The 243,793-nt window shown below is 41.3% G+C and overlaps 3 protein-coding genes and 1 non-coding gene across 10 annotated transcripts in view; 2 read left to right on the top strand and 2 right to left on the bottom strand.

Annotated features, from left to right (window-relative positions):
• The first annotated feature begins 2,428 nt into the window (after positions 1 to 2,428).
• Positions 2,429 to 2,502, top strand: trnat-agu (transfer RNA threonine (anticodon AGU)). Its single transcript has one exon. It is a non-coding gene; the product is annotated as a tRNA-Thr (tRNA).
• Positions 2,503 to 3,794: 1,292 nt separating this feature from the next.
• On the top strand, positions 3,795 to 151,904 carry brsk2a (BR serine/threonine kinase 2a). 4 transcript variants are annotated; one of them, XM_068312920.1, is made up of 20 exons: positions 3,795 to 4,083; positions 92,129 to 92,223; positions 109,004 to 109,089; positions 111,852 to 111,992; positions 120,864 to 120,980; positions 126,636 to 126,669; positions 126,774 to 126,842; positions 128,299 to 128,445; positions 132,153 to 132,184; positions 134,130 to 134,294; positions 135,566 to 135,663; positions 136,395 to 136,545; positions 136,752 to 136,817; positions 141,821 to 141,881; positions 143,694 to 143,901; positions 144,023 to 144,071; positions 144,872 to 144,995; positions 145,924 to 146,104; positions 148,927 to 149,016; positions 151,509 to 151,904. In XM_068312920.1, the coding sequence occupies exons 1-20, from the start codon at positions 3,990 to 3,992 to the stop codon at positions 151,679 to 151,681; spliced, it is 2,181 nt and encodes a 726-aa protein (XP_068169021.1). In that variant the 5' UTR covers positions 3,795 to 3,989; the 3' UTR covers positions 151,682 to 151,904. The 4 variants fall into 4 exon arrangements, with proteins under 4 accessions (XP_068169021.1, XP_068169018.1, XP_068169022.1 ...); XM_068312917.1 differs by having other exon boundaries at positions 143,124 to 143,901; XM_068312921.1 differs by lacking the exon at positions 136,752 to 136,817.
• A 2,680-nt stretch (positions 151,905 to 154,584) lies between these two features.
• On the bottom strand, positions 154,585 to 194,141 carry abtb2b (ankyrin repeat and BTB (POZ) domain containing 2b). Of its 4 annotated transcripts, none has more exons than XR_011035163.1 (18): positions 192,758 to 194,141; positions 168,609 to 168,758; positions 165,957 to 166,167; positions 160,510 to 160,662; positions 160,119 to 160,284; positions 159,891 to 159,980; positions 159,621 to 159,722; positions 159,257 to 159,353; positions 158,543 to 158,678; positions 157,826 to 158,103; positions 157,559 to 157,737; positions 157,356 to 157,461; positions 156,929 to 157,031; positions 156,720 to 156,807; positions 156,374 to 156,442; positions 155,917 to 156,030; positions 155,309 to 155,767; positions 154,585 to 155,206 (listed from the first exon to the last, which is right to left on the bottom strand). XR_011035163.1 is itself a non-coding variant. In XM_068312850.1 (18 exons), exons 2-18 carry the CDS (start codon positions 193,647 to 193,649, stop codon positions 155,534 to 155,536), a joined length of 3,168 nt encoding a protein of 1,055 aa, XP_068168951.1. In that variant the 5' UTR covers positions 193,650 to 193,832; positions 193,940 to 194,141; the 3' UTR covers positions 154,585 to 155,533. The 4 variants fall into 4 exon arrangements, 3 of the variants coding, with proteins under 3 accessions (XP_068168951.1, XP_068168952.1, XP_068168950.1); XM_068312850.1 differs by having other exon boundaries at positions 154,585 to 155,767; positions 192,758 to 193,832; positions 193,940 to 194,141; XM_068312851.1 differs by having other exon boundaries at positions 154,585 to 155,767; positions 192,758 to 193,832; positions 193,949 to 194,141.
• Positions 194,142 to 196,823: 2,682 nt separating this feature from the next.
• The window catches only part of b4galnt4a (beta-1,4-N-acetyl-galactosaminyl transferase 4a), a 115,524-nt gene continuing 68,554 nt past the window's right edge, over positions 196,824 to 243,793 (bottom strand). The window contains exons 5-20 of the mRNA XM_068314167.1: positions 242,601 to 242,691; positions 241,067 to 241,167; positions 232,034 to 232,101; positions 219,507 to 219,585; positions 208,000 to 208,066; positions 206,020 to 206,184; positions 205,654 to 205,763; positions 204,999 to 205,099; positions 204,648 to 204,721; positions 202,813 to 204,334; positions 201,956 to 202,335; positions 201,204 to 201,357; positions 201,046 to 201,118; positions 200,096 to 200,249; positions 199,638 to 199,764; positions 196,824 to 198,744 (exon numbers count right to left, since the gene is read on the bottom strand). Coding sequence (XP_068170268.1) covers positions 198,630 to 198,744; positions 199,638 to 199,764; positions 200,096 to 200,249; positions 201,046 to 201,118; positions 201,204 to 201,357; positions 201,956 to 202,335; positions 202,813 to 204,334; positions 204,648 to 204,721; positions 204,999 to 205,099; positions 205,654 to 205,763; positions 206,020 to 206,184; positions 208,000 to 208,066; positions 219,507 to 219,585; positions 232,034 to 232,101; positions 241,067 to 241,167; positions 242,601 to 242,691 — 3,381 coding nt within the window. The 3' untranslated portion in view covers positions 196,824 to 198,629. The remainder of the gene's footprint in view (positions 198,745 to 199,637; positions 199,765 to 200,095; positions 200,250 to 201,045; positions 201,119 to 201,203; positions 201,358 to 201,955; positions 202,336 to 202,812; positions 204,335 to 204,647; positions 204,722 to 204,998; positions 205,100 to 205,653; positions 205,764 to 206,019; positions 206,185 to 207,999; positions 208,067 to 219,506; positions 219,586 to 232,033; positions 232,102 to 241,066; positions 241,168 to 242,600; positions 242,692 to 243,793) is intronic.

Genomic DNA, 243,793 nt, shown 5'->3' with positions numbered 1-243,793 from the left:
ACTAAAGCTGAAATTCCAACAAATTTTTAGTCTTGTTTTATCAACCCTGAAAATCACCTTTGTTGTCTTTTCCTTTGTTTCTGTTCTCTCCAGTGTTTTGAATGTTTTGCAGATGAACATTAATGATCTCTTCTGTACGAGGATGACATGTTAATGAATCAAACACACCATGTTATCCAGCCCAGTAACGGCTTCAGCTTCCAGCACGCAGCCTGCTGGCAGTAACCCTCTACCATCAACCTGGAGGGGTTGAGGTTACATATACTGTATGTCTTCCTGGCCACTGTATCACAACCAGTTTGTGAATTTGCATTTGTGCGTCAGGCCGTTAATGTGTTTCCAGATTTAGCGTAAGGTAATGTGTTTACAAGCCCCAGCTGAATTGGTCAGACTATATTATGAAGCTATTCATTATGGCAATGAGGTGGAGCTGTAATGCAGTCTGGGCTCTGTTCTCACGTCCAGAGGTTATTGGACTCTTGCCATATATCAAATACAGTTTTAGTGAATCTCTCCATCTCTATCTCTCCCTCTGTGTTTTCTCTCAGGTATTACTCATTGTTCATCCCATCTTTCCACAGCAGCTAGATATTTGTTAGAAAATAACTTCTACTTAGGAGTTCTTGTAGTACACAAAATATTACCTGTTTCCTTTCGTTATGGAATTGCTTAGTTAGATCGCTTATTTGCAAAGGAGCTATTAATATTCACGTCCTGTGAAGTGCTGGAACCTACCGTTGCAATTGATTGCTGTTCGGCTGAACGACTCTTTGATAATTCTTACCCCGTCGACTATCCTGAAGACAAGGAGCTGTTTTGAATTTTGTTTATCTTGTTGATTAAAATAAACAAGCTCGAACTCTAACTAAGAACGCTTGTCATTAATTTCTTTGCAGGAAAGAGGGATGAGAGGGATGCATGTCTGGAAGGAGTGGAGAAGTGATGACGGAAAGCAGGAAAATACAGGCGAGGTGATTAACAGCTCAAGCTACAGATGTTTCTGGAACGCTTCAAAGTGGCGTGTCTGACAGCGCCGGTGAGGAGCGTGATGCATTATTGAGACGGTGCCCACCTGGCACCTGACATCACATGCCAAGTCCACCTGCACCATGTAGTCATGTGGGCGACAGTGTGGGTCACACCTCTGCATGCAAACCCAGGTCCAAGCGTTTTGAAGGGCAACAGGGATAACTACACACATGCTCAACCAAAGGCTCAAAGACACTAAAGTGGGTTGTGTGCTTTTTTTCGTTAACTTGAAAAATAAAAGTAGAGGAAGAAGGGAATCTTATTTTGTGGCAATACAAAAGATGCCCTCTCTTAAGATGCTTATGTTATGAGTCTGAATATTTCTCTTCTACCTGCAGGATTTAAAGCTTTTATTTATTTTACATTCAATATTTTTCCCTAATTTGAGGCATGTCTCTTGACGATAAAGACTCAGCATGTTAATCTTTGAGCAACATTAAATTTTAAGGATGGAGTTAGGATGAAAGGATATTAAATGATCCTCCTGAACAATGTAATTTCTCATGTAATAAATTGGTTAAAGGCAATGATAATCATAAGATTAATAATATTAAAACATTATGGAATGTGCATGGATTGGAAGTTGCCTACTGCTGGGAAGTCTGCTGTGTTGAAGATGGAGTGCTTCCTGCTCATTATTTCTGCAGCCCTCTCAACTTTGTATTAGTTTAAGAATAATTAGAGGTCACAGTGTGCTCGTGTGTGCACAAAAAATATCTGTGTGTGTCTCCCCAGACACCTGTACTCTCACAGAGTGTGAGCATCAGACAACAGGCCAAGGCACAGTCACAGGTCTCAGACCAGTGAGGTGTGAAATGGATCGGAGGGCCAATACTTTCTCCACCTGCTGTACCCCCCCCTCCCACACACACACACACACACACACACACACACACACACACACACACACACACACACACACACACACACACACACACACACACACACACACACACACACACACACACACACACACACACACACACACACACACAGCAGTAGAGAGTTATGTTTAGGTGTACAATGCATGAGGGAAGAGGAGAGAAGATTTGGGAAAAGCTCAAAGAAAAAAATCTTGATGAGACAGGCAGGAAGCACTCTTTAAAATACACTTTAAAATGAAATATAATTTAAAAAAAAGCCTTGCATTAAAAATAATCTGTCAATGCTGTTGGGCTTTAATGGTAGAGCAGCTTCTAAAGTTCTCTTCAATCGTGCATAAGTTTTCACAACCCTGTACCAAAGAGTGATTTGTTGACTTTATTGATTCATTTCTTGATGTGCTAAGATGACACATTTTTAGAAATAAACAATGTTGTCTCGCAGTCTTCTCATGCATGCTGTCCTAGTTTGTAGCTGTCAATTTTTGCAGCTTTAACTTCATGTACTTAATGTCCCAGGCGCTGTGGCTTAGTTGGTTAAAGCACCTGTCTAGTAAACAGGAGATCCTGGGTTCGACTCCCAGCAGTGCCTTCTCCTTTAGGGGTGGCAGTGACCCAGTTGGTAGAGCGGGTCATCCAATGGCAGTTTGTCTTTTTAAACAGGACTCTATGTCTACAACTCATTCGCTCATGCTGTTGTTATTTGCAGTCTTTCACATTTCTTCTGCCATCCAATTTTTTTTTAACAATACCCCCATATTCATCATCAGTTTCATCAGTGTCAGCGGAGTTCAGACACCACCAGTGTCTGAACTCCACAGAGGTATTTGTTGTTGCTGCAGGAAAATTACTTAAATTACTTGTTTATGGAGCTATGCTCTACTTAGGGCAATACATTCTGGACACAGTTACTCAGAATGAGGGAATTTAACTTCCACCCCAACTTCCTTCTTGATTTGGGTTTTTTAAATTTATCTTTACCTAGTTTCCTACTTGTCTGAATTTATGTTCTGAAGAAGAGAAGTTTAATATATCCCGCAAAGCGATGATGTATTGTAATTGTCAGTGTTTGTGTGTTCGTCCGTCCGTCCACCAAATATCTTCACAACCATTGCAGATTGAAAGATGAAACAAAAAGTACATTACTCGGGAAGCAAAGGGAATGAAAATGAGAGGAAGACCTTGACCTTGAGAAAACTAGTTCGAGGTCAAATTTCAACTTTTGTACACTCAGGAACAGGATAAGCTAGAAAGACGAGGGAGAACGCCAGTGTAAGACCATAGATCAAAGCACTAGCTTTGATCTATATTATTTATAACGAGCCGGGTAGTAATACCACATCCTTTCTCCAAGGACTCAATGATTCAATTAACAGCTTAGACCACACAAAATCCATCCTCGTACGTGGAGATTTCAATCTGGCTCCAAAACACAAGGGACTCAATGCTGTCATGGCAAGACATGGCCTGAAGCTGGTAGTGACTGGACCTACAAATGACTATGGATCAACTTTGGATAATGTATACACCAGTGTCACATCCCTTCATACAAATACATTTGTCAGGATAAAAATAAACAGTAAACAAAAGTCATTTTGTATTGATAAAAAAATATCATGTTAATATTTTTCCAGGACGTTCTACTTTATGATCTAACTGATTGTTATTAGAGTTTCTTCTAAACGGGTTTAATGAACTACAACTTGCACAAAAATAAATAAAAATTCAGAGACGCTCAATCATTTAAAAAGCATCATAGCATCCGGTTCTCTGATTGGCTGACGCGGCTGTCAATCATCCCGCGCGGCTCGCCGACACCTCCCTCAGACGCACAACGACAGCTTCAAGCCACAATGATAGTCAGAGCGTTTGCGCCTCGTCTGCAGCAGCAATAGGAGAAAAGAGGAGAGAAAGCGAGAACCTGACCTCCTCAAACAGCGAGTGAGGACGGGAACAGGAGCCCGGAGAAGAAGAGAGGAGGCTGGGGAGTAAAAAGAGGACACGACAGCGGCTCGGACCTCCAGCTAGGACAGTTTTAATTGTCTGCGCTTTTATTGTAAAGTGTCACACAGATTCGACATGTCATCGTCCGGTAAAGACAACAGCGGTGCCCAACATGCCAATTACGTGGGACCTTACCGTTTGGAGAAGACTCTGGGCAAAGGACAGACAGGTTGGTTGGGACAGCTCGCTGCATCCCTTTTTCATTGCACGATTTATTTTCGGAGCGCTCCGCGGCGAGTTGTCTGGTTGTCCGCAGGTGATGAACTTCTTGGTTACAGACACCTGACAAGCCCCGTGGGACATTTATTTATTTATTTATTTATTTATTTTTGGTGGGTTGTTTTATCCTCATGGTGAGCTGACATAATTAGTGGCGGGACGAGGAGCGAAGGGATTTAGGTGATGTTGATTTACAATGGTTTACTGGTTGTGCGTTGGCGTTTTGCTGGCTGTGTGTGTGTTTGTGTGTGTGTGTGTGTGTGTGGGGGGGGGGGGGACCAGAACAACGTGGAAAAATCAGAGACCCCAATGTGATGGTAATCAGAAAATGAACTTTTTGCATAATTCCATCCGGTTGCTGTTTGTCCTGTCATTGGAGCACAACCCCGTTAATCCCGACTTGCCTGATACATTGATCTATTCTTAGTCCGCAGGCAGGCGTTCCGACTGGAGGCTCTGCCTGCAATACGCGGGTTTTCCTCCAGTATAAGCAGAGGATCGCACCTTGACAGATCTCACACCGTGTGCTGCTCCGGTGCTTGGAAACAAGAGCTATGCATTGATCATCATTTATTAATCCATCTGTGCAGCTGAATAGCACCATCTCAACAAACCCAGCAATGACTCTGCGTTCTGTTAAAGTTGCTTGTTCCACATGTACAATTTGTGGTAAAAGAAGGGAGACAACATTCTCCAATATGTCACGTCTAGTTAGGTGATGCCTGTGTTTTGGTGTGTGCCCCTGACTGTACTGTGGTTCAGTTTAGCCCTGTTGTCAGCATTTGTAACTGCAGAGACAATCCTCTGTGGTCAGCTTCATGCAAACCGGTGGAGGCATGTGAAAGGAGACACAGGCGCACAGTAGGCAGAGATGGCAGGGGTGATGCAGCATGCTCCCTAAGCTCTCCGCTCCACATAGAGAGTCTTAGACTTCCCCCCCTCCCTCCTATTTGCCTCTCCTCTCCTGTTTGCTGAGAGATTTTCTTCCCATCTGTTGTCTAAAACGGCTACAGTAGCTGCCGCCTCCCCTGCTCCGTCCAGCTGGTCACGCTGAGCAGCCTTGTGTACATGTAAATGTTAGTGTGTAGGCTAAGAGATATTCTCTTGGTCACTCCCAAGTCTTCGTTAATGGCAGTATGTCTATTTTTCCTTCTCATTTTTTTTTGTTTTTTGTTCTAAGTGGGCTTCCTAACTAATAAACCTTTTTTTTTAAATTCTCGGACAGCACAGCACATTCTGAACACAAATCCCTCATCAGATTTAAATTCCAAAACATGCATCCATAGTTGGTTTATTCGGGCAGTACAGGAGGCGAGGTCTGCAGTGTGATGTGTGAAATGAATGTTGTAGTTTATGTTGTAGATCTGTGATAGGAAATGTTTTCCTGCACATATTTATTCATTTGTGTTTGCGGGAGGATCATGCTCTTTTAAATCCATCTGAGGAAAGTGTAATAGCTGTTTGTGGGGCTTTAATGCCGGCTCTATGATCTGCTGGGTTTAGACGTTTAATCATATGGTGTCTCTGGGATCATCCAAAAATGAGGATGGTATCGTCAGCATGGAGGCAAATGTGGATGACTCTCTCTTCCTAACCTCAGGTGTTAGTCTGGTGGAATAATCGTCTAATAACAGATCACAGCAGACGCTGACATCTTTATCCATTTTAACGTGGAGAATTTTAGCATTGTTTCACGCAGAGTTTTCTAATTTAATGATTTGTATTAATGTTTCATGGTTTGGTCCTTTTATTCCAATTCTGTCTTCATGTTTCAAATGTGCGGGGTCTTGCACTATGTGAGTTCTGCATTAGAAAAATCATTTGGTCACTGGCGTCCGTGTAGCTAGTCCACGCCAAACCTATTTTCGATTAATGACAGTGCATAATATCCCATTCACCCATTAACCATTTGTTAATCTGTCAGATCTCTTTCCCAGGCCCCACAAAGAGGTTGGCTTGGCAACCGTGAGCGCCCAATGGGCCAGGCTTGATCATGAGTGGCAGTGGGATTGTCCAGTGAGGGTAATCCTGAGTGAGCTTTCCCAGGCTGTGATTGGTCGGTATTATTGGAGCCGAGAAAGTGGAAGGCCTCCGGTTGATCTGGCTGTCCAGCTCAGAGGAGTGGTGCTGTTCTGTGTTCATTAAGTGATTAGGCCTTGTCCTGACACACACACACACACACACACACACACACACACACACACACACACACACACACACACACACACACACACACACACACACACACACACACACACACACACACACACACACACACACACACACACACACACACACACACACACACACACACACACACAAACTCTGGTTCTGGTTTGGCTTCCTGATCTAATCCCCTATGCAGCCAAAGTCCCATCGGCTCTCGCTGACAGACTCACGTGGCTCACCGGTAGCAAAGGCTGCTGAACTTTAGCTTGGGAACTTAGCAGTCAGCTCCACTTTACTGTAGAATTTCAAGTTTGTGCAACAGACTGTTTATTTGTTGAATTCTGCTACATGTTATGTGCACATATTTTTTTTCTTGTCAAGAGTATTTTAAAAGTATGTCACCAGTTTATACCAGGCTTCTCTGTCAGCTTTTGGTATATTTGTCTCTACCTTTCAGATTTATTGCTTTCTGCTCTTAGTTGTACAATTCTGCCTTTTGTTTTCTGGGCTGACGGGGTGTATAGGTAAGGAGTGTCTGCATGACCGGTTATGGACTGGGACTGATGACGCAGAAGCATCAAGGCCATTTTCAAGGCAACGACAGAACGGATGTGCTTGACTGGTGCAGCGTGGCCAGGGCGGCGTGTGCATGGGAGGGTTCATCAAAGTCTACGGAGGGTGTTGTTGTGTCAGGGCATCAGCAGGCAATATTCTCAAAACTCATGCAGCGTTGCATGGCAAAATTTGTCAGTTAATTTCTTTTTCCATAGAATCCTGAATTAACTCAATTTGTCGTCTGTGGTATTACGTAATGTTCCTGCATTGTTTCTCGAACCTGTGTGAACTTGTAATCGATGTCACAATATTTGAATTCCCTGAAGGTTTAGAGGAACAACCTTTTTATAATGTAGGTGCTTTGTTTGACAAAATACAAGATTATTATTAGATTATATTTTTGTTATGCAATGGTTTAAGACTGGCTGAATCACCACTCTGTTCCCTAACTAGTTAGAAAACAATAAAGTGATTTGCCTTTCTGTTCCTTAAAGCTGTTGATCACTAGAATAGAGGCCCTTTGTCTGGAAAATAGCCTGTTAATCCAGCACCACCTGTTTCTAGCTCAGTTTGGTATTGACAGGCTAAGAGTTTCAGGTTGATTTGTATTTGCTTTGATTATTTGATTGATGTTTAGAGGGTGAAATCATCGGTGCTAAGGGGGCCTCGGTATTGACTGTTCATCAGACTAAAAAGCTGCGTTCTCTCTCTGTTCGGCGGTCTGTGTTTCTGTCTATTTGCTTGTGAGCTCTTGTTCCAGGTTTACAACACTTTTAAGCCAGCATCCAGCTGTTCTGTTTTGTTTCCATGTCAGCAGAGGGCTGGCAAGTTTGCAACTCTCGCTGTGAGTTTTGTTGCAGTTTTGTTTTTTTGTGGGTGAGCATAGCGGAAAAGCTCCCATTTTTCTCCTTTCTTATTTATTTTTGCATGCACATTTAACTGCACCGTATTAGGGCTGCCACCATTAGTCAACTAGTCACGATTATGTCAACTATTAAAAACGTCAACAACTAATTTAATAGTCAACGCTTATGTATGTTTTTGTGCGAGCATCTGAAAAAGAAGCTTACTCGCATACTAGCGCATATGTTTCATGTGTTTTCTGTAATGTTAATAATAATTACGTAGTTACAGGTGCCTACCTCATTGTTGCTTTTTTTTTTACTCCAAAGACAAAGTAAGGAAAGAAAAACCTAAAATATAAACCTGAAGTAATTATTTTTGTGTTGTTTAGGAAAGTGCTTTTTCCTCATTTTACTTAAATAATTGTTTGTTTCTACAAGCATATTTCATAAAGGTTTAATAAACTTAACATCTCAATTGTCTTTATTTTCAATTAGCGTGTACCTTAAACACTTCAAGCTAAAAACCAATGATGGTTATATAAGAGCAGCATCATGCTGGTGTAGTAACATGTATGGATTATGTTCAATTTAGGTATCATCCAATTAGTCAACAAATTAAAAAAAAAAATCGGTGATAGTCGACTATCAAAATGATTGTTTGTGGCAGCTCTATTGGGTAGCCTGGTTCATTGCACAATAATGTCAAACCATTAATTTGACGTTGATTGAGAGCTGGGTGTGGTTGATTCAGATCAATGGACACTCCCAAAGATTTCCTGTCGTGATGGAGGAGATCCATACTGTTTCGCAGCACGTAATATTCCTGATGATGACGAGTGGGGAGGAGATGTTTAGCCGATGTTGTCAATGAGAGGCCACATGGCAAATCTACAGAAACGGAATAAGTCTCAGTGGATACGCACGTGTGTCGCTTGGTGCATGAACTCTGCTGCAGCCTCAATGCTGTAAAGATAATGGTGATGCTTGAGTGGAGCTCAGAAACAGGTGGTTTTCTCTCCTGTGTGCCCTAGATTGTCCACAAAAAACCCCAACAACAAGCAGCTTTGATGTAAAACTGACTGGTGAGGGAATTAAATGAAAGCCTGTTCAGAGTCTGAAGTGAGAGAAAACCTGACCCACTGGCTGTCGTCCTGCTCCCAGCTGGGTTTAGCATCATGTTAGCAAGCTGGAACTGAGCTATGAAACAGGAAGCCAAGCCTACTCAGGCTGACTTGTTGACTGTCCTGCTACCTGGACCCTGACATTTATCCTAACTGGTGGGAGTGTACTGTCCCTCAGTAGATGCACATGTGGTCCATTTGTGAGCTTTTATGAATACGCAGACTTATATCCCTCCTACAGTCATACATGCACACACAAGAGCACTGTTAAATCAGGGTTATGGTAATCTCCTTACATGGCTAAGGATCATAAAAGCACAAACACAAACTGTACCTTACGTGAGCTGAACCGAACTCCAGACTGTAACTGCTGGTGACTTTGATGGAGGTTATATGATGATTATGGTCTACGTCATTTAGTGCTCCTTTTCCTGTCCTTTCACTGCACTGCATCTTTCTCCATCTCTAACTCTCTTCCCCCTGTCCAGGCGAGATTCGTACAGGGATTCAGCCATGTGGTAAATCAGACAAGACTGTGGTGGAATTGCATCGATTGGGAGGAATCTATGTAGCCGACGATTTTCAGAGATTAATGATGAGGAAAGAGGTAGAGAACTGGAGGGAGGAGACGAGGAAGGAAAAAAAAACCTTGAACTTATAGAGTGTGAACATCACCAACATTCACCACTGCAGTGGAGGTTATTAATTAAGGCGAAGTATTGATTATTCTTTTCATTACTCTCCGTTCCTCCGTAATTTTCATCTTCTCTATTGCTGACCCCGAAAGGGTCAAAGAGCTCAATCTGTAGATGGGAGGTCATTGAATAAATGAAGGATTGCTGGAACAGTCACTGCGGGCGATGGATGAAGTGTGCAATTTTGTGTGTGCATTTCTTTGGACAGACACCATTATCATTCTACTGTATGTGCATTTCATCCTGACTCTGTTCATCCGCTGTCACTGTTTCTCTACCTACCCTGTCATATAGGTTTGAGAATCAGGTTCAAGAGAACATGGTTCCTTCATCCATTTTCTATCATAACACAGACGACACACACATCCATGCTTATCCAAGCACAACATTTTCTCATCATTCCGTCCACTTCTTTCTCTTTGGCTGAGGTTCTTGTGTCATGTGTCATTTCGTCACATCATTTCAAATTTCATCTGTCTAGGTTAAAGCGGTGCAGGGACATTACAACCATTTTTTTCATTTCTGTATGTTTTCATTTACAGCAATTATATAAAATCTAATTAGTGGTTTGCCTCTAAAAATTCCTGCACCACCTCGATCATTGTGCCCTTTTATTTCTGCAAGTCTGCCTTTCAGTTGGCCTTTCTATTCATGATTTACAGTGTATCAATGATCTACAAACAGTGGTAGCCTTAATCAGTATTTTTTCTCTCTCTCCCTCCATCTCTGTGTCTCTTTCTCTCTAATTTTCTCTGTCTCTCACTCAGCTCAGATTAACCCTTGCTGAGCGACCTGTATGGCTCTGACTGTGTTAGTTACAAAGGTTGGTTGTCATGGTTTTCTGCTTCTTGCTTTTTTCCCCGGTCTAGGCCTATGGAGAATGAAAAGAAATTGTCTTTTAAGTGGCTGCAATCTGCTGCTTTCCATACATGGATATTCGTCTTTATATGACTTATTTGTGTTTATCTGCCTCTTCCCTACATGTGACTGTTGGAAATGAAAATGTGAATGAATGTGTGATTGGGTTTTTGCGTGTATCTCAGTATGTGCACGTGTACTTGTGCAGGCTTCGTGCGTGTACTCAGACATACTGTATGTCCACGGATCCAACAGACCTGCTGTGCTCCGCGCTCTGCACTGCATTCGGTGTTCCCATTTAAATCTGAGAGATTAACACATGTGGGGAGCCTCGGCTTTAGCTCCTGTCAGCTCAGCTAGCCATGGCAGACTAAAGTCAGATGGGGGGCTTTCTACCCTGCTGTACCTTATCCATTATCAAAAAGACGAGTGGGCTAGTGACCTTGGCTTTGGCATGGTTTCTAACCAGTGTAGCACACTTGAAGTATATAGTTGAGACGGCAGTATTTATCATAGAAATGTCTTATAACATGTAACACTAACAAAAAAAGCACAAACAACTATAGGGTGGATTTCCAAAAATCACAGTAGAAGGATGTATATTTGCAAACTTTTGGTTCATATCTAGAAAAAGGGACAGATCCAGGAGTGTCTATGCATTTATTTATATTTTCTTTAACTAATCATGCAAGTATTACTTAGAGGACTGAGTTGGATTGGCTCAGGCTACCTAAACTCTGTATGGTCTTCTTGCTGTGGTTGAGGCATATACAATACATATATGATTTCTTTTTGAAACCTTTTTAAATGGTTTTTTGCTTTTTACACACTTATTTTTCTTCCAATTGGTGTATTTATTACATTGTTTAACTTATATGTTTTGATTCTCCAAGCACACAAAGAGCCATACTGAAGTATTTATTAAATGCAAACTGTTTGCACTGAAATGTAAATCGAGTGTCTGGGCTTGCACTAGTAAGTAGTAAGACCAAGCCACCGTGGCTCAGTGTAAAAGAATTGAGTAAGCCACAAAAAGCCACATTCTATGTCCAAGACAGCGGCGCAGCGCGCTGACGACCACAGGGTGGGTATAGGGGGCCTGCCCCGGGAAATTTTTGAGAAAATGGGGTTGTTTTCCTGCATTCTGAGGGCAACATCTTCTGTTCAGTTTACCTACAAAAATACACTAAAGTCAACAGTTCAAGCAGTTCAAACTATTTTTATTTCTGTCCTACTTTACGCAGGTATGAATGTGAGATTCAACAATTGAAAACTTCCACTATTTGAAGATACAGACATACAAAATATTACTCAATGTTTACTTGTAAGTTTTATTTAGACTAGAGGACATTTTAACTTTGACTTAGACACTTTGATTTTAATAAATTTGATTCTTGGTATTACTCAATGTTTATTTGTAAGTTTTACTTAGACTAGAACACATTTTAACTTTGACCACCACCAACACCATTGGTTTGCCATAGTTTAGTTTAGTTTAGTTTTTTTAATTCAATAATGTGATTTTTCATTTCAATTTAAAAAGGCATGAAAAATAGCAAATGAGGTGAATACACATTTACATACATCGCTGGTTATTCCTGCCGTTCATAGGGATTAAAAGTCTAAGACTACAATATTGATATTGATAATATCTTTCATTTACCTTCTGATGGGTCTGTCACCACTCCTCCCCCCTCTCAGCATTCACCATTTGTTGTTCAATTAGAATTTTAGCACAAATCTACTATAAAACACTGGATTCTTAATTTCTTTCGATCGATCGTCCTCGCCTTGTCGTACACCAATTCGCGGGTTTAGCTTGTAAAAATAGAATCATTTTGTTTTTCATTGGATGAAAGAAGGTCATGACTCAAGAGCATATTTAATGATCGGGAACGTTCGGGTCACTTCGGCTATTTCCGTCGGCATGCGGAAATAGCGGCGTTAGCGAGCGGCGCAAGCGGAAATAGCGGCGCTAGCGAGCGAAAAGTTGTAAGTTTTAGCCTTTTTTTCGGTAAAAATAAGAACGCCACTGTGGCTACACAGTCTAAAAACCTTGTAGCCAATCTGGAATTTACTTCGCCTATGGTGAAGTGGCGAATGGCTAGTGCAAGCCCAGAATGTTCTGTTTGTGCTTTTGTGTCAAAGCATAGATAAATTTACATCTTCAGCCATGTCACTTGGGATGCCTCACCATTAAGAAAATATGACTTTGCTCACAAAGTTTTGCATAAAGAAGTATTATTGAATTTCCAGTGTGAATACAGGGAATGGCTGACTTTTAAAATTACATGAATCAATGCTTTTGCTTCAGCACACCTGCTGGAAACTCCCCTTGGACTGTTTTCCAAGAACAAGTACATGAATGAAAATGTGCACTCATTTACTGTGTGCGGTGCATCCCAGATGGCAGGGACAGAGGAATTGTGATGTGTTCAGAGTTTAGTTTTTGCTGCCACTCGCTCTGTTGTCAGCGTTTTAAGGCATGAAACACAACGGCGCCCAGACCTGAAACACCTGAGATGTGACGTAAAGCAGACAGGGCTCAGTGAGATGCACTTGGTGTTTGTTTGTCATACTTACTTGGTCAAACTTGCATATCCTGTATTACTACACCGTCAGAGGATTTCTTTAAGCTATGCGTTTGCTGCCAGTTCAAATCCTGTGGTGTGATTGATATGTAGAGAAAATCAGAGCACAGGGTGATGAGGCGATGAGTCCACCACAAGTCTCTGCCCCACCTACGACAACTCTGTTGCTTTGTAGTCCTATACTGTTTTTTTGAACATATTTCAGCATAAATCTTTTAATATAAGCACAATCTCCAATTTGGATTTTGTTCCAATTTTTATTGGCTGGCTGTGCACCAACAAGAATCCATCTTTCTTTGTTGTAGTCTCTTTGAATATGTGGCTGCATTACTGTCAGAATATCTGTAAAATGTTGAGAATGTTCTGTTGAGAATGTATTACACATTATTTTACATGTTGTTATTTGTGTGTCATTTTTAGTAAATAAAACCCATTTCCATAATATTGTAAATTCATGAGCTGTATTGAAGGTCTTTATAAAGAAGGATTAAAGAGATTTCTCCAGTAACCTTTTAGCTTTTTTTTACTGCTATAAGTCATCTTTTTCAGATGTCCAAAGCGTATTTAATCTCTTTCCTTCCTCTCTGAGCTTTTTCTTATTTGTGTCTTTTATTCTACTTTTATTTATTCTATTTTGTTGTATTTTTCCTTATGTTTCACTGCCTTTTTATTTGCTAATTCCTGAATAATTCAGAGGTTGATGGAAGGACTTATGAAAGAGTGAGTGATACAGTAGCAAGGGTTTCATCTCTTTATCCCAGATTGACGGCTGACTTTTTTTTTGGACTCATCTCCAAAAGCTGCTTATTCCTGAGTTTGCCGCTGCTGTGTTTTGGGTTTCAGTGTGTGCACTAATGCGTATGTGTGAATGCACTTGTTTGAGTGCTGTTGTTTGAGCGTGTGTGTGTGTGTGTGTGTGTGTGTGTGTGTGTGTGTGTGTGCCATGTGCTCCTGTTTTACAAGTACATTCATAACAGTGTCTGGGAGCTATAACTCATGGGACAAAGATGAACATGAGAGAAACAGAGGGGAGACAGGCCAGACTCACAAAAGGAGACACCGTCTGGTTGAGGGAGTCACAGCAGTAAAGCATTTCTCAGGGTCAGTGAATGCACCATCATTCAAATCCAGGCCTGCAGACCAAGACTGCAGAATCGCTGTGATGTCATCACTGGAGGAAATGCAGCCACAGCAGGAAAAACTATACACACACACACACACACACACACACACACACACACACACACACACACACACACACACACACACACACACACACACACACACACACACACACACACACACACACACACACACACACACACACACAACATGACCTGTCAATACAATCACTTTGCGCTGGAGTTGCAATGGAACTTTCTGTCTTGTATAAGTTTTTATACAGTGATATATGGTTAAATAGTGAGCTCTCTGCTGGAATGTGGGGATTCAGTAGCCATAGCAACAGGGAGACACGTGCACATGTGATATTTTGCATGATCAGGACATGAGTGTGGCTCCGCTTGAGTAAGTTGTCATTGTGGTTGGTTAGTTGCTGTCCTCATGGTTGTGAGGGTGGGTTATGGTTTGTGTAATGAGAGCATGAATGTGAGCCAACAGTAACCTTTTCCATCCTTCTGTTTCATTGTCTCTGCCTGCAAACGCCTGTGTGCGCTGGAGAGGACGGACATAGCTCATGTTTTGATCATTATGACAGCTACTTTGCGTTAAAAACCTGTTTTCTTCTTCTTCTTAGACATGCTCTACAGCAGCAGCTCCCTTTGGGTGGATGTGGAAAATAAGGCTGGGTTGAAACATCTTGAGTTGCAGCTGCTTGCTGCATACTATTTTGTTTTTTTTTCATTTAATTCATCTGAGTGCTTCCAAAGAAAATACGTTGTAATGTCCATAGGAAACATCACAGAACATGTCAGTGGAAAATAGAGCAGATTGTTATAATAGGACCCAGAAGACTGAGAAGAACATAGTACATGAGCTGGTATTCATCTCGTATTAGACAAACTCCTTTCCTCCTAGAGCCTGACTGACTTTCAGTCGAACAATATTGGCCTGTCACTTACGATATATTGCTGTACTGGGCTTGCCCTATAGGAGGTAGTATGACTAAGCCACTGTGGCTCAGTGTAAAAGAATTGAGTTAGCCACAAAAAGCCACATTCTGTGTCCAAGACAGCAGCGCGCTGACGTGCAATTTAAAAAAAAAAAAAAACGGGTTGTTTTTTTGCCTTCTGGTGCATTCTGAGGCTAAAATCTTCTGTTCAGTTTACTTACAATACACTAAAGTCAATAGTTCAAGCTTAACTATCTTTATTTCTATCCTACTTTATGGAGGTATGAATGTGAGATTCAACAATTGAAAACTTGCATTCACTATGTGAAGATACAGTCATACAAAATATTACTCAGTGTTTACTTGTATTCTAGTCCAAGTAAAATTTTAACTTTGTCCACCTCCACCACCAACACCATTGGTATTGCATAGTTTATTTTCTTTTCTTAATTCGATAATGATTTTTCATTTCAATCTAAAAAGGCATGAAAAATATCAAGCGAGGTGAATACACATTTACATGCATCGCTGGTTATTCCTGCCGGTCAAAGGGATCAAAAGTCCAAGACTACAAAAAAGTATTGATAATATCTTTAATTTACCTTCTGATGGGTCTGTCACCACTCCTACCCCCTCACAGCATTCACCATTTGTTGTTCAATTGGAATTTAACGCAAAATCTACTATAAAACTTTCTATTCTCATTTTCTTTCGATCGATCGTACTCGCCTTGTGGTACACCAATTCTCGGGTTTAGCTTGTAAAATAGAATCCTTTTTTTTTCATAGGATGAGAGGAGGTCATGACCTGAGTGCATATTTAATGATCGGGAGCGTTCTGGTCACTTCGGCTATTTCCGTCGGCATGCACGCTGATGAAGAAGAAGAAGAAGAAGAAGAAGAAGATGAACGCCGCCTAGCGAGAGGCAAAGTTTGTTTTTTTATTTTATCGCTCGGGGACTTTTGTGAGTCCAAAAAAGTTTTAGCCTTTTTTTCCTAAAAATAAGAATGCCAATGTGGCAACACAGGCTAAAAACCTTGTAGCCACTCTGGAACTTACTTTGCCTATGGCGAAGTGACGATCGGATAGCGCAAGCCCAGCTGCACATTGGTATTGGCTTATATGTTGTCCAATATGTGCAGATTTGACATTTTTTTTGCCTACCTACTCCCTCTTTTGTATCTCTCTGCCCTTAACTCTAATTTATACCCCTCCACCTGCTCCCTCATTTCCTCACCTTATGACTAATTGAAGTGTTCCCCTGCAGCCCTCGGGGTTTATACCACTATTTTGCTCAGGTAGGGCTTATTTCATGCAGCATGATTATATCTCACTAGCAGCAATTCAGGGCCAGATAAGCCAGTGTTGTGTGCCTGCGCCATTGCAAAAAGAATTCAATTAAGGCTTTACATACACTCCCTTGTCGTGTACTTGCCAGTCAGTAGACAAGGCCATGATATGCTCAGTATGTATGGACAGTTATTTTCACACTCTTTTCCATACATGTACATAAGCACATACGGCATGGATATACAAATTCACATTTACACACAGAAAAGTTGATATTCATATGCAGATAGGCTATTAAAGTGTTTTATTATGCAGGACTTTGTAATCGACACCCATCCCCCCAGCTCCTCCACCTCACTGCATAAAGATTTGTGGAATGAAATCTAGCAAATGGCACTCATAACCAATTTGTTTGTAATTGTGTAAATATGCAAATCTAATTAAAAGCAACCCAAAGAGGATCATTTGAGTTGGATTTATGGGCCAGATTTAGTTACTATTACTTTAGCTACAAAGACCACTCTGGGCAGAATGCCTCCTCAAATCGTGAAATGAAGGAAATAATAATTTGACAATGATGTAAAACAATTGCGTTCTCATCTGTCATGACTCTTCCTCTCGATTCTCGACAACAAAGTTTGTCCTAGAATGCTTTGATTTTTTTGCTGTTTGTGAGAATGAAGGAAAAATTTTGTTTTTCAATCACCACACTGTTTTCTCTATTAAATAGAAGAAAAGGGAAAATTTCCCATCATAATTTCTCGTGTTGTTTTTAAATAGCTTGCTTTTCTTGAACAACAGGTCAGAAGTCATTCAGTTTGCGATGATATGATTCAAAGAAGGGGGTGGGGGTTGCGGGAGATCCTCAGTTGGTTAGCCACAGCATTTAGCATGTTAGTTATGCTTGATAAACCACGGGCTTGAATGGTTGTTGAAAGCACTGGTAATGAATTTATTGAGAGAGTAAATACATTTGTACACTTTTTATCACATCCTGCTTCAAAGCGGTCATGTATTGTGATTGTCAGGGTTCGTGTGTTCGTTCGTCCGCTTGTTCGTCCGTTAGTTAGCCCACCACATGTCTTCACAACTATTGCAGATAGGAAGATGAAACAAAAAGCACATTACTCGGGCAGCAATGGGAATTAAATGAGATGATGACCTTGACCTTGACATAAGTAGGTCAAGGTCAGATTGAAACTTTTGTATACTCAAGAACCGGATAAGATAGAAAGACAAGGGAGAAGGCCAGTATGAGTAAGACCATAAATCAAAGCTAGTGCTTTGATCTAGCTATGCACTAGCTTTGATCTATGGTCAAAGCTAGTGCATAGGTACCCTGTCCTACCCTTAAAGTAGGTCAATGTTGGTCCAAATTTTGAATTCAGGGGTGTCGTGGGTTGTTGCAGTCTCTGACTGCCTTGGTTCTCGTTTCTAATTTGGAAAGATCTTTTAAAGCTGAGTGGGAGTGAGGAGATGCTCGTTTTCTGAGCCCGAAATAGGAAACGTTTGGTGTCTTCGGCTCCTGTTTCTAATGTTTCTGTAGGATTTCGGCTGCTCAGGCTTGCAAGAGACTTGAATTTATTACCTTGTCTTCAACAGTGTCATTATACTTTATATTCAGTCCTTAATGAGACTTTATGAAATATTCAAACCATTACGCGGTGGAGTGTGTGTCTGTATGTGTGCATTCCTATCGCTGTATTTGCGCATACCTCTGAATGTGTATCAGCATTTTTTGATCTCTTCCTTAGCACTGATAAATACAGCAAAACAAGAGATGGACAGACTTGGGAATATGTTTATGCACACCTGCAGACAGACACGACTTGAGTCAGCGTGTTTATTTGATATTCCAGAATTTATCATCCCTGCTGACAAGGATTCGGGATGAGTCCCACTGGGATGGACTCGTCGGCTGGGTGAATGCCTTCATGTTGGCCTCCTTGCCTTATTTCATTCCTGCTCCTTCTCTTTCAGTCTCTGTTTATCTCACGCTGATCACAATAAATCAAGCAGACCTTTTAATTAAAAGGCACATTTTTTTCTGAACAGACTTTAACGAGGAGGATCCACCCATGGACACAAACAAAAATGCTCCCGCACAAAAACACACACACGGTACCTGTGGCCTCCTTTTCTTCAACGTATAGTGCAGACTGTAAAATAAGAAAAGGAAAGCTGAACTTTGAGATAACCAACTCATTTTTGGTGTTCAAGTCTTTCACTTATCCAGGAAAGGTAGTTAATATACCCCCCTTGTCCTGACTGACAAGGACCCCCCCCCACCTGCTCTCGTCCCCTTTGAAGGACTTTTTAATGAAGTGATCTTCTTCCCTGTAATAAACTGTAGGCGCTTGTATGTCACGTATGAGGAGTCCTATATACGAGGGCACAGATGTAACTGAGAGCTCATAGAGCCTCTCTCCTGTGGTGTGAGGTGTGTTCAGACTACACATTGATTCATTAAGCGAATTACAGGAGCCACATCGGGCCCTTCAGGTTCACACAGAGGTCCTTCGGCTGATGCGACCCTTGCTTTTATAGTAGCCTCTAACACATGGTGGTCTCTGATTTCTTATGGAGAGGCTAAAATCGGTTAGTGGAGAGTGAAAGAAGGGTTCTTTATCTATCTGTCGTGTATAAGCAGCCTGTCTAAGAGTGATTACTGATCTCCCTTTGGGCGCCTTCACAGTTTAAAGGCTTGATAACAACAAAAACAACACAAAACAGTGTCTAGTTATTTCTGCTTTTATTGATGTTTGAATGCATTTTGAATGCATTTTAACTCAAGTGGCTGGAATTTTTTTGGCTGTACTGCAATTTCATATTTCCTCTCAGATGATCCAAACATACATTATACTCCATCAATGGCACAGAGCGGATTTTCTTCATATTTGCACGTGATTGCATGTGAGATTATTCTCCGAGGACCGGAGGTGATGGGTTCAGGGGGAATATGCCTGTGGAGCTAATGATGATGATTAAGGAGATGTTTTTTTAGGTGCTTAACCTTCATCAGGTTCACATCCTCAGCAGGCTTCCCTCCTCTATTCCTCTACGACCTTATCAGAGCGAAACCAGAGATCATGTCCCATTTGAAATTCCTTCAAATGACGGTTCCTCTGAAGTCGAGGAGCTCTCTATACCAAAGAACAGTGCTTATTCATTTTAAAACTTGCACAGCTAGGTGTTTAAGCTGCCAAATATGTGGCAATTTGCAAAAGCATTAGGTGATGGATCACCTCATTTAGCTGAGCAGGGCCCTGCAGGGCAAATTTATATCTACATACAAGCCTCTGTTTGCAGTTCACCATATTATTTGAAATAGCCTTGTTGGTTTTTATATGTGTTCCTCATAATACACCTTTTTTAAATTATTTTGCCAGGCCAAACAACAATGAACCTCAAAAATAGACTCCAGTGACACATGGTTATAGCCGTGTGTGAACAGGAAGGAGACATTTGTGTTTGCTCGTCAGACAAAAGCAATATTTAACTCTCAAAATATTCAGACGTTAATCATCTGGATGAGTGATTCATCAATTTATATTAACACAGATGATGGCTTGTTTTTATATTTATGCAGCCAGTAAGTAAAATACAAGTTAATTAAGCCAGGCCACATTAGCCCTGTGAGATGTTATTTTATTTGGACTTGTAATGGCTTTTCAACTGCCTGAGTCTATCTATATTTCCTGTCAAAATTGCAGAGGATACCCCCCCCCCCCCAATAAAGTCCCTGATCATCTTCCTTTAATTTGAAGTCCCAAAGTTCCTCTGGCTGATGCTGATAAATGAGCCAAACCTCAGCCCAGGCGACATCAAACTGCTGAGATTTTTAATGCTCTTTGCAAACTTTAAATGTCCTTTTTCCTGCTCCTCTTGCTTTCTTTTTCCCCACATCGGCTCCTTTGCACCTGTACCTCATTTTCATCGTTTCATCTTGTCCAAATGTTCATTCCTGTACTCCACCTCCCTCATCACGTTGTCTTTGCCTTTCGGTGTCACCCTGCAATCTCTGTCTTCTTCCACCTTTGCTTTCCCTTTCAAGGCCTGAAGGGATGGCCGCTGTACACGTCTTCCTCTCTATCTGCTCTCTACCATATCCTCATTTATCAATGCAAAGTTAATGAAATGTCGCACAATAATGACCCTTTCTTCTTTTACAGTATTACTGTTCCCTCATCCCAAACTCTTTCTAAAAGACTTCATTCTTTTGTTCCCACTATTGCCATATGTTGTTGTCATTGTTCCCATGAAGCTTTAGCAGGTAGTTTGCATGTTGCCCTTGTGCTCACATGGTTCCCTCTGGGGGGTTTGTCTACTTTCCGCAATCTAAAACCAGTGAAATAGGTGAATTGACAAGTCTAAATCACCCGTAGGTGTGAAAGTGAAATGCTGTTTGTGCCGCTCTTTGAGAATTGGCAGGCTGTCTGGGGGTTACCCTGCCTCTCGCCCCGTGTCAGCCGGGATGGACTTCAGCCCCCCTGTGGATGTACAGAAAATGGATGGATGTATTCTGCAGACTCTTCTAATGCTGAAATGAAAAGGCAAGGTTGTGTGCTCAGGAAGCACTAACTCCACCTTGCCTGCCCACTCCCCCACCCTCCTTTTAATCTTTTCTTTTTCAATATTAGGCTTTTATGGCTGACCCAGATAATAAATTTTTGCATGTTGAAATACACAGATGCGTGCTCTCTCTTTCTTATGCGTGTGTGGTGTGTGCACTAGTGCTATCCTATGTCACACATGGTGTTTTGTACTCAGACTGCATAGCTGGTCGGATGTGCACATGCAAACACACACACACATACTCTGTCTCTAATATAGTATGTATATAGTATGTATATATTATAACTGAGTGCGAGAAGAAGACGCTGCTGGGAGAATGTGAGTGCCAATTATTTATATACACAGCGTCTTTATTTCTGCACCTACTTGCTTCAGCGTCTGATTGCTCTCATTGGTGAATAGCATTACAGTCACATATGGTCACTATGGTAACTTACACACTAAATGATTCTGCATGTGCAGATGACGCTGCTGATAAATGCACTTTTTTTTTCTGATCAAATCACTTTTATTGCTGGCCTCATTCTAAATGATTTGGATCTTCCCCTCCTGCTGTTGTCATTTCATTCCAATAAAGGCAACCATGTTCATCATTTCCCCCATCAGCAAAGATCAGAGAGGCTAAAGCGGTCTAGAAGAGGGATGGTTGAGCTTGTTGCTCCTGGCTTTGCTTCTCATTCAGTGATCCACTGAACCTTTGAAACCTCAGGCAACATCTTACTGATGGGTTGCCTCAGTATGAAGGGAAAAGGGTGTCATCAGAGGACTGTGAGAGAACGGTCCAGCTTTCACATTAATGATGAGAACAGAATTGATGGTTCTAACAGATGAATTCTGTAATGATTTGTTAAATCCTTACTGTTTCTATCACTGTTTCTATTCAGTGACAATTAGCATTTTTAATACAGAAAAAGGTGTAAAATATCCGTTGCTGTTCCTCAAAGCCAACCAGGCACTTTTGTATTGATCCGATTTGATGGGAAATACAATGTGTTTCCTCAAACTGTTCAAAACAAGAATACATTTAACTATTAATAGGAGCTGAGGAAATCACAAAATTATCACATACTGTATATCAATGTGTAGATAATTATGTTTGACCATGTGCCTTAAAATTGATAGATTAATCCATTGTAAACTATTTGATGTCAATCTATTTGCACTATGAAGAGCCTTTTGTGATGTTGGTCAGGTCCAGTGTTCATAGAAAGAGATTTAAGACCATTGTTTAGATCTTAAGGAAAGAAATCTGTCACGGTTGGCGTAATTATTTCAATTTGGGAAAGTAAGTAGAAAAGAATTTACCATATGTAGGAAGAGAAAAGAAGTATAGAGAAGAATAATCGATAGGGGTGATAATCTATGATAAAAAACAGAGAAGTTTATCTATAAAGATTAAATCTCATGCTGGCCTCACCCTGTGAGATTACCAGCTCGCCCACAAGAGGGCTATGAAAGTGCAGGCAGATTAGGTACACACAAGCGTGTGCACTACCACATGCATGCACATAAACACACCAGCAATGTATTGGATTAGGCATTGCTACTAACCTAAGGGCCGGGGTGAAGCAGATGGCTACCCTTTATACTATTATGTAACTTTACTGAAAACCAATCCACATGCAAACACTGCATTTTTCTGAGACTAATACAGTCAAACTCACATGTATGCATATGATGACCTGATTATGATTTTATACACTTTCTCCAGATCAGTTTTTTTCTGGACTTGCCAAGTCAAAGTTTGAAAAGTAGAGAAAGGGGACAGATGGACCATCAAGTGTTGGGAGGGCAGTGGCTCGGTGGCAGGAGACTTGAAGGATCACATTCTTCTTTCACATCCTCCTCTTCGTCTTTTGGCTTTTCCCTTCAGGTGTCGCCACAGCGAATCAGTTGCCTCCATCTAACCCTGTCTTCTGCATCCTCTTCTCTCACACCAACTACCTTCATGTCCTCTTTCACTACATCCATAAACCTCCTCTTTGATCTTCCTCTAGGCCTCCTGCCTGGCAGTTCAAAACTCAGCATCCTTCTACCAATATATTCACTATCTCTCCTCTGGACGTGTCCAAACCATCTCAGTCTGGCCTCTCTGACTTTATCTCCAAAACCTCTAACATGTGCTGTCCCTCTGATGTACTCATTCCTGATCCTATCCTTCCTGGTCATTCCCAGAGAGAACCTCAGCATCTTCATCTCTGCTACCTCCAGCTCTGTCTCCTGTCTTTTCCTCAGTGACACTGTCTCTAGACCAAACAACATCGCTGGTCTCACCACAGTTTTGTACACCGTTCATTCTAGCTGAAACTCTTCTCTCACACATCACACCTGACACTTTCCTCCACCCGTTCCATCCTGCCTGTACACGTTTCTTCACCTCTTTTCCACACTCTCCATTGCTCTGGACTGTTGACCTTAAGTACTTAAAATCCTCCAACTTTTTGATCTTTTCTCCCTGTAATCTCATTCTTCCACTTGGGTCCCTCTCATTCACACACATGTACTCTGTCTTACTGTGGCTAACTTTCATTCCTCTCCTTTCCAGGACAAACCTCCACCTTCTTCTCTCATATCTATACACGCAAAACTGGCTCAGTGAGGTACTTGGGCGAGACACGGTGATCTGACTGGTGATGAGATTGTCACCATGCCAATGGGGCTGACTGAAGTCACCTTGCCACCCTATGTCAGTCTGGCGAAAGAGGCTGAGGAGCCAGGGGCTGGTGTGCTGGGCCCTCAGAGGACTCACTGACATGACATACTGACATTGAGTGTCTGTAGTGTACAATACGGGGCAGTTGTAGGGCAAGAAACCTATTAACTGTGGTTAGGTTTTGTACTCCTCTGAAACTGCTCTGGTCTAGAAGCGTGGATCATCAACCAAGAAGTCAGAATAAGATTATCCTCTCAAAAAACAAAACAAAAAAAGAAAAACAAAAAAAGTGTGCATATGTTTGCCAAATTATTGATTGACTGGTTGTGATGTTTACTAGATTTAGCATTTGCTTAGGATACATATGCATATCATGTTGTAATGATTAACTGTTTCCAGGATGGGGCTTAGTTGAAAAAAGTATACTTTTAAAAGTATACTTTTTACTTTTCTTGAAATAGGATATACAAGAAAGGGTTAGAAGTCAAAGCAGATTTTCTTAATGCCCCATGCGTCGGTGTTGATGACGTCTGTGAGAGATCTTTCTCTTTCAGGAAAATCATTTGTCACACTAAGCCTCAGCGGTCACTTTCAGTGAATCACCTATATCTGGTTTTCCTCCTTCTCCAGCCTGTCTCCATTTGAAAGAGTGATTCATTCAGAAAGTCTTCATTCTTTGTTGTACCGTCACAATGTGGTCTCATCTATGCCTCATTATTAGCAGTCAGATAGGTGGCGAGGGACTTCTTTCCTCCTCAGACCCCTGTCTATCCTCCCTCTAGGGTGAGTGCAGATGACACAAGAAACTAATTACCTGCAATGATTCACTGGTTTCAGTGACACTTTACAGATATGAACAGAGGGCAGAAGAGTGAGCTAACCAAATGCTTGGGTCTACATGACGCCACACTCGTTGGTACCTTCACTAAAACACTCATACCACTAAGCAGCTAGGCACTCAGAGGCATGTCCTGTTCAGCGTTATTGCTGGAATCACTTGCACACCAAATTGTCACTTGCTCCTTATTTCCTAGAGCCTGTTCAATGTTGTGGGTAGATAGATAGATATATGTATATGTATACACACACACACACACACACACACACACACACACACACACACACACACACACACACACACACACACACACACACACACACACACACACACACACACACACGGTATGTATTTGCACTATATTTGAAGAGTAATAGGAAATAATGAGGTACAATATGTCCTTTAAAGGTTGCTATAATTGAACTAGGATTTCATATCAGGAGGCAATGTTTCCAGGTATTATTATTAATAATTGCTTTCCATGTTTATCATATAGTTGCTACCAAAAACACAGGCCTTTATGTTCTTTTATGCAGTCATTTATTCACTGTGCATACACATGCTTGGACTGAGCGGCGCTAACAAGTTAGCCTAATACAAGCTGACTTCAGTCATGCTCATTAGCAACTGTAAATAAGATACAGACACACACACACAGGCTACTCATACAAGGACCAAAATGGAGCTCACTAGTTAGCCAAAGACAAGCTGACTTAACAACATCTGAGCAACTTTCCTGTCTAGCTCTGAGCCAGGACGTTGCCACACATTGCTACCTTTGCGTTGGAAATGAAGTTCACCTCAGGGACGACCACGCCCTTATCCGGCAATAAGGTAGTGTTCTCACGCAGATGGGCTCGGCTATGTCTATCACTCTTCTCAATCCCTCCCGTTGTGACGTCATGACTGGCGCTGATCCAAAACCAGTTGTTTTTTACTCTTGGACAACTTTGTGGTGGTAACGTTTTTTTTTCCAGATTCTAGGAGTTGGTATAGTTATGGAAGACCTCTCTATATATGTAGGGACATGAAAAGAAATCTGTTTTTCATAATAGGACCCCTTTAATCTATAATGTAGGCAGAAAGGCAGACAGAAATGGTGCTTGATTGTTAACTGGACTGGGCCACCAGGTGGTTCCATTGGTAGGTAAAACTCCATAGTGAAAGTGAAGTTTAGAGGGAACAATCTGAAAGCCAATATTTTGATTAATGTCTAGTCATTATTCTGTGCAACATAATCATAATTATATGCAAAAGCAAAGTTTTAATTTGTACTGTAGTTCCAACAGGTGCATCTGGAGGTTGGACGCGTTATGAACATGATACTTGGTGATATATAATGCTAAGACAGAATCTCTTTGAGAAGAAATACCAGGAACTCATCTTGACCTAGAAGTCAGAAACTGTCTATTGATTTTTTAAATCTACTGCTGTAGTGCTATGGATGGGTATTGAACCCACTCCTGGCTTCTTCTGTTTCCCTGTATATCTCATAGTAATCTGTCTCAGACCTGTAAACAAAAACAGTAGTAAAAGCAATGTAAGAAAACACAAAATACAAGTTCTTAATGAGGTGACATGGCTACCCAATGTCTAATACACTAATGTGAATCAGTATTCTTCCCCTTCAAAACAAAATGACAGCAGTTTTCCTGAACAACTGGAGGTCATGGTGAGAGAATGGTCATCCATAGTGTTTTATAGAACAAAAAAACCTGATTAATAGGACCCTTTTCTGGCTGTGAGTGTATTATATTTTGGATTAGCATGTACTCTTGTCTCGGTGCGACGATTTTTCCTGCGGGAAAACATATTACAAAGCACAGTTGCTATCTCTGTCTGTCTCTTGGTATCCCCTAGTTTGTGGTTTGTGTTGATCTTTTATTTATGTGGATATATCCGTAGAAGCATTCATATTCAAACTGGACTGATGCTGGGATGATCCATCACTCACTGTGGAAACTGAGGAGTTATTTCACGAAGTTAAGCTGGAGAGGCCAGTCTGACATTTGTGTGACACAGTCTTGAGGACACATGAATCTCTCACATGCCTTCACATGCTCTAACACATGGACACCCCTTGCAGACATAGTTTTAGTAATACTCTTTTTGTGGCAGCAGTGCTGTCCACACTTACAGTCAAATCTCTACACACACTGATTCTGTATTTCTATTTTTCTTCAACCTCTCTCGATACTGCTGGATCCCTGATTTGACAGGGTCCCCTTCTCATTTGGCCCCCCATGGCTTCCCGTCAGACTGGCAGACAATAGCGACTGGGACACATTTGCCTTTATAAAGAGGCACCCCTGCTTAATCCTCCCATTTCTACCACATTTCCTCAAACTTCATGTCCCTCCCCATCTTCTTCTTTGCATTCACTACACCGTTCTTCTGTCAGCTGTGACAAGTCATTAATATGTCACAGGCCCATATGTATCTTCCTGGATGTGTTACAGGAGGCCTGTCAGTGTAAGAGAGCCGCTGAGCCTTGTATAGGGTGGAAAACATGGGGACAGGACTGAGGTAACCTCACAAACCCATTACAGTGGGTTACAGTGTATATGATGGACAAAAGGAGAGCTAATGCATTTTTAAAAAAGATTAACAGCATGTGTGACATGCTGTAGAATCAAAACCGACTCTAACCATTTGAATATAATATAGATCTTGAAAATTCTTGATCTTGAAATTGTGCCTCCATGCATCCTATTTTGACATGACATGTGGAATCTTAATCTGGGGGGTGTTGGCGTTACGCTGTTGGCATTACGCTGGTTTTTTTTTTTTGGGGGGTGGGGGCAGAAAGGGGCACTACAGTAGTCTGACATGTCGGTGTTCAGTTGTTCGTGTCTACGAATGTTCATAAGTGTCATGTTTGTATTTCAAGGACTACCTGTTTGCAGTTTACCAGATGAAACCTCCATTTTTTCAAGATTAATTGTACGTTGTTGCCTAAAATATAGAAATAAATATAATTGAAAAACTTGAATGTTGAAAGGCACCTCTCCATTATTTGGTTGATGTGAATGCAGTTTATTGTAAATGTGCAAACATATTTCATTCGAACTATTAATATTAAGAACCTTTTTATAGGCATGACAAGAGGAGCATGATTTACTTGTCTCTTTGCTGGGACTGTGTGGTTGTGTCCATATACAGTATTAATTTTAAGAGGTATCTACAGTATATTAAAGATATTTAAAAAATTTGGGAGAATGAATTCAGAAAAAAAAAAAGGATGGAAATGATGGAAATGCAACAAGATCCTCCTCCAGCATTTATTTTTAAACATCACACTGACTAAGGAGGGTTCACCCAGAGTTAAAAGCTTTGATCAACATGCTCATTATGCCTTCTGTCTGACCTGCGTGTGTTAAGAAGGGTGGATCCTGCTCAGCACTGGGACCCGACAGTCGTGTGAACCGAGCTGCTCTTTGCTTTAGGCCGGGTCTTGAGTGTGCGTGCCCCGGGCGCTTCTTCCTGAGTGGTCCCCTGGTGCTTGTCAAACAGGCATACTGATGGCTACATTCACTCCAGCAGTTGCACGAGCACACCTAAGAATTGACGTTTGGGTGCGCATGTATTACACACTTAAGCACTTATTGGTCCATAATACTTACCCAAGTGTGCGCGTGCATGCACCCGCAAAATAAAAAAAAAGGCGTAAACAGACAGAAAGACAAGAATGCACAGAATGGCCCCGGGCACAAGAGATGACTGGGGTGAGATTGATAGCCAGTTGGATGCAGCTTCGCTTTGTAGGTCATTTCAGGTCATGGCTCCAAAAATGTAAATCCAAATGAGATCTGCATTTCAATCATATGTCTTATAACATTCTCCAGACAAATTATACATTTTAACAAATAAAATTATAATTTCTCCAAAAGGATTATTCTTTTTTATTATTGTGACTTCTGGCTACTGACTGACCATCATCCTCCTAATACACTTGAACCGATGGGGATTTTCCTCATTAGACTGCGATTTAATAGGGGCGAAGTCCTGTGCCGCAGATTTGTCTTCTTGGCCTAGATCAAGATTTCCAACTCTAGTGTTTGTGTGTGCGTGCATGCGTGCGCACTCGCATGCATGTGTGCGTGTGTGTGTTGGTGTGTGTGTTTGCATGTGTGTGTGCTGCTGAGCTGCAGAGCCTCAGTGAAGTTGAATCCTGTCAAGCCTGTATCACCACACTCAGACAGGACTGGACCAAGTGTTTAAACAAGGCTCTAGGATTTTCTTGCTACTATGAGCTGAGTGGAAGTGTCAGTCAGCAAGATGTGTTTGAGTGCATGTGTGTGTGTGTATGCATGTGTGTGTTTATGTGTGTGCGATTGGCAGAATCAAAAGGTGCTGGCAGGTCAGAGGCCAAAATGGGCGGGAAGCCAGTTTTTGGCATCAGTCAAAGCGAAAAGTTTGGATTTGATTAAAATACAGAGGTCACTCGGAGCAGGAATTAGGGATGCTGGTGAAACAGTCTAGATTGATCTGTAAATTAAAATAGGGAATGCCCACAGCTGCTATATATCATATGAAAGTATTCATTAAATCCCAGTAGCCATACAAAATCACCAGGCGACATATTGATAACAGGTAGCATCTGACTGCCACACCAGAATGCAGTCCTATTGGTTACTAGCTGTTAGAAAATAACCTCACATTTTCCTCAGTATTCATCAGATTGGTCAGTTAATGACTGGTATTTTGCCCATTTAGGCTGGAATGAGATGTTTTTAAGATATAATTATTATCATATTCATACATTCATACAAACTCAGTGAGTTTTTATAGTAATTGTTTCTATTGTCATTGTCTTCATTAACTATTCAGCAAAAAACCTTCTGCCATTAAATGCAGGTTTTTTGCTTTTCGTTTTGTATTCAGGCAACAACAGAATTTTCTGAAGTGGTCATGTTCTTCATTTTTTGTGCTGTTTTGTAATGCTGTGATATGATTTAAGCGGTTACTCAGAAATAGGAGAGCAAATATGAAAATGACTGAAAGCATATTGATAAATCACCACATGGTACGGTCCATCTTCTCTGCCATCCAGCTCTTCTATTCTTTGCCCTGATCCACACACATGCAGAAAAATAGAGTCTATGCTTGGAGAAGCCCACTCAGTCTGCACACCTAAGACCTACCAGCCGCTGTTGGCTGTTGGACTGGCGTAATTATATTAGGGCGCTCAGCCGGGGGGAGAGGGTCACTGAAAACTTGAGGCTAGGGAAACAGCGGTTACAAAAGGATGAGTATTGCACACACACTAAGCTTGTTTAGGACCTTGCTGCCTTTCATATCTATACAGGTACATACTGTAGATATAGATCTTGGTTTCAATCACCAGATGTGCTTCCTATATTGTGGGTCATCTTCCTGAGCTTCTGTTAACACTGTGTTTACTACTGAGAATCTGTGTGCCTGATAATGTGATGACAAGTAGTTTAGATGAGGACAAGTGCTGGCCATGCCTTTTGACTTCCTTGCTTGGCCAGCAGGATCTATCATTTAGGGGGTATGATGAGAGTAGTTAGTCATCCAACAAGGAGAATTACAGGGAGTTCACAGAAACTTTATCGAACTATGACTCACAACCCACAATTTCAGTCATCAGCTGTGTTTTCTGGTATGCGTCTCTTTGTATCCAAAAGGACATGATTTCTGCTCTTGAAGCCATCGATTCTAATGATTTATTCCATGGAATTTCTCATCATGGATAGTGAGCCCTGTGGCAAACAACATGATGGCCTCCTGCAGACTTTTGATAGCATCATTTCAGATAAGACATTGGGTAATGACACATTAGACTGTTCCAAAAAGTTTTATAGTGAAACTGGAAAAGTTTGTATTCATGTCTTACACAAATCTTCTCCAACGCTGATACAGTCTTTGATATTGTCCAGCAGACGGCCACGGACATTCTGTATTGGAAGAAGAGATTGACACTTTTCTAATTAAGAGGTGAAAATGGGCTTTTGAAGCTGTTTATGCCAAAGCAGCAGGTCTCCCATTCAACCCCTCCAGATGAGCCCATGATAAAGCGCCATCTCTCCCAATTCCTGGAATGCTAGAGAAATCTGTACGGCCATCCTTGATAATCTCATGTCATGGAGCAGATTCAGAGAAACTCTCTGACTTTTGGAAATTTTTGTCACAAACCATTATTTGTAATGAGCTGCCATATACAGTACAGTATGGACAGAGACGCTAACACAGCTACGCATGCTGAATCAGGTGATGCTTGTGTCTAAGCAACGGAGCTGAGAGACAGGATGCCCGTGAGCTGACAGGAGAGATGGGATGAGAGGACAAGGAGGTGTTGAGAGAGTGATTGGATGGGGGAGGGCATGTGGTGTTGCCATGGGTGATGGGCAGGGCAGGTGGTTAATGACTGGCAACACGAGCGGCGTGGCAGAGTGTTTTTGTGATGGGAAGCCAGTTTGATCTCTGTAGCTGGCCAATCTGCTGGTGTGGGGCTTGGAGAGTTTGAGAAATTGTGTGCATGTATGTGAGAGTCTTTTGTCCCTCTGTGCTCCAGAAGTCCCATTAAAGCAGAGAGGAGTGGGGGTGGGTGGGTGGACCTGTCACTTCAGAGGGGACGCTGTGATGCAGCAGTGGAGAATGGAGGGATTGACTGTGTGAGTTGGCCTTGAGGGAGCTGAGGCCTTGGGAACGTCAGTTCAGCCTAACAAAACAATGCTTGTGTGTGTGTGTGTGTGTGTGTGTGTGTGTGTGTGTGTGTGTGTGTGTGTGTGTGTGTGTGTGTGCGTGCGTGCGTGCGTGTGTGTTTGTGTGTGTGTGTGTGTGTGTGAAAAAGTTGATGATGGTGTAAGAATACAAACCTTTATTTGTTCTGTTTGTGTGTATGTGCTTGTGTCTTAGTGGGACTTTTTGAAGTTGGCCATTACTACAAGATTTAAATGATTATAGACTTATTGACCTCCAGAATTGCAGCGTTTGATGGCGTGCAGTTTTGTGAATGTGACTGGTTGGGGGTGAGGATGTGGGGGGTGGGGGTGCAACTGATGAATTCCTGTTTTTCTGTGTTTGTTTGTTCCTTTGTGCGTGCCCTCTTGTGTGCCAACATGCTTTGTCCTCTCCACCAGTTAATTTGGACTAGAAGATGAAATTTATGGCTGGTGAGAATATGTTGAATTTAGTTCACGTCATGTCTGTGTTTTTCTTGTTTGTGGGTGTAAGAAAGGACCAAAAACACAAACCCACACGTTTATGCTTTTACTGAAGTGCACAAAGTACAATATCTTACAGTTGACTGCACCAGAACCCCAATAAAGTTAGTGAAACACTTATCAAAATATACTAGGCATTGGGAAATCCTGTCTGTCACTGCAGACTCATGACTTCTTGCTGTTTTTTGTTATTTGCACATGTGTATGTATTACTGTGGAGTCTCAGTACTACAGTCCAAGGTCAATATGTTTTTCCCCCTCCATAACCTTGAATCTCTGTTTCCCCAATGTATTCATCTCTCATTGTTCCCCATCTCTCTATTTGTCTATTTCACCCATTCTTTTCTTTCAGGACTTCCATGAAGTCCACAGTGTGGGACAGTCATCTCTCCAAGGCTCCAACCTGTGCTGCATCTTTTTGCTTTTGTGCTTGATTCTTTACTTCTTATTTATCCCTCCTCTACACAGGAGGCCGTAGGCCATCCTACAGGCTTATTCTAAATCTTTCTCTCTCTTTAGGAGCCTTTGTGCCTGTGTTCTGGTGACCTTTATTGTGGGCTGCCATTCGGTATAAATGCTATGAAACTGTAACTGGTCGTCGGTATTGTTCCACTGCTGGTACAGCAACATATCCACCAATGGTGGATAGTAGAAACACTTCTGTTGTATGATTTTTATGTCATGAGCTGTCATCCTCCAAACAAAAGAGATTTTATGTGTAACACGGCATCAAGCAAAGAGTCTTCAATTACTTTCCCCAATACATGACCCTCATCATCTATTTTCAGAGTAAGGAGCTGCTGATCTGCCCAGTTTTAAATCCAAACTCATTACACTTTAAAATTTTTATCTTTTTACAAAACACCGTGCTTAAATGTTGCCTATGAATGAAGTGTGTATAAAATATGGCTCTGAAAATACAATTTTAGAGATAAATATGGTGGGTCTGACGTTTTGAGGAGGTGTTATGTGTTCAAAACAAAACTGGAAGATTTAAAAAAACTGATATTCTCAAAGACAATGGGAATCAAATGTCTTGATATCAGAGAGCCAGCTTGAAGACCAGGAGCTCCTTACCTGTGAGGAGAGAACAAGATCATTCATCATCTAACAAAGATGGTGGTAAATGCTTGTTTTTTCTCCATATCAGCTCATTGTCTACAAAGCACCGCTTAATACATACATATTACATCACTTTAGATAGCATTGAGGGTGCTCTAATATTGCACACCTCTTTTGCTCTCGGCCCTCGATATAAAGTCACACACCAGAGTGGTTCTGCATCGACATTGCTTTTTTTTTTCACAGTAAACAACAAAGAGCATCGCATAGGAGGGTTTTTGGTGTGGCACAGTTGAGTGATCCCTTTGTGAAAAAAAAAAAGACTTTTGTTTCACTCATTTTGTTTCTATTCTCCTCCATTGTCCTGGCTAATCAGGCCTGCTGTCCGTCTTTGTCCTTTTGGACAAATAACGCATTAAACCAGGTTACCCCAATCAATTGTTTGCATGCACGCACGCACGCACACACACACACACACACACACACACACACACACACACACACACACACACACACACACACACACACACACACACACACACGCACACACACACACAAAGGCTCCCATTGTGTTGCCACTTCAGGCTGGTTCAACATATGACAAGCAAACAATCGCCTGATGTCATTGTTGGATGTAATCTTAGATTTTTTTGAGTTCACACATATTTGAAACGTGTTCACTACTTTTTTGACTCTTAATGTGATTTATTTCCCTTGGAGAGCTGTGATCCCTCTGTTGCACAATGAATATAATATCTGTTGATTATAACCCTGGAAAGTCAAGCTCTCTTGATTGACTTTGCATGCATCCCATGATCTTCTTCCATTGCAATTGGTACCTAATTTTCTTGGCAGTCTCCTTGATTCTGGAGGGTTAATATCTGATGTGATGAACCGTGATAAAGGTGACATGCTGTAGATCAGAGATTCCAGGCTTCAGTATTTAATCAGTCGGAAATTCTACCATTGCTGATATTCTCATTTAGTCCCTGGGTATTTAAAAATGTGCTTAAGTTACATTATTTTCAAAAGTGTTGAATTTCCCTAGGAACTAGATATGAACGTGGATGTTATTCTGTGTATGTGAGCAAAACACACTGTGTCCTTGAACAGGCTTAATGCTGCAGCTGGAACATCACAGGTTCTGCTCAGATACCCTCACTTTCTCTTTTCAACCTTTTTCCCATTTTCCCCCATTCTTTTAGCAGCTTAGCAGAAGATGGAGGATGGTGGTGGATGAGTGCTGCTAAAGTCACATTTTAAATAAACACATTTTCAGAGGACAATGTAAATCAGAGTTGTGTGGATCCTTATTACTTTTTCCGCTCTGAACTGGAGCAGATATGAAAGGAGGAGCCAGATGCACACACATTTAAGTTTCATTAGAAAAACAAGGATAATATTTCTTTTATATCATATGGAAAATATCAGCAGATGGAATGAACAGAGCCAATAACTTCACTAAGCTTTGACATGGAGTCAATATTTCTAACAGAAATACCAAGTTCTCATTTTGAACTTGATGCTCTTACAAACTTAGGTAATGGACATGTGAACTGATTTGTTCTGTCATAGCCCCGTTTCATCATTGCATTTACTTTTCACTTGCTATTCATCCTCCTTTTTCTCCTTGTGTTTTAAATTTTTTTTTTACCCTTCTCTCCATTTTTTTCCACGCCTAGGAGAACTGGAGAAGACTGGTCTCATTCTCTCTCTCTTTCTCTCTCTTTTTCTCACTTGAACACACACACACACACACACACACACACACACACACACACACACACACACACACACACACACACACACACACACACACACACACACACTCTCTTCCTTCAGGACCCTCTGCGTATTAGCCTTAGGCCGATCCTTATGAAATGCTGTGAAATAATTTCTCAACTTCATTCCCTTTTACAATCAGTGAATAGATTTATAGTGCAGTCATGTCAGATCTAAGAACAGAAGTCTTAGTAAATTGAGTTACTCTCTATCACCAATTCCTGTAGTTGGCCCCTTGGAGCCTCTTTTTTCTCCACCTTTTTGTCTATTTCTTGCTGTTATGAGGTTTTTATTCCCCCTCTAAAGGGCGCATATAGGGTTATCCTTGTCTGTCGGTCTGTTTTTCCTTTGTCAGTCTCCATTCCGTTCACACTCTATTGCTTCTCCTCTCCTGCTCTCTGTTTCTCGCTTCCTCTCCTGGCATCCCCTTTTTTTTCTTTGGTCTTTTGCTGCTATTATCTCAGCAATGTACACTATAGCTCCTTCCCTTCAATAACTGCTCACATGGAGAGCATCCTTTTTCTAAACTAATGCATCCATGTAGGATAAAACAAAGTAGTAAAAGAAGAGGTAAAATGCTGAGGCTGTGCATCCTCTGGTGAAAGAAAGTTGGAAGCTTCATTATTATTATTATCTCTTCTTGCCAATTATCCAGCACTCATTTTGGTATTGCAAGCTGTAGCTTAGTTGGACAAACATTATGAGCAAGAAGGGGGAAGGCCTCTTTGAGCTCTAAACTTTATGTAAGAGAATGAAAGGAGTAGAGGGAGGTATCTTTACTTAGAGCCTCCTGCTTTACTGTAACAGGGTTTACAGTTTCAAACTCTTATTCTTTAAAGCTATTGTAGAGAAGCAAGTGAAACATTTTAATGTAAGACATAGCTACTTCTGCTTTACCCATGGCTAAAAATCAGTAGGAATATTTCTGAAAAGCTAAGTTGTGGCTCCAAGTAGCTTCCTAACCCTCTGTACCCCAAACTAGTCTTATGTCTTATCTGTCTCTCCCAGCTGGGCCTATGATCATCAGACGTATGGAGTGGTATGTAGCTTATATGAATATATGAATATAATGTGTATGTGTGTTTTAGAGAGTGTATGTGTCAGTGCGAAGGTTTTTATGCAGCATGTGTGTGCGTACTCTATAAATGTAGGGTCATAAACATGTCAGCGGTGCTCAGGAAGGGAAGGCTTGATGATCACACACGTTGCTGCTGCGGCAGCTGTCAAAGCCACACATACAGTTCCTTGTTTTTGGACGGTGATGGGTCACCTGTGGGCGGTGTAGCATTTGACGTGTCAGAATAAAGGATGGAGAAGGACTATTTGTCACAGACAGATACTAGATGGTTAGTGGAGCCTAGTCCAGAGGCTGCCTTTCGCTCCCTAACATCTGATTCTTTCTTTGTCTCAACCTCTAAGATGAATTGCCTTGATGCTATCTTTTATGTTGTCCCTTGAAGAATGGCTTTGAAAAAAAATAAATACCCACACTGGCTCTTGTTCTGCTTGGTGTTCATCTAAATAGGCCCTCGAGTGGAAAATGACTCTGATTTGAAAGGAGGTTCCAGAAACAGTGCAGCCAGTCCTTATGAGAATGAAGCACTTGTTTGATCATAACTTAAGAGGTAAAAAGACCCCCTCTCTGTTTTAATTTTCTATCTGTCTTACCTGGAATGGGAAGCTAGTGCGCAGCTCAGGAGGGGCGAGTGGAAAAGGCTGTCCACTTTGAATTCCTGAAATGAGGGTGGAACAGTTTGGAAATACCAGAGACTGCTAAGCAAAGAAAGCAGGAAAGGTTCATCCAGACTGTTAGCCTCAGCATTGTCTCCGAAGGATTCGCTTCTCACTTTAAATTGAAAACATTTAGTGTCTGTGTCTCACAGTGAAAGGCGCTGGGAGTTTTTCACCAGATACATAATTGTGCTGGGGAAAAACCAAAATCAACCGCAAAGTCAAAGTAGCATTTCATGATGGTACATTTAGATGCCTATACTTGCTTTAGCCTGTTTGTTAATTCTGTATGTTGTGGTTTACATATCAGTTAAGTGAGAAGGTGTCAGAATCCATTGATTCCTTGGATGAAAGGTCCTACAACAGCCATCACGCTGTCAAGACGTGCCGCGCTGCTCTTAACCCTGTAGAGAATGTCTGATCCTGACAGGGTGAGACTGATGTCATCTGTGAGCAGGCAGGACCTGACACCAGTGATAAGCATAGAGAAAGACTCTGACTAGAGCCATGGGCATTGATGATGTTCGGCCTGTCAGGTTGTGGCGGAGCGTAGAGGCTTCTAGAGCTACAGCCTCAAAGGACAGAGAAGCGGCGCTTCAGTGGCGGAGTCAGCGCAGGTCAGACGTGACGGCGGTCTGAGGGAGAGGAAGACAAGACGACTGACCTCCATCTGTCCGGCAGAGCAGAATATCTTTTATAGTTAAAACAGCAGCGTTGGGTTTGTTCATTCTGTCCATCGTGCATATAGATTGGACTTAGAATGAACTGATTTTGTGCTGGACTGGATGTGAACACACTGGTGCCACAGAGAGGTGTCTCATTCTTGTGTGTGCAGATTGACCTTATTCAGTTTTGAGCAGCGGACATGAATGATGCAATCACCATGTTCCAGTGTGGAGACCAAAACCTATTTCCACCCTAATATAGGAAATATCACAATAACATTCTGAAAGACTTTTGCAGGGAAAAAAAGGTGAATTTTAACCCTCAAGTCGAAAGAAAAAGGGTGTGGGTTACGTACAGTATGTGATAGGAATGAGAATTTACCCTCCCCCGCACATAATAATTTGTTTAATGAAATTCAGCAGTTTTCCCTCATGTACATGATCATATTTTGCACAGTCTCGTAGACTGGCATGACTTGCTAATTCCATATAAAATAGACATTTTGCACATTTGTCAGACGCATGCGCTGCGTAATTCATGAGTGGATGCTATAAATGTTGTTCTGTTACTTTACTACTCCTTATTTAATATTTTTGTTTTTTGTGTGTGTGCCTGTGTGTGGAAGGGGCTATTATATTGGCCTGAAATTAGTTCAGTTCATGAATAAATGTGTGTTTACAGAGACATAAACAGTTTGTACGCAGATTGTTTTTACTAATAGCTATGCAGCAGAATTGCTTTGCTGCAGCTCTGAGGCGATTTGTTCTCATTTAGCAATTCAACTCCAAATATTGACTGTGGCCTTTATGATGAAGTTCTTTTAACCTCGTCACTGTTCTTAGCTGACAGATGCACGTCACATAAACGTATTTTAAAGAAGCATCAGAAAAATTTTCCCAGCTACAATTGCAGAACCTGAGGATACGTAGAAATGTTCATATGCATGTGCATTTATATAGGTAATATACTCCCACTCAAACTAACATCCACACTTCCTAAAGCTGCAATCCGACAGCTGTGTGTGTGTGTGTGTGTGTGTGTGTGTGTGTGTGTGTGTGTGTGTGTGTGTGTGTGTGTGTGTGTGTGTGTGTGTGTGTGTGTGTGTGTGATAATATGAAAGCAGTTTTGATTGGGAATGGTGATTAGTCTTGATATGTTTCCCATTTCATTCACATCAGAACACTCCCTGTTCACAAACCTTGAACAATGTTCATTCACTTTAGCCCATTACAAAGCCATCTTCCTCTCCATCTTTTTCTCTCTCGCTCTCTGTCCCTCTGTTTCAAGGCTGGTAGATGTGTGCCATTACTCCACTAATTTACACTGCAGTGGGGAAAGTGGCAGTGAGGGGAGGGGGTTTGGGAGGAGGAAACAAAGCCTTGGCGCTCGCTTTCCTTGTAGTTGTGTGTTCATCCTAATAGCTAAACATTTTATGAAGCTTGTTTATGTAACATCTTCTTTAAAAGGAGGTTTTTAAGATGAAACATGGGATATTTAGTCTGCTTAATCTGCCCTCCTGAGGAAAATATTAGTAATTTAAAGCCTGGGTGTTCTCTTACGAAGAAAAGGTGACATGATGTCTTGTTTCAAGTGTGTCTATGTAGAGTTTGTGCCAGTCCTAAGTATAGAAGATAGTTTTGCTGTTAACTATCTATTTTTTTTTGAGTGTCTGTCTCATTTCTCGCCTGATACTCTGACCTTTTTAGCCGTGATAAATACAGTATATATATACTGTATATTATTACGACAACTCTCGGTTACATTTTTTGCAGTGTGAAAAATGTTGTAATCAATAAAATCCACATTGTTTTTTCACAGATATATGTGATCAACAGGAAATTATATCTTTCTGAAATATCTTGTAAAAAAACAACCACCCAAAGAAGAAATTCTGTTATTTTACTTGGACAAGAAATAGTTCTAAATGAAATGCACTGTTATGCTTGAACAGAATGTAGGCCATTGTGATGCCAGAACAAATTGTCATATTGCACTACACACACACACACACGCACGCACACACACACGCGCGCACACACACACGCGCGCACACACACACACACACACTGCTGCTGTCCCGGTCATTCTCAAGGTCATGGTCCTCCCATCTTCTTCTCTGTTTGTCCTCATTTATCCTGTGAATAATGGGAAGTGCTGACTGGTTTAGGGCATACATTTTAAACCCCCGCCCCCCGCCCCCACAGGCCTTTGTATACATGTCTGAACCATGTGTGACTACATTCACACCTCTGTGTTGAAAGATGTTTGTGTGTATTGACTGTTGTCCAGCTATAACACTCCATATCAGACAAATTTTATTTCTGCCTCCACTGAAACCAATTCATTGAACCATACGACCACACTGTAAAGAAAAGGGGGGTGGGGGGTGGGCAAACAGTCACTATTGGTGGATGTGTTCCTGCTACAGCTCCTCCTTCCTCTTCTCTTTATTAGCTGTGCGCAGCTGTATTAGGGTGTCCCCTGGGGAAGAAAGGAAGAAATTAAGAATAGGTAGGGGCTGCAAGCCTGTGTCTTGCTGGACTGAAATTGTCAATCTGTGTGTGTGTGTGTGTGTGTGTGTGTGTGTGTGTGTGTGTTTAGGGCAAATATAGGGTTAACAACTCCCAATGCCCGGGGTCTATCCTGCCATAAAAACCTGTCAGTTAGTGACGCCAGGTAATTACCTGAGAATGACAGGTTTGGAGGGCAATGTGTTTTTGTGTTTGTCTATGTGTGTTTGTGTGTGTGTGTGTGTGTGTGTGTGTGTGTGTGTGTGTGTGTGTGTGTGTGTGTGTGTGTATGTGTGTGTACGTACCTGTGTATGTGCTTGGCTGTGCAGTAAATGTGCACAGATAAGTGTAGAACTGTATGTGTACATGTGTTTATATGTGCATCTTAACGTCTTCCTGTGCATTGTGCATGTGTGTGTGTATTTGCAGGGTTGTGTGGGACGGGGGGGGGGGATAAATGGTAGAAGGATAGAGAGCGGCAGCATTTTTTTTATCTCATTCAATTCAATTAGGCGGGATATATTGACATGTGCAAAGGACCGCCTGCTTGCGTATGCGAAGCACACAGCGAGGGGCTTCACCTAAGATCAGCCTATCACTCCTCAGTCCTCTGCTTCCTGCTCAGGCTTTACAGATTCATTGAATTAAAACTGTAGTAAATACATGCTGTAGTGTTGCTGTGGTTACATACTATTTCCACCCAAATCAAACACTGAATATTTCAACCTCTTCTGTTCCATGCCAGGTTTTTTTTGTGTCCACATATGTCTTTTCATTGTGTAAACATATCTTAGATTTCCAAGCGAGCAGCTGGTGCTTCAGATGTAAAATGATGAGACTCATTGGGGTAGAAGACAGAGTGTTGTTGCCATGCCTGCACTAATGATCAGAGACATTTCCTTAACAATCCTTTTCATTTATCTCTCCCTGTAGGTTTGTTTCTCCTCCTCGCTACAAACTCATCTCACCCCCCCCGCCCCCATTCTTTACATCCACTGGCCTCTTCTGTGGTGTGTTTCTAACAGTTGTGTGTTGTGTAGTGTATCGATACGTGAACACACATTATTTAGTGTATGTTTCTCCTTCCCCAGAGATTTAAGCTATTTCAGCTCCCGCCATGGTTCCATCACCGAGGTGGGATCCAAGTGTGTGTTCCGAATGTTGTCTCCGCCACAGCGTATTACAACAACTTAATCCGTAGTGGGTTATAGAGGGGAGAGGTAGAATTCAAAGAGTGGTGACAGGAAGGACAGGAATAAAGATGCAGGAACAAAGACATGGATCAGGAAGACGAGGAGAAAGAAGTGAGAATGGAATCTGAAAGAATGACTACAAAAGTTACAGCTTAATTACATGTTCTGTATCAATGTTATCAGTTAATGTAAATGCAGATTTATAAATATTTATAAAGATTTATACATTTTGTTGCTTGGGCTAATTTGTACATACATAAAGTTAGTTCCCGTTCATGCTTACATGATATTTATTATTGAGTTTTAGACATCCATTTAAAAACAAGCCATATGACATCATACTGCATTTTATAACCTAAAAGATAAATTAATTATCTGTATTGTTTGTCAGCAGCAGATAATGCTGCTGACAAACAATACACGCACCTGGTAAGTTTCCACATGCGCTTATGTGCTCCTGTTCTGTGATCTTTCCTCTAAATATAAATTAGTTAAATGGGTAAAACTGGAACAGTCGCTGGGCTAAAAATAGTCCAGCTCTTTGAGAGGCTTTTAGTAGAATGGTAGAAGTATCATGAGACCTCTACAGTTATTTTGTATAAAAAGTTAGAGAATCTGAGACAAACAGAGGTGAGACCAGGTGTCCTGGAATGATAGTCAGGCTTTTGTAAAGTTCTTTGTCTGCCCTCAGGCCAGATCCCACTCCGTCTTTTGCTGTTGTTCTGTTACTCGTCACCCCCTGCAAAAAATAGATTGTTATGCGTTAATTTTATAAAATATTTTGGAACAGTGATGACCAACGGTATTTGTATTTAATGTTTCTGAGGTACTCATTTATGTCACTGATGTACGTCATACCCAGAATGTGTTTCTGAGTCTAATCGGATGGGCTTCCATTTCTTACTTCTTCTTCAACCCTCTGCCTTCTTCATCCTATCCTCTTTTTTTTGCCTGTTAAGGTCTTGATAAAGATATCTCTCCTAACCACACATCATGCTTTAATCTTATTCTGCTTCCTTTTATATATATAATTTTCGTAGCTGCCTCTGAGTTGGCACTCACTGGTCTGGACAATTTGTAGTACTTCTGCTCTTCCCTCCAGGCTTCAACTTTTCTGAGCTCTAATTCAGTGTTTGTGCATCACCTTTAGTCCCACGTTCACAATAAGGGAAACTAATTTAAAGCGCTTTCAAGTGTAATCTTTTAAGCTACACCTCTACTCCATAATACCTCTCCTGTGATTGCCTGTGTGGGGCTATTTAAGACGCTTGTTTCTGCGATTTAGACATTTCATAATCACACTATGATCTCATTTCATGGGCTTAGGCTTTTTTTCATTCATCGCGGCATTTGGAAGGCATAACAGCAGGTTTAATATAAATGTTTAGCATCAGGAACAAGAGATGTCATAATTATATGGTAAAGGAATTCTTCCGAATCAGTTTTTTGTAAATTTCATTGCAAATAGTATCAAGCAATACTCAATAAATATTATTGCTCATTTGCACCATACTCATCAGAAGAACAATATAATATGATTATATTCACTCGGTAGGATTCTATCAAAAGCTAATATGTGTTGGAATTTAATTATTACCGATGATATATTGCTAGAAATCTTGTTTGATTTGAAATTAGGATGGAGTTCTTTGCTCATTGTGGGTTTTTTGTTTTGGTCATCATTTTTATTTACTGTACAGATATGCTAGTGATATTTATCTTCTCATTGGAATAATACCCCGAATTTTGAAGCAATTCCATCATATAATTTTGCAAAGAGATTAAGAAAATCTTATTATGGTTGCATTTCAGGTTTAAACTTTGGGTTTATGGTGATCTTTTATTATAATTTCCTGTTTATTACTATACCTGTGCAGATAAATAGGCTTATATGATAATTGGGGACTATTTTATGCATTTAGTTATGGATAGAAGGTTAGCTTGCCGCAAAATGAGTCACATCACATCTTCAAGTAAAAGTGGGTGCCGTGGCAAAAACGAAGGGAGAAAATGAAAAGGGCTTTTATATTGGGAAGAAAATAGAGGGGATCTAATCCAGAGCTATACACCCACTTCTCACTCATTCCCGAGACAGATTATTGGGCTTTGAAGACGCCCTCTGCAGAGGCAGATTTTTAAAGGGAGCCATTGGATGGGATAAAGTCTGGGATGGGGGTGGAGAGGGATATAAGTCAGGAATGATTAGTATTGGTGCGTGTGCATGTGTGTGTGTGTGGGTTGTCAGACAAGGACTGACAGAATGAAGAGTTTGAGTTTTTGCTCTGTGTGTGTGTGTGTGTGTGTGTGTGTGTGTGTGTGTGTGTGTGTGTGTGTGTGTGTGTGTGTGTGTGTCCTTGTGCATGTGTGTGTTGTGCACTTCTCATGTGCAGGTGTTCAAAGTGATAAACATTTGAAAGGTATGACAGCGGCAGCCTCAGCCGCTCACACCCATCCACTCACTCCCCTTCGCTCCACTCCTCCCTCAGCTTCTCCCTCCATCCCTGTTCCCGCTCTATCCCCCAGTGACGTGGTATAGTTATAATCCATTCAGAATGTTCTGATGTTTTGGGTTTTTTTATTTAAAACATTTTTTTTTCTCGCTGTTGAATGTTGGCGCTCACCCACACAGTCTTTCACTCCCCCTCTCTAAATCCCTCACTCTGTCTATTTCTACACTTCCAACTGAGGAGTGAGGGAAAGAGCGAGTGTATGGTCTGCTGTTTCTGTGGCAGCCATTATGTGAATCTGCTGTTTGTTTATTTGTTTGTCTTTGTTTGCTTGTTCATCTGTGTGTCTTGTGAAGATGACATGATGATGTGTGTCTGTGTGTTTCTGCTGGTACATGCTCATCCATCTGAGCTCGTGTGTTTTGTCAGATGGAAAGTAAATATTGTATATCTGTGTAACATGCTCCTGTGTGGTTGTGTAGTGTGTAGGTGTGTATGTGTGTGTGCTGGGTGCTGCGTGGTCTGCAGTGGGACAGGCGTCTACGCTCTGACTTTATATCCTCCAGCTCTGCAGGCTGTTTAATCTCAGGATGAGCTGAGGAGACATGCAGTACACAACATCTTAAACCTGGCAGCTAAATACAAAAGAAGGGTTTCATGAATGAAAAACATTTTTTTTAAAAACTTGACTAATGCACCAACAGACACCACAGCACCACCACAGACACAATCGTTGCTGCTGCAGTGCTCTGGCGCTCTTGGATGTTGAATTGAATATAGGGCTGGATTTCCCTTGCGTTAATTGGATTCATAGGCTCAGGTCACACTCTCATTCATGTGTTTTTTTTCTGATCTGGTTTGTTCTGCATTCATCCATTATTGAACAAAGTCTAAACACCAATGTCTGCCTTGCTGAGTGATACATACCTCCCAGGCATAGAGAGAATCCTGAATTCAAAATGTGTTGCTAATCCTATTGGCTACTGACAAATCAGCAGCGTTCTGAAGCTTGTGTCACCTCCCAAACAGAGCGTTGGAACAAGGCAAGGCTAAATACTCAACTACAACTCAAGCTTGTCAGATATGAATCAGCTGGAGTGTGCAGTAGCATGTTATCTGAATATATTAGTACCATGGACTGTGTTGTATGAGGGATGAACCTCCCCTCTCCTCCCCTGTTGAATTAGTTGAATTAGCAGAGCTTAAAGAACGATTTCATGTTAATGCTGCCAAACACCGATCCTTAATCTGCTGTGATTCCTTGTTCACCATGCGTTTGCTTCTTATGAGTACTCTGATAGTTTTTTACCTTTTATCAATTTTGTTCACCACTTGGTGTTAGAAGCAGGAGGACAGAAAGGTTTTGGAGGGATAAGCCTACCCAAATGAAAGACAAGGTAGGAAGAGAATATATACTGTGCAATAAACAAGAGGATGATGACTTGTGTTGTTTTTCCTATGTAACACGCCTATGGGAAGAAGTACTATCAGATATTATTATCTGTGTGGAAAAATCACTTTGAAATTTAATGGCAAACATACCAGATATGTTTAGTGTTGAAAGGTCAGGTGAAAAACTTGAAAACTTGTCAACAATGGGGTAAAAACTGAATATGCTGAAAACTGAAATGAATATGCAGAAATGGAATTTGTAAAGCTGTAATTTAAATTATATTAAATGATTAAGGTCCCGTGTTTACAAAATGTGTGGAGGAAAACCTTAAATAAACTGTGCACAACATCATTTAGCCGCTGAGAGTTGTCAGAGGAAATATTTGAATTATTTATTAACAACCCGTTATTGTGAGGTCTACCTCTGACTGCAAATGTCACAGGAAAAGAGGCTGTGGAGTTCCCTGGTTGTGTTTCTTGATGCTCTGGTCATTTAGGCTGGACAGCCTGTTGCTCTCTACAAGGGAGGACAAAGATAAAACTGGACAGGTTGTTGTTTCACTGATGTTGTGCTTTGAAACCTCCCTTTTTCATTTAATTTTTAAAAAATTCTTGACATTCAAAATGATAAAATATGATTTTGTCAGTTTGAATCTGTATTTAAATTTGTGGCCATTGCCATTATTGAATCATGCTGAACTTTTAACTTTATACCAATTGGTTCATTGTATATAACTAGGTGCCGAGTGCCAGGAAGGGGGCTTAAATTAAAGTATGGGGCTGCTTCTAAAACCTGGAGTCTTTGTCTACATGTTTTATAATTGACAGTGACTTCTTTCGGTGATATACACAACACTACTCCATTTTTTTTATTTCTAGACCCTGACTACACCACCATGTAAACCTTCAGAATGCAGTCAGGCATTATAATTCCTGTTTAAGAACAAACACAGAAACAACACAGTGGAAAAGGCATAATTAACCTCCATTGAATGGGTTACAAGTGTACAGATGTAAGGTGTGTGTGTGTGTATGTGTGTTTGTGTGTGTATTGCTGTGAATAGGGGGTGATTCAGAGCCAAGGATTTAATTTCCGCTTTGCAATGTGAGATAAGTCAAGCTTAATGAGCTGACAGAGAGACATGGGGGAGCATGGAGGAGCTACGAGAGCAGGGCACAGAGAACAGGGGAGTGAAGAGAAGAAAAGAGGAAGGGCAGGGTGGAAGGAGGTATAGGAGGGTAAACAACTGTGGAAAGAGAGGTTTTATTTTTGTCAGAAATCCATACATGACCAGTAGACGTAGTCTCCAGGAAGGTAATGAATGGTTCAGACGTGCTTTTCTCTTACGCGTGTCTACAGAGACTCAGACAAATCTGAGTGATTCCTGCCATGCTGACCATAACAGCAAAACTTCTGTTGATGGAACCTTATTATTTTTTTGTTGGCGTCTGTCTCCGAAGAGATTGTATGGCCTCTTCAACATTTGTTAAAACTCTTTTGCAGAAGCAAAGTTATTCAACTCATATCGGTTCATTGGCAAAATATACTATTGATCAGCTTTTTGCAAAACCCAAATCATACAAGAGCAGTTTAAATAGCTCAGTGTGAAGCCCTTTTTCCACATTCAACACAAGATTACTTTTAATGATAAGCACACATTTGTAATTGAGATGTTATTAAAACACCACACCAACCTCTAGAATCTGAGTAAATTTACATAAACACTCCATGTCTCCAAGATCTACAACGCGGCTGAGCCAGGAACACAAGACGTCTCCTTCAGAAGCTCAAATCCATCTAGATGAGACACAGTTTTTGAATGTAAAGGATCAGATGGATTCCATTAAGTATTAAAAATCATAGAAGAAGATGTTTCACTGTCTGTGAGGAGGCTGAAACTTGGGTGTTGTTGGACTCGTGATCCCAAGCAAACACCAAAGTCCACCGAAGGTTTGGTTTTAGAGTAAGTCTTGGAACGATCCAGAGAAGCTTTCTGAGTTGCCTGACAGAAAATCTGTGGAATTTGAAGTGAGCCATTGCATCACAAAGGCTCCTGATTATTTCAGAATCTTAGGCCTTTGCCCTTGAGGAATGGGCTTAGAGATTTCTCATTAACGCTGCCAGAAGCTGGTGTCTGGCCATGTATCATGTTTCCAACAAGTTATGCAGCAAGAGTCCCTGGAAAGAACTTGGACTAAAGACACTCATCATTATGTTATGTTATATGGAAAAAATAGTGTTAATATTTCTTGTATCAGGATATTAAACTGTTGTTTAGTTTGCTTTTTACAAAAAAAAATTCACATTTTCTCATCATCACTATTAGTTTTGTGGTGTAGTGGTGTTACCATCAGCATTAGCATCAGGCATTAGTGTACAACAGAGAAGTGTCCCTACCTTCTGATTTCCTCCGGGATTAATATGCAATTTCCTCCGGGATTAATAAAGTATCTATCTATCTATCTATCTATCTATCTATCTATCTATCTATCTATCTATCTATCTATCTATCTATCTATCTATCTATCTATCTATCTATCTATCTATCTATCTATCTATCTATCTATCTATCTATCTATCTATCTATCTATCTATCTATCTATCTATCTATCTATCTATCTATCTATCTATCTATCTATCTATCTATCTTATTTGGGGTGATGCTTTTCTATGGGTTACTCTTCTGCTCATTCATGTGTTTCTTCCCTGGTTTGAATTAGTTTTTACCTCCTCTAGAATAACAAGGATGTGGGTTCAGAATCTGTAGCAGATATGACATTAGTGTGTGAATGTTTCCTTAAGGAGAGGTTTTGAAGCCTGTAGGAAGTGAGGCAAAAAGTCGACCCTTGAAAGCCGGTGAAAGGTCATCCACAGAGATTTGCAGGAGCTGGCGTTGTGCTGTTTGCATAAGCTTACATTAAGAGCTCTCCGTGGTGCTGAAAGAAGCAGCAGCTCCCTTCCACTCACAGTCCTTCCCTCCTGCAAGACAATTCTTGAGCTGTATTGATGTTGCTTCACATTATTGCAAGGTGCCAATAAATCCTTCCTTTATTAGACCCTGGATATTGATCCATTTTTTTTTTCTTTTTCTACCCTCACATCTCTAACTCTGTCTGCCTGTTGCTATTTGCTGTCTGTTTTTCCTTCTTCTTGATTCAGAAGGAAATGTCAAACTGTAGTCTGTGGGCTCTGGAGAGGGAGAGGGGGATGCTCTGTCTGGGTGCCATGTCCCCCTCTCTGGGGCTTATAGTGACAGATATTCAGAAATGCCAGCAGAGATTAAATGATGAGATTGATAGGACTGACAAAAAGAGATAAGATGATCATTATGGATTCATTATTGTCAGACAGATATTCAGCTAATTTTAGCGTGGATTATTTGTGCTTTAATGCTACGTGTCTCTTTAAAGGTGTTTGTGAATTAACATTTTTCTTTGTGTTCAACCTGCTGTGATGCTGCATGCACACAGGCGTCTATTTGAAAATGTTGAACAGGCGGGGGGATAAGCTTGAATGATTTGTTGTACTGCTGTGTGCAAACTTGTGTGTGCATGTGTGATAACATTCCCCTGGGACGTGACTTCAAGTGTAGGGTGGTTTGATGATGTGTATGTGTGTGTGTGGCAAAGTGTGGGTGTGATTTTCTTCAGTCCTGCAGGGAAAAGCCTGTTTAACGGTAGTTCTCTACAGGACACTCATGACACACACACACACACACACACACACACACACACACACACACACACGCGCACACACACACACACACACACACACACACACACACACACACACACACACACGCACACGCAGGAAGCATGACCTAGGGGCTTTCATTTGTTGGTGAAGGTGGGAAGAGGAAAGATGAGAAACAGGAAACAGCAAACGGGAGAAGCAACATGACATAGAAATATCTTTATTCTGTTACATGTGCAAACACATGCGCTCCTTGTCATTTACAGCAAGTACTATTTATTGTAGAGTCACTTTATTCTCTAGATGTTATACGCGAGTTAGGTTTTAAACTGATCTGTTTGTGACCATTCTAGTATTTTCCAGTACACAACACAGAATGTGAGCTGGACTGGTCTGATTCATAGAGGTTTTGTTTGCATGCTGTGCTTGACAGCCTAAATTTGGCATTTCTAGCCAGCCATAGTTTGTGTCCCTGGCCAAAATAAATGCAGATATCAGCTGGAATCATTTGACCACCATGAGTAACATCCTCAGCATTCATTTGTTTTTTACTCGCCTGTGTAACAAGAGTGATAGCAGACAGTATGACCTATGGCGTAAAGGCCAGTGAACCTTTGGTATTTGCATTATTAGATGTCGACTTGAATCTTCTTTACTGCTGTTGGGGTCATGCTGCAGAGGGTAGAAACTGGCATTCCTGACTGTCCAGTTTAGCCTTGACCGCATTTTTAAAAATCTTTTTCTGTTGCTCCATCCTCACACCCAACATATAAACAAACATTCCTTTCAATCTGCACCTGAAACAATTGAATCCGTATCTCCAGTGTAAATATTCTGCCACAGATATGCACACGATTTACTAAGGTCAGCACCCAATTCAATTTGGAAGACTTAAAATCAACAACATCACCAACGTCATTGTCGTCAGATTGACTGCCGGAACGGATTCTCGCTCTGAAGAGCGGTGCATGGTTGTGCAAGGTCACCCTGTCCTCACAATCGGCTGCTTCATTTCCCAAAGTGCTGCTTGAGTGACTGCTTCACTCATATGTGTGTGCGAATGTGTGCATTGGAAGTTCCAGTGAGTGATGTTGGGGCCCTGAGCGGACAGCCTTTTTTTCAGCTGTTGTTAATCATGCTCCATCTCTGACAGAAGAGTAGTGTTCGGGGGTTTACTGTACCGTCTGTCTCCTCCGTCCAACACTTCTCTAGCACGTCTTCAATCCTCAGCTGCTTGTTTTTGTCCCCCATGATTACAGGGATCAATGACTGCCCTGTCTTCACTCATTTGTTCATTCTCTAGCCCCTCCCTGCTTTATTTTTACCCCAGACAATTTGTCATGAATACCTCTGACCAGTACCTCAGAAAATTGGCATATGGTACCATTATTATCAGCTGTATTTATTCATAATTGAGATCAGAAATATTGAGCATCAATTCATTCTAAATCGATCTGTGCGAATCCAAGGCACCTGATTGCACATCTGGCTGAGAGAGAAGAAGAAAGAAAGAAGAAAGAAGCACCGCCGTGACTCTGGTTCCACATTACAAAACCTTGACACAGCCAACATTCATTTAAACATCTGTAACATGAAATCTGAAGGTGACTAGCACAACATGTCTGTCCTTTTGGAAACATCAGGGCAGACTCAAAGTATGTCTAATAGCTGGAGAGCATTTGGTTGTTAGAAAGCCAATTTCCTAGCAGCTGCTGCAGCTAACATTAAAACAGCCTTCAGTCAATTACTGTATATATTATATAAGAAAGACTTACAAAAATATGTAAAAACTGTAAAAATTCCAGGTTTAAGCATGGGATCCAACCTTGTGTCTGATGTATGGCGATATTTTCTTTTTAATAAGTCTATCGTGAAAATTTCCAAATATTTCTAATGCAGCTAAGTACAGTAGATCATTTCTCTCTTGTGCATCAAATTAAACCAGATCTGGTATGTCTGACAATGGAGTTGTGTTGGGACCAGCTGAAGAGGTCATGACTTTGAAAAACGACTTTTCCTCTTGACACACACATCTTCCTGTTAACTCTGCAGGCTGGCCCTTGCACTACTTAGTACTGGGAAACAGACCAGCCCAGTTATAGAGCGATAGATGTATAGAAAGAGATTCAGTAATAGTGATCTGGAGAGACAACGCAGGCTACATAATATTTTTATGGCGCAGTGTGCTTCTTACAGCAACGGGCAGCGGCACAAGTAAAGCTGATAGAAAGTGATGGCTGACCTTCTCAACAGTTAGTGCAGTTTAGATACACATTCATCCATGCTCAGTTAATCCACCCACAGTCCCCGAATAGCTACATACCAAAATGCAGTTTCTCTCATCCACTGATTTGCAACTCACATTGTCTGCTATTGATATTACAGAAAGGTCAACACAGGATCTTGTCTCAGAACATCTTTTAAATGTTTTAATTTTTGTCTTTTTAAGCAGAGTTGTGTGTGTAGTACTCCACACTTTCTATGAACTTCACCACCGTCCCTCCTCCACCCCCGGCCTCCAGCCTCCCATCAGTAACAGATGGTGCAGCTCATCACTGTTAACAGGCAGAGATGGGGAGAAGGAAAGAACAGTGAGAAGGGGATAGCTGCACAGACAGTTCATGTATTATTAATTGTGAGTAATAGAGGCTTGTATGGTTGTATACATTATTGAGGCAAGGTCCTTCGGAGTGCAGTTAAGCTGAAGTGGCAGTCAGCTTAATGGATTGGGACAGAGTTGGGCTGAGATCACATTTACCAAGTGCCTGGTGTAAAGGTATCACCTGTTTATACCATGCTGTAGTTGTGAATATTTCGCCAGCGTTGGGAAAGTTTCTGGTGCAACTAGTGGCAAAGTTTGGAAAAAGTGGCAAAAATTTGAAATATACTACTGACCACTGAGGGAGAGGTCACTAACATTGTTAGTGGAACGCTTAGATACCGGAAGAATGTCAGAGATCCAAATAGAACTGGTCAAAATTATAGTCAGAGTTTAAATGCATCTGTGTCCCGTTGGACAATATATATGGTCAAAGAATGATATTCAGTTGTAATTATGCACCTTCTTTTCAACCATTATACAAATGACACTGCGCAGTAATTTCTTTGAGACACTCATTGGTGACTCATCAAACTCAGGTTTGTTTGTCTTTTATTTTACTTATAATCTATTGACTTTAATCCTTTCAATGTGTGTTTACGTCAAATGGATTGCTTTACTGATGGTCTTCCATGAAACCATTAAATATTAACATTAAGTCAACATGTTGTGCATTTATTGTCTTATAATTAACTGTAGATGTGCCAGATTGTGCTCAGTAGACAGAATATAATCAGTTACTCTAATTCTTATTTGTACAGAACCTGATTCAATTCCAGTGTTTGAATAGGAAGTTGTACTTCTGGTCATAACCTCACAGAGATCCACCTCAGCAACAGGAAGGTGTTTTCAGTAATGGAGCTCTAGTTGTTCACTGCTAGCTTCCAGCTTTCTTTAGGTCTGGCTCTAGAAGAGGGCCTGGGTTTATCCTTTATGGGCGAGAAGCTCTTTTGTGGCAGATTCATCTTGACGTTAGGTCTGGCCCCTCCTCAGAGACCAATTTTCCTTGGAATACTGTTCATAGCTCATAGGATCACAGGGATACACAAACACCTGAGGGGGAGGGGAAGTGCACACACAAACATCTGCATGAATGTATGTCCAGGACTACATATTGTGTGCTGATATAATCTTTACATTAGACTTGGTGAATTTTGAGCTATATTATGTCATGTTTAGTGTCTGATACAATCTTTCTGCCATTGATGGTGTTTCCTAATTAGAGTTAGGGTTAGGCTGCAGCTATCGCATATTTCACAGTAAAGATATAATCTAATATTGCTGGTATTGTTTTTGTGGCCTGCATTAACATATGGCATCTGCTTTCCTTCTGCGTCATGTGTTGGTGTACAAATGCCTGACTGTTATAGACAATCTGATATGACGGATCCCGAGAATCTTGACATGTTTGCTTTTACATACATAATCTTATACTTGAAAGCATAGGCTAAATACACACACACACACACACACACACACACACACACACACACACACACACACACACACACACACACACACACACACACACACACACACACACACACACACACAGCTGTCGGATTGCAGCTTTAGGAAGTGTGGATGTTAGTTTGAGTGGGAGGAGTGTTGGGTGATCCTCTCAGCATGGTGGCAGGTCCTGTCATTGGAAAGAACACTATCACTCTGTATTTACATTGATCCTTATTAAGCCTGGAGATTAAACCCTTTGCAAGTGTGAGCTTGCAATAGCTGGAGTGCCTTTGAATTACACTGTATACACACACACACACACACACACACACACACACACACACACACACACACACACACACACACACACACACACACACACACACACACACACACACACACACACACACACACACCACCTCAGGACTCCTGCAGTCATGCTTTAGTGTTAATCTGGGACACAGCCACTTGGATACATTTCTCGGAAACTTCTTTCTTGTGGACTTTCAATTTTACACTTTTGCAACAAGACTGATTCTGCTAATAAAATTTCAGCTTGTGTGATTCCATTTTTAGTGCAATTACGGTCTTTTTAATCAGTTGCCCTCTATGTTTCTTTTTTAATGAAAGCCCTAAAATAGCATCGATTTCCATTAACTGTGTTCCATTTTTTTAGTCACAGTAACTCAAACTAAAATTTCAAACCTTTATCCATAAAGAGAGCAGGAGATATATTGGGATTACCGGACGTCTCTAAAGTAACAAGGACAGGTCATGGAGTGTTATGCTTTTTCCAATTATATTATTGGTTATTTATTTCTAACCCTGTCACCCTGGCAACAAGCCAGTGATGTAGAACTTGGGACCGCAGCCACAGCTATGTGTGTGTGTGTGCGTGTGCGTGCGTGTGTGTGTGTGTGTGCGTGTGTGTGTGCGTGTGTGCGTCATTTCATTTCCTCTGGAGATCCAAGGAAGTAGGAAATGCTTGTGATGCTTATAAATTCAATATTCTTCGACAACCAAACAGAAAGACAGCAGTAAAATAATTGGATTGTAATCTGTGACAGATCATGGTAAAGGTAAAGAAGTTCAAAAGGCACACCCATGTCCTTAGGTTTCAGTGTGTTTGTGTGTGTGTGTTTGTTGGCTGTTACTTTTAAATGTGAGTGATAGAGATGACCATCATGAAGGCAAATTGCATCAATAAGAGTGGAGAAAGTGAGCACTTATATGCACACAGAATTACTACAGTAGGTTGTTTTGACTTTAGCAATTCCTAAATCCATTAAAATGTGTTGCTCTCTGACACAAGAGGATTTAAATGTGAGATTACTTTCAGTTGAAGTTTTCATTTTCAAAGGAGCCATCCTTTGAAAAGCTGGTCTTTGAGTGCTTTTCACAGATCAGGTCATAAGTTTTTGTCAGTGATGTTCTGCTGAATATGGATGGACCTACTTGTGCTGTTTAAGCACAGGAGATGTGTGCCAATGGAAAGTAAATGTGTGTCTCTGAATATGCATGTGGCTACCATTGGTTTCTACGGTCTCCTACTCTCAGAGCACTTCCTCTGCACTTGTTCCATAGGGTTTACCTTCTTGTGCTCTCAGAGAGAAGCAACCGAAATGATAGAAAACACACTTAAACTTTGACCACTAGAACTGAGAGAGACAAAAATGGAGTGACGGTCATTAGCAGGGCATCTTGTGTTATACGTATTCTACTGAGAGATAGGAATCTGGGTGTGTTTTTGTTCAGATACAAAGACCTGCAGATGTGCAGACCAGATCACAGAAAGGGTTGGGTGGGGCCAGGGGTGGGATGGGGTGTCATGAGAGAGTGAAGTAAAAAAAGGTGGCTGCGAGGATAGAGTTTTAGATACAGATCAGGGACCTGGAAGCTGTTCCCCTGTGTCCTGTCATAGATGAGAGGTGTGGTGATAAGGAGAAAGAGGAAAGGACAGAAAGAGAGGAGGGGATAGAAATGAAGTGGTGAAGAGTGGGAAACATTTTACAATAAAATGGATCAATGGGTTTGGGGAAAATGACTTCTGCAACATTTCATGGAGACAAGAAAGTGCAGAAGAAACATTTAAACTTCAAATGTTGTTGTTTTTTCTGCAGTGTCTCGCCAGCGTTTCTGTCATTTTATTGCCATTTCAGGACCACTCAAAAGTGAATGCAACTTGCAAACACAACAGTGAATTGTAATGATCATCAGAAGTTGCAGCACTGATTGTCATGTACACAAACACCATGCATGAGTTTTTGCTGGCACATCGTTTTGCTTTAGTTCACTCAAAACTAGGTAAAAAAACACATAGAATGCACTTTTTTTTCTTGTGAAGTATCGGCACATTTAAAATTGTAGTTCTGCGTTTCCTTGTCTCCCATGATCAAATTATGATATATAGGTAATATGACACTTTCGATCGATGTGTCTGTTGTGTGTGATGTGAGGGTGAGGATGAAGTGTGTGACATCTGGCACCTCGACAGTGTGAAATCACTGCTGTCGGCTAACGCATGTCGCGTGTTCGCTTTGACTTCAGTGATGATGAAGCTGATCGAGCTGAAAGTCCGTCCGTCCGTCCATCCATCTAGTGTGGTGGCAAAAATGCCATTATTTTCATCCTCCTTCTGGGAGGTGGGTCTTGATGACATCCTGCCTCCCCTTGGAGCTCAAAGACAGGCGATCACATGCTGATATAAAAAAAAAAAAATCCTCGTACTGTACACTAAAACAATGAGTCCACCTGTTTCCACCTCTCAGCATCCAGACGTCAGGTATGCTCACTGGTTGGAGTTACATAACAGTCGGTCTCATCCCAGTGTTGACCTACTAGGAGTAAAAGTTAAATGCTGATCAAGTGGAAGCGAGAAACTCTGTGAACATTTTCACAGAGTTTACCGTTCGGTTTCCTTACATCTCCTGCTTAAAAGTCATCATGCTGCTGCAAGAAGGCGGGACATGAAAAGCTATGCAAATCCATTTGTCGGTGCAGATTAAAAATTTATAATGGAGTTTGTCAAGTCGTCAAATAAATTTGCTGACCGTTCAGTCAATATCTGAACTGCTGCTTGTAGTTTGAAGTGCTTCCCGCTCATTCCTAGCGAGAGTGAGTGAGTTCCGAGAGAGAGGGGGGGGGGACCCTGAGTGGAGGTATTGTTCTTTCTTTGACGGCATCGGCTATCACTCTTTCTAGGCTTCCTTGATCTGCCCCGGATACACAGGTCATGGTTAGTGATGCTGTGGGCCAGCAGATTCACAGCTTGGGATTGCTGGAGTGCATAGAAGGATGTGATTCATTTACATGATTGAGACAGAGAGACAGAGAGTTTGTTAAGAGACTGATTTATTGTATCTACGCTCTATCTGTGTCACTGATAGTGATCACATTTAGTGTTTACCTGTGTTTGCATTTACAATTTCAAACCTCTGATTCCAAACAAGATGGACATATGAGTCACATCAAACAGGCTGCTGCTTCAAAGCAGCTCTGTAGGTGATGCTTCAGAGAAGAGACTTCAGACATACACTAAATATAGGACGGCCACAACATCAATTCAGGCCTGCAGTTTGAAAACTAATGGCTGATATGATGATATGTAGCTTTAAAAGAATGCTTTATGTATGTACCAGTGTTTAAGGTGAGCTGGATTTTACACACAAAAAACTCAAAAAATTGTCCGTCTTTGAAGATTTTTGAACTTATGTGTGAAGATGAACTCCCCTTACGTGCAAAAGTTATCAATCTAGTGTGTGTCTTATCTCCCGAAGCACAGGGAAAGACACACACCTGTCTCCCCCTTCTTCTTCCCTTTTTTCTCTTTTTGCAGGAGCCTTTGAAAAATAATAGCAGTGCATTGGGAGCGCTATTGATTCGGTCTTGCCGTGCTTAAGGAAAAAAGTGGGCTTTATTTTCTCCAAAATACAGACCAAAGAGGAAAAAAATGGCCGTGTTTTAGAGGGCCTTTCACATCCAATTTATGTCTGCTTTCCTTTTTCTTCATCTGTCTGCTGCTTTGTGTACTCTCCATTTCAAGCTGTTTTTCTTCCACTGTGTTCGGCCGCTACAATTTTTTTTTTGTCTTTATTATTTCCATCATATTTTTCCTCTCTGTCTTTCCATTAACATTATCTGTGTTCATATCCGTTAGTCCTGAAATTGTCCGTTTACTGTCAAATGTCTGTCCAGTAGAGTCCTGGCCACTCATGACACCTTTATACTTATACTTGTTCTCTGCCACATGTTGACAAATGTGCATCATTATTCCTGCTTCACATCTCCTGAAAGGATACTGCAACTATAATACATTTACATGGAACTCCCCTGGCTTGGTTGAACATATAATATGGGTGGACATGCTTAAGCATATATATGCACAGCTGAACAGAAGCACATAGGTGGCCTGTAAGACTGGCTGATGCACATACTGATAGCATTGGTGAATGAGAAGTAGCTGGGCTGTGCGCCTGAAGCGCTCCATCTTGCCACTGATGTACAGTAAGTTTGAGCCAAGGGGCTTCTCCCTCCTGGTGCAGAGCCAGTGTGTGACCGCCCATGCTAAATGTTTCCACACATAAGGGATGAATGCATGGTCAGGTGGATGTGGAATAGATAGTTTGATCAATTAATTGATCTGTAATTGACTATTGGAGGTTGAATGGGGAAAGGATATCAACAGTGTAATGAATAAATGAATATGATCAGACACCATCACACAGAAGTGAAAGTAACTGGTGTATAGAATGTCTTTAAATCAAAGTGAATGTAGGAGGTAAAAATCAGATGACTTTGAGTCGATTGTCATGTTCCTACAGTTGACTGGTTGCTGGATTTTAATCCTCCATCCAATCTATGAAGTACAGAGAGTTCAAAAGTCTTCAATTGGTTTTTATATAGAAGATTGAAAACTTTCTAACAGTTGTGTCTCTGATTCGCTGACTTCAGTTCAGTTTCCCCTTTAATGCACTCTGTGTTTTACATTGAATATCTGTTCTCACCTGAGCGGAGGGGTCATGACCTCTACGGTATGATTTATAGAAGAGTAAAGGTCATCGCACAGCCATGTTTTGCTCCTTCAACATCAATAAAATTAAATCTCCTTATTTTCTTTTTATCAATGTTGTATGGTGCTGGACATTTGATATAACGTAGTGTCGGTGTTGATATTATGGCAATCCTCATTCATCATCTGTGGTGAAACAACATGTAAGAGTGTAAGATTTGTGTTTTGATCTTTAAATTGAGGCTTTGATAAGATGCCAGTACAGCAGACGGGAGATAATAACTGCATGGTAGATGTGTGCTGTGTGTAGATTTTGAATTCATTCTTATTCACATTTGTATGCACATTCCTCGGCTCGCTCAGACATGACAGCATCAAACATATTGTTAGGCAAAATGCCTGGGAAATGTGCAGGAGGACCCGTTGTAGGAGAGGGTGTTCTTTGTTAAGAATTTCCTCCTGTGCTATAAGTAGCTTGCAGCGTCATTGCTCTGATTAAGTCACAAAAGAGAAAAGGGAACGTTTGGCCTCGTTTACTTGCCCTGGGAAAGAAAATGTGTAAAGAAATAGAAGACAAGGCATCTCTGATCACGCTGTTAGTGTTTATGTGATCAGTCAGATTTAAAAGCAAGTTGGAAGAAATGGTCAGAAGGTAAGAGAAGGAAAGCTGAAATGAGGCATCACTCAGGAGAAACGCCTCTCTAGATATTCATGCATGTGTCTGCTGACACTGTGATTATACACCTCAGATTATTCTGAATAGATTTAACCTGTCATCTCAGGCACAATATTGTAGTGCAGTGGTTGAATTTGTTTGTTTCTGCCACGCATTAACATTTTCAACATGGATTTGTGTGTCTGTTGATCTGCACATGCAAATCCTTAACATTGTGAGGAAAAACAAGAATTATCTGACAGGTTTCTAAGCACATACTAAGACCTCTCTCATAATGTATTGTAAATATCTTTGTATATTCACATTTATGTTTTGCTGCTTGTCTGCTTTTCCACTGGAGTTGTTTTCTACCCCCTGTGCAGCTACCTTGCAGGAGAGGTGCAGACCTCTCATTGAGTCCCGGACGACAACCACTGTCTGGTTGTCCCGGCGGCTGCTTACATCCAGGGGATGATGATCATATGCACTCAGCAGAGATTTGACAGACAAAGAGGTCGACCCGGTATTTATTGAATGATCACCCATACTTCCTCACATCGTATTTTCACATTAAAAATTTAAAACGTATTAACTTCAGGATATTTTATATTAAAATGGAATAATCTGTGATCTCACAGCAGGAGATTCACTCCGTGGTTGTGATGTTCATTTTAGATTATTATCTGGTATCTGGTATCTGATTTCTTGTGGCAGATGACCGTGCTGTCAATCAGCAGTAAACATTTTTGCCTGTAAAGCAACCTCAATCGGTTAAGTTTTTAAAACTCCCACTGTATCAGCTTGGCTTTACACATATGTTTTTAAAGAAACGAGATGTACACACACACAAATGTCATGGAAGAATTTGCTTATATTCACATTGTAAGTGCATTATGTACATTATGTCCAAAGAGGGATAGTCATTGAGGTGGTAGTTCATTCTTAGCAAGGTTTGACATTTATGTTAAATTGTTCCCCAGAGGACTCGACTCATCCACGGCTCAAATGTCACAACGCCATCTAATGAGGCCTTGGTGGAAGTGGTCATATTATGCATGAAGAAAGAAGGCAGGAATTCCAAGCTGCGTCTAAATTTTTTTGCAGAGGTAAATTAGGGCGCAAGTGTGTTGCTTTTGCTGAGTCGTCACACAGTACCACAAAAGTTTTCTGCCACAGCTTTGATTAAGAATAGATGAATATGCTTTGTTCATTTCTCATTTCATCCTTCTTTCATACTTTATGTCTCTGTCTCTCTTTCCACATCTTTGCTTGAACCCAATGCAGAGATGTAGGTGGGGGGGAAAGATGGAAGAAAAAAGAGAAATTTGATGATCAAATAGCAGACGAGTGGCAGGAGAGATGGAGGAGAAAGAAGGAGAGCAGAGTTGATAAAAGGAGGAACTGGTTCATTCCACCTTCATATAAATATTTGAATTTTAAATGTGCTTTTGCTGATGTGCGATTTTAGCTGTGTGCTGCACCCCACACCCCTGCTTCTTCTCTCAGCCAATCATCACACGACAGTGCTGTATTTGGGTCATGGCAATGTGTTGCTGCTGTCTCCACTGGCAGATGCATTGTGCTGTAATCTCCAAAAAATAGGTTGGGAGGAGGAGAAAAGTGAGCAAAGTGGAAGTGAAAGAAGAGAAGGAGTAATGACAGACATGAGGCACTTCAATTCTTCCAAAAATTGAAACTCCTTGTCAGTTTTCTTCCCTTCTCTCTCAGTGTCACCTCTTCCCTCCATCCGTATTTTTTCCTGTCCCGTCTGTGAGCTGTGATGGGTTTGTGCATCGCACAGCTACTGCAGGAGCCTCATCCCCCTATCAGCCCCTGTGTGTTCCCCATTTTTATTCATGAGTTGATTCAAACTGTGCCCAAATCTTCAATGAAATTGTTTCAAAACTACTGCACTTAAAGTGGATCTGAAAAGCACTGATGTTTAAGGGGAACATATGAACCATTCCATTGAATTTTTCTTCTGCTCAAATGCTCTGCTGATATTTAATGGATGGTCCATATGGAAAGAAAATAGGGGAGATGGAGAGGAAAACTATCCACAGAAATGAATGCAGGACAGATGGGATGAGACGATGTTTGGATTAAAGGGAAAAGATGATGATGAGACAGAAAAAAAAAATTGTTTCACCTCTAAAATAGCAACAAACCACTTTGCATGCATGGGTAGAAATGCATCTCCTGTTGTCATAAAGCTGTGAGCCGCTCCATGCTGAAGTGGTCTGACACAATATGAACCCAGTGTATTCATCATCAACTTTCTAAAGCGAATTATCTATGCTAACCATGTGTGCTAAGAAATAGCAGTGCAGACATGAAGGGAGTACAGAGAGGGATTTTTTTTTCTTCATCTCTCCGCATTAACAGTATATATGAGCTAAAATGAAGACGGAGCTCCCGGAGGAGCCTTTAAATAATGGGATGATTATCGTGACATGGTCTCTTACACCCTTGAGTCACTGCTAAATCTATTAAATCTGGAAGGTTCAGGCCAAACATTTTAGGCTTCACATTAGCTCCGTTTATTCCACATAACCTTAATGGTTAAAGCTGTTCTCGTTTACAGACCCGCCTGTTGAGGCAGGTTTGCTGGAAATCAGAAATTGGCTCCTTCTGCACTGCCAATAGATGAGTTTTCTTGGAACAGTGACGGTATTGTTGGTTGTTTTTTATATATTTTGCTTCACTTTTTCTGTCAAAGTGAATGATATTCACTTTGAACAGAGAAGGATGGGTATCTATTTTACACACCAATGTCTAGAATTTCAATTTGCACCGTAGCACTGCAGCAGAAACAGGGTGAACATTATCATCTTGTCCTGTGTGTCACGTTTTCATCATTATTGATCAGGGCTGGAGCCAATAAATACTCCATGATGACTGCAGAGCCTCTTGGGGATGAGTGATACCGGTAGATACATGCTGAGTGTTAGATAGTGCAATGGGTTTTTTTTTTTCATTGACTATGAAGGTACTAAAAATATACCTCAAAGAATCCAGAATGCATTGCTGCATGTCACCTGCGGGCGCCCCAAAGTGACTGCAGTGCAGACGCCACTAATCAACCAGACCGACACGATAGAAGCCCTCACCAATCTGCCATTTATCAGTGCAGCCTGTGAGTGTTTAAATCCTCATAAATATGAATGAGGCTATGAGTCATGAAGAGTTCAGAGTTGTATACGTGAATGTCTTGTGTTTAATGTGTGTTTCTGTTTCTCTTGGAGATGCTGTGTGTTGAGCTAGAAAATAATGCTTCCCTGAAGGCTCCTTCATGCATTTTATTATACATCAGTCCCATAACGACTGCCATCTCTCTCTTCCTTCTATTTATTCCTCTTCCTCTCCCCCTCATCTCCTTCTCTTCACCCATCCGTGTCGCTCCTTCACTCCCAGCACTTGGTACTAATAGCCAGTCCCTCTCCTCTCTGCATGGGGATTTTCTCTCCTCAGCATCTCCCTTGCTGTCTCGCTCTCACTCTGGTAGTGGGTGTAGGATGTGGAGACCTCTCCGTTGCTTTTCCTGCATCATTGCGGTCTGGTGACAATGATAATGCTGGCAGCAAATGGGGGGAATGAGGAACAGAGGGGTGGAGAAAGGGAAGTGGAGGGATGAAGTACTCTTTCATTGCCAGTGACTGCATTAAGCAGCCCTCATATGCTGTAGAAGGTCTGACAAGGGATGATTTCATCTATCGCTTTGCAGCTTTCAACTTTCTCCTCCACATTCAGTGAAATAACTTGTTTTTTGTTTAACTTTTGCGTTAAATTATCTTTATGCTGCTCTCGTAACAACGTGTGTGAAGGTGTAGGCATTTTCTGATCAACAGTTACATGCATCACAATATGTAACAACCAGGCTTACGTCCCTACAGTGGCTAGAAACTTCTTTCTATGCAGGCATGCATGCTTTAGAGACATTGGTATACTCAGTGATTGGCATCTTTCTCATCTCTGGTATGCCAGTTTGCCTTTTTGTTTTCTCCGGTGTGTCAGTGTTGGAGGCTACAAATGTACCAGAGAAAGGAACATTTGAAACCCCATGGAGACCAGCGACAATGCCTCTATATGCAGGGTTTTTTTTCAGGGTTGTTAAACAGACTAAAAATAGGTGTACCGTATGTCTCCTTTCTCTGCAGCTTCCTAGCCTCTTAACTCTGAGGTGACTTCTTCTGTCATTCACACTGAGGAATAAATACTTAATCAAACCTCTCCCACACGCAACAGTTAATTTTTGTTTTTTAATTTAATTCAGCCAATGGGTTTCTGATCAGTGTTGATTCAAACTGTTTTTTTTTTTTTTTTTCAAATTTATATTTGTGTGTCAACCAATTTTGTTTTTATTGCAACTCTCCTCAAATGAGGTGGAGGCTTTGTGAAAGGAGATGCTTGACCCCGTTTCCCCCACATTACTGACACATGTTGCACACCATGGGGGGGGGGTGAAGGGTGGGAGGAAGAAGGGAAAGACTGAGGCATGCCAGTTTATCTCCCTGTGCAGAAACAGGTGTTTTATTTTTAGCAGAGAGTTCAGGCTTTAAAGGTGGTTGAAATCTCATTTGTAGGTGTGATTTTATTAGATTTTTACAGCCATGCTTCCACCCCCTCTCTTCTTTTTTTGTGTCTGCCGTCATGGGTGAGTTGCTGCAGCAGATTTGGAAAGCTGAGGAGTCCAGGATAATTTGGTTATATTTTATGGTCTACTTACGCGCGATTGTGTGTCCTATTCATTTTATTTTGCTCTGGTGACAAGGGAAAGCACAAGAAGTAACAAAAGCAAACATTAAGATGGAAAATATGTCCAGGGTATCGTGTTTGTTGTCACTGCAGTGCCCGAGATACTTTAGGATCAATACCATATATTTTATCACATTTGTCTGCTGTGTTTTGCTGATGTTAATATATTTCTTCTGACCATGAAGACAACTTTATTGGAACGATACCATAACAGCAACTTTCAATGAGAAGAATAGAAAAATGGGCTAATATTATCTACTTTCCTTGTGCAAGCCCCGACCCTCCCATCACTTTTTGAATAATTGATGGAAGGAAATCTTCCACCATCCTTCCTTGTCTCTCTTTTGAGTCTCTCGGTACCCCATTAGTTGAGCTCTTTTGCTTCCTCTTTTCAAACAGAGCTTAGGCCCGTGGCATGAGGACAGGACATCTCCACCATTTGATCTACCCTTCAAATATTCTCCACTTTTCACATGCAGTACAAATTTCTTCTTATCTCCTCTCCTGTTTTTGTTTGTCATTTTCAATACATTGAAGATCTTCATTTTGACTGTTTGACTTCCTGCAGCTCACATTCCACCACAGCGTGCACGGAGGGCTGGCCCTCCTATTGGCTGAGCTGGCTTTCGCTCCCGACAGTGTAGACATCTTCACAGAGCTCAGAGTTTGAGCTCTTGTCTTACTTGACTGCACTTCATTTTGGAATAGCAGCAGCGGATTTGTGCGTGCATGCATGCTTAGTCGTGCATGTCTTCCTTTGCTTTGTGTTGCACAAGCGTGACAGGTCTGTTTTCTGGCACAGTTGCTGGATCTTATTTCCATTCCATTTGATTCCTATTAGTCCCCAGTCTCCATGGGTTGCCGATCACTGCTGGCCAGAATGCTTTATGCAGGAGGAATCACCAGAAGTCTGGGCTGTGGTCGGGGTTCCCAGTAGGTATTGGGAAATGGTTTTTAACAGCAGAGCAGGGACAGAAACTGTCGATTTGCAATCTGAATTGGGGCTACAGACACAACTGTGCTCGTTCTCGCTCGCCCATTCTCATTATGTTTCCACTCTTCTGTCTTTATTCTTTATCTCTCTCCTCCTATAATCATCTGACTCTTCCAGCCTCTCTCCAGACATCCCCTGGCCATGGCAGTTGAATGTTGCTCATTATTGAAGCTTTTAGACCAATTCAGTTAGAAATATGACTCTCCACAAGCTGTGCACCGACTAGTGCGGCCTGGTCTGACTGTTAATTTTATGATGCTGGCTTGGAGGCAGGGAACACTCCTGCATCATCCTCGGAGGGTAAATGTCAGACACAGATGCTTTGGGCTTAGTCACAATTAACATTCATTGAATTGTCATTGAAAATGGAAAAGAAGCATCCCGAGTGAGAAAAAGATAAGCTATAATAACTCCACAAAACTGGTACAGACTGTTACACGGGCTACCTACACACCGTCAATCATTAGTGTCACCAATTTTAGCTTATCAGTCATTACAGGAGATGTAGCACACAGTAGAGCAAGAAAAAAAAGACATGAATCTGCAATTTGTCACCAGGTGCCAGAGCGTAATGATGGGAGCTGTTCATCTGTTTGCCCAACATCAATGGGGGTCAAACCAGCTTGATGTCTCTGTGTTACTGACACCTTTTAATGATGAAAAATGTTGAATTTAGAGTGGAAAAATTAATATAGTTGACAGAAGCAGGGTGTTTGGTGCACATTCTTGCCATTGCCTTGTGTGGTGTGGTTTTGTGTGAAGGTAGTGGTGCTGCAGGAGATCCACTGATTCTAAAATTATCTTTTTCCAGCATGTTATTTTACCCTTGAGGCCTGGGTTACTAGATATCTTGGCGGAAGCAAACTTGCTCTTATTTTCAACAACCTTTATTCAGTTTGAATTTTAGCCGCTCTTCTTATAATGAACTAAAATGAAAATGAATCAAAATCTTTTTTCAATTATTGGGTAAAGTGTACTCTGAGTAAAGGTTAAAGAATTACATTTCTAAAACTGGTTGGATAAAGAAAGATATTTTATAATGACATTAAGGTCAATTAATGGACCTAAATTGAAGAAATTAAAGAGAAAACAGACAAAATTACTAGGGGTACATTTCTTTGCGTAGTGTCTGTCCATTTAAGTATCCATTATATGGGTGGAAAAGGGATGAAACAACTTCAACCTCTTTTGAAAAAGAGGCAGACAAATGCCAAAAATGTCAAAACTCAGATGCGGTCAAAAGCTCTTGATTTTTATCAGTATTTTTCAATGACCCTCCATCCCTCATCCAATGAAGTTCTTCACACTTTAGTGGAGCAGGAGGTTTTGTTGCATTTTTTCATACAGCGGTTTGTCAATATAGATGGTAGCAATAAATAATAAGAGTCACTGACACTACTGTAGTTGCAGAGTGCAATATTAAAATACATAAATAACATAACCTACAACTTTAACCTCAAAATAAAGCATAATTAAAGTAGAGCACATAGAGACACATGCAGTAGAAACTCAAGAGCAGCTGTAGCCAACAAACACACACTTTGGATTAAGAAAATCTGCACACTGGGCAGAGCGCAGACATAACACAATACTGTGTTACCAGGCAACACAGTGGCTGCTGATGTACTCCTCAGTAAAGTGGTGCAGCAGTGGTTTTGTCATTGCACTCACCTGTCTGAACAGCCTCGTCTAATTCTGATGCACTTCCAGGCCCTTCACAATCTGCTCAAGGTCAAAAGTCTCAGCTCCTCCATCCAGCTTTAATATAACCTGCTTAGCCAACTTTAGGTCCTGCTGCTCAAGTCTTCAAAAAGTTTTTGAGTCATGCTTCCGACAGAGTCTGAGCAAAAGAGGAGAAAGACCTCACAAAACTCAGTGAAGGTCATGAGCCACCACATTCAGCGGTTTAAGCTTCTGCTGCTTACACAGCATTGTGAGTGTGTTTCATTCTAAGACTTGTATATGTGTATGCTTGATGGCCCAAAAAGATATTTATTATCTCACGTATCATTTATTTCTTGGTGCCCCAAGTCACAAAGAATGGAGTGAGACAGGAATGGAATGACACAGTAATGAAGTGAGACAGGAAACAGCTCTTAATGACCATTAAAGGCTTGACCACATCAACCCTTTAATGACGTACCAGATGAAATGAGACAAATGCATTTTTCGTGGTCAGATGTCTCCAGGTTAATGTTGGTCTATCAGCACCAATGTTTTGCACAGCCTCCTGCTGTTTGTTGAGTTTTTTTTGCTCTGGTAGCCGTACGTCTTTAACAAAAAAGGATCCATGGCTTACTTGTTCGCCTGAAAATGGAAACAAAGTTAATAAATGTCTAAAATGTGTCTTGTATTTATTCTGGGGATATTTTTTTTAAATGGTCCCGCTGAGGAAGACGATCAACAGAGCAGAATCTAGGAGAGAGAAACGAAGAGGCCAGTAGTGCAAATACTGTTTGTGCAGCAGGGAGAGGTGAGCAGATTAAATAGTTTGCAGGTAAACACCTCTGCCACAGTTACTCCATCATTCTGTGGGAAACACTAAACCGATTCAAACACTGCTAACCTTTTTTAACCTCCAGCGCAAGCATGATGTCCTGCTCAACGCTTTATGTTTTATGCATTTGTATATTATATTTTATGAAAAATGTATTAATACTACTTTTAATTTGTAAATTGTAATGTGTACTGTAAAACTCTAATATTACAGTCCTTGTACTTAGAGAAAAATATTCTGCACATGTCTATGAATTGTTTTCTATATCAGGATCCAGAGTCGGTTATATCACACAGCCTTCTTTTGGATAACTTATTCTGCTTGATCGGTGGTGCATTATATAATTAAACAACAACCTGTTCAATTTATTTATTTTTAGTTATTTTATTTTTCTTTATGTGTGCACAAATTTTGATTGCATTTAAGACAATATGTGAGATTTCCAGAAATGATTGCTATTCCATTGTTAATTTCCCCTTTCATATTGATTTTCTCCTTTCTGCTGCAGTATGATTTCTTTGAAAAAGCAATTGTGGAATTTTTACATTAAAGGAAATGCAGAGAGGTTTTTATTTCTCTCAGGCCATTGTGTGAGTGGATTATAGTTGAATTTCACCGTGGGGACTAAATCGGTGCACTCTGTTGACAACATGAAGCCTGCTCTCTCCACTAAGAGGTGGCAATGTGTGATTGGCAGTGTGTGTGCACACGAGTGTGTTAGTGTGTGTTTGTGAGTGGTCTAAGAGCAAGCCTCCAAGCTGAGGGTTAATACCAGCAAAGAGAGGTCTATATCTCTATTAGCGAGGGGCAGGACTACCTCTGGTGTGTGTAGGGGTTGCTGGTGGCACTTTAAGAATGATGAGCTGATTAGACCCCCCTGTGGAGATCACACTAGTTTATGAGTAGTGGGACACAGACACACACACACACACACACACACACACACACACACACACACACACACACACACACACACACACACACACACACACACACACACAAAGCACAAATATTACAGTATCTATCTCTGCCAGTTTGTGTGTGTTTGTGCACCAATATCCATTAATTTCTTACTTTCACCGCCAGAAACACCCAGAGTTTTCATGCATCCCTGGGTCTGTGTGGGCTTGTGTGCAAGCATGTGTGCTTTACTCTCCCACAAATAACCCACTCTAATGAATTCCAGCAGGTTTTCTTGCCTGTTTTTCTTTTTTATGTGTGTGTGCTCTGTTTTGGACTACACGCTGATTTCTGCTTTACTAAGACCACTTTCACTTACGGAAAGCACTATAGACTCCATACAAGTCCAGCAGACTGGGAGGTGGCCACTGGTTTAACACAACCTCCCTCAGGAGGTAAGTTTTGATTAAATTTCACTGTTTGGAATTAATTTTTTTGTAATGGCTTTATATCTTACTGATTTGCTTTTATTGCTGCTGTCCTACACACACACACACACACACACACACACACACACACACACACACACACACACACACACACACACACACACACACACACACACACATACACACACACACACACACACACACACACGTATATATGTATATACATATATGTATGCATATACAGTATGTATATATATATGTATATATACTGTATATATGTATACACACACACACACATATATACATACAGTATATACAGTGTATACACACAAATATATACATATATACATATATATAGCGGTCCTATCTTTTGTTTTGAGGAGGAGCACATGCACTGTGTGCAGGTTATGATTTGTCACACATTAAAGAACCCCTCCCTTCTCTCAGGGGGACCGATAATGTGATAATTGCCTCAGTATCGCCAAATTTACAAGACTATTAATTCCAGAAATGGTAATATAGATTTACCTGTGACTAATTATGCAGCCTTAATGACCAAATATCATCAGAGTGTTACTTGAGTGATTACTAGAATTAGAAGAATAAATGGGATGAGATAAATGACAGCGACAATAGACATCTCATCTGGATCGGTATGAACAATCAAATTTGTAGCTTTATCCACAAGTGCTAAAATAACACTCCTCAGATTCAAGTGACTCACTCATTCTTTTTCTGTGTTGATTAATTCAAGGACACCAGTGAAAATGTTCCCTGTTTTCTGACGAAGTGCAGGTTGCAGAGCCAGACGATATGAGCACGAGCTTATACATTACATCAATAATGGATTTTGGACCACGATTGTATTTCCTTGTTTATTATTAAATTGTTGTCAGGAAGAGTACACATGATTAAATAGAGGATTTGTTGAGACACTGATTTGGTTTACATTGTGTTTGCGTGGCTTAGATTGAGTGTGCTTTCATTCCGTGCCAGTGTGTACAGTCATTTGCATTGGACACTCTTCCCACCATTCTCCTGTTCTGTGTATACATAATTCCCCCTCATTGATTTCTGGTTGGACTATTTGTCACCCACTTACTCAAGTCAAATTAGAAAGCACTGTGGGTTGTATCCACAATTCAATCGATTGTGCGTGGGAGGGGACCACTCCCAAACTGAACATAATGAATATAATGCTTACTGGGGGAAAAGCCTTCATGGATTGTGCCTGTTTGTCTGGAATTAATGGGAAATTTCCAGCTTGACAAAGCATGAATTATCTGTTATGCGTGTGGATGGAAAGACGGTGCAGCACAGAGCTGGTGGGTGTAAACTACATTAACACAAGTCACCGCTTCTGTGAACCTTTGTAACACACAAACTCAACACACACAAAAACCCCACAAAGATGTACCACATTAAATTCACACATTCGTTTATAATAGATGTTATGTACAGCTTCAATTGATAGTATTCTCACCCGTCTTTTTTTTCTCTCTCTTGCATTAAGACACACCTTGAAAATGCTGTATAATAAAATCTCATTGTGTGTTCATCAGATTTTAATTTTCTAAATGCCCCGTTTAAAAATTCTATCAGTGGGATTGACTGGAAGTGGTGCTGGCTCAGTGAGATTGGGTTAGGGTTAGGGTGAGGGTATTTACCGAGGTACAGTATGTTACCACCCCTCGTAAACATCATTTATGGGCCTCTCATCAGCTCCCCTGTCTTGGGAAAGTTAGCACAGACTTGAAGTCCAAACACATTATTTGTTTGGGGCATGTGGGGACAGGGAAAAGGTATTATTTATGAAACCCTTCAGTGGAGTGATCTTCAAGGAAGCTCATAAACAAGAGCCCTATAACCCCTCCACTGGCCCCCCGGCCCAAGAACTCATTACTGCCAATTAGCTCAGCACTTATGGTTCTAATGCACCATGTCAGGCATACACACACATTCACTGACACACACTAAGATTCACACAAAGCTACTATATACCTGGGAATATACAGTACTTCATACAATATAAATATCATTTAGCTGCAGAACTGGGAAGCTGTGGCTCAAGAACAAACCTCAAGCTGTGATGTAAGTCCGGATTCCACTATATATGTTCTTCATTCCCTTTTATAATCAGCACTAAACCGCCTCTCTGCTGGCCTCCCATTGTTTTTCATGTTGGGGAGTGGGGGCACCTGACCAGGCAAAGAACTACCTCTGATGTGGGGCACTGCTTGAAACGGAATACTGCTATATTTACAGACCCAGTTGATTGGCCTCAGTGTGATTTTGCTTCGTGTAACACAGATAAGTGAGGGGAGTCATAGAGCAATATAAGACCAACTCTAACAATAAACACTGAGTTTAGAATGAGTCGAAAAAGCAATGAATGGCAAAACATCAGCAGTCAGATGGGAATGCCAAGTTTGTGACCAGGTATGTACTTTATGAAATTATGATCACAGCTTATCACAAACATCTACATAAACAGTATGTGAACAGAAAAGCTTGGCAGTAACAAGTTCCATCTTGTTGTTATATTGAAATTGGAATTTGTTCTTGCTGACAAATAATGTAGAAATTGACGAAATTATGGCATTAAGTCTGTGTCTGCACTACGCTCTGCAGCCTATCTAACGTTGCACGGCGAAGCTCTTATCGCTTCATGTTGCTTTATTTTCTGGGCCAGTGTACGTCTAGAGTCATATGCGCATTGCATTATGTTTTGTAAATGAACAAAAAAATCTTGCAGCTGCCTCTTTATGTGCATTGATTTGTTTTATATTGCGCTGCTAGGTTCTGCTTAAGTTAAGAGATTGTGTACCGAAGTCAAAAAATGTGTACTCGCTGTGTGATGCGAGCATGTCTGATCAGTCAACTTCATACTGAATCACCGAAATGCATTAGGTATAGTTGAGTTTCAGTGGAGACTGGCTTTTTCTGCTTTTCTCCAAAGTAGGATTTATTGCTAAAGATTTGCCTCCGCGGGGTTATCTGGGTGTCAGTTTATCTAATCATGTTTGAAAAACTTTCATCTCAGTTCACAGAAAACAAGAGGAACCCATCTCTGAGAAGGGAGCAGTGAGTGTGAAGTATACACAGAATAAACAGTGAAGATAATGTCGCCTGTACAAATCAATTCTGAGCTCAGGCCGTCAGGCTGTGACACTGACTCCTAGCAGGGAGCACAATGCAGAGCATCTCTTCCTAGAAGTTTGCTTGTTGCAGTAGGTTAGTCGTGAAAAAAGACCATGACCGCTACTCACTTTAGCAAAACCTTAAATGAAAGACAGAAGTTTCAGGAGAGACACATACAGTTGGACAGAAAGCATAAAACAGGTTGTGTAAGGTCAGGATGCTGTAGACAGAGGAAATGAGCTTACCGGTATATCAGGAGAAATATATGAAAACATAAAAAATATCATAACAGTACAGAAGTTATTAGAAATGTGATTAGCTAGAAGGAACCATTGGGTTTTACTCTGTGTGTGTGTGTGTATGTGTGTGTGTGTGGGTGCTTGAGAGAGAGACAGTGAGACAGTGAGAGAATTGTCTCCATGCGACCTTGACTCTTTAGTATTCAAGTTAGAGTCACGAGAGGTTGAGATGATGAAGTGGGGCAGTTAAAGAGATCAGCAAGTCTCTGTCTTTTCCCAAACAGCTTTCACCTTGTGTCATAAAATGTAAATTGTTCTCAGGTTCTACGAGAAGCTGCCGTTTAAAGCTGTAGCTAATGACTTTCATTATTTTGGTTGTCTGAATGAGATTTTGATTAATTAATGAACTGAATGTGTAAAATTCAAGGCGATGATTTGCTGTTTTGTTGGCTAACACCCTGAAAACCTGAAGTACTCAGGTTTCCGTTTTTTGCAACAACGGCTTGCAGGGGGGATGAATCTGTCGAACCTCCCCTATCAGATGAGATTCCATATTCGCAGATTATGTTTTCTTTCTTTAATCAGCTGGCCCTTAAAGAACCATTAAAATGCATGCTACTGGTGTGAGGTAGTTTTAATGCTGAATAATGATATGCCAATTCATTTTCATATTGCAGCTTTGCAGGTTGAGGGGTTGCCACTCTTATGTAGATAGACTCTCACACAGATGATCACCATGAATCTCCCCTGCATGTGTTCTTGGTTTTGTTTTAGAATATATTTTATACTTTAATGCTACTTTTTGGGTATCATGTTTGACTCATCATTCATTAAATGATATATTTTTATCTTTTTTATGCCCTCTGCCAAAGGGCATCACCACACCTTGAGATGTATGGGTCCTGTATGCATCTATTCTGAAGTCAGTTATGCTTGTGTTTTGTTTTGTGGTGTGTGTGTGTGTGTGTGTGTGTGTGTGTGTGTGTGTGTGTGTGTGTGTGTGTGTGTGTGTGTGTGTGTGTGTGTGTGTCTGTGGGATGGTGGGGGTGGGGTGAGGCGGAGGTTGTGTTTGTGGTACAGGAAAACTTGTGCCTTTGCTGTTTTCTGTTCAGTATGATGCTCTTAAGACCTACTCTGAACAAACCAGATGCTTGATTCAGATCAGGCGCCTCATTTCATTTGGCACAGCAGGATATCTGAAGACACACACACACACACACACACACACACACACACACACACACACACACACACACACACACACACACACACACACACAGCAATGTCTAGTGATCCCGTAGCAGCACACATCTGTTGAGCCTCTTTCCTACACATTCTCTTACTTTACACATATTGTGTTAAATCTTTGTGAAAGTTGTTCTGATCGCGCTTCTCTATTTTTATTTATTTTTTGGGCCATAAGCATCTGTTGTTCTTCTTTAAACATTTTGGCATTTGATATTAACATTGAGATGTAAAAATCACCAGACTATCAAAATTCACTGAATTTATAAATATTTTGATATTATCATTCGAGGTTATATTTGTGTGAAATGAAGTCCTGTTGCTGATGTAAATTCATTGATTGACAGGAGCTTTGGAGCAGCTGATGTGTAAATGTAAGATTGAATGGATCACAAGTACAACTGATTTAAGAAAAATGAGTGCAATAATTTGCTGCTACTTTGGAGCAAATGTTCTGTCTCTGTGCAGTATCATTGTGTTTGAAGTACAGCATAGACACCTATTATTTTCACTGTTTGATGCATATGAGAGGCTCTGACTCTATAGACTGGACATGCCATCCGCTGGCCTCCTGTTATGAAGTCGTAGTGCTCAACAAGCTTCAGAGGTGTGAGGCTGATCGGATCTTCAGAGCAATGGTTAAGGTAATACAAGGTTATTGGATGAGAAAGGTGCAGAGACAAGGAGAGATATGTTGTGTACCCATGGTGAAAGTTTAATTCACAAAAATTAAGCACTTGCTAGAGTTTCCATCAGAGACTGTCTCTTTACTTAAATCATCTCACCAAAATATAGGTCTTAATAGATTTCTGATTTTCCACTCAAAGTTTTACTCCGATATTTAATTTTTTGAAAATAATTGTGTCCAAGTCTCCTTTAGAGCATCAAGAGCGCTGAAGCAGTTTTGTGGTGACACCCCTTTGACACAGCAAATTTGGGTCCAAATGCTGGAATGCTTGATCAATGTCATGTCATTTGGTCTTGAGAGCAGTCATGCCAGTGAAATAGTTCAACAGTCTGTTTACAGACGTATATGTTAAATACATTTTTTGCTACCTCTCCATCATTACAAATCCAAAGTGTTTGGTCTGCATGACAGGTCACTGCTCTAAATGGGATATAAAGCCTCATCTGGATGTTACTCAAAATACAATGGCAGAAGGGGAATTAAATAATTGCTAGCCTCCTTGGTAATTTGGGTCATTGTTATAGATGGAATATAAACCACAGGACATTGTAGAATATGGTCCGTAATAGACATGGACGTTCCCCAGGACAAAGTTCTGAGCCTCCCCCGGAGGGGCACGCTAGAGTGAATTTGATTAAACTACTCCGTGAGGTGAATTTGAGTCAAGGATCGTCCTTCTTCTTCCAGTCATAAGTCAGTCAGCTCATACATGAGACACATACTGATATCATTCAGTGTGACTTGCATTGAATGGCATCATTAGGGACGTCTCTCCAGCAAAGGAGAGGACAAGCAGCTGTTCTTGGAATTACATGATAATTTACGTTATTTTTTTAATTTGTCCACAATCTTTAAAAAAAAAAAAAAATTGACGTCACTCGTGTGGTTATGGTTTATGATTATCGTGGATTCAGTGTGTAACTTTGGTAACACCGTCACACTGATGATGTAAATGGGTTGTCTTTTCAGGAATCAACCTGCGGGTTTGACGTCACTGTAGATCATTGCCTCGTATGGATAATGTTTGCATCGTTACCATACTGAAGATGACTGTATTTACTGAGTCATCAGCTCCAAACGTGGTGGTTTTTATAGAACTGCAGAGCACTGCCTGTTTTACCCTAATGGATTAGAGCGTGACGTCTGAAGCCGGGGCGGATTAATCTCTGAAGACTCATTTAGATTATTGCAACATACACACTCACACACCACACACACAGCATAGCCTACATGCATGCACACTCACACAGCACAGCACATACACAATACCAATATTCCAACCACTGCTTCATATTTCTTCCACCTTTGGTGTCTGCCTTCTTTGTTTTCTTCTCCTCTGTAATTCTTCTTCATTCTGTCTCCTGCTGTTCAATCAGAGGGATACCTCTCTTCTTTTAATTAGGAGTGGTGCTTTTATTCTTGTCTTCCTCTGACTGGGACCACTAATATTGCAATTAGTTCCTGCAGGAAGCCTTCAATCACTGTCTTTCTTCTCCTCTACGGTGTACAGCGGCCCACGTTCCTGCGTCGCTCCACCGGATGTTATATATGTGTGATGCAGAGCTCCATTTTGGTACAGGAAAGAGGCACAATCAAAGCCGGCCTCTTTTTCCTCTGACAGAAACACGCGTCTTTCTTGTCGATGGTTTATTTTCTGCTTTTCTTTCTGTCTCCCTTCTGCTTCTTTCAATCATCCTTTCGCTATTATTCCCCTTCCACATTTCTCTCCTTCACTTTTCTCCACTACATGTTGCATCCGTCACTCATTTCCCTCCTTTTTCTTCTGATATCTCTCTCAGCACTTCTTCAGTCTGCCCTTGATTGATTTTAATGTCATGATGTTACACTGTTGACCTATGAGCAAACAGACAAAGTACTATGGTTCGCATCGTGACAGCTGGAGAGGTCGACGTTTGTTTAAGTCGTAAACCTGACACAACCGCGTTCACTCACCTTCATTCTGGCTCTTAACACAAACCCCACTCAATTTTTAGAGGCAAGGGAAATGAGGTAGTTTGAGCTTTTTTTTTTATATATAGAAAGTGGACACTGCCTTTTAGAATAATTCCTCAGTTTCAGGTCAGTGCACACTCAGTGCTGACTGACAACAGGCATTTTCAGCTTTTCAGCATGTCTTTCTAAGCATTCATTTTGTTGTGCACAACAATAGCATAACAGTTGTGCAACAAATGAAAAATGACCAAAGCTCCAACCTTTCACACCCTGGTGTAGCTGGTCAATCACTGCATGAAATAGGTGTAAATGATGACCTACTGATTACAGTAGTACACAAACATAGCTATCCCAATCAGATGTCAGAAAGGTGTGTGTGTGTGCCTGTGTGTATACATGCCTGTGTGTGTGTACATGCCTGTGTGCGTACATGCTTGCGTGCCGGTGTACTTACATACGTCGAGGAGTCCTGCTCAACTTAACCTGACAAGTGTGAGCATTTTTCTTTTTCTTTATGCTGTAATGGACTTCATTGTAGGAATGCTGCTGTCTTCCTGGAATTTTTGAAGTTACCAAAGCTGATTTAAATCACGTTCTCAATAGTCTGTAGGATTCATGAAGTGACAAAGCAGGATCAGTGAATACATTTATAAACATCAGAGGTTTTATTCTGATCAATCAGAGGAGTGGAGATCCCCCAGAATTCCACAGATGTCCCATTTTTAAGTTACATGAAAGTGAAGTGAAGGAATGTGTTGATGTTTTCTGCCAATTCATTCTCGTCTTGGAAAGAGGCATATTCAGTTTCACTTGTCATAATATTGTGAAGGACTTGGTTTGATTTTTTATGGATGTTATTCTATTCCGTTTGTGTGTGTGTGTGTGTTTCTCTCTCTCTTGTGTGTGTGTGTGTGTGTGTGTGTGTGTGTGTGTGTGTGTGTGTGTGTGTGTGTGTGTGTGTGTGTGTGTGTGTGTGTGTGTGTGTGTGCAGGTGTATGCATCTCCTCTCTGCCGAGCTTACCTAACAAATTTTCAAGTTGCCAGATAAACTTTCTCTTCGTGATCGCGGGGACAGAGATGGAAGGATGAGGGAAGGTTGAGGGGAGTGAAAGAGTGTCACACTGTGTTGAGCGAGGTTCGAGAAAGAGCATGGGGGGGGGGATCTCTTACATAAAATGAAAATTATAAGAGGCAGACAGCAGCATCTGTGTGTGGGAACTTCAAACACCCTTTGAAAGGCAAAATGTGATTCCGTTTGGGATTCTCTGCTTGGTAAACAGCCGGGTTTTATTTTGGAAGTCAGTCGGAGTGTGTGTCTGTGTGTGTGAGTATGTGTGTGTTGGTTTTGTGTTTGAATAGAGGCTAAATGTATCGATGAGGATTGAGGGCTTCAACAGAGTCATGTCCAGTGATTGGCAAGGATGTAAAGCAGTGTAAATCCATCCCCCAAACCCACTTTTCCTTCTTAATCACTCTGTCTTGTGTGACCTGAGGGATTTGTTTCATAATAAGTTTGAGGATAAATGAATTATTTTTTATTAATCACATAGATGTCTAACCTTGTTTCTCTTTTCTCTCTTTCCCATCTCACTTGGCTTAATGGACCCTCATCTCTATGTCGTCCCATTTCCTATGTCCCAGGTAAGATGCTGTGAGCTATTAACGAATTATCACTTATTATAATGCTTCTTCTGAACAGATGCTGAACAGAGCATCAAACTGTGAGACGTTTTTGTTGAAATGCAATAAAAATTTGTCACCAGAGGATCAGTTTTGCAAAACATTACAAAGTGTGAAAATGCATTAAAAATTGAGTGGCGGCACGGCATATCTGTGTTTCCCTGGGTTTTAGGGGTTAGGGTGACTTTTGTATGTTTTTCTAAGTGAAAACGGAAACGGCAGGAAACTACTCAAATATGAGTCAACTGTTTAATAATAAAGGAAATGATTTGCCACAATATTAAGGCTTTCACAACAAGCCACCCTCAGATAAATAGTTCCTTTATAGATGTAATAGTCAGTAAAAGACATTAAATGTCATTCCTCTTCTGTGGAGAGGAGGTAAAGACGGATTTACACGAAGGCGTTTAGTGATGTTTCGCAGCACAACAAGGTATCTCAAGCTGATGTACAAAGCTACGGTTTTACCTGGTGTTACAACAGTAGTGCAGCGAACAGAATCGGACTGAAAGAGTAGCATGTTGCATTGTAATGAGGACTTTCACTACATCGCTCACTCTAATCAGTCAGCGCTTTCATTTAAAGACTCTGGAGCCGGAATTGGGTAGCATAAAATGTCTTTGAATGACTGTTGAATTGTGAGGTTTTTCCTGCATCATCTAGCCGTTTGTATTGATGCTGTGAATCTGACGGTCGATGGGGTTCCAATAGGGCATCTGGTGCGATTCCCAAACTACTTAGATGCTCTACTGATAGACAGAACAGCGATGGGGGAAAATATCAGTGCAGCAGCTCACAGTGATACCACATTTCAGTCTCTGCACTTCTTCTTTTTCTCCCGTGTGTGTGTGTGTGTGTGTGTGTGTGTGTGTGTGTGTGTGTGTGTGTGTGTGTGTGTGCAACTGCGCTCTTCACTGAGGTGATGGCATGTGAATGACGTTACAAATGAGGGGGAGGTGGTGTCATTGCTACTATTTCTCCGTCCCCTCATTGGTGGGGACACCATCCATGCACTGCATTCCTTCTCACCTCCTCCTTTCCCTTTTCCTCCGTGTTCAACTGTTTTCAACATCAACATCAACCCTTCTTTTTCACCCCCCCCCCCCCTTCTCTTCCTCTTCCTCCTCCCACCTTGCTCCTCTCCTAGCAACAATAGCGCAGCCTCCTCATGAGTCTCGGCATCCCAGTGACTCTACGGATCAGTTGATTTCAGAAGCACCAGTGTGTTGTGTATCATGTCCATATTTCTAGCATATTATTTTATCTTCTACAACCAGACAAGAATATTCCATGTCTTCAGTCTCATCTTTTATTCACAGATTCTCCATCTTTATGCTTATTTCTACATCTTATCCCTTTCCTCTGTCTTGTTTTGTGGGGTTTTTTTTTCTCTTTTTGTGTGTGTCTACAATAAAATTATGGCTTCTGGACAAGACTGCAGTGACTGCAAAACAGAGGCCATCATAAAGAGGGATGGGGGTGGGATTTAAAGCTGTGGGACAGAAGGGCTGGCAAAAAAAAAAATCCCCAGCATGACAAAGAGAGACAAAGAGTTGAAAGGCATCAGATACAGATATACTTATAAGGCAAAATGTAGAAGACCTTTTGACAGGGAAATGAGGAGGTTTTTGTCGATAGCCTGAGTGAAACCACAGGGGTTGAGGCAAAAGTGCAGGTGAAAGAGAGCCCCCTAATGACTGGAGCTGGTACTGATCCCTCTGCTCACTGCCTCCCCCTATTAATGTCTCCTTCTCTCTTACCTTCCCTTGTCATTCTTTTACTTCTTCTGGTATTGAGAATTGTAGTTACCACTGTAGTTACCATTGTAACTTCCCCAAATAGCCTGAGTAACTATGTGTTAGGTAAAATTGTAGGCCAGTTTAACCTCATGACAGGTGACTTTTACACCATCTGTCTATTTCTGTGTGTCCTTACTTTCCTCTTTCTTTACTTTCATTCTCTATCTGCTCCAACAAGCCTCAGTTTTTAGACTGTTTGTATCATCAGCTCTGAGTAGCAGGGTTTGAGTTTGTGTGGAACTACACATACACCCCCAGAATGCTCTGATGAAAGGAAGCACCTAATAAAAAGCACTGATGTCATCTCTCCATGCATGTGAAGTCTAGGGAGGGTGCTCAGGTACACCCCCTTCTCCTTTTACCTTAACCTCTGTGTAGATCACCCATCAGCGTCCATCATAAACCACTTCTCCCACCGCCTTGTCTCCATAGCAATGCCATAGCAACCCCTTGCTTTCAAAGCCCTTGACATGAACCCAACCTGCCCTTCCCACACCTTTCCATCTGCCATCAGTGGATGAGAGTATTGTCCATTCACCCTTGTGACATCTTGATTGGCAGTTACTGCTCAGACACGCGTGGAGAGTGCATCTCCTCAAAATGAGTTGAACCTGTGAAGGACGAGTATAGGAATGCAGAAAATGGTTTATTTGAACACGATTTTTTTAACATTGTGAAAAAAAAAAACCCGTGAAGATGAATGGCCGTGCCTTTGACAGATAAGTGAAAAGGTGCTTTAAGCCATCTTTTATCACATTCACAATTCTGTCTTTGATTGTGTCACACAGACATCCATCATGGAAATCCAACATGCATCATACCATTGTGACAGACTCATTCATAGCTGCTATGCCTGGACAAACATCCTGGTCCAGTGATGCACGACATGTAATAAGCATGTCGGGGATACCTCCCATGTCTGCAAGGCTCCTGTGACAGCTTCATGAGCATTAGTGTGATATATAAAGGCCAACACCAACCAAGAAAAAATGACTAATGTCAGCACTGTCTCTGCTGATACCAGGGATTGATACTGCCCGTATTTATATAATTTAATCACTCAGTGGTACCAACTGTGTTAGAGCAGTCATTTCATCTTTACATCCAGCAGTGACAAGCTATTGTGTTATTGACAATAAACACAAGCACACATTATACAGTACGTACAATAATTATGCAGTCTTTTAACTTAGGTGTGTGTGTGTGTGTGTGTGTGTGTGTGTGTGTGTGTGTGTGTGTGTGTGTGTGTGTGTGTGTGTGTGTGTGTGTGTGTGTGTGTGTGTGTGTGTGTGTGTGTGTGTGTGTGTGTGTGTGTGTGTGTGTGTGTGTGTGTGTGAGAGAGAGAGAGACACACACACACACACAGATGGGGGAGGTGATGTGGGGATCGATATGTCATCATTATTGTTTTAAGGAGTGCAGTATTTTCCCACTGATGGACCTCCAGATGAGCAGCAGAAGTCTCTCAAAGTTCTCTGCTTGTGTAATCCGATGGGGTCACGATGATGATCAGTGACATTTCAAAGCTGGCAAGACACTAATGATGACTGTCAGGAGTTTATTGATCAATGCTGCACTTCCAAAAAAAGCCTTATTTTCATTTTGTTTATAAAAAGCTTTCTACTCTTGCTGATTGTTAAACTGAATTTATTTATGGTATGCATTACAGTGATGTGGTGGGAGGTTGCGCCTCACTCCACATCACTTTCCACTCATTTTGTACTGTGTCTAAGTAGGGGTGAGCCGTCCATCGCTGTTAAACATTCTACTAATGCATTAACCATCTTAGAATGCTTGACACACTGGTGGAATCTTAAATATGCTCATGTGTCAGAGGTCTTTCAAATATTGTATATTTTTAGACTGCCGAAAGCAGTCCAAAACTAATTGTTTAAAGTATTGTGCCATAAAACAGAAAAAGTGAATACTTTCTCACACTTGAGCTTGGAAGCAGGGATTTTTGTTATATAATAATAATAATAATAATAATAATAATAATAATAATAATAATAATAATAATAATAATAATAATAATAATAATAATGATAAAAATAGAGCTGAGTTATAGTAAATTAATGTTTTCTAAAACTTGTTTATGATTATTTATTTTTTTTACCTTTGATAGAACTGACAGTTCAGCACTTCTCTAAGTAATCAATACTCAGTGGTGGAAATATATCTGAGGTATTTTATAGTTTAGTTAAATCAATGCCCAAAAAATTATTTAATATAGATATCAAAAAGTCCAATATGTAAAGATAGATCAGCAGAGAGTGAGATGGAGCAAAGGAGAGTACTCCGTCTATGCTATGTGTGGGTGTCTGTGTGTGTGTGTGTGTGTGTGTGTGTGTGTGTGTGTGTGTGTGTGTGTGTGTGTGTGTGTGTGTGTGTGTGTGTGTGTGTGTGTGTGTGTGTGTGTGTGTGTGTGTGTGTGTGTGTGTGTGTGTGTGTGTGTGTGTGTGTGTGTGTGTGTGTGTGGTGTATGTACTCAGGCTCACAGCATGTATCTACTCCTGTGATACTGTATGTGGTGACAGGCTGACATCAGAGTAAAAGCCCCCTGAAGTCATGTTGAACAGATGTCTCAGCTCTCAGTTTCCCTGGTGGTCTAATACTTAGACCTCCACTCTGATTTCTCTCTCTCAGTCTCTTTCACTCTCTCTCGCTCATTCTCTTTCTATCTTTTGCACTCTCTGTCTCTATCTCTCTAATATATTATATTTAGATTTACATTATCAAATTGTTATTCAACATTGTTTTAGGACTTCCTTGTCCCTTTTATTATTTTTTTTCTTGTTTCTGCTGTGCATCTGCATTTTTTCAGCAAGGCAGTTTTTTCCCCCCAGCCCTGTGACAAATAGATGAGTAAAAAGGCAATCTTTCTTGGCATTGGCTTTCTCCACGACTGCCTCCATTTCCATTCAACAGTGGCGTCTAATTCACTGGAGCACACAGTCACACACACAGACACATATTATCACTGATAATTACTGATAAGCTGAAGACAGGGTGGGTGACCAGCTTTCTTTGTCTTAGAAAGGCTTCGTCTTTTCATGCCTTGACTGGTGGAATTGGATATTTTCTTGCAAACTCTCACTTAAATCCACACAGAGGCAAACACAAATTGCTGTTGTTATGGTAGGAACACATGATGCAACAACAGAGCCATTCCTCCTTATGTCTCCTGGGAGCAGAGGGGATTCGATGGGGGGATGTTGGAAAAGACACATATCAGGCAATAACAAAAACAAGGGGAGACTTAGTGGAAAGGAAGAGTGAGACATTGATTGAGGAAAGGGAATAAAGTAAAAAAGTAAAAATGATAGACTAGAGCTAGATGGGTGAACAAGAGAAAGACAGAGAGATTGTGCTTTCCGTGGCTAATGGAAATTCCCAAGCTGCCTCATTGAGATTCAGTGGTGGCTTAGCTAATGAGCTAGCTGCTGCCACGGCATTGATTTAGAAAGACTACCTCAAATTATCCCACTCTTCGAGAGAGATGTCAACAGCTCCGCCAATGGCTGCCAGGATAATTACCAATGATGTCCTGTAACAATGACACCTCTCCATCCCACCTCCTTCAGTAGCCCCTCCTTCTGCCATACCATGTCACATTTAAAAAAATATATTTGAGAAAGTATGTAATAGTATAGCTGTTCCAGTTTGAACTGAAAATGATTTTTTTTGCAGTTTCTATCAGGAAAGCATTAAAGTTTGATAACGTTGTATCTGGGTTGGATATCCGCTCTGAAAACAGGAAGCCCTGTCCTTTTAGGATTTTTTTGAAAATACAAAAGCTTTTCAGGCTCTGGAAAATGTTGACCTTGAGTTAAGGAAATATATTGAAACAAGCAAAACAAGAATACACAACAATGTCATGTGTCATCATTCATCTCGGCATTTGTGCTTACTATATTCTCCGTGTCTGCGTGGGTTCTCTCCAGGTTCTCTGACTTCCTCCCACCTCCAAAAACATGCGCTTCAGGTTAATTGGTCGGTCCCAAATTGACCATAGGTGTGAGTGTGTGTGTGTGTGCGTGTTTGTGTCTGTGTGGCTCCGTGGTGCACTGGCATTGCGCCCGGAGTTTCCCCCGCCTCACGGGGAGCTGGAGTGTATCCCAGCTGTCTTAGGGCATGAGGTGGGGGGAAACTCCAGGCACGACACCATTGCAACACGGAGGCACACAAAGACAGACAACCATGCACGCTCACACTCACACACTAAGGGCAATTTAGAACGGCCAATTAACCTGAAGCGCATGTTTTTGGAGGTGGGAGGAAGCCGGAGAACCCGGAGAGAACCCACACAGACACGGTGAGAACATGCAAACTCGACACAGAGCGGGACTCGAACCCGGAGCCGCCTTGCTGTGCGGCGACAGCGCTACCCACTGCGCCACCGTGCAGCCCACCAAAACACCTCAACTTTTAAATTGCAGAAAAAAATCAGAGTACCAGCAATCTAAAGGAGGTGTTTAAGTGAAATGGCTCTCATCGCACCAAGCAGCTGTTGCCCTTAGAATGAACACAATAGCAGTCAAAAACTGAACAAAATCTATCTGTTCTCTCCTGCATGTGAAAGCAGTTTCCACCCTTCCTGTGTGGATTGTTTTAGTAATAATAGATGATGGACACCATCTATGTTGTGTAAGGCGGATTTCTCACACACACGGACGCACACATCTTGTGAAATCCCGCGAAGCGGTGATGTATTGTAATTGTCAGTGTTCATGTGTTCATCCATCCGTCCGTCCGTCCGTCCATTCGTCCACCAAATATCTTCAAATCTGTTGCAGATATAAAGATGAAGCAAAAAGCAGATTACTTGGGCAGCAAAGAGGATGAAAAGAAGATCATGACCTTGACCTTTAGAAAACTAGGTCAAGGTCAAATTTAAACTTATTTACACTCAGGAACCGCATTAGATAGAAAGACAAAACAAAGGGCGTTATATTCAGGGAGGCAAGGGGATAAAAATTTGATCACAGCCTTGAAACCTTGAAAAACTTGGTCAAGGTCATATTTTCACTTAAATACCTTTTTAAGAACACATCTCTGAAACCTCATGACAAATGGAATGCATCAGTGACACTGACCTATGAAAGTAGGTCAGCGCCATTTGTGTGGATCAAAATAGGTAAACCCTTACTTTGACACACACACACACACACACACACACACACACACACACACACACACACACACACACACACATGAAGCGTGTACCTCTGAAAATACATATTTTATGATGTTGTTGGTAAAACTCCATTGGGTGGCTCATTTTTGGTCCATGAGCTCACGCTGTCATCTCCCCTGCCTGCCCCAAAATGTGAACATAGCACCCTTATTGCCAATTAAAGTCCAATCAGCAGACGGAGATGCAATGAGACATTGAATTACATCCAATATCCTCTCCTATACTCAAGCCTGTCTCTGCACACCACAAATTAGTTACAAATTAAGACTCTGAAGATGGAAGAAGTGGAGTTGCCAGATAAGAACTAAATAGCATCCCGTCTTGATGTATCTTTCCAACTTTTATCCAGCTTCCTGCCTTCCCTTGATGTGTAGAGAGGGTTTGGTTGAGTTTTTCCTGGTTGTGCTTTCTTCCATCCATTTTAATCACCGCTGTGAAGAAAATGTTGATGAACTGAAGTCTGTTCCGGCTTGATCTATGTTTGATAATGCATTGATATCCCATCCCTGTTATTTGAGGAAATAACTCAAGCTGAATTCTAGATGAGAAAAGTTTGATTAATTGCTTCTTGGAGTCTTGGAGTCAGATTTCTTCCCCTTGCATGACTTGTATGCCAGAAATTACACATTGTTCCTGTAGGTTCACGTTGATGTGTTTTCATCCACACATTTGTGTCTGTGTGTGGAAAAATACAGCTCTGTCATCACCAGCATGTTATTCTATGGTTGCAGTGAGGTTTTGCAGTATCACTAGTCAGGTGTTAAATAATTCACATTCATATATTGGGGGTTATCTAACAAATGACAGGCAGACAGTGCGCAGCTCTTTCAGTGGTGTCTAGGTGGTCCCCTTGCTGTGAAGCCTGTCAGAGAGTCATCACCAGGTACCAATCCTTAGCTCATCATTTTACTTCTTTATTTGATTCCCACCTCCCCAAGGGACGTAAAGTATATGTTTAGCATGTGTGTGTTGGTAGCAGTATTTTTGTAGCTATCTTATATCCATGTATATGTTGTACTAGAGAGAGAGTGTGTGTGTGTATGTGTGCGTCCACGTGTTTTGCTGCATTGGCCTGCTGTGGCTAATTAAAAGAATCCTGCTTGCATTATTCATGAGGCTGTAATTATACATTCCTTTTGCTGATCCCTAGTCAGAGGCATTAAAAATAGATCTGAGTCTCCCTGCCCCACCCTCCTAGGCCCACTTTTTCTCCGAATTTTGACTATGTCTCCTCCAACATCTGTCGTTATCTATCTCAATCAATATTTTCTCCATTTCTCATTGTTGTAACTTTCTTTCTCAAAAAAATCCCCTGTTCTTTCCTTCTCTTGTTTCATCTCTTTCATATCCTCCAGCTGCGTCTTCATTCATGTTTGCTCTGATGGTCTCATTTGGGATTTGGGTAGAACATTCCTCTGACAGTGTCACTCTCGCTTAGCTTTGTGGCCTGAGCTTCAGTCATAGAATTTAGAGTAGGATATTTTGGATCTGCCACGACATCTTAATGCAAAGATTTCGAATAGAAGCGATATAGTTGTGTTTGATCAGCTAAACGGGGAGATTGCAGAAGTTTTGCCACAAAAGTTATCCTCATTTTAACTGCTGAACATCTGTAACAGGAGACTTTGATTTTTGGCAGTCAAAGGTGGGATAGGCTCAGTACGGATAAACTCCAGCATGAGTATGTGGGAAACATATATATTACGATTTGGTGCCACGTGTTTCCAGGAAGTCATCAACATCTGGGAATGATTTTAGGCAGTCAAACATGATGGTGCGATTTTCCAGCTGTTTACTGCTGTGCAATCATACCAACTCCCTCTGACAATTAGTTGTGATTGTCTGGCAGAGAAGTGTGTGAGTGATCCACCACGGAGATGATGAGCTTATGAGGACATATTCAGACATACATTTACATATTGAGGAGACTGATGCTGAAAGTGGTGGGGATTCTGTTACAGCTGCCAATCACAGTGTTTGCTTGATGACTAAGTGGATTGCTAATTTGCTGCTTTGGGCGACACTCTGAGTTGTTTGCATTCAAATGTGGTACATAGAGCCACTTTACTGCCCATCATGACTTCTTTAACTGTAAGGGGTTCATAATGTTTGGTTCATATCACGTGTAAACACCAAAACAAACATGCACACTGATACTCAATACAAACTGTATACCTAGAGACACACACGGAGCAGATTTTACATTCTGTCAATGATACTTGAGCGTATATGGATAATTTGACCTCTGAATGCACCAGAATGCAGGAAAACAACCCCATTTCCTAAAAAATGGGGTCACCCCCATTTTTGGGGATACCCCCCCCACGGGGGGGGGGGGGTAGTAAATATTTTATTTGAGCAGGGAGTTCACTGAGGAGGCAGTGAGCAAATGTGTTGTTTCACGCCGGTCAAATAAATATTTTTTTCCAAATATATGCGTCAGTGTGCCTGCCTCATTCCTCCAGGAAGAGCAGTTTAGCCCTGGAGCCAGGCTGCTCTGCCTGATTTTGAAGTTGTTCTGTAGGCCTCTATCGGTACTGATGTTGTTGCTGCAGCTTTAGCTGGAAGGGTTTGGGTGGTTGCAAGGGAATTCAGGCAGTCATGTCACCGCTGACTAAAAAAAAGAAAAAAAAGAAAAAGAAAATAGGAGCAAAAGATGGGGTAGAGGAATGGCGGAAATGCAGAGACTTCCTAAATGGAGAGGGATGAAAGAAGCTTTAGAATAGAGATGGTGCATTCAATTAGTAGTGAGCGAGCATTGTCTGATCTTTGACACAATGTCTCCTTCCAATGCAGAGTGACTCAACAGCTTTCCACTGGTGCATTCCCTCTCTCTTTCAGGAAGGATGAGAGGATGACATAGAAAACAGTGATGGGTTAAAAGCCATAAATGCTCATGTGGGGAAGAAACTGAGTGACAAGAAAAAGACGCTATCTGGACATCAAATGCTGAAACAATGAAAACAGGGGAAAAAAAGTTCACAAACGGTATGATTTTGTGATTCATGTCAACAGTAGTTCATAGAAGATGCTCAGATCAGACCAAAGATTAAGCTAAAGGGAGTCAGAAAAGCGGCTGTTCTGGAAAAACAAAACCAAAGTGAGGATTTCCTCTGTGGTGGTTAATGATGGGTCTCTGACTCCTGTCCTTCACCCTGGTAAAGGGGATTCCCACGCCCTGCTGCAGGGGCTTTCCATACAGCCAGTATAAACTGGAGGAACAAGCCCCAGCAGCACAGTGTGATTCCTTTCATACACTGATTCCAGGGCAGATCTGTAGCCCCCACATACTGCATTCAGGTTTAGAGAGCAGAAGTGGGAAGCAGCTCACAGATCTGTGCCTTAGGGCAATGAGCTTCTCAGAGCCAGCTCCTCAGGGAGAGAAAGTTAAGCCAGCATAAGCTACTACCATCTGCTGGCATTGACTTAGGGCTTCTGAAAGATCAAGTTTAAAAGTGAGAGAAGTGTGCAAGTGGAAACATCTCTTTTTCATCCCTCTCTCTTCCTTCCAGATGGAAATGAAGATATCCAGTAATGATCTTTAACCGCATGGATGCTAGTGTTGTGAGGAAGATACAGCTTAAAGCCATGCGCACGCACACACACACGCACGCACACACGCACGCGTCTCTGTATGTGTGTGTTGTGGCTAGTAGGTGGAGATCATAAAGAGCCTCTCTGAGGCTCAAGCAGTGTTCCTGCCTCCTCTCAGCACCTTTGTTCCCTCTCTGTGCCTCAGATTGATGGCAGGGGAAATCAGGCTCACAGTGAGGGTCCATCCCTTCTCCTGCCTATTCCTCCCCTGGATGTCCTGGCACTGCCTAATGATAAATCGATCACTTATTGCCATGCTTTAGAGCCAAAACAAAAGGAGCTCGTTTAAGTTAACATAGAGAGAGGCAAGTTTTTATTTCTAACTGGGCATTGTGAATTCTGGCTTCTCTGCCAGGGCAAATAGCTTTAGGGGGAACAAACATAAACATGCCAACAAGGGCCAACTGAGAAATCCCTCAATAAATTAAAGGACTTAAATAAAATGAGAAACACACCTCTCCCTTTATGGTCTTTCTAAAGCTCATTTTGATAATCTGCCATGCTGCAAAACCTGTTGGCACCCCAAAGGGTTCGAGATATATCCTTCATTTTCATTATGGCATGTGTATTTGATGTCTGAGCTGGGGATACAGACTCATTTCCACCCAACCACAAAGACTAAATACTCTATGTACATCTATTGGTTTGATATATTATTTCCAAAGTCATTGCGATTTAAATCTTTTACCAGAAGTTGAAATATTCAGTAAGGTCCCAAAATTTAAATGAGGCGAGGAGCTGAGATGCTAACAGAACACTTGAGAACAAGTGATGAAAGCTGTGATAAAAGCTGCTTTACTATTTGAGTGTAGCAACAATTGATTGGTGCCGTGAAGGATGCTCCACGTATGGGGTTCATTGACCAATCACTGGTGTGTAACTTCTCAGGTTTTAACCTTTAACCTTTCAGTACCTTCAGTGCTTATAACTACAGTGGAAGTGATGCTAAAAAAGAAGTACTAGGTTGTTGTTTTTTAACCAATATTTCCTTCCTTGAATTAATGGATGGATGGATGGATGGATGGATGGATGAATGAATGAATGAATGAATGAATGAATGAACGAATGAATATGGAGCGATGCAGCAGCTTCTAGCACAGTGAATCAAAATGCTGCTGAGCTCTTATGTTCACTGAGTCATGGACCAAACTTCCCACTGTGTCTTCTGCGTCCCTCCACATTAGATCATTAATCACAGAGCAGTAAGGAAAGTAAAGAGTTCAGAGCTGCAATGGAGGCCTGGGGTCAGTCGATGGTGGCCTCCCCAGCCCATAAGTCCCTGGTTGGTGTCATTATTCTGACATTGTTGTTAAGGTGAGAGCTTTTGATGCTATTGATTTGGGAGGAGGGTGAAGAGGAGGAGAGATCGATGCGGTTGCTGATTCATCAGCATCACAAACCCAGGTTTGCTGAACAGCTTGCTTTTGTCCTGTACTGTGTTAACAAAAAGTATGTAAGTGTTCAGTGCAGTATGTGACTATAGCAGTCTTGTCCAGTTAATAATTAACACTAAATCACAATGTGGAGCCACCCCCCCCCCAGAGAGCAAATCCAAATCCTCCTATTTCAGCTTTACACTTACAAAGATTCCACCTGTACACATAGGTATGGGGCTGTACTAAATTTGCAAGCTTGGGATCTCTTTGAGTAGGAAACTAAGAGTTCAAATTAGTCATGGACAAACTTTAGCAGCTGTAGCAGTAATCTCTGTGTACTACCCAGGTGAGGGAATTCCAGTCTTCCCAGTCAGGGTATCTCCTCAGCATCCCTCCACTCCATCATTCTCACTTCACCCAGAGCTCCAAGGGTTTCCTTTGGGGTATCTGCACAGGCAGTGTAAAAGTGGAGGAGTATCAGGCAATCACATTGTTATTACAGGACATTAGAGAGAAGGGGTTAAAGGTTGATATCAGGTTATAGAGGAGCAAAGGTTAATTGGGTCCAACACGCAACAGACTTGATTATTGTGAGATAAGTTCATGCCCTTAATATCTTCTGTGGAAAGGTGATCTTTGGATTGGACATTAAAAAGGGAGAAATTATCGAGGAGTGTTGACCAGCTTCGGATTTTATTTGGTGGCTTAAAAATGATTGTGTTCAAGGCTGAACTGTGCCTCTCTGAAAGCGCTGTGTACATGAAGTCTTTGTTCAGTAATACAGAGGGTTGTTTTCTGTACAACTGCAGCTGTGCATAAAATCACAAATGCATATCTCCGTAAACACAGTCAGTGCACACACAATTGTGTTTCATTGAGCTGAAACAAGAGATAAAAAGCCCATCACTGTCATTTTGTAATTCTTTGTCCCATTTGTTTTATTTTTTATTTTAGTTTATCATCCGTTTCATAGAATGGAAACAGTAACTTGATTTCTTTTCATCCCACTTTAGGAAATACAAATGACTTTAGTTTCGACTCTAAAATTGTACAGTGTATGAAGTGCATTTAGTCGGAGGACAATTGTGTGAATATACCCAATGCCCACACATGATGATGAAGTAGCTTCTTTGAGGTTCTCTTGGTATCTGCCATCCCTGGGCCTGGTCTTAATTTAAAATTCAATTATTTGAGTCAAGCTACCAGCATTTAGCTGTCCACTAATTTGTTCCAGACAGAAATATCTCAAAACCTATTGAATGGAAATCTCCTCAAAGCCAGTTCAGTTTTAAAGATGTTGACATTTTGGCCAAAGCATATACGTTTCAAGTGCTACATTTAAAAAAACAAAAGAACAACTTATTATAGTTTAAAGTATTTGGTATTTAGTTTGTAATTAAAGTATTTATGCTGGTAGCTTCAAGTTTGGCGGCCCTACTGACTTCTCATATTGAACATACCGAATATGAACACTCCTCTCTGTCCTAATAATCGTGAATTTCCCAGTTTTGGGTCATTAAAGTATATCTATCTAATCAGGTAGTGAAAAATGAAGATTGGCTGTTATTCTTTGTTTTTTTTGGGGGGGGGGGGTGTCCTAATCTTATGGACACTGGATACTGGTTACGTGTCATTGGTTGTCCATCACATTAAAGTGATTGTAATGTGTCAAAAAATGCACAATCTTATGCCTTCCTTCCAGACATGGTGATTTAAACTTGTAAGCTTTATATGTTTTGTCATGACCAGTAGTTCTTTTACTTCCACTCAAGTCAAAATAAGAATTTATGTGGCATGAAAGAAGCTTGTGCCCCGTGTCACTTCTTTCCATCTCATTTTTCAGTCCATATACAAAGTAGTTGTAAAATCATTACAGTCTGTCTTCCAATGCAAATTTCCCTCTCAATAATGTGCCTTCTGAACCCATGAAAACAGGCACTGGAGGAAGATGGATAGTGAGGCCAATAATGCAGTTAACTTTTCACGTGTTTGCAGACAGATATTTTCTTTTAATGCCTCTTAATGCCTTTATCATGACTTATGAGCTTCTCTATAGCAGACATTAACATATGATTACCATCACAGTGCTAATGGGTTTGTCTGTTGTTCCTCTCTCTGCTATACTGCTTCATTGCCTTTTCCAAGTCTTTCTTCATCTTTTATCTTCCCTCTTTTTAACATTTGCTTCCCCTCTGTTTGTCTCCCTTTCTTGTTCTTAATCATGCTGACTTTCTCTCCCATCTCCTCTCCTCTGTTCGTCTCCACTCTCACCCCTCCGGCCTCACAACTCCCAAGCTAAAGCCCGACTCCCACACAGTAATATTGCTTAATTATCAGTGGTCCGTCCAATGATATTCCAATAACTCTATCCCCAGTGCTTGATCTGTGTCACTTATTTACTTCATTTTTCATGTTCTTTTCTATTTACTTCTTGCTTCTTCTCCATCTCCCACTGGTGCCCCCCCCCCACCCCCCTACCATCCTCTCTCTCCCACCTCCTTGACTCTTCTCTGGTGTCAGAATACTTGTATCACTGCCTCCTCAAAGCCCCTTGACTCTTCTCTTCTCCTGGTAAATAGGCAGCCAGCGTCTGAGCTAGAAGCCCACAAGACTGCTTCTCATCAGGCAGCCAGGTTGTTGCAGGACATTTCTTGCATGAGGTTTTCTTATACAACCTCTACTGTTTCCGTCTTGGCCACATTATAGTTACATTCTGTTCCACTGGCAAGAAATCAAAGCCTTCAGCTTATTCCACATCAATGTGTCTTTCAGTTACACGCCTTGCCCATTACGAAGCAGGAATGGTGTGGTTGACAAAGTTAAAAATCTTCTTCTGTCACCTACAAATCCCTGCAGCACCAGTGAGCCATTGGGGAGATCAATAATTGAGAGCCAACATTTGTTTGAGTATGGATGTGTGCTTGTAAGCAATCTATCTGATGCAAACATCTTTCTAATGTGTGTGCAGATGTGTGGTCGCTGGCAGAAAAACGGATCGGTGGTATTGTCATGGCTCTGATGCATCAAATACACACATACTCTCCACTTTGTTCCCTGTAGCTGTGTACTTATTGGGGTTTCTCTGCTTGTTTACTATGTTGTTTGTTGTTGATCATTTAACTACGGTTACCTGGGGACATTTGCAGTGGCAAGGCAGGGGAGAAGCAGTCGCAATTGTATTGCAAATCACAGGATTTATGATGTGCAGGTTTTGATTTCAACACCAATTCTCATGCAGAGGGATTGCATGCAAAAACCCCAGTAGATCCGACTGGAATCATGAATCAAAAGCCCAAATCTCTCCCCTTACATGGGTGTGTTTGTGCTGTGAAGTAATGCTTTCTGCTAGTTTCTTGCTATGGGACAAGTTAACTTATTCTCCTGTTCAGTTTGTTGGTTTTTCATTCAATAAATTCCCTTCATGAACTGACCTTTGGCTTTATAATGGCTGTTTGTTACTGGTTGCTTTTATTGTATGTTTGAGCTAACTGAACTCGACTGCATTACAGCAGTTTAGTGCATTATGGGAATCAATAACACAAATGGTCCACTCACTCACTTACTGCCTTTATGGCTCAAGTAAACCCCAGAGGACAGTTCATTTAAGCAACTGTCCACACTTCATCATCATTATCAGCCTCTGTACATAAGGTCACACAGAGTTTTCAACCAGTTTGATAAATGTACATTCATTTAGAAAGTACAATATATAATATTTTAACATAATATTTATATAAAATATATACAATAATACATCAGCAGCTTTCATGAAATCTGAACCCACAATGTCAGAGGTGTTGGATCGATTTGATCTAATCACGTGTGTTTTTCCTGATTGTTTTCCAGGGTTGGTCAAGCTCGGAGTCCACTGTGTAACCTGCCAGAAAGTCGCCATAAAGATCGTCAACCGTGAGAAACTCAGCGAGTCGGTTCTAATGAAGGTACGCTTATCTTTCAACCTTTCATTGTTTTTCAGATTTACAGGTGGGGTTGTTAAAGTTGTTTTTCCACATTATTAATTCTTTGGTTGCTTCTAAAGGTAATGGTATTTTGGTTTTACGTATTTTTTGCTTTGGGTGTTTGTAAAGACCAGCATGACTAAAGAAGCAAAACTTTTCAGACGGTCTTTATGTTTTATATCAATCAACATTCACATTTTTAGTAACTACATACCCACTTTTTTGCCTGACTGGCCCCCAGAATCTACAGAAGCCAAGTTGACTGAAGCAAATCTAAGACTTGGACTGTGTCTGAGTTGGGACGTCCCTGACTGAGACAATTCACTGGCTGTCTGGGCCGAATGCCAGCTAGTATTTCAAAAATCTAAATTTGAAGGAGTTTTATGCTTGAGTGGCTTTTAAATTTGTACATACGCCAATTGTTGGTGTTGCAAAAATGTTATAATTGACTGATTAATTTCATAGTGAAGTCTTGTCAACGGCTGTTTTTCACCTTTGGATATGTTGAAATGAAGGAGTAAGATGTTTGTTTAACTCCCCCGCCAGAAGTCAAAGCCTCCAACAAACCTTGGGGTACCACAACAATAATGCAGGTTTCTTTCACTGTAATTACTATATCCTCAGTCCAAAACACCAAACTCTTCTGGGGACCACATTTTATTTTTAATTTTGCTGTTAATCTCACAGCCCCTTCTGGAATGATGTTTTGATGTTATGTCCCAGGGCTCCTGCTGAGCAGCTTGATTCAATGCCCACTCAAAGATACACTGCAGAATTGCCCCTATGTTAATGGAATAGCTGTAAAGAAACCAAAAGAGAGCAAGAAGATAAAGAACCATGGAAATTCTCTTTCATAGGACACACAGAAAGGAAATCACTCACTCTTAACTTCTTGCATTTTAGCTGGAAATCCGGAAGCATGAGGGTTTTCTCAGGGTATAGGTTATCAGCAAACGGAAACCCCTCCGTATCACATCACTTTGAAGCAGCATCATTAGACTTAAGATGAAATGCTCTCTGTGCTCCGATATTTCTGCTTGATAAACAGACAGTATTAATCAGCATCTTGCTCTGTCAGCGTCTTCCCAACTTCTTTTCTCACTCCTTGCCATCTCTCTCTCTGTAAGTCGCCATCTCTCTCTCTGTCATCTCTCTCTCTATCTCTCTTTGGCTCAATGTGCAGTCTAATATTTTCATGAGGGAAAGACAGGTCATTTCAGTCGCCTCAGCAGTGACACGTGTATTATTAGTTATCACAGAAGCAGTCATTGTGATAAGTGACAGCGGAGCTGAAGGTAGCAGGATGTCCAAACAAAGTCCAAGCCTAGGTGTTTCGCTCTGGGTTGTCCTGTAGTTTTTCAGAGAGACGCCAGACATTGACGGCTTTCTGACAGGACCAAGGCTTTTGCTGAAGCTGCAGTTCACAGCCAATTACTGAACTGAGCTGCTGTCACATTTCTCTCAACTACTGGCCCCACGGCGCGAGTCCTGGTTGTGTGTCTGTGCCAGCAGGTTTGTGCTTATATATTTCTTTAGGGAGTGAAGTATGTTGAATCCAGGCATAATTATATCCCCCCTCCCCCAAAAAAGGACAGTTTGGGAATGGATGTCAAAACAATCATTGCACTTGTAAGTCTTTCAAACTGAATGCTGAAATTTCTTAATCAGGTGCTTTCAGGTTTAGATACACAAGCATGTGTTAGTGTACTTGTACGTAATGTCTTGTGGATATGCTCATTTGCTCAGTGGCCTTTGATATGAAGCTGCCTGAAGCCTCTGTTTTAATTCTCTACTTTGCAGTAAATTAGGAGGAATGACCCATTCATTATGCAACAGTATTGATCAGGACACACTTGGCATAACATTGGTCAAATTCTCTCTTTCTTAGGTTCCTGCTGTGAATGGACAGGTGTGATTTTGACTAAATACAAACTTTCCCATATTCACTTGTTGTTACACTCCGCAATCTGATGGGCCTGATCGCCGGCGAGCCTCTGCGGCCGTCAGGCTGACTGATCAGGCTGCGCTCCACTGCAAGCCTCATACTGTGAAATGTCACCTTTTAATATGTTAATGTCTTGGGTCCCCGTGGTGCCATTAAGGGGGAATCTGACTCTCCTGGACAGGTGTGTGTATGTGTGCGTACATTGCTAGTATCAATGTATGCATATGCATGATACATACACAGTTCTGTCCTTCTCTTGACTGTGGGTCTGTAGAGTTGAGCTAATGGCTTGAATTAATGTCATAGACTGACTGGTCGTTCCTCCGCTCCCTTTGAGTTGAACTTTTTAAAACTAAAGTTGAACCCTCGGGCCCACAGGCTGTGAACCAAGAAGACATTGAATTGTCTTGGATAATAAACTCTTGTATGAACTTCTTGTCAGTTTGTTTCCAGGGGAAAAGCCTTGACTTCTTCAAAGAGTAAATGTAGCCCTTTTTTTTTTTTTTTTTACAACTCTGAGCAAAACCTCAACATGGAGTGACTTTGAGGCTGCCCATCATGTTTAAAATTACATAAACAAACAGAGAAAAATAGATAAAGGATGTGATTGAGACCATGGAACAGATGACACAGGAAACTGATTTGCAGTACTTGCAAGGGACTTCAGAGAAAATACCACACATTGATTCACTAGCTCTTATCCCTGAGCCTAAGTGTAGAAAATAGAAGTTTGTAAGTGGAAATTATGCTGGAATTGTTATGATGCCTTGTTGCCAGACCAGCCCACTACAATAGCAGTCATCCCAAATATTTTTAATTAGAACAGTAAAAGCAGTCAGTTCAAAAAAATCTGGTTGAATTAATATCATTAACAAATAATGAAAACCAAAGTTGACATTATACAAAGAAAGGGGTAAAAATGAGCAGGAGCATTTCCCCACATACTTTGTTTTTGCGGGATCAACACAGCACTGCTATGGAATTCTGTGCACACAATGCCAGAAGAGGCGGTGTGCAACAAGGACATTACCACAGGAAATAATGAAACTACAGATAAATAGAATAATCTATTCATAATTACCTGTTACAGTAGTTAAAACAACGATGAGCCAAAAACCAACAGTGTGTTTATGGTCTCAAGGGAGTTTTTAATGTTTCTGATTCCTAGACGACCTTTTTTCAGCCTCCCTCTCACTGTCATGCCTCTGTTCTGGGGGGGTGATGACGTTCCAAGAGAAAGGTAGGAAGGGTAAAAGAGAGCAAGACTCTGGAGAGAGATGGAAACCCCGCTGCGACGAGATAACATGACTTAGTAGGTACACCTAGGTCTCCTCTGATATTTCCTGTTGAGCATGTGTGTGTTTTGTTCAATGTGACATTCACACACATGATAAGGCCAATGTGAGTCGACAGGATTGTCATCAAAAAGTGAAGTTTAAATGAATCATTAATGAGTAACAAAGAAAGACTTTCTCTGGCACATGTACAAAGAAAAGGTCAGCTTCAAATTATGGCACACGACATCCAGTATAAAACATGGTTTTAATATAATTTTTTTTTTTTTTTTTTTTTAAATTTTATATACTGGTTTGATCCCCGAAGGGAAATTAAGAAAGCACACTCTAGCTACTGATTACAAACGCATGCATACATATTTGTGAGTACAGGCCCCTGTATCACACACACACACAAAGGGGCCTGTAGGCATGCAGGGGAGGTAGAGTGGCAGGCAGCTCCTTCTTGGTGCGCCTCAAATGAGCAATTTGCAAAGGGGACGGCACCTTGCTCAAGGGTGCCTCGGCAGCTATTTACAGAAAAATATCACAAAGATAGCAATTTAAAAAAGAATTTTTAATTCACACAGCAATTCAGAATCAGCAATCCTGTGAAATAAATCCATAAATTCAAAAATTATCACAAATCAGAAGAATTTTAGAAATAATGGTATAATTTTAAAAAAATATCCATACATGGTATTGATATAATAAATATACAAAACCAAACTACTAATGTTCGTCATTCCTTCACTTTGAGATGCTTGTCATTTCATATTCTTGTCATCACACAAAAAAGCAGATTTTCTCAGATGCCCAAATACAAGCAGGCAGAGTAGATTATTGTCTTAATTAAAGAGAATCAAAACAAAAACATATTGCAAAACTCCCAAGCTCTTACTGTAAGATAATGGTAACCCCCCTCCCCCAGATAACAGAGTTGAATGAATACCACCAGCTAAGGTACGGAAAAATATATTTCTGACACCGCAAGATTTACTGTATCATATTTTGTACCATATTACCAATCATTATGCTGAGTGGAACAACTTCTCTAATCGGTTTATTCTAGGGGTGACTTCAATTGTTGATAGCCCCTAGCACTAACAACTAGCAGAGGGTTTAGGGTATCTTTAGCATGCAGCAGTTGGTTGATGCTGCTAATGCTGGTTCTGTTTCTCCCCCCTGAGCCAGGGAGCTGGTGGCGGCGGCTGCTGCTGCTGTTGGGATAAGGACAGCTAATTAGTGTGTGTGACTCTCTCTCCTCCTGAAGCAGCAAAACTTCAAAGTCACTCTACTGTCCCCAAGCCCAGAGAGTGAAAAAGGAAAGGAAAGGAGGGACGCGGTGCAGGATGAAGAGAGAAATGAGGGGAGTGAAGAGTGTATCTGTGGGGAGGATTGGAAAAGATGGTGAAAATGAAGGGAGAACACTTTGGGTGGATGTCTCGTGAAGAAGATATTTCTACATAGCGTGACTGTTTTTGATGATGGCTTTGGTTGGAAAGTAGCGTTAGCGTGGGGCGGTTACTGTGTTTTGCTGACTCCATCCTTGATGTCAAACATAACATTTCAGATAAAAAATGAATTTGTGTGTGAGAGAAAAAGAGTTGGGAGATGAAAAAGAAGGCTGTTTAATTGCCCCCTGAAGCTAATAATTTCAGCGCTATGCTAAGAAGAGCTGAGAACAACAATACAGTACCAGAGCTGCATTACAGCTTGATATATAATGAGAAGGATTAGTCTTTTTTTCTTTTTTATTAATTAGTACATTAGAAGTGTTTAAATATGTTCTTAAATGATGTAATTTTGCCTGTTCTGTACCAGGAAATGAATGAAACTATTTAATCTGTGTATCTACAGTCATTCGGCTATATCTACAGTCAAAATAATAAAACATAAGGGACGGGTTCAAATGGAATAATTGCATTACATGGTGTGTCTGTGTTTTCTGAAACAATTTAGACATTAAAGGCAAAGAAAATAAGGAATACAATTCGAGCATAGCAACAGACAGGTAAGAAGCAGAATGTCATGGCCGAAGATGAATCACACAAGGTCTAATCTTGTTATCTTGACACTTCGGTGGCAGCTCTGTAGCTTTCTCTCTCTGTCTTCTCTGCTCTTCCCTCCTAATGATTATAGATTGGCCATTCTCTCCTAACTTTGATGTGTCACAAGTGGATTGGATACAGAAATTCCTCCACTAGGCAAATGTGGTGCTTCAACTTTACATTTGGGTGGGCCTTTGTGCACACATATCTGTGTTCCAGCAGTGACATTGCAGGCACCCCTAGAAATAAATAGGTTTCATATCTTGCGCCCCTTTGCACTGATCCATCAGCTTTATGTGGCTCTTAGCGGGAAGTCAGGGCTCAGCACATATTTTGGTTATAAGAGGCCACCTGCACAGAAAAACCTCTCTGATGTACATCAGATGTGTTTTCCACTGATGGTTGATGTATGTATCCTTTCAAATGTTTGGTGAATTTAATCTCAATAAATACATTTGCATTCTGTTGTTGGAGTTCAATCAAAAATCATTTTGTGAAAAATGATGATACCTTGGAGCAAGTGCCGTATAATCTCTTTCATGCTTTTTATGCAGTCATCTTTCCTGTTATCACATATTTGTTTGTCCTTATGCCTTCCTCCCTCACAGATGTAAAAGCATAAATAATAACACAGTAATGCATGTATGGATTTCCCTTAGCCTGTATGGCCTTATAGAGCTGTTTGTCATTAGTCAATATGAAGGTCAAGCAACATTCTGCATCCCTATTTGTTTGATTTGATTTTGAAAATCATGTTTATTCATAACAGTCAAATTACAAAATAACCCCGTTGAGACAAAGTCCAAAAGAGATTCACGTAAAGAGGATTTACAATAGTACTGCGCATTTCATTAACAAAGAAACACATCGAACCTTTTAACATTTATTAAACTGAAAAAAGTTTTTTTTAAAAAGCAGACAAATTAAGAAAAAAAAAATCTGTTTTCCACAATCATCTCTTCTACAGTTTTTTCAATCCATAGACCTCTTTGTCTGTAAATACTGGTTCGCCACTTTTTGTTTTACTTTTCAAATAAAACATGTTGAGGTCAGGAAGGGAATTTTCTAGTTTTGCCCTTGAACCTTTTGTGTCTTGTAGGAATTTTTTAATCTTTTGCGAATCATATTTTTCTGTTACGGCCTCTTTCAGACTGTTGTCATTTTCGTCCTTATTTAATATTCAGTCAACTCCCCCAAGTCAATGAATGTAAACTTTTTCTCATCTTTATTGAGTGTTTATGTATCTCTACAGAAATGGAAGTAAGAAATAGATTTTACTTCCAGGTATACAGGTGAACAGCTTTTGGCTTCACCGGTGCCACATTGCAGTGTGAGACATAAGACATCGACGAGACTAGAGTGAAGCTGTTCTGGTGCTCACTGTGGTGACAAAGCCTACCAAACACAAAAGATGTAATTTGACTCACTAACATCTTGTATGTCTTATCAGGATGAAACGGGGCTTTCAGATAAAATTAATAAATGGAGGGTGGCAGAACATGGAATGAAGCAAGATCCCCTTTGAGCTGGACAGGAAATGGGCAGGTGTCTAAACTGATGCCGTTTATTCCTCCTCTTTAAAGGAAGCCCCCCTGTTGTCAGAAAGACAGGAACTCTGTGCTTATTGCCTTGGTATATCTACCTTCTTTTTTCTTTTTCAGCTAATGGCACATTTAATCCAATTCATGTGACTGTGGTGGTTTCAGCCAAGTTACCTATCAAAGTTTAGTCTTTGTTATAGGTTGTTGTTTCTTCTTCTTTTTCTTCTTTAGGCTTTTCCCTTCAGGGGTCGCCGCAGCGAATCAATTGCCTCCATCTAACCCTGTCTTCTGCATCCTCTTCTCTCACACCAACTACCTTCATGTCCTCTTTCACTACATCCATAAACCTCCTCTTTGGTCTTCCTCTAGGCCTCCTGCCTGGCAGTTCAAAACTCAGCATCCTTCTACCAATATATTCACTATCTCTCCTCTGGACATGTCCAAACCATCTCAGTCTGGCCTCTCTGACTTTGTCTCCAAGACCTCTAACATGTGCTGTCCCTCTGATGTACTCATTCCTGATCCTATTCTTCCTGGTCACTCCCAGAGAGAACCTCAGCATCTTCATCTCTGCTACCTCCAGCTCTGTCTCCTGTCTTGATAACTCTTCTATCACACATCACACCTGACACTTTCCTCCACCCATTCCATCCTGCCTGTACACGCTTCTTCACCTCTTTTCCACACTCTCCATTGCTCTGGATTGTTGACCTGAAGTACTTAAAATCCTCCACCTTCTTGATCTCTTCTCCCTGTAACCTCACTCTTCCACTTGGGTCCCTCTCATTCACACACATGTACTCTGTCTTACAAACTCTCTACCTTTTCATGTCATAGTTCCAACATTCAATGTCCCTACTCTCAGTCCTATACTCTTGGCGTTCCTCTTCTCTCTCTTCCTACGAACACACTTTCCTCCTCCCCTTCTTTGACCAATAGTAGTCCAATTTCCACCGGAGCCCTGTAGGTGAACAGCACCGATGTTGGTTGTTGTTAACCTGGGCCTCGACCAATCCGGTATGGAAGTCATATTTGATTTGATTCGCATGTTTCATTTGGCAAAAGTTTTACGTCGGATGCCCTTCCTGACACAACCTTCTGTATTTATCCGGGCTTAGGATCGGCACAATAAGACACTGGCTTGTGCCCTCTTAAGGCTATATTGTAATAGGTCGTTTATTTGTTTGTTTTGCACTGGGATTTCTGACCTCTTTATATTACCTGTGGACCCACTGACGTGTAATGTGTGCTTGGTTCCTCTCAACCATTGGGTGTTGTGGTCATATTTTATCTGTCATGTTTGAGTTGGGACTGATAATTGAAAAGCTACATCATGTCCCCTTGAGAGAAAAAACCCCCCTAATCTTTATTTTCAAATCTTTTTTGTCATCAGTTTTTACATCATAGAAAGTCCAGCATCGTTCATCTCAACATTTTCCCTTATCAGGTTGAGTTAATGAGGGTTGTTATTCTTCTTTATAATGACCTGTCTTAGATAAATGAATTAGCGTTGCTTTTTCCTTGTCTTCTATAACATTGATAGACACAAGTCGGAGGTTTGGAAAAATGGTTTATTAGTTTGGTGTTGGGGCAGTATAGAAAAACCTGAAGACTGGGGTGATTCTCACACAGTCCTGATACAAATAAGGAAGCATTTCACTGATTGTATTACGTGTCACCTTGTTGCTTTGTCTATTTATGCATCATTTTCATCTTTGTTATCTAAATGTTGTGAAGTTGTTCAGAGTTAACAGAGTTAACACTTACAAATACACACATGCACACATACAAACATCGACATGTCAATTTCACTAATATTAGACAATTTTAGTCCATTTGAAATGGACTAACATAAACATACTAAACATGTCATATTTTTGTGATATGTAAATAGAATTAATGTACCATTGACATAAATATGTTAATTTCTGTGAGTATCACCTTAATACAGCTGTTGTTCTTACTTAGTAATAATACGCCTGTTAGCAAGGTGTGATCATTAAGTTTGTAATGTGATCAATCAATCAATCAATCAGCCATACATTTGATTATTTTAGCTGCTGAAAATAAAATTTTAAATTGCCTCATAGCCGACAGTGTTAATAAGTTTGAGACTGATCCTGTATTTTTTAGATGTTGTGGGAAATGCATTAACAAGTTTGTCTTGATCATCTCCTTCATCTTAGCCCCTGTGGGGATTGTTTGCTAATGAATTAACATGCTGTCAAGAACATGCTCTTTCTCCTTCCTTGTCTCACTCACTCTTTCACTGTACATATAAATTAAGCACTAAGCCATATGTATATTGTATGTATAGTTTTAGACATGATTTGTCTTTCTTAATTATTATGGATTTGCAGTATAATGATAACTAAGTGTATGCATTTTGTGTAAATTGCTATCGGCCTAAGAGATAATTATCAAGTGAGAAGACAGACTCCCTGATTATTAGAGCCATTACAAACTTATTTACAGAGTTGTGAGGTAATTTGTGTTGTTTTGGTTGACCGGTCTTATCATCTGACCTATTGTCCCATATTGACTCCTCTGCTCTGCTAACTATTGACCACGTTCATGTAAAACAGAATAGGGCACTAGTTCATATGTGTAGATAATTAGAAAAAAGTGATTAGTTGTCAGCTCATCACTTTATGTATGCCTGAACTGTTACACTGAATAGTCTCTATTACTCTTGCATTTATTTCTTTGCTTGAGTTGTCTTTGCTTAACTTTGTATTCTCCACAATCAGCACCATCTTTGCATGTCAGTTAGTTTTTGTCTTATTTTTTACTCAGCTCACTTTCCTCATAAACTTGCCAATCATTTAAATAACACTTCCATTCATAAATGGATGGAACTTTGGACACCAAAATTAAATTGAAGTGTGTTAATGCATATCAGTTCATCAGGAGAGACAAGTAAAAGATGGAATATGGTATCTCAGAAAACATTCTGGAAGACTATTATCAGCGGCAAGATATATCCACCAGTCCGGACAGTGGTGGTGGTGGTGGAGGCTGATGAGGTTGGTGAATCTGTAAAATCTGGGTGGGTAGTCATGGATTGACATGCTTCAATAAACTAAATGTGACAGACCTAGGTGATGATGGCAGCAATTGGAAAATGATTACATGTGACAGGTGAGAATGAGAGAATGGTAGGAGAAATAAGCTAAAAGCCGAAGAATATAAAACTTAATCCTCCTGAATGCACTTCATTTCATGTGGAAATTAATTTAACACTGTCACATTGCCTTTATTATTTATTTTATAATTTTTGAGGATGAGAGCCTCATGCTGTGAGATGCTCAAATAGACATACTGGAATATATTTACACCAAAGGCATTCAAATTTAAGGTTGTCAGCAAGGTAAATACAAGGCAAGACAGCAGATGGCTTTGAATGCAAAATTTTCCCCATGCTTACAGCGTTGAAATTCATACTACCATGCATCTCTTTAAAACCAGTTGCAGTGACCTCATACAGAGATAGATAACTGCAGTTTTGTTTTTGTTGATTTAACCAGAGATAATCTTCACAATTAAATCATCACACCATATTCTGTGCTTTTACCCATTCATTTATTCAATCTATATTTCACATTTCTACACAATCCAAGGTCACCTTACCAGCCCTCTCATAGGGAGTCAGAGAAAAAATTGGAGAGATGTCAAAAAAGACATTTCAGACAACCGACACAATAATGTGTTCACCAAAGAGTTCCACTTCCTGTCAACTATATAACTATCCATATTGCTGATCCCGCAGAGGTTTTTTTTACACTAAAACCTATTAATGTTTTACTTTTACCCCCTTCCTGGTCTGTCCCACTAATTTCCACCCATCAGTCTATACAGCAGGTTTGAAGAGGGTCAAGATTAGATTCTTTGAACTCATGCTGTGAAGCGCCTTTACCATCATACTCCATTATCATCAAAGTTATCCTGGAATGTATGTAAACTGGTTTTCGCCCTCTACTCGTCGGGGTGGCCCTGGATAATTATGATAGTAATGTTTATACACATGACAGACTTAATTCTAGAGACAGAATGAATGAAAAAGATGAGGGATGGGTGGGGATCATGTATGTGTTTTGAAAATGTGGGAGATGACTAAAGTATAAGGACTACCAAGCTAGAGAGACTATGTCCAGATCGATTTACATGTCTTTGTCATTGATCACCCCCCCCCCCCCCCCCTTTACAAAGGATTGCTGACACAGTGATTATCAGAAAATCCTGCTGAGCAATAAGTTCATATTGTGCATATTTTTAATTGTGAGCTCTTCAGGGTGCAGCAAGAACTGATGAGCAGAGATGCATAGAAGTCAGATGGACATTAACTTCTCTGTTCAGCAGCAGGGATGAAATCATACAATTATGATAGGTAGGTAGATGGATGGATGGATGGACAGATGGACAGATAGGGTGGCTTGGGGCTTGTGATATGTGGGCAATTGTGTGCGTGACACATGCCCACATGTCACAGGTTTGAATGGATGACTGACTGACTGGATTGGTTTGTAAGTCAGTAACCAAGCTGTGCTGTCCCCTCCCCTCCTGCCAACAGCTGGACCCATTCAGGCAATGCTTTTCCTCACCGTCACCCCTATGCCACCCGTTACACTGTATTTATTTAGTACACCACTTTATTTTTTTCCCCTAAGTTGAGGTCAAACAAATAGGATACAATTGTGGCTAATTCACCATGTCAAGTAAATGGAACACTCAGGTTTTCACCATTAATTAAATCTAACTGACCTTTATTTTGATGAAAAAGGATGATGAATATTAGAAAAATATGAGAAAATGGTTTCGGGGATGAAAATGTGCTTATTTGTCCACAGAATATCTTGCCTTTCAATTTTATGATTTACTGTATTAAAAACTTTTGAACAAATAAATTGAAGCCCCTGAACTGGATAATTTATCCTCAGATGAAGTGTGTAGGTGCAATGGTCCCTCTTTTATTTTATAGTCACATGATTTTATCTCCTCATGATGATGCATTAGTACCTTATCTGTTACCATTCCACCCCCCAAGGGGAATTTGATACATGATGCTGCTTAAAAGGTTGCTCATGTTGTGTTAATTATCAACAGAAGAGGCTGCATGGCTCAGGGGGATGAGCTGGCACAGCCATTCTGCTCCCTTTCTGTCAGTCTCCTCTAAATTTCTCTTTTAGTTTTCTCCATTGCAGTGAATTACATGGTCTATGCTTCATCTCATATTCAGTCATTCTTCCTCTTGTTTTTCTACTGTGCAGCAGCTCCTCGCATGCACTACAGCTCCCATGCTGGCATAGCCACCCCTGTTTTTTATCTGACACACATGGTTGCCCCGTTGACTTTGATCCTTAGATCTCAGTATCAAGGGACCATTCACTCGCTCGCCTAGGGGAGGTGACAGAAATGACTGTGTTTCCTTCTCTGTGCAAGAGACTAAAAGGCAGGAGAAAGAACAAGATGCAATAAGTGGAGAGAGAGATGACAGAGTCTGTGATCCAATATTTTCCCCTCTGAGATTTTGGGCTTGTTTCTCTGTTGGGTCACTCAGTGACATGTGTGACATGAATGTAATCTCTAAGGTTTTTTTTGTGCTTGATCCTTTGTCCTCTATTACCGGACTCTTGGTTTCAGTTATGGCCCTATTGATGTTTCCAGACATTGTTTTCTCATCTGTTCAGCAATTCTGATCCAGGGCTGTAATTTAGAGAATCAATGGGGAGCTGATGGAGCCTTGCTAAACTGGCTCTTATGATGTACGAACACTAGTGAACCCATTTTCCTTATTTTGCCATGCAGGTTTGGTCTTCCCCAGTCCCCCTCTCTTGCATAGGTTTCAATGTGTATATTATAAAATACCACCTGTATCTGTACAATTACAAAGGACAAACTGCATTAGCGATTTCTATCATTAAAATGAGGAAGAGTTACTGGTTGGTGCGAAAACCTTAACTGGAGTCACAGCTGCAGCTCCAACTTATTGATCCTTTGAAAGAAGCAGGATATAACCCTCACAGGAAACACTGTGGGTCACTGTATTTCCAATCAACTCCTGTTCTCTTCCTCTGATGATGTCCACTCTACAGCGATTAGCACCACGCCACAGGACAAGACAAATTATTTCCTAGTCAAATTGGCAATTTAGATTAGTGTCAGTCATGGACGCTCATTCTTGTTGAACTCAAGAAACAAGTTGAATGACTATAATCTTGTGTGTAACTCAAGCAGTAATGTCCATGCACAATCTAATAAAGAGTAGAGAGTAGAGTGTAACTTTATTCATCCCTTAAGGAGGTTCCGTCAGGGAAATTAATTTATCTGTTGCACACAGCACAGTAAGTACACAAAACACAGAAAAGGCACACAGAAAGCACCAGCACATGGAAAGTAGTACAACACCAAATAGAAAGATTAATAAATAACCCATCAAGAATATATAAATAGAAAATCATAAATAGGCATAGAAATAAAAAATAAACAGGCCTAGTTAAGTATGGGTATAGTGAAATGTCAATAGTGTTTGTATTGTTTTTGATGTATTGTGTGTGTCATCCCTCATTTCTCGTGTGAACTTTCTTCTTCTTCAAGTCCCCCGGAGAGGAGTTGAGTAGTTTAATGGCTGGGGGGGATGAATTAGTTCTTCAGTCTGTTTGTCCTGCATGTTGGGAGGCGCAGCCTCTGGCTGGTCAGGCTTCTCAGGCTTCGCTGGTTGTTGGTAACGGTGTGCAGAGGGCGGCTGACATTATCCATGATGTCCAGCAGTTTGTCCAAGGTTCTCTTCTCTGCCACCGTTGCCAGAGGGTCCAGCTTCATCCCGACCACCGAGCTGGCCTGCCTAATCAGCTTCTCCAGGCTGGAGAGATCCGCCTTGGTGACGCTCCCTCCCCAACACACCACAGCGAACGACAGGACGCTGGCAACCACAGACTGATAGAAAATCCACAGGAGCTTCCTGCAGATGTTGAATGCCCTCAGCCTCCTCAGAAAGTACATCCTGCTCTGTGCTTACTTGTACAGCTGCCTCGTGTTGCTGGTCCAGTCCAGCTTGTTGTCCAGCCAAAGCTCAAGATATTTATAGGTCTGCACAATCTCCACCTCCTCCGTTCCTATCAGAACTGGTCTAGGTTGGGGTCTGTCCCTCCTGAAGTCAATGACCAGCTCTTTAGTTTTGGAGTTGAGCTGCAGGCTGTTGCTGTGACACCAGTCAACAAAGTCCTTCACCAGGCATCTATACTCCTCCTCCTCATTGTCCCTGATACATCCCACGATAGCTGTGTCATTCGCGTATTTCTGGATGTGACACAGTTCTGAGTTGTAGCAGAAGTCCGCCGTGTACAGGGAGAAGAGGATTGGGGACAAGACAGTCCCCTGTGGAGCACTGATGCAGCTGAATAATGGAGTCCTACAGTGATATGGTATAAATGCTTATGTGTATGTCTAAGAATAAGTGGTTCAGTTTTTTGTGCTTCCTGAAAAATCCCCCAAAAATGACTGAGGCAATTATTTCAGAAGGCATCGTGATGTGAAACTTGAGAGCAGAGAGTCGTCTTTCTTTGATATGGGGATGAAGTTATAGAAGTGGTGCATGTGTGTATTTCAGGCTCTAAAAAGGAGTTTGCCAATGTATAGATGTAGTTGTTAGTATCCTACCGTACTGTGTAATGTGTAGTTACTGCAGAACAGAAACCCATGTGCCAACAGGAGACAGAAAATTCATTTGCTGTAGAAGCCAGTGAGAAAAAAATTTATTTGATTTATTTATTTTTTGGCCGATAACTGGAATCCGTCAAATAAAACTGTTGTACTGTAGGCCTATAATGGTAGAGAAAGTAAGGGGTTACTCCACAGACTAACATGTGAGGGTGTTAATCAAAAGCTAATCTTAGAAAAAAAGAAGGTGGGAGTACGGTTAATTCTTCAAATGAAGCCTCATTTTGCTTATTTCAGTTACTCCAAGAGAGTCATTCAAAGGAAGCTTAGGCATCCAGCTGCCGGCTCTGTAGTATTTGGACAACTTATCTCTCCCTGAGTCTTGGGTAGTAGGTATTAGTCTCTCTGCAGGGAGCTCAGCTGCTGGCTAACTTGCTAGCCTCTATGACCAACAATGAAACTTTGCCTTAGGTGAGAGAGTGGCACAGTGTAGTGCTGCTGATAGCACTATTATTCACTGGATTAGACCTGATTAACCTGGCTGTTACTCCCACTGATACACCATTAGCTTTATATTCTCCCATGGCTTTTTTCTTGGCTTGGGCTTAAACACTAGTTTCATTACATTGAATTTTTTTCTCCTGTAACTAATTATAAGCAATTCAGCAGGATTTTGCACAGTTCTTGCTCAATAAGTGGACCGCATGGACTGTGTATTGTTTAGAACTCGTGTGCATGTACAGTATGTGTGATCTGTTGTGCTGTGTATAAAAGTAGGTGCTGTGAGATGCCAATTTCTGTGAATCAATCAATTCTGGAGGTTAGTGGGGCAATAAAATATATCTCATTCATCATCCACTTTGCAACATGTAACTTTTGCTTGTTTTTTGAATATAAAATATTTCTAAAATAATTGTAATATATCAAGACAGTGGACAATACCAACCTAAGCTTATTAAATTAAATTGCTGAAGTTTTTATATAATGAAGAACAATGTAGGAATGAGATGAAGTGGGGGGATACCGATACTATGCTCAGTGAAACTGACAGCTTTGTGGGAGTTCACCAAAAAACATGGTTACCTGGCAGATCAATTTTGACTTACAGTAATTCCACTTGAATGTTCTTGAAACTAAAGTGAGAGTGACATTAAAGCAGCGTGAAGCCTGTCACAGGCAAGTCACAAAGAAAAACGACTTTGATGAGATCGAGATGAGGTGGTGCATTTAGCTCACACTGTCTTTTAATCTCCATCATTGTCAGTCAAGGAGGGAGGTAAAGATGGACAGGAAAGGTCGGTAAGAAGGATTAGCCGATAACTACAAACAGTGTGGAGAGGACTCCAGTGGACTAAGAGATTGGTGGTGGGTTCCGTTGAAGTGGATACCATGCTGGTTTTCAGCAGCAGCTGCACATGCTGACTACAAGTCCCAGACATGATGACACAACTGATCTGCTTGATTTTGGAAAAATTCATTTCTCATCAGTTTCACAGTACTCTGTTCTTGAAGGGGGGGGGGGGAGACACTATAATCTTGTGTGGGCTCTGCCTTCTTCTTGTTCTGGGTACATTATAATGTTTATGTAGAACCAGCCCCAGCAGATGTGTCTGAGTGGACATTTTTACACTTGCTCAACCCCAGCCTATTCTCGTTCTCGACAGAAATGTGAAATATGTGAGTCTGGCATTTTAGTTTACTCTTGGTTCTTATCTGACCAAGCCAATTTATGTTAACCTCAGCTACGACCGCTGGATTATGAAATCTGATTGCATGGTATGCACCAGTGATTATTTATCAGGGAAATAAAGGACACATTTTTATAGGAGAAGAGAAAACATCCTTTTTTCCATCAGTTTTTGAAGCAAATCATATTTTACACCTGAAATGGTGCTTGCTGGCCCAAATGCCATCTAGAGTGTGGTCAAAGCTTATCTTTGTCCCTTCGACTGGTAGAACGTGCCAGTCAGCTCCTTTCATGGGCTTACTTATTCCTCTTTAAACCCTTGTGTTGATTTTGTCAAGTGTCATTCCAGATCTCTGCCTCTCAGGTGTGTCCCTCTAATGCTGACCTTCATAGGTAGCCTCAGAAAAGGGACTGGTAAGAACTCATCACAGGCAGCTTTGGGTTCAATTGGTTTTTCTACCTGGTACTTATATTTTGGCAGGAGTGGGAGCACTGTTTCAATTGAGCAATTGGTGCCAGAGTGCTTTTAGGAACTTAATTGTCCAAATGTTACACTAATCTCTTTTCTCTCTCTCCTTCTTTTCTTGTCTGTACCTCTCACCATGCAGGTGGAGCGAGAAATAGCTATTCTGAAGCTCATAGAACACCCACACGTTTTAAAGCTTCATGACGTCTACGAAAATAAGAAATACTTGTAAGTATCAGTTGCTGATTTTGGTTATGATTTCTGGAAAATTTAAAAGTTTTTTTTGCAATTTCTTGTTTTTTATGATTCTTTATTTGCTTGTAAAATTTTTTTACATACACTACAGGACTGCTCATAGGCAAAAGAAGTCTTTGTAATGTTAACACCGTGACACGATTATCAGAAGTAACACTGTTGATTTAAGAAGCGCTGGCTGCAGAGACCAGCAGCTGCTGCACATCCTCATGCAGGCCCACACAAGGAACTATTAGTGAACTTTCACGCCAACGAATGACAAGTCCATCAGTATTTTCCAGTAGGGTACTTGATCTCCAGCAAACTATTTGACATCGTGATTTGATTAGTTTTCATCTGGAGCGTAGAGGCCAAACAGGATTAGACATGTGTTACTGTAACATGTCATCCATTAAGATGATGGGAATGGCACAATATTGTGATTCATCCTATAATTGGATTATTGAAATCTCATTGAGTTCATTGCTTCATCACTTTTGACAGTTGGTGACCAGTAGCATCACAGACGACAAATTGCTTTGCATTTGTATCACCAGGGACTTAGGGACTTGAGTTCAAATCAGTGGTGAAAGTAAAAAAAAAAAAAAAAAACAGCATTCCCAGAGCTTTTAAGATTTGTTATGCTGCTGCCACAGATTCTACCACAGGTCTTTGAAAGCGGTATGTTTGTGTGTGTGTGTGTGTGTGTGTGTGTGTGTGTGTGTGTGTGCGTGCGTGCGTGCGTGCGTGCGTGCGTGTGTAAGAGATGAGAGAGAAAAGGAAAGACTTTGATACATGGCCCTCTGATATTTTATTTATCAATATTTCAGTGTTGGAAATGAATGAATGATAACATCATGATGTTTAAATAAATTACGCTTCAGAGAACAAAAAATGTCTTATGAGTCAATAATGCATTTGAGTACATTTGATGTAATAGTGTTCTTTTAAGTAGTTATCCTTCATAGATCCTCCATTCATTTAAGCCATCCCAAGCATAGTAAGTAGTATGAGCTGTGTCATTTCAGACTGCTGTAATGTCGAGAAGTTATAAAAGTAATAAGTGTGATGCATAAATGAAAACATTATTTCAAACAGCTGTTCTTCTGGGCTCAAAACAATTTTGCGACCAACAAAACCAAACCCGAACACTTTCTCCCAGTCACTGCGTGATTTCATTGCTGGACATGCTTTTTTAGTACATATTTTATTATTTGACAAGACCTGCAAGAACATACTGTAGTTTATAGCTTTTTAACTGGTACTCCAGGGATTTACAATTGCTTTTTCACCAAGAGACACACATTATAAAAGGATCTGCGCTGTCCTGATTCTAGCATGGTGAAGTAAAATTGCTGCATTTGCTGCGCCATGCCTGTAATACTACTTGTTAGCAGATCCTGTATAGACCGTCCCGACTTAGGCCCCGTCCACACGATGACGGATTTTTCAAAAACTCAACTTTTTAAAAACGCATCGAAAATGATTCGCGTCCACACGACAGCGTTTTTAAAAAAATCTCCGTCCACACGTTAACGCACCAATGCGTTTTCGAAGACGGCTATATGCATGCCAAACCATGTGGTGGCAGTATTGAGTCAAATTTTATCCAATAGGAATCCTCCATGTTTTGTTGTCACAACACACGGGCCCATAAATATGACGTCACCGCGGTTTTCATCACAGGCAAGACGTCAGCGTTTTTAAAAAGTGACGGGGATACGCCATCCACACGACAACGCAGACCCAGCGTTTTAAAAAAAATCCACCTCAGCCAGCGTTTTTAAAAAGTTGCATTTTCGTTCCAGATATCTGCGTTGTCGTGTGGATGGAAGGTGTAAACGCAACAAAAAAGTTGCGTTTTTAAAAAATCTGTTATCGTGTGGACGGGGCCTGAGTAAAAGCTCTTCGTGTTCAACGTCACACCTGTTCTTGTTAACACAGGATTTACATTCGCAGTGTCACCCTGTTGACAGTTTGCAGCTCTCAGAAGGTCCTCCCTCTACATTTGGATGTACTTTATATTGATTTGTGTCGACCAACTCGTGTTCAGTCTGGTTGTTATGCGTGTCAAAGCCATCAAGGTCTTGGGTTGTTCACTGAGTGTGTGGTCTGTGGCCAAGTACACTTTGCAACATTATAGTGTAATAAATAAAATTGAAGAGTTGCATGTGGGCGCACACATTCACAGCGGGGGAGAGAGAAGAAAGAGAGTATTTCACCGCCTGTCTGAGTTTCAATTTGTTCTAGTGAAGATGGAAGGAGTTTCATCACGGGATATACGAGCAGGCCAGTCCGGGGCAGTGGCCGGGCTCTGCTGGCTTTCAACCCATCGATGCATCTATTGGCCTGGGTCAGCAGTGATTCATCTCCACCCTGTCTGATAGTAGCTGCAAGAAATGTGGTGTTGGGGAAGATTGTGTATACGTATGCACGATTAGCGAAGAAGAAAACAAATAGCCTTGCTGCTTGGTCTACTTGTTTAATTCACTAAGTGCTGAGACAAATACGGTCACAAAAGCTTATACAAGAAATCTTAAGAATATTTTTTCAGTGTAATGTAGCTATATAATCTGTCTGATGTCTCCCATTGGCATAAATCAGAACCCTTCATATATTGGATATTGAGCAGTCGTACACTGTTGGCATGACTATTGGGACAAATTACAGCGAGGTGTTTATTTGAGAGCTGCTGTTCTTTTTGTTCTGTTGTTGTTTCCTGGAGTGAATTTCTCTTCTTTTCCTTTTCCTCTCAGGTACCTGGTGCTAGAACACGTGTCTGGTGGTGAGCTGTTTGACTACCTGGTAAAGAAAGGCAGGTTAACACCTAAAGAGGCCAGGAAATTCTTCAGACAGATCATGTCTGCTCTTGATTTTTGCCACAGTCATTCCATATGGTAAGTGAAATAATACAAATGCAACACCACTTGTTACAACTAGATATCGTATAAAGGATGAACATTAATTTACAAATAATTATTTAGCTGTTATAGTATTAATGCATGAATTCTAGGATGGAGTCTATCCCAGCTGATTTTGGTGAGAGGCTGGTAGCACCCCAGGTAAGTTAGTAGTTAGGTTTAAGCTTTAAAAAACGCACACAATTATTTTCGTTGATATTCACAACAATGCGTTAACCATTCAAAAGTTAACTTACAACTTTGAAAATTTATTCATTCGTTTCTTTCCTCAATGCTTAGCATTGGCTTCTGAGAAAATGTTAACTTCATAATTCTGGTGAAAACTACAGCTACAAGAATGCCATAAACATTCTCATTGGTCAAAATTGTTTCATATTCATCCAATCGCCAGTCAACAAAAAATGCAAAAGTTATTTGATTTTCCTTGTTTCTAAAAAAATAAGCTGCAAAATTGAGTTGAAATTAGATTATTGTTGATGACAGTATAATAAGGTACCTAACCCTCCTAAAATTTCTCAAACGGTTTTAGTTAATTCACAGAATTGATAGATCTTTAATTAAAATTGTCAGAAATCACATATAAAACACTGTCCAACCAGTGTGAGTGAAAATCTTTATCAGTTTGTGTAATAATAAAGAAAATAAAGACAATAAAGGCAGAAGAGTGAATGTCAATGAAGAGAAAAGCATCTTGGACTGACGTTGAGAGAGGACACATCCACACACAGATTGCCAAAGCTCTGGTGTTACACGATTCACCAGCAGATTTTTTCTCTTCCTTCCTGTTATGATTTGTGGATGTCTCTCTTTCTAAACCCCTCAAATACCCCCGCTTACGCTTATGCCTTGCAAATTTAACATGAGGAGAATGTTGCACCCACTCGCCCTCCCCCCGATCTCTATTAGTGGCAAACAGGCAGACAGGTGCAGCCTTTCTCACGTCCCTCGATTCTCACTAATGAGATCCCAGCAATCATTTCTTCCATTTCTGCTTGTCTGCATCGGGGGCCCACACAAACCTTTAGGGGTGCTCCTTTTTCTCTGTGACTCACTGTGCAGATGGGGGCAAACATGCTCCACAACCTTTTTTTCCTGCACACGACCAATTTTCACTTTTCCCTATGGCGTCATGCTGCTATCCTCCACCCACACCACATCCCAAAATATCCTCGATGCAAATACGAATGAAAGACTGTTTGTGAGTCAGCGTTTCCGTCACCCGATCATGTTGTAATGTAGTGGTATTTTTACATGTTGATAGAAAAAGGGACATTTTGAAGCGCAACGAGACAGCTGACGAGGGAGACGAGGCAAAGATAGCTAAGGGTAGGACAAAATCAAACAAGTCAAACTTATTTATAGTGAATGCTGAGGCAGTGAGGGAAACTCTTAATTGTATGATAATGCATACTCGGTGTCAAAAGCCCCCCTCTATTCTGGTCTGCATCTTGAATTTGGATGTTATTTCCCAAGTCTGTCAGCGTTTCTCTTCAGCCGTACGGCTCACAGAAAGAAACTCTGACAGACTAGTTAGGACAGAGGACTCGAGCCACATGTGATTATATGAAAGTCGATAGATCCCCTTGAAAATCCTTCCTTGAATACTTCTGTGTGTATGTCAGATATCAGGTTTGATTCAGGTTGTTGCTCAAGGTCACAGCCAAAGACTAGATGCTTCAAAGTTGTAGTATAATATAACAGATTATTCACTTCTGCGTCTACCTGAGAGGGAATCACAACAGCAGCTTTGGTGGAATCTTGTCAGTTTTGATATTCGACAGAGAACACATCTACTTTCACACACACACACACACACACACACACACACACACACACACACACACACACACACACACACACACACACACACACACACACACACACACACACACACACACACACACACACACACACACACACACACACACACACAGTGTACAATCTTGCGGGACATTGATGTGGCAGTCTACCATAGCTGCTAACACCCTACAGAGACACAGATTGATTTAGGGGACTAAAGTCTATTTTCTATTAACAACTGACAAGCTGCACCTGTGCCTTCTCCCCATTGTAGGGAACATATTAACAAATATTTTACATGTCAAAAATAAGACCGTATGATTTGAATAGCAATGAGTATCATTTACTGCTGTTTTATGAAGTATAGACGGCAGGGAATGTACGGTTCATTTTATGCAATAAATTTGATGCATGATGTTTCTATTCTCACGTGAGTCATACAGAGACATTGCATTGATTTTGTGAGTATTTCTGACACCAAGTGAATCAACGTTGACATGAGACATGCTTCTACTCTATTATTCTGTCAAAAATTCTGTCAAAACATTTTGGTAATTAACTGTCAGCAGCTTCACCTGCAAACTGCTGTCTTTTTAATTGTATTTACAATTTCAACAAATGACCAGGAAAAAGCCGCTCATTACTGCATTGTTATCAATTCATTGCCTTGTCTTTGAGCTACTCTATATATTCGTCGTATAACTGCATCTCAAGCTAAAGAATTTCACTTTGACACCAATAAAAAATGGGAAATTGTCTGTACTTATTACTTTTATATTTTGTGTGTGTGTGTTGGCTTAGAGTGTAACCCACCACCTATAAACTGTGTATATATAGGATCACTGAAAATGTTGCACGTAATCCAACCTATATTGGTCATCTTTGAAGCCACATAGATGAGCAATATAGATGACAAAGCTACTACTATTATTAACAGTGATATCAACATTCCAAATAAAAATAATACTGTTATACTGTTATGCGTTAACGAGAATACTAGGATGCCATTTCCTAACATTTTGACTACACCAGAGGTTTCATATCCTGGACATTGCTGGAAAATTTTTTGCTGGTCTGGAATGAATGACATGAAATCTGCCTTAAAATGTCAAAATTAGCAACCTGGGAAAAACCAATTATGAGATGCACACCTCTAGGACCCCTAAAAAAACAAATATAAAATTTCTTTGTTATTAGTTAATATATGGGGATCAAAACTGGCTCCTCTTGAACATGTTGTGTGTAGAAGGATAAACGGACAGATAAACATCAGTGACCTTAACCATCCCCTTTTGATAGGCTCAATAATTCCATTCTGACTGATTCTACAGTCACATTTCTTACAGCCTTTCCAGTTCACAGCCTGACATTGTAATAATATAGTGGAATCTTCTTCAGATTGTGGTTATTGTACGCTGCAAATGCACCTACACCTGTGTTTGGCTGGAAACACACAAACTGTCACTCAACCAAAGGAAAAGGAGCGTATCATCACACATACACACACGCGCGCGCACGTACGCACGCACACGCACACGCACACACACACACACAGTGTCCTTTATCTTCCCACTGTTGTGTTTATTCAGTAATGACTGCTTTTCCCCCCGTAACCCATTTATAAATATTATGTATTTAATCAAATACTACTGTGTATGGGAAAGAAATAAAGACTATCTCAAACATGATGCTCATACACCTTGGAAGAGAAGCCTCACCTTAAAGCTGGTACCTGCTCACATACACACAGCTACACATCCTCTCATACCTGATACTGATGCACACATTATAGCCACCTATATGAGCACAAACAATCACCTGGACCTGAAGTCACATTACACCCACGCAGTGGTATAATCATACACATCACACATATCCACCTCTCGGTCTTTCACTCTGCACCTCCCCTCTGATTTCAGCCACATTATCCCTCTCTTCCAGGGGTTGGATAACCACATCATCTGTCTGTGTCATCATTTGCTTATAGCTCCTCAGAGACAGACAAGGGAAGCCACAGTTCTTTTTATCTGAGCAACATTTCTGTTTCTTTTAGGTAAGGGAATAATGTGTTTTTGCCAAACAGGAATCGTTATGAATGATGTTGTACAGAAAAGGTATTTTTTAAAATATACAGATCTAAAACATTCATTTAAGTAATTGTGAGTCGTGGTATTTTACTCCAGTCATCTTCAGGATTTAATTATTCTCAAATTAATGTGTGAAACCAAAATAAATATCTTTGTTTTATTTTCATTTTGGCATCTTGTTCAATCTTCTTTTTCCGCTAAAATTTTCCAGACCTTACTGTTTATATGTACCCGACTGGAAAATTAGAGCTCATGTTTACCTTGATAGAGCTAAGTCCTAACATTAGCTGATAGTAAATCATCTATTCACATTTTTTGACAATTTCATGCAGTACCTGACAACTAAAAGAGGATTTATTTTTGTTAAGATTTATGTTGGAGGGCACTGACACCCACCTTTTTAATTGATGGGTAACTACATCTTGAATAGGTAGTATATACTTCATTTTGTGTCTTCTGTCCTTATCAGTTACTTTTCATTTGGGAGGACTTTGTCCTTGATGTCTCATACTGTATGTTTTATAGTCATAGTTATATTAAAGAAGTATCTGTGATACGTGTCATTATAATAAAGTTGATCCATGTTGCTTAAAGCTAAGGTTAACCAGACGCACACACACACAGATATTTCTGTCTGAATTTTTTTTTTAATCTTTCATGTCTTTCATCCATTGCAGTTTTTTTCTGCAATGTGTTTGTCAAAATCCACCCTCCATCCATTCTCTACATCTATAGCAGCTGATGCCCTTTTGGCAGTATTTTTAGACATTCTTGGGAAAGTTTTCTCCAGATGACGATCTGTCTGCCTGTTTGCAGAAAGCCTGTACTTATGGCCCATCATCATTATGGTTGATGGCCGCTAACGACACAGAATGGGAAATTTCTCTCTCTCTTCCCTTGTCTTTTACATTTTTCTGATGCGTTCCTTTCTTGCAGCGTCGACTATAGCATTGAGGTATGACTGAGTGAGAGGAGGAAAATGGCGTGGAGATGAGCTAAAATGGAGAAATGGAAATGTGATGGGTAAAATGGGTGGTAATGAAAATGGAGAGAGAATAAAAATAGTAGGTTTTATGGTGAGGGGACAGAAGTCAAGCTCCAAGAATGGGGTAAATATATACTAAAGTAAATGTAACAGTAAATAGATAGAAAATGAAATGTTCGTATAGAGGAGAAATGGCAGATATGATGGCAGATACCCACATATTGTAAATGTTCAGTGGCAAAACACACTATTTTACCAGGAATAGTACCCCACCATTAGTGTGTGTGTAGCGGCAATAGGTTTTTCATATAAATGCAGATTTTTGATGTATATTTTTATTTTATCTTGAGGGTGCTCAGTGCTCATTCTATCTACCCAAATTTGATGAAGAGCAAACATTAGATTGAACGACAGCTTTGGTACATCAAGCAACAAGCGTGTTTAAACACACCTAATGTACTGTTATGTGTAATGGCTGCATTACATGTGCTAGTACACATTACCTCAAACCCCCACAGATGATTAAAATGCCACAGATGGCACAAGGGAAGAGATGCTCCTGTGACCCGTCAGTGGAGTATGTGCCTTCCTCTTGTTAGTTTCTTCTAAACTGAGAGGAGACACTCCACACGAGGCAATGAGTGCCATACTATATCTAAATCAACTGAAATCAAATGTGATCATAAGATGACATGATGCAAGAAACTTGGAACGGAAATCACTGCTGAAGGCTACATGATGTCTGATGTAAGACATGATCGGAATGCGTGCAATGGATGAACTCTACATCCTTGTTTTTGTAACTTTTTTAGTGGAAATGCTATTTTGACATTGCTTTGGATGATGATCTGTAGTCACCCTTGAAGTATTAAAGTCATAGTCAAAAGGAGGTATTCTATTAAATGTGATCATGGATATTCTAACTGAAAGAGGGCTAAATAGGAAATACTTGAACACAGATTGTATAAGTATGAATGCCATCAGTTGCATTTAGGTTTTATTGTACACAGTTAAAAGGGGTAAACCACAGACCTACATAGGAGCAAACTTTTAAAGATATTCTTTAAGCAAAAATAAAAAATAAATAAATGAAATTTGTTAAATGCTTAAAAAACTAGGGTTATTAAACTTTCTTTCTTAACCTTAATACGCAATTACCCCCATTGGCTAATGAACACTTGTTCCAACCGCATCTAAGTAAGCAGCCAGAATGTCCCTTTTTTGCTAATGTGATAGAAAATTACCCTAAAGCATTTTAATGACTGTGCTTGGTCTCTTTCTAATTGGGTCAGCAGATGCCTAAAAAAGTTTGAGAGAAAGAAGAGCAGATAGAAAGAAGAAGATGGCACAGAGGTGCACTGAAGGCTAAATGGGTGTGTTTCAACTCACAGTGATGGTGCAAATGCTTTTCTAGCTAAAGTTAATGGTGCCAGGAGAGCTTTAGTACTTCATGAAAATGCATAAAACAGATGTGTCTTTTCCATGCATGTTAATGTGACAAAAGACACATTCAAGCCATTAGTGTTAGTTTCAAGTGTTCTGCTTTAGCTAATTGGTGTCACAGTTCTTAACAAGAGGCAATATTAAATATGGAGGATGTCAAATGTATCACAATGGAAAAAATATGCTTTCCTTGGGTTATAAAAATTACATAGAGTTACAACACTGCTCATCACCAGAAACGTGTCTGGGATATTATAGGAATATGAGCCCCAGGAGGACTGACCCATTACAATGTGCTGTAAAACATATCAGCGTGGTACGTGCAAATGATCACAGGCAATTAAGAGCTTGGTGTTAGACTGTAAGAATCACTATGAGAATCATGTTTTACAGCCCTATTGGGGTGTAAACCTTGCTCAGACAGCATGAAGAGACACACACATGTGTCCTGTAAATTACACTGAACAGCACCCTCAGTGAGGATTAAGCTGTGGCGCCTTATATCAAGGTACAACTATGTAGAACTATATACAGTATGCTAAAGTTGAATGGCAATAGCGAGCCTTATATTGTGGCATTTCTATTTTTCATTTACATTTTTATTTTTTATGATATGAATATTGGGCTTATATGTTCTTGTTTCATTTATGGTGCAAAAAAATGTGCACAAAAACATGTGCACATTTTTTTTTCACAACATGTGCTTGTGAAATGTATTTTGCAAAATGATACCTGCAAGCTAGAGGTGCACAGGTTCCTTTCTCTGAAGATAAAAACCACTGTTATGTCCGAGAGCTCAGTGCAGCTACTGAATTTGCCTAACAGCATCTCCTGCTGTATGACATGTGAGTGCAACACAGAAAATATCCCCACTGCAAGGCCTGCTGTTTGAGAAAGATTACAGTAGCAAAGTGCAGACTAATGTGTCAGAGAGGCAGTTTTATGTTCCATTATGGATGCTAGGGTCCTGACAACCAATAAAGCATCCTGATGCAGTTTGTCCCTCCGATTCTGTTCGTGACTAAATGTCCCGTTGCCTTCTTTCTGTTGTGATCAGTCTGATAGAATCGGCTCTTTGTGTCTTACATGTGATAGACGTGATTGTGTGATGTTTATGCTGCGCTTATGGCTCTTTCAGGTGATGAATATGAAATGTGGACTTTAGCTGACAGAGTTCCTAGGAATTTACGAGTCCGTTGAGGCTGTGTTTCTCTGATTGAGGTTCAGGAGGTTATCTCTCCCATGATGGCAATAGTAAACAATGCCTGGAAACTATCTTAAATAGACCCATAATCTGCCATTGATGTAGAACTGTATGCCATTCAGGCCCTGTCTTCTAGTCCCATAGCCACAGAGTAACAATATGACCTCCACACGTCAGTCAAATGTGAAACTTTGAAACTTTCAGCTCTCTAGAATAATTTTTGACTCAAAGAAACAATATTTAAAGCATTATTTAATTGGCCATGCTGAATATTTCCTGTGCAGAATTAACCTGGTGGAACAGAGAGAGAGATTCACACAATCCTTAGAGATGCTAAAACAACCACTCCTGAGTTGTTTGATAAATATTTGTTTTGACGGTAATAGTTAAAACTCTTCAGCTGTTGACATCACTACCAAAATAATGGTTTTGTGAATGTAAGGTTTCAGTCAGGGGAGAAACTGAGTTGAATGTCATTTGTATTTTATTTCAATTACGGAAGTTGCTCACAGGGGCCTCCAGAGCGAGAACAAACCAGCTGGCAGCTAATCCTTCAGGACAGGGAACCAGTTGTACGACAGCTGATGTCACCTAAGGTTAAACTGCACCAATTAGATAAAAGCACAGAGGGAGACATGGAAATGTGTGCAAATAGTGTGTAAGAATGTGAAAGAAAAAGTGTGTATAGAAACAGGATATTGATGCATGCATGTGAGAGAGATGTGGATGTAAAATATCCTGATCTAAAACACTGCACAACACTGATGATACTGTACTGTTGAACACCAGTAAAGATTTTGGTGTCCAACCCAGAAGCAGTATAGACCATATGAGAAATATCTACATTTCAACAGGATTTTGAAAATGTCCGCTGAATATTCTCCCCCATGCTGTGTTTGGTAGTAATTACTTGCATCTAATGAACATCTCCTTTTAGTCAGGCCCCCCTTGATGCCCTGCCCCCACCCCCCCCACCCCAGTTTGCTAGTAGCTGTATGGGAGATGAAAGGAACTGGGGGGAAAAGAGGGGAGGACAGACAGAAAATGTCACAGCGGGGGGCTGTCACACCTTGTATCAGCTGATCACTGAGGCGAGATCAGCTCCTTTCAACGTGGACCAATCAAAGAGAGAAGGTGTTACACAGCAGAAGAAGCAATTGCATAATAGATTCAGATGCTGTGTTCCTCTCAGTCATGTGCATCAATTCGATTGAAGCTTAATCCAAAGGTGTTTGACGCACCTCACAACAGACGTTTCTACTGCTTTGTTTGACTCGTTTCTTTGTATTTCATTAACACTTTTATGTTTCCACCTCACTGTCATTTAGTCACAGGGATCTGAAGCCGGAGAACCTGTTGCTAGATGAAAAGAACAACATCAGGATAGCAGACTTTGGCATGGCTTCCCTTCAAGTTGGAGACAGTCTTCTGGAAACAAGTTGTGGGTGAGTCAACGAAGACAAATACCGTTGCATGTTTTCTAATATATGGTGTGCAGAATGTCTGAAGATTAAAGGTAAATAGTTGGAGGGCACATGGAGTGGTAGACAGGAGAGTGGAGAAGCAGAAGATAGCGATGAATGGGGCTATTTAGTCCTTTGCTAGGTGTTCTCAGAGCCTCCGTTATCACGCGGTGTTGGACTCAGAGGATGCTGGAGTCCCTCGTATAGAGGGCTATCTGGCTGTGAGCAGTGTCAGGGCCATGCATTACTGCTCCCTGTCCACTTGTGTCTGATGACGGCTTTTATGAGCCGACAGTCATGACCACAGCAGGCACATCAATCCAGCAACAACCACAATCAAATTGCTTGCAGGAAAAAGTCACTTTCAAAATCTTTGGATGGTGCTCATTCATATTATAGGCGCAATTTTATTTAACCCTGAAGTGCAGTGAACAGCATAGAGGGTCACATTGGTCAATAGAGAAGGAACACATTTGATGGGATACTTTTGGTACTGGGTCCACAGACATACTGTGTCAACAAAAAGACTTCACTGCTACACAGAAAGACATTCATTTCACTCTGACCTAAACTTACCTCTTGAAATGAGATGTCTAAGTTCAACTAGCCATAATAGGTAGACTGAATGGACTTCTGAGTTGTTTTTATTTATTGATGCTGAGATTAATTTTCCCTCATTAATGAAATCCATTTCAAGGATTGCTGGGCTACTGAAACAAATTAAAAGACTGAGAGAAAATGATAGAATAAAATAAGTGATGATGTGTCACAATGGCGTAGGTCATCTGTACATTCATCAAAAAAAATCTTTATTTATTGAGGGTATGTTGAGCCACATTTTGTAATAACGGTGCATTTTGTAATAAATAGTCCATAATGTAATACATTTTTCATTTCATTTTGTAATAAAGCCACATTTTGTAATAAAGTACTGCATTTTGTAATAAACTGCCCCAACGCATATTGTAATAAATTTTGCCGCGTTATGTAATAAAATGATATTTCGACGTTTATTTAAAAAATGCACCGTTATTACAAAATGCGGCTCAACAGTGTAGGATTTAACAAATGTCTAAATCACTTTAGAAATTCTTCAAAGCCATTTGAGCCAGTGGCCTCAGAGGTATTGAACCCTGGTGTCTTAAGGAGAATCATTGCTCTGTGATGATGCAGCACAGGGTCCTGTGACAGCCATCCACAATTCAGACCTGATTCTGTCTAGATTATACCCCCCACACAATTTGCTCCTGAAATTACAAATATGTGCGCATATGTTAGTGTGGGTGAGGCTTAGTTCACCCTGGACGTGTATAAACCCTGGGCCAATCCTGAATTGATGTGTCTCTGTCTCTCGCTGTCTCCAGCTTTCTTTCTATAATACACATGCATGCGTATTTCAACATGCATGTGTACCGACAGGATGCAGTGGATGCTGTTGCATAATTCGTCCACGGTAGTGTCTAAGGTATCGTGACTCATCGGTAGAACTGAGGCCAATGAGGACAATGTGCATTCCTATTTGCAAGTAAAATGTGCATGATTGAGTCATCCTGCAGACATGATGACCAGCAGGGTCCCTTTTCCCTAGAAAGGCAGTTCTTACTCAGCTTTTCGTTCTTTAGTCCAACTGTATGGTGATTGTGAAAGGCTTTCATTCTGAGCAATGTTGCTATCCCATAAAAACCCAGTGCATCTTTTTATTTCCCTACAGACACCTACAAAATAGTGTTTGTGACAGGTGTGAACATGGCACTGTCGAGTTATCATTTAGACTAAGAATTGCTGGAGTTAGGGCAAGGTTTTTAGGATGTTGGAGGGAGCATTGTTGTCGGGGCCATAAACCCCATCTGGATAGTACTTGGTTCCTCCCTCCTGGCTCAGGACCAGTAACTGTGCCAGAAAGGCTGTTTCAATTTGCAACAAGTTTCAGCGTCTTTTCTTTGTCCTGCTGGTGCAGTTTCCTGGCAGCACAATGTTGTTTTGGGCACAAAACAACAAAATAGAAACTCTGAGCAAGTTGCAAATGGCTTGAACAACAGCAGCTTACGGTTCACCAGTCGGTCTGATCTCTGGGTTACATGGCTGGCTGGTGTAGTATAGCTTTGAGTTCCGATATAAGCTGGGCCTGTTCTGACTTTTTTTAAAAAAATTTGACCACTGCATACATACAGACCCAGATTTAAAATGTATGAGAGGACTGGAGTTCTCAGTATTTAAGTCTGAATGCAGCTTCACTGAGATGCTGCATCACATACTGTAAAAAAGTTCACCAAAGTAGTTGTGTTTTGTTCCTCTACACTCCATGTCCATATCATCACCATATCCCACCGTGTGTGTGTGTGTGTGTGTGTGTGTGTGTGTGTGTGTGTGTGTGTGTGTGTGTGTGTGTGTGTGTGTGTGTGTGTGTGTGTGTGTGTGTGTGTGTGTGTGTGTGTGTGTGTGTGTGTGTGTGTGTGTGTGTGTGTGTTGCACAAGAACGCACAAGCACCACTTGAATTTGGGCTGGTGTGTTGCGAAGCCTAATGCGTGTGACTACACCGTACTCTGCGTGTGCGGTTATTGATTATTCATGCTCTTCCCACTGTCCCATCTCTAAGTGTAGATATGACAGTTTTTAATTAAAGGCATTTATCTGGCCCCCTCTCACCATGCAGCAGTGTGACACAAATGTATTCCATTTGCTGAGGGTAATGGAGCTGAGTGAAGATGAAAAACACCCCAGGTAGAGGAGGGGGAGCCTCAGAGTACATACATAAACACATGCAGGCACATATAGATGAGCAGAGGCATTGACAGGCACATACAAATATAGATCTAGGACTCCACATAGAGCCTCCTTCACTGTCTGTAGAAGCCCAGCTGCAAATTCATTAGTGCTTGATGTTTGTTTAGTGTTGATTTGATTGATGAAAGGAAATTATCTTGCACAGAGTGAAAAGCTGCACAAATTTGGTTTGAAAAGATGGATTTTCATAATGATGAGTTACGGGACCAAAGCTCTCCTCATTTTGTTCGCTGCGTGCGCTCTGATAAATATGTGTACAGAATTTCTAGCATTTTTAATGCAGCAACATAAAATTATGGGGGCAATGAAGTTGTCATCTTCTCTGGAGCAAATCTAGCAAAATATACATTCAAGCTTGCCAACCGTCACACAGTTAGCGATTAAGGGCAATCTATTTTAATATTAGATTTTATTTTTGTAGTTTTACATGAGGATGAGGATTTTAAAGTATGTCTTCTTCACCAGCTGCCCCGGGGCAGACTGATGGAGGCGTGGCTGCGCTTACGGCCCCTCCGACCACCACCGGAACAATCACACACATTCACACACCATTGAGTGCCCCACTGGAGGCAAAGAGGGTAAAGTCTCTTGCCCAAGGACACAACAACAAAAGACTTGGCGGGAGCTGGAATCGAACCCCCGATCTTGAATCATTGGATGACCTGCTCTACCACTGAGCCACTGCCGCCCCTAAAGAACCCAAAGTGTCTTGGATACAGCGCTGCCCTCCTGCATTGATGATGGAACTTAGAGCCACAGTCTGCACAGCAATCAGCCTACATTTACACAACTGCCTGCTCAGTCAACAGCAGGGCTCAGCTGTCAATCATGACATCACAGATCCTTGCAATGACATTAAATAACAACAACAACAACAAAAAATCCCAAACAAAATTAGCAAAATGTTCATTTTCTTGGTCTGGCCCCTGTCCCATCTAATAGAGGAGCTGTAATTCATGATGTACGCCGCAGCCAGCCAACAGCGGACTATCATGGCTTTATTTTTGGGGAGCTGCCATGTGTTGTATCTTAATTTTACAGTCAGTGGTACTGATGTACAGTACTTATGTACAGTCTAAATTGTGAACATGCAATCTCAGGAACACCTTTATGGGATCTGCAGAAATGTGGACAAAATGTCTGCAAAGATTCAAAGAGGAACTAATTAGAATTTGATTGTCAAAGGTCATTGTAACCTTTTCAAAATACATGTTTTTGTTCCTAACATTAAAATCAGGCCCATTATAACAAGGTTTCAAAAAATGTTTTACAGGAAAAAATACTGGAGAAGGGATAACATTTAATGTTACATGATTTCTGTTTGAAAATGCATGTTTAACTCATGTACTGTTGGTGGTGTTAGACTGAGAGTGAAAATGAGGCCTGATAAACCCACGCACAACTGTTCCAAACAATGGCGGCATTTTTTCTTTCTGGTCAGAGGGAGGTTTCTCCTTCAGCTCTCTGTTTATCCTGAATGCCCTAGTCCGTAATGAGAATGGCTGTCAGACTGTATGTGGCCAGAATCTGAATGTGCTGAACTAAGTTACATGGAATTTTTTTGACACTTTTAATTAAAGCAAACTATTAAAAGCAGCCAAAACACAGAAAAATAGCCTTATGAATGAATATTCATGAACTTTCGACACACGACTTTAGTCCGACGGTGGAGAGATTGTTTCACTACGGAGGTGCTTCACAGCTGTTAAATGTGAACACGTGATAGAAATAAGTCACATTTTAACGATGTGCCAGCACGGAATCGAGATGAGCTCTTCTAAGCGTGTGCTGTAGATGATATGGCTGACTGAGTCATTGTTTTAATATTTAAAATATTACAATTCAGCTCAGGCAAAGAGCTGACCTGGATGTGTTGTACTTTCACCCTACATCTGCCATCCAAAGCCTCCGCGAATAATCAACGACAGTGACTTTTGTATTGTGGCTTTCAAGATGCATAAATAGTGTAAATCTCAGCCTTTTTTAATTTAAATTCCTTGCTCCTCTGCATAATGCACTGTGACACTTGCACTATGACAGGTGCGTGTTTGAACTTCCTTGTTGATGTTGCAGTGGTGGTTATTGGCCAGTATTTTGACAGCGAGAAGAAATTGTGCCGTCGGGGATGGTATTCATGAGTACACGAGACAACAGCCCAGGTTATGGGCACCACGTTTGCAGACTTATGTCATTACAAGCAAATAGGCTTGTTCAAAATGATGTAGACTGTCCAAAATTAGAAAAATTCAACAAATGTCACATAATAAAATGTTAATTTATTTAGTAGATTTACGGAATTGTGTTACTAAGATTTATTACCCCTCACTTTTATTTCAAAGCAGAGAATTCAGCAATTTGGCAATGTCAAAGAGCTGCTAGAGTACCACTGTGTAAAATAACAAGAAACTCCCCTCATCTGTAGCCACTGGCTTATAGGGCCGCTGCCGCTTCATAAATCTTCTTACGATATTGATGTGCCAATCTAGTCATTGGGTTTACTGTCAGCCCATCCAGGTGTTGTAAAGATTAGTGGGTCTGTTCACTGTCTGCTCTGAGAGGTTGCCCTTGAGTGAGCAAGCAGGAGGACATCCAGACACCCTTAGGATGTCTCAACTCCTGAGGAACAGCTTGATCTATGCTCGCCAGAGACAGCATTATTATCGGCCTAAATTGTTCTTGTCACAAGTTTATATAGATGTGTATGCATTTTTAATGCGTGCTGTGTCATGATTGCATAACCCTGACTCACTTTGCAGCATAGCAGAACAAATAGAGACAGAGTAGTTTTGTTTCTTTATAGTTCTTCCTCTGCTCACTTCACTTTTTCTAACTTTTTTCTGCTTGCCAAACAGATCTCCACACTACGCTTGTCCAGAAGTCATCAGGGTGAGTAATTTTTCTCTCATTCATAACATTCTTTCACCTCCACTAGTTTCTTCCTCTTATCTAACAAACCTGAGCACTCTCCCCTAACAACACTCTTTCCTTAGGGAGAGAAGTATGATGGAAGGAAAGCAGACGTCTGGAGCTGTGGGGTCATTCTTTTTGCCTTGTTGGTGGTGAGTGTTGGCTTCTCCTCTACTAGCTGATGGTGATTGAACTGACATGCAGTTTAACTTTCCAGAGATGTATTGCATAATGCATTTTAAGAAACTACTGCCATCCCTACATGCCTAGTCTTTGGATTTAAATCAAAAGGCAGGTGTAAATTATGATAGGATGCAGCTCTACACTCAGGGATGACCTTACTGGAAAGAGATGCGGCTGCTGAGACTAAACATAAAGGAGTCCAATTACAAATACAAATGTTTGGAGGGTCTTCCTTGAAAAAAAAACAACCCCAAAACATTGAGAAGCTTCCTCAAGCTGATGTTCTTGTGTAAAAGAGGATCAGAGAATAGAGGCATCTCTTTATTCATTATCCCGCATCCAAACACAGCATTGTATCCATAATCGAGTCTATTCTGCAGCTACATTAAATCTGTGGTTCCCCAGCCATGCATCCCTGAAGCTTTGTTTCATCAACAGCTGGAATGTAGTTCCTACACACTTCTGCTTCATGAATAATTCATGCAGCCAAACTGAAAGAAGACAGCCCAAAAATAAATACCAACGCTGACACGGCGGCTTTTGGCCACAGGGCCTGTTTATTTTTTGTCAGCGTTTTGCCTCTTACTACCTCATGCTGTGTCTGTCTGTCTCTTGTGTGTGTGTGTGTGTGTGTGTGTCTGTGTGTGTGTGTGTCCTTTGTGTTGAGGACAGAGGACAGTCTCCCTTGCATTCGTCAGTTGCATCACCTGATGTTGTTTACCTCTGTCTCCGTTGTGACTGAGCTTTTCTCTCTCCAAAACAAAAGTTTTTGCCTGTCACTATTTTACTGCAGATAAATAGTTTTTTCTTTCTCCAGTCTGGCTGCAAGATAACCATTTGTCTGATTGTGGGAGACGCACTGACTCCCCAGAAGTTGGGCTTCCACTCAGATCATCTGTAACACAAGCCCTCCCTCTTCCTCACTTCATTTCCAGCCTCTCCGTCTCAGTCTCCCCTTTTCTCTCCCCCTCCATCTTGTCTCCTGGTGGAAGTTGTCATTCATCAAACAGCCACATCTGTGAGGTGTCAGCCCGCTCTGATATATGACTGTGATGAGAGAGTGTTAAATGAATGAAGTAAATGAGAAAGCTGGGTAATTATTAGAAAAGCCCTCTTTTCTTATTACTGCTGCTTATTATTTATTTTGTGTTGTGGCTGAAGGCAGAATGCTTTAATTGGTGAACTGAACAAGTGGAGAGAGAGAGTCTGTCATTTAAAAAGTGAAAGATTAAGACTCCAAATGTGGGTTCATTTCTTCTGGCAAGCTTTGTTATTCATACACATTCCTCTTCTCCTTCTTCTTGCCCTCGTTCGGGTTGTGGGGTTATCATGCAAACTGTTTCTTCTCTACTTGGTTTTTCATTCTTACTTCCTCGCTTTCCCCCGTTTCTTTTCTCTTTCTGTTTCTCACCTTCGTCTCTCCAGGGTGCCCTGCCGTTTGATGACGACAACCTGAGGAATCTGCTAGAGAAGGTGAAGTTGGGAGTGTTTCACATGCCGCACTTCATCCCTCCAGACTGTCAGAACCTTCTTCGTGGCATGATTGAAGTAGATGCATCCAAAAGACTAACGGTCAGTTTATTTTTGGGACTGGATAAAAAATTTGCCATTCTAATAATTTCAGTAGTTATAATTGTGGGAAAGCATTTTTCTTCTTAATTTTCTTTATCATGAAACCTTTTGAGGTATTAAACTGCATCTTTATGGGATTGACTGATTGATTAGGTGTGTTGTTTTTCAATGTTTGTTTTTCTGCAACCTGGAAAGTACTCAAAGTGCAAATACTACAGTACTACAAAGTGCTCTTTCATTTTGACTGACTCAACGCAAGACATTTTTCTTCTTCGTTTCCCACAACTAGCAGCTTTTACTAATGATTTTGTAGAAGCAATAAAACACATTTAGATTGCAGATTGCAACCATGGAAAAAAAACCCCATCCTTTTTAGGGGGGAAGAAATTTGCCGATTGACAGCAATATAGGGGGAAAACTTTTAGTGCCTCAAGAGGAGTGTGAGCTGGTAGAGATGCACATTCAAACTGAAGTGTCTTATATAAACTCTGTACTGCCTAGCCAAGCGTAGTCTTTTTTTTTGTGGTTCTGTTTCGTCTTTCCTCCCTTCTGTTCTGAGTGTGTTTATCTTGCCTCATCCCTGATTCTGTTTGAGTACTTCCTCAAGAACAGGGAGTGAATTCAGGAGAGGACTGCTGTTTGTGTGCTATCCCTCTGCACTGTTTAGTGCACTCATCTCAATTCTAGCCCCTTTTTACACAGCACCTGATCACCTTGGAAATTTCAGGAGGGTGCAAGAAAAGAGGGATATGAAGGACAGAAAGTTGGTATGAAAGATTAGGGGAGCTGGACAAAGGGAAATGTAAATAATGAAAGTGGTCAGAGATCTGAAAAAGTACACACTTCACAGAGAGACTGCCCTCTGTTCTCGTCCTGCATTTCAAATTCAGATGACGCACAGAGACCTGGACTTGCTCACCATCTCCTGTACCAGCACACATGCAAAATTAAAATGCCACATTTTCACATGAATACTATATGCACCTTCTCCTGGTCTATCCAGTTATCTTTGTGAGTTGGTGCAATAAACAAAACTGCTGTCATGCCCTTGCCTGCAGGCAGATGTGTATGCTAAAGCCCCATTTCCACATGACTTAGCTGTGGCACTGTGTCACTATGACTAATGCTCACCTGAAAAAAGACGAGGTCGGAAGAGTTGTTTATTTGCATGAGAGTTGACAACCTGAAGATACAACCCTCCATATGAACAAAAACATGAACTTGAAAGTTTCCCACCTCTTTGGCATGCTCCTTGTGCATTATATAGTGTATTTTTCTGTCCTCTATCTTTGTGGAGGACCGGTCGGGCTGAGATCCCAAGATATGTCCGGCTGCTTTAAGCCATGCCCTTGACAAAGGGTTGCACACTGACCCAGCAGGTGGGGAAGAGTATGTTATCATTCGGCCGTCCACTCTTGCATATTTGGTCTCCAAGCATACGTCTCCGGATGCCAAATGTTGTTGGTGTTTAGTTGTGGCTGCCTTTTCTCTTAGGAGACTTGTGTATTCAAGGGAGGGAATAACATCCCAAGGGAACATTCTTTTCTAGGGGTTATTTTTATGACGGTATGTTGATCATAAGATTGATAGGGTAATCACAGAGTAAACACGACTGCTGGCTGTGTTTCACTTTTATTTTCACCTTCTGTTAATTGCTTGTTCAAGCAAACAGATGCAAAGCTGAGCGGGAATCAGAGGGCTGAGGATGTTCGGCCCAGTAAAGACCCTTCTCTTTATTGTTCTGTGTAGTCAGAGACCTTGGACGTGAACCACAACTGTTCATTTATCTCACCTTCACTGTTCAAAGGAGCAGCAGCACCATCCTACAAACCACTGCCTGGTCGTGATGTGTAGATAACAAAGCCAGCTTATTATATTAAGTAGTTAATCACAATCAATGTATTTAGGGCAGCGCAGAAAACCTGTCAAGGTTGTTGGAAGGAAAATAAAGGCAACATCTGTGTTTGTCTCCATAAAGATGAAATATTATAACTGCCCTTGAGAAATTACTAAACCCTGTTTATTCCAAGAATGTAGTGCAGTTAGCATTTTCTGCTACTACGCTAAACTAGGGTACTTGCTATATACAGTAGCTCAGCTATTTTCTTTGGTATTAGTTTGTTCCTCCGTGATTAGCTATATGGTACACAACCCGATTTCTAAACAGTACGTAGGACTAATTAAATGTTTTTTTTCTTAGCCTTTTCTGAGGCTATCACACCAGATTGCTTTAAATAGCTGAAGTGCAGCCCCGCAGTTTAGTTTTGACTTCTATCCCCGGCTTCAATTAAATGTTGTTTCTTTACCCAGTCTGTGGCATGGTCGCGAATTATTGTATAAGTCTTAATCTACTGTTTTTGTGTGTGTGTGGGTGTGGGTGCGTGCGTGCGTGTGTCTGTATATGTGTGTGTGTGTGTGTGTGTGTGTGTGTGTGTGTGTGTGTTTGTGTGTGTGTATATGTGTGTGTACATAATAGTTATTTAGTTAGTTTTCTTTGTTTTCTAAAAGTAGAATTCACCCCTGATACACCATCTACCTCGAAATCCCTCCATGCTCTACTCAAGGGTCAAATACACAAACCTGTATAGATTTGTGATTTTATATAAATGCAAATTGCACAAACTTTCACTTATGCAGCTCCCAGATAAGACACGTATCTGAGCTCACATTGGTGCACACCTCATCCGACCAGCATTACAGCAGCTTCCCCTGTGCCTGAGTGAAAGCAGCTGGAATGGATACTGTCACATTTAGAGAGTGATTGATGTGATACTGCATTTCTAACCGCATCACTTTCAAGCCTGTGTGTGATATCAGTGCCTTTCCTTCAGGCCTTCAATAAATGTGGGAGCGAGTAGGTCAACTGCTGGCTTCTATCTGACAGGCTGGGTGACTCTGTCAATACCTTGACCTCTGCAGAAGCAGACAAGATGAACCTATACCACAGCATAGCCAAGTCTGAGATTGAGCTAAACTAGTATCACATGAAGGCATCCTCTAGTGCACAAGCAATGGGAACACTCAGATGCTCTGATTAGGTGATGGGACAATTTAAAAAGTCCTAACGGTGACATTGATCAATTTTTTCTCTCTGGACAGCTGAGACAACGTAAAGCCATTCAAACAGACATCTTCCTTTGTTGTCCCTTTGTTCTGTCTTTTTTTGCTTTGACTTTTTTTTTTTTTTTGGCAAAGGACCACCTTGACTGCTTTGGATGACAAGGTGGCAACGTTGAAAGTGTGATCATGAGAGAGTGTGCTTGTGTTAGCAAGAGAGCTGGGAAGAAAATGAGAATGGAACATTCCCTCTAGACCGGAGGGCTTGGCAGGGTCAGCGGTGTGTGTGAGGGAGATAATATTCTCTGTTTATGGCTCCGTGGTAACGCCTCTGTCTCATACTCCTGGTGCACCCCTCTATGTCTCACTCTTATTAACTTTTTCCCATTGGCAGTATTAATATTTGAAGGCTTCATTATTTACTTACACCATTCAATCTGGCCTTATTGTCCCATTGCGTTTCCATTAAGCCAGTAAGCTGTGCCCATGCTGCACCACGTGTGCACACGCTGACAAAACACTCTTCTTTGCAGGCACATTTTTTTCTCACTGATTTTTTTTTTTTTAACACAAAAATGATGCTAAAACTATTCAAATCATTCCCTTGCCTGTTCACTGACTTGTAGTGTTTTTGTCATGTCCTTTTACAGTTAGACCAGATCCAGAAACACACGTGGTACATGTAAGTATACCTCAGTCTTTCCTTCTTTTTTTTTTTTTTCCACACCTTCACTTCTCTCCTCCTGTAGCCTGTTCTGCAGGGGGTGTATCCCTGAGGGGAGCAACCACATGATAAATGACTTTGAATTTCAGCCATGTACATGAGAGTACATCGGAGCAGGGCATGACTCCAATCTCGGGGATGTGGGGGTAAATTGGTAGAGCATGAAAAAGGATGTGCAGCATATGGTCAACTGAACAGAAACAAGCATGGATGATATAGAAAATGAACCTCTTACGCAACCAGCTCGTAACATAATCCATGCACCTTTTAAATTTAACAGTGTTTGCCGTGCAGATCGTTGTAAATTTTGCTAGAGTTTATTTATGTCTGAGTGTCTGGTTTTAAATTTTTAAATGAAATTTTAAAGGTTCTTACCCTACCAGAGCAAAGATGCATCCGGGGAACAGGCTGTGAGTCTTGAAGTTATGGTTTCTATCATGTCCTGAAGAAATCATATGAACAGACAGCAAAACTGATAAAAGAAACAAGAAGAGACAAGAGAAGAGCTGGGAGCGAAGGCTAATGTAATCTGAATTTTGTCAGTGAGGAAGTGTCCTGGCAGTCTGTGTCTGCGTGGCAGGCTGTCTGGGAAACAGTCTGACTAGTTGGTGAGCTTCTTAACAATCCCTCAGCAGCAGTAGAGCTGCCGTGCTGAACGGACAGCGCCAGGCCAAACTGTCTTTACCAAGACATCTTTATTGGTGAATAAACATATATTCCCTAGAGTTAGGTTCACCTAGCTGAAATAATAAACTGGCCAGAAAGGTGAGTCAGTTTTACTCAAGTGACTGGAGTGAACTGAAAACTGTAGTTATTTAGAGTGCAGTTTGTGTTGGAGAGACATTCATGTATATGCTGTAATGGGCAGTAAACAGCAAAAACAGTAAAGTCCTACCTAGGGACATTGTATCTACTTAATCTTGATGTGCATCATACGGCACAACTTTTTAGGAGTCAAACTAGTTATCAAGTTCAAACTGTTCCGTATCTCCAGCTGTAGGTTACAGAAGACATTAGAAGTTACATGTATACCCTCACCAGTGAGTTTTCACTAACATCTGTTTGTTTGTTTATTCATTTGTTTGGCTCTTGGCAAGGTAACCCAAAAACTCCTAATGTTTTGATGAAACGTGCTGGAAATATTAGACATATTGCGATGAAGACTCCATTAAATATGAGAACGGATTGGGGTAAAGGGGGCGGTTTTTACTTTGAACACAAGGCTTCTTTGAACATTTTGTCTGGTTGATTTAACAACTTGATGGGTTACTGTGGAACTGGATGGAGGAGTGGGTATCGTCCCGGTGAATTCTGTAGTAGATCTGGATGGAGATCTGAATCCACAAGCAGCCATTTAACTCATAAAGGTACAGATAGACCTGCATGAAACTTTAATCAGAGATAGCCATCGGGGATGACAGCCAGTGATTAAATGTTGGAAAGCGTCAGCCAAGAAACAAGAAATGCTGACTCGTCTGGAACCACTGTTTTCCCTGCAACAGAAGTTGTAGGCAGGTCATGGTTGTCAGTCTTTGTTTTATGGTTAAAGAATGTAAGTATAGATTGTGTTAATAAACAGGAATGCATTGTTGGAGGTGGGACAAAATGTTTTATCTTTGGGGTTACTTAGACATACAGTGATTAAATAAGGGGAAAGTGCATGGCTGTGAATGGTTTGTTTGTTTGTTTTTTACCATGATAACAGGGGATACTTTATTCCAGATGACCAAGAGGCAAACCAGCAGGGAAATACATACTGCAGATACAACCCATTAATTCTATAGATCTGCAAAATATGATAAGAATAAGCCGTATAAGCGATCTGGAATTATTTATGCCGATGTATTAAAGCATATGTAATCACGGTCGTAAACTGACAGTGTCCTAATCTTTACATTCCTAGAGGGGGGAAGAATGAACCAGAGCCAGAACAGCCTGTGCCCAGGAAGGTGACCATCCGCAGCCTGCCCTCTGCTGACGACATCGACCCAGACGTACTGGACAGCATGCACTCCTTGGGCTGCTTCAGAGACAAAAACAAGCTGCTGAAAGACCTGCTTTCAGATGAGTGAGTGAATGGAGTAGCGATAGGGGAGGGGTAGGAAATGGAAAGACATGTGGTGAAGAAAGGAAACAAATACATGTGTGGTTTTGTTGGAGAAGAGGAGAGAAAAGCAGACGATAAGGGTAAGAATTTTTTTTTCCAAACAAGAACAAAAAAAAGCGACTGATGACAGAGGAGAAGAGGACCTGGCTGTGTGACAGTGCTGCGATGGAAGGAGTGGGGGTTTTGGTGTCCGTCTGCACACAGCCTTGTTTTTTCCTGGCTTTCATGAAATCCCGTGAAGCTGTTGCTTTAGATGTCAGAAGCTGTAGATCACTTAACCGTTATCACACAGAGCTTACACCGCTTGCCTCTGGATGCATTCCCTCAAGACTGATCCTGATCCGCCACCACCCAGCTCCCGGGTCACAATGCTTATGTTCTGCTGCTAATATTTGTGCCTGAGCTACACATGAGATTGGGCCATCACTCCTATAAATATGCATTTTTTTGCAGGGGACACATACCCTACACTGGTATGTCATACACTTTTTACATAGACATAGAATTATTATTAATTTTTTTTTCACTTGGCTTTGCTGCTCTGTCTCCTTAACTCCTAGTTTACATTTGCAGGGTCTATAGAATTTAATTACATTTCCCTATCACTTTCCCTCTACCACTCTCCCTATCTCTTCCATTCACTTCCTTTCTCCTGGGAGCATCCCATAATAGTGCTGGACTGGAGGAAAATCTGCAGTCTCTATCTCCTTTCCTCTGGTTCATTTAGCTGAATTTGCAAGTCCTTGTCTCGTTGCCTCCTACTGCTTTCCAATCTGTCTTTATTATGGAGGGCCAATGCCTGGGCCTTTTCCATCGGGTACTGACACAGAGGCCAAAGACATTAGGCTTCCTGGTTTACAAGGAAACAAAAAGTCAAACTCAGATGATTCTCAATGTTGTGATGCTTTCATAAACCCAACATTTCTAAGAAGCCATATATTGCAAACAGGATCTTATGTGTTGGCTTAATTGCCATTAAAACGAATCTTTTCTTTAATGATGTCAGTTATTTAGTAGCTGTTTAACAATGCACTCAAAATAATTAAACAGTATTAATCAGAGGCAAGGGATTTTTGAGATTTCATGCTTTAGTTTTGCGCTCTTGAAGATGCTGGTGCTGTTATGTGAAAGACAGATAATCTATACATGCACTGTTTTTGGAGTGACCCTGATTTGTTTAAAACCACTGTATAAAATGTCGTCCTTGACCTTTCATCATCCTCTGTCTGCAGTGACAACCAGGAAAAGATGATCTACTTTCTGTTACTGGACCGTAAGGAAAGATACCCCAGTCAGGAGGACCAGAACCTTCCCCCTCGCAATGAGATAGGTGCGACTCAGACCACATTCATGTGCAGATAAAGAATTTAATGTCATAAATCCAAATAAAACAAGACAGTTTTAGACGGGAGTAACACGAGTGAGATGGTAACTCATGACTGTTCCAAGTTTCTGAATTGTTCTGCAGCGTTTTTATCCTTCACAAGAGATTGAAACAGCTATAGCAGACGTGGAATCACTCTCCGCTAAAAATGGCTTTTGGTTTATTGAATATCTGCAAGCTTCTCAAAGACAAATTGTAGCAGAAATACAAGGTGTCAATAAGCCATACTTCTTCTGAAACAGGCAGCTCTGACATAAAAGTGCTCTCCCATTTACACAACACAACCTGGTAGAGATTTCCACCCACAGACAAATGGAGACGCTCTGCTCTTGCCAAGTTATTTTCTGACAAGGGTGCTGCAATAGGAGGAGTATTATGTGCAAATGTTTGAGCATGTGCACTGTGAGATACCGACATTTTGATGAATAGACTCCCTCTTCAGTGAATGCAGTACAGTCAATACAGTGGCCATTAGTTTAAGGTCTGGGAGGAAACCATTACTTATTCACTATTAGTTAAAATGTCAATGTGATCAACGGCAAGCATCAGTCAAGCACTCCCACATCCAGCATGCATGCAATGCACTAAAGCATTCAATGTGCAGGAATGCAAGCTCAGAGACATCAGAGACATCAGGTGTGCATTCTGAATGGATCTGCTTCACCTGTTTGGCACAGACCCTCCGAGGAAGCGAGTGGACTCCCCTATGTTAAATCGTCACGGCAAGAGGAGACCGGAGAGGAAGTCCATGGAGGTCCTCAGCGTCACAGACGGAGGCTCACCTGTACCGGCTAGGAGGGCTATCGACATGACCCAACATGGGCAGAGGTAGGCACAGAGGTGAAAAGATGAGGTTAAACAGAGTCAACCCAATTCAGCCCTGTGTGAGCTGTGTGTGTGTGTGTGTCACATCTCGGTGACTTTTCATCAGATCTGACAGTGAGTCTTGCTCTGGGTGTCAGCAGGCTGGATGGTGGACCAACATCCACAGAGACACTGACATTCTACTCACTTTGTCTCCTGTCTCACTTTAGTAAATCAGTATTCAGTAAAAGCTTGGAAATTCCTGACGCCAGTACAAAATGCAGCAAAGGAGAAAGGTATTCACTTGCCCTTTCCTCCTCGTCTTGCTCCGTGTCTCGCCCTCCATGCTAGGAGAAATCCACGGCAGGAGAAAGATGCAGCAGTGCTTTCAGATTAAATCGTGATCACATTTGCCGAATGCTTAAGGCTTCACAAGTCTATTGTAATATGCTTTAACTCTGAGAAACAGAAGCTGGCTCGTGGACAACGGGGTGGCAGTTCCTAGAGTATAAATCAACTCTCTCAACTAATTTTTACGGTAATTTTCAAGACTTCCACCGGCCCCTCCTTACCTGTTGCTCTCAGGGCAGATATGTCTTCTTTTCAAAATTTAAATACGTTGATAAACTCTTCTGTCATTCAGTGTCCCACTTTCTCCAAATGCAAAACATTCCCTTTTTCTCAATCTTAGCCAGAGTCAAACACCGATGACTGGACATTTTTAAAATCAATTCTGTCAATTATAATAATAATATAAATAATAATAATAATAATAAAAATAAAAATGATGGAAATAATAAACCGCGACTTGCCACGGCGGATGAAGCGGTAGACAATGAATTAACGAATGAATTAAAAATTAATTAATTAATTAATAGTAATAATAATAATAATAGCAATAACAATAATATTAATAATATTGATAACAATAATCTCCGATGTTTTAAAAATGGAACCTGAGGATGATAACCTGATCTGCATATGATTATAAATTTTCCAACAACTCAATATCAAGAGTAAATTTCCCATTGGTTTCACTGGTGGAAACCAGTTCAGAAGTTTGAAGTTTGAAGAGCAACCTCCTCTAAACACTTCTGCTTAAGTCTTTCTGTCCTCTGGTGCCTCTGAATTTCAGTTTAAGATTCATCTTCTCGTGTCCCATTGCCTCTCTCTTTCATCCCTTCAGGCGATCCGGGTCTAATCTCTTCTTTGCTTAAAGGTTGCGCAAGTTTAAAAGCTGTCTTTTTCTACCCTTCGCTCTGACTCATTTGTTTCAGTCAGGCCCAGAATCCCAAAATAGGTCAGTTTGCAACAACTTTATCTAACATTAATGATGCCTTTTTAAGCAGCGTTAAAGACGGTTTAGAGAGGATGCGTCACAGAGGGAGCTGAAATTAGAACATTCTGAACATTTATTTAAAACAGTAGCTTTAGATTTACTGATATATTGTAAGTCTAAATAAAAAGATAAACACTAAGAGAAAAGTAAAGATTTAAAAGTGGTAGGATCCTCTGTTAATCAGCAACTGTTGAAAAAGCTCCTCTGCATCTTTCTTCATGCTTCTTTAAATCTACTTTAAATAAATAATTTGTTCTTAGGTTTCTTCCCAACCCTTTCATATATCTTCTCTTTATCAATCTCTCTCTTTCTACTTTGGTGCCTGGTGTGTTGCTGACCTTCAGTCCCATTGTCCCCCCCCCCCTTATATGATACTGCTATGCTAATGTAGAAATGGAGATGCTGCTTTTTTTTTGTGTGTGTGTCTGGGTTCTTGTCAGCCGTAGCGGGTTGGAGGTGTGTGGGAGCGTCTAACACCACACTTCCTCCAACTTCACATCAAATTGAATCTCTCCATTGCTTTGCCTTTCTCTCCCCCCCCTGCTGCAGTTCATAGCTCCCCAGCAGTGGAGGGGAAAAGACATTCATAGCAAAGTCTCTATAAATCTGATTTTGTTGTATTTTTAAACTCTTCTGCCTTTTATCACATACGCATGCGCTTTGTTTGATCACGCGTGTGCTTGTGTATGTAAATAGACTCAATAATGTAGCAGAGCAGCGTCCACAGATATGATTGACTTGCTACAAACCTAACCTTATCTTTCCCTGACAGCAAACTTTTGTCGACAGCATCGAAGATTCGTAGAACTTCAGATCAGAGCGTGTCAGAGAGAGGACTGACTTTGAAACGTGTGTTTTGACACGATACCTTTCCCACCAGCGAAAATGATGGAAAAGAGGGGGAAACGGTTTTATCTAAAATTATACAGAGAAAATTCCTCCTTTTCAAGCATTTTGCCTGAGAGGCTGCATTTTGGTATATGTTATTGTTAATTTGGTTCAAGTATAATTGTCAAAATGTGGCATAAAAGCTACAGTAGCTACATTATAGAGAAATCCACATGGAGACATTCTCACCTGATTTTATTCTTTATATACCCAAAATTACATAAAGAAGACATTTAAAGCAAAAGCACAAGAAATCCTACTGATTTAATTTTAAATCTTAACAACATGCCTGGAGAAATAAGGGGAGGTTAATGATATGTAAATGAAAAATGGAAAAGTGCTGCAGTGTGAAGGAGAGAATATCAATTGATTTTTTTTTCCTTCACGGATCTGCTCCAGTTGCTTCATGAAGTTCAAATGTGTTGGGTTAGCTAGAGCAGTCTCAATAAGTCAGGCTCTCGTGCTAATTATTAACTCTTAAGTTGTTTAAGAGGCTTAAATGAGTACAAATAAAGCACCTTTAACACCGATGTCTCCAGCAGAAACTACAGGGGTCGTGTTACAGCTGAGCTGTGAATATAAAGCACAGAGTCCCCTGGGAGCTGTTAGGTTTCTGAAACGGGTGTGAATTTAAGTATTGTGTTTATTTATATGAATATCTACCCCCATATAAGAACTTGTTCATTGGCTGGACAGAGTCGATATACTGTAGATTAGTGAGAGACAAAAACCTCATCCACTTTAATCACCCTAGAGAGTTGTGGCTTTTTGTTTTAGCTGTGGCGGTTTTATTTGTTTGCCGTTTGACTCACGGCGCCATTTCATTTTGTTACACTTTTCTTTTATTTCAGTCCATACCCTCAGTCCAGAACCTCTCTTGTGCATCTTCCTTCCCCCACAAACAATCATTAGACCCTCCCACGGGCGCTTTGACTAGCACTGACCCAGTCGGTGGTCACATGCTGAGTGGACTCGGATCTCTTTCCAAAACAGACTCATGGGCAAAGTTATCTGAAAGACAGAAATCCCAGGAGGCTTTCGGTATCTCCGTTAATAACACGGCTACTTTGTTAATATGAGAAATGATTGGTTGTTGATGCGGATCACTTTAAATGAAACACTTTGCTACAATAAATCATTGTTTCCATCCTATAAGCAAAGGGTAATTCTGTTACAGCCCATTAACGTACGACATAACCATCTGTAACATTAGCTTTATAGACGTGCTGGTCCAGCACTAATAGATGCAAAGCGCAGCTAACAATATGCTCATTACGGCCTGAAGAAGCTGTGTTCTCCACATGTTTAGATAAAGTGAGCAGCTAAAGGCACGTGTCAGCGGACCGTAAGAGTTAAATGTAAATGATAGCGACTGTCTGGTCGGCTGCACTGTGAAACAAGTACTACTGGCTAACATGATTTCAGCACCACCTACTCATGTGCGTGTAAGTGTTTGCAATAAATACACTCGCAGAAAGGGCAGCAAGAAAATGACCAAAATAGCTCGAGTGTGGGCGTTCGTATATTTTCCTCTCACTCATGGAAGCTGTTAGTGTGGCTTCGCCACTGTTCTCTTTGTTTGTTTGTGGCTCTCAGGAGAAAGATGGCCGTTCAACCATCCATTCTTTCTCCAGGTCACTGTAAATTTAAGACGGAATGGATTACCAAACCCCTCTGAGATTACACTTTAATGTAGATCCCAATCAATGCTTTTTTAACATGACAGCACTAGAATATGTTTTCCCACCCATGTAGTTTGTGGAATTAAAATCAGACTCCGTCTTTAATTTTTCCATTCCTTTCATATTCACATTCCTTCATCGCTGCCAAGCTTCATCATTCACTCATGACTCATTTGCCTTCAAGGTCCAAGCAAAGTTTGAAAAAAACCCACTGGTGTTCATTCCTTAATCTTTTTACAGAGAGACAAAAGACCTGTAGGCTTGGCCTCATGTTCACAAATGCATCAATAGAGGAAAAACAAGGAGGAAAAGAAGGGGGGGGTATTCATAGATTGAATGACGAAGAGTGGTGTTGTGACAGTGAACAGCTGGTGTTTCCGAGTGTTGACAGACCCTGTTTTTTTTGTTTCTCCCTCTCTCTCATTCTCTCTCTTTCTGTGTGTGTGCATGTGTGTGCGTGTGTGAGCACGTGCATTTGATGGAGACAGATTGTCCTGTGATTGTTCATTTCTAAGAAGGGCCCTTCTCAAAGGTGTTACTGATGGCATCTGCAGGAGAAAAGAAAAAAATAAGACAAATGGCCCTTCAAATGTCCCACTTCATTTCCCCCTCAGATATTTTCTACTGATCCAGTGAAAAAGGCCGAACAGTCAACGTGTCTGCTTTATAAGTGATCCTATGAGCGCATTTGAAAGAGGAGCTTGAGCTTAAAGGGACAGTAAACTCATTTTAAAGTAATATATATTTTGTTTATCATTATGAAAAAATACAAATTAAAAAATGTCCAGATGTCTGGCATCATCCCCGGTGTCAGGAAACCTTAAAAGTCACGTGGGGTCACGCGTCATTGGCGACACCTGTCAGTCAGGGCAGCCATTACAGCACAGTATGATCAATGAAGCGATACATCTTCATTTGAGAAGATTTATTGATAAATAGTGATAGTGTTGGCTTGCTATGTTCTTGCTTGCAGTATATTTATATAATGGGGACGACATGGATTCACCCCGATTTCTACGATTGCGTCACTTCTGCTGTCATGGAGCGCATCTAAACTTATGACATATTTTTTTCGTCCAAGGTCCCCATTGATCATAAGAAGAAAAAAAAAAGTACTTCAAATAATACCCCGGCTTAATTTTGACTTTACTGTCTCTTTACTTGATTTGAGACGAAGCTAGTAATGTCTGCCATCGAGGCAATGCTGCTTTTAATTTCTGTGTGCAAATAGTTGTGTTTGCAAATGGCTTGATAGCAGCTGCTGTACCATGGTAGCGAATGCTGCAGCGCTTCCTGACAGTGTGCAACACCTCACATGTTGCGCCACGTTCTCACCTCCACCTGTGAGACATGTAGCTGATACGCATGCTGTCCCGTGTTTTTGCCCCAGGTCGAGGTCCATTAGTGGAGCCTCCTCTGGCCTCTCCACCAGCCCCCTCAGCAGCCCTCGGGTAAGTCATGAGCATCAGTGCACACTCAAACACACACACACATACAACACACACCTCTTGACTCAGTTTGTAGTTGTCTAGTTGTGGGTAATCGTCAGCTTTTTGCTATCCTAAGATGTAGGTCAGATTTCAGACTACTGAATTTGCCACTTCTGAAATTTAAATCCAAAATTCACCTTTTAAGAGACGAAGTTGTCGGGTCCAGTGCTGGATGAGATTTCACATAAGTCCTCACTGTGTTCATATTGTAGACCTTTATAGTCTTATAGTCTTGACAACTCCAGTAAAACACACTGATGAAATTCACAATGGATATGGCGGAACTACAATCTTCTACCTCCTTCTTCCTCTGTTCTTTCTGCTGATTATCCCTGTCCCTGTTTCCTGGGGCCTGAGCCCTGTGAAAATCCAGCTCAGGGAATGCTTCAGAAAGTCACAGTGTTCTCGCTGAAAGCTGGGGAGCTCGTAGTAAACTTTTCCAGCTGACTAACCTGAGAGGCTCCAGATTAACCGGGATCCCAAGACAAGCTCCTCGTGCCACACAGGCTTTTTCAGGCTGATCTGTAAGGGAAATTGATTTTTCAGACCTACCAAAAGCCTGGATTGTGTTCCCAGCAAGACACCCTGTGAGGGGTAATTTTCTCTAATTTGTGTCCGGAAAGAGAGAGGCATCCCAGGGAAATAGTTTACTAGTGCACTGTTGTGACTCTGGTTTCACCTTTACGGGTTAAACAAATCAATATATCTTTGGAAACTGGATATTTTACAGCAGAGACGTCTAAACGGTGTCCCTCCTGTTCCTGAAATGACCCATATTTCTGTCGTGTGCGCCTCACACCTATTTGTGCCTGTTTGCATGTCTCTGCTGGAGTCCTGTGTGTTTTATCCCCTCTAAGTTACAGTAATTGCTTTTTGTTTTGTTGTTCTCATTCAATTTTTGCTTCTTTTTCTGTTGTCAAAAGACACCCAAGGGTCTAACTGCATGTTTTTCTTTCTTTTTTTTGTTTGTTTGGTATTTGGTTGTTGTTTTTTTTTTGCAATGCATCCATCTCCCTCATGTATGTATCCATCTCACTCCTATGTTCTTGGTTGTTCCTGGCTGTGCGGTTGCTTGATCTGCCACACTGTCTCCTGCTTTTTGGTGTATGTTTGTGTGTGTGTGTTCTCCTGCGTTTCCTGTCCTCCTCTGACTATATGCTGTATTGTGCTGTTTATTCGTGCTTTGTCCTTTAATAAATAAAGCCTATCCGAAAGTTCTTTGTACCCCCTCAGTCTCCAGACTTCTCACAGTCTCCTAATACAAGCCCCTGCCCGTCCCCTGACCACATCCCCAATTGCAAAGGCTCCAATATCTCCACCCCCAACTCCCTGTCTCCTTACAGTGAGCCCCTATCAGGGGGACTCAACAAGACACAAACACTCCCTGCCAAGCCCAAAGTTGTCCCCAAGCCCCTTCACGCCACGCGCTCCAACCCGCTTCCAGAAACCGCCGCACACACAGCATCTGTAGGCAAATCGGAGTCACCCGCTCCTCGTCAGCTCCCGTTGCAGCCGCCGTCTGCTTCTATGCCCCCAACGCCTACATCTCCAACCTCTCCATCTTCCCCCTTTTCCCCATCCCCTATACCTAGCTCTTCCATTCCAAACAGCCCCCAGGTACGACGCTCCCATTTTTCTGCGAACCCTCAGCTGTCTGTGCCGTTCAACCCAGCGCTCCCCCTGTCGCCTATCCGGTTGCACCACTTCCACCCCGTGGCACCAGTGCCTTCGTCAATCGCTGACCTTCCAACCAAATCTATCCCCCTCATACAGGTTACCCCTCACCCCTCCCCACGAGGCAGCCCCCTCCCCACCCCAAAGGGAACCCCAGTGCACACTCCCAAGGACAGTCCTGCTGGTACCCCTACCCCAACACCACCTCCGAGTCCCTCCATCGGTGGCTTGCCTTGGAGGACGCGCCTCAACTCCATCAAGAACAGCTTCCTGGGCTCACCTCGCTTCCACCGCAGGAAACTCCAAGGTATTGGCATCACTTTGAAGTTGATGTGGAATTATATTGTAATTATATTCATTTTATTTTCCCAAATTCTCGCTTTCTGTGATGTTAAACTTCTGTCTTACCCCCAATTTTGCTTCCACAGTTCCCACTCAAGAGGAGATGTCCAGCCTCACGCCAGAGTCTTCCCCAGAGTGAGTAGATGCTGTCTCTTTTGAAAGCACCACTAGCATCATAACTGCATCGCCTCAGGTCTGGTCTGGGATGGAGCGGTAATGTCTCGGTAGGGAGGGGGTTAGTTATGAGGAAGGTAGCCCGTGTGATGAAGCTGAGCTCCCCGGGGTCTGACAACCAAAGGCTGCCCTACATATTCCCCGTTTTGATGCTGGTTGGTTCTGCTGTCTTCATTGTAGTTAGGAAGAGCATCCTGGTTTGAAGGAGCTGGAGGTTTGGCTGGGAAAGGTCTTTTCTTAACTTATTTAACCTTGTTCTCAGGCTTCAGTCACACATCAGTTGTAACTAGTTTTTTTTTTTTAAATTGCTGAACAATATGCTCCTTAATGTTTCATCAGACATTATGTTGTTATGTATATCTGTATATATTGACATATTAAGCATTTGCTCATATTTGAAAAGAAAGCTGAGGACTAGTTTACCTTTTTTTTAGAGGTTTGATCCTGACAACCCTTCAACATTTTGAAAAACCTCATGAAATATTAAAATGCTGGAAATTATAGTCCATATGGCTTATTAGTGGGTGCAGGTACATCTGGGACGAGGCCAGTAGCTCAGGTACCCCCCCCCCCTCCCTCTCTGTCTCTCTCTCTCTCACCTCTCTTGCTGTCTGTCTGTCTGTCTGTCTGTCTGTCTGTCTCTCTGTCTGTCTCTCTCCACAGATAAACAGGTAAATTGATAGCTTACAGACAGATAGATAAATGGATGGATAAATTTGACAAATTTGACAAAATGCTTCTTTTCCCATTGTTCCCCACAGACTTGCCAAAAAATCCTGGTTTGGTAACTTCATCAACCTGGAAAAAGAGGAGCAGATCTTCATCGTCATCAAAGACAAGCCTCTCAGCTCTATAAAGGCGGACATTGTTCAAGCCTTTCTCTCGGTATTCTCTCTGTTTCATCGCCTAATTCTTCATATGCATCTGATCCTTGCTCTCAATGCCCCAACTTCACTCGCCTTATTATGTGAATATAAGTTCAGGCAACAGTCCGCTACATGATGCGGTCTTTTTAAAACTAGTAGTGATTGACTAAGAAGCTGCCGCTGAGTGTTTGCTCATTTGCGTCTGGTTAATGTCACAATTTGGAAAACTCAAGTGTTCAGTGCTCGTACGTTCTCTATGACTGCAGACACACTTGAGATTAATGTGTGTGTGTGTTTGTGTATATCGGCTGTAATATGATGGGGAAGATTTACACCTACATGCAGAAATACAGGCAGCTTCAGGGTTGCATCCAGAATCTACAGACACACAGAAGCGGTAGTTGAGATTCAGAGTGCATGACTGAACACAGGCTCTCCTCACCTCAGTAAGAGATACCAACATCTAAGGACATGCAAACTCTGCTGTTGGTAACTATTTCCTCCTCTGGGTCAGGCGAGCTGGTATTCCAGACATTAGATTGGCACCTGAATCAGTGGAATTCTAGTTCTCAGCACTCTCAGATTAATTGAATGTCAAACCCTCTCCAGCACCGTGGCAAAATGTGACTATTCCACCACTCACCTGTTCATTGGGCATACAAATTCACTTTAGCTGCAATGTTGTTGACTCGAGATTACATTGGTTTAAATCTCCCTTGCATGCTTGGTTGCTCCCCACGGCATTAATCTTATTACATTTTCAGCTGTGGCTTGGAAATATGTGTAGGATATTTTAATGAGGGATTGTTCACCGTTTCTTTGCAAGGTGTGGGAGAAAAATTAAATATCGCTGCTCCATACTGTAATCCCATTACTACTTTCATTCATAGCTCTGTCTCTTTGTCTGCTTTTCTTTTCACTGACTCCTCCTCTTTTTCCGCCTCCAGATCCCCAGCCTGAGCCACAGCGTCATCTCTCAGACCAGTTTCCGAGCAGAATATAAGTCCACAGCGGGCCCTACAGTCTTCCAGAAACCGGTCAAATTCCAGGTGGACATCACTTACACAGAGAGCACAGCCGCCACCAAGGAGAACGGCATCTACTCCGTCACCTTCACTCTGCTCTCAGGTGAGGACACATCAAGTAACCGACCATATTTACACGCTTATAATGAACGTATCAGGCAGGAGGGACGATGTCGCACAAAGACAAATAAAAAAACCCAAGGAATCCACTCATATAAATAATTAATGGGTGGATATAATGCTACCTTCTGTCTCATTGAGGTTATAAAGGCATTTATTACTAACATTAGCATTTTATGTTTAGTGTTGCACAGAAAAAATAGAGTAAGTCCAGCTTTATATTGACATTAAACCTTAGCCAGCTAATGCTGTAAAAGTTTATTTTGTTGTAAATTTTGACTTCATGTTTTTAAACAATGCCACTTTGCAGTTAAGCTTTACTTAAGAAATAAAAATACATAAATCTGCATTGATTTCCATGTTTTATTTATGTGTTAGTCATTGAGTTCAGGCTGACATAACTCACCGAAATCACAAGGGAGGTTTATGTCGTTAATTCCAAAGGGTCATTCCTCGTGTTGTCAAGAAGTAAATAAAGTCTCTGCGCACTAACGTCACCTGTTCCTCGTACTTCTGTAGTTATTACTACGTAGCTATTTTTGACATAATGTTAATATTATAACATTAATATCAGCTAGACAGCAGACTTCAGCTAGACAGCAGACTGGACTGGTCACTCAACTCCAACTGTGTGTACAAGAAGGGGCAGAGCAGGATGTACTTCCTAAGGAGGCTGGCCTCCTTCAACATCTGTCCTAAGCTCCTTTTCATGTTCTATCAGTCCGTAGTCTCCAGTGTGCTGTCATGCGCCATTGTGTGTTGGGGTGGGGGGGCCAGGAAAAGAGATATGGACCGTCTGAACAGACTCATCCGCAGAGCGGGCTCAGTGGTCGGGCTGAGCCTGGACTCTGTGGATATGCTTCTGGAGAGCAGGACCATGTCTAAAATTAAGGCCATCATGAACAACACCAGGCACCCCCTACACACCACCTTCTCCCAGCAGAGAAGCACCTTCAGCGGCAGACTGCTGTCACACAGCGCCTCCACAGAGAGGCTGAGGTCCTCCTTCGTGCCCCGTGCCATCAGGGGGTACAATGACTCTCTCAGGAGGAGCGGGGGGGAGGTGGCGAGGTCAGCACGGGGTTGAATATGGATTTAATTTAATTTAATTTAAATTTAATTTTATACTGTTGTATATATATATATATATATATATATATAATTTATTTATTTTTTATACTGTTTTATATTTTAATTCAATTTTATACTGTTTAGATTTTATTTTATACTGTTTATATTTTAATACTGTAATATTTTTAAATTTTATACTGTTTATATTTTAGTTATAGTTTAGTATATAAGTCCTGTTAGTGCTGCATGTGCCTGTCTGTTAGTGTAATGTATGTCTTGTGGTATGTCCTGTGATGTCAATGTTTCCTTTTCTCCTGGTGTTTATCCAGTATTATTTGTTATGCAATGCCTGAGCAGTGGATATATGCAATTTCCTCCGGGATTAATAAAGTATATATCTATCTATCTCTATCTATCTATTACTTAAAGTTACGAGTCTCAAATCAGGTCAAAGAAAATTCTAAATAAAATTCAGAAGACAAATTTGTCCTCACAAGTTGCTTTGAACACTGCTGGTAGGCATCCATTAGGTATGTTCACACCAAAAAAAACCACACTCACTTCTCTTGTGCAAATATCACAATGGGATCACTTGAGCTTACTATTATTTTATTTTAACAGGCGGCAGTGGCTCAGTGGGAGAGCGGGTCGTCCAATGTTCTAAGATCGGTGGTTCGATTCCCACTCCCGCCCAAAAACAACCGGAGTGTGAGCTGACAGTGGGAGGTGTCAGTTCACCTCCGGAGCACTGCCGAGCTGCCCTTGAGCAAGGCGTCGTCCCCCTCGCAAGCTGCTCATTTGGGCGTCTCACAAAGGGGCTGCGTGCCACTCTACCTCCCATAGCATGCTTACAGGCCCCCTTATGTGTGGTAGTGTGTAATACAGGGGCCTGTACATACTTTTATGTATGCATGTGATTGATTTGACTAACATACTAGAGTGTGCATTCTTAATTTCCCTTCGGGGATTACAACAGTATATTAAAATTTAAAAAAATTTTAAAAAATTAAAAAACAGCAAAAAAAAACGACGAGAAACTTCCTGGATGCTTGATAAGATCCCTTTACCTTCCTGACTGCAAAAAGACAAGGTTTGGTAATGCAGCCTCAAACAACATGCTGTTATGTGCACATGTATTGGATTGGCTGAGTCATCACATTTGCAGATGCTGTATTTATGGATTAAATTGTGAATTTATTCAGAATACATGAGGAACGGTTAGTTGTCGCAGCGCAACATCATAACTCCTCAGAGGGACCGTGGTTTTGCAGACACATGTATACTCTCTTTCATTTTCTCTCTGTCACAAACACACACACACACACACACACACACACACACACACACACACACACACACACACACACACACACACACACACACACACACACACACACACACACCCCTGGGGCCACGCTGGGGCTGAATGAGGTGTAATAGCGGACGTTTGGAGCCTACTGGTTCTTCCGTGTCACTGCTGGAGCCTGCTCTCCTCCCTGGCCTCCATTTATCATCTTGGGTTTGCTGCAGCTTTTCCAGCTTACGTTTCACACCATGCAGCGTGTGTGTGTGTGTGTGTGTGTGTGTGTGTGTGTGTGTGTGTGTGTGTGTGTGTGTGTGTGTGTGTATGCTGCTTCTGCCCTTACTTTCTCTTTGCTTTCGATGATGCTGCCTCTTTGATGCAGCTGATCATAACGGTATTTCCTCTTTGGGTTTCGATGTGTCTGTGTTTAGGACCAAGCCGGCGCTTTAAGCGAGTGGTGGAGACGATTCAGAGCCAGCTGTTAAGCACACACGACCAGCCTGGAGTCCAGCAGCTGTCGGGTGAGTAAAAAACCCCTTTCAGAATAAGACTTTAAAATCTTTCTCAAAACCTCCTCCTCACTCCACTGCCTCATCTGCCCATCCCACCCCATGACAAACCGCCCTAACCACTGAAGCTAAGCTAAATCCTACCCTTCTCTTTCCTGTGCTTGAAATCCCTGAGCCGCTCTGGCGTCCTCTGCATGCCTGCGCCTCGCTGCCTCCAAAGGCTGGGAGCTGCTCTCAAGCGCTGACTGCGGGTCAAATGTTGTCTCGCTGCCCTGGCAGCGAAGATTAGAACAGAGGTAGAGAGCGCTGATTTCCATTTTGTTACTCCGACTTCCAAGACTGATTGTCGGAGCTTGTCACCATGGCAACACCACTGCGCCAGCCACGCAACACCTGACAAGCTCTCTCTCGCTCTCTCTTTCTCTGTGTGCCTGTAAAGTAGGACCCCCACACCTCCCAGTCTCTTTTAGCTCCTTGGAAGGCGTTCAGCAGATGCAGAAACCTCTGACAGGCAACCATCACCCCCCACATGAACATGTTCGTCGTTCTGCCGTCTCAGTGGTTGTAGAATTTATACCAAGTTCCTGAACATGTATAAGAGGACACTTTTCCTGATATTGCTTCAAGCCCAATCTATATGATGTACAGAAAAATTAGAGAGAAACAGGGATCTGACTCCGTCCCTCAACGTACCCTTTTTTGGTACATCCTGGTTCCCATCTTCTTGACAACACCTCCACCTGCTGGATAGATAGGGAACACCATGTAGAAACATTTATTTGAACAGGGCTGTCTCTTTGGGTGTCGGTTATGTCCTAGTCATATTTATGGTGCTTGTATCAATGTCTCATTCTTTATTTTTTTCCCCCTTTCACATTCAAAGTCCCACACATTTTAACTCAGACAGCCATCATATATTTAGGAACTATACCACAGTTTAGCATTTTATTCTTAAAAAGCCTAAACAGAAGCCGAGTGGCTTCAGATGAACCTACCAATGATTGCCATGACATTGGTGAGTGAGAATCCACTCAACTTATGTAATGTAGAGTTAAAACAAAAAGCTGGGTGGTTCTGAACGGGAAATTAAAACAAAGTGTGCCGCACTAGAAAGCCGCTGTTTGCGTCAGAGTGGAGATCCTGTTGTAATAGTTTGAAAAAAATCTCACAAATGCATGAGGCAAAAGAAGGTGAGACATATTAAACCATAGTGATGAATTACATCTTTACACTACTGTGAAATGAACTAAACTTAACTTAACAAACTTAACCACAGTTAAAACATCCTCAGCTCAACCTGACAGCAGGGCCTTTGACTGGTTGATGATACAAATGGCTTTGCATAGCAATAAGAATGAAGTAAAACACACGTCATCAGATGACGTGTGTTTTACTTTGTGTGAACACACACAAACGTGTGTGTTCACTGTTAACAGCAGCTCAGCAAGACAATACAAGGAGTGTAGAAGCCTGTTGAAGACCAGGGCTGCATAGGACAATAATTCACTCAGAGGACGGCGTCTCCGCTTTCTAATTGACAATTGATGGTTTTTTTAGCACAAATCAGCCGTAACAGAAACAATATAGTCCAATATTGTTTTTTTGTAGGCGCACACACACACACACACACATTCTCAGGTGCATACGCATCTGTTTTGTCGTCTGTGCAACGCCGCTGCCTGTTTATTAGTGACGTCGTCACCGTTCATTTGTCGGCCGTCAGGAACTCTTTTGTGTAAATGCCTCCTCCTGAGAAACAGTCGTGTTGGTGATAGATGGATCCCAGGGAGATGCTGAGTGCACCATTAATAAAAAATGTGCTCTTTATTTGCTCCATTTCTCATGTGTTGTTTGCCTACACCGACCTGCAGAGGGACCATTAAGGCCCTGCAAAACTGTGGATCTGTTCAACTGAAGATCATTTTCAGGCTGGACACACACGCACACACACACATTTAGCTCCGATGTTACCATGTTGTTTGAAGCCGACAGTAAATGAACCAACAGACAGACTGCCACCATCATCTGCCTGTTTTTGAGGTTGAACTTGCTGTTCTGTGTGATGACGTCCTCCTTCATCCTCTGTCCTGCTTGTGGCTGACCAAACCTGCTCAGACATCCCAGGCCTCACCATGCTCACTCTTTCACTCAGTTCTTAAGTAAAAAAAAAATCACATCGCACAGCAGGAGCCCCAGCGTCTGCTTTACAGTCCAGTTTCAGATGGAATGGCTTCTTGTCTTTTTGAATTGGTTGTGCTGCGACACATGCATGGTTTAGGAGAACATGACATAGCCCCGACATGGCTGTCCCAGTTGTCTTCATCCTCAGCCAGCCCCCCTCTTCGCCTCTGCTTGCTCTGTCTCACCTGTCGCTGCGTGTCTATCCTGTGAACCCGTTTGTTCATTAGTGTGTTTGTTCTCTTTCTCCTCTCTTTTATTCCTGTCTGTGTACCTAGGCAGCCCATTGAGTAACTTCTTTGACGTAATAAAACAACTTTTTTCAGACGAGAAGAACGGACAGGTGCCCTACCCCTCGGGCACTCCCACCAAGCACTGTCCCTCACCCATGCACGTCTGGAGGCAGGAGCCAGAGAATAATGACACCAAATACCCCACCGCGGGGCGAGACAGAGCCAGGTTGTCGCTGGTGTCGATGGGAGCACAGGAGGATTGTTAGACTGAGACGCGGTCGAGCCAATTCTAAAACCCATCCTAGTATTAGTAGATTCCAACGACACAGAGAGGATCTCATCTCTGAATGTAGCTAGATGTACAGAAACATTTTTATATCAAATTACTTTATATAGATAGAAATATATTCAGCTAAACAAAATCATATATTTTCCAAAGAAAAAAAAATCATACTACATGACACACACGCCTGTCCTTCCAATCCCTTTTTGTCATCACCCCCCCCACCCCCACCCCCACCCCCGGTGTCCACCATCATCCTCCACCCCACCCAATCATCTGCTCACCTGTGGCCCTTTGCTGTGTTTTTTGCTCCCTTGCTTCAAACCTGTGTGATGACCTGACTTGTTTCTGATATCAGGAATTATCCAGAAAACCTATTAAGTCCCTCCACCTGCTCCCCGTTCCACTTGCCCTCCCTCGACCACCACTCCACCCAAAAAACCCCCAGCGTGCAGAGAGAGAGAGAGACGGACATTTGTTGACGGAGGACTGCTTTTAGAGGAGCGATGAAAAGGTACGGGGGTACCATGGAAACAGACCCTTCATGCAGACTCCAGCCTTCATCTCCCTTTGCTCCCCCTTCTTCACCTCTGGCAGCCATCGGTAGATGAAAATACCTTTAGTGTCCCCCTCCAATCTGAGACACACACACACACACACACAAACACACACACACACACACACATACACACTCGCACAACAAATACACACACATGCCTTTGAAACAAAGCACACTTTCCTCACCAACCTGTCCTCCATTTGAGCTCAAGGAGCATTCATTAATTGAAAAGAGCATTTTACAAAAAGAAACTGCATACACAGAATATATACATGCATACACGCATAGGGCCAGTATGCACAGTAAACTCTGGGATGTATTAACAAGAACATGAGCAACAACAATTAAATAGATGTGAAGAAAAACCGTTTCGGAGGAGGAGGGAAGGAGGAAAGCCCAAACAGCCGACGCGGATGCTTGCTGGATTGTATTTCTTTTTAAATGTACTTTCTTTGTGAAGAACTGGGTTTAAAAATACTAACGGACTTTATTAGAATCAACTTTATTGCTGCAAATGGACTGGAATTGTGATTTCAGAGAGGAGTGGGTATAAGTAGGACTGGGCAGGGGGCAGCGAGGGAGATGATATGATAGTATTGGGTTGGGGGGAGGGATGAGGGTGGGTATGTGGGTATTTAAAAAGAATGATCTATTCTGTTGTACAGACTTACATCATTTCTTATGTAAAAATGAAATGTCTAGTTGTGACACTATGTTTAGATACCATAGGGTCAGGTTGGTAAACCTGTACCTGCCTGTTATTTGAAATTCTTCTGTGTATTTTTGTTACATGATCATTTATGTCTCCGTTCAATTGATTGACTAATGATCCGAGCATCCCTGTTTGTGTTATCTGCAGCACTTTGTCTTTGGGTTTCCATTTATCTCTCTCTCTCTCTCTTAGTCTCATACCAGCAGTAGGAGTAGAGGAACAAAAAACCTTCAACGTGATAAATGCAATTGTGGATATTTTTGTATTTACGTCCTTATTTATTCATGTTTGTTGATCTCACTGTTTGAATTCCTAATTTATTATAACTTGGCTATTTATATGAGCAAAGCTGTTAGGTCAGTTGAATGTTATTTATTACCCTCTTGTGTGTTCGTAAAAATGGGACAACAGTTGAAGAAAAAAAATAAGAGTAAATTTTTCTTTTGTTTTGGTCTGAATTTAACGGAATTACGTGAACTTCAACAAGTCGCAAAGTCCCTAACCTCTGTGAAGAGGGAAAGAGAACTTGAGAAGACTTGGAAAAAAATTATTTACCAGTAATTTAAGAATGTAGACTTAGCCTCCTTTTGGAGAGGGAATATGCTCTTCTATTGATATTTGTCAGTTTCATATTATTGTGCTTGTAGGCCAGGCCTGAGGAGAAGGATGCCACAGATCCCACTCCAATTCTTCTCTTTGTAAATAGACGGACAAACTGTGGGGGTTGATTGTCTTCTCAACTATGCTGGGGATTCCTGCTCTATGCTTTTAGCTTGTATTGCTGTGTGCATGTCAAACATGAGCTTTTCTTTGCATGGCTTTAATGTTCATGTTTCATGCCAAATTCACTCCTTCTTTCAGCCTTCATTGATTCTCTCTCTCCACAAAAATACTTTTTAACATTTTAAATTTCCCTCTGGCCCTTACTTTTTACTCCCTCGGCTTTTATTTCTGGCCTTCTTTTTTTTTTAAGTAGTTCCCGCTGATCTTTCCCTTCCTCCTCCTCTAATCTTGTGCACAAAGCTTTTGAACGATGCTTCCTTTTCTCTGTACCTCTCTTTAAAAAGGCTCGGAAGTCTGGGCTCTCTACTTGTTGGTGAAAGAGGCACAGTAAGGGGATATCAGTACGCAAACACAAAGCAATACCCTATTGTTCATCCTTCTTTCTGTTTTCTACAATGGGAAGCTAGCAGCACCAAGGGCATCCAGTGGTTCTGAGGCCCAAAGTGGTCGTTTGACAGAGCAGGAACAAAACTGACAAATGTATTCCCCATTAAAATAACTGTGAGCATCTTCAGTGCTGAAACAAATAAACTCATTAAGTTATGTTGTGTATGCTTTCCTTTTTGTGTCTATGTATAAGTACCGAATTTAAAACATAAATATTCCAAATTTGAGTTTTCCGTAAGACCATTTGATGCCAAAAATGATATTTCCTCCCACTGCGTCCCAGCAGTTTGTGTAAAAATGTAATCTATTAATTTTTTCTTGGACTTTCTTGTTGTAGTTTTGTGCATAATTGAGTTCTGCTACATTTCAGGTAAGTGCCCACAAACTCTTGAAAACATGGTTATAAACGTGTCATTCAAAAAAAAAAAAAGAAAATAATCAAGGCTCGTTTGCCAGGTTTATTACGTATTCAGCATTAAAACAGATTTTATGCATTCCAATTCCCACATTGGATTCTGCTCTGTAGAAACCTTAAACCTCAGCATACATAAGCTTAATTAACTGTTAATAGTGTACCTGGAGAAACAGCCGCTACACAAAAGCAACTTTTTAACAATAATATTAATTGCATGGATTATAAATCAAAAACACAATAAAAAGGGAACAACCCGATAAATACTCTCACATCTTTTTCTCATTAAATAGAAAATATCCATCCCACTTAAGTGTTTTGTTTCTCAGGTCATACTATTTTAAAATAGAAAATAAAAAACAGTCACAAAAAATACTCTTGGTAATCCGACACTTGCATCAATGCATCTATTTCCTTCCTCCCAGTCTGCAGTATTAGTTTGACGAAGCCAAAAATCCAGCATGGCAGCCTAACTTTATTGATGAATCGATGCTGCAGTCTGTTGTTTCTTTATATTTACTGTAGGTTCAAGGTGAGCGCTATTGATCCAGCATGATTATCTCTGTCGGTTCTGTCCATCAGAGGGCAGCAGTGTTGCATAATTCTGTGTTCCACGTGTGCTCATCTGTTGTTTCTCCATGAAAGTTTTCCAAGCCTTTCAAGAAAATCATCACATTGTGCATTTTTCCCATGAAACATTCTATACATTTAGAAATGATGGAGTGTGTGGCACTACAAAGGGACATACAGTACTGACCTGTCTACAGAAAATGGTCTATCTGCTACCAAATAACCGCTCTGCATCCCAGTCTCAGAGGACTGTGCAAGTTCCGTTTTATCAGAGACATGATCAGATATTACCAAAAAAAAAAATCTGTACAAAAACTACTTGGAGCACTTCTGCAGTTGCGTATCAGTAATAAGATGCCACGTTCTTCCACCTTCAGTCTTCTCTGCAGAGCAGCTGAAGCAGCTGTTGTCCTCAAACGCGGGAGGTGACGTGGAGAGAGCGTAATCGCTGAGCCAGGGTGGCTTCCAGCTCTTCCACAGGTGAGTCTCCCCGGGCGTGAACCAGCGTAGCAGCAGAGATGTTCCCTTGTCGGGCCCCTGGGGGCCCCAACAGCAGGCTTCTGAAGTCTTCTCTCTCCAGTAGAACAGGCATCTGCTGCAAGAAGAAACCTTCACAGAAAGAGCTCAGCTCTAGCGAACCATGGACCTGCGAAAAGGAGATGAGGAAATTGTTAAGAAATAGTTTTGTTGTTTTCTTTTTTTTTTTTAATTTTAAGATAGAGCACAGCTTGTTGGTAGGAAATTCACATTATAGCAGATCCTCATCCAGTTTGTGTGTGTGTGTGTGTGTGTTACCTTGGCTGTCTTATAGATGCTGACTACATTATCCAGGTTAACGTGTTGAGAGCAGATGAGTTCACAGTGTCTTTGCAGCACACTCAGCTGGAACAGACTAGCGGCTGACAACAACTGCAGCAGAAAACAAGAAAATGTTGGCGCTGGAGAAATGATTCCTCAAATTAGATAAAATAGTTTATTCTACAGAATATAATGAATTATTCTATGTACTGTATGGTGTTGCTTTGCATGCAAGCAGTTTCACATTGCAATATACTGTTGTAATAAATATAAACTTCATTATAAGCAGTAAATGTTGTTTATATTTCCTGTATTACAAATGCCTTTTATCTAGTTGCAGTGTTTTACTCTTGGTATATGAATTGCACCACACTCATCAGAATCTTCTGTTGACACATGAGATGCAATCATTTTATCCGATGAACTTGTTTCAGAATCTGGTGATGATTCTCACCTCCAGTAAATCAGAAACATTAGTTTTCAGTGACTCCGTTCCTCCACAGTACAAGTATGACATCATCATCTGCAGACAGGTCAAGGGATACATTTAGGAACGAATCAGTTCAGTATCACCAATTTTCTGTTCGTCAATCAATCAATCAATCAATCAACCTTTATTTGTATAGCGCTTAATAACAGCCTTTATTTGTATAGTAATTAATCTGTTAAGTGCTTTAACAGACAGAGAAACCCAACAGGACCCTCCAGAGAAAACATAAGCCACATCTGTCTTGACTCCTGTTTGACTGCACTGCTTTTAATACTATTAGATTTTAATATTGTACGAGAATATTTGTTACCTGGAAGATGTTGTATTTGACCTCACTAATCTCTATCCTCTTGTTGGGGCTTCCGTCAGGTCCAGAGGATGCCAGCAGACACTTGAATCTAAAAGAAGAAAACCAATACTGTGGTCAAAACCTTCAGTAGATTTTTCTTGTTTCTTTTAAAATGACACTGAGCAGATTTACATACTGTGTTTTTCTGTCTGGTACAGTGTTCTGCCTACCTGTCAGACGCTGTGATCAGCAACACTCTGTGGCCATAGAATGGTTTGCCCTCCACCACAAAAGTCACATCTGACATCTCTTTGTTATTCAGGAAATGTGGGTCTGTAGGAAAAGACATCCGTACCTTACGACTCCATTTACAATGCATATGTTTAGTGGAGCCAGAGAGTCCTCTGTTATAAGCAGGCAAGAGGTGCGACTCACAAAACCAAATATGTAGTGACATAAAACTGCACATCTGTGGATACTGGGAATCCAATGCATCCATATTTGATTTTAGTGTATGCAGGAGCTGAACTTCAACTGTGCGTTATTGACTATCCCATGATTTTGCTTATTCCTTCTATCTGGGGCCTCAAATCCTTGAAGAAGATTAATCAGCGAAAAAAATTCATCTAAAAATCTCAACACAAAGAGTTTTCATACCTAACTGCGCTGACAGAGTTGTCTTCATCTCAGGGATTGCTGGAAGAGGAGCTGGGCCAAAACAGTGGCTAAAAATAGCAGCCAGCTGCTGTATGATGGCATCATTCTTGCATGGAGAGAGTGAACAGGAAGGAGGGCATTACATCACACATTTAAATTAGAATGAAGTGGAAGAGGAGCAGACATATTGCATTTGATGGTACCTTGGTGGTGCGTAGGATATTAAACATAAGGGGCAGGCCTGTAGTGACCAGCTCCTCGCAGTAATCCTCCTCTCTGATGGTGGTGAACTCTCTGAGCAACGACAGGGTGACTCCTGCTCTGGATTGCTGCTGGGCACAACGCAGAGATTCCAGCCACACGTGGAGTTTCCACGGGACGCCTAAGCCAGAGCACAAATAAATGGTTAGTCTACAAAGTAACCTCAGTTTGACAGGTAAGCAAATACTCGTTCATAATTCGACGCGTACCCAAAGCTCGTAGCTCCATGGTGACATCCAGGTAGCCGTGCTCAGCGCTGTAGTAACTAGCCTCTTGCAAGGCTTTCATCCTGGCCTTGCAGAGCCGAGCTATGCCCACCTCTGGCAAAGCTCCAGGGCCAGAGGAAGGGGTGGGGAGTGGGGAGACGGGGAGGAAAGGACAGATCCTAACCTCCTCACCCTCAACGCCTTCAGCTAAGATCTCTTCCAGAGACAGGACATCCTCTTTGACTTTCTGGGGCTGAGTCAGTAGCTTTCTCAGCACGTTCCTGACAAGATAAATGGGAAGGAGGGGTGCGGGGGCAAGAATGGTGGGACAGAAAGAGCATGAAACCAACACTTTGTGTTCAAGCTGCATCACATGCATGCATTGTTGTACCTCAGCTCCCTTTGGTATGATTACATAATCTGTCACCTTCACTCTGGAATGTGAAGTGTTGAGTCTACATTCTGTTCACACATTCACAAAGTGAACAGGTGCAGAGGTTTAGGAAACCATTTGGTGTTAAGGGACAGATGGTCTCATACTATTAAGATATCCTGAATTTGGTTCATATTTTTAAGATCTTGCATTTGATGGCATGATAAGAAAAATGAATTTCTTCAGAGTCTAGTATTACAGGTTGCTGACTTGGCTATCCTTTATTTAACTTCCTTCTTTGAGTTCAGAAACAGGCGGATTGTGAGCAACGTCTTCAGGATGCGTACCTGTGTCCGTGTGCAGCAGCATGACTAAAGCAGTTCATGTCCTCATAGAGGGATGATGTCAGGGCGTTCCCATCGTGGGTCTTCGATAAAGGGTCTGCGCCTCGTGCGAGCAGCAAACTCACCATCTCATAATTACCTACGATGACATATCAAGCATTTTTAATTGTTTTACTTTGATCTGATGGGAGGGAGAGATTCACATTTATCAAACAAGCTGATGCATTCACCAACAGCAATATTTACACACTGTCATTGCTGCTATGTGGAGCATGTGTCTCTTTTACTACAGCTGTGTGTGGCTTTCAGATGATACCACAGAGGAATGTGGCCCAGAGACTTCTAAATAACCGCGGGTAGAACTGTTGCTTTCACTACGCCTTCATGCACCCTCTCATTTCTCCTTCCATCCAGCCAATGGGTCATTCATAACTTAATCCTCCACTAGCCTTGGTAAAAAGCACACCACAGTATTCATGACTGATAAATGAGAGTTATTAGTGTGCAGAGGGTCACTACTGCTGGACACTTCTCCATTGTTACTACATTGTTAGCGTTAATCCTTTATTTAGACTTCATAAATTACTGTCTTGTAGTGTGTGTGTGTGTGTGTGTGTGTGTGTGTGTGTGTGTGTGTGTGTGTGTGTGTGTGTGTGTGTGTGTGTGTGTGTGTGTGTGTGTGTGTGTGTGTGTGTGTGTGTGTGAGTGTTTGCCCACCTGCTGCTGAAGCCAGCTGCAACGGGGTGTCTGCTGTACTCTCCTGCCCGTTGCGGACCGCGGCCCCCTCCACATTGGCCCCTGCATCCAAAAGTAGCTGGAGATACAAAGCACATCTGTTAGACCACACAATGTTTGACATCCTGTAACTCATTTATGGTCTAACCTCTGACCTCATTTGTCACTCAAGTTTTTACACTATGAAATCACATCCATAAGTAGCTCAGGGGAACTTAGATTTATTGTCTGCCCCCCCGCAGACAATTTTTCTCTTAAGTAAACAGTACAACAGGCAAATAAAGGGCTTGTACTCTTACCACACAGGGTGTTCGTGTGTGTGTGTTTGTGTGTGTGTTTTTCCAACCTGAACCACAGAGATGTGTCCATGCAGCACAGCAAAGGTGAGGGCCGCCCAGTGCCGACTATCTGGATGCACAGAGGGGTGTTTTGGGGAGCATATTGGAACCTGGTAGAACAAACTGTTGTTACACCCCGAGATAAAAAAACAAAACAAAACCATTTGGACATAACTACAGTGATATATCACCTTCAGGACAGCTTCTGTGATTCTTTCTATCTGAGAGATCCCCCGGGTACAACTGGACCTACATAGTAATCATTGAAACACACTCACCGCCACGTCAAGGTTGGCCCCAGCATCGATCAGCATCTGGACTAAGGCCTCGTCTCCAGCTGCACAGGCATACATCAGTGGTGTCATCCCCTGAGTCACGAACAGACGTTGCAACAGACGCAAGACATAGGAGTAAGAAATATAAGAAATACCACCAGTACAAATATCCATACATATACTATATATTTAAAAAAAATGCACACACAGCAGAAGACAGATGTTCGGTACCTGGTCATCCATGCTGTTAACCCCATCTGGCCCCAGCAGATCGATGGCTTGACCAATGAGATCCGTGCGTCCACAGTTGAGCATCCGAAAACCTAAGTCTAGATGGAACTTGTCGGTGGCAGCTTTGGAGTCCAGACGCTTGAAGGAACTAAAGCAGCATTCAGGCCTGAAGGAAGCAGAGACGTAAACAAAAATAAAAAGCGGCACTAGACCCTGAGAGCAACATGAAGTACGCGTCATTTTACGCAAACAGTCATTAATCTACAGCACACTCACAAGTTACGTTACAAGCCTATAGAGCTATATGTTGTTGTATGAGTTAGGTAAGGGTAATGTGGTCAAATCCAGTTTGGAAAAAGCATCAGGAAGTACACTCATGTGTCTCATTTACTTCAGCTGTCTGGGTTCACAATCCAGTCCTGGAAGGAGCAGTCTGGCAGTTTGTCTGACATCATCACTGTCCACCAATAAACTCTTGCGATGCTCAGCATGAACAATGGCGACTCTCATCCACTCCATCAGAGGTGGCAGTAATAAGAATGGTCTGAAAAAAAAAGAAAAAAGAACATAAATGGTTTCACTTCACTTGAAGCACCTCCTCCAGTAAACCAGGACTTTTCAGACACACGGCTCATGATCCAGTCATGTTGAGAGGGAAGTCATAAATGTCTTCAACCGGATGACTTATGTGTGTCTGGCAGTGTTTCCCCCACCCTGACCAGTTCACAGTGAGTCACGTTTCAACACGCACATATGTAATCACCGAAGAATGAAACCCTCGGTCTAATAATCACACGTATCTGTCAGTCTCCAAGAAAGGAGAACAGAGTTAAACAAAAAAGGCCCAAATTCTTTTGTAAAACAATAGACAGTTAGAAGGGAGGCAAGAAAATAAAACTTCATTTGTGGACAAGCAAAGGAGGATACATCAGTAAAGGAAATAAAGACAACAGAACTACCTGACACTCTGAATGTCTTTGTTCTTGTTCTTGTTTTTGTTTTGTTTTTACAGCTGATATGGCTCTCTGTGACACCGAGTCTGGCTGTTATCTTGCATTAATCTCGTCTCGTCTTTGACCGTATGTGAATTGAATGTGCCTGTAAACATTGACACATTGCTGTAATTTTTATTCTTGTTTGCTTGTGATCCTATTGATGATTGTTTGAACCTCATCTGCTTGTTATCTCGAGTTACTGAGCTGCCTTTCTCCTGCTGTGATGTTAACAGTTAGTTGTGGCTTCACCTTTGTTTAGATGAGATGCAAACACTCCAGTGAATTATCATGAATACAAATGGAGTCAAAAGAGCGACCAGCATGTAGGCATGTGGCTCTGCAGTGTGCGCGCTGCAGAGATTGTAGTTACTGCTAATGATCACTACGACCCCTGGAGTGCCATGATTTTTCCACACTGCGTTTACTTTGTGTAGATACCTGTGGTTTCCTTCTGTGCAGCACTCCTTGTCATCAGCGCCTTGTTAATAATGTATATTATAGAATGGATGTCCTCCATTGTATCCAAAGCTTTCAGACGGTGAATGTGTTTGGAGGGTTTCATAAGATGATACAATATGTGCCGCTCATAAATAGTATCATTTTTTTTAATTTTTATTTTAACTGACTTTAATAAACTTTTAGTTAAAAATAATCTAATCCTTATCTGACTTTTGACCAGTGGACACACGTCTGTCCAACACTTCTATTCTCGGTATTCAAACATTACTTCACTGCAATCAGCGAGTAATCACTCAGGAGGATGGACCCTGCTGTCGCTCAGGCAGTTAACAAGCAGTCAAGGGGCTCTTGGGATGGGGGGGATGTTACATGCATCTGATGGGTGTATATAAGGCTGGAGGGACTGTTGGGGAAATGGCTGGGAGGGAGGCAGGTGGGATATGTCTTACTGATGAAGGGGGTTTGGTGGCAGTTTGACAATAGTGTAGAGTGATAAGAAAGTGGTGTTTCTGTGGCGAGTTAGGGCAGCATGCCTTAGAATCAATGTTACACTCCACTTAAGACAGACTGGGCTGCATGGGAGTTTGTTGGTTCAAATAAGCATTGGTGAATGACATGAGGCCCGAACCACCCTTGTATTTTACAGCATGCTTACCTCCGGCTGTGCACTCAGCGCTGGCGCTTATCTAGAAGTGAAGCCTTTCCAAACAGCCATATCAAGCTTTTAACACTTATTGCTTATTGATCCATCTGAGAGATTTTACCCACCCTTCACTTTATCTATCAGCATTTTACAGTCCATGATTTTGTGAGCATCAAAATCATGAACATAATAAATGTAGTGGTTTCTTTTAAGTGCAAGAAATAATGATTTCCCACTCAATTACTTTCAGCTGGAGTTTTGTACCACTTAACCTTTATTGTGTGTGTGTGTGTGTGTGTGTGTGTGTGTGTGTGTGTGTGTGTGTGCGTGCGTGAGTGCGTGCGTGCGTGTGTGTGTGATTTACACAGGGCCATACGTGTATACATCTATCTGACAAATGACTCCAGGTAGATGGAGCATTTCAGTACCATCACCTACATATCCCTGGCCCCTATCCCACAATTCATTTCTCCTATTTTCCAGGACCTCTCTCCCTATAACTGACCATACGCTTCCTATCTGATCCCACTTTCTGGATTTTGCCCCCAGCACAACGCTAGCTTGACCAGAGAGTGTGTGACATCAAAGTTGAGCCTCCTGTTCGCACTGAAACGAGATGCTTCTGGCTAGCTTAGTGATCTCACATGCTGAGGCTACATGCTGGGAACAGGGAAATACAGAAACACACACACACACACACACACACACACACACACACACACACGCACACACGCACACACGCCTAGCTCTGATTGATGCAGCCTTTCTCACAAACACCTGGCTGGTGATTAAAGTGTGGTCAGGTGGTTTTGAACTCTAAATTGTCCAACATGAAAAGTGAAGCCTTTTGCTCCCCAGTAGGCAACAAAACCGAAGATTCACAGCTCTCATTAGTCCAATCTGAAGTGTATCCTGAAGCCACTGTGATTAAGTTCCATGTGCAAGAAACTTCAATCGGATCCAAAAGTAGACCCCCAGCACGTGAGTCAAAGGGTCAAAGCTAACCACTGATCTAGACTCAGATTACACTCATAAAGGCTCCCTTAGAGGGAATGGAACAGTATCTGATGTATCTGTGGTTACATAGAAACTCCAAAGGCTACTTCTTATCACAAAACACATCTATCCATTACTGCTCCTTTTCATGCACTGATGGAAACAGAAGGACTGGAGTCAGAGTGTGCAGAGTGTCTAGACGCACTTGTGTATGGTTGTGATTCCACCCTTAAAAAGATTGCATGACAACTTTCAGTACTAATGAAGGCTGCCTTTTTCTATGCTATGGCTCAAAGAGCAGCAAGTGAATGCAGATCAGTGAATATGTAGGCCCTCTAACCTTCTCAGTTTAATACTCTGGTACATCAGCGATGACTAAAACTATACTAAGGTTGAAGGTGATTTCCACACAAGAGATCCAGAGAGCCACACAAGATCTATAAAAGTAAACTGTTTGCATCAGTGCTTAAACTCTGGCCAGTCATCTGAATATTCTGGAGACAGGAAAAACTTGGTTTTATAAATCCGATGTGCATTTTATTCAGGATCCTGTTTTATAAATGAGACACTGGCTTTTGTGGTTCATCACAAAACTGGCGTCCGTCTTTGTCTCAAGGATTTTGCACTAAGTCTCTCACCAGGCTCCATATAATGTTTAATGATGTGGCCCACACAGATCTGGTGGGTTTGGGTTTCCACCAAAGATTTTATAAAGCTTTCAGTCGAGCCAGAGCGATTGAGAGGCCCATTGAAGGAGAGGAATCTGTATCATACTAAGCTCACTCACATTGTAATCACTGCCAGGTTTGAACACTCCACTCTCCAACCTGAGTCTGACATGCATGTTAACATTTACAAAAACTAAACACATCACACTGAGAGGCATACAGGCATGATGGGAAGGGAAGGAACAAAACGCAGAATGTTGCACATGTTTCACATATACAGTATAGCATGATGCTAAATCATTTCATCCTGCACATATAGACCGGACTGACTTATTACACACATGAAAAACATCTGAAGACTTCTAGGATGCAGCGAGGATAGGGAGAAAAGAGTTTTAGACATGCAGCTCTGTTCTCTTTGATGCTACAGGAAAGCACATCTCACTCACACAGCATCGCTTCATTCTTAAATGTTGAAGAGCCATGTGGCTTTGTGTGGACACACACACCCACACCCACACCCACACCCACACCCACACCCACACACACACACACACACACACACACACACACACACACACACACACTCATATGGATGTGCATTTCAGCAACTCATTGTTTCAATAAATGCTCAAGCATGATCATCTCTGCATCACGACATTCATTCATTCATTTTCCTGCCCACTTCATCCACTTGCGGGGGTCTTGGTGAGCTGGAGCCCATCCAAGCTGGCATAGGGCGTGACGTGTAGCAAACCGCGGACCTACACACAGACATACAAACACACACACACACACTCACTCACTCCTATGGGCAATTTGGAATGGACGATTAACCTGAAGTGCATGTTTTGGAGGTGGGAGGAAACCGGAGAACCCGGAGAGAACCCACGCAGACACGGGGACAACATGCAAACTCCGCACAGAATGGAACTCGAACCCGGACTCGCCTTGTTGTGCAGTGACAGCGTTACCCACTGCGTCACCGAGCTGCCCATCACAATAGGACAATTATAAATGTGAATTTCTAGAAGTCAAAGCATTACTTTAGGAAGACAAACATAGAAGAGGGGATGCATCTCATTTGTAGTGTTAACTTTACACAGCCCTCCATACATTTGTTTAAAAATGTAATTAACCTTTACTCATACAGGAACAATTTCCACTGACATTTTAACATATAACTTCTCTGAAATCTCATTTAAATCATGTTGGTGAAACATCCCCACTCCTGAACTGGACAGTGGTGAGCAGTTATGCGTGACCTTCATATTTCATATCAATTCATTATGGCGGAAAAGAGTCAAGGCTGTTCCTTCCGTGGGAAACCAGCAACACAAAAATGTCCTTATTTAAAGCCAGGAATCATTTTCAAAATGATCAAGTACCCTGCTGAAAAAAAAAACAAGAAACCTCAGAATAAATTTGTGCTCCACTACATTTCATTCAGGCTTTCCAAACATTTCCAACTATTTATCTGAAGAGTGAAAGAAAAGGTGACCATTAACTTAGATCCACTGACATTCATAAAACTCTTGTACAAAGCAGAGTATCTGAGGGTACCCTGGATAAATAACAGACCATTAACACCTCTTGCATCTCTTAAAAACACCATCTTCTACCTAATTAACGCTCGTCGGGAGCACTTCCCATCTACCATACCAGCTTTAACAGCTGGTGCGTCTTACTCACCTGTAATTTCCCAACAGAAAATTAGGACTTCAGTGATCAGAGGACAATGAGATTAGTGAGTGTTCAGAAAGAAAAATGCAGCCTCTGAAGAAACCGCTGATTCAATTAGAAGCTTTTTGTCAGTTTCTGAGGGAAGAACTGTATGTTTGACTCTTGTCTGAACTGCTGGCATTATTCATATTTCTGTCAACCTCATGGACCAAATGAAATCTATTTCAATGAATGAATGAAAGGAGAAGTAAGAATAGTGTGAACTTAACTTTTTCAGGGCAGAAGCAAAAGCAAAAAATAAGCATGATAGACAGCACCGCTTTAGATTAGAACTGTTGTTTCAGCTATTTAAACACTTTTGAGAAAATCTACAACAGTCAAGCATGACTCCCACCTCTCCTTGATCAGTGCCATGCGAGGGGGGTCTAAGTTGGGATTCTCCATGGACTCCATTTGTGGGCAGCGCAGGAAGTAGTAAAGGGTGTGGAGGGCGTCCGGCGACCAGGACACGGGCTGTTGGGGACGGGTGTGTCGGGCCGGGCTCAGTCCTGGACGCACTGAGCTGAGGCGCTGCATGTGGTGCATGGCACGGGACACTAAATCACCTGGAACAAACATGGGAAATGCTTTAATAGTTTAACAGATATGTGTTCAATAAATACACAGCATTCTTTTGTTTTGAGAATATAATAATTCATGTAGTATAAACGATGACTGCAGTGGTATGTGGGCCTAAAAAGAATTGCTAGGTGAGATTTAAAAAAAAAACAACAACCATAAAAACAGTTCTCCCTGGTCAGTATAAACACTTCAGGCTTTTAAGTTAAATGTTTAAATGTGATTTGACCTGTGTGAAAACCCTTTGGTACTGAGATAAAGATATGATAAACAAGTATCTTATCAGAAGATCACGTTACCAACACAGTGAGCTCAGTGGACAACAATGAGTCGTTGCATGAAGCCCCAGACATTCAGCATAATGCATGAAACTTTATTATTAAGATAATTGAATAAACAGAACAGAACACACAAATAGGTAGCAGCGTGAACATGAGGACCACATCAGGAATACTGTTGAGGAAATCAATGTGGAGGAGGGGTCGGAGGGAATCTAGGTTGAACTTGGGATCGTGTATCGCTCATTTAGCATAATTACCTCCGGGTTAATTTCTAACCAGATTACTGTGAGTGGGGGCCAACAAGGAGGACTGTGGCTCAGGAGTTCATCCGTTTAAATTTGTGCTTGTCCGTCTGTAATAAAGGGGTCTGGGATACTTGGAGGGGGGCAAGTTTTAAGTGGCCCTCCCAAAGCAGACCCAACATCAAGCTGAAGGGCCTCCTTTGTGTTAACCACCACTAACACTCCCTCCAGGAGGTCTCCCAGGAATTCTTGCCCAAGATGGAGAGCCTCTCCCAGGCTTGCTATCCTGTATTGCGGCCTGAGGCCGAGTTCCAGAGATCAGAAGGGTAAGGATTATGTCTTTCTTGGATCATAACTTTTATTGAGTCCTTATGTCAGATGAGAATTTCATAATCTGAGAAATGACATTTTGTATACTGTACATACTGATAAGTTTTAAGATTAAAATCTCTAAGAATAAGATAATTAGAAGATGATTATTAAAATCAATAAAATAAAATGTTCCCACAAGCTTTTGACGGAGGATGTGCGATCCAGATACCTGACTGGTTCTACAGGATTGAATGCACAGTTTATTTTATTTGGGATAGTTCACTCCTGACCTTCAGTATTTCTCCCAGTTAACTGAATGGTCACAGGGAAGACCACCAAACATCCAGTAAATTGCTTTGCTGACACTGTAGTGCCAATATTTTGGGACATTTTGCCAGAATGCCCAGAATCCTGCCATTCGTTATAAATCATGTTTATGTATGTTGTGTGTTTTTATGTCCTGCCAATTCCAGTCTAGGGCTCCGGGAGGTCTGTGGGGCTCAGTACAGATACTCCTGTGTCTGCCTGCTCTCTTGGGCTGAGGTCAGAGTGCCAAGGCCTACGTGCTGGTGTGTGTGTGTGTGTGTGTGTGTGTGTGTGTGTGTGTGTGTGTGTTTGTAGGTGTGTAGGTGCGAATGAGTCTGAAGGATGCCTGCCCTGCCCTGAACAGCCCAGTCTCATTTCACAAGAGAGATGTGGCACAAAGAGTCCACTCACCAAGTGAGAGAAAGAGTGCTCTTGTGTTTGAGTGTGTACACTTTCTTAATGTCTCACTAACGGCAGCGGTGTATGAACGTAGCCTTGTGCTGGTGGAACAAATGGCACCTCTCTACCTCTCTATCATTTCCCCAACCCTGCTTTACCCGCCCTGTACTCCATCCTTAAACTTAATTGCCTTCTTTTCCAACCTCCAACGTTCCACTCCCCTTCAACTTTTTCTCACTTTTTATGACCTCTATCCAGCTCTCCATCACTTGCCAACTTGACAACCTCCAGTTTAAAGACACTATGTGAACAGTATGACTGTGTGCATGTGTGTACATCTCCGTGGTAACCAAAAGTTCCTCATGTGTACAAAACGTGGACATTTAGACGCTAAAATATTTCAAGGCATTTGTCATGTTGACGCCTATAGTGAGAGTGAAAAGTCACATCACCCCTCTTAGCTTTGTACTTCCCTTGACTACATGTGTAAATGAAGCCTGACAATGGAAAACTGACAATTTAATACCTATCATCACCTGACCAAATTCATGTTTAGGTCTAAAATGTCAACAAACCGATGATTACTTAAAATAACTGTCTCCATATACTGAATAAACATAGCGACTGTGCTTGCTATTTGCAAGACAAACCACATATAGCTCTTTACACTCCAGAGACCCATTTGAAGATCACACTAAGGTCAAGTGTTTAAAGGATGTGACAATACCTCATCACTCCCAATGTTTACTTGTATGTAATAACAAGAATGTTTTGTAGCTTCAGTGTTGTTAAAAGAGCTCAGAGTAGACACTTAATGTGAAGGGATTCTGCTAACATGAAATAGAGCCAGGAGTTTATACACTACACTGGAACACTCTGTGCACTCACTGAGTTCAGAGATGCTGCCCACACAGGTAGCCAGCAGGGACTGCTCCAAAGTCCTCAGCTCCAGCTGGGCATAGGCATCCTCCCTGCAGTCCACAGACGTCTGCTGGTTCTCTGTATAGGGACTGAAATGAGCTGGGAGAGACAGAACACCTATGGAGACAAAGAAAGAGAAAGAACATCCATTACGACTCACATAATAACTTTAACAACAGTGCAAAGAAGCAATAATAATCAATCAGTAGTGCATTTACAGAAGGGATAAAGCACTTGCTAGTGATGTTTACATAGTTATAATCCACGTCACATAACCCATGTCACCCAAGTCAGATAAACACAAGAGAAAGCAAACTTAGGATGCCTTCACTTCACAGAGTGCTGAAGACTACAAACCAACAACCACACATCCTTCATACCTACTTTTTTAGTCATTGCATTTTTCCAATAGATATATCAATGTAGTTGATTTGTCGGATTACATTTTGACTGAATGCCCCTTTCCTGGACAATCCATCTACTCCATGTAATATCACCACCACTGTCCATTGAGGACATGTGTGGTATTTCCTCTTTGAATATTCTCTCTGGAGATCCAGGCAGGCAACCCAGCCCTTTCAAAACGGATGTGTAACGTGGAGAAGAACACATCATGTTCATATTCAACATGGTTTTTCATTGGAAAAAAGCACAACTGCATTGACGTCTCTTTGTAATATCAGATAAACCCTGTTACACACCCAGTTTGCTCTTTTATTTTTCATGATAGTCTGTTGTCAGAGTAACAGTTGATGAGGAGAGAATTTTTGCATTACTCACAGGATTTTTTTCTCGTTCCGGCAGAAATGTCAAAAATAATGTAAAAGCTGTGAGAAGTAAAGGTAATAGCACAGACTTGTGTTTGCTATCTTGTGTATCTGAAAAGGCTCTTAAACTCCATCTTGTGCAGTAAGCAGTGGTTTAAGATCAACAGCTATAGCGCAGACCGCTGGTCGGGGTGAACACAGTTCACTGCCCAGAGGTTAACCATCACTTTGGCTTTGGAGGTGAGCTCTCTGCCAGGTCAGAGGAAATGCATGGTGGATGAATGGGGACACGGATGTTGGGAAAAATCTTCCTCTTCACAAACTCTCCCAAAAGGGAAAAGATGGGCTATCATCCCTAAAATGACATTCCCATGTGCTTCCGGCATGCTAAGTACTCTAAAAGAGATCAAATGAAAGAAAACCTCTGATGTGTGTAAGAAACATTCCCATCCTTCGACTCCGCATTCCCAACTTCTTCTCAACACCCTGTGATAGAAGACACACTTTGGGTAAAAATAAAGAGCGGACTAAATTTGGAAAGTAAAGGAGAACACTTTTAAGCCAAAGGCAGGCCTATAAATATTACCACATAAATAGGAACTTGTCAAAGCTGAAATAAATTTAAATTTGACCAGAATTTGGTAAGTGAATCAAAGCTGTGTAGTTTTTGATGAGTGAGTGTAACGAAACAGCTTCAGTCTGAACTAACCAGCAGGATGTATTCATTTTACAAAGCACGGTTAATGTTCTTGAAAAAAGCTGTCTAAATCACAATGCTGCACAAACACACTGCTTTGTCATGCATACAGACAGCAGTAGCTGGCACAGCTCACTTTGTATGGTGGGGTCCACTATATATGTACAAAAGCATATGTGATATTTAAATTAAATGAAAAATTGATGATCCAGGTACAATTTTAAATGACATGCTGGGTGTCTGCATCATCCACAGTCAGGACAACAGTTTCTTTAACAAAGACAAAGAGATGGAATATTATCTGAGGTAGATATCTCCATTGAGTGGTTGATTCCCTACAGACAGAGCCAGTCGGAAGAGGAGAACATGTTTCATAAATGAACCGCACATCGATAGAACAGAAGCTATATTCACTATGGAGTTACGTTTCTAAAGGGAATTTCTCTGCACAATCTGATTTGTATAATATGTGCTGACTCCTCGTTCCAACACAATGAAAAGAGCCACCTCTACCAGACTACCCCCACTACAAAGAACCTGCACTGCAGACAACAAAATGGTACACAAGCTTCAACGCATCCCTGTTCACTCACATGATCACAAAGGTACCCACACGCAGGAGGTCCTTACGTATACAGTAGGTCTGTGCTAACCTTGGTATGCTACTTTAGGCATGATAGTAACTATGATGAGGGCTTCACTTGAAAACAACATTTAGCATCTGGACGGGTAACATTATTAGAAAACCTGTCAAGCGTATTCAAAACTAGTCTCAAAAGAAATTGAAATATCTATTAGAAAAAACAGATGGAAGAATTATTGTGTTATATTTGTTTCTGCATACTCTGCTGAGCTGCCTCATTGTGTATATGTCACCATCCTTTATAGCTGCCTTAAGTATTATTGCAACCATATGACAGAGTAGCAGAAATTAGTGTGGGATAAGTTATTTAAATATAATCCTTCAGAAATGGTTCCATTCAAAAAGAATCCAAACCATTTAGTTAAGATGTGGTGAGAAATTCTTTTGCATTAATTTGGGTGATGGTGTGTAACAAATTGTGTGTCAGGAATAAACAATAGCCCTCAACAAGTTTTGCAACAATGACACCTCGACAATAGGACTTCAAACTCCAGTTTTCAATATCCAGTTAACTTCATTCAACACAGAGATCTATCATAACCCGGATGGCTGAGAATCTTCACAGTCAAGCTGCATCAGCCTAGATTTAGGATGCTCAGAAACAACATCTTGGAAAAAAACCAAACATTTGAATTGTGAATATGGTTTCTATTGATTCAGCCTTATTTTTTCAAAGCCATGGCAAATATTCACACATTTCCACTCAGTGAGTATTTCCCACAGTCCCACCCTATTGCTGGCCTCACCGCTGAACCCCAGCCTACGTCATTTGGGCCTGATACTGGTCTGCAAGCCAACCAGGGCCTGGACCCACCATCACCACTAATATCACGGGCACAAGCAACTCCAGCACTATATGCATCACTTGTCTCTGGTGTATGGAGAGGCTCGGGATGTTAAGGAGGAGGGGATGGCGGCAGAAGGGGAGAAGAGGGAGTGAGGGTTGACCTTTGGTGGAAGACGGATGAGTCATGCACAGGATCATCCGAGACTGTAAAAAGGGTGAGGCAGGGGGAGGCAAGTGGCAGAGGGGATTCATGTCTTGGCAGCCTTTATGGTTCCATTTCTGAAGTTGACCGTGCGAATGCTATGTGGGAATCTCAGCTATTAATCACAGCTGAAATTTACCACAAAGCCCATGTTAGCCCCTAAACCTTCCAAACTATATCCCAAAACCATTACAGCTCCTTCGTGCTCAACCAAACTATCACTAATAATGATGTTGGACATACCGCAATAGAAAGGTCAGGAGAATTAAATGGCTACTTCTGTTGTGTTTAAAGTTTCTGATATTCTGACCAACCTGGCTGTCACTCTCACTTTGATGCTTTCATGAGTAATATCACATTAATTACAGCAAGACTCTTATCCATTACAAGGCAAACACAAGAATTCTTAGCTGCCACCTGCAAGAAAGATGCAAAGTAAAAACATAAAAATAGAAAAAAAAAGCCACTATCTTTTTTACACCCCTTTATCTCTCTTTTTTGTCTTTGTTGTTCTTGTGGTATTTTTTAGTCTTTCAATGTCATGGTATTTTAGCATTTCGAGGACACAACTGCTTCTCGTGGTTATGTTTTCCACAAATATTTGGAAAGCATTTGGGATCACCTTCATCTCTCAGCACAAAACCAGATAATATGAACACAAGTCACACTTGAACAAACAGAGAATGTGTGACCGTATATAATAATGACTAGAATGTGACAATAAACAAGGATCCTTGAGATTACTTTGTGTGTTGCCATGTTCTGTCACAGCTCTACGCTCTGAGAAAAGTACATTCTCTGAACATAATGAGTGCCTGTGCTGATTTGTTTTGTCTAGAGGGAGTGTGTGAGGGACAGGAGGACATGATCAGTTTTGCTCCTGCTGAGTATGTTCTCAGTAAACTGAAAGAAAATCTCCTCCACACACATTCACCTGCCCTTCCTCCTTTAACAAACTCTTCATTTATTACAGAATGAATGGATCAGTGGAAAGCGGTCTTCCCCATGCCAGAAAGGAGCTCTGACTCTGGGCCAGGAGGTTCGGAGCTAGTCCCCTGATGGAGGATGAGGGGTTGACAGACATAGAAGTACAGTTTAACTGGACTGTTTTTTTGGTTTATGTATTACACCCACAGTGTCTCCTTTGACCTCCACACAACATGCTTCACTCATTGTCAGTGGAATCCATAGGCCAGATGTGATCCTACACTCACAGTTCGGTGCTCTTGTTTTCCACACTCAGGGGCTCCAAAACACCTGTTTTCCACAAATCCAACCCCACCCACACCCACCACATTCTTCTGACTGTTTCAAGAGATTGTGTGCCTCACACTGGTCTTTCATTGGAGGCAATGAAAGGGATTTCTGAGAAAGTAACAGTGAGATTGATGAATGAACTTTATTGTGTGTGCATGTCTTTCTGCCTGCAGTGCAAGAAGACTTTAGCTTTGTTTTAGCATGGGGTTATGGGGTTAAAAATATCCATGCGTTTGTTTGCTCTGGTGGACCCTCATCACATTCCTTATCTAAACAGAATTCAAGTGGGACAGAGAGCCATTTAGAGATTTAAAGTGGTCTATTAGTATTGGGCTAAAAATAAGTATTCATTTGACATGTTAGCATGTTAGCGTGTCTTTCAAAGTATACACTGCCAGTGTGGATTTGAGCCAGACAGAGAAGCATTCATAACCTTTACAGTGCATGCAATTCAAGGTGTTTTGATTTGAAGTACATCAAAGTTACTGATTACACACACACACACACACACACACACACACACACACACACACACACAGACACACACACACACAGACACACACACACACACACACACACACACACACACACACACACACACACACACACACACACACACACACAAACACACACACACACACACACACACACACACACACACACACACACACACACACACACACACACACACACACACACACACTGATGTTTCACAGACCATATGATAGACAAGTGAAGTGGGTCTGGTCGATCTCCCCTGACACCTCGAGTGACCCCTGGCTGCTAGGGGTCATGGGCCAGGGGTGACACTCAGCTGTTCCCAAAAGAGGAAGTAACCTTATCAGCTGTGTAAAATGGGGCTTCCCTAAATCACCGAGTGAGAACACCCACATACAAAATTAATCACTGCAAGCTGTAAGCTAAAGAAGGCAAAGCTCCTATTTTGGAGGATGTGAAAGAATCACATGTGGTGCCTGTGCTGCCTGCGGTTCTCAGATTGTTCCTGCTGTCCTGTAAAATAAACTTCCAGCTTGTAAAGATACTTTCTAGGAAATTAACTTAGAAAGAAGATCTGAAAGTTGAAAACAAAGCCTTGAAAATGCGGTACTTTGTCTGTGCCCACAGACTGAAATAAAGATTTTTGGATTTTTGTCAGATGAAACGTACAAAGCCACAAATATTATATCTGAACCTCTGTCTTGTACTGCTAAAGAAACAGATTAATTTATATCATAGCTGGCACAACAGTAAAAATTGTCATTTAAATGTCAGGTTTTCATATTGAAAACACAAGTAACGTTAATATGCAAACTTACTTTCAGCAAACACTTTTTTTTAGGTTTTATGTCTGTTTGGTCACTTGTTCAATGAGCTAATCTCCAGGACAGACTGTACAGTCATGTTTATAGCTTAGGAAAAAAAGGAAGTTCACCACCTATCGTACCTGTTGTTCAGTCTGTGTGTCTTGTGTGGCTGAACAGCTCCACCATAAAGAGGTTTATAGGATTTTAAGGCATCAATCAAAAATGGGGAATGGTTCCTTGAAAACAGAAATTAAGGGATGTTAATGGGGAATGCCTGAAGAAGCTATTCAGTTTCAGACAGTTACTCTAAAGTAATATCAATGTAAACTAGAACCAAGGCAGTCAGAAACTGCAACATCTGTGACTTACCCTGACTTACTTTCAGGGTAGGTCAGGGTACCCTGAAAGTAGTACCTGACAAGGGCATAGCTTTGACATACAGTAGGTCAAAGCTATGCACTAGCTTTGACCATAATTCAAAGCTATAGCATAGGTAGATCGAAGTACAAGCTTCAAGCTACGGTCTTACACTCGCTTTCTCCCTCATCTTTCTATCTTATCCGGTTCTTGAGTGTACAAAAGTTGAAATTTGACTTTAACCTATTTTTCTCAAGGTCAAGGTCATCATCTCATTTTCATTCCCATTGTCGCTGGAGAAATGTGCTTTTTGTTTCATCTTTTTATCTGCAACGGTTGCGAACAAACTAACGAACAAACGAACGAATGAATGGACCAACACTGACAATTACAATACATCACCGCTTTGAAGCGGAATGTAAAAAACAAAACATAACTCCCAGCTCCACTCAACAACCACACACGCAAACTTGATCAAATCAGGAGTGGAAGGATTTAAAACAGCTTTTTATTCTCTTCAGCCCTGAAACATTTCTCCATTAAGCTTACCCTGAGCAATCTCTCCCTTTTCCTCCTCTCCCATATTCCCCCTCTCTCTTACTCTCTCTAATCATGTTTTTTATACATTCCGGGCCAACTGTGGTGCCAGTGGCCATCTAGTTTCCTTCAAAATTACCCGCTGCCATATGAAATGGTACTTCACATGGTATAACTGTATGGCTTGAGTTTTATAGGTTTGGCTTTTCGTACGGGGCTGGGGCTGGAAAGACCTTGTACTGTATATGGAAGCTGGCTTTGTTTTCTCCATGAGATGGAATAAATTACACACAAAGACAATGCTGCAATAACACATTCCCACTATCTAACCTCAAACCCATCCCCTAATAATCAAATCCACTTCTGCAACTGAAATGATGTCACCATGCAATATTTTGCCAGAAGGCTAAACCACAAGAAGAACTTGTGAAGGCACAATGTAATGGTGACAATATGATCTGCTTTAGTATTGAGCATACCACTGAACCATACCGGCTGGAATAGATTGAGTCATGTCTGTTTTATTTGCCCATTTTAAAAATGAAAAGCCTACTTCCCTTTTAAGATTAAACTGCCCTCTATTTTGGTCTTCTGACAAATACCAGCATGGGCAGTAGACTGAGCAAAACGCACAAGGTGTGTGTCTGACTGCATGTTGGCACAAATTGTTCCCACTCTCTCCGTCCAATCAGCTCATTTTCTCTCAGCTGGACCCACTGAAGGGTGAAAACAGAGACGCAGTCAGTTTGAACGGCAAACAACACAGTCATTGAGATCAGCTTGAGGCCGGGTGGAAGGTTCATAGACTCCAGTATAGTTACAGTTTCACAGGCCAGTGGGCTGGGTGGATCTCACTCCTCAGTGAACCGAATGCCTGGAACCGCTAGGATGTTTTCTGAGTGTTGTGATGAATGTGTGGTGTCTCCAAACGAACATGAACTCTGGTTGTTTGGTGGTATTCATTTCAAATACTCAAACAACAAATCCAAATTCACTAGCAATAAAGGGTAAGCAAACACTGCACATAAATAAACCTGGAAGGTTTTCCACATAAAACCTTGCTGATGCCTTTAAATATCATGAATCATTAAATCCATACGTCACTCCATAAGCTTTTACAGTTCCAACTCGGTGTTTGCTTGTGTCCCTCCTATGAAAACTCCAGGTTGAGGGAGCCTAAAATCCCTAAAAATCCCACATGAAGATGACTCGCCTCCTGTGTGAGGCTCCAGAATTTAAGTTTTTCATTGTCGTTAGTTTTGTCACTGATCATTCCCACAAAACAACTTTAAATTAAACATGAAGACTGAAATAACCTCAGTGTGAGTTTTTTTTTCTTTTGCATTGTTTCATTATCACTTTAGCCCTGCTCGAATAACACTCATAAGAACACTTTGTGACTTACTAATTAAATTGAACATCTAACTCTATTTCTAGCATGTTCCTAATTCTCTTACTAAATACAGGATTCACACATTAGTCAGCACATTAATTAACACACTTTGTGGGCGCCTTGCTGAGCCTTTCCCACCAGTGACATCCACTGAAAGTCAAAGACACTTTAGATTACTTTCAAATGCTCAAGGAGATAAATTAACTACAGCAAATCCTTCTCAACATTTACATTCACAAAAGTTCTTGCTGCTGCAGCGTAGTTCTCACAGTCCAACAAGCGTTTTTAATACAAAGATTTAGGAGTCTGACATTTCAAAGAACGGGATCCAGATTCCTCTTGTAAATCTAAAGCAGCTTTCTGCCGATTAACATTCCCTGTTGGGTTGGGCAGAAAGTAAAATCATGACGCAAAATGAAGTGATTCAAACTTGGAAAAACAAAGTTTGGAGGAGGGCCTGGATTGTGATTAGGACTGGAGGATAGCTCACACTTTCAATCTCACAAACACAAACTAATCTTTGGACTGGGAAAACAGCTCAGGACTAGAAAACCAGTATCTTGATTGTTCACTAATGTATACACAAGCATACTAGAGAACACATTGTCTATTTGCGTCTCTGCATTTGCGACACGGTGTGGTTGGTGTTTATCAGATTCAGACAGAGGTACACCAAACAAAACCCCCCAAAAAAATAAAACTATTGTGAATGAAAAGCAAACATCCAAACCATACTTCAGTAAATATGAAGTGTGCAATATAGCAATAAAGTTATGAATTGAACTTGTGAGTAAGTCTAACAGTACAGACATCCAAGAAATAAAAGGAGTATCACATCAGTATCATGGTAAATTATGAGACTGCATTAAAAGAACCCCCAAAAAACTCCAACCTTTTATACAATCCTGCCATGGATAAATTCATGATCTATGGGCAGGGCAACTCAGCAGGGTTTTAGAGCAATGGACAGACCTTCATTCAAACACTGCACATCTCTTTAGTTCTCAGTAACGAAGAGGGCTGGGTCATTCACATCTGCCGGACTCTACTGTCGTCTGTGCTATTGTTGGCAACAACTGTCCTCAGTGTGATGACAGGAGAAAAGCGAGGGTTCTGTGATGGGAGGGGATGCATGTCGTCATATTGGATAGTTATAGTGGGCCGGATGCCTCCTGCAGTTAATCAGGGGATCTCTGTCACTGGATCGAGCGTGAGAGTGACATACTGGCAGTAAATCAGCAGACCACCCAACCTCAGACAGACAATGACATTCTGATGTGTGCAGTCTGACCACAGAGACATATTAGCCAACACTAAATAGTTGTAGGCGCAAGAAATTGATGTGTGATGGAGGGTACAAATCATGTGCCTTGCACTATTACAAGAGAGTTTGGTGGTGCTCTAAATGTTCTCTTCTCTGTGTGTGACCTGGGTGTGTTAGGGACCTGCAGGGCACATCAGCAGGTCCACCGCTATAGCAGGGGGCAATAAACTACCTTTAACCAGATCAGTCACCTCATTCAACTGGCTGTATGACCCATCTGACACCCAGAGAGGGTTTACAACTCACCCTTCACACTCACACACACCCCTCATACACACTGAACACAGAGGGAGTGTCCACACTTCAAGAGGCCTTCTAAAAAGGACCATCCTCATATCTATTTATTTCACCTCTTGACCCTCACATCTTTCACAACCACAAAGCAACCCTGAAAAACAAAAAGCCCGACAGTCTCACCCATGCCACTCTCCACTCTTTCATTAGAGACAATGTACCCATGTAGCAACTGCAGTGGAAAACACTAACAAAGCTTTACTGTGTCCATGTCATTATTACACACATGTGTACCTGGGGATATGGACCTCTCTGATGCCTCACAAGATGAGTATAAAAGAGTTTACAAGATAACAATGGAACTTTTTTGAAGAACGTTTTATTTAAAAAAAAGTTTTCAATCTAGTCAATTTTCTGCCATCTATTTTTGTTCAATATGACTCAAAAATGCTTCCAATAATTTAATCGGAGGAAAGATGCCTCTGGTTGAACCACTGATGAAACATTAGAAACAAGGCCCTGAGTAAACAAAATAAAAAAAACAAAAAAAGAATTATGTGTAACAACAAATTATACAAATACAGGCAGTGTAGATGTCAGATTATAAGTGTGTTATTACATTGTCATTTTTATAAATTTTTTTGGTTGGCTCAAAATATAAAAATAAGAAATAAAACCAAATTCAATCTCATTCTCAGAGTGGTCCTTCAGATTAAAAGATTCAAAGTTCTGCTTTTCAGCTTCAGTGAAAATGAAAAAAAAACAAAAACCCTGAAGAGACGTTTCGTTGCTATAGGGTTTCCCATCATTCTAATCACCACTACTGTACTCCTGACTTTTAAATACCAAGACAGATGATGTCATTAAAATACAAGGAGGGGGCACCTGCTCAAACATTCCTCGGCCCCTGCATGGCAGCAACACAAACAAAGTTGGAGGCTGTCTGTGTATGTGCGTGTGTGTGTGTATTTGTTGCTGTGTGTTCCCAGCTGTTGCCTCTGCAGGTGCTCCAGACAGGTTTGACTCAGTGTGTGCCACTGAAATATTTTATTAGGTCATCTCAACAACTTCAGACAGGTTTAATCTTTGTCTGTTCTAATGGGTCTGTCCATGTGTGTTCACACCTCTCAAAGTGTGAATCTGCATGAGTGTGTGTATCTGTGCGCCGTGCGGGTTATATGAGGCCGTGGGTCAAAGTGCCTCTGTAGACCACCCAGTGAAACTCTCTCTAAACAGCAAATGGGGAAAAAAAGGACAGCAGATGAGGAAAGACATTAGCCTGATAGACTGCTGCCTTTCTTGATCTCCTTAGTCTTCTTCTGCAAAATCAGAGCATTTCAACTAACTAAGCACCTTAACAAGCCATTCACCTTTTAATTGCTCAGCAATAGCGTGTGTGTGTGTGTGTGTGTGTGTGTGTGTGTGTGTGTGTGTGTGTGTGTGTGTGTGTGTGTGTGTGTGTGTGTGTGTGTGTGTGTGTGTGTGTGTGTGTGTCTTAATGTTTTTCTGAGTACTGAAGAGGGCCCAGTCAATTCACTTCAGCTAACATTCCCACAACTCTGCCCAAGCCACAATGGCTAAATAATAGCTGTCAGACTTTAACCTCTTCCTTACACACAAACCTACATTGTGGCCTTGTATATTCCATATACAGCTGCACAAAAATTTATAAAAACCTAGCTTCAAGGAAAATAATCAATAAATCTGGAGGGACATAGTTTTCTTGGATGAGTCTGTACTACAATGTAAATGAAATGGGGGATCGGGAGACGATGAAAAAGTTTCCACATTGTTCTATGGTCGGACTTGTAGTATGTGCTGAGTGTCAGGGTCTAACCACCATGAGTGTAGTTAGTAAATCATGACTAGTGAGAAGTGCAAGCCACATCCTGACCACACTTACTAAAACACACAATCCCCTCTGCCCTTCCCAAGGCTCAGACTGCACAGGAGCAAGACCCTTAAACAGCCAAGTGTGAATTCTTGTTGTTTTAGGGGATTTGTTTTTGTGTAACTGATTGTGGGACTATTCTTGCACATGCTCACTCAACTCCTGAGCAAACAGAAGAGTGACTGATCTGCTTCCATTCTTCTGTTCCCACTGTAGGGCCTGTCTGGGTGTGATGATGATGGGTGAGCAAGCATGTGGGCCCTGACGACCTCCATCACCATCCCCCTCCTGCGTTGGTACCATTTCTGCCTGCTTCACCATTTTTTTCTTGTTTCTGCTCCAACTTTTAGCTCATGCACTTCCAATCCATTTACGTTACAAACAGTAGCCCTTGCTTTGCCCTCTTGGGAAACCCCATGACCACAACTGGCTAGACAGACAGAAGGAGAGGTTCATGGGATATTTCATTCCACTCCTGGCAAAGTGTTCACAGTCGGGTTTTTGATTATAAAATGACTTAAGATGTTACAAAAAATGTGTTTCCCATAATCAAAAAAGCAGTAAACACACACACACACACACACACACACACACACACACACACACACACACACACACACACACACACACACACACACACACACACACACACACACAACCCTGAGAAGACTCCCAATCTCAAATTTCAGCCTGTGAACCCTTAGAAAGTCTTGCAGTGCGATAATAAGTTATGCTTTACCTTTTGCCTCTAGAGAGAAATATTTTTGGTTATAACATAATCAATAAAGATCATGGTACAAACCTGGGGAGAACATCTGGATGAGAATGGAGTTTCAATATTAAAAAAAAAAAATTAATGGTAAATAACAGAACACCTCTGGAGTTACCTGCCAAAGGCTTGACTGAAATCAGCAGTCATCCTCCCAACAACACCAACAGATTAACATTCATAAAAAAATGAAGGTCTAATCCCAATACCAGTTTTGACCCGACCTCTCCATTTTGTATGCTCCCCTGTAGGGTACTGTGTTCTGATTCTTTGGGGTGGCAGTGGCTCAGCGGTAGAGCAGATGTCTTGTAGAGAGATCGCCCCAACCATTGGCGGATCAAATCCTGCTCCCGCCAGGAGGGAGTGTGAGCTGACGGTGGGAGGTGTCAGCTCACCTCCCAGCCACTGCCGAGGCGCCCTTGAGCAAGGTGCCGTCCCCCCTACAAGCTGCTCAATTGAGGCGCGTTCCTGAAGCCGCTGCCCGTCACTCTACCTCCCGATGTGTGTTGTTTGATGTGTGTACTAACTGCATGCTTACAAGCCCCCATTGTGTGCTGTGTTCAGGGGGCCTGTGTACACTGATTGTCATAAACTAACACAAAGAACATGTAAAAACACCTGAGTGACTATGTAATTTCCCTGCGGGGATTAATAACGTGTACTTCTTCTTCTTAGGGTATCAAGGGGGCATGGATATCCAGTGCTTTGGACACCCCTTCAAACAGAGCATTTTTAGGTTCAGACTCAAAAGAAGTAGAAGATAGTGGTAGAAAATTTTGGAAAACTTTGGCAACCAAAGTGGTAAAAAAGTGAGGGTTTTTTTTTCCGTCACAAATAATCATCAAACACTGTTAAAAATTTGTAGGAATATGTAATTAATGTAGACCGAAAGTAATAAATGGATTGTTGAAAATCTCAATCTTTTCAGGCTTTTACCCCCTCATGCAGTTTTGGACAATAAACACGATGCATGTAGTTTGTTATTTTTTCAATTTATTCGTTCTTTCATTCAGTCTTTAGATTAGTCACAAGTTGATTATGGTAGCAAGCAACAGAGTGGTACAGGACTAATAATTAGCTTATGCTTGCTCTGGGGGGTCCTGTTGGGTTTTTCTGTCCGTTAAAGTGCTTTAAAATGTTTGCTGATGTGATTAAGCGCTATAAAAATATAGCTGGTTATCATTATTCAAAAAATCCTTGTGGTAGCAGTAAAGGGTGAATTGGATTTGGGCTACTGACTTTATGTTTCAAGTTATTGGGAGCCTGATTCTAACAACAGTCCTGTGTGGGAAGTCATTTTCTGACCCTCAGCAAGAAGACAACTGCAGTAAACCCCTTACAGAGAAATTCTGCAGGACAGGAGATGAAGGGGAGGATTGTTCTTTCAGCAGCTGGATTTTCAAACTGTGGTGACACAAAACTAGTTTGCAGTCGTACAAGCAGTCATGACAAAGATAGCTGGAACTGTGAGCCAGAGCGTCTTTGATGGAAAGCTGCAGGCAGAAGTACACAAGCCTAGACATGAATAGTACTTGACCTCATTGTGCTAGCCAGCTAAATTGTGACCTCACCACTCGAGCTATACCGACATGAATCGGTCAGAGGATAATTATGGCCTGTAGTGAAGCGGTGCAGTTGAGCCAAGAACCACTAGACAGGTTCATCTTGCTCTGATTTAGTTTTCTGTTCTTGTCACTGTCCCTTAATCCCTCCATTCATCCTCCCTCTCTTTCTTTTTCCACTTAGCTCATTGTTTGTCTGCAACTCTCACAGACTCAGGTAGATACATACAAGACGTATTTTCAGCACATGTGAGAGTCTTCACGCACACATGTTGAACTATTTTAAAAATATCGAATAACACTTTTACTCTCTCCTCTTTTAGACTCAATGTTAACTTGTGCCACATCTTATAATTATAGTCCATTGTAATTCATGTAAACGTGTTTTAGAATTAGTGCATTTTCCATTAATCTACAGTTAGAAATAAATGGCACACAAACATCTGTCTTTCATTCAGCCATGGACTCAGGTACACACACACACACACTCACACACACTGTCAGTATGTTATTGGTTTCATCATGCTATGCTCTGAGGGAGACAATAATGGGATTTCAGGGCTTTTGCACAGAGAATCAGGAGCAACAAAACAGATGAGTAGTAGAACAAAAGATGAAGGAAATGATGGAGACAGAAAGGGAGAGAAAGATGAAGCTCTTGAGAGATGTCTGTAAGGGCAAAATAAGAAGAGGGGCCTCTACTGATGTTAATCTGCCCCAGCAGGAGGCTGGAGATGATAGCCATCCATACACACAAAATGAGAGCTGAGGTTATGTCCTCACAGGGTGACATTTCGTATCATAAAGACATCCTGATGACATTGAGAAGAGTTACTTATCACACATACATTCAGGGGAAGAAAAATTCAGTGTGTTGATAATCGTTGTTTTACTGTTTGCTTCTAATCAGTTGGTGTCTCTATCTCAAGTGATTCTTGATTTTGTTCATGCATAAAACTGCAGCTCTGCCGGTGTTATCTTCCTCTGTTCAAAAGATAGAGCCAGAATGTTATCAGATATCCACAGAGATGCATCCAGACGTCTCCTGCCAGTATTTTCACATGTGGGCTTTCCTCTCCTGCCACACACTGCGTGCTCCATTGTTCTCCTGACAAAATCAGACCAGACTGTCTCTTGTTTGCTCACATGGAGTCAATACAAGTTCCATGGCTGACTTGTGTAAAAAACATAAAACTCTGCCAAAAATTTTTTTCTGCTGCTAAAAAGCTGCTAAAACTCAACCTTACTAGGGGTGGGGCTCAGCCCAGCTGGCTTGGTTTTGCAGTATTTATGACCTTCCTGCCCCTTACCCAGTCTTTACTCGTGGCACATCTGCCACCCCAACCCTCTCATGCAGCCAAATACTGCTTTTCATCACCTAACTGGATTGCTAAAAGGCTCCTTCCTTAGGGGACCTCACTGGCAGTGTGGAGTTACCTGCCAAATGCAGACTATCGACTGAAACACAAAGCGCAGAAGGTGCTGGCTCTTTCACTTATATGACAGAAAGGTGTGCTGACCTCTTGTATTCCACCACTTCCTTTTTCATGGCCTCTGTTGAAGCAATTGCTTGACCAGGTCTTACATTATATATTTACAGTCAGGCTGTCTTAGAGAGTGCCTTTACAACCCCTTTTAACAGAGGCACCATAAAACTGAGGCATTGACACAGTCACATGTTAGCAGTACTGTTACCTAAACAGACACCTTTTTTAATAGCAAAAACCAGTCACACTTCAGACAACTTGCCATGCGAGTGTAACAAATGTTTAACCCTAACATGTTTAATAATCCCAAAAGTCTAACAAAGTGTTGAACAGAATCAGATCGATGAGCTAAAGAACGTGTTAGTAAAACATGAAGAGGGGAAAACGGGGCACTGTGTGTCTGGCTTAAGGTCTGCTTAACTGCCGTCTGACTGACTTCCTCATCAACTTCCTCTGCTCTGCTCATATGGAGACACACGACTAGCACAAGATCACACTAAATACTAGTGGTTGTTTCGCTGTACGGCAAGTGTCAAGCCTAAAAAAATTCTATTTTTAACACCCTTAAAGGCATCCTTTCATCAGTGTGGAATTCTACCACATTCCCTATTTCCTCTGCAGACCCATCCCTCCACACTCCTAATGCTCAATAGGCAGATTATCAGCGTTCAAGAGGAAACTTGGTGTCCATAATTGGAGTATGAAGTCCAGCAATATGTGTGTGACCCTGCAGGGACACACAGATGGCTGACACAGCACACATACAATACACATAAACTGTGACTTAATATACAGCAACAAATAATTCAAGTTCAGCACAATGATGATATATGAATGCTATGTACAGATTTAAAACAGATTAATAGGAAAATACCCAGATAGAAATATCCTGTATGGAAACACAGTGATGCAAAAACAAAACATTAGGTCAATGTATTTTTATCGCAGCAGCTTTGTGCCCAGGCTGTTGAGCCACACGTTTTAAGCTTCAAACACACGACATACACACGAAAGCAAATACAAGTTTTTCATAGGAAACACATAGACGTGGTGATTATGTTCAGTAAGGAGTGTCCCCAGTCTGCTCCAGAAGTGCAGGCCAGACTGATGATGAAAGTTGCAGAATCATCATCTAAACTTTTGCATGTTCATTAAGTCTTAAATCACAAAACTGGAGTGAGTGGTGGGGAGACAGACCTCAATTCCACTAAAGTTTGCTACAAACTTTCCTTAATTACACACATCTTCTTTTAATTACTAAAAGGATGAGAAGTGTTTGTTTAGGCTGTGAGAAGAAATCCACATGTGGTGGATGTTCTGGGCAGACATCAACAACAGAAAGAGACCGAAGGCTGCATCCGAGGGTGTCCTGCCTTGACAGAGTCTGCTTTCCTGTACCAACATGTGTTCTCCATATGGTCCCAGTCTAAATGTGCCCCTTCCTTCCACAAACCACAAGGGAATTCCAGAAAGCCTTACTGTACATGAATTTGGTCCAAATATGCTGTGTGCGATGCTGTGGCTCTTCTAATCACCACATGTCAACCTGGGTGACCTTGATCCACAGGTGATGTGTTTAGGAGACGGGGTTGACCGGCTTGGCTGCAGATGGAAAAGTGAAGGTTTTGGAAGATACAAATTGAATTGTAGGATGTTGAATAAAAATTAGAGAGAGGACAATATACAGTTGAGATAAACAGAGACAGTTCCATATGTGAGGGCCAGGGCCAGAGATTGAAATCAAAAATCTGAAATGTGAAGAGACAACTAAAAAGTAGAGTCAGAGACGGTTGTGTGGGTGTGACTGTCAAAAAAACTTGGGGGATTGATTACGTATCCTGTGATGAGAGCAGAAATGAATGCGAACAAGCTGCTGAGCCGTGGTGTTAACGACATGTTGCTGCTTACAAATCTACAGGGTGAACACACTAACAATGAGGGAGTTTTCCCTGCCGCTGTCACCTATGCTTGTTCTGGAGGGTTCTGTTGGGTTTCTCTGTCAGTAAAAGTGCTTTGAAATGTCCCTTGATGTAATGAAGCGATTTAGAAATAAAAACTGATTGATCGATTGATTGATTCTAGTGTTGATGGAGGAAGACAAGTACGTAAGAGACAAAGAGAAGTGTGAAAACAGATAAAGTGAATGACTATAATGAAAATTTAAGCACAATTGAATTGAGAATGACAAAGTGGAAATCCTTTCTTCCGTTTTATTTTACTTGTAATTTGGATGCCATCACTCCACAGGAACGATCTTTACATTTGTGAAGAAAACCGTTATTATCTTTGTTGTTAGCTGTTGATTTCATCCTACAGACAGAAGGGGTAGCGCTCCCAAACCTCACTCTGCCTCTCCAAAGACATTTTTCAGTTGAATTTGTTCTCCTTTTTGTGAATCAGCTCACTGCCTCTAGCTGCTTGTTAAATCTAGTGTTTGCGGTGGCACACATAATAATACAACTTCAAAACGTCCCACTTCCATCCTATCCAATGAGAATGCCTCTTTAATACAAAATACCATTGAACCTTGCAATGTTGGTCCCAGTGGTGTCTAGAACAGGTTTCCCAAAAGGTGATAAAAGTTGGCTTTCCACCCCAGGAATCTTCCTCAATGGTGAGGAACCTTTTTGTTTAAACTGTATTGTGGAAAATGAGGCCAAAGGCCTGACGACCACACACAACTTCACAATGTCCAATCCATAGTGTTCTGTCCTCCAGGGCAAATTGGGCAGTGTCATTGCCAATTTATACTGCAGTGTTAATGGCAGTGGGCTTTGGATCTGTGTTTTCAGGCCTCATAATCCCAATGTAATGTTGTAATTAATGACCTCAAAAATACCTCAAATTTAAGTTTGTAATATCAGAGCGACCCTTAAATTACATTGGGGAGGAATTACTACATTAAATGACATTATACCCAAGGAGTAGCACCTTCCAAAAGTACTGTAACTTTGGGATTTGAGGCACTGAACTTTTCATAGCATATCTGGTCTAAAATCCCAATCATTTTATTTCTTTCTTAAATATCTGTAACCCTAAACCATATTTCCTGTGCTTTGATGGATTAATTACCTTAGTTCACATGTATTATGACAACAGCAGGAACTCAGACAACAATGGACCCAAGGAATCTTACACTTCCTGAAAGAGTAGGTCCTATGGCTATATTTTCACCATCAATCATCCCTCAATCAAAATTGCTGACAATAAACACGCGCACACACATTCATTATTCCATGGATAACATCAACATCAGAGGACAAAGACGAAGATAGGAAAGACAGGAAGACATCAAAAACAAAATAGTGCAGGAGAAATATCAAAGCATGTGGTCGCTTAATTATGATGGTATAACCTAACACACACACACACACACACACACACACACATCATGTGTGTGTGTGTGTGTGCACGCGAGCACACGCACACACTTCTGTCAACATTACGTTTGTGTGTGTGTGTGTGTGTGTGTGTGTGTGTGTGTGTGTGTGTGTGTGTGTGTGTGTGTGTGTGTGTGTGTGTGTGTGTGTGTGTGCGCGCGCGCGGGAGCACACACGCGTGTGTGTAACAGTGCATCTACAGAAAAGTGTGTTTACTTTTCCAGTGCAGTACATGAGGGTTGCTCCACACACACACTGCTGCTCTGACTCAACTGGACAAAGAGATCACTGACAGCATCACGACAAGCTCCTTCTTTCACTACATTTACAAAAACAACAGTTTAGACTTGCAGGAAAAGAGAAAATAACACGAGCTTCAAAGCCTTGCTTAAGAACATCCAAAAAAGGCCATGGCCGTTTTTTCAGTGAATGCAGCCCTTCCTTTGACGCACATGCGTTCAAAGTGGAGTCCTGCACAAACACAAATACTTCCTCCGTGACAGAGATCGGTCCCATCAGCCCAGCGTCACAGATCACTTTCAGAGAAGGCATGAGGACAGGCTCTCTCTGGAACCACAATAACTGGTTTCAGTTTTCCAGGATCACACACGACAGCTAATATCCACTGGTAATTACAACTCTGATTGTGATAGCTCAGGAGGACGAAGTTGAAAAATCATTGAGAAATCATTATCAGATATTTTCCCATACTGCCTCTTACTTATTAGGCTAGTGTTGCTACAGTAACTGTTAATGTGCCCAAGACTGACAACGAGGTTGATAATCTAGTCGCCAAATCCAAAGAGTCCATTTTTACATTTGCCCTCTGCATTTCTTCTCTGCATTTCTTCTATTATTCATTTGAAAAACTAAGGCTCTATAGCTCCTTATGCTCTGCATAGAACTGGCTTCACTCAACCTGTCTCTTCTTGCCATTTTGCATTTCCATTGAGTAAAAAGTACCTGCTACTTGGCGCTACTTCTTTTAGGCAATGTCCAGCAGGCATGGAATATCCCGCACAGCACCAATCAATGGCTGCCAGGCTCATACAGTAAAGCCACCATCACCAAGGTAACTCTGAATTGCAGGTGGTCTACAGATGCATTTCACATTAAAGAATATGCCACAGTAGTTTTGTGCAGAAGTTGGAAGCATTGTACCAGAGTTTCTAACATCAGACTCAGTTCCATCTGCATGATGTGCATCTCTGGTAGAATTCAATTAAAACATCCACAAATCACCTATGACTATGACATATCTATAATGTCTAGCACACATCACTGATAATTCAGCTTTTTAATTACAGTATGTTGTTTTGTCTCAAAGCCAGACTTAAGATCTCTCATTACGACCATCCAGGCAATTCAGTAAACCGTCACGATCAAGACTTCAGCCAGTCTTCCTGTTTCCCTCATTAGGTACTCCTGCTGCAATCACAACCCAATGTGCATGACGGATTCCCTCAAAAACCACAGCTAGGCCTCTGTGGTAACACATCTGACAAACTGGCAGCAGATTTTCCAATTTAAACAAGCTAAAGGTGCTCAGTGCCAATTTGAACACGCCCGTTCTCCTTTTATAGAATAAAACTCAACAATGACTTTCCAAGAATGTGTTTGGAAACAATAAATAACGATGCAAAGGTTTGGGTCTTCTAAAATATTCTGTCTGTTTCTGGGTCTCTAACAGTGTCTACTGCTCTTTTCTCTTGAGTATCTTTATTCCCCATCTTTCTTCACTTCCTCTTTATCAGTGCTTTACTGTAAACAGTTGTAAGAGGCATGACTCATGCGGCTGTAATGTAATAGAAGGTGTGTGGCTTAAAGTCAAAGTCAAATAAATTTAAAAGAAGACAAACTGTTTAGTTTAATGATTTGCTATTGATGGCACAAAATAGATGACGTCAAACGGAAGATGTGGAATCAGTGGGAGTTGCCTGAATCAATATACTGTGTTTCATAATACCAGACAATTCATCTGCAGTGTGAGATCTGTGAAAGCATTACTCACTGTTCTTTAAGGGTAGCTTCTATACAGAGACGAATGTTTGAGCACCCAAACATGAACGTATTGATATGAAGGAACATCAGCAGTGTAATGGGTCAGTGTTCTTACCGCTGAGACCAGACAAGAGGCTAGTGCAAAACAGTAACAAAGACCATCAGCATGTGTGTGTGTGTGTGTGTGTGTGTGTGTGTGTGTGTGTGTGTGTGTGTGTGTGTGTGTGTGTGTGTGTGTGTGTGTGTGTGTGTGTGTGTGTGTGTGTGTGTCTGTGTGTCTGTGTGTGTGTGTGTCTGTGTGTGTGTGTGTCTGTGTGTCTGTGTGTCTGTGGTCCACATAGGTACATGCACTTGCGCATGAAAACAAAGAATTTTTGAGTTTTGAGAAGGATAAACCCTTATAATCCACCAAAGCTATGTGATTTATGGTCTTAACTCAACACACACTGACCTGCTGACAGTGTTTCCTACAATGTTATCCTACAGTCATCTGCACAGTTATCTGGGCATAACACATGCAGATTTTCAGCATGTCAAACAGGCTTCACATAGGGATGAACGTGAATCAATTTCACAATAATATTAATGTCTTGACGTGTTTTCCGAACCTGGATTTGATCCTGCTCCAGATTTGTGGGGCTGGGAGTGTATTTTGAGAGTGCTGGTTTCCCCATATGTGTGACCACAATGCTGGGTTGCTTTCTCTGCATCTCTTTTGCCTGCTGTTCCCATGCCTCTTTCTGGCCTAAATACATATTTAGGGAAATACTGAGTGGCAAATCATATGCCCTGCTCTCTCGGTGCACCCAAAACCCATTACTCACAACCTCTTTATGACCTTTATAAAGCTGGAGCAGGGAGACTGAACTTTTTTTCATACTGGACCAAATCAAAGTTTATTTATTGGAGTAAATTGTGCCCTCATGTGAATGCACTCTTTCAAAAAGTTCCTGCTCCAGATCTATATGAGCCAGACAGAGCAGTACTTGACAAACATGATCAACTAGATGGGACTTTCGATGGTTACCAGCCTTGCTCAAATTCAAGTCACTGGTTGGACTGTTGCTGCAACAGCTAACTTAAGAAACAAACAGAGGTACAAAAACGTCTGTGAAGATCACTCAAGTCCCACAACAGCCCAAATGGGGCTGTGACTTAGAAATCCATTCAGCCAGTTCAGGCAGTGTTCAGGCATTATGTGTGCCAGTCATAAACATCAATGATTTCATAGCCACTTCCACTGTCCATTAGTAAAACTACTACTCTGCACTTTAAAACGCCTCACATTTATCTATCAATACAAATTATACCAGGAAGTGCTTGCTCTTGCTATTTCCTTTGCGGATAAAGGAAATACAAATGGACTCTGCTGTGTATTTGCACTTTTCAACAAATTCAACTGGTGCTGTGGAATGATTTGAACAAATACAAAACAGGCTAAAGAGGTTTCAGTGCATGTGTGTGTCCACAACTTCCCAAATTTGCTCACGCCAGTGTGTACATGAGTAATGAATAGGATCCTGGCACGTCCAAAACAGGTTCCTCTAATGCAATCCCTGTAGACCATAAGAAATAAACAGATAAAGATTAAGTGGATGTGAACGCAAAAGCAGAGGGGAAAAAAAGGGGAAGCCAAGAGTGAGCAAGAAAAGAGGGAGGGAGTTTTCAGAATTGTTATTGGAGCCGTAGAAGTCATTTCTGGCTTAAAGAGTTCCAGATGTGAGCCTGCCCCTGAGAAAGAAAAAGAGGCAGAAAATGGAGAGAAACCAAGAGAGAGGGAGGATTTTTAAAGCTAGGTCTTGTACATATACAGTATGTTCATTAGCCTTCATTCCATCTGAGACAACCTGGTTTGAAAGTGTGAAGTGGATATTGTCTTATGTCTAGGGTGACATAGGGACCCCAGCAGCTGAGGAGTAGCTGAAAGCCAGGATTAGGGTGTGGGGTGTCAGGTGGTAAGGTGGTAGAGGGACATGTGGCTTGCACAACCCAGTTTGGGCCTATAAAAAGCAAGGGTGGTCAGAATAATGGTTCGTTGTTATTACACACGCACGCACGCACGCAAACACACAAACACACAAACACACACACACACACACACACACACACACACACACACACACAGTCTTTTCTCAAAACCAATGACAGAACTCACCGAAATAGGCCGGTCAAAAACCAAACAAAACACATCTGGTTAAATACTGGGACAAAAGCTGCTCTTTAACTTTGCAATTAAATAGGTCGAACTCTAGCATATGGCCATAACAGACAAGTTCAACACATTGAGCTCTATTGTTTTAACAGGCTGAATTAGAGGGCACATTATGATGAATCAGTTAAAGATGCACGTTTGTGTTCCATGCTGACTAGTTTCAAACATTTAAGAGGCTGGCAGTGTCAGAGCATTCATTTCCCAGGCATACAAAGGTCCTCCTGTGTGATGGTGTCTTAACTTAGGTCAGTGGTGAATTCACAGCCCTATAATATTGTCCCTCTGCAGTTATCCCCTCTCTCCCGCACTCTCTGTTGTGAAAGTGTGCATGCCCAGTTTCCCCAGCATTTGTTTTCATTCGGTCTGCATTGGGCTAAGCTGCATCATCACACAACAAAAGGGCATTGTCTTGCAGTAAAAAGCCCTGCTCCAGGGAGCTAGTAGTGGGCCACAAACAAAGGCTGATTACACTGTCCCAACACAAGCTCATAATTCAACACAACATTGAAAGAGCGCTGTGGGTCCGCTAGAATTTCACAAAAGTGAAAGAGAAGGATAACTAATTGAGGAGGGAGGTGAGGGTGGAGGAAACTAATTGACAGGGCAGGAAACTAATTGACAGGGCAGAAGAGATGAAGAGTGATGTTATACACATGGAGATGGTTCTGGGTGCAAATAATTTGTGCAACAGGAGGTGACCAGGAGTGAAAGGTGACTAAATTATTGGGGTTGGGGGCGGTTATGAAGTGCACAGCCAAAACAGTAGGACAAGTCAGCATAAACAGAGAATTGTGGCTACAGACAAGCCCCCTGCCTGTCCTCTCAAAAGTCTCTGCACCCCAAATCACAACAGCAGACCAGGACTGACATGCAAGGACTCAATCTGGCAACTGACCAATGTGAAGTATTACATCTAATTTGGCAACTCAACACAGGACACAGAGTCATTTCTCCTTCAGCAACCCTGGTCTGGGAGAAAATACTTTCTTTGTCCATTTCAGTTGCCTCTGCAATGTTATTTTCCTATTCTGACGAGTCCAATTAGTGATGAATCGATCAAACGCTCACGCACAAAGAGCTGCTTTTGTATCCAGCAGCAGGCCTCGGTTCACGTTTTCCACTCTGTGAGCAACTGGAAAGTGTTGATGGGCACTCTCCATGGAGTGTGTGTAACCAAAAAAAGCAGTTTGGGTGAATTTTGACATTCGCCTTCAGAAAATACAGTACATGTGTGTAATTTGCATCAAGTTAGACCAATAATAACTCGTTGATTTAATAAATGCACTGAAAAAAAAAGTATAAGTGTTCTTACCATTGGCGTTCTTCCCACAGATGAGGTGTTCGTAGTGCTGCAGGACTCCCCACAACTCTGCATCATTGTTGACCACCATTTCTAGGGTCTCTGCGCTCACCTGGGCGCAGGCTGACCCTGAATCAGGACCTGAATGACCCCTCTCTGACATCAGCACCCGGGCTCCTATCTCCTCAACCAGGGCTTCCATGCATGCGGTCAGGCATATGGCTGCATACTCGTGGATGCGCACAGAGATGCGGGTATCCACCATCCAGCGGAAGAAACGTCCCACGGAGAAAGAGAGGCCGCAGCGGGCCGATTTGCCCTTCCTCAGCAGCTCCCCAGCGCTCATGCAGTACATGGAGATAGCCTTGACGGTGGCAGAGACACAGTGGTCGGCCAGTGCCCAGCTGAGCACCAGCCTCATGGCGCTCTGCACCTCAAAACGCGTGCAGCGACAGTGCATGACGCTGAGCCGCTGAGCTTCTCTGGAGATGCGGATCAGAGCCCTGCGGAGGAGGGCGGACAGTCTTCTCACGGCCTCCGGGGAGAACACCGGTGCAGGTGCCCCTTTCAAGGTCCCACTCTCCGCCACTTTACGCAGTATCTTGGCCACCTCCTCTTCCATCCAGGGGAACTCCTCCAGCTCAGGTAAACGGGGGCACTTGGAGAAGATGTCTTCTGGGTCTTCGGGGAGGACAGTGTTGACCGTGTCCCAGCTGTTGTTCCTGCTGTTCATGGAGCCGGAGTAGTACCACCAGTTCCCCCTGTGGGGGGCCGTCATGAAGGCCTGTGAGTTGGACTTGGAGGAGGATAGGCTGAGGGATTTGCAGGAGTCCCCAGCCCCGTATCCAGAGTCCAGCGTCAGGTCCTCCAGGGTTTTCATGTGGACGTTGCTCAAACCAGCCATGGTGGTTGTTAAAAGTCCTCTTATGGAAGTTTTGAGGAGCAGCAAATCTCGTTAACGGTTTGTATGGAAGTCGATTAAAGCAGCAGTCGACACTCCCGTCCCGAGTGGACGAACTGGTTACACCGCGCAGCGCCTGTCAGTCATGCTGAACAGAGTTCGGTGCAGGACAGCGAAGCCACACAGCTGCACAGGCAGAAGGAGTCAAATGTGAGATAAAAACCGCCTCATATAGTCGTTAACAAACGAGACAACGACGGGGGGAAAAAATAAATAAAGTTTAGTGAGTGTACCTGTCTCACCTTCCCCCCAGGTAGGGATTTAAACTTTCCGGAGTCTTTTAAAAAAAACGACGAAACGTCTCCCCGCTCCTTAAATATAACCTCACCCACGTTCATTAAACTGTTTCTTTCTCAGCACTTCGACGAACACAAATTGTTTCGCTTTCATTTACAACCCGAGAAAAGTCCGACTTCACCTCTTCATCCCTCTGCCTTCCACGTTGGGTAGAGCAGTCTGTTGTAAACGCTCAGCTACAGATGTGCGAGGGGCGGGATCGTTCATGAATGACAACACGGAAGCGGCGCGAGCAACCAATCAGAAAACGTCTCAGTCCCACCCTCGTCAATTAAGACCCGCCCCCAAAACTTTCCTTTTTAAACTTACCATCAAACAAGTTCCCTCCCCACGTGTGACCTAAATATGTCTGCAGTTGCCTTCAGGCAAGAATTAAATTACTTTTTTCAACATTCACAGAAAGCACTTCGAATGACATTATATCAAACAGTTGTGTGATCGTTGTACTTTTTTCCAGTCAGTATATTGCAGCAATTTTGTGATAATATCACGTAATGAACAGCTGTATCACTAACTATCAGTTATTATCATAATAGGCCTGAGGGGCTTCTTCTGGTCTTGTACAGATCCAAACTGCTCACCAAGAAGGTCACTTGCTGTATCTGCTGGAGTTCTGGTGCGGGTAGCTTGACATTTAACCCTGAACACACACACACACACACAAACACACACACAAACACACACACACACACACACACACACACACACACATACACACACACACACACACACACAGATAGCATGGGGTGAACTTGATCCATACCACAGCTGCGCGAGGTCTCGATGAGGTATGTGTGCAAGTTGTGATGGCCAGAACCCTGCGTGTCTTCTGATGTCATGTATCAGGGAGGTCAACTGGACTGAAAACGGACTCCCCAATAATTAATCTCACTGAATGATTCATAGAATGTGAGTGTGTGTTCAAGAGTCAGGTTTTCCACTTCATTCACACACACATACATGTATGCTGTGTGTATCACGTACAGTACCATGAAGTCTCGTATATGTGAAATGAAGCAATTATTGGATCCATTTTTACATTGTGTTGAAATGTCACAGGAATGCAGGGTGTTTTATTTAGCCACATTATGTAGTCACTTTGTCACAATGGAGCCACATTACCTGTCAAGGGCTGAGTTATGAAGGGCAAGTACTCACAGGCTTCTTCAGCATGATTGCTTCTTTTTTTGCACCTCAAGCATGAAACAGCACAACACCAGGAACAACTAGAACCAATGCAGGCACAGACTGCAACATCTTGTGAAAACCCTGAATTCAAAATTTTACCCTGACCTACTTGCATAGGTCAAAGATCAAAGCTAGTGCTCTGACCTCCTTTCATGGATCAAAGCACTAGCTTTGATCTATGGTCTTACTCACAATGGCCTTCTCCCTCATCTTTCTATCTTATCCGGTTCCTGGACCGAGTTTTCTCAAGGTCAAAGTCCTCATCTCATTGTCATCCCCTTTGTTGCCCGAGCAATGTGCTTTTTGTTTCATCTTTCTATCTGCAACGATTGCGAAAATATTTGTTGGGCAAACTAACGAAATGGACGGAAGAATGACCACTTACAATTACATCATCGCTTGGAAGCGGGATGTAACAAACTGAACACACCCTTTGTATTGATTCCAAACTGAAGTTTCACGAAATGAGTTGTTCAGCTTTTGTTATGGGAGCAAGAGCTGCTCCATATTTAACTTTATCTCTGCTGCACTGCTACTGAAGGAACACATGCATATCATATAGCATTCTAAATGAAATGATTAAAGGTTTGCATGAATTTGGTTAGCAGATTACAAGATGTCTTTCTTATGATCCTTTAAAAGCCTTTAAAATGTACTTTCAGTTAAAAGCCCAAGCCTCAGCCAATCAAAGTAAACACAACTCCACCTCTTGCGTCATCACAAGGGGCTTCACAGATTTCAATTTTGGTTAAAGACTGCAGATGAGAGATTAGCTAATGTGCAAGCAAGAAGCCATGAATGAACTCCAGAAGATAACTGGTCTGCTTGTGCACAATTTGGTTTCATTTAAGTCACCAGAGGAATTTCCTCAGATCTATTAAGATAATTATTGATGGGATTTCTACACATTTCTTTTTTCAAGTGTATTTAATTGGGATGAATCCCTTGAGATGTTCATTTTGTTTCTGAGGAGGTTCCATTAGTTACTGAAAGGACACAGATGTTCATTAGATGATACAGCATCATCATGTAATCAGTGATTACTAATCACTGTATACTTGGGAACAAATATGGTCGACAGACAAGACCGTCCCCTGTGGAAATACATTTACATTTGGTGAATCTGGCTGGATGTGACTTTTCCATCTCAAATATTATTCACTGAGAAACCACTCAAAGTACAGAATGCATTTCATCCAAATTCCAGAAGTCATCCAATCACCAAGCCTCTGCCTGTATGTGGGTGGACCACCACCATGTGGTCACATCAGGGATACATAATCTTTTCTTACTCATTTGTTCTACATAGTATCCTGAAAAATGTCTTAAATGAGACAACGTAAAAGCAAATAAATTGTGGATGTAAGCATAAAATTTTATTTGCAAAAAACCAAAACAACAAAATAAAAGTACAGTACATTCTTAAAACCTTTTCTCTACAAAACAATTTCACAGAAATTACCTTGGAATGTATGCTCCTCTTTATCTTTATCTGTGTTTCTTAAATATATATATATATATATATATATATATATATATATATATATATATATATATATATATATATATATATATATATACACACACACACACACACATATGTATATGTACGTATTTTATATTCATTAAATATTCAAATGATCAGTGTTAAATGATTTATAGTACAGACCTTTTTCCTTTAGAGGCAAAGAAAGGGTCTTGGAGGGCATCTTGACAATCATATCGTCAATAACAGATCATTATCTCTCAGCTAAATATGAGTCTATCCTTGAGTCTTCCAGTCACTTCCCATCAATATAAGTACCATGTTGCATAAACAGAGGCATTAGGAGCCCGGCCTCCAGCCAAGCTTAGAGAGGAGGTGGGGTCCTGCTGGACTGCAGCTGTCATTAGTACCATCTCAGCCAGTTTGGAAGACCACTCCTTCCCGCGTCTAAGTTAATATGACAAACACACAAATCTGTTTTCGACTGAAGACAAACACGTTTCCTCTCTTTACAGTGTATCTGAATTTACAGTGACATCACAGCCTGCTGATAAATAATAGTTTATTTGTCTATCCCATTCCTCCTCTGCCATTAGTTTAAAAACTGCCTGCAGCCAAACCCTGATAAAGGCACACATCTGTGAAAACTTTTCCACATTATGTCCAGCTTGTATTCTGGTATTCTTTCGATTGTAGCTTTACAGAAGCTTAAGGAGGGTGTCAGTGTTTATATGCCTATCTTCAGTTTTAACATGAGGCATATTTTAATCACTAAAATCCAATATTTAAATTGTGGTTCAGAAAATAGTAGCATGATGGTTTTAAATTACATGTTGTTCTCTGTCCCCCTTCTGTTAGGAGTTTTATAGTTTAAAATGAGGTTACATACTAACGCTAGTGTTTGAACTTGAGAACTGAATGTTTTAGAAGAGAAGATAGCGCCCCGGATGTCAATGCAAACATACAGCAGTCAGTAGGAGAAAATCAATTTTAATTAACTCAAAGCATGACTGGTTTAGTTGAAATGCCTATTATCAAAGTCAAATTGATTATGTCATAAGGTAGCATTAACATGTGCATATTACATAAAACTAAACAAAATAAAATTTTGTGACTTTGAAATGGCAGCCAGAGGGGATGGGGTGTGTGTGTAAAGAAGGCAAATCTCTTTGGAAAATGTGCAATTACTGACTGGAAATTGGTCTTTGTTTCATGATATCAGATATTAAGGAGAACCTCAGTACCTCTGTCTTACAGGTCAACGATATCCAACAGGTAGTAGTGATTGTATTTATATATATATATATGGTATATACTCTTCACCGAAGACAGAGCTCCTCTACTCAAGCTACACCACCATGTCTCAGTGTAGCTGGAAAACATCTCAACACACATTCAATTAGGCTCCCATGTGGGAGTGTGTTAGAAAAAAAGATCTTAGGTCGTCTTCACCTGTCTTTGTTAGAAAAAATGTGCTTCCTGTCATCAAAAGCGCACAAAAGCGGCAACACACACAAGTACTGGCGCCCACACACGCACGCACACGCGCACACACACGCACACACACACACACACACACACACACACACACACACACACACACACACACACACACACACACACATACAGAGCTGCTTTCCAGTCTTTCTACAAGCATTGCACCAAAATCAGGATTGAGAGGAGGAGAACAAAAATAACTCCCTTATCCCTGTACAGTAGTTCAATCAGGCGAAGCGACTCAGCTCCATTGGCCCAAACGGCAGAGTTCAGACTCCATTTCCTTGTAAAGACAAGTGTAGAGAAGGGGCCCATGGCAAAACAGAGGTTTTCCTGACTGGAGCCCAGTTTAAAAAAGAGGCAGAGCTCAGGCGGAGAGCGAGTTCCAACAGGTCTCATTCACACCCAGTGGAGCTGCTGACAGGTTCAGAATCCTCCAATCAGTAAAGAGCGCGCTATCCTTTAGGAGTTTTCTTATTCTGCGCGTTCCACATGCCTCGTTTGGAATGGTAGTAGTGAAAGAAGTTCCTCAAACGTAGTCTCTCTACTTCCAAACCATTTTGCAGTACCCTAGGTTGGGAAGGAATGAGAAACACAGGATTAGGACAAATGTTTTCATAATTTTGGTGAACATTAAAGAAACATATCTGTCTGCCTGTCTGTACATTTGACATATTAACACAATATTTCCAAGGATATGTTGTGTTAACAATTATAGTAGTTGTGGAATGTTTAAAAAGCAGAAGTACAATAGCTCTGCCTATCTTCAATATTCTGTTCAGTATCTATCTAGACACCCAGCTGGCCTTCATCTATTTCTTCCTGTTCTCAATTATTCATCCCTCAGAATTCTGCTGCCTTAAAAATGCAACTGAGAACAATGAATAGCTTTTTAAACTCATAATTTAATACGTCGTTTTCAAGGCCATGATAATAAAATTACACCCAAACCTATTATGAAGTCAGAAATGTGAGAAGCAAATTAGACTGACAATATCCGTACCTTGAAAGCTCAATACGTAAATGAGATAAAGCCTCATTTTGTAAAGCAACCTTTTAAAATAGTGATTCAACATTGAACCTTAAAAGGAAATTTAAAAAGCAGCAGCTTTGATGTTAATGTAAGAGAGTACTGCACACGCAGAATATTTGTTGTACCCTTTTAACAATGAATGTGCACATTATTCATGTTCAGAGATTACAATGTAGACATTTATTACTTACATTTAAATGTTTTATAGTGATAGTAATGGCATGTAAGATACTAGAGATAGGCTTAGTCTTTGAACACTCATACAACATAAAACACCTCTGTTCAACCAACTAATATGAAGTATATCATATTTAACAGCTAATTAGTCAGTAATCTTAGAGCTGAGCTTACAGTCTCAAGAACAGCTAACTTTGTAACCTTGTAGCAAAATGCATGATGACTTAATCACTCAGTCCTGGTGTTGGGTTACCTGTCCAGGAGCTCCCAGTCCTCTCCACCCCAACGGTCTTTGAATTCCTCTGTGTTCATGCCCCCAACCTTATCAAAGTCAGACTTATAGATTCCAAAGAGGCCAAAGCCATTCACCTCCCAGTAACCTATGGAGAGAACAAAAGGGAAAGTTCAAAGGAGCGACTGGTGTCATTGCACGCCATTGCACCAACAGTGATTAGCTTGAAAGGAAAGCCTGATCCTAATGCAGCACGAGCTTGTGATTCTGAAAGTACACTGTGTTTAATATGTATATAAATAGAAAACTTGTGCTGAGAATTCAAAGTGGCCATCTGTATCTGTGTAGGAGATTGAGTAAAGAGCCAAACAAAAAACTGGGATTCTATGTTATTATATACTATAAGTAAGTGAGATTATTCCTGCATGAGAGAAGATGTGTGTGTGTGTGTGCATGTGTATGCGTGTAGTGTGTGCTACCATCAGGCTCCTTTGGCGAACTTCCGCAGCCGAGTCTCATGACAATGGGAGCGAAAGCGAGGCGTCCCTCCACACAGTGCTTCCTGATGCTCTCCAGGATGTTAGGAGGGAAGTGGATGTGCAGATCGCATAGGAACACGATGCTGTGACTATCCTGGAGGACAAAACACACAGACACACACACATTTCATGCAATGTAAATAATCTTTAACTCATTTATTCACTTTTACTGTATGATTACTGTATATTCATTTATTTGCCTGTGAATAAAGGAGTGTGTGTTAATGGGTTTGAGTTGATAATTCCATGCATGAGCTGACTGGTTCAAATTTGTGTGTTCTTGAGCAGAGAATCACAGTCATCAAATATTAGACTCAAAGAAAGTTGAGAAGGCTGTTCTTGTCTTCTCTTCCAGCGCCCACAGGTCATCCACACATGACTGACAGCCCTGTCATCTCACAGCGACAGCGCTGACACTCAACTGACGGATCAGCGTCTGCCCAAATTTCCAGGCGTTCCACCCTCTCCACGCCCCACACCCCCACCCCTGTGTGTTGGTGGATGCGTATGCATGTGTGATGAAGACAGCCAAAGTCTGGCGTTAGAGCAGATGCACACAAATAACCTGTGAGAGGGACAGGATGTGACAGCTATGGCAGACACATGACAGAGGGATGCAGCTAACTGTCTAAATGATTCAAGTTGCCCACGGTTGGGCTCTGCGGGAGAGGACGAATGGAAACAGGGGGAGTCTTGGAGATAAGGGTAAGATCAACAGCTCATGACAGACCGGCAGAGCAGTGATGTGTTCATTATGCATTTGTGCTCTTTCTGCCTGTCCATCAACACGTTGAGGTCAGATGGTCGGTGAATGGCTAACCTTCAATGAGTTTCTTTTCCCTGCCACCCTACAAACTGTTGTCTTATCCCTGTGTGTTTGTTCTTCTGACCTCAATAGTGTCCACTCCAATCTGGAGTCCTGCTGAGCGCTCAAAGTTCCCTTCTCTCCTTAGATATTCATATCTGCCAGAAGAAAAACAAGTGAACACATTTTTCGGATACCTTAAAAAAGAGCCGTGGTGCATGGCTCTTGGGGTTGCATACGCACCTGGGCACGCTGCTCTCTCTAAGCGCCTGCTCCACGTCCATGTCTTCACTCTCAAAGTCGACAATGATGATGCTGAAATTGTCATCCTTTGTCTGCATGTGAAGATTCTCCATGTCAGAGATAAACTGCTGCACCCAGCGAGCCTGGTTCTTCACTGGTTGACAGCCAGCGCATAGGGAAACGTAGAGAGTAAGTTAGGAAGGTAAAAAAATAAATAAAATAAATATTGTTTAGAATGTCATCCATGAGTGTATTTGTTGTGTGGATTGCATTATGACTCCAAGCCACATCTCTGATTGGTGAAAAGAAGGACTCTCATGCGCATTAAGTAAAAAACCTGTCTATCATCACTGACAGCGTGCAGTCAGTGATGTAGAGCTAACTTGAATGGGAAGCTGCAGCAACAGTATCACAAACATCATCATCTCAAACTACATCTCAGCCTTGCACAGTTGTCTATCAATACTTCATAAGCTGTTAATGTTTTGTTTTATGCAGGCTTCACTAGACTAAAGCTTAATAAATAACTTAAAAAGCGTTAAATCCTAAGAATCTTCATATTGCAGTTACATCTAAGGATATACTTCCTATCCCTCAAGAGGCACAAACATTAGGTTTTGAAAAGTTCCTGCATGTTTATGCCAACCTAATCTGCTAAATCTAAGATAAATTGTGAATAATTTCAGTATAATAATTTTTTTATACAGTGTATTCAGGTGGGAAAGTTCATTTAAAACCCCAATTTGACTGACCTGGCACCACAAAGTGCACCATGACATCTTTCCTCCACTGCAGCATGATTGGCTGGCAAAGCAAAGGCTTAGCATAGGTGGTGCTCCAGGGGGTTGCGCCGGGCTGTGCGGGGGACCTGGTGGAGGGAGGGGGCGGTGGGGTTGCAAGGCTAGATGCAGCAGTGGATGGAGCTGAAGCCGGCGCCGAGGCGAGGGCAGAGTCAGTGTTCTCTAGACTTTCTTCTCCTTGCCTGCTGCGGTGGAGCAGCAGGTAAATATATTCAGACAGACGCACCACGCTGCGTCCCCTCTCCATCAGCTCCAGCTCTACCAAGTAACGATTCCCTCTTGCTGAGTCCCGCCTTTTCTCTACATTGACGATTCGCAGCAGGGTGTAGATCCTGAGGTGAAGACAGGAGAAAACCAAGAACACACAGACAGCATTAAAAATGTCCTGATATACAATATGGATGAAAGAGAGAAGGTGGAAAATCTAAAATGTAACTTGTGAAATCATCCCCACACGCAGATTGATAATTGTTTGACTGTAAGCAGACCGTTTAAAAGATGACGTTCCACATTATCTGTGATGTAGTGAAGTAAACAGTGCGTGATGTGGAAGGAAAATTAGAACAGAAAAGTTAATGGCCAAGCGACTTTATAACAAAACATCAAGGTCTGTGTGCTGCTGCAGAAAATGGTAATCAGCACACAGAGGACTGCTACTGTGGAGTCAAAGCACCAAGGCATGACCGCATGTTCTAACGGGAATTACTTCTTGTTCTAGATAATGATTCATATTTAAAACCATATTTAGCAGGGAAACGTTATCTCACATAAGCCTCACATTATTCTCACTCCCTCCCCTTTCTCCTCACCCGCCATTGCGTTCATTGAGTTTCTCCATGTACTGCGCCAGAATGTCCACCACCTCACTCTCTGCTAGCTGCAGGTTGCCCGACACATTACAGCGAAGGTCATTCCAGTCGGAGCGCAGCAGCTCAAAGTCCATTGGGTTGACTGAGAACGTCCTTTGCCAGTTGATGCTCTCCTCTGCCCAACCGGGCCGAGCCTCAACCTCCTCATAGCTGTAGTCTGACATTTCACCCTCCTCTGGTTCTGGTTCTGGTTCTGGCTCAGGGTCAGGATCAGGATCAGGATTAGAGTGGTTTGATTCCTGATCTGCTCCTGCCGGGTTGGGGTCTGCATCAGGCTGCTGCTGGGACTCCGTGATCTCTGAGGTCCTGAGGTAAGAAGTGACCCGTATTTGACCTTTGACAGTTTTTTCTGTGGCGTTCAACCTTGCCTGTGTTACTGAAGGTGGAGGTGGGTCTTGATGTCGGGACAGTGGGATTATCAGGTCTTTTTTGACGGGAACATCAGCAGGAGTGGTCTTTAATTTGGCATGCTCCGCTTTTCTCTTTCTTTTCTCGGACTGTTTTGACCTCGTTGCCCTGTTGGCAGACTTCTGTACACTTTCATTTTGTACGCTTGCATTGCCAGGAGTCTTAACCTCCTTTGTGGGTGGGTTGGGCCACAGCTGGGGAACACTAACAAGACTTTTACCCCCTGCATGTCCTTTGACACCAAGGTTGACTAGCCTTGTGGTCTTGCCATTCTGGTAGAGGAAAACTCCTGGGAACACCTCTCTAGGGTGGCGAGAGGCCCTCTCTTCCCTCCTTTCTCGTCGTTGCTCCCTCTCCCTCTCCCTCTCCCGCTCCTTGGCAGGTCGGGGCCTGGTGATGTAGATCTTGTTCTCCTCCTTCTTCTCTCTGTTTACAACCAGCTTGTTATTATTGTTCAGTTGGGGGTTGTTGCTATGGGCCGAGTTGCTGAGGATCTGCTTTGCCCGACTAGCGAGGGCAGTGAGGGAAGCCTTTTGAGGAAAGAGCAGAGAAGATTTGCTCAGTTTTGCGGGAGTGTCAGCTCCTTTTGCTCCTTCTCCTCCCCCATCTTCACCACCTGTTCCTCCTCCTTTCCTGCCAGGACTTAACTCTCCAGGACCAGGGTGGACCCAAGACAGTGACCGGCCCTGGATCACTATGTCCATATCAGGATGAAGCACCCTGGCTTGGGGCTCTTCGTGTACCTTCCTGGTGTCCCGCTTCGTGTTTCCTCTTGCGTGATCTCTTCCCCAGTCTCTTTGCAGATCCATTCTATCTCTGTGAGGAAAGTGTCTTCTTTCTCTGCGATGGACGATTTTATTGACCGCTCCTTCCTCTTCCTCATCATGATCCTCCTCCTCACCACCTTCTCCGTCAGCTTGCGTGGGCCCAGCTTTTGAGGACTGGTGGGAGGGATTGGAGGTGTGGCTAGGATTAGAAGGCTTCTTGGGTGGTGGTGTGCCGACAATCTCAACCTCATCTTCTGTATCTACCACCTCCTCCTCCTCAAGGAAATCTGGAGACATGAAGGATACAGAGTTGTAAGATGTGTGTGACTTTGTGTAAATGAGTACACATGAATAGGTTTACAGTGTTGAAGAAATCTCACATCTTTCATGTAAAAACAAGAATTAACTTGAGGTGTAGCTCATTGAACAGACAAACAATGTGGACTCTATTGCAGGATATGAGGAAAACTAAATCAGTAATGTATTTTAGGATTTACATTCAAAGGGAAGCTTCAACTGAGACCTACAATGTAATCCAATATGGAGGTAAAGCACATAAATGTAATCTATTTGGTTTTGTGTTTGCTGATCAATAGATACCATCAGGGTTGGGGAAGAAGAATGGCCTGTCATCTTCTTCCTCATCCATCTTCATGTATTTATAGAAACCAAACCTGACAGGAACACAAAGAGTAAAGACGTGTGCACACACACACACACACACACACACACACACACACACACACACACACACACACACACACACACACACACACACACACACACACACACACACATTAGAGAATGCTGAAATGTCAATGTGCCTTAATTTCTTGGTGAAAGGTTATTTGAATTACTGCCATCGTATTCACACACCCAATGTTATTCATCATGATCAACAAGTTCCTTCATAACAGAGGAGGTAATGTCAAATGTTTAAACCGGTCTTACTTTTCCAAGTAGATAGGAGACTCCCTGTAGAAACATTTGTTCTCTCGCTCCATGTGAGTGAGGCGTGTGAAATCATTGGGGTAAACAAAAGATAGGTAGACCTAAAGAAAAGACGAAGATTCGTCAGAAACACAACGACTGTAGAATACACAAAAGAAGTGAATAGATTTGTTTTTATTTATTTATATAAAAGCATTCTACTATGATTTTCGAACCTGTTCAATCAAACAACCATTCCATTCAAATCAGACAACGCTCTATTTATTCAAGATAATTTCTACCAAATAGAAAATAGATTTGCTGTGTTTCCATGACCCACAGGTCCGCTTCATCGCTTCCCTCTACAGCTGCTGCAGTAATTTGGTTTCTCCTGAGGAGGGCAGCAGTGCTCAATGCCAACTGTTTCTCTGTAGCCTGTGTGCCATTTGAGGGAGAAATGCAGCGCTAATGTCCAATCTACTATAGAACCAGCTTCTCTGCTTTGACATGATCTGATTAGGTGTTCTGAAAGTCACACTTGATCTGAAATACTGCCTTATGGAAGGCTGAGAGACTGTTGCCATGAGCAGATGGCCTGAGAACCCTGATGGACAGAACTGCAGTGAGGATGAGTGATGAGTTGATCCAAAGGGGATGTGGCAGAAAGGGGACTTACAAACTGCAGTCCCTGGTATCTGGCAATGGGAAAATCTTTGACTACATAGGTTGGAGAGTAGAGGCAGGCGGGAAGAACATTTTCCAGTCTGGATGGATCGATCAAAGGAGCTGAGGAGAAAGGAGCAAAAAAAGGACAACTAAATATTTGAGTTCAGGTACAAAAAATATGTTTAGGCTTTTCTGGTAACTGCAAACAAACAAAAAAAAAAAAAAGCTGTGAGATGATCAAAAAATGGATCAACCATCCAGACAACATGACATGTTTGAATCCAGCTGAAACAACAGACAGGCGAAATGACAGGGTAGATAGTCAAGGTTTTGAAAGAAAAAGATGACACACTGAAATGATAAATGACAGATTTACTGCTGTAGAAGGTGTCCCTGGGGTCCGGCTTCAGCATATCAGCTCCGTGCTGCATGATGCCGCCTCCTTCCATACTCTGGGGTTGAGACTCATCAGGGAGACGAATGTGACTAGCCAAGGTCTGGGGGATGTGATCCACACTGTTCATCTTCAGACTGGACTCATCTGAAAGATCACAGAGACAAAGGAGTAAAGTGAAAAACAGAAAATGTAGGGGGAAAAAAAGGACAATCCATAATTGCAATCATTATTTCAATTTTTTTAAATCCCACATTTGAGGTTAGTTTTTGGAAGGGAAACATGATGCAGATCATTTATGTCCTTACCAGAGATGACAATGTGACAAATGGAGAGGGGAAAATAAAAGACTAAATGAGTGTGCAAGAAGAGGTGAACAAAGGAAAAGAGGAGGAGAGGCAGAGTGGACACAAAGCTGAAGTAAGAGGATCAGAAAAAAGTTGGAAGAAAACAAAAACAGAGTCGAGTCATATTTATACCAATCGATAGCAGGGAAGGAGGAAAGAGGATGTGTGATTAATGGCATGTCAGGAGGCAAGGCCTGAGGGGAGAAATGCTTTATAATTAACAGAGTGGTCAGCATCATTTTTATCCTCAGGAGGGTGGGGTCGGCACATTCGGTGATTGTGATCACTACTTGCATGTTTCGCCATGACAACCTGAAATCCCCAGAAAGAAGCACACACACAGAACAAAACAATGGCATCTCTTCCTTTATGGGTACCAGGGTTTCAATTAAAAAAAACAAACATTGTAGTGTCTGTATGGCATTGATGCTAACACCTCATCCAGGTGGTTATTTGACCATTGTGTGTGTGTATGTGTGTGTATTATAATATTTTTTAACAGATACTATCCGGGTTGACCATTTTTAGGTCAAACCTGAATGGTTCAAAAAACAATTACCACTAACACACAATAATTTAATTTGGAACTGCAGTGAACTGTCCTGCAAATTAAAATGCCGTGTAAAGCGACATGGATAATTTTCAAACATATAATAACCTTTAATTTGTAGTGTAATAATACACAGTAAAACTTTTTGATCAGGAGGATTTACTGATCACAAAACAAGGATATTGAGGAAAGACTTTGATTGAGATCTGTCTGGCTTCAGCGTGACGTCTCACACAGAGGCAAACCTTCACCACCAAAACCTGCAGCTATACCCAAAATGATCATCTGTGGGTTTTTTGTTTTTTACACAGGCTGCAAACTCATTTTTCTCACAAGTGACACTGTGACATGCTGCTATTCTCAGCGCTACAGTGGTTACTCATCGAGTCAGGTGTTCTCATCTCTGCTTCAAAATAGTACCTATTGAGGAAAATAGAGCATATTTTTATGCTATTGCTGTTTTAGATCTGATGTTAGAAAAGACATAGTACACCAGGGGTGGGCAAACATTTTGACTGGTGGACACACAGTTCTTATACGTATTTGACAGGCAAGCCAGCTGAGGATGCAGTGTTTATTAGTACTAATGCAAATGATGTGAAAATCATTATATGAAAGGGTTTTGCCTTTAACAGGCAGCAAAGCATAGATATACAAGTTTCATTGTAAAAATTATTCAACAACTGAATTTATTTCATGGAATTAATTGTATAATTTAAACAAGAGTTTGGCCCAACAGGCCAAATGGCCCACAGGCCCTAGTTTGTCCATGTCAGTAGTATACCATGAAAATCTGTAGCTGCCCTAAGAGGAAACAATAAATTGATTTTAAGCACTCAAGCTTTTATATATAAATGAGGCCATCTTTGGCTTCAAAAAGACCAATTCCGTGACATTGAATTATGGATCAATACAACCCTGGAATTATGGCAGAAAAAAAAATATATAAGAGAAAAGCCACAAACATAATAAAAACATTTTAATGATAGTTATAAAGTCATCTTTACGTTTACAAAGTAGAAAAACTTTCTCTGCCATGTATCCACAGGGTATAACTGCTTTTACCTGAATACAGCGAGATGTAGGCTGAGTCTATGACTTCATATTTCAGACCAGGGAGGAATGGACGCCACTGTGAATGAAAGCAGAGAGCGAGAGAAAAAGGGATTGAGTGACAGCAGAAACCTTTACCCCTTAGTGAGGAAAGTATAAGGAGAGTGAAAATCATCCATCACTGTTTGCAGGCTAAAGCGTGACACCTTCTGTGTTATTGATCCCAGCAACAACACATGATCAATCTGATATGGGGTTTTGTATAAACACAGTTAAGCAGAGAGAGGAAAACAACAGAAAAGAAGTGTTGAGCAGAAAATATGAAAGGTGAGAATGAAGAAAGGAATGAGAAGTGAAATTGGTAAACTGGAGCAATTTAAAATAACAACAACAGGAAAATATATCAAGAACAGAAAGACAATGGGGGGTACCTCTAAACTGGACGGTCTATTAATGACCTCAAAATAGACACAAGGCTGAAGAGAGATGTGAAAAGAAGGTGGGGAGAAAGAGAGAGAGAGATGCTACAATTCTTTTAAACAGATTTCACAATTACCGCGTCACTTCTGGTTAACCAGGATATAATCGTAGGAGACAGGTCATTTTACCAACCCTCCGGTTAAGAATACAAATATAAACACCCTCCTCAGGATCATACTAATTTACAATTGTACGTGCAAATCAAACATAGACACACACAGACACACACATACAGCACATACAGAGTCTTCTGCATCTGTTTTTGTTTGGTCATCCATGTCACCAATAGCTGATGTGTTAAATTTCAATACGGTGGTTGTTGTGTATGCTATTTATTTTGTATGCCGGTCCATCACATCCATGCTGATGCGTATCCAAACAAGTGTGTGCACAAGAGAATAAACAAGGACACATTGGGACATGCTGAGCAGCAGCAGGGGAGCAGCTCAGCGGGGCACACAAGGCCTCAGCATTGTGTCATTATTTTATGGGACTTGTCTTCAAGGTCAAGTGAGCAGGCTGTCACAGTCTGATTATGCCAAACTGTGTATAAAAAAAAAAGTTCAACAAAATATAGAAATGTCCTCATTCACCTGTGGAAGTAGTGAGGCATGAACTAGATGAAGATTTTTGTCAATTTGTTTACTGTTTTTTGATCCCTTTTTTTTAAAGAAATGTTTCAGGTTATAGAAAGAAAAAAAAAAGCTGTCAGTTCTGATGACTCTGTTGTATTTGAGTGCCAGATCTCCAGGATCGGTAAATGGCAGCAAAAACAAATGAAATCCAGCCATCATTAAGTTTATCATCCACATCTGTTCTCTTCCTTCTGCAACATGTCAAAATGATCTGTCAAAAGTGCCTGAGGACTCTTGACTCCAGCCTAAAGGCTCCTGCAGGGCGAGGATTACGAGAAGTAGTTAGAAAAGCCTTTCAACTAATCCTGCAGATCGTTACTCATGGCTCAAATACACAAGTAACTACAAGTCTCCAACCATCACAGATTTTACAAGCTCGGTTCCAATAAAGGTGAGACTCCGGTAAAATAAAACAAAACCAATACAACGGTTGTATTTATGAGTGATTAAGCTTTTCATCTGAGGATATTTCATGTCCGATGAAGACATTATAACCGATCACCACTTAACTCCTATTTGCTCCCAACTTGTTTGAAATGTGCTGCTGGCATCAAATTCACAAAAATATGAATACTGTAAAAAAATAAATATATACACTGTATATATATATATATACTGTATATTAATTGAAGGACCTTGATGGGGTAAAACATAAAAAAAAACGACTTTGTGAAATTTTCAGTTTCACGGCGTGCCTTACAGTGGTCACCTTAACACAGCGGGGGGATTTAGATGTCCCTGTGGCATTGTAGGCTGTTTTGTCAGGGGCACGAGCTCCTGTTGGGATGCCACCAGGCAAATTGGTTTCAAAAAGAACCCAGAGAGAAAAGCCATTACCAAACATCCATTTAAAACAGCAGCTAAATTTTTGTCTTTGTTTTTGCTATGGTTGTGTTTTGGCTGTTCATTTACACAAGTATGGAATTTTCAGGGCTTAAAAATACAAACATTTGAATGTAGGGCCCAGAGCGCAATCCTATGAAAATGCTGCCCTACCACTGGCATCTAAACAGGCACAAATGCAAATCATTTGAAAACAATGATATGAGCCTGTGATGGTTCCTGACAGCCCTTTTCCACAAATCATGGACCCAGATTTCAAGAAAATTTAACTACATTTCTGATGCTTTCAGAAGAAATTACAATAACTAGGCCGAGACTCATAAACAGGCCAGAATTAATTTATGGTTATTTTTCATAATTTTATGGGATGGACACTAAGAAAAATAGTCACCCTGACAAATATGATAATATGATGTCTAAGATAGTGAAAATGAGGTGGGAATAAAGACCTGATCTGTTGTGGTTAGATCATGAACAGCAGAGTGTTAAGAAGGCTTGTTTTGTGTTCTTTGTTATCGACTCAAGAGAGGATAGAGACAGACAAGAGAGAGAGAGGACAAAGACACACAAAACAGTGACAGCAAACGACTGCTGCAAGGACTTCACTGTACTCCAGTGAATGAGATAAAAATCTCCCAAATCCTGAAAAGGCTTTGTCAGTTGGAGTTGACAGACTTGCAAGTTGACACATGTGACAATGGGTGCTATTGTAATCCCTGTGCCTGAAGCAGAAAACATTTATTAAGACATCCAAATGCAACAACAATTTAACTGGAGTTTATAACTGAGGTAATTGAAATGGACACAGGTTTCACAATTACTCATAACACGCAGTTGTTCAGATTAGGATTCATTTAATTAGAGGAAGAATGCAGCAAAAGATCTATTGTCCTGTTTTTCTGTCTATTAATAGATAAATGTTCGGGCCATGGAAGCGAAAGCGTAAAAGACAATGAAATGACAGGTTAAGAAATATTTACTGTATTTGTAATGAAAAATAATCCACGTAGCTCACAAGCCGCAGAAAATACATATGCACCAAGTGTCTGCTTGTTCGATAGATCGGTTAGGATTAGGAAAAATAATTATTTTAATGTTTTAGCCGCTGTGGGTTTGTGTGTTTCTTGGTCCATCTGTTAGGATTACTTAAAAATGTGTGAAGAGACTTTGATTATATCCTTTAGGAGAGAAAGTATCACAATGAACAATCAAGTACATTCTGCTGGTGATTGATCATCATCCTATTGATCCCATAGAATAATTTAATAGGAATAAATAATAGGAATCATTTCTCTAAAAACCATTGTCCTGTCCTATGCCATTGTGTTAGGGTGGTGGTGCCAGGAAAAGGGACATGAAATGCCTGAACAGACTCATCCGCAGACTAGGTGTGGTGGTCGGTCAGGGCCCGGACTCTGTGGAGACAGTTCTGGAAAGTAGGACCAGTCCTGGGTTACACCAGCCACCCCCTGCACATCACCTTCTCCCAGCAGAGGAGCACCTTCAGTGGCAGACTGCTGTCAGCGAGCTCCTCCACAGAGAGACTGAGGTCCTCGTTCGTGCCCCGTGCCATCAGGGGGTGCAATGGATCTTTCAGGAGAAGAGGGGTGGAGGCGACTAGGATGACTAGAGGGAGGACATTGCTGGTGCTACACTGGGGCGGGGCCAGGGTGTGATGGTTTTTATGGTACAATGGAGATGATGACGTGTCTTACAATGTCAGAGGGATGTGCCCTGCCCACCATGTGGACTTTTAGTTGAATCTTTCTTTTGACTGTCCAGTAGTGTAGTATATGTCTTGTATTGTCAATGTTTATCTCTTTGTGTGTTTATTTATCTAGTATTTACCACCATGTATTTTTGTCTGCTGCGTTGTGTGTGGAATGTGTACATTCCCAAAATGTGTGTGATTATATGAGCAGCTGATATACAGTATATAATTTCCTCCAGGATTAATAAAGCATCTGTCTATCTATCTATAACGGGAATAACACATGTAGAAATGTGATATGTGCAGTCTTACAAATCTTAATAATAATGTAATTTCTTATTTAAGGATCTGAAATTATACAAAATAGACTTTATGGTTTTCCATCACATATATATACAGACATGAGGAATAAAAACATCCTCTCTCTTCTGTCCGCTCTGCCTCTCAGAATATTTCTTGTGAAGCACCATTCAGTTTTGAGGCCAACAATTATATCATTTTAGACTTCACACCTCCTCCAGGGACGCACACGCACACAAACACAAATGCACACACACAATAGAGCAAAGCGCTTGCAAACTCAAGCCACATCTACATCCACAAAGGGACATGGATGGACTCAACTCATTTGCATTTAAAGCCACACACACATAAGATCAGAGGGATGAAAACACATGGTTACAGGCTATAACACATCAACCCAGTGGCATTTTAGGCAATATTATAAAAGAAAATTATGGGGAACTAAAGTATTTGAATTTGTTAATTACAGTATAATTTTAAACGTTAAAGCATTGTCCCCGGCTAATGTCAAAATAAAGCCATGAAAGAAGTCACATGGCAAAGGTAAACTGTGTCAGAGACGAACAAAAGAGATGTGGTGAAACAGTTGCTGCAGCACAGACAAAGCTGGTTTGTGTCTGCATTTGCAGGACAGCAGAGCTCCACATCCAGTATAACTTAAAAATGAACACAGTACCATTTACTCAGAACATATTTAAACAAATTCCTTTTTACTTACGTGGCATCTACCTAAAGAAACAGTATAATATTTTGTCGTATGGCATTATAAATATGGTAATCCTTTAAATCATCCCAGCCAAACATGGCTTATAGTTTGGAACTTTCAAGTCCCTTAGAAACTTATGATGAGGTTTGACAGGGAGGAAACTAGTACAAAAGCACCAAATTAAAAAAAACAAAAACAAAAAAACACACCTATCAAAACAGAGACACTAACCAAAACCTACAGCGTGGAACAAGGACATACAGTGTAGTGCCTGACGGATTACGCTCTTATTTCAATTGACGACTAAACAGAGCTAAACAGTTGCATGCTAGAGGATAAATGCCAATCTCCATTCCCTGACACAATGTCATGAAAACAGTGACTTGTTTCTCATATCGAACCATGTCTTGCCCCGAGGACGGAGGAAAAATATTCAAAAAGAGATGAGGAGGTGGATACAGAGACGGGGTGTTTAATTTTCTGTGCTGAATTATACATTAGCCAAAGTCTCTCAGACCAGACATTTTCAAAAGACAAATGAGCTCAATATCTATGGCAATTACTGAGACGTCATAGTCAGTGCATCTACAGCGATGCCCCGTGTGCGCTGAGGCGAAGCCGGTTAGTCAGGCAAACATTCTCACTAGATTCAAAACTGGTCAGACCTAAATTGACATAATGTCCTAGCACACTTATTTAAGTTTCATGTGCTTGCTTTACAGCCAGATAACTAAAACATATGACAAGGAAGTGCATGATGCTTCTTATGAGAGATAAAATAGGAATGTGAAGCTTCAGATGAATACAAACAAAAACAAAGTAGAGAAAACTGAATTGATGCTTTTTGGACTGATAGTGATAGAAGGATCTGAGTGAACAAGTGGGCTTTGATTGATATATGAGGCAATATACAAGACAACCATAAAGCAGTGATAAAATAAAATAGTCGACTGCAATCTGACACAGTCAACATGACCTAAATACTCCTGTGCTCTTGTGTTGCTTGAAAACACACAGAGCAACAACTACAAACTCGAGGGTATTAAGTCTGAACAGACTCCTTAGCCCACGGTTTCAAAATATTGTACTTTATCCTTAAAGCAAGCCTCTGCAAGATTCAGTGGCATAGCAAAAATGTGGTGAGAGAGGATAAAAGATGGAGTAATGTAATAAGTGTGGGTGATGGGGCATTACATAGATTTCATTTTTAATGTTGAAATGATATGTCATGTGTGGGACGGCACTCTTTGGGAAGAGTCTGATCAAATCTGCATGATGACAAGAGAATGCTGCGGCATGAAAGGCAGACAGAGTGATATGAACATCAGTTCTGCTAATGACCTGAAATCCCCGCAGGCTGGAGATGTGCTCTCCCACTACCTTTATGGATGAGACTAACATGAATACGAATAATATTTAGTTATGTGATGGAATCTTCCAGGAGAAGTGATTCACGCTGAGAATTAATGTCCGTGTCTTGCACTTTTCATCATCTTCAAACAGCATATACTGTAGCAGTGATTGTGAGAGTGATTGTGTTCATTGCAAACCCAAACTATGAGACAAAAATGACCATGAGAATAAGTTAAAGGAGATTTTAAAAAAAAGAAACAGATGAAGATCCCACAACATAACTAGGAGAAATATACTGAAACCAAATATAGTCTTAATGTCAGTCTTCAAAGCAGGTGATTATGTTTGAATCAATTGCAACACATGCAAGAAGGTTAAATATCTGAGGAATTCAGAAGGCATGGGTGGAGGGACTGCTGCGGTCCCACTGAAGCGGCTGAAGGCACAAGGCAATCTTTAAATAGGACTGTCTGCAGGGCACGAGAGGGTGTGTCGGGAAAAATCAGTCACCCAGAACATCACCAGAGCTGCTGAGAAGGCACTGGGGTGACTCTGGATCAGGTGATCCATTCTGCTTACCCCAGGCAAGGGTGTCTGGTGATTCAAGACCCTCAACACCCAATGGCCCACGGTTGTGATGTGTTCAAATTGCACCAGTTGGTGTTTCGAGAAATAAAACTGAATAAGTATAAACAGAAGCAGAAAAAAAACTGAAAAGTAAATTAACAAAAAAAAAGAGTCCTTATATCCTTAAAAGTCTGCTGGGATAATCCTTTTAGGCCTTACAAAAACTTTGAGAAAGCTGAATCATTCTAAATGTGACACCACACACACACACACACACACACACACACACACACACACACACACACACACACACACACACACACACACACACACACACGGTATATCTGAACATCTGGCTCCAGGTCACGCAGCCCACTACTGATTTATACTTAGGAGGGAGGGTGTGAGGCAGATGTTGAGTGGCCTGTGTTCGCAAACACGGCCATGAATTTGCAGAGTTGGGGTAGATGGGATGTAAATGACAATGTGAGTGTGCCCCTACATAAGTGTGTTTATTAACTGGCGGGCAGTTTGAGGCTTGGCCTTGCAGGAGTAATTAAACAAGGGCCATTAAATTCCCGCATTTAAATCCCACACCCTTGGCTCTCCATAAACTTGCCATTACAAATTGAGGTGTGACTTCTCTTCTTTCTCTCACTCCCTTTTCCCTCTCAATCAAACCGTTTTAACAGCTGCAACGCTTTTCCTTTCTCCTCGTCACGTGGTGAGGGCGAGGTGCTTTCCATGAGGCCAGCGGAGCGGTCCCGCATTTGACCCACCAAAAACCAGATGACATTTAAGTTAATAAAACCACGTGCTGTTCACTGAGTCTTCTTTCATCTACCAACATTTAAAAAAAGCATTGACTCTAAAGACTTTACTCCAGTTAGATTAAGAATAACATTGAACATAGAGCTCAGGAAGGAAAGTTTGAGTCTAGTGACGCATTCACCTGCCTGCAGTTGTTTCCATCTTCTTCAGAAAGATGCAGTACAATCAGAACCTGTCTGTTCCTGTTTTCAATGTTGTTTATGTTGGGCCTTCCTGCAGCCATTCTCCATGGTTCCTTCACATGATGGACAAGGGAGAGGCCCTCCCACAGAGCGAACAGGGCCTCTGTTTCTTACTATTTTTTTTGCCAAAAGGTAACTTTCAGAACACACTTGTGTACTATCTGATATTTACTTCCTTTTGCTTCTTCGTAACAAGCGTCGCTACAGAAATATGTTCCCAGAGGGACAGCCCACCTTTGGCCAATGCAATCACAGCTTGGCACAGAACACAGAGGAAAGCAGGGAATCCATGGATATCTGCTCTTTAACAAATGACTCCCTGGGTTTCTGCAGATTTATGTGAGCCCTGGGCTCATGCTGTTGTGGGCCAGTCACAGTAAATCTGCTATTTTTGTCAAGGTGTGAAATGTATGCTGCTGTTAAATCACACACAGAGGCCTTAATAAGACAGCCTAACGTGCACACATACACGTACTCATGCATTCCTGATTTGCTGCATGACTTTTAAATGCTTCATTAGATTGTTTCTACCAGTACAAGACCACTTTGATGACCTCATGAGTGGTTACAAAGGAATAGCAGGGGAACAGAGAAAGATATTTATTTAGACATGTCCTTCATTCACAAGGAGACGTAATTATATGAACAGTTTTCTCTGGGTGAGTTTGAAAAACTGTAAGAAACATTCACGTGAATGAGAAACACCCGAACAAAGCTCCAACACAGAGATCTCACCTGTCCATTTGGTCTTTGTCTGATTAAAACACCAAGAACAACAGTTTAACAACTGTAAACCATAATTGTTTGTGAGCAGGTTAGAATATTTTTTGATCCCCTTCATCGTGTGATGCTCAACATTTGCCTCTACCTGGGGAGGATGTAGCTACGGACATGGACGTGCAACCTCAGTCAGAGAAATAGCCATGCTATTGCCCTTAGGTGTGAGTGTGTGTGTGTGTGTGTGTGTGTGTGTGTGTGTGTGTGTGTGTGTGTGTGTGTGTGTGTGTGTGTGTGTGTGTGCGTTTGCGTGTGCGTGTGTGTGTGTGTGGTTGTTCATCTTTCGTAAGGTTCCACAATGCATTTGCAACACGTCTGGAGTATTTCCTGCCTCACGCCTGTAAGTCTGCTGGGATAAACTCCAGAAACCCCTGTGACCCGCGGGAGTGCAAAAGGTGGTCAGGAAAATGAATGAAAGAATGAATGAATGAAAGAATGAGAGACTGAATGAATAAATGAACAAATGAATGAACGAGTGAATGAATAAACGAATGACTGACTGAATGAATGAATGACTGAATGAATGAATGTATTCTAGTGGATCATACAGACACAAAGAGGACAATTTAATCCTATCCAGAAAAAGATTTGAATAATCCAACTTGGTTTTTTCCTCCGTGTAAAGAGATTACAATACGTGAGGAACACGTTAAGAATTATCACCTAATCTTCAGTCCCTCTAAAATCTAAATAGTACTTCATCATCAATAAACTCATTGTTTTCATGTGATTTTGATGTTCCTACTGACTTCCTACACTCTTATTGTCCCAATATTAAGCCATAGTTTGCAGCACTTTTTTGTGAGAAAGTCGTCCAAACCCCGAGTACAACACCTATTCAACAACAAATGGCAGGCAGATGCTGTTAACGATTAGCTAGTGAATATGGCAGAGCATTTAGCAGCTATAGAGCAGGTAATGTCCCTGAGGAGTTAGTGGAATGAAGACAGAGCTAAACGGGCAGCGGATGTTGGATCTACATTCACTGAGCCACCAGAAACAAAGTAAAGGAATGAATGCTGTGTTGTTCCCTGTCTGCTGGGTGTGTGATCAGGACGTTGGGTAACGCTTTTAGTTCAAGAACTTTAGAAGGTAATAATGTGTCAATGGTGTTTTTAAAAGGGTTTCTTCAGTGCTTTAAGTGGCCACACAAGATTAGAATTGTACTTTTTATTCCAATAATATGCAGATGAACAGAATCACATTGTTCATATACAGTATAATGACATCTAATGCGAGGCGACCTTCTTCACACCTCCTTGATACAGAAGTTCTTTAAGAGCCACATGGAGGGCACAGTCTAACACCTGCAGAGGCTCACAGCATCACTGGCACCAGATCAACGGCGCATCCTCTCTGCATTCATTACATTATTTAGATCTCAGTCTTTTTTTGTCTTATTCAGACACTCTCCACATAAGGGCGATGGTGTTTGTTCTCCAATGGGGTGCGGCCATCTCAGGCTGTAATTTAATCTGACTCGCACATCATTGGCAGAATATTCATCACACGTAAACGTCAACAGCTCACAATATTCCATAGCAACAGCACGGCACAAGGGAGATCTGTCCCTGACAGGATATTTCGCACAGCATTAGTGAAAACAGTGGCGTTGGAAGAAGAGCTGGCCTTACGATTTTGTGATACAGCAGGAGAGGACGGGAAAAGATTGAGTGTTTTCACCACTCATGAGGTATAAGATGAGTGTAAAAGGCAGTGGGAGCTAGCAGCTAGCTCAAAAAAAAAAATCAACTTAAATGTATGTGACTCATGGAGAAGAGGTACAGCAGATCATCTATGTGACAGGAGAGTGAAATCATTGCTGTTGCCATGTTATTTCATTGTTCACGCAGCGATGCTGAAGGCATATCTCAAATGTCACACTAGAGGTCGACGCTGCAGTGCCATAAGTCACGCCCTGGGGGGCAGCGGCTGTAATGTTCAGTGTAAATAAAGGACGTGTAAGGATAGTTCTTTGCTGTAGCATTGGTGTACAATATCTTTTAAAAATGGCTATTCTGTCTTTCACAGACACCCACACCCACACACCCACACACCCACACACCCACACACACACACACACACACACACACACACACACACAGCTCTGCCTCCATTTCATTGTGTAGTCCTCTTGACTCCAGACACATTGCTCTGTCAAGTCCTCTCAAAAGAAAAGGGCTTCCAAAGGCTGACAGTGTGAAGAGAAAAACACTGAACAGCCTGATGGCTTCAGATGCTTGAGACCAGACTGGAAACTGTGGCCTAAAGTTAAGGAGTGGTGAAGGCTAGACGGCTTGAGGAAACATGTGGAAAATCAACAACAGAAAATATGAAAGAACAGTAGTACTCATAAAGAAACTAACAGATTCTAATGGCAGGACAGAAATACTGGTCAGAGGAAAAAAAGCCTGAGGCAGTCACGCACACACGAGGGAGAAAGTGAAAAATAATTAACCTTAAGGGTGATAAAATGACAATAAACTTTTTCTTGAGCAAATACAGCAGTACCGCCACTCCTTGGATGGTGATGATGGACATCATGATGGCGATAACCTAAGGCTTGTTAATATATTCATTCCATACACACACACACACACACACACACACACACACACACACACACACACACACACACACACACACACACACACACACACACACACACACACACACACACACACACACACACACACACACACACACCAGTGGGCTCTTTTATCATTGCCCTCCCACTCAAAGTGCAGACTCACACAAGGGGTGTGGGCTCGTTTGAAACTTCATCTCGAAATTAAGCCCCACTCATCTCTGAGCTTTGCCTGCGGTGTAGAACGCCGCTACAGAGAAAGCAGCTGTGCAGAGGAGAGTCAAAGCGAAAAGAAATCAAAAAGTTAAGACTTACAGAACAAAGATAGAGATGGAGGAATCACCAAAAAGAGGTGCTGGGGGAGAGGAAGATGGAGGGGAATGAGTGGAACAGTTATGGAAATATGGCTTGAGGAGGAAGAGTCTGAATTTTTAAAAGAGCTGACACTTTAAAGTGCTTGGTAGGCATTTATTATTAAGAGTCAGTGAGGTAAAGATAAATACGACAGACCTCGAGGGAAAAAGTGCGAGCTGCTCCAACTTACCCCAACCTCCACGTGATCTGAACCCTTGTCATCTTGCTTGTGGAGGATCTCAAAGTAGTATCGTCTTGATGAGATTAGGCTGAGAGGAAAGAGAGAAGATTTGTTAGATATTTGACGCTGAAAAATTTATAAATAATCTACAGTATATGCAACAGGCCACTGAAGATCCTTCCAGTGACCCACACTGGAGCTGATGGCGACAGCCTGGAGAGCAGGCAGGGAGATGTCTGAGTGACTCTTCATCTATAACACGACTTCATGAGGCTGCAGTCAAGTAAGGCACCAATTTGAGTTCAAAAACACATCAATAGTATTAAAAAATAAGGCAACTGGAACTCAGTGTAAACAGGTTAATTAGTCTAGAATAAATCTATGTGCTACAGGCGGAACGGTGAAGAAGGCATCTGTGAGCAGAGATATTATCGGCCCCAGGTCTTGGATGAAACACTGCTTCAGAGACGGTGAGGTAGAAAATCGATGCTCCACATAAATCAACATTTTTTCCCCTCATGTAAGCTCAAAAATTTCTCCGGAACTTCTGTCGACCCGAGTAAAGGTTTGTTTTTATTCATCAAGCTGATGAAACGCAAACCATGTGACAGCATTTTTGATTTTATTTTACATGTCAGAAAACACCCTGGAATTTATAGCAGAGTAAAAAATGTCTGCTCAACACATTATTGGCTCTCAAAACATACACATTTAAGAGCTGAATATGAACACACACACACACACACACACACACACACACACACACACACACACACACACACACACACACACACACACAAGTCTAGTAAATATCTCCAGAGCATAGATGCATCATTTACTAGAGCAGAAGCTTTCAATAAAGGAGCAATGAAGTGAAAGCTATTCACCAGACAATAAAAATGTTACAGTGTGTGTTTTAAACTATAATTATCAGAAACACGATAATGATAATTGTGTTTGCTACAGCCCAAAAATTTGGGAAACCTTTGCTCCATTGAACTCTGGACATACAGTATTTGGCCCTTTCATGTCCTCTGATTCACAGAGATACGTAGGTGATGCTTGTTCTTCTGTTTTCTTCTTCGTTACTGTTTTCCTCCCGCTCTTTTCTTTCCCTGTCATGTTCCATTCCTCTCCCTTGTCTCCAGGTTTGTGTCTCCTGAAACAAACAGGAGTGCATCTTCTTTTGTGAAGATTGTTTTCAGGACCGAAAATAGATCCACAGAAACTTGAGATGACATGAAAACAGCAGACAAGTAGGCAAACAGAGAGAAACGTACATAGTCTTTGTTCTAGAGGCTATGTGCATTTTTATGGGTTTCATTTCATCATTTAATCTTTTTAGGCTATATAATGACAACGGTGACAGATGCCGATTAGCATGCAGGATCCCAGAGCCCTAGGTGACAACTTCCTCTCGTTGTATTGTCCCGAAGATAGAAGAAGATACACAAGCATCACATTTGAGAAGTTTCATAACTACCCAACATAAATGCTTGGAAAAGTAAAGATTGCTACAGTATATTCATGTTATAGACTTATTTCACTGTGTGTATGGTTGTTGCTGCCATGGTTCACTGAGCTAAAGGGACAGGACGAAGGCTGAAGGTGGAAGATCACGTGCTGCCCCCACCTACACACACACACACACACACACACACACACACACACACACACACACACACACACACACACACACACACACACACACACACACACACACACACAACCCACCCCCCCTTGCACGAATGTGGCAGCATCATCTGGAGTGCATTGTTCTATAACCAATAAATCACTGCAGGTGCAGGAGAGCAGTGACAGCGCTCTCAGGTCACCGTCTCATGAATAGGGAACATCACAGCGTGCAGCTGCTGAAATGGCACTCAGCAAAACTCAGGAACCACTTTCAGTTCTTGGCGGCCTCCTTGCCCAACAGAGGATACTTTAAAACCAGACCAGTCTTTAAGAAATGTACAAAAACAATGTTTTTTGAAAGTGTATTCCTCCATGTTATGTTTTTTTTTTTTTTGGTATACACTTCCTGTTTTTGCACCCATGTTTGTTTGCCTCAGTTAGTTTCATCTGTCCCTGATGAGTCTTCTCTGCTGTCTCTGTCCACTGTGATTGTCTGGCCCCGCCCTGATGGCTATCACCTGTGTCTCCTCCTCCAATCGTGTTTAGATCGCCCTCCTGTGCCAGTGTGTCGCACTTCTGTTTCTTGTGAAACTCTTTCAATTTAGACATTCAGTTAGATTTGGCCAATTTTAGGTCTGTTTTCTTTCTTTCTTTGTCCTTGCCTGATAATTTTGTGATTCCCTGTGTACCAAAAAACTATCTTCGGTAAAAGAGATGATTTTTAAAGCCACTCTAAACATTTCTGACTCATGCTTTTGAGCCACAATCGCTGCCTAGCTATTATAACTACTCAGTTGACAAATATTCCTTCTGTAAGTACTTCCTATTTTCTATTATCTAAGTAAAGATATGATCAGAGACAAAGATCCAAACATTTTTGAAATATTTTTGAAATAAACGTCTACTCAAAAGTATTAAATTTAAAGACTAAAAAAGGAAACAGGAAGGAGCACGAACAAAAAAGGATAGCAGTGGTTTAAATTTGCAAGTCTAAGATAGTGTGCCTCTCTGTGATAGATGCAGCGAATACTGGTTGAATAAGACAGGAAGGACAGGTGTAAAGAAAGATGGACGGGGATAAATAGCAACGGCAGAAACAGAATAATACTAAATGCTTTTTGCGTGAAGGAATAATACATTACAGTGAATAATACTGAGACGAAAAAACCATGCCAGATGAAAAACTGTAAAAAATACAAAGGAGCAAGTGAAGGGCAAAAGAGAGACGGTGGGAGGAATAGCTATTAGCGTGTGATTCGAAGGATGAGTGGAGGACACAAAACAAGAGTCTAATTGCGCGGCTAATTGAAGTCTTTGTTTCCGGTTTGCCTTCATTGGGCTGAATGGACAGACAGACAAAAGAAGCTTGACTGCACTAAATAACACAAGATGGGGCTGCAGGAGCTGAAGGATATCCACCGAGTATCCTCACAGCTCAAAGTCAACTGGATTTGAAACATTTATGGAGCATGAACATCGAGAGGGTTGTATTTTTCCTGCTAGAAACAAACTAGTTTCCTAAGAATCTTGAACAAAACGATTGTTCTGTGGATCTGAAGAAATATACCACAGAGCACAACACCCTGAGGACCAACAGACATGTTGACACATTGAGACAGACACACACCTTCGGTATTGTAGCCCAGTTTGTGAAGGCAGGCTGCAGTGAGCTGGAGACAGTAGACTTACTACCCTATCTGCCCCGCAAGCTCCAGCAAATTCCGGATTCTACTTCCTCAGTATCTCCTCTCTTTTTCCAACTCAATTTCTCATTACTGCTATCTGACTGCCACGCCATCCCTGACTCGCTCTTGCCTGATTCCTCCCCCCTAACAACACCCACAGGTGGCCCATGAAAAAAAAAAAAAAGAGTGCTTGGCAAGTGTTCTCCTCTTAACTACATTAGTGATATCAATGTTTAGAGCTGCCCCAAGGAGACACACAAACTTCACTTTTCCCCCATCGCGTTCTCCCTTTGCTCTAGTCCATTTCTCATGAGTTTCTCTAATCCATCAGAGAACCATCACGCTGCTCTTCCCTGCAGCCTCAATAAATCCTCTTTCTTCCACGCCTTTTCCTCATACCCCCTCTGCTTTCCTTCATCCCTCCTTTCTCTTTCTCCCTCTCATCTCTTGTATCTCATCCATCTCTTCACTCCAAAGCTCCCCACATAGTCTCTCCTCTCTGTATATCTATCCGATTTTTCCACATGCAATTATCTAATTCCACTTTATATAGCTTCCTTTTTCTTTTAGATGCCTCCACTTCACCCCCTTTCTCACTTTGATTCTGTATTAACACTCAGCTGCCTTTCTTACTGACCGGAATGAATCGCACTCCTGGGATTTTGGTATTTGTACTGCTCAGGGGTAGAGAAACATATGCTCTTTTCATCGCAGGAAACTACAATTACTGCATTACATCAAGGTCAAAAATACTAAATGGACGAGTTGCTGAGGATTTATTAGTAGGAGAGATGGAAGAGGTACACAACATTAGCAAGTAAGGACAAGTAAGATACAACAAGGCAACATTTTTCTTAAAGATGACAAATCCTACAGACATAATCAGACCCACACTGAATCTAAAAAGCATCACCTACTTACCCAAAGCCTAAAAAAAACCTACTTGTCTATGTGGTGGACTGAAAACTACAGTAATACAGTAGAAATACCCCCCTCCCCAACACACACACACACACACACACACACACACACACACACACACACACACACACACACACACACACACACACACACACACACACACACACACACACACACACACACACACACACACACACACACACACACAAATATCCACATGTAGACAAGAAGACACACACATGCTTATATAGCTCAACAGCCTCCCATCACTATAGCAACAGATGGTAGAATGATGCTTCAGGGACAAAAGTGGGACATAGGAGTCATCAGAATTTAATGGCAAACATTGTGATTCAACCGCCACAGTGTACCAACCAATTACTGGGACTTCAAATCACGGATTTACCCACATTCACACGTAATAAAATATATCTGAAGACAAAGACACACATTTATGAAGACATTTATTCCAATGTGAGGGAATGCATACATACTGTAATATGAGTCAAGTGCTTACTGCAGGGCAGGGGCACCACTAGGTTCAATCACTATTCTTTTGACACTATGAGCACAAGTACTATGCATTCCTCCCTGAAAATGCTTGAGTGTCCGTGTCAGCTAAAAGCCGGGAGCACTTAAATGATTCAATTATAGATACAGAGGGATCCAATAGTGAAATAACTGGTCATTCTCAACAAGGCTTCCCACAGTGCTGCCTGGGAAGTGTACAGTTAATTCTCTCCTGACAAATATTATTGGCCTGTGGAGATTTTATGTTAATAAAACAGAAATAGCAAACGATCTGCAGTGGGGCTTAAAGCACAAGGAATGTAAAGGTGAGGAAGAGGAGAAAGGTATGAGAAGAAAGAAAGATGTAAAATTTAAAAATGTGCACATAGACACAGAGAAATGGAAGAACACACATCAGCGCCCACACGTCTGTGGAGGATTGGGAGTAAATGTCATCTTCAACAGTTTGTAAAGTGAAAGCCGATGCTGCAAAATGCCAGCAGTGACAATCCAGCAATCCTTGGCATCTTTCGTCTTTCCTCCTCACCACGGCACGGTCAAAGGTCAGCAGCAGGGATTGTTTTCAGTCAGAAATGACTGAGACAAATAGACATATTTCAATTGACTTTAGTTTATCGCATTAAATTCCTCCATTTATCATTAGTGTCCAAGAATGAAAAAATCACTTCCCAGTTCGAGCTACTCAAAACCTCTTGAAATACTTGACATCATGCAAGTGTCAGATAAGCTCAGACTGCTGCTCAGCACAGTTTGGTTTATATAACTTTAGCAAATGTCAATCTCCTCGGTGTTGTCGATGCAGTCCAGAGATCTGTTACCCTTGTCGGGAGGCGGAGAGGCTGGCAGGGTTATCTGAGTTTCTCATCCGACTACTTCAGTGTCACTCATCAAGCTGCTGTGACAGCACATAGCAGGCACCGCCGAACAATCGCTTCACAGGTACGAACAGACGTGGAGCCATAACAGAGAGACTTCCAAATTGACACAGGTATTAATAACTCATGACAAGGTTCTTGATCCATAAAGAAGTCACTGTTTGGTATACCTCCCTTTACTTTAGTTGAGTTTGTGTTGTGATGATGCTGATTCTGTGCACAATTTCATACCACAGGATGCAACCCAGTTTGGTATTTAAATTTAATATTCCGTGGCTCAAGATGCAGATCCAGTCCCTTTATTCAAGATATTTCAACCAGACCTTTTTGTAACACCTTCATGAGATCATGAACAATGTCAAATATATAAAGAATTCATAATGTTTCAACAGTTAGATCCATAATCCATAAAATAATTAATCAGTTGTAAAAAAAACAACAACATTTATTCACTAATTTATATGGGTTTGTTTTGGAATGTGTGATGGTGGTTACAATCCTGAAAGGGATCACTTTGAACCATATGAGGACAGAGGCTGACGTAAATTCATTCTTTTTTTAATCTCACTCTAGTGAGATTAACACCTACTCAGGTTTTAGGGTTTATCAAACTCTTTGGTTCACAGCAGAGGCCATGGCGACTTCAAATAAAATAGCAATTGAAAAGTATATAAAAAAAACAAGATAAAACTCTGCAGTATTTTTTTTCAAGTTTCATTTCATTCTCTGCTTTCAGCACAAGTCAGAAAAACATGGACTGAATAACAACTGTGAATCTTGTGTGTGTGAAATGAAAAATGAGCACAACTTATTTCCAATGAAATATGTATAAGGTATAAAGACTGAACAATGGCGCTATTTAAAATATGTACACGGTTTGCATGTTCAAAGGTTGGTCGACCTGGTGTCCGGCAGGCAAGAGGGTGGAAGCTGCTAGACAGATGCTGCTGTGGTACACGAGGACCAGGTCAATGAAAAAGAATGGGACATTCATTATTGATTTAATTAATATAATGCATTTAGTCCACACTCCCTGTCTCAGGCAACAGTGGTCAAAAATATCTATATGAATATGCTATTTCTAAATTGAGATCACTTTTACTCTGAAAAATCACGCAGATGCAGAGTAAAGCCTGACTTTAGAAGAAGTTCATGACTACTGATAAATCACTTTTACATATTGGACACAGAGCAAGCATTTTGTCAAAATGGCCACATTTTGTGCACAAAGTGCATTGTTATCATGATACTACAAAACAAATGGTCTTACTTGCTTTACTTCAAAAGGATTTATATCATTTTGATGTTCCTCATAATCATTAGAATTTTAGCCCTGAAGCTCTTTCTCTTTACTGCTTTTCGAAAACAACTTCCAGGACTTCTGCTTATGCAAATATCATCACTGCTCAGCCTTTTACAAATCCCAAGTGCATGAAATCTGCTATGTTTGTGATCTGGTGGGGAGGACATTGGTAATGTCCTCATTGTCCACCAGTTGTTTTCACAAGGATCAAAATGGAAATACTATACATATCTGCTACACAAAGATGTCTGTTTGATGTCCTACAAATTACTGAGACATACACACAATCCCTGGGAGTAGAAGTCTAGAAGAGTGTACATCCCAGCTAGATTTAATGCACATTTAAATTAGGAGAGACACTTGAATGAAAAGGAGATAAGTGTTTATTGTAGCACATAATTAGTCTAAGAAAAAGTCTGGCAGTCAGGCTCTTCAAGGAGATCGTGATGAGCACCTCCATCAAGTAAGCGGTACGAAAACTCTGTTTTTCAAGTTCTATACAGCAGACACACACACGCACGCAGGCAGGCACGCACGCACGCACGCACGCACGCACGCACACACACACACACACACACACACACACACCACACACACACACACACACACACACACACACACACACACACACACACACAAGCTGTCATTACCTCCAACTGGTCATGTCATTGTGAGAACTCCCAAAAAGATCCACTGATACAACTTTCCTGCCTGCTTCATCTATTTAAATCAGCACCAAAGAAAGACAAATTAGAGACAACAGAACCACTACCCACCGTCGGTGATGAAGAAACACATTGTTTCTGTCAGGTTTTTAACAGCATGTGTCTGCAGCATGCTGCTCATCGACAACATATGCACAAGATAGCAAGTGTGAAACTTTTATTAATTTGTCACATTTAGAGTTTCAAATGCAGTCTTCAAAAAAAAAAATGTGGCCATTGTAGGCCATTATAGGAAAAATACAGAATGGGATGAAGGGAAAATATGAGAGACCAGAAGAGAGAAAGTGAAATGATGGCCTGATAGGAAAATGTTAACGCTTAAGATATGGGTGGAACACCAGAAAAACAAGGCGTTCATCCATAAGGCTGAGTAACCACAGTGGGACAGCCAACCAGAGGATTTAAGTATTCTGTATGAACTATGTGTGTCTGTGCATGTGCGCCATACTAGCTGGTTTCACTAGTCTTTGATTGCATTGCATGGAGACCTCCAAAAGGCGTGTGATGTGTTTCACATACCCCTCACCAGCAATACGTTTCATTCCCTGACAATATGATTGAACCCTGCAGCAGCCATTAGTCACTGTTCACTCAACTCCACTTCAGCTGGCCATACAGCTCCAATGAACCACGACAGATAAATAACTGTGGTCTAAAGTGCAAAAAGAACAACCTTCCTACAGTGGGAGAGTCTTTCATTTCATTCTGCTCTCATCCGTTCAATTACATTTAAGAAGGTCAGCTCTCTGTTGTGTCATGTGTTGCTCTTCACCATTCAGCTATTTTTATTTTTTCTGCCTATGTTATTCTCTCCTCGACGCAATATGATAATAATCAGAAAAAGTGGTATGTAAAGTGTAGCAGCTATTTAAAATTGCAGCTTCATAGTACAACTGTGTTTGCAGATAGGCTGAAATAGCCCTGCAATTATTCTTTAATAACTATTGCATAAGAAGATAACGCTGCCAGAGCCTCACTGCAGTTTCATGTATAACACTTGTCAAAAGAGAAATTTAGTTTTTCTCTGCTGAAAAGGGTTTTTTTAATTACTGTAATAATTTTTTTTTTAAAAACCCTCCAAATTCATTTGTTAAACGATTTCTTTAATTTATCTGATTTACAAATGTTCCAAATTAACAGGTGATAAAATCTGTCTGATACTGATCATAATTGCTGCACACATAATCGAATGCACTTACTTTTCTGGAAATAACATCTTCTATTCTGCACTGCCTTAGCTGCTCATTTCAATGCCATCTTATCTTATTTGCAAAATACCTTTTATGTGAATCCATGGTGATTAACACTGCTGCGCACACCATTTGTCACACTCAAGTCTTGCTGAAAATGGGTCGAGCCGAATGTTACAAGAGGGAAAAATGTCTCTTGGTGTCGTAGACGGAACATGTGGAAGATGACAACTAAATTGTCTAAAAAGGGATGTTTCAATAAAGTCAGCCAATGAACAGACAGATTTGAAATGTCATGGCATTTAACAAACACGCAGATTAATGCACGGGCATGTTTTCACCACATAGCTTGCACGCATATGCTCTCTTATGCACTTTCACACACACAGCTTAAAATATACCCAGACACCATCTTTGACGCACTTCACCTGCAGAATGTAATATAGAGTATCAGTTTATAATAAAAATAGACCTGCTTTAGTCAGTAGCCGTTTCCGCACATAAAACCCCACAATTTCAAATCGTTTCATCTCTTGTTTGATGTATTTCATGATCTGACTTCACTTTACTTTAATCCGTTTGGACACTGAGGTAGCAAACATCAAAAGTTTGAGAGGAAGGTGGGGAACAACAACTGGTGTGTGCATTTGTGTCTGTAAAGTGAGATATCACAGTTACACCGGCTCTCAGCAGGGTAGAAAGCACTAAGTAAAGGTGTTTTCTGTGCAACGGCTCTTGTTGCCTACACAGATTTAACCCTTGTCAGACTGACCACACACACCTGAAGCAGTGCACACAGAACATCTAAACAAACACAGGAAGACACAGGTCACAAAAAAACACAATGTCACACCAACAGCCTCTGCTAAACAACCGTTTTAATGTTTCTGCCATGTTGCTCCACCACAATGCTGTCTTGTTATTCCCGGAGAAATGTAGCGCTTGTCAGGCAGGAAGAGAAAATAGAGAAACTTTCAGCCTCTTCCTCTATTCTTCTTCTTTCTTGTATTTTTCATCTGTCTGCGCTATCTTCAAATCATGTGTTCCTATTATTGTAAGCAAGACCAGCTGAGTCTATGCGTATACACACAAAACACTCACCAACAGCTTTGTATTCAATCCATTCTGACATTATTGAATTTTTATTCATGATATAAAGTGGGTCTGTGTGCACGTGTGTTTGGTTAGAGTGAGGTGTCCAGGAAATAAGTGTAAATGATGGAAACAAGGCTCGACGTGTGTGAAGGAATGCAAATGCTGTAACAGGCACTTTGTTTTAAATGAGCTTAAAATGTTTTCTTGTTATAATACCCGTCTGGATGTGAACAATCATCAGAATGATACTGGGGCTGCAAAATCTAATGTTTCCGCATCAGTATGTGGATGTGTCCTTATGCAATTAAAACATTGCAGCATATGTAATGTCAAGCAAATAAACTAGAACTAAAACTCATACTAACTTTTATTTTTGCTCCCTGATGTACTTTCCCTTTTCCATGATTAACATAAAGAAAAGTCTGTTCTGTATCATTTAAGCCTAAATTTTAATTTAAATCTTCCACCACCAAACACAAGACACATTACCATAATTAGAAATTATTACTTGTAAATAAGAAAAAACTGTCAATCTTTAGAGTTAAATAGTTACACTCAAGAGTCCAAAGAATACTGAAGACTGTGAACGGAATAATTGTTACAAAACTGTCTCTGTATCCACTCTAAAGCTAAATGGCTTCTTCCTTTCTCCACGTTCCACCCATTGACCAAGTTTCAGCAAAATTCGACTTGTCATTTATACATAATAGATAAAATGATGAACAAGAACGCTCCATTTTTGCATTTTGGAATCTTGGATTGAACCCTTTCTGTGGATGCATTCCAAATAGTAATGGGTTAGGGTCAACAGTCCAGAGCAATGGAGAATGTGGAAAAGAGGTGAAGAAGCGTGTACAGGCAGGATGGAACGGGTGGAGAAAAGTGTCAAGTGTGATGTGTGATAGAAGAGTTTCAGCTAAAATGAAAGGAAAGGTGTACAAAACTGGTGAGACCAGCGATGTTGTTTGGTCTAGAGACAGTGTCACTGAGGAAAAGACAGGAGACAGAGCTGAAGGTAGCAGAGATGAAGATGCTGAGGTTCTCTTTGGAAGTGACCAGAATGGATAGGATAAGGAATGAATACATCAGAGGGACAGCACATGTTAGAGGTTTTGGAGATAAAGTCAGAGAGGCCAGACTGAGATGGTTTGGACATGTCCAGAGGAGAGATAGTGAATATATTAGTAGAAGGATGAGTTTTGAACTGCCAGGCAGGAGGCCTAGAGGAAGACCAAAGAGGAGGTTTATGGATGTGATGAAAGAGGACAAGAAGGTAGTTGGTGTGAGAGAAGAGGATGCAAAAGACAGGGTTAGATGGAGGGAACTGATTCACTGTGGCGACCCCTGAAGAGAAAAGCCGAAAGGAAAAGAAGAAGATTAACATATGACAGGGGTTTGAAAGCTGATTGGCTGAATTGTTCTCCAGTAAGTCATCACAGGAACATTTGAAAGGCACGCTGACATCGAATCTATGATCCACAACTTTTGGATTTTGATGTAGACGTAACTGTAAATAATAAGTACATTTTATTAATCATATCATCAGTTTGTGCCAACATAAAACTTTAAAATGTTATGAACCTTCACTCCAAACCTCATTAGCAGTGTGTACTTCACTGTGGATGTGTGGTGTGTGTTTGTGAGACTAATTTTAGAATGCACTCTACAGCTTCATGAAATAAGTCAGATGCTAGAATCCAAAGGAATAAGAGTACTCACTTGTAGGATAATCATATAAAGTCAACAATGACTTTGGAAGCTCTGAATCTGAGACTTGAGTCTCTCATGAAAACAGATCCTAATGAGACGCCCTTATTAAATAAAGGATTCAATTAAAAACAAGAACCAAGGCAGTCAGAGACTGCAACATCCTGCGACTTGCCTTGAAAGTAGTACCTGACAAGTGCATAGCTTTGACCTTTCAGGGTAGGTCAAAACTATGCACTAGATTTGACCATAGATCAAAGCTGGTGCATAGGTAGATCAGAGCACTAGCTTTGATCCATGGTCTTACACTGACCTTCTCCCTCGTCTTTATATCTTATTCGGCTCCTGAGTGTACAAAAGTTGACGCCTTTGACCTTCAGAAAACTAGGTCAAGGTCAAATTTCATCTTATTTTCATCCCCTTTGCTGCCCGAGTAATGCGCTTTTTATTTCATCTTTCTATCTGCAACGGTTGTAAAGATATTTGGTGGGCAAACTAACGGACGAACGGATGAACACAAAAACACTGACAATTACAATATATCACCACTTTCAAGTGGGATGTAAAAAATACTTGATAAATACATTCTCATTTTTACATTTAGAGAGTGAAGGCTTTCAAATGTTAAGACCCTGCACACATGAAATAACATTTGCTGTCCAAAGAACAACCCTTCCTAAGGAAACCTATGATAAAGGAGACAGCAGACCCACATGAATGGCCTCGACAGTGTGATGGTCCAGACTGCAGGACTGGTCCGCTGAACAGCTGCACCTGGGGTTGTGTCAAACTGTGATTTTTGATCTCTGCACTGGCTTGAAAGGAGCATAACTGTGCTGCTGATGCATCTGGTCATTGCAGGTACTTACTGTACAGACTTTGAGGACTGGGACCTGAACTTGCTGAATTCGCCTGGAGCGGTCCACTCTGTTCCCAGCTGCAACAAACGAAAGAGAAGGCACGGGTCAGGGCAAGTGTCAAACGATGCACCGGTATCCAAGAACCGCATTATAATAACAGTAATATATTAGTGTAGTATTATAAATGTAATAACAATAATAATAATAATAATGATATAATATTTTTACGATTTTTACTCCATCCAAGAAAAAGGATGGATGGATGATTTTAATGCGCGAAAAAAAAAGGTGACAAACATGGGTTTGGTTTAAATTCAGAAAATAGATTGATTGTTCAAAAAGTACACTACCAGATATTGATTGTGTCCTTGGGTATGACAGTGCACCAAATGAAGAGTAATTGCAAAAACAGGATAATATGGCCCGAAGCAACAGGAGCAGTCAATCAGGAGGAACGCTCTGACAGGCAAACTGAGCAAACAGATGAAAGCTGGATAGATGGATGGATGGATGGATGGATAGATGGATGGATGGAAAGATAATGAATAGATAGATACTTTATTAATCCCGAAAGGAACTGAGGAAGTCGGCCTCTCTGCAAGACTTAACAGCGTAAACTGCGTTGTGTCCTCTATAGGCTTGAGTGACCATTAAGCGTTCCTGATATTAGCACACAGTAGGTCACCGGTTCTTGTCAGGCAGTCTATAAACCAATATAAAGCAGTGCAAGTCTGTTCCAGGGTTACACAGCTAAGGGTGTTGCATCTGTAACCCTGCACAAATGAACACAAATTCTTATAAATAGACAGAAAATCAGACAATGCTATTCCTTGCCAATACTGACACTAAGGCTGGCTCATCAGGACCCCTGGGGCCCCATTTTAGCTGAATCAGTGCCCATTCATTTCCTAAGCAAGCCAACGCGACTAATTAGGACCCCCGCTGCTGCTGATCCGTAATGAAAGAATAAAGCTAAGACCACAGTGAGGATGCCTTTTATTGTTTGTTCTGGCCACACTTCCGGGCTTGACGCCGGTCAGAAAACATCGTGGGGTGTGATGCCAACAAGATCACAAGAGCTTTTCGGCATTAAAAGAGCTGCTCATCCTTATGCAGTGCAGTGCAACGCTTTCACAGGGAGGGGCACACACAGTAACATGCATCTACAAGGTAGAGACACACATATGAAATGGAAATTATACAACAGCAGCTCTGAATGGGAGCTACTATGTGAAGAAAAGCAGGCGGTAATGTGTGTTGAAAACCCAACAGATTCCTGGCAGTCTCAAAGCCTCAGAGAGTTTCTGTGAAACAGTTGGCCAGAGAGGAGGACACAATGTTTACTTCTGTGCCTTCAGTCTGAAGCCCCCAGCATGCCGCCGCCATAGCACATTTTTACACCAACAGTTTTCTCACATATTCCGCGTCTAGGAAACGACAAGGAAGAAGGGTTGGAGGCAAATCAGTATGAAAGATTATTTAATGAAAAAAAAATTGAGAAGGTAGCAGATTAAGGGCAGTCATCCCTTCACTCTGTATGGCTTGGGGGGCACTGGAGCCTATCTCAGCTGATACCAATGGGGCAGATGCTGGATGGATTGCAAAGGCATTACAGGGCCACATGGTGAACGATGAACAGTTTTCACACCAGCAGGCAGTTTAGAGTCACCAATATCATCATGTATACTTGGGGACATGGGGAAAAAATAAATTTTTTTAATAAAAAAATTTGCTTAATGTTTTCTGTTCATGTTTCTGTGTAAAACGTATTGAAGTTGACAGAAGTATAATGGGGAGAATGTTCACTCCACACCATCTGTAAACAGAGACTGACACACAGGTCGGCCCTTTGAGTATTTGTTAGAGACCAAAAGTGACTGATTGTCCGGAATACCAAATACCCTCCAATCAGTTTCCAAACACCTTAACAAAGTTTGTTTGCTGACCTTGATACTTATTCCACTCGTCAGTCCTTTCCCCAAACCTCATGTGCAGGCTGGGTGTGTGAGATGATGTCTGAGATTTGATGGTGGGATGTTGGATGATGAGTCTGGCTTATGAATATGGTAACAATTTGACTTCTGGTGATCCCTCAACTCATGAATACACGACACAGCAACCTGTAAATGTTTTACGAGTTATTTAGGCGCATCAGTAACAGCATTTCCTTGGATTTCTTTTGTGTTATGATTCTGATTTTTTTTTTTTTTGGAAGGGAATTCCTGGTAGAGTTGATTGAGAAAGTGATGTACCACTTTTTTTTTTTTAAAACTACTTTAACTGATTGACCGCTTTAGTTTTCATTATCTTTCATAGACTTCCACTTGGCTTGTGGAGGGATGATGACAGAGAGCAGCAGCATTTCTTTTGTGCTTGTCTCTCGCAAGTGAATTATCACTAAGATAAAATCTGCACAACTACAAAATGCTATTGGTTTTTGAAGAGAAGCAGCCACTGTTCAGGAAAAAGATAAACAGACAGATTTGACAAATCACAGCTGATTGGATTAGACTCCTCAGTAGAACTATAAAAGCAAATAAGCTTTCAAAGCAGGGGAAATAAAGCTGCAACTATGCTTTCTGCTTGGATTCGAATGGGAAACATCTGAGGAAAATATGTATAATTAATGTATTCATATGCTTATATTCTCCCTGTGAATAAACTGCTCCCATGGAAAGAGTTCAGATGAAAGAGCGATAACACTTATGAGGCAGCGATGCAAAATCCTTTGTCTCAGCAAATATTATTGAGAGCCGAGTGTAAAAACAGTAAAATAAGTTTTGCTATAAAACACAAATTATTTCCTATCCAAATAAAAATTCAGACAAAAAACGAAACTAGCAGAAGCAAAACAAGTGATCTAATATAATTTTCAGACAAAAAAAAGAATGCTTAAAAAAAAAGAAGAAATACTAAAGGAAAATAACTTACCAGATACATTGTTCCGAATCAATAATGTATTGTACGCATCACTTCTACCACTTCTCCTCACTTCTAAAGGCCGATTTCCACATTTATGATTGTAAATTCAAAACTGCAAACTATACTGCAGGCACAGAATTCTTTTTTTCAGCACACTGCTTGACAATGAAGCTTTACAGTTCAGAATTCAGACAATAGTTCTCAAAAAAAAAAATCTTTTATGCCTATCTACTTCAGGCACTTGCATATGTCAGCAGAACAAACACAGAATTTCAGATGAGTTACTTTCAAAAAGAAAATCAAGGGCTCTAATATATGTAGTTTCACATAGAGGAGGAAATGATTAGTGTTAGGCAGCAAATATATTTCCAAAATTAAACACTGTTTTCCCTGTCACACATTTAATAAGATGTATGTGAAAAAAGGCACGATCAAAGATGTTGTTACAAAGTCAAATACGATTGCAGAGCCTCTGTTTTTTTCCATGACAGTGGCAGATGTTCTCCAACATGACAGACACACCCACACACACACGTACATAGATATACTTCCCACTGAACGGTGAGTCACTGCTTATTAGGGTGGGAGATAAATAAGAAGGCAAGTAGTTAGAAATTCTCGTGTGGTAACACACACACGCACACACACACACACACACACACACACACACACACACACACACACACACACATACACACACATATTACATCAAACAATCCAATTGTAAAACCACCCAGACGTACACCAACAATTTTCTATCATCTTTATTTTTCTCTCACACGGACACAAAAGCACAAACTCACCCACAAATGTAAGAACGCTGGCAAAACTGATTCTTGATGACTACAAGAACTGAAACCGAAAAAGTAAACGTGACAACCCCCCCCCTCATACAAATGTCATCTGTATGACATTTGTTAAGACAAATAAAACATTAAATTAATTCACTCAACCTCATTTTAGAAGTAAAACTATTCAACACACTCTGCCTGTTCATGCATCACTGTGCCGCTCTCTGCTGGAATAAATACGCATTTTGCAAACAACACATAGAGTTTGGCAAAACATGTCACAACAGGAAAAGCTCAGGTGTAACAAATAGCATGAATAATTAAAGCTGAATAACATTTAGTCTAAGGGGGCCTTTAATTATGCATTTAGGCTCATTGCTAAGGCTTGCTGATACACTTGAATGGAACAAAGTTTTCATTATTGCCATTACTGAGAGTGACCCTGGCACCAGCTGGAGTCCAAACCTTTTACAGAAGCCATTAAATAAAGTAGTAAGGTGAACAGAGTCAGGAAAAAACACAGTTGTAAATGTTCATTATTCAACTAGCATGAATTTGTATCAAACATCGACAATAAAAAAAACATTAGTATGGTAATTTTATTTATTTAAAATGATGAGACAAATATTCGTGATCCGTACAGACTCCAACATAACCATAGCAACAAGTTTATCTCAATACAGACAGTGGAATCTGGAGATACTGATCTAACTATGAAGAACCTGATGTGAATGAGAATGAAGTGAAACAGGTGTGCCAGGAGCCAGCATCAACAACAATCTCAGGGCCTCTGTGCACCCTTGTCTCATTAAACAGGAATACTGTGACTTCATGCGGGACCGCGTTGTCCGTCTTCATGAAACCAGCCCAAAAAGACGGATTACAATTTAGGTTTGCCCATCATTCAAAGCAGTCGCTGATTTCCATTCAGTTTCATCTGGCACACACCCAACCTGCAGACACTTCAGACTGGCTTGAATTAACTAATCTATCACACTTATCTTCATGTCTGTTTTGATTGTTGTCAAAGTTATATTATCAGTGGGTGGTTGTACAGCTGCTCGGAGAGTTTGAATCAAACCATCTGCACGCACTAATTTAACAGCAAAAGGAATAAAAGCAGACATAGACATGCTGCTCGCTGTGATGGATTTGCTATTTCAAGCAGGTTTAAAATTTTAATCTCCAGGGCACCCATTTCCTCCCCTGTTTGTTTTTTTTTAATGTCTTTCCAAATGGATTACCGGGTACATGGAAGTTGCAAATTTCAACTCAGAACAAAGAATGAAACTAATTACATGCTTCTCATGGTTTTCAAGTTGAAATGCTATTTATCTTTTTGGATAAATGCTGTTGCTGAGCAGTAAAGTAGTGGAAAAACACAAGAACAGGGTTTTTTTTTACAGCAGACATGCTGGATTGTCCTTGTTGGTAAAGCACAGGTGTTACTAACATCATTAAAGGAGGGAGTGTCTCTAAAATGTGACAGTGTGACAGCGAGCAAACAGGCACAATTTGATATTCAAACAGAAGCAAATAAATGGAATTCAGCCATCACTTTTGCACCTGCAAAGACCTGTGCTACTTCTTCTGTTGCTTAGAAGTCAAAGTGGGAAAGTGAGTGTTGGATTTTCAGATGATTTATCATTTTTGAGCAGAACTCCACACACAGAGTCATATATTTACTCCTGGCAATGTCTTACCTGTCTGAGAATGAGCAGTTACTGTTTCAATCACAGCATACCTCCCTGACCCAGTTTTCTGTGTCTACGGCTGTCTTATTTTGTCTGAACCTGACAAAAATAGTATTATAGCACATATGACACACATCAGTCATTGTGAGCGCTACTACACTACTCCTTAGGCTCTCTGTCAATTTAAAGACCCGGTCTGGGGGCTCTGCAGCAGCTGTCTGGATACTCTTGACTGAGGAAAAATCTCATTACAGATTGTGAGCAAAAAATCTGATTAATGACAGGATACTGAATGATTCACAGTCACATTATATAGTTTATATGCACAGATAATGTCCATCAAGACTATGAAATGTATTCTTATAATAAACCCACAATTCTCCTCCAATAAATTGAAGGTATGAGTGAGGAGCCGAGGAACAAACAATGACTCAAAGTCAGTTAAGTCTTCTTGGGTCAGCAAGTTACAGTGATTTACAACAACAGTTGAAGCAAGTCAAGATGTGAATACGACACCAGCAGTTAGGATATTATCAGATCATGATATTATCTCTACACATGTCTGCTAATGACGTTTGCTATGCATTCTAATTAAACTAGACGGACACATTTTCAGTTATTTCGTCAGAAATCGAGATACCATCAACCTTCATCTTCCTGCAGTAGCTCTTTTGAGATGTCAATGCACCTCATTAAATTTGTAAATTATATTTTTTCAGGTCTAGTCACCAAACCCCAAGTCAGCTCACTCACTGAATGATTTTTTCTAATATTCGATTTCATTCTGTGCTCAAGTTAATTTTTCAGGTGTTTTTATTGGGCGTCAATGGAGTAGATGTGGCTGTACCCATTTATAATAAACACAGACGGTGTTTATGTTGTGTGTTCAATAATTCTCCAATAGACAGATATCTATAGCACAATGTGCTTATTAAGTGTGCTCATTTTAAAGACCTAGAAGTCCCAGACAAAACGATCACATTTTCAAAAGCTAAGAGTGATGAAGGTTAATTCAGCGATAATGAGAGTGACCTATGTATTTAATCTATACGAACAGTATCTTCTTAAAAGTGGGTGGGTGGGTGGATGGATGGATGGATGGATGGATGGATGGATGGATGGATGGATGGTTGGAATTTTGAAAAGTTCAGCAAAGGTGGAAACAACATTTCAGGTCATGTTTTGAAAAAAGGTATTAATTCACAGTAAGAACCATTATTTCTTGCTGGAACACATCTTTCATGCAGACAGATGGGTCATATAGTGAAGGATGAAGAAGAGGATTTGGTTTTTGCCTGTGAACATCAATGAGTCTCTGAAGACAGGGGGCAGCGAGGCCTGTCTGTCAACCGGTGGCAGAATGAATGATCCCGGTCATAGCGCTGCTCCCCTGCCATTACCTAGATGATATTTCTCTGCTGCTAAATGTCACATCAATATTCACTGCCAGCTAATTAATCTCAGCTCCCATAGAAGCTGGTGGCGTCTTACATCCTACTGGAATACAGATGGCTCCTTTTCTGGACCTTTGCTTATAACACACATTTGCCCAGAGCACTTAAATGGTGTTTAAACACTATGCAGCCTCATGTGTCATTACCTTCTTTAAAAAAATTTTTTTTTTTAAATTAAGGCTTCCCTGAGAAGACTTTATTAGTCAGGGTAGTAGCAGCACAGCTTGATTTTTATTTGATTGCGGGCAGAGGGTATTTCAAGGACGGATAAAAAAGGAAGCGATTTTTCACAGTGTTCCACAGGAGGACGTACGGTAAGTCTTCTGTATTCTGAGGTGCGTGTTCGAGGCGAGTGTTAGAACGACGACACGAGGTGAGTGGGTGATTATAAAAGATGAAACCAGTCAAACCGATCAGTGTCCCTCCTGTGCTGTACGGTGGAGCACCGGTAGAATAAAAGGCATATGCTGTTGGATGGTCAGGAAATAGTGTTACCGACGGCGATGAACTCAGTATGGGTGAAAGATCGTACAAAGCACGGCTCAAACAGCCTTTGATTCTAACAATCTCAGTGAGAACTACATTTAACAAAATAGGATTCGACATAAAATCGGTCATTGTGTACATGACATGTGAAATGACAGGAGGCCATTAGACTCCATTTAGTGTCACTCAGCCTGAATATCATATCAGACAATGAAGTGACTGCATAATGATATGTAATGGTAAGGGTTTAAAATGTGCCTTTCCCAGAGGTATATGTTATACAAAGTGTTTTTTTTTTCTTTCATGACATTGAGAAGGTTGAAAGTGCACTCAAGGGATTAGAAAATGCTTCGCTATTCGTTTTAGCCCAATTTCTGGAAACCCTTTCTCTATTTTATAATAGGTGGTACATTATGATAATTCTCATCATTTGAAGATTGGCTCGGTTTGACTCAAGTTTGTAGAGAATGTCTTTATAGAAATACCCCTGAATGACCACTAACTTCTCATAATAAACTTAAATAAAAGAAGATGGACTGGAGAAAACATGACATCCGTAGAAATGTCACAGTTGGGAAAAACTTGACTGTGACTCGTAGACCACACAAGTCACCAGCTTGTTCAGCGCCCATCAGCAGAGCTATGTATCAAGAGGAATGTCTTGACAACTGTGTCGTGTTCAAACACATGTAGAGATCCAGACTCAGGATCAACATGTCCACTTGCTGCACCTCAGAGACCCACACTAGGCCCGTACGTCCCTCACAATACGACATCAATAGCTTTACGGTGGTGATGTGTTGTTGCAAGAGGGAATGATGCTGAGTGAGGACCGCCAAGTACAACACTGGCAACGCTAGGGCAGCATTTTTTATTTCTGGCCTGATGTGCCTTCATTCCAACCTCACATTCTGCATAAACGCCTGTATGAATGGGTTTACTGGTGCGTCACAGCTGGTGTGACAAAGTAACCAAAGGATTCAAACGTGTAGTGGCAACAGGTAGCCTGTGATTTGAAGAACATGGTAAAAAAAAAACGGCAGCTGCTACGAATGCACACATTGGTTGTGACGCTTTAGGTTGGTCTTGTTTAAGAAATAAAAGAAGGTCACAGAGAGGTGGGGGGGGGGGGACTTCTGAGGATTGTGTGAACATACACAGAAGTTATTTCAGGCAAACATCCCATGGGATGGCATCAGGGGGTTATACCAGTTCATGTGGAAGTGGTTTACTGCAATAATCAATGCTGATGAGGGTAAAGCTAAATGCTGATTAGTGTGAAATGCTGTACATTCCAGCTGCGTCATCTGAGAGAGTAATGGTGTTCATGGTTTTGTTGTTGATGTTTTTGTTCTGTCTTTGTTTTTGTTCCTGATTAAATTAAGATAATCAATAAAAGTTAAGAAGGAACAAAATAGGGTTATTATTTTCATGTGACATAAACTACCCAAACAAACTTACAAATAAACATGCTGGAGCAATTTTAAATCTCTTGAGTGTATTTACCCTCAGTATTCACTATATTTCTTCTTTCTGTAGGAGCTTGGTGCTATGCTGTATTACTTAAAGACAAGGACTGCATTTCTGGGTTTGGAAATGAATATCTGTATAAGTGCAGCTTGAATTTGCTGAGTTGTCATTAGAGTGGCTATCTGTGAGGTTTAGACATTACTCAAGACTGAGTTTCATGCTTACCTGTCCTACATAGACCAGCAGTCTGGCACTGAGAGGACTCTCATCAGGACTCAGCCAGAACTCAGAGTTATCATCAGATGACACCGAGAACTGGAAATCACCTGGAGGGAGAAAACATGATGAAAGTGTGTTTTATTGTCCATAGATACAGTACACAGATACTGATATAGTATGATGCCAGATTCACATGTGTATCTGATAAAGTTTAAGTTCTCGTCACATCAAGCTGTTTTTACATTTTTTTCAGCAGTGGTATGTCTGTGTCCTGCTGCGTAGAATGACGTACAGTATGTGTAGAGTCCAACACCACAACCCTGTTTTCACACACATTGCTGAAAGCTTTCCTGGTACTGACGGGGAGCAGGCATAGTTGTAAGGATTTCAACGGCATTTCCGTAACTTTTTTCCAACAAGAAAAACATCTATATCTTTAAACTTGACCTAGTATAACAAAGTTATTGTTTTTTTGAGCTTCACAAAGTACTTAACCTTAATCGAGTCATACTTTAAACTGTTCCCATTGAAACATTTATTGCTGTGTGAAAAGTAAGAAAACACAGCATTTGAAAGTATGTAATGTAAGTATAGGAAAATGTTATGTTACAGGGTGAAGATTTCTCCCATGATGCAAAACATCTACACATTTCAACATATACTGATGGAATATTTTTTCATTCATTTTATCTTCCAAAGCGCTGTATTCGCAGTAACGGGTCACGGGGAGCTGAAGCCTATCCCAGACGTCTTGGGGCGTGAGGCGGGGCAAATTCCAGGCGTGACGCCAGTGCGCCAGCCACACAAAAACAGACAACCATGCACACTCACACTCACACACTACAGGCAATTTGGAATGGCCAATTAACCTGAAGCGCATGTTTATGGAGGTGGGAGGAGGCCGGAGAACCCCGAGAGAACAGACACAGGGAGAACATGCAAACGCCGCACATAGCGGGACTCAAACCCAGAACCGCCTTGATGTGCGGCGACAGCGCTACCCACTGCGCCACCGTGCCGCCCTGATGGAATGTAATAAAAGTGAAAGGACAGAATTGCCTTGAGCTGTTATTGTCTGCAGTCAATGCATTGCTATGTTACGACGTTGGGTTCTTCAGTGGTTGTATCTAGAAGTGGGAGGTGAAGGGCACTTGCTTGATTGCTGGTTAGACGCTTGAAAATTATGTGACTTCAGAACCATTAGCTTGAGAGACACACATGACCATCAGAAACTAAATAAGAGAACGAAATTAATGATAACCTAATTAATAATCTACTTGTGTAAAGGTTTTTAAGTGTCAAGGGTTTTCAGTTTCCATAGTAACAGGCCACATGGTTATGAGGGTAAGCAGCTGCATCAAGATTTAGCAGTGAGATCTTTGGTATTCAGTCTTGACAAAAATGTGAACATCCATATATCAGCGTCTCTCAGGTGGTTCCATTACGAGGGCTGTTGAAATTGTTTGCTCTGCTAAAGGACGTCTGCTCCAAAGGCCCTCAGCTGCAGGAAAGAGGGCGGCTAATAAAAACACCAAGTTACCATCTCTGTAAGGGTGTAGGAAGCCAAATATTCTCAGGCCATAGTTCTTCCATTTTGGAGCCACTGCCAGCTTCTTCACTGTGGTTCTGGTCTGCAGCAGGAAGCAGAAATAAATTCCAGGTTACATTTATATCACACAAACAGCATTTAACAAATAAAAGAAAACACGAAAAGTGTCCGAGGACACTGATGCCTGGACTGGAGGAAAAACTCCATTTGTGCTGCTGTAGAGGGAATGTAACCTCTATCACAGCAGAATGACATGAAAATCACCTACTGTATGTTCAAATCTGCTTACATTTTAGAAATGAGAAAAATGAACAAAAAAAACATGTACCTTTGTGGTTCAACAAACTATGTTTGACATATCATTGACTTGAATCTGAGATGTGGATATAAAGATGGATGGATGTGAAACTCCATCAGCCTCTGTGGCAGCGGGGTTTGATTAAAGCTCAGTGACAGGAGTGAGAGACACAGAGAGATGAGAAAAACAGAGAGAGGTAGACAGAGAGAGAGAGAGAGAGAGAGAGAGAGAGAGAGGTAGACAGAGAGAGAGAGAGAGATTTAGATTTTTAAAATCACGTATATTCATAAAAGCCAAATTACAAGATTATTTTTGACACAAAATGAAAAAGAGATTCACACAAGAAGGAATTCTCATCTCAACAACAATGGTAGGATTTTGAACAGTACTGTGTGCTTCCTGAACAAAGATAACATCTAACCTTTTAACATTTATCAAACTAAAAAAAACCATGGCTTTTAAAAAAAGCAGACAAATTTTTTTTTTTAAAAAGTGGGTGCAGTTTAATTTTGTAATTATCTCTGTACTACTACTCATCCGTAGTAGCGAGCTGAAACCCATGAGCTCTGCCTGATGCTGGGGGGTGACTTTGACGTGAGACCTGAGTTGAGTTTGATTATAAATATTAAAAAAATATATAATTTGTGTCACTTCATCTGGTCTGCTGTCAGGGACAATCCACAAAGATATCGTGGACCACTGTTACAGCCCCCTACAACAGAGACAAACAACTTTGTGTCCAAAGATACCAATGCCCCATTAGTGGTTTAGCCGATGTGGCCTGTCAAGCATGTGCGTGCGTGTGTGTGTGTGTGTGTGTGTGTGTGTGTGTGTGTGTGTGTGTGTGTGTGTGTGTGTGGTACTAGCACAAGTAGGCGCACCATTT

Source organism: Antennarius striatus, chromosome 4, assembly GCF_040054535.1.
Source record: "Antennarius striatus isolate MH-2024 chromosome 4, ASM4005453v1, whole genome shotgun sequence".
Classification (NCBI taxonomy): Eukaryota; Metazoa; Chordata; class Actinopteri; order Lophiiformes; family Antennariidae; genus Antennarius; species Antennarius striatus.
This window is presented reverse-complemented; position numbering and strand designations above follow the sequence as displayed.

Excerpts from the sequence above, each read along its gene's own strand:
- brsk2a (XM_068312917.1), top strand. The coding sequence starts at position 3,990 with ATGTCATCGTCCGGTAAAGACAACAGCGGTGCCCAACATGCCAATTAC. Across the intron at positions 141,882-143,123 it reads GCCCCCTCAGCAGCCCTCGG|CCTATCCGAAAGTTCTTTGT; the intron begins GTAAGTCATGAG and ends TAATAAATAAAG. Across the intron at positions 144,996-145,923 it reads TTGTTCAAGCCTTTCTCTCG|ATCCCCAGCCTGAGCCACAG; the intron begins GTATTCTCTCTG and ends TTCCGCCTCCAG.
- abtb2b (XM_068312849.1), bottom strand. The coding sequence starts at position 193,649 with ATGGCTGGTTTGAGCAACGTCCACATGAAAACCCTGGAGGACCTGACG. Across the intron at positions 159,981-160,118 it reads TTAACAGCATGGATGACCAG|GGGATGACACCACTGATGTA; the intron begins GTACCGAACATC and ends TTCGTGACTCAG. Across the intron at positions 155,768-155,916 it reads GCATCTATAAGACAGCCAAG|GTCCATGGTTCGCTAGAGCT; the intron begins GTAACACACACA and ends TCCTTTTCGCAG.